Raw genomic sequence first — 288,358 nt, 5'->3', positions numbered from 1 at the left:
TCAACCTAACATAGATTAACCCAAATATTAACCGTTGTGAGCCTGAAAATAGTATTTAAATGAGAAATGTTATGTTTTAGGAGTAAATGTGTGTGTTTATGAAGCACTAGCTGGCCTTCAGTTAACGTTAGCATGCGGCTAATCACACTCTCGCACACAGTTTTTTTATTAAAAACACAACAAACACACAGGAATACACAACGCATCGATGTATTAGCACAATAAGCACTCTGAAATCGATTAATTAAGCACGTTTGAAGCTCAAAGATGTGATGTGATTGTTTTCGCCGGGTTCGGGCTCGTTTAGCAATGCGATTCGGCCTGAACGGGACAAACATCCCACAGTGTTCCCCCAAAACACCCATCACAGATCAAGCACACATTAAACTGCATTATCTCAATGCACGAACCGAATCACCGCCGCAGCGGGCTCGATCCGGATCAACCGCATGTGTGTGTGATTCACAGCTGATCTGTCCGTCATCTAGATGAATTAAATGCACGTGCGTGAGTCATAAAGCATGATTGACAGCTGTCATGTGAAACGCACACGCGTGTGTCTGTGTTTAAACGCACCTCTTCGCTTTTCAGGACCTCTTTAAACTCCCGTTTGATCCGCTGGACCGCGATGTTGGCCATGCTGTTCATACACACACACACACACACACACACACACACACACACACACACACACACACACACACACACACACACACACACACACACACACACACACACACACACACACACACCCTCTCTCTCTTTTTCTCTCTCTCTCTCTCAGTGTGTGTGTGCTCGCGCAATATGGTACAGTTTATGGACGTGTAACTATCAGAATTAGCTCCTGATGATCGTGCACAACCTTATTTATTGCATTTATGCCCTTTGCTCATTTAATGCATTCCCATATTAGTTTTTCATGCAACTAAAAATGTAACATTTACACCTAACTTCATGAAGTGGCATTAGTGGTCTTTACACAGACTGTCTAATGCTGCTCAGAGGTGGCCTACACTAAGAAACAAAAATATTTTTTTTTTAATTATTATTATTATTATTATTTTTTATTTTGCATGTAATTTAATTGGTTGGAGCAAATGTCCATAAATTGGTTTTCCCATTCTATACAATGTATCTATAGATTGCATAACATTTACATATTAATGTGTTCTTGTGGCAAACCATAGTGAAAAAGAAGTGTAGTAATAACTTGAGATAAGAATATCTAATGTTTGATCTATAATTTCTTCTTGTGTTTGCCCAAAATGCCTGATTAAGAGCCGCTTGTCCTCTATAGAAGACATGTATCAAAATTATTCCCTGATTCATAACAAAAAAATAATATTCTGATTTGAAACCCCTTATGACATGTAGAAATGAACTCCCTAAAATATAATGAGAGGACAAAAGCTTGGCTTATGTAATTAAAAACGACATTAATTTTCTAGCATTATGCAACTGTTGTATAAAAGCATTTCTGCCACATTTGAGCAGCATTAAACAGGCTGAGTAAATAAACGTCAGATTTTGTTGATGCTGATTACATTTTATTGGTAACATCCTCTTTGTTCAGTTAACAGGGAAAGTTCTTACAACTCATACATTCTTATAACTTTATTAATGTTTAATGTTCTCGTCACACTGAGAGATTGTTTTAAGATCAACATTCTCTGAACGTCCTGATGTTATTTTTACTTCTGAGAATTGTTTTTGTAACATTTCAAAACTATAATCCTACAATGATTTTTATAACCTAATTTTGCAAGACAGTTTCAGTTTCTAAACTTCTACACCAGACTCAAATTAAAATGGACTAAAATTGCTCTGTACACAGATGCAGTTTCTGCTTCTCTAGAATGCCATTGCATAAGATTTATTCTTATAGAAATGACTAGACATATTTGATAATAAATGATGTCAGTATGTGTCACGAAAAAATGACGCCCCGGGCGGCTGCCCGGTTTGCCCGTGCCTAAAACCGCTACTGTCAGTAGCTGTAGACAGATACACAGATACGATCATTAAACTGACTGAATAGGATGTATACCTGACATTATTTTACTCTTGCACGAGACTGAACAGGTTGATGGCTCTCGTTAGGTCTGCTGTGTTTATAACATATTTTCAGCCGTTAATTCTGACTGAAATTTCAACATTTCAAGACACTAGAAGAATTTCGAAACGCGTGTTATGAAGAAGTGGAGTCATTGTTGTGCTTCAAGTTCATCAAGCGATGGTAAACCTATCTTGATCATTTTTCAGTGAGTCATGGGTCAGCTGTTACTGAAGGAGAAGCTGGATCATTTCATTTAGTTTTGTACCCGCTCAAATCCTTGGCATCTTTAGAAAACTTTAGTAATTAGTATGTAAGCAGCAGAGACACAGCATATATCACACAGTTTAATGATTGGAAATGAGCAGTAACCTAACAAAAGTAATTGCACTATTATAAAAACACGAAATATTTACTCGGAATTCAGCTGGATATTGGAAAACACTTGCTCTGGTGTTTAAGAGCATAGTTTAGTGTTTACCCAGCTAACAGGAACATTCTGGAAAGGTTTTCATAACGTTATGAACAAACGTTCATCTAAATGCTTCAATAAATATAATACAATGTTTAATCATAGTTGTCTGCTCTTTAATAATGTGTATAAATGAAAACACAAAAAACATTGTCCATGGAACGTTTCTTTCACAAATCATTTTAGCTGAACATTTAAAGCATGTTTCTTTTTTTTTTAAATGTTACTTGTTTTAGAACGTTCATAGAACATTCAAAAGTAACATTCCCATAACGTTTGGAAAATGATAAAATGGAATGTTAACTTAATGTTCACATAACCACGGAAAAACAATTAAACTGGAAATTGAGTCAACATTAAAGGTGCTGAATGTAAGTTGTTGACTCTACTATAGCATAAAAATGACACAATATTTTTTTTTCAGTTAACATACTTACATATTTACACTATACTGTATCTAAGCCTATACCTGGCAATTTACTTGGCCATATAACTATATACAGTATGTTTTTCAAATTCATTTCTAGCTTACACTTTAAAAAATGCTGGGTTGTTTCAACACAACTTTGGGTTAAATATTGGGTTACAACAGCTTCAGTAGGTTATTGCATATTTGATCTAAATTAAGGTTGAAACAACCCAGCGTTTTTTAGAGTGTACTCTCACACATTATCATTGAGCAATATATGGGCTCCATATATATGTGTTAAACATTGCAGTTTGAATGCCTTCACGGTGAAAAGACTGGTTGTGTATGTATTAAACTCACTCTCAAAATTTGAGCAGATGTGAGAAATTTCACAGGCAAATCTGCAGTTGTCCCGTGGAATTTGGCTATTTTTAAACTATTGCCACAGAGTTGTTTTCTGTTCGATATTTTTACTAATAACTATATTTAATTATACCCCCAAATACCCCAATGGATGGTGGGAATGCTATCTGCAACTACATGCAGACGCTCACAAAAGCATGCATTCCCTTTCATATATGAACTGTTTTGTCACTTTCACTTATGTTTTCGAAATAAGTCATGATCAGCAGATCAGCAGGGGAAGGGGGAAGGGTAACTCGTTTTGGGGGCAAATTTGCTTCATACCTTCTGTTCAACAGCAAACCAACAGCATGTCACTGCAGTGGTGTTCAATGCAAGTCACCAACATTGAGATAATGGCATTTTTGAAAGTCAGCAAACACCTCAGGCTCCCAACAACTGTTTGGTTACCAACATTTTCCCCAAAAATCTTATTTAGTGTTCCACAGAAGAAAGAAACTCATACAAGTTTGAAACAGCATGATGGTAAATAAATGATGACAAAATGTTCATTCTGGGGTGAAAGTTTCATGAGGGGTTTGTTGCAATCAATGTTGAAATAAATGCCCTTTTCAGTTCCTCTGATGATGATAGAGCAGGTTGCCAAATGGACAAAAACTTTTCCTTTTATGGCATCGAACCTATAACTGTCTTTTGAAGATTTGAAGACTTGTTTTATCATATAAAAAGGAGGAAGCTAATGATCAGAGATACTCAAAGACACATCCATCGCCTGAACATTCTTGAGATTCTCTGCTCATACGGTGAGTTTGATTTCTGATCACTTTGAAAATGATGTTTCTTTCTTCAGAAAAAAAAAAAAAATGAAAGAATGCATGTTCATGTCATAACAAAATGATTTTGTCTGAACTGTGTTTCAGGTGCACCTGAGCTGGACATCTGAAGCGATGCTCACAAACATGATTGTGAGTTTCTGAATGTGAGAATGTGAGTGTGTTCTTGTCAGACGTCGATCATCAGACTCAGATCTTGAGTTTGTGTCTCTCAGGTGTTGCTGTGTTTGTCTGCGCTGTTTCCCGTGTTGATGTGCGCTGAAGATGGCAAATCCAGATGTCTTCTTGCCAAAGACTGCTCTGATGTTTATGCATGCGGATACAGTACCAGTGGTGTGTACATCGTCACCTCAGCAGATGGACCGCTGCGGATCTACTGTGAGATGGTCTCTGGTGGAGAAAACGACAGAGGACAGTGGGCGGTACGCATCTCAATGTCTTTATCTCTTATCTTTCAAATAGTCGCTCGGGTCTTTTATTTGTACTTTTTTATTGAAAACACACTACAGAATTTACATTTGTTCCAAAACAAGCTTGTAAGATGAATAACGATTGTGTGGAATGATTTCTGAATGTTTCAGGTGATTCTCAGGCGGATGAACGGCGAGGTGAATTTCTTTAGGCCGTGGGAGAGTTATAAATGGGATTTTGGTAATAAAGCTGGTGAATACTGGCTGGGTGAGTGTTTCTGTGACATTCAGGAGATAAAAAGTAAACACAGAGAAAGACCAAACAATCATAGACAAAGAGTTTTAATCAGGACTGCAGTATAAATGCAGATTATGTTTGTTATCAAAGTTATTAAATCAGTTTCATTTCATGTTTTTAACAGGTTTAGAGTTTATTCACCAGCTGACGCGCAGATACAAGTATAAACTCAGAGTAGATGTGGAGGACTTTGATGGGAAGAAGGCTTACGCTCTGTACAACTCTTTCTCTGTGGGATCTGAGGCTGATGGGTACGAACTGCAAGTGAGCGGCTTTGTAGACGGAGGAGCAGGTGAAACAAACCACAGACATTTCATTTCCCATTTTCCCAATGTGTGACTATAATAAAGAATTTAAGCAAATTAAATGTTAGTTTTAAAAGGATTTTTAAACCATAATGATTAAAACCTTATAAAAAATACATATATTATTATATAACATGCCTCTAGAATGAAAGTTTCTGATTTGTGCAGGTGATTCTTTGAGTTATCATAATGGAATGAAGTTCTCCACCTTTGACAAAGACCAAGATCTTTCAGGAGGCAACTGCGCTTTGAAATACTATCAAGGAGGATTTTGGTACAACAAATGTTATTACACAAACCCCACCGGTCACTATCTGTGGGAGAAAGATAATAAAGTGACAAATATTGGAGCCACTTGGTACAACTGGAAGAAGAGCTGGGACTCTCTGAAGTCCATCACCATGAAGATCAGACGTGTGAAGTAGAGCAGGGTTTGCTTCCTTTATATGTGCTTCATAGCCTTAATGCTTCACTGCAACTTGTGCACATCCATGACTTTTATGCATGCATGATTTTATTAAAATATGGTGACAAACAATTCCCTTGACTTTTGATTATGAAAAATATTTTAAAACGTCAAGAAACCCCACATGTGAAATAGTTGTCTTGTATACAAATACATACAGTATATAAGAGTTTGAGAACGTCCACCATCCTCTTAAATAAAAATATGTTGAAACTGGGTTCACAACTTTTTCTACGTGCTTTTCTGCACTGCAGCAGCTGGAGTAACATCTGGTCTGAAGCAATAAAACTTTATCAAATAAATATTTTATTGTTGTTATTTTTATTAACCACTTAAACAGGTCTCATTTATGAATTATGAAAATATTTACATACAGGCATTTTACTGTTTGCATATGCAATTGCACATATCTTCATTGAAAGTATGTCAGAAACACTATAAATGCAAATGTATGATTTCATGCACGCTATAGGTTTTACTAAAAGTGAAGATGTCTAAATACTTAGAACAGTTGATGATATTCAGATCAAATGACAAGATTAAAAATTGCATAGGCAATCATTCACATACAGCACACCTCGAGTACCTTATTGCTTTCATAAAACAATTACCACACAATACAAACATAAAAGCCAAAAATATATATATTTTAATAAATTACTTTAAGTAAAATAAATGCTGTCCTTCCTGGGTCATTGATTATTTGTACTGGCAGGTTCACAACAGTTGAAATAAACATTAAACACCAATAAATCATAAACACAGTACTAAAAACCCTTTAGAGACTTAGAAAGACTGAGAAGTCAAGGGAAGATCGTTTTCAAGCAGAATCAGAGAACAAAAGACTCATAGAATCACGCGGGAATTTGTAAATGAAGCATTTATCATGCAAAAAAAACAACAACTCTTACTTATAGTCAAAGCCTGTTTTTGCAGTCTACCAAACCATATGGGTTCTATGGGTTCAAACCAAAAATGGTTCTTCTGCAAACCCCCCCAGTCAGAACCTTTACTTTTATTGCAAATGCGCGATGATTATGACATAAATTAAGTGCATCATGCACAAATCGACGGGCACTTGCGTACATGTAAAAACTGAAGTAGCCTATAGGCCTACTTTGGGCTTTAGTTTTTCCCGAGGCTTGCCGGTGTCCACCTAATTTCCAGACTATCCAGATTTCTCCCACTGTCTACTTCTGGTCCAATAAATCTAGTTTTCTTCACAAATGCCACTAAACAATCCCTTTTCCCTCCGTGAACCCCACAGGATCCAGCTAAGCTTCTAAGTGTCTTTAACAGCCCACTATCAGGAAAACGGCTCTTATCCTTCCCCACTCCCAACAATTACTTTATTTATAGTCCACAGGTGTGCAATTAACCATTAATCAACCAGTGTGAAGGAGAACTGAAGGAGATACCGCAGTGCCTCCTAACGTATTAAAAAATATGACATAAATTATACAATAAAGCAGTACTCTGGGTTTAAATTAACTTAAGCTGCACAACATCTCAATCAAAATCATTTTGCAGAGTTTAAAACCTTGCAATTTCCCAGCACTTCACAACAAGAGCTACATCGATAAAACTACTGTCTTTTAAAAGTCATTCTAATCCCGAAAAGGAATGATATCATTAGATTCCCTTCCACAGAGAAAGAGATTTGAAAAACATTGACATCCAATCAGAATCCACTTGACTTTAAAGAGTTTGAACATTTAAAGAGACAGACAGCAGATAAACATAATGTTCACGCATTGGTGTGGACGCTAACACAATAATATTCAATGTCTGTGCTGTGAACGGGCCTTTCCTCCTTAAATCTCTATAGTGTCAAAATCATCATTTTAAGGTGGAACTATACTGTTCTAGAAAAAAGGCCTCCTTGCATCCTTGCACATATCATGTGAAAGTATCCACCTTATTCTGCAACACTGAAGCTATTTTCTGTGAATGTGGAAGACTATATTCGCTGCTTGGTAAATAACTAGGAATACGAATAACAAAGCATGGTAAACTCTCAGGTCATCCAAGAATAAGATGAGTTTGTTTCTTCATCAGTTTTGAAGAAATGTAGCATTGCATCAGTCTCAGCAATGGATAATCTGCGGTGAATGGGTGCCGTCAGAAGGAGAGTCCAAACAGCTGATAAAAACATCACAATAATCCACAGCACTCCAGTCCATCAGTGAACATCTGGAGAAGACAAAAGATGAAATAAATCCATCAAGACATTTTTAACTAACACACGAGTCTATAATCCATAATAACGCTTCCTGCGGTGAAAAAGTCATCTGGTCTGAATCAGGAGAGAAATCTGCACAGATCAAGCGCCGTTTACAAGTCACATTGTCCTCATGTTCCTCACCAGAGATGATGTTGATGATGATGTCCTGTTGTCCGTGTCTTAGCAGGGTAAAGGTTCAGGTCAGGGGCGGATGGAAAGTCACAGTGTTGTGATGAAACATTTGAAGTGTTTCAGAATATCTGATATGAAGATTTCGATTCATCATCAAAGTCATTGTTGTGCTTCAGCTTCATTGCACGAGCGATCAGTGATGAATCTTGAATATCTTTACAGTGAGTCACTGTTCATTTGTATCAGAAGGAGAAGTCAGTCCATTTTGCAACCTGCTTAAATCAATGGCATCTTCTTAAGAAAACGTTAGAAAATTAACCAGAAGACAGCAGAGATACTGCCAACACAATACAGTTTAATGATGGCAAATTAAACCTGGTCAGAACTGTTATTGTAGTGTCTCTGTTTCTTCACTAGAGGGACTGATTCTGTGTGAGGAGGCTGAACTCCATCAACATGGGAAGAACCGCAGACAAACACAACAAGCCCGAGAGAGACACAGAGTACTGAAAAACCCCAGAAAGATGGAGGAATCAAGAGAAGATCTGGAGTTATATGCATGCTCCTGATTTTTGCACTTCAAACCTGAAACACAGTTCAGACATATTTGTGTTGAAACTAGAATACTAGCAACATAAATCTATTTTATATTTTATAAAATTATTGCAAATATTAATGCGTATCTCATCATGTTGCTTAGCTTCTGCTCTGCCTGAACTGAGACAATATTTTTTTTCTTCAGTTTTTGAGATTATAAACTCCTTATTTAAATTAAGAATTCACCCTAACCAAATGATGCCTTTGTTTGGTGTCACAGGTGATGACATTCATAACTAAAGACTAAGTAAATGCCTTGACATATGCAACATTAGTAGCTAGAAGAATAATTCGTTTTAGAGTGGAAATCACCAATTCCTCCTTAACTTTCATTATGGCTTAGTGATTTACTGATCAAATATCTCCTCAGGGGATCAAAGATGTGGGATATGGGAGGTTCATGTTGGGATGGGAATTTGTGGGAAAAAGTGAAAAATTAATGCTGTAGAAAGGGTTTCAATCACTAAATAATTTCAGCGTAACTTCTAAAAAAAAACAAACAAAAAAAAAAACGTTTGAAATGAAAATAGCATGAAATTTCAAATACAGCAACTAGATGGCTGCAGAACATCATTTATCTTGCCCACATATGCAAGCATTCCGTTTTTTAACTTTTTTCATCATGAACAATGAATTACTCTGTCAATGTTGAGTTTTTTTTTTTTTTTTTTTGCAACTATGCAACGTTATTAGAGTGAAACCTGAATATATGTGTTCTATGTGTATATGTGTGTGTGTGTGTGTGTGTGTGTGTTTGCATTTGTTCTCCAATGTGGTTGTGCTTTGGTGTCACGTTTTCATTTAATTACTAAAAAACACGTTCAAGGCTCTTTCATGACCTCAAAAGGAGAGTCACTGTGGGTAAACGAACTAAATATTACAAAACAGAAATATACAGGCCACAAAACACACAGTCACAGTGGAAAGGACACAACAATCTGGAAGTGAGGGGGGGGGGGGGGGCAGGACTGTTAAAGGAAAATTGGGTAACACTTTATAATAAGGTTCCATTAGTTAATGTTAGTTAACTACTTTTGTTAACAAGAACTAAGCAAGAACAATCCTTCTACAGCATTTATAAGTCTTAGTTCATGTTAATTTCAACATTTACTAATGCATTATTTAAATCAAAAGTTGTGCTTGTTAACATTAGTTAATGCACTGTGAATTACCATGAACTAACAATGAATAACCGTATTTTCATTAACTAACATTAACGAAGATGAATAAATACAGTAATAAATGTGTTATTCATTGTTTGTTCATGTTAATTAATACATTAACTAACATTAACTAATGGAACCTTATTCTAAAGTGTTACCGAAAATTGTAATAAATGAGAACACATATATCTGAAATATAAAATAAAATATTATTATTGATATTATAATCACACAGCACTGAACATCTGACAAACAGCAGATCACTGATCACTATAGCCTACTGGTAAATTTAACATCTACTTCAATGGTACGAGAGACTGAAAGCTTTCAGATGATTTTCAACTGAATTGTAGAGTCAAACTATTTCAAATATAGTCAGTTCAGCTACGAACTCGATCCTAAAGCACAATGTTTCCATCCAACATGTGTTCTGAGCTGCAGCTCGTCATGTTAATGGAGTGTTTCACTATTTAGCAGTTACTGGAGTATGTTCTATATTTGTGTTGGATGTTATTTTCAGAATGGATATTTTACTTGTAAACATTATCCTTTTTTCACTTATCTCAGTTAATCTCACAAAACTAGCAAGGGAAGAACAGGCGGACATTGAGTCTTCTAGCCACACCTAATGACCGTCCATAGCAGAAAGAAAAGGATATTCGTCACACTAGCAAACACCAGTACATAAAGCCATTTATTTTCACATTTTTACATGATACTTTTAAATAGCATGTGTTGACAGGTGACAGAGCTTTTCAGAACTTAGAATCAGTTAAACCATTGCATCGCAAAATGATTCACGAATCGAATCTCAATCGTATCGTGAATGATTTAGTTCAGAATAGCGAATTCAAATCGTGTTTCGTGAATAGTTTGATTAAGATTGGAATGCTCTGGGGTGCGTTTCCCAAAACCATATGGTTTTGGGAAACGCACCCCTGAACTGCACATTTTTTTTTTTTTTCATTTGTCCAAACAAAACGAAAAATCAAGACTTCGGTTTCATTTTCTGTTTTTACATTCAGGGACAGAAAACGAATAAACAACTTGAATATTCGATCCCTACATGTGGGCGGTAATGTAACGCCCCCCTCCGCTGATTGGTCAACCAAACATTACAACATAATAATAGTCCTAAAAACATAAGAAGAGTCCTACGGATTCTTAACGTGTTTATTTCTACTACATTTTATCTCTTTCTCTTCATCATTTTGGTCCTTTGGCACACGACTGTTTTATTATTACTCACCTGGCAAGCTGCGCGATGCACTGCAGCGCGGGGAGAATATAGCCTATTGTAGCGAAGCGCAGATTTATGTGAACATGTAACGTTAGTCATAACTTTTGTTTTAGACATTACGCTGCACTTTAAACCATGTGGGAACTTAAATAAAATGACAGATATGAATATAAATTAGCTCATATATTATTTTTCTATTTTGAGTTTTATTCATAGAGCACTTTATGCAAATTTCGTAAATCATAGGTTGTTTTCCCACTAGCATGGGACTAATGTCGTCAGAGTGCTTGTTCCAGTGATTGAATTTAGTGAAATGTGAATTCGACGTCATGATTTGAATGTAAACTCATTTGAGTTATAAGAACATATCAAAACCCTGAAATAACACTTCGAACAATAAACCATAGATCATTGTCAGAAATTAACTTTCCCATTGGTAAACGGTTTGCCAGAATATATCCTGACCATGGAGGGTCTGGCAAACCGTTTACCAATCCTGTTTCTCAATCGGCAAAGCAATCTGTGGTACACGCCTCTACCAACACACGATGGGTGACTCGCGAAGCACAATGTTCCTCCGTGTTTTCTCAGCACTATATCATAGAAAATACCAGGTTTGAGAAGTAGAAGGCGGGGCAACAGTTAAAATATTTCAAAGTTAAAGTTCATGCAAACAGATTTTAATAGACAAATTTCAATCAAATAATTATGGTTTATGCCTATAACAAAACCCAGTGTTAAAGCAGAGCGCAAATAATTATATCTGGAACATTATATATGTAGACTATCCAATATGCGCTCACTTCCGCATATTCATCGTGGGGATAAGGAACGCGTTTTTTTTTTGTTTTTTTTTTTTGAAGAAATTATGTGTGTCATCTATGGCAAAAAGGTGTCCAAAATGAAAGATTTAGTGAATATTTGAATGAGATGTTTGGTCAGTAGCCTAAACAAGGATTTGATTGTCCTGTAAGTGTAACAGCAGCAATCACATGGCATTTGTAATAACATGTACATAAATTGTTTTTTTTAAATTTGCGTTTGAGCCCATGTGAAAGAGTAGCATAATTTATATATGATTTACAGATTATTTTAATAAATATCAAACTTCTAATTCAATTGTGCATTATAGCTGACACCTACATGAACAATTACAGTTGTTTTTATGACTGTAAGTCATTCTCCTCAAATGCTACTGACGTTAGAAAAGTGTATACCAATATCGCATGTAACTTTAGAGACGGTCCCTAAATTTGAGACTCGTCCAACGTCCAAAGTCAAGCCCACTTTATGTCTGTCTGTTTTTGTTTTTTACTTTTAGTTTTCTTTTCTCTTGGCTGGATTGGATTCATCCATCAATTATGAACATTGAGCCGTAAACATGAGGTGCGAGCAGTCGCGATCGCGGATGGGAGAATGGAGGAATCTTTTTTTTTTTTGGAGCAACTGGAATGGTGCAACCTCTGGGAGTTGGTGCCCTAGGCAGATCGGCAGTTCGGAGAGGGATCGCTAATCATTTGAAACAGTTTGGGGATCGCAAATCACTTGAATCAGTTCGGGAGTTCGTAGCGGGATCGCGAATCATTTGAGTCAGTTATGGGGATCGCGAATCATTCGAGTCAGTTTGGGAGTACGGAGCGGAATCGCGAATCATTTGAATCAGTTCGGGAGGTCGGAACGTGTTCGCGATTCATTTGAGTCAGTTTGGGAGTTCGGATCGGGATCGCGAATCATTTGAGTCAGTTCGGGAGTTCGGAGCGGGATCGCGAATCATTTATGGGGATCGCGAATCATTTGAATCAGTTCGGGAGTTCGGAGCGGGATCGCGAATCATTTGAGTCAGTTCGGGAGTTCGGAGCGGGATCGCGAATCATTTATGGGGATCGCGAATCATTTGAATCAGTTCGGGAGTTCAGAGGGGAAAGATTTGCGCTCTCATATTTTCAAATTGGCCATAACCTTTAATTGGTTGCTGCCAACTGGGGTGTAGATCCGCCCCTTTATATATATATATATATATATATATATATATATATATATATATACACACACACACACACACACACACACACACACGCACACACACACACACACACCACACAACACAAATCCATAAATAAACACATACAATACAAAGAAAGCAAAGAAACAAATAGTAAGAATTGGAAAAGAAATACAGAAAGCTAGAGTTGGATGAAAAACGAGCAGTTAGAATAAATGAAAAAAATAGATAAAATATAATTAGAATAGACAGTGCTAGAGTTCGACGGTCAAAGATGAAAGAGATGCGTTTTTAGATGTTTCTTGAAGATGCATGTACTGCATGTAATATATATTTAGCTTTGCAATATAACAATTTTAAATGTAACAGTGCAATTAAAAAGGCAATGGTTGACATACTGTAATAATGTTTGTAATAGTATTTTACCTGACAATTACTGTATCAGTTAAATATATTACACCCTTTCATTATACTGCATTTATAGAATAGAACACCTTTATTATAAGTTTAAGATCTAGCATAGTATTTTAACAGTAACATTGCAATCTGTAAAAAAATGTTATGTCTAAACCTAGCATCAGCTAATCTACTGCTGTGTGCCGTTCTTCAGTTATCAAATGATTGATGTAGTATCAGTGTTAAAGTAACTATACACTTAGTAGGCCTACTGTAAATCCATGGCTTTATCAGATCTCGTCTGAATTGGCAACAATTATCACAATTACTTTTTCCTTAGGTTGGAAAGGCAGCAAGTGAAAAATTACATTCAGCAACTATGTATTGATAGGAAAATAAGTAATTACTTTAAGATAATTGCAGATTATTGTGCTTTAAAGGGGCATCCTTCATAACTCCAAAAAGTCTTTAGTTTTATTATATTCATGCGGTTCCAATACACGATCATGACCCTTTTTCGCTGGGACTGCATTATCCTTAAGAAATAAACGATACGCAAATCCGGTGTCAAACTGGGCCTTGTTTGTAAAACAAGCATCTTCGAAATGCAGGGAACAAACACAAACACTTGCACAACTCCGTTGATGCTCTGTAAAAATAAACTCCATCCACTGGTCCCTTAATGCTGTTTCTCTTTTGGTAACTTTGGTAACTAAACTTTCCAAAACTTGTGACAAACCGGAAGGAGTATTTTTGGAACAGAAATACTCCTTCAAACTTACAACTTAATTTTTGAAACTTTGTTCATGTTTAGCATGGGAATCCAACTCTTTAATAGTGTAAAAAAAAAAACAGTATGCATGAAATAGCATTTCACCCCCACTTTAATGATTTATATTCTATACATTCTGCCAGCAGAATTTTTTATTCACAATTCTCACATAAAATAAATGAATAGCCTAAAGAAGACTTAAATTAAGCTTAAATCAGGGTCTCACCCCAATCGTTTTTGTAATTTAATTTTGAAATATGAAAAATGAAATTAATTTATTTCAAACCTGCACTTACCAGACATGATTCGATCAGAGTCAGAAATGTTCTTTACGATTAGGGGCAAAACATTTTTTATTAACCATTTAAACAGAATGTCGTATTAGGCCTAAGTACAAACCCGATTCCAAAAAAGTTGGGACATCGTGAATAAAAACAGAATGGAATGATGTGGAAGTTTGAAATGTCAAAATTTTATTCAGAATACATCATAGATGGCATATCAAATGTTTAAACTGAGAAAAGGTATCATTTTAAGGGGAAAAATAAGCTGATTTTAAATTTCATGGCATCAACACATCTCAATAAAGTTGGGACAAGGTCATGTTTACCACTGTGTGGCATCTCCTCTTCTTTTTATAACAGCCTGCAAACGTCTGGAGACTGAGGAGACAAGCTGCTCAAGTTTAGGAATAGGAATGTTGTCCCATTCTTGTCTAATGTCAGGCTTTTAGTCGCTCAATTAGGTCTTCCTCTTTATGATGCGACAAAAAAGATCTGGACTGCAGGCTGGTCATTTCAGTATCCAGATCCTTCTTCTACACATCCATGATGTTGTAATTGATGCAGTATGTTGTCTGGGATTGTCATGTTGGAAAATGCAGGGTCTTCCCTGAAAGAGACGACGTCTGGATGGGAGCATATATTGTTCTAAAACTTGGATATATCTTTCAGCATTGATGGTGCTCATCTTTCCAGATGTGTAAGCTGCCCATGCCACACACACTCATGAAACCCCATACCATCAAAGATGCAGACTTCTGAACTGAGCGCTGATCACTACTTGGATTGTCCTTGTCCTCTTTAGTCTAGATGACATGGTTTTCCAAAAAGAACTTCAAATTTTGATTCGTCTGACCACAGAACAGTTTTACACTTTGCCACAGTCCATTTTAAATGAGCCTTGGCCCAGAGAAAACGCCTGTGCTTCTGGATCATGTTTATATATGGCTTCTTTTTTGTCCTATAGAGTTTTAGCTGGTAACGGCGAATGCCACGGTGGATTGTGTTCACCGACAATGTTTTCTGGAAGTATTCCTGAGCCCATGTTGTGATTTCCATTACAGTATCATTCCTGTATGTGATGCAGTGCCGTCTAAGAGCTGAAGATCACGGGCATCCAGTAATGTTTTCCGGACTTGACCCTTACGCACAGAGATTGTTCCAGATTCTCTGAATCTTTGGATGATATTATGCACTGTAGATGATGATAACCTCAAACTCTTTGCAATTTTTCTCTGAGAAGCTCCTTTCTGATATTGCTCCACTATTTTTCATATATATATATATATATACACAGTATATATATATATATATATATATTTTTTTTTTTTTGCAAACATTATTGGAATGATAATTTTTCAGTAAAACTTTTCCATTAACTGATGTATAAATAACATTTTGAACATTAATGTTTCCTGTTAGCTGGGAAGAACCATGTAAATACCAAAGTGCATGAATATCATTCACTACCGTAGTATAAAAATAACAGTACTGGCTGTAGATAGAAATGACTAGAACAATCAAACTAAACTTTTTATGAAAGTCAGAACGGTTCATGAAAAATCACAGCTACTTTATGCAGGCTTTTTGCATTTTACTGTGGACTGATTGTTTTGAAATTTATTTGGTAGTTAAATAGCCCCTAGACTTCAGTTATCGTGAAAAAAGCCAGCAAAATTCAACTTTGACAATATGGGACCTTTAAAGATGTCTATCAGTGCAAGTAAGTGTCATTCGGTCAGTATTTGTCTTTTGAATATGTAAGGAATGTGTTCAAATATGCTCAACACATTCTGTTTATCATATTGAAAGGCCTCCAAAATACTCTCCAGCCTTCATAGAAGAGTTCACAGAAATGTTATCACTGATTTCCTCATCGACTGTTTTGCCATTGCAGGGGATTTTAATATTTACATAGATAATGCAGAAAACAAAACTGCAAAATAAATAATAACTGTTTAAAACACCTTTGTCCTTATTCAGCATGTGCATAAACCTACACACAGTAAGGGACATACGCTAGATTTAATCATCAGTAGTACATTTCATTCATTGTTATTAAGGACGTAGCACTATCTGATCACTTCTGTATTTTCTTTGATATATTGATCTCTGCTATCACTGTATCTAGATCTGTCTCTGTCAGTAAGAGAAGCATTAATGAGAACACTGGCGTGCTATTTTTGGAGGCTATATCTTTAACACCAAGCATGGATGTGGCAGAAGACGAAACAGAAGATGAAATTCACTATAGCATCTATAAAGACAGCCTTCATGCTTTCAGTGTGGAACTAGCCACAGCTAGACAGAGTTTGCTTCCTTCTTTTCTGAGAAGATCAATAGTATCAGGAAGGCGATTAGCACATCCTCAAGTTATGCAGAGGTCAGTTTCGACCCCAAGATAAAAAAGAGGATACTTTATCTATTTTTGAAGCAACTGATAGCAAAATTCTGGAAGACATAGTGCAGCACCTAAAATCGTCATCCTGCTATCTTGACACACTTTCCACATCAGCTGAAAACATACTTAAACTCAAATGGATACCTGGACAATTTTCTATCTGGTTTCTGACTGTCAGGAAAGCCCGGGGAATTTTATTTAGTGGGCAGCTGTGGCCAAATGGTTAGAGACTTGGACTAGTTACCCAAAGGTCGCCGGCTGGAGTCTCGGTGCAGGCAGGAGTTGTAGGTGGGGGGACTGAAAGAACAGCGTTCTCTTCCACCCTCAATACCCATGACTGAAGTGCCCTTGCGCAAGGCACTGAACCCCCAGTTGCTCCCTGGGCACTGGATATATAGCTGCCCTCTGCTCCGGGTGTGTGTTCAATTCTCACTGCTGTGTGTGTGTGCACTTGGATGGGTTAAATGCAGTGCACTAATTCTGAGTACGAATTAATGAATACTTGGCAAATGTCATGACTTTCACTGTCAATCATAACATATTTATAAAGAGACTGGAAAACTGGATCGGGCTTTCTGGGATGGTACTCAAATGGTTCAGGTTATACTTAGAAGGGAGAGTGAGTCTAGGAGAGTATAAGTCTAAGTGGACGTCCGTTACATGCGGAGTCCCACAAGGATCACTTCTTGCACCGCTCTTGTTTAGCCTGTATATGCTCCCACTAATTCAAATAATGAAAAAGAACCAAATCTCCAAATGACTACAACTCCATTGACTCCTTCTGCCAATGCATTGATGAAATTAACAGTTGGATGTGCCAGAAATTTCTTCAGTTAAACAAGGAAATGACTGTCAACTGACAAGTCATTGCATTTGGAAATAAAGTTGAAGTTCTCAAGGTGAATGCATACCTTGACTCTAGGGGTCTAACAACTAAAACTCAAGTCAGGAAACTAAGCAGTAACTAAATCATCATACTATAATTAAAAAAAAAACATTGACAATTTAGAAAAAATTAGATGATTAGATGTTTTTTCAGCCAAGACTCTGAGAAACTTATCACCAGCAGGGTGGACTATTGTAATGGGCTCTTCACTGGTCTTCCCAAAAAGACCATTAGACAGCTGAAGCTCTTCCAGAACGCTGCTGCCAGGATTCTGACTAGAACCAGAAAATCTGAGCATATCACACCAGTCCTCAGGTCCTTACACTGGCTTCCAGTTACATTTAGGATTGATTTTAAAGTACTTTTACTCGTATATAAGTCATATAAGTAAATGACCTAGGACCGAAATACATTGCAGATATGCTCACTGAATATAAACCTAACAGAGCACTCAGATCATTAGGATCGAGTCAGTTAGAAATACCAGGGGATCACACAAAACTAGGGAAATCTGCTTTTAGTTATTATGCAGCCCGCAGCTGGAATCAGCTTCTAGAAGAAATCAGATTTGCTAAAACATTAACCACTTTTAAATTTAGACTCAAAACTCATCTGTTTACCTGTGCATTTATTGAATGAGCACTGTACAATGTCCGAACTGATTGCACTTTATTTTCTGTATTTTTAAATCAATTTCTAAATCATTTTCAAATTTTTTAATTCCTTGTTTTATTTTTGGGATTATTCTTTATGATTATTTCATTTATTTATTTTATTTAAACACTTTGAATTACCACTGTGTACAAAATGTGCTATATAAATAAACCTGTCTTGCTTTGTGTGTGTTTCTGGCAACAGTTAGTTCATGACTGAAGTTCACCCAGAGCTGATTTGTGAAATATTCCACATTTCAAGACATTCATGAATTTCACAACATCTGTTATTAAAAGAGTCAACTCGTTGTCAGACTCGTTGTGCTTCACTAGTGATCAGGAGATGATAAGCCAATCTTTCATTGAGGCATGAGAAGTTGCTTTATTTTGCAACCTGCTCAAGTCAACGGTATCTTTAGAAAAAAATATTGACATGTTGACAACACAGAATCTCAGTAGTAAAATTTGTTCATACGTTAATAAAAATACAAAGAAAAAGAAAAAATGTTACATTGTTTTGTGGTTTACAACATGAAGTGCATTAAACATTACATTTATGTCAAGGTTTCTTAAACTGGGTTCATAACTCTGGGACTCTATGATCACTGTTTGGTTCATTCTACCTGCTTATGGGAAAAAAACTAAAATCAGCTAAACCTGTAGTAAAAACTGTAAAGAGATGGACTGTTAAAGCAAAGTGGGATTTACAAGCCTGCTCAAACTTATTGGTTGGAGTGGTTTTGAGGCTGCAGCTACTGATCTGGATCAGTGCACTATAACGTCCTACATCAGTTTCTGTGAGGACATATGTGTTCCCACCAGGACTTATTATTATTAACATTTAACAGTGACAAACCTTGGTTCATTAAAAAAAAAAAAAAAAAAAAAAAACTTGAATATCTTTGCCAGGCCAAAGAGAAAGCCTACAGGAGTGGGGATAAAAAAGTATTGTACAAACAGGTTAAACTACTCTGTAAAGCTAAAAAAACAAAAAAATTTTCAAGTAATGACTACAGTAGTGTGGAATGGCCTGAAACCAATCACTAGCAATAAGACCCAATGTATGCAAAGTCCTCAAAAATCAGAAGATAAAGAAAGCCAAAGGCCCAGATGGTGTCCATCCAGCTTGCCTCAAAGCCTGTTTTGTCCAGCTATCATCCATCTTCACATTGATCTCCAACAGATCCCTGGAGCTGCGTGAAGTCCCCTCCTGCTTCAAACATTCCACCATCATCCCTCTACCCAAGATACCAAAAATCACAGGGCTTAATGACTACAGATCTGTTGCTTTTACATCAGTGATCATGAAGTCATTTGAGCAACCCATTCTCACTCCAAAGGCGTCAAAAACCGAAGCATGGTCAAGCGCCCCTAGCGTCACTTTTATGACGCCAAATGTGCCTCTCGGCGTCGAATATCGAAGCACTACGACCTTCATTGCTTTCAATGGGAAACTTTTGGCGTCAGAATTTGACACGAGGACATGAGATGTTTATCGCTATGAAATCACGTTCAAGAAGTCTCATTCAGCACACATCGCGCGATACTTGCTATCAGTTCCACAGTTTGGGTGAGTAGTCGTATATACGCTCTTTTAATGCCTTTTATAAAATGTATTCTGTCTTATTTATTAATCAAATTAGTGCCATATGTTTAATCGCTGTATTATATCGGTCATCCGCGGCTGTCTTTGAGTTTCATTGCGTTTAAATAAATGAACACAGCTGCTAATTAGTGTGATTAAACTCTATCTGTCACGTGACGTGCCATAGACCTTCGAACAGTTTTATATTATTATTAATTTCAGGATTAATGATGTAAGTTGTATTTGTAGTAAAATCCAATACAAATACAATAATCACCAAACCAGCTATGTTTGTATCACTGTAATGTTAGTGTTTTTATGTGCTTTTATATGACAGATATCACAGTAATCATATGTTCTGTACCATGCTTTTAATACCTTTTAATGTAAATCCAAAAAAAAAAAAAAAAAATGCAATTAAAAATAAATAATAAAACATGCATTTTTCCATCTTGCAGTTCTTTCATATCAGTTTATATATATATATATATATATATATTATATCTAAATATTTTGCTCACAGATCATTATTAACATTCTGTATATAATTCAATTTTATTTACTCTCCCCTTTTTATTATTTTTATTTTTATTTTTAGCTGAAAAGACATAAAGGCAGTCAGCCCAGTGGTGTTTCTGGAGAGGGATTCCTTCAGAAATGGAGAAGACAGAAAGCTGCGGAGGCAGATATATGCAGCAGTAAGTCTGTGATAGTTTGTCTCTTTTATCAAACATTCCTGCTGTTATAATTTGTACAGCATTTGTTGTTTCTTAAACTGTTGCACTGTCCAAATACCCACACTTGCCATCTTTGCACTTGACCACTTGATTACTTATTTGACGTCTTTCCTGTATTTGGCCTAGTGTTCGAGTGAGCATGATAACCACAAGTGTGTGTCGAACTTTTCATGACCTGATGACTGTGTTTCCCAATCCTGATCCTGGAGAACCCCAGCACTGCACGGTTTTGGCGTCTCTCTTATCTGCCTTGGAGTCTTCACTGATGAGCTGATGAGTTGAATCAGGTGTGTTTGATCAGGGAGACATCTCAAATGTGCAGTGTTGGGCTTCTCCAGGACCAGGATTGGGAGCCACTGCCTTATGGGACACTTATGTGTTTACAGAGATTTTTAATAACTAATTATCAATATTTCACTGTTACTGTACATTGGACAGCTTCCCATGACCTCTTGTGAGATCTCGGCAAAAAGTCTGACGATTTATTCCAAAACATGATGCATGATGGGATACACTAAGCTTTGTATAGCACTCCGGAGCAGTATTGGAGAGGTTTAGTGTGTTAAGGACGCTGTGCTTTGGCATTATTAAGACCGTGGACAGTCTCGTTCACACACTGTCACGTACACACACTCTCAAGTTTTTACAGAGGCTGCTTTTATGGTCTAAACAAAACACAGTGTAATGTATAAGTTGAATGTAATTTAATATTTTCTTCCTTTCTGTCTTACAGGATTGTTTGAGGATAACGCTGTAGCTCCATCATGCACAAGGACTCACCTCGTTAACTCTTTATCACCCACACACACAGAAATGGTCCCTGGATCAGTGATTAGACTTTGCAGTGGTTTGATTTTTGCAGAAGATGTAACTTTGTTTTAATTATAAGCTCATAATGAATACATTACAGAACCAGTGATGAAAACAATAGTTAAAAATAGCGCTCCATATTAAAAATATATTGCACACTTGACATGCATGTCTTCATGGTGTTTTTTTGTGAGTTTGAAACATTTACATTGTGTTGTATAACATTTTGGTCACAACACTTTTTCCAGTGTTCTCTGAAAGACATACTGTATTTACTGTTTTGTTTTTTAATAAAAGCATTTTCATTTGCATACTGAAAATAGTTAATGTTTACAACATAACTGCCTTTTTATTCTTTATGGTGGCAAAAACGAGCTTGGTGACAGAGGATGCAGTGTAGTAATTTGGGCATGTTGTCTTTAAATGAGTTTGACATATAAATAAATAATGGAAGATCCTTACAAAAATATGCATGTTTATTATGCTTTATGTATTTATTTGTTCATTCATTCATTCATTTATAATTTCAGTTTTTATTCCTAGAGTTCAAATGGTAGAGAATGGTAAATCACAGAAACACAAATGTGAACAATTTTAACTTTAAAACACAATGTAATATACAATGTAAAGTTTAGAAGCACGTCATTTGATTAGTAAATATATTTGTCTTTGGTCAAAAAAAAAAATATATATAAATCTTAAAAATGTGTCTTATATTTATTATAGAGGAATCTGTCTGTTGGATACAACTGCGACTGCTGGGCATGTGCACATCAATATTGCCCAATGTTTGTCAAGCTGAACAACGGAGGAAGGTGAAGACGTTAATAAAACAGTATCTTATAAGTAGCAAGCTTAATCTATTGTTAACCGAATCTATCCCTTCAGCCGAAAAACGAAAGACATCTGTCATACATGGATAAGGAAGTGTGTCGCTGCTGCTCAGCTTTGATGTCATTGGCTATGAATTTTCAGGACAGTCTGTGGTTGGACTATCTTTTAACCCATATTAAACAGCGCATCATGTAAAAAAGTATGTTTTGCTGCTATCATCACATTAGTAATATATTAAGTGAACAATGAAGTGTTGCTATCTTGACAAAAATGACATCTTTAGCGAGATCCTAATCCTAACCCTAAGCATAACTTCAATGAACTACAAAAAACAGCCCCCTAGTGTTGCCTTTGCATAGATAGAACGACGGAGGCTTGTGGGTAATGTAGTTTAAAACTTTTTATTAACGAAACGAAATAAATTATTTATTTTAAGGAAAACTGGATATCTAAATATGTTTATTGTGCAAACCTCTATGATATATTTGAGAGGCAGACTGAAATGTGGTATTTTACAGTGAGCAATATTTAAAATGCCTTTATGTCAGCTTTCCATTTATTTCTGAAAACTGAGCTCAACATTATTTTATCAGCATAGCATAAGTAATAATCCTGCCCATTTTCTCTTTGATATGTTAATTGGACTCTGATTTACAGCCATTTGAAATGTACAGTTTTGGGCTCTTCCGGGGGGTGCTACTGGGCCCCTGGGGGTAGAAGGGCAGTAAAACCTACATATATGTATTCTACTCATCATGGACAACAAACTGAGCTGAGTCACATTTATATCTGACAGTTTTCACAGTCCTCTGTTTTCTAATTCTTACATCATTGCTATTATACCTTTTGACAGGACATTGTGAGGCCATCTGATGAAACATGGAAAAATTAGAAAGAAATGATTTAATAATGAAAATAATAGATTATTTATTTGATTTTTGAAGTATATGGCAAGAAATATAATGGATGAACCTGCAACAACTTGCCTTTATCTATTCCCCACCTGTAAAGCAGTAATCAAGGACAATGTATACACATTGTGATACTTCACTATTACACAAGGACAAATTCATGCAGTGCTAAGAATATTAATTTATATATATATATATATATATATATATATATATATATATATATATATATAACTATTTAGCAAAAATCAGTGTAAAAATGTCCTCCTCACCCCCGTATCTTGCTCCTCAGGTGCTGGACATCAGTAATGTGCATGCTCTTGGTTTTAATGCAGTACAAGATCCACGTTGATCATTCCTGCTACATTCTCAGTTATCCCTCAAGTGTTTGTAACAATAAAGCCCATGGCACCATCTTGTAATGCAGAATAGTTAATCTCGTAACTCCCTTTATTTCACTAAAAAATTTGCATATTTGTTACTAAAATATAAAAAAATTACTTTCTGGTGTACTGATGTCCCAGATGTTATTAATCCGATCAAAAATGTTTATGTCTTAAATAAAAAAATAATCCCAATAATTAATATGTAGTTTTTCCAAGTCTAAAATAAACACATATGAGCCTACCTAGTAAAATTATGTATTTTCCAAGAATCTTCAGAACACAATATTCACCATTTTCATTTTATTGAAGCATAGACTATAAAGTTGATAAAGTAGCATCAAGACAAATAAGATTCAATGAAAATAATTATCATCAAAGATACATTAACCTCATATATAAATCAGTTCACACAGATGAGTGATGAAATGTCCTTAAAAGTCACACAGTCCCATCCAGTCAACTGTGATACAGATCATGTGATACATATAAGACATGAGATACTGTTCCAGAAAATAATGATTCCCATCATCACATCTAAACTGGTTTCATCTCCCCATCGTGTTCTTCTTCTCTCGTGTCTGGAAACAGTTTGTGGTTGATGTCCAGCACTGATGTGGTGTAGCTTGTTCTCAGCCAGAGGATCTCTCAGTCCTAACATCCCAGACCTGGTCAAAGTGAAACACACAATGCAGAAGAAGTTGTTTAATGGACAGAGAGCGCAGCTTATGTTCTGTGTGGTTTTAGCAGGGTGAGTAACTATGACCCTTGTGGTACTGTACACTTACCATTCTTCAAGCTGTTTTAAGACCTTTTGAGAAGCTTTTTCTCTGAAGAGAATTTAGCACATCCTCTTCTTTCACTCCTTTCAAGAGCATCACTTGGTCAAAACCCCTCATTTGGCTGATGAGATCATCTGTACAAATTAAAATACTGCAATAAAAATTAAAGAATTAAGAAAAAGTAACAGAGGAAAAGGTCTTGCTCATGAGACTGCATTAGCATGTGTAGTTCTCAGAGACTCTAGAATTCATCTATTGTTGCAGTAAATGTGTTTTCTTCCTCTAGAATCTTTCTCCAAAGTTCCTGACTTCTCTCACAAATGTGTTTTAGTCTGTGCAGTGTAAGGCCTGGCTTCAAACCAATCCACTATCAATTCACAATTTATAACATAACATTTAGAAAACAATGAAATAATGTACATTGGTGTTTATATGAACTAAACCAATTTCATGATACTTGTCTACTTTTAAAACAGGTGGTGTGTTTTTAAAAACATAATATTAAAAATGTCCAGTCACACTTTGCTAACATGCTGTAATTGTAATAGTAAAAAAAGAAATCAAGGCTGACATGACCAGTTCTGTGAGAGATCATCATAAAATGTTGTATAACACAGCATTGCTTCAACACACACATACCAGAGGACTTCTGTTTGTTTGAGCACAAGATGGCCATCTTCATTCCTCATCCTGAGCAAATCATTTCCTTGGTCTTCCTTCTCTTCTGTGAAACAAGATAATCTCTACCTACTCTGTGTGCAAATAATATTGCTCATTAAACATAATTAAGTTAATTTAAAGTAAGATTCAGACCAGAGCATTTGAGGAGTAAATGTTGATTAAAAAAAATATTCTAAACAAATGTACCTGGGAAGAGCTGATCATGGCAAGATTCGCTGAGACTCAGTAATAGCTCTTTTAGTTTTTAGGAAGGTTTGTGAGGGTTGGCTCTTGAGTGAGTTGTTGAGCTTGATATTTTAGACCTGAAAAAGAAGAACAGCATTAGGATTATCTGCAAAAAATCCTGTAAGACAGAAAGAAGGAAATATTATTAATTACGTGCAACTTGTACATTACACCTCTGTAAAGATGCTGTATAATTAAAAGTTAAATGCATCCATTATTGAAAGCAAGTAATTAATAGCAAGCTATAGTCATATGAATTCTTTTGATAGTGTCAGATGAGGCTGTCCTGGGGCTTGTACAATATCATACAAGTGTTAAACTGGATTATTAAGACTGTGATGTGTTTAGGGATCATTTTTAAGACTTTGACCCTGTCCAGATACCCACACTTGCAGTCTTGGCCACTTGAGAGTGTGTGTACGTGACAGTGTGTGAACGAGACTGTCTTAATAATGCCAAAGCACAGCGTCCTTAACACACTAAACCTCTCCAATACTGCTCCGGAGTGCTATACAAAGCTTAGTGTATCCCATCATGCATCATGTTTTGGAATAAATCGTCAGACTTTTTGCCGAGATCTCACAAGAGGTCATGGGAAGCTGTCCAATGTACAGTATGTGAAATATTGATAATTAGATATTAAAAATCTCTTTAAACACATAAGTGTCCCATAAGGCAGTGGCTCCCAATCCTGGTCCTGGAGAAGCCCAACACTGCACATTTGAGATGTCTCCCTGATCAAACACACCTGATTCAACTCATCAGCTCATCAGTGAAGACTCCAAGGCAGATAAGAGAGACGCCAAAACCGTGCAGTGCTGGGGTTCTCCAGGATCAGGATTGGGAAACACAGTCATCAGGTCATGAAAAGTTCGACACACACTTGTGGTTATCATGCTCACTCGAACACTAGGCCAAATACAGGAAAGACGTCAAATAAGTAATCAAGTGGTCAAGTGCAAAGATGGCAAGTGTGGGTATTTGGACAGTGCAACAGTTTAAGAAACAACAAATGCTGTACAAATTATAACAGCAGGAATGTTTGATAAAAGAGACAAACTATCACAGACTTACTGCTGCATATATCTGCCTCCGCAGCTTTCTGTCTTCTCCATTTCTGAAGGAATCCCTCTCCAGAAACACCACTGGGCTGACTGCCTTTATGTCTTTTCAGCTAAAAATAAAAATAAAAATAATAAAAAGGGGAGAGTAAATAAAATTGAATTATATACAGAATGTTAATAATGATCTGTGAGCAAAATATTTAGATATAATATATATATATATATATATATATAAACTGATATGAAAGAACTGCAAGATGGAAAAATGCATGTTTTATTATTTATTTTTAATTGCATTTTTTTTTTTTTTTTTTGGATTTACATTAAAAGGTATTAAAAGCATGGTACAGAACATATGATTACTGTGATATCTGTCATATAAAAGCACATAAAAACACTAACATTACAGTGATACAAACATAGCTGGTTTGGTGATTATTGTATTGTTGTATTGATTATTAATATACCATAGTAAAACTACAGTTACAGTTACTAATGTCCTGTTTACTGTGTTTTAACTTCACATTTCATTTATTACTATTGTAAGTGTCGTGATTACCATGATTTTACTACAAATACAACTTACATCATTGATCCTGAAATTAATAATAATATAAAACGGAATCGAAGGTCTATGGCACGTCACGTGACAGATAGAGTTTAATCAGACTAATTAGCAGCTGTGTTCATTTATTTAAACGCAATGAAACTCAAAGACAGCCGCGGATGACCGATATAATACAGCGATTAAACATATGGCACTAATTTGATTAATAAATAAGACAGAATACATTTAATAAAAGGCATTAAAAGAGCGTATATACGACTACTCACCCAAACTGTGGAACTGATAGCAAGTATCGCGATGTGTGCTGAATGAGACTTCTTGAACGTGATTTCATAGCGATAAACATCTCATGTCCTCGTGTCGAATTCTGACGCCAAAAGTTTCCCATTGAAAGCAATGAATGTCGTAGTGCTTCGATATTCGACGCCGAGAGGCACATTTGGCGTCATAAAAGTGACGCTAGGGGCGCTTGACCATGCTTCGGTTTTTGACGCCTTTGGAGTGAGAATGGGTTGATTTGAGAGACTGGTGTTGGCCTACTTGAATGACATTACTGGACGCTTGCTGGAGCTTTACACATGCTCAAACTGTGGAGATGATCATGGACTTCATGAGGGGCCCCCTGCTCTCCCCCCACTCACCATCATGGACAGTACTGTGGGTGCAGTGGAGTCATTCAGACAAAACTGCAAAATAAATTATAACTGTTTAAACACCTTTGACCTGATTCAGCATGTGCATTACTTGATCTAAGTGCTGTGTTTGACACATTCCTTGATCTAAGTGCTTTTTTTAGTGGGCAGCTGTGGTCAAATGGTTAGAGACTTGGACTAGTTACCCGAAGGTCGTCGGTTCAAGTCTCGGAGCAGGCAGGAGTTGTAGGTGTGTGTGGGGAGTGAATGAACAGCGCTCTCTTCCACCCTCAATCCCCATGGCTGAAGTGCCCTTGTGCAAGGCACTGAACCCCCATGTGCTTTTTTTTATAGAACATGCTAATTTTTTACGGAGTTTGCTAAGTTCCTTTTAATGGAGAGATTTTAATGTTCATGATTGCTGCATGAATGATCACTTAGCTAAGGCGTTTATCCATTTACTGAATGCTTTTGACTTTTCTATTGGGTTAAATGCTCCCACTCATAAGGATGGCCATATACTTGATTTAGTGCTTCTTCATAAAATGTATAATTGTTCAGTTTATTTATTTGTTATTGTGTGTTTTTTCAGTTTTTAATGACCTACTGGAAAGCACACTGGTTGACGGAAATTGAAAATAACTGTGCTATATAAATAAATTGTCATTGTCAAAAAAATCCAATGTCAAATAAAGATAAGCTGTGCCCGGCCGAGTAAAACAGACACACTGAGCTGCTTAATCAAAGCAGAAATGTTTTTGGAAAACACCTGCAATTGTTGCCAAAGAAGCAACTCAACAAGTATCAAGGGTCAAGAACTCAACTTAAAAAATATATATGATAAATATATATAAATAAATATATTTATGGGCTAAAGATCATGATGGCAGTTTTAATATTGGGGCCACCTGGTACTACTGGAAGAAGAGCTGGAATTCTCTAAAGACCATCACCATGAAAATCAGACGTGTGATGTAGAGTATGGCTTACAAACACTATACTGCTGCTTGTTAATGCATGCATGTCGATCTTTTTTAAAATATGGTGACCAACACGTCCCTTGACTTTTCAGTGATGAAAAATGTCAACACTTTTTTTTTTTTTTTTTTTCTGCATTGCAGCAGTTGGAATTACATCTGATCTGTTTGCTTTGACTTCTTATTGATTTAATATCAAAGCAATATGTTATTGTTTTGCATTGCAAGTATAAACCAAATAAAAAACTTTGTGCATTTTTACTTTCTCAAAAAAAACTCATTCTGTATGATTTATAAGCGTTTTGAAAAATGGGGACATGGGTTATGTCCTCATAAGTCACGCTCTCCTTGTAATACCTGTGTCATACCCATGTCATTATACAGAGTTGTGTCCTGATATGACACAAAAACAAGAGCACACACACACACTTATTTATTTATTTATTTATATATGCATGCGCATTATTAGAATGTTGCAATAACATTTCTTACAACATTCTACTAACTTTATCTTCATCTAAAATATAACATTATACTTTTTTTATTTTTTTATCTAAGAACATTAAAAATTTCCACTTTTCGAATCATGATTAGAAATGTAATGCTATTATTATTTACAGTATTGCAGAATATACAGCACACATTCATCCATTGTCTTTCAGTTGTCCAATTTCAGTCATATTCAATCAGTCAAACTCCATCAAAAAGTAAAAATCAGACAGCCCTCATTTAAACTGATACCAAGCAAAGTGAATTCTGAAGCAGCAGCTTTTCCTGATGGACAGTTCTCCAAGAACAGGGACAGTTCCTCTGAAAATATTACACAAAATGTACACAAAACTTCCTGTAAGCAGCGCTCTGGGTTCAAGACAACATCTTCAGTCAAGCATTTACAATGGAACTAAATAAAGAGGTAATTCTGAAAATTTAAAGCAGAAATCCTTTATAATTATGCTTTTGCTAAAGCAAAAAAATTGCATTATTTTAGTTTTTTAAATTTTAGTCAAGTCAAGTTACCTTTATTTATATAGTGCTTTAAACAAAAAAGATTGTGTCAAAGCAACTGAACAACATTAATTAGGAAAACAGCGTGTCAATGATGCAGAATGACAGTTAAAGGCAGTTCATCATTGAATTCAGTGATGTCATCTAGCTATATAGATATTTGATGTTTAATTATGTGGAGTGTTGTTATGAGATTCCACTCATGCACATTTTCCTGTGTCTGAAGCAACAGTTCATCCAAAAGATTGGATATGTGCTCAACCTTTAGGTCATCCGATATGTAGATGAATTTGTTTCTTCATCAGATTGGGAGAAATGTAGCATCGCATCAGTGTCCCATCAATGGATGCTCTGCAGTGAATGGGTGCCGTCAGATCGAGAGTCCAAACAGCTGATAAAACGGTCCAAAAATAAACAAATATGTATTTGTATTTTGATGTGAGAGACAACAGGAAATTTATTTTTTAACTGGAGGAAGTGTTATTATGGATTATGGACTTTGGTTTTATCTGGAAGCAATGGTTTGATATTAAAATTGCCTTGTTGGATTAATTTTTGGACCAATCGGACTAGGCTATATCCTCTGAACTCTAGGTGGCGCTGTCTTCAAACTTTTCTGGCACCTTCAGGAAACCCTAATTATTATTTCCACCAAATTTTGTGCCAATGCATCAAAGTGTTTATATGGTGTAGTTTAAACAAAAACTAAAATTTGCTGAGAATTTACTGTTGTTTAAATTATGAATTTAACTCTTTCCCCGCCAGCGTGTTTTTTTTTTTTAAACTTATTATTATTATTTTTAAGTGGCCAAACACCACCAGCATTTCTGATATTTTTTCAAAAATGTCATGGCTTCCAGAATATTTTGTTGAATGAATATCTGAGCATGCAACACACAAACATAAAGAACAATTTTTTTTTTTATCAACACTTGAACGTAAGTTAGTTCTATTTGAAAAAAAAAAAAGCAACATTTTGATCAAAAAGCTGAGAAAATCAGATTTTTATTAAAGACTACATCTGGATCATATTCATTTTTTAATGATCAGAGCATAGATGCAGTAGATTGCTTCCATCAACGCCCCAAAGCTTCACAGTCCTTAATGTTTCCGGGATCCACATTTCACTCGGTAACATAAGGCAGTTTTCATTTATATGCTCTTTATGGTTAATGATCGCATTGTTTTTCATATGCATCTGCTTTCATAAGAGATCACTCGTTTCTGCGTCTTCCTCACCTGTGTTTGTGATCAGTCGATTGGACTCTTTCAGAAGATTTGTAATAGCTACCAATTCAAATCATGTTTGGGGTAGGGAAAGAGTTAATTTGGGGTTGGTTTCATCTTTTGTCTTCTCCAGATGTTAACTGATGGATTGAAGTGCTGTGGATTATTGTGATGTTTTTATCAGCTGTTTGGACTCTCATTCTGACGGCACCCATTCACTGCAGAGCATCCATTGATGAGACACTGATGCAGTGCTAACAAATAAACATTTATTTGAATGTTTAATGGCGCAGGAGTCCTGTTCCGTGAGCCACCCTCATCATAGCGAACCTCTGATGGACTCTGACATTAGTTGGCATTTTCCTCTTCTTCTTCCTCCTCTTCCTCAACACAGAGATGAAGATGAGCACGCCGAGCATGGACATGCTGATAGACACACACACGCTGAAGAACAGCAGGGGCTTGTTCTCCGCGATCCGTGTGCAGAGCTCGCAGCTCGTCCCGTTGTCCGTGTCCCAGCAGGTCAAAGGTCGCTGGTCAGCTGTGGATGGGAACCCGCGGTGAGTGATGATGTCCCGGTACACGCTGACAGACGCTTTGGGTCGAGAGTGATGAGCGGCAGAGCTGAAGAGACCATACTTGATATCATGACGATGGTCCTGAAGCCTCCAGACATAAAACCCTTTCAGATTGACGCCGTCCAACTCACGAGCTGCTCGGAGAACAGAGAAAGAGTTGAATCAATCATCACTAGCACTATTTATAACATGTATTTATTTCAGTTTAGAATGTTAATACAATTTAAATGCATTTACTGTAAATATATAGATGCTATTTCATATCTCTTTCCACACAAAACAAAAAACATATTTAGATTTTTTTTTTTTTGATGGTTCATTTATTTTTCAACAATTTATAAATTTTCTTACATTTTATGATTTAGTTAATATTTCAATAATTTAACAACACATTTGCATGTTAATGGCTCTTTGATGTCGGTTAATGGTCACAAAATGAAGTTAAACTTTTTTTTTGTGTGTTTTATTTTAATATTTTACAATTAATCATTTCCATTCTAAAATCTAATTAATAAGCATATTCACAGTTCTCTTAATTCGGTCATCAGTCACATGTTACAAACACGCCAAGTTCCACCTCCACACAATCACAGCGCACACCCTCACCTGAATACTAGTCATCACCACCTGCTCCTCATCATCCACTCATCAGCGCTGCACCATAAAAGCCACACACACGCACTCAGTCATCGTCCGGCAACTTCATCTCCGGTGCCCTCGGCCGTCAGCTCAGGCTCCCAACCACGGCCACGCTGGCCGCTTACCAGGTCTACACAATCACCGGCAGGCCGTTAAGCAAAAAATATGTACGTTACTGTGTGGGTCCCATATCCCTCCAGACAGGACTTCTACACCATGAGGAAATCCACCTGCTGGTTCTGGAGGACTCCACCTCTGACCTAATCCTAGGGCGCCCATGGTTGGAGCAGCATAACCCTGTGATCTCCTGGAAGACCGGAGAAATCCTGAAGTGGGGCGAAGCTTGCTTTCAATCATGTATCTCCGGCTGCCCTGTTCCCTTGGAACATCCCCCTGAACCGCTACCAGTTTACTCCACATCCATTGAAAGCCCTGTCGAGAACCAATCCATCTCCATTCCCCAGTACTACGTCCACCTTCAGCGATGTCTTCTGCCCTACACGGGCCCCCAAGCTGCCTCCACATCGGCAGTAGGATGGTGCAATAGATCTGCTGCTGGGTGAACCAGTGCCAAAGGGACGGATATATCCCCTATCCGTTCCCCGAAGAGAAAGCCATGGAGGACTACATCAAGGAGGCGCTGGAACAAGCCAACCACTATTAAGGAACTGCAACGATTGCTTGGCTTCGCCAACTTTTATAGACGATTCATTCAGAATTTTAATACAATCACCAGCCCTCTAACCAATCTTCTCCACCAGAAGCCAAAATCTCTGTCTTGGACTCCTGCCGCCACCGAGGCCTTCCAGGCCCTCAAGCAAGCCTTCACGACCGCCCCACTCCTTGTACATCCAGACCCCGATCTGCCATTCATAGTGGAAGTGGACGCCTCAACTACCGGAGTGGGAGCGGCCCTTTCACAGCAGCAGGGGACTCCCAGCCGCCTCCATCCATATGCCTTCTTCTCCAGGAAACTCAACCCGGCGGAGGTAAACTATGACATCGGGAATAGGGAGTTACTTGCCATCAAACTTGCCCTGGAGGAGTGGAGACATTGGCTGGAGGGAGCCAAACGTCCGTTTCAAGTTCTCACTGACCACAAGAACCTGGAATACCTTAGAGCAGCCAAGAGACTCAACCCCAGACAGGCCGGCTGGGCGTTATTCTTAACCCGCTTCCAGTTTTCCATCTCCTACCGCCCAGGGGCAAAGATCGTAAAGGCCGATGCTCTATCCAGATGTTACGCACCCGAAGAAAGGTTAGAAAACCCAGAACCCATCCTCCAGGACAAGGTCATAGTTGCCCCTATCACCTGGTCAGTTGAGACTCTTCCTCCTGCCGAACCTCCTAACAACACCCCGCCGGGTTGCCCACCAGGACACCAATATATCCCCAGGACACAGCGCACTCCACTTATCCACTCCACCCATACATCACTTGGCACTGGTCACCCGGGGGTCAATGAAACCCTCTCGTTGCTACGGGAATGCTTCTGGTCGCAGAACTGATGTTTAACCATGTATTCAGGTACTTCGGCATCCCAGAAGACATTGTGTCGGATCGGGCCACCAGTTCATCTCCCGGGTATGGAGAGCGTTTCACTCCCTCCTAGGTGTGGCCATCAGCAGATAAATCCGGTCACTTATAAACTCCAGCTTCCCCCTGAGTACCGGATTCACCCTACATTTCAGCGCAGGTTATACAGTCAAGGACATCCTGGACTCCCGGCGGCGTGGTGGGAAGCTGGAATACCTAGTGGACTGGGAAGGATACGGTCCAGAGGAACGTTCCTGGGTCCCACGCAACGACATCTTGGATCCCGCCTTACTGGATACCTTCCATTCACCCCAACCGACCAGCTCCCAGGGGAAGAGGACGCCCACCATGTCGTCGGGGTCCCCGGCCCTCAGGAGCGGGCCCTGGGGAGAGGGGGTACTATTACAAACACGCCAGGTTCCACCTCCATACAATCACAGCGCACACCCTCACCTGAATACTAGTCATCACCACCTGCTCCTCATCATCCACTCATCAGCGCTGCACCATAAAAGCCACACACACGCACTCAGTCACTGCCGGTCACGTTTGCGACAAGATCATTCCTGTATGCTTAATATTAGGACTAACTCCTCTTCTACTCTCTCTAAGGATAGCCTCCGAAGATACCAATTCCCCTAAAGTGCGTGTGTGTGGTTCCCCTACCCTTCCAGAAGTCACTACCTTCCCGGCACGGATCCCAACACCCATCCACTCCTCACTACCTGCTCCTCTGCTTGTGTCTTTAATAAACAACTTCATCTGTTACTCCTCTGTCTCCCGAGTGATCCGTAACATCATATGCACGTAAACAAATAAAATATTTGATCAGTGTTTTATTTTGACATTTTTAAATGAATTATTTTTATATTTTATTATAATTTATTAACTCTAACTGAAAATATTATGATTTAGTTAATATTTCAATTTAACACAGATGCATGTTCAGAGTTCTCTGATGTAGTTAATGATCACATGATAACAAAATATTTAGTAAAAATCTTTTTGTTTTTGTATAAATTTATTTTAATTGCTTTTTATTTTATTTTAAAGTAACTCATTTATTAATAGCCAGTGTTTTTCTCAGTTTGGAAAGCTCTGATAGCACACACACTGTTTGTACGCAGGTAAAAATAGGTGTTGTTCACAGCTTTATCAAGTGATCTGTCAGAAGGCACACAAACTAAAGCGTGAAGCGACGCTGACTCACATCCGCACAAACACTGTAAAAGCAGACGCACTGGGCTCAAGGATCATACAGCATCCACATGACACCCGTGTGTCCCTGTGTGCTCATAACGTCTCAAAGGTTGCTCATTAACAGCTCTAAGACAGAATTACAGCGGTGCGACCTTTGACCCTGATGTCAAACCTCAGAGGAAGCGGCTGATTATGCCGCGTAAAACAGATAACACTAGATAACACACACTGCTGCGCTAGCATTCTGCAAAACAGCTCTTTAATCTCTAATGTTGTTATCAGATATAACGAGACATGTTTCATAATTAGTGCTCTTTGCTGAGGCAAGGATCGTTCTTTATATTGCTTATATTTAAGGATTATACATTTTCAGCACACCCCATATTGTCATGAAGAACAAAATATATCGTATATCTCAAAATGATTTGAGGGAACAAGCTGTCAATGTTTTGCTTCAAATCAAATGTTATTCAGTTCTGATTCATCTCAGAGGTGGTTGGTTTGGTTTAAGGAATGGAAAATTGTTTTATAATGCTAAAATAATTATGCATTATGCTAAAATAAAATAAATAATTAAAAATAATGGGAATTTTGGAAAAGTGCTAAAAGTGGGGACTTGCTTTATATATGGCAAATGAAACTAAATAATAATAATAAAAAAATAATAGTAATCAATAGTAATAGCAATAACAAAAATAATTATATAATACAACAAATTAATTATATAACTGATATGTAAACTAAATATATTATATAATATATAACATTTTAAATAAATATTTATATTTTAAATAAAATATTTAATTATTTATTTAATATTTAGTTTAGGGAGAAATGTAACAAAAAAAAAGAAATAAATAAAAGAATAATTTAATAATAATATCCGCAGTAATAACAATAACAAGTAAGAATAATACAATAAAATAATAAAATAACTTTTAATTAAACTATGAAATATTTAAGTGAAGTGAAGTGAAGTGAAAGTGACATTCAGCCAAATATGGTGACCCATACTCAGAATTTGTGCTCTGCATTTAACCCATCCGAAATGCACACACACAGAGCAGTGAACACACACACACACTGTGAGCACACACCCAGAGCAGTGGGTAGCCATTTATGCTGCGGCGCCCGGGGAGCACATGGGGGTTCGATGCCTTGCTCAAGGGCACCTAAGTCGTGGTATTGAAGGTGGAGAGAGAGCTGTTCATGCACTCCCCCCACCCACGATTCCTTCCGGCCCGAGACTAGAACCCACAACCCTTCGATTGGGAGTCCTACCCTCTAACCATTAGGCCACGACTTCCCAAAGCGTGCTATATGCTATATTTAGATGCTATATTCAAATTTAATTCTAACTATATAATTGAATATTAAAAATTATTAAAAAGACAAAAATGTGCTTCTAAAATTCTTAAATAAATATTCAGATTCTGATTCATATCAGAACTGTTTGGTACATTTTAAGGAATTAAATATATATTTTTAAATTCTTATTATGAAAATTAATTGGGAAAAGACATAATGGAACCAAACGCTAAAAGTGGGTACTTACTTTACATATAACAAATGGATAAAAAAAATAAATAAATAAAAAATAAAAAAAATAATAATAATAGTTAAGAGGTTAAAATGATGAAATGGTAAAAATTGATAATCGAAATTCTAAAATCCTTCTATTCAGCCTCTGCTCACCCTTCAGTGCCTCCTGCAGGTAGCTCCTGATATAGCTCTGTCTCAGCTGGTCATCATGAACCTCATGATCGTCCACCCCTGCTGCCGTGACGATGATGGGGAGGCGATCACCATAGTGATTCCTCACCCATCCCAGCATCCTGCGGAGGCCCCAGGGCACGAGTGCCTGTCCCAGGTGCGATCTTGGCCAGGTGGGATCCTTTGTCCGCGAGCAGCCATGCTCCAAGTTCAGTGGCTTCGGGTGTTTCCATGGCGACACCAAACACGTCGTGAAGTGATTAAGAGCGATGAAATCGAGTGCCCCTTTAAGCTCCGCCCTTTCGTTGTCGGAGAAGCCAATCAGAGTATTGCCACGCCCCTCATTCCCTTCACCAATCAGAGGGTCGAGAAAAATTTCCAGTTCGAACTCCAAAAACTGTTGCTGGGCGGATTTGTGAGATTCTAAAAATGGATTGGCCGGTTCAACCCAATCAGCATGAAGAGCCAAACTAACAGCCCCGCCTTGTGTCTGTCTAAACTGCGCATCATAAATGTGCCACGCCTTTGCGTGCGCTAATAGCAAGTGACGTGCCACTGTTTGTCGTTCCTTGGCATACAAATCATTTAACCGGTTTGGCTCATTAATGGTGATCCACGTCGACACCAAGGCTCCAAATTCATGAAAGCAAAACACAGCATAATTGACAAATGCTTCCACAACGCTAGCGTTTCTCCATCCGCCGTTAGCGTGTAGTGGTTGAGGTAAACCCAGTGAGGACGAGAGGTTGCTGGGTTGATACAGGATCACGACCGGATGGATTCCTCTGCGCGTGAGCTCCATCAACAAACACCTGTAGAACCGAACCTTCTCTGGGTCAACAGATGCCGGGTCACCGCCGGGCGCAAGCTGTGTCCAGTCTAGAGTGAAACGGTAGTGCGATGACCCCGTGACCCCCAGCAGGAAGAGGTGCCGCTGGATGAACAGGAAGTCTGTGCACTGTGCCGGCCGTGTGTGAAGCAGGACTCCAGTGACGGGTGTGAGAGCACCGTCGCCCGACAGGTTCCAGCGGTACAGCTGCGGATCGGTGAACTGAGGCGAGAACGGATGCAGATGCACCTGACCAACATGACGAGAAAATAATATCAAACATTCTTAAACAGTACGAGTCAAGAGGTTTCACATGCACTGAAACCTGGAAATAACCTAAATAAACCTAGATAAATTACTATTACGTTATTTCAGAAAAATATGATAAAAAAGCAACATATTAGACGATGTTAACGGTTCACAAAATAATTTTCATTTAGTTTGACCACTGTTCTGCAGAATAAAACAGAATGTGACTGGATCCATTCGTCAAAACTGCTTAAATAATACAGATTATGTGTTTTTTCCTCTTTCCTCACCTGTAATACTGACTCGGACACACCGAACTGGAAGTCACAGGGGAATCGTCCCTCGATGTGTGGCGTGTTTTCGGCTGGGAATCCGTTGTCTCTGACCAGCCTTCTGTAGAAGTGAGCGCTGGTCTTCGGGACTCTGTGGCGCTCAGCTTTACTAAAGTCAATGTAGAATAAACCTCTCCGTATTCTGTAACCATCATTCCACTCATACCCATCCAACAGACTCCAGGCCGTGTATCCGAACACACGCACTCCATCTACAGAAACGGCTGAGAGGACAAAGAGGAACGTTATGGACAAACTATCTTTCATATGTCCTTAAATTCATTCAGCGTTCATCCCTAGTGCAGATTACACACAACTCAGAGAAGTGCATCTATATTTTAATCATTAGTGTGTTATGGCGATATATTGTGATTCTTTTATGCATTTGTTTCTTTTAATTGTGATGATTTTGGCTCATATTTAACAAAAACCCACCAATTCACAATCTCAACTAATTAGAATACTTCATAAAAACAACAAAAAAATAAATAAATATTGGCCTTCTGGAAAGTATGTTAATTTACTGTACATGTACTCAATACTTGGTAGGGAATCCTTTTGCTTTAATTACTGTCTCAGTTCGGCGTGTCATGGAGGTGATCAGTTTGTGGCTCTGCTGAGGTGGTCTGGAAACCCAGGTTTCTTTGATAGTGGTCTTCAGCTCATCTTCATTGTTTGGTCTCTTGTTTCTCATCTTCCTCTTGACAATAGCCCATAGATTCTCTCTGGGGTTCAGGTCTGGAGAGTTTGCTGGCCAGTCAAGCACACCAACACCATGGTCATTTAACCAACTTTTGGTGCTTTTGGCAGTGTGGGCAGGTGCCAAATACTGCTGGAAAATTAAATCAGCATCTTCAAAAAGCTGGTCAGCAGAAGCAAGCATGAAGTGCTCCAAGATTTCTTAGTAAACGGGTGCAGTGACCAACACCAGCAGATGACATTGTACCCCAAATCATCACAGACTGAGGAAACTTAACACTTCAAGCAACTCTCCACCCTTCCTCCAGACTCCAGGACCTTGGTTTCCAAATGAAATACAAAACTTGCTCTCATCTGAAAAGAGGACTTTGGACCACTGTGCAACAGTCCAGTTCTTCTTCTCCTCACCCCAGATAAGACGCCTCTGACGTTGTCTGTGGTTTAGTAAATTCCTTGACACTTCCTTGCCTCAGTTCATTCCTTGTAAAGTTCACTCAAATTCTTGAATCGATTTTGCTTGACAATTCTCTTAAGGCTGCGTATCTCTCGGTTGGTTGTGCATCTTAACTTTCTGTTAACATGCTTGGATACAGCACTCTGTGAACAGCATCTTCTTTGGCAATGAATGTTTGTGGCTTACCCTCCTTGTGAAGGGTGTCAATGATTGTTTTCTGGACAACTGTCAGATCAGCAGTCTTCTCCATGATTGTGTAGACTAGTGAACCAAACTGAGAGAACATTTTGAAGGCTCAGGAAACCTTTGCAGGTGTTTTGTGTTGATTAGCTGATTGGCATGTCACCATATTCTAATTTGTCGAGATGAATTTGGGGTTTTTGTTAAATGTGAGCCAAAATCATCACAATTAAAATAACCAAATACTTAAATTACTTCAGTCTGAGTGCATTGGATTTATTTAATGCACAGGTTTCACAATTTGAGTTGAATTTCTGAAATACATGAACTTTTCCACAACATTCTAATTTATTGAGACACACACACCTCGCATTACTTGTAAGATGAATGACTTCATAGTATAAATGTTCACAGTGTCCTCAACTCCAACAGAAGCATCAGAAAACCATCCGTTCTCTGCTATCAGCACCTGCGGATCACCGTAAGTCTGCTGGACCCAGACCAGAACGCTCCTCAGGTCCAGATTCACCATCAGCCCGAACCGGGCCAGTCCTTTACCCACCTTCAGCGTCTCCCGCTCAAAGGCCAGAGAGAAGAAGTCTGCAGTGCCCTTCATCCAGAGCCGCTCCTGCACACTGAACTCTGGGATTACGCCGCGGTGCGAGGCCTTCAGCGACTCGGGATAATCTCCACTTCCATATATGGGCTCTGCGAACCAGCCAATCACAGACTCCATGGTCTTTTGACAGAGCTCCACGTTGGCAGGCGTGGCCTGGCCATGAAGAGGCTCCACCCAATAAGAGCCGAGGGAGATGGAGACTTTACCGTTCTGATGGGGTCTGAAGAGTTTGTCGTAAATATGCCACGCTTTAGCATGAGCCTGCGGAGACACCAAAGCAAACCCTCATCAAAACTGAAGCCACTGGTCAGATCTGAGTTTAAATTATATGAAGACATTAGTCTAATTATCAAGTAAATTAAAGTAAAAATGATAAATATAATTTATTAAATAACTGTATTAATTATATTACACTGAATCTTTGTCATGAAAAATTACATTTAAGAATAAAAGTTAAACCTAATAAAACATATACAGTAGACACATTTCTGCAGCGTTTTTTACTATGATGAATAAAATAAAATAAAATAAAATTTTCAAAAAATTTGTCTATTGTCATTAAAGTCAATGCAGAAATAAAGAAATAAAATAATGAATCCTTATGGCTTAAAAAATAGGCTAGTTCTACTTTTTGTTCTTCAATTTATTATTATTATTATTATTTATACATAATTAATATTGTGGACTAGTACTAAAAAAGGACAATACTAATTAAATGAACATAAATCAATAGAAAAAAATATCAAAAATAGAAAATATAATTTATATTTATAAAGAAATTATTATTTAAATCCCTCCTCAAAAATTTAATTACAGTAAAAAAAAAAAAACATAAAAAGACATATATTTTAGAAAGGATGTAATATTTACTTAATTCTCATTAAAATAATTTCAATTAAAAAATAAATGTCTTTAAATATATATTTTATCTTCTTTATGTAAAATAAATAAATAAATAGATTTTGGTGTAAAAGGTGACCAGGATATTTTATTTACAGAACTATTTAAATATTTCTACCTGTATCTTAATTTAGTTTGTGGTTATTGGAGGCTCATGAATCCCTAAATATCTCCTGACACACAGTCTGACATGCTGCATTATTTCTGCATTTACTCTTTTCACACCCGACCTTTGACCTCTGACCCCATACTCACCCTGAGGAGGTTGTGTGCTGCTATGTAGGGGTCAGCGGGGTCTCCGGTCACTCCGGGAGCGTGAGCGCCGGTCCCATAGCCCTGGAGAGCCAGGAGATATGGGTTATGCATTGTAATCCAGAAGCGGACTTCGGCACCAAAAGTTCGGAAACAAAACGCAGCGTAATCTGCAAAAACCTCCGCTGTGCTCCGGTTGAGCCATCCTCCAAACCGCTCCTGCAGGACCTGCGGGAAATCCCAGTGAAACAGAGTCACGACCGGCTCTACATGAAGCTCCTTCAGCTTCCCGATCAAACGGCGGTAATGCTGCACTCCAGCCGGGTTGGGATTCGCCGTGGCATCCCCATCCGGGAAAATCCGTGTCCAGGATAAAGAAAAAGCATAGAAGTTCACACCTAGATACTGAACTGACTTCAGATCCTCCTCCCATTGGATGTAGCTATCACTGGACGGATCCCTTTGATGAGTAAAGCGATCCCAAACCGACTCACCCTTCCCATCCGCATCCCAGGATCCTTCGGTCGGGAATGCCGCAGACCCAACACCCCACAGAAACCCGCTGGGAAACACACCAGTCTGCAGGAACGTCTCGTTGAGTGGCTGCAGCCACAGTTTAGATGCTTTCCCCTGGACCTTCTCAATCGTTCCCCATAAAATCAATGCTAAAGATACGCACACAAACAAACCACGAAACATCGTAAGACACCTAGAGGAGCACAGATCCACTCATCGTCCTCCACTGGAAAACCAAAGCATTACTAATAAAAGAGAGAGAGAGCGACGCACATAAACACTGCAGATCTGAGAGTGCAGGAAGACGGAGCTCTGATCAATGATTAACATGAACTCTGATCCTCTCATGACTTACAGTGTCTGAGAACGAGAGAGAGAGAAAGAGAGAGAGAGACTGATGATGGATGGAGAGAGAGAGAGAGAGAGAGAGAGGAAAGGAGCAGAGAGAATGAAGGATGTTTTATCTGGCAGATCAATGGAGTAAATTTAATTTGGCTTTTTCTGAAACACACTGATGGATGTCTCTCTGGGCCCTGCAAACTATCTTAGATCACACCTTTCATACTCTATTTAATTTATATATCAATATCCACTATTTACAATATTCATCAGTATAAAAACATGTATTACAATTAATTGTTATATTTAAAAATAAATACAAGATATATTTAATAAAAAACGTGAATGTCCTCAAAACTGGCTTGGTTTTCGATAAGATGCAAAATATTATGTATCTAATAATAATAATAATAAACAAATCGATAAACAACAACAATAGACAAATAAAATAAAAATAAATACATTTTTCTGAATCATCAACAATTTTTTATTAAGTAGAGATGTTAAACAATCACTAATTACTGCTAAACTATAACTTTGCACCAAATTGGTTTATTATTTTGTTTATTATTAATTTTTTAGTTTGTTCGTTTTTATTGCCAAACCAGCATATATTAATGCATTTTAGAAAGAGACAAATAGCAGTAACAATAACTGACAACCAACTCATCAATATAACTAACATTATATAACATTTTTCATTTCAATATTTCATAAAAATATTGCTAGTAAACTTCACATATAATTTAAAGGAATGGCAAGACACTGAATTAAATCTAAAATTGAGAAGTAGAAAAGTAGTATCTTGTATAATATACTTCAATAATCTGTTTTATTTACTTCTGTTTTCTTTAAATTGAAATATATAATTTTAACATACTGACAGAAAACATTTCAAACAATAAACATTCAGTTAGCAAATTTATTTAACTCACTGTTTGAATTATTTTAATTAAAAAAATAATAAACTAATATAAAGAGAAATTATATATTATAATTTTATTTATTTATTTCTTATTTAAGATTCAAATTTTAGGTCTGGGATTGTGAAAAATAAATAAATAAATAAATAAATAAATAAATAAAATCTATTTTTACATACAAGGCATTTGAAAATAAATTAATCTAAAACTCTTGTAATGTGACCATATAACAAAGAAAAAGGTGGAAATCTGTAAGTTGTAATAAAAATCCTAATAAAACATGTAACATATAAGTGAAAATGTATAAAGAAAGACCTAGATATGAACATTTATTATTTGCAATCTCTGCAACACGTGCATCTGACCTCGCTTTCATTTCAAGCTGTCATTTCTGAAGAACAGCTTCAATATCCCTCTAAAGACGTTTCAGACATCAGACCGGAATACAAGCAAACCGCTGCAATGAAAACAACAATAAACCTTTGCTTTACATTCAGGGTTGAAGATCAAACTCAATTGAAGTGGATGACAGCTCCAGGACATGTGATTGTAGTTTTATAGGCTCAGTGCTGCGTGCGATTGTGTTTGGAGACATAATTTGAGCGTCTGATTAGATCACAAGACTGTTCAAAGACGATGCTGAACGAAAATCAGCTCGAACAGTGGAAAACAACACGTGTAACAGCAAAACAAGAGACACAAACACAGAAAACCTGATTTTCTGTCTTCAGTGCCCTACAAAGACAACATCCTGTCTGAAATACAATAGCTTTAGTGAGTGAACTTTAACAACTCGACTCACATCCAGTAAAAAAATCCATTTATGAAATATATTGTCATATGAAGTAAAAATATATAGAAAAATGTTATGGTATGTGTAATACATTTGTGAACATATTTCCGTTTCTATCTATCCATCCACCCTAAACCTGTCAATACTAGTTGATTTTGTACAGGTAATACACATAATGTTTGTGTGTGAAAGTATATATGGCCTTGTATATCACAATATCAGCCTTGATATGTGGCAATATATTTCATATATTAGATTTTTATATAGGATTACTGTTTTAATCTGCTAAAACTGTTGCTATAATTGCATATAATTACCTCCATCCTTCACATCAGGAGCACGTCGTTGTCTGGTGCTTTAAAACACTTACAATTTTTTGGTAAAAGACTTAAAGTTAAAATAAAATATTATGGTTGCTTAACCACACATATGTTTAATAGAGACAGCCTTCGATGGTGTTTGGTTAACAGCATTAACTGTGTTTGAGGTAAATAGTGAACTTCATTTTACGGTTCCTCACAACAACATTATCAGAAAAATACAGACTGTACTCTGAAATTTGTTGAGAGATGGATATCTCTTATTTAAAGATATCAAGTAAAGTGATAAACGTTGAAAAGAGCAGCCAAATCATCTGCTGGTCAAATATGGTACTGCAAATTCTGGCAAAACGAGTCAAACATAGTTGCGTAATTATTAGGCAATGATTTATATGTTAAACAAACCCTTTTTGAGATATTCATATATTTAAATATACAAACGTTAGAGCACTGTAAGACAAAATTTCACAACAAAGCAGCACATTGATGTTTTCTTTGATGGAGAATCTTTCATGCACTTGTCATGAATACTAGTCAAAGTATTAATTCTATATGAGGATCCATATCTGAGAGTGAATAACCTGGTGGCTGGCAGTAAGTGTCTGACGTTCGGTGAAGTGAAACATCTGAAAAGACCGAAGATAGGCGACATCATTTAAATGAGATTTCACATAAGACACATCTGAAGTCAACATCCAGAGCCAATTTAAACTTAAAACAGGAAATGAAATCAAGTGTTTTTCTCTCTTGCAGAAATATGAATATGTCTGGATGGTGAATGGTGTCTGTTTATGTCACATGTTTCCACCCATTTCTCATTCTGGCCATAAAGCGGATCATAGTGAATTAGTCATCTCAGAACCTGTCCTCCATTCCCCCAGCCTCAAACTGACCACAGAGGACTTAAATCTGTTGCAGAATCGCATCCAGACACTGAGCGCCAAAGACTTTATCCCAAACACCACGACTCAACTTCCTAAATCTGTCCTGGAATATACTAGAGAACATAGACATGGATACATTTAACCCTAAACTGGCTTTGGAGATCTTGGTCACTAAACAAACTCCAGAACCTCTTGGACCAATTGTGTCTGCTTAAGGCGGGACATCTGCGGTTCTTAGACTTGTCATCCAACTTGTTTTCCATCATGGCACTAGGAAGGGAATTTTCCACCTTGACATACCTGCAGTGGTTGGGCTTGAGGACCAAATCAATCAGCAACCAATAATTCACTTACACCACCAATCTTACTCTGAAAATGCTCTTCATTATTTCACATGGGCTACAGACCTATCAGGAGAACAGTCTTACTGGTGTAACCACCAAAAGGTCCATCATTGCATTGTCCAAAAGCGACCTTGATATTCCAATCACTGATGATGTTTTTGGCCGAATTTACTTTGGTGGACAGCTGAATGTAGGTCATCCAGCAGATGCACTGTCGAGGAATCCTATGCAGTGTTAGCTTGGATATCACCTGGCACATTTTAACAAGCGGTGTAAACACAATATTGCAGTCTTCAACTCAACAGCTTTCTTTCTTGTCAAATTTAAGTGCAGAGTCAAAAATAACCCTAAAGTCATAGAAGCCAAGGTCCAAATCCAAACGTTCCAAAAACCAACACTTCAGTCTTAGAGTCATTTAATTTTTTATCCAAAGTGACTTACAAATGAGGACAACAGAAGCAATCAGTTGTAGTGTTAAAATAACTAAAATCAGGTCCAAACCAACAACTTTATAAACTTTATAAATACTGCCTATACACATTTTAAAAATAAAGTAATTAGATAAAAATGACAAATACATACAACTAAATTTCAAAACTTAAAATTTAAATGAAAAACAAAAAATGAAGCTAAAAACAATTACAAATATTAAAGAACAAATGGTATAAGATTATAATAATGATTCTAACATAACACTAAACCAAACACAAAAAAGAAAAACTACATATGTGTATGTACAACAACAACACACGTTTACATACACATTTATATAAAAAATTATATATATATATATATATATATATATATATATATATATATATATATATATATATATATATATATATATATATATATATATATATATATGATACAAATCTGATGGAAGGAGAAAGAGAGAAAACAAAAGAGGGCCTTTAACAGATCCCTGTGGGACACCCCATTTACATGCAGTAGAAGTGGAAGTGATCTTATAAAGAAATTGTTCTCCCTTCAAGAGAGAATCCAAACCAGTTTAGAGCTATTACCCAATGCCTACATATTGCTCAAGATGTTTCAGCAAAATAGAGTGATCGATAGTTTACAAAGACAAACCTGCAGAAGCTGTCGGTAAGATCCAACTCCCTTCATTCGCCTTTACTGGGAAACCTCAAGACTTGAAAACAGAGGGGATGCACTTCCATGCGTTTGTTTCTTACAGCCAAAAGAACACAGACCGGATCAAATCTCAATTTCTTCCCAAGCTCAAAGGTAACTGTGGATTGCAAGTGTGTCACCATGAGCGGGACTTCATCCTGGGAAAGATGATCATTCAGAGCAGAGCATCAAGCAGAGCTGAAGGTGCTTCTTCGTGGATCTTTGCTCATTTCGTCCAGAGCGAATGTTTCCACTACAAACTTTGCTTCTCCAATCACCAGAGTGTGACACAAGGGATGGACTGCATCATTCTCATTCTGCCATTGTATCTCATTCCCTCAAAGTACTACCAGCTGAAGTCTATGATGTCCAGACGCACCTACCTAGAGTGGCCACCGGAGGGAGCCAAGCAGAAACTGGGCAAATCTCAGAGCAGCTCTGCAGCCCAACCTTCCTAGTCTCAGAGAGAAGAATGATTAGAGGAAATTTAATTTAATTTAATTATTTTACAAATAATTTAAAGCAGTTGTTCTCAACCAGGGGGCCTTCAGCAAACTTCCACAGGGCCTCAAGGTGACTTAAAATTATTTAAAAGTCAAAAATCAAGATGTTTATCATCCACCCCCACAACCTGGAATATGAAGTAATTTAATGGACTAAATTAAATAAACAATGGAATTATTAAATATATTATGGAACACTGGAAAAAATAAAATAAAATAAAAGTTCAATGAAATGTAAGCATGAATAAAAAATTATTTCATTATTGTTTCATTATTATTATTTATGCTTACTTTCCATTGTATGTTTATCTTTATTACTGCAACATTCCATGACGCAAATAACAATTTTATTATATATTTATTTTATTCGGTTAAATAACTCCATACTGGAAATATCATGTAGGTTAACAAAAATTAACTGGAACTTTTATGAACAATATATGTTTATATATATATATTTTTCTGATTATATTCTCAAAATATTTTTTAAGCTTTAAAACATTTCATTGGTAGACAGTTTGTGAATAATTTTTTTTTTCTTTCTTTTTTTATTTTTATTTCTATGCAATTAATCACAAACACTAAAAAAGGCTTGAAAAATTTTTTTTTTTTAAAGCCTGGGAACCTTGAAGAACATTCAGCAATTTAAGAGTCAAATCTTTGAAATGAATAACCATAAAAGAGAAAAATGTAATTATAGAGTGTTCCTGTGGCTCAAGTGCTAGAGCATTGCAGTAGCAGCGCAAGGTTGTGGGTTCAATTCCCAGGGAACACATGTTAGGTAAAAATGTTTAGCCCGAATGCACTGTAAGTCGCTAAATGCATACATTTATTTATTCATTAAAATTTTGATGACTGTACTATATACCAAATATACATCTGAACATAATGCTGTACGAACCATCTATTTTAAGTAAGGTCTGATAATCTACTGAGAGGTTTGGAAATCTGAGTTTGGAAAAGGTGTAGGAACCCTTAATAATGCATACAGATTTTATTATCTCATATTAATTGATATTACTGCTAAAAAATGAATCCTGTAAAGCCTGATATATGAAATGATAGTAAGAAAAAGTTAATTTAATGTTTACAAAAAAATATGTTTTATTGTTTTATGTCATATTTGGTCCATCAGGCTTTTATGGCTGATATACTGTAGTGAGAATATGGATGAAAAAAATCCCAAACTGAGTAAAAGGTTGTGGTTTGGTGCAGACATTGATGTTTTTATGGACAAAAATGTGGTGCTTAGTACATTGTTCAATGTATACCTGAACTTTTGAACTCAACTGTATTTGCCAAGTTCAAAAAGACTGATTCTATATAAAAAAAAAACAAAAGTGTTCAAGATGTGGTTTTCATTAGGGAAGCATGTCATATGTCTCTAAAGCATACTCTGCGGAAGCACAGAAACCACAGTGTGAAATGGGCTGATGGTGCAATAGATGGCTCAGTGTGCATCGTCCCATATGCCAAGTTTCTCGTGCAAACATAAAAGCCTATATATATATATATATATATATATATTTTTTTTTTGGATTTGTAATATGGTGCTTAGAATAGACCCAAAATGCTTTAAATTGCAAAATGTTAACCTTGATAAATATCACATGGCTTAGTGTAATTGCTAAATAATGCAGGCTGTTAACATTTTTTTTCAATATCGTGCATTAAAAAAAAAAGAACAGTATTTGGAGCAACAAGTAATTTTTCTGCATTTAAAAAATATATATTTTTCCATGAAGATGCACTCTCCGTCAAAATCACTCTAGTCATTCTATAATTATTTCCTCTGGTTGAAATTCCTATATTCCCGGAAAATATAATCGTGAAGAAATACAATTTTCATTTTATTTTTCCAATGTCATGCAGCTCTTAATGTGAGCATGAAAAAAAATAGTGATATTCATAATATTGATGACATAATTCTACACAATAGGAGGATTTAGAGTAAGTACTGAACTGAGTCTCAGTCTTATTTCAGTACTGCTAATGTAAAAAGAATAATAATAATAAAAAATAAAAATAAGTAGTTTTGTTACACATTATATTATCTTTTTTTTTCCTCGTCTCAAGAAATATCTTCGTCCACACTAAGCCACAAAACCACCACAAAATGATGTAGTACACATACATCACCAGCATGTGGCAGAGTCATTCTACCACAGAGATACACTAAAAATGGAGAAGAAGACATGGAGCATGCATAAACCTTGAATGGGGTACAAATGAACATGGAATTACATTTATTAATATGTGTTAATGTAGATAATAAAAAGCTTTTTCTCCAAATAAGAGCAAGATCTAGCTGTTTATTTATAATATTTAACTACAAACAGATGTATTCATGATCTATTTCCTCAATTAATAAATCAATATATCAAACCCAAATCTTATACCTGATAAATGATCATATCTGTGAGGAAAATCCAAAACCACATCAGTTTTCCAAGCTGAGCAGATCTTAACAAACTCTGGAATAAAACGATGACACAGGGGTTCATCATGTAGAGTTCAAAATGGATGATAATCTGTGGAATCTACAGTCATAGAGAGAGATGTGCAGACCGCTCGCCGGCTCTGGTGTGTGTGCTCCCAGCTCTCTCTGGCTCTACAGAAGAGATCTAAAGACTCGGCCCAACCACCATCTCTGCTTTACTCACCACAACGTGCCGCCCGCTTCCTTTAGACAACACATCCTCATCATCAGAGCTCTGCACACACACACACACACACACGCACACACACACACGCACACACACACGCACACGCACACGCACACACACACACACACGCACACAAACACACACACTCACACACACACTCTTCTCTGTCTGTTGGCCAGCTTGTGTTTCTTGTGCTCCACATCAGTGTAAACACTGGACAGATCCTCCAGCAGAAACCACAGACACACGCTCAGAGACTCATGACCTGACAACACACACAAACACCAGCTGTGGTTCACCTCAGTTATGCACACCTATCAAGAAACATCACTAGATTACTACTGAACAGCAAGGTATTTCGTAATGATCATTTAAAATTATATAATAAATATAATAACTTACATATTACAAAAGTACAATTATAATACTTGTATTGGTGGCTGTATATAAAAAAAAAAAAAAGAAAAAAAACCTTTATTTTGGTGGAAAACCACAAAATAAACTTTTTTTTTTTTTTTTATTCTCTACTTTTTAGTTTTTGTTCAGTAAATTCAGTACAAAAGTGGGAAGATGTTTGGCACATTTTCATCATTTCATTCATTTTAGGTCCTGGTATCGTTTTAGTGCATATTAAGATGTCAAACTAAAAGCTGTCTCTCAGAATATTACTAAAATAGCATCCCGAGATTTCATATTTTACTAAAATTTGATGTAATTTTGTTGTAAATGGACACTTTTTACATAGATTTCTATTGTTCTATTGTTTTTCTATACAGCTATACTCCAACAGAAAACATTCTGCATACAATGTAAAAATAATCTTCTGCTTAACTTCTATCCTGTTTTTAAAAAGAGGATGTCACTGAAAGGATGTTTGGGGAGATTTTGTCTGATTTACTTCACTTCTGTGTACAAATTAGTTCCTAAAGTATAGTTTAGTAGGTACAAACACACACATACACACACACACACGTGTAAACTGACCCTGAAACTGTGACGACTGCATAGAGAAGACGCAGTGAACCACGCTGTGAAACAGGACCGCAGCAGCGGGAGAAACCATCAGCTTCTGCAGCAGACATGAACTGACACAACTCTGATACACTCTGCAGGAGCTCAGAGTATGACCTACAACACACACACACACACACACACACACACACACACACACACACACACACACACACACACAGAGTGAGAGCTGATCGTACGCATCAGTCAACATGAAAGCGTTTCTCATATCCTTACCGGCTTGCTTTCTCTCCCTCTCAATCAGAGAGAGAGCTGATCACGCCCCCTGCCTGGAGACTTAAGACTGCCCACTTCCTGAGAGCCTGGGATATTACAAACAACTACCATCTGTATATATATGATACAGTACAGACCAAAAGTTTGGACACACCTTCTCATTCAAAGAGTTTTCTTTATTTTCATGACTATGAAAATTGTAGATTCATGCTGAAGGCATCACAACTATGAATTAACACATGTGAAATTATATATGGAATTATATACATAACAAAAAAGTGTGAAACAACTGAAAATATGTCATATTGTAGGTTCTTCAAAGTAGCCACCTTTTGCTCTGATTACTGCTTTGCACACTCTTGGCTTTCTCTTGATGAGCTTCAAGAGGTAGTCACCTGAAATGGTCTTCCAACAGTCTTGAAGGAGTTCCTCGAGAGATGCTTAGCACTTGTTGGCCCTTTTGCCTTCTGTGTGCAGTCCAGCTCACCCCTAAACCATCTCGACTGTGTTCAGGTCCGGTGACTGTGGAGGTCAGGTCATCTGGCGCAGCACCCCATCACTCTCCTTCTTGCTCAAATAGCCCTTGATGCCTTCAGTGTGACTCTACAATTTAGAGTCCTGAAAATAAAGATAACTCTTTGAATGAGAAGGTGTGTCCAAACTTTTGGTCTGTACTGTATATATACACACACACACACACACACACACACACACACAAAGGGAACTGCAACCTTTTTTATGTCAAAATTACACTTTTTATTTTTACATTTTTGCTTATGTCTCAATTTTTTTTTATTAAACTCAGAATTGCAATTTCACCGAATTCTGAGTTTGCATCTGGTAATTCTGTTCTTGTTTTCACAACAGACTAAAAATAAAAAAAAACGTCATTGTGACTCACAATTCAGATTTTTTCCCAGTATGCAGTAGGCTATGTATACTGGGCACACTGTGCATAAATGTAAATGTTAATATAATTTCAATTAAGCATAAAGTGCCCAAATAACCTATTGCCAGCAAAATTCAAACAAAATGCATAAATTAAGTTCAAAAAGTGTGCTTTTACCCTGAATCTGTGCATCCGCCAGCGGCTCTCACATGACATAACATAAAACTCTGCTTCTATGTGCATGTACTTATACAGCAGACTGACAGGGAGACACAGCTCTGGATTGAGAATCAGCGGCAGAATGTCACACACTGAAAATACGAAAACACAAATCAGATAAACAACAGCAGGATTCTCATACTTTGCTCAGGGAAACGCACATGAAACCGAAACAGTCTTCTTCTTCAATATGGACTCTCCTAAACTGACCAGAGAGAAAGGTCAAGGGTCAATATCACGACTCAGAAACAGGATGCAAGTGCAAGGCGGTTTGAAGAAGATATATATATATATATATGGTTAGACAAACAGACAACAATGAAGCTCAAACACTAAAGGAGAGTGGCGATGATGACAAGCTGATGCAGGGACCTCGGTGGAAAACAGTGATGATCCTTGGTGATTCGGTGCTGTATATCCCTGTGAAGGTGCTCGTGATTCCAGTGAAGGGAACAAGAAGACTCGATGAAGAACGAAGGGGGAATCCACAATACAACACACCCAAGAGAACAGAACGGAACACAGGGAAGAACCACACCAGTTACTGCACTTAAATAGACACACACAATGGGACGCAGGTGGTGCTGTAGTTTTATTTTAGACACATAGAAGGCAGGTTGTGAGGTGGACTGCCACCGGACTAATGATGTTGGTGACAGTGAATGTGCCAATAAATTTAGGAGCTAATTTATAACATATGGATCAGAGCAGAATGTTCTTAGTAGAAAAAACAAAACATCTTTTTGACCAATTACGTATACGGGAGGCTTTGACCAGTGGCGATCGGCCTTGGCCTTGGTGTCAGAGTCTCACGGGCTCTTCTCCAGGTATGACGGCACCTCTGGATGAAGGTGTGAGTGGAGCGGACCGCGATTTTGGGATACTTTCCCATACTGGGAAAAATTGGTGGCTGGTAACCTAAAATACATTCAAATGGAGAAAGCTCCATGGATGACACTGGTAACGAATTGTAGAAGTACTCCACCATCCAGAGTTGTTGACTCCAAGAGAAAGGATTCTTGAAAACCAGACATCACAACATAGTAATAAAATCTACAGCAATGTGGACCAGGGTCTCGAAGGGACTGACCGCTGTTGAAGTAACCCATCTGGAGGAAGTCTTACCAGTGGGACAAACTGAGAAAGCCAAGACAAAACTTCAAATGTCGCAAGTCATATATGGCCCTCAGAAACGTTGCTTTACCAAAAAGGTGATGCGATTAACCCCTTGATGACATGCTATGCTGGAACAATGGCCTCACTGAATGACGTCGGACTGATACCCCTCTGGCACAAATAACCGTTTCGATGGCTGTCAGGGCAGAGGCGTTACCCCTTCTAAGGCTGTCATGACCTTCGATTCGACCTCCCACCTGAGAGTGGAGACAATAAGAGTCTCGGGTAAAATTCACTCAGGCGTTCGGAACGATCATAAATACAAGATAAAGAGTCTGGTTTGATGTTATTGGAACCCAGGCGGTACGAAAGGAAAAGTCATAACAACCGAAAAAAAGTGCCCACTGAGCTTGCCTAGAGTTGAGTCTTTTGGCGGTTCTAATATATTCTAAGTTCTTGTGATTGGTCCATACAGTAAAAGATACCCCTGAGCCTTCTAGCCAATGTTGCCATTCCTCCAGCACTAACTTGACTGCCAACAACTCTGTTACCAATGTCATAGTTACGTTCAGGCATGTGATAAATGATGAGAAAAAAACGTGCAAGGATGCATCTTGTTGTCTGCGGAAGTACGTTGGGAAAGTACTGCTCCTACCCCCACCTCTGATGCATCGACCTCCACCACGAAATGATGTGATAGATCTTGGGCAACAAAGATGGGAGCTGAAACGAAGCGACTCTTAAGTTTGGCAAATACAGCCTCAGCTGTATCGGACCACCTGAACGTAATTCTGGGGGAGGTCAAGGCAGTCAGAGTTGGCTGTAAATGCAAGTAAAACACCGATAGAAATTGTAGAACCCCAGAAACCTCTGAAAGGCCTTACCGGAATCTGTACTTGGCCAATCTATTACAGCCCTAACCTTGTCAGAATCCATACGCACTCCCTCAGACGAGACAATGTACCCTAGGAAAGGAACAGACTGTTCATGAAAAATGCATTTTTCCACTTTGACTATAAGCCCATTCTCTAGCAACCTCTGCAGCACTCGTCTGACGTGCTGAAGACCGCTGGGGAGTTGGACAGCCCGAAGGGCATAACCTAGTATTCAAAGTGCCCCCTAGGGATATTTAATGCGGTCTTAAACTCATCGCCCTCCCTTATGCGGACCAAATAATAAGCATTAAGTAAATCCAATACGGTGAAAATTGATGCTTCCTGTAACCGTTCGAAGGCTGAAGACATCAACAGCAAAGGATAAGTACTCTTTACCGTGATGTCTTTCAGCTCCCTGTAATCGATACACGGTCACAGAGATCCATCCTTCTACCCCACAAAAAAGAACTTTGCCCTCGCCGGAGATGAGGAAGGACGAATTAACTTGGATGCCAGAGAATCAGAAATATATTTCTCCATAGCCTCCCTCTCTGTAACAGAAAGTGAATATAACTTGCCTTTAGGCGGAGTATTACCTGGTACTAAGTCTATGGCACAGTCGTAAGGAAGATGCGGAGGTAGAGAAGCAACCCGGGACTTACTGAACACTTCCCTCGGGTCCTGGAACTCCTCGGGCTCGTTAGACAAACACACCAGTTACTGCACTTAAATAGACACACACAATGGGACGCAGGTGGTGCTGTAATCAGTAGTGCTGAAGGACCACACCCACAGACACACACCTGCACACTAAACAAGCCGTGAGAGAGACAGCGAATTCATGAACCATGACAGTCATAGGTCAAGCTGGGTTTGCATTTGTTTCATAAAAACATATGATTATTTCTCAAAAGATTATGCATCAACTAGGGGTGTAACGGTTCACAAAATTCACGGTTCGGTTCGATACGATACACTGATGTCAAGGTTCGGTTCAGTTCGGTTCGATACGTTTTAGATACAGCAAAATGTAAAAACATCTCAACTTTTCAGAATGCCGCAAGCGCACCGCGGGTCATGTGACAAGAACTAACCAATCAGCTTCATCCTTTCCCGTAACAACGTTGAGAGCTCAGCCAAGATGAAGGATCAGCTGATCATAGTTGTATATGGATTGCAATTTTGAAATAAATTTAGTAGCAGAGCTACTGCAAGCGATTTTTAGAGCTGCAAATCCATTTATCCTTCGCTGAAATTTCCGCGTCTCATGGAGAGAGCACGTCATTGTTGCTTAGCAAAGACAGACGCCTCATGAGCGCTTCTGCCCGAGCGCTTTGGAAAGGAGGAGAAAGACGCGCTTAGCGTTTTCCACGCGTTTTTAGGCACGATATGTGAATGGCCCCTAAGGCGCTCGCTCACTCAGCACGCGCTGAAGGCTCGTTGCAAAATGTCTAATGCCTTTAACAGACCAGAAATATAAGATCCTAAAATAACCAACAGGTCTGGTGTTTGGGTTGGATTCCCTGTAAGCTATAGTTTCTAAATGCTGCAGGGATAGTTTGCTGCGTGCATGTTTCTTCTTTTTTTCGTCTTTTCCCAGATAGTACGACGCATATATCCCAGATATCCCCGCTGGTGTTTTTTTTTTTTTTGTGTACCCTGTCATGTTGCAGATGCGACATACCGTTGTTTTTTTATCCACCACTCTCTTGCCATCACCATTATAGCTTAAAGGGAATCCAAAGTGCACCCAAACACCAGACCTGTTGGTTATTGGAGGATCTTCTCATTTCTAGTCTGTTAAACGCATTGGCTATTTTGCAACGAGCCTTCAGCGTGTACTGAGTGAGCGAGCGCCTGCTGAGTAGCCTAACAGAAACATATAAGATGGTGTTTTTTTCTTCTTCGGGAGTGTCAGGGGCGTTGCCTGTTACGTTGTTTGGGTTATTGGGCTACCTTGTTGAACGCATATCATTATATTTCTCTCTCTCTCTCTTTTTTTTTTTTTTTCAAATATAATTAATTACTCCAACGAACCGTTCGGTATACATAATGCGTACCGCGTACCGAACCGAAAGCGTCGTACCGAACGGTTCAATACGAATACGCGTATCGTTACACCCCTAGCATCAACCCATCAGCCCAAACACATGGCCACACATTTGTGGTGTGAGAGAGATGTATAACAAACGTACCTCACAGAGACGTCAATTTGATGTCTTCAAGATGTATTTTTTAGATCTTCAATACATCTATAGGACGTTTCCTGTCAGATGTCAAATAGACATTTAAAATTTTTAAGATGTCTATTTGATTTAGAATGCATCTAATTCTGACATCTTAAAGACATCTGTCAGATGTTTGTACACAGCAGATGAAGCGATCTTTAACAGACCTCTTGCAGACGTACCTGTGCTATCTGGGATGCAATCAAGTGAGTGAATTTGTGCTTCTCTTTCATGGCATGAAAACACATCAACCTTCTCACATTTTCTGCTGATCACCCCCGGGTCAGAAAACCACTTCTGTCACTGAGTTTCAGCGATTGACGTTATCATCTTGAATGTTGACGTTCACAATATGCTATTTTTATATTACAATACATTTTCGATGTAACCTAACTGCAACCGAAATAGAAAGTTTCGGCTTGGTGCGGGTGGAAAAAAACAATGTGATGCCATTTTTACTTGTGTGCATCTTTTTATACACAATGCACCTGATGTAATCGTTTTGGTCGGTTGCTTCATCTGTCTTATTTGAAGTATTGCAGTTTGGGTTCTGTGGTTTTAAAACTACAGTAAACGCTGGTAACATGCATGTTTTTAGACGATCTGTTTTATGGTCAATGCTTCTGCTGCTCTGCACTTCTGCTTTTCTACTTTCTCCGAAAAAAGTTGGTCTATTCTCTACTTGAACCTCCAAATGTTCAACTGATTCAGCAGATAAGGAAAATATAGTTTATTTGATTCAGACTAATCTCTGGAAATAATAATGACTTTCATGCATTTTAGATGAATTAATTCTGTAAACTTTAGATTGTTTATTAGATTGTTAGTCATATTGCTGAAAAGTTTGTTGGTTAAAAACGGTTGACCAACAGTGTCTGTTTTCCCCTCCTATGTGAAAGCTTCCTCTTTCTTCTTTCTTTGTTAAAGCGGTGTAGTTTCCTGGTGTGTCAGTGGAGCTGCTGTCTGTCTGTCAGTGAAGACGCTGTGTGAGACTCGATCTGACACTCTTCTGCTGGGATTGAGCTCTTCTCTTCTGGAAACTGGACTTTAGAGAAATGATGCTGATCTTTGGACTGATGCTGCTGCTGCTGCAAACTGCTGCATGTGAGTACTTATATATATATATATATATATATATATATAAACAAAAACAACTTACAGATGATTAATATCATGAAAAACACATCACACAGCCAACCATGTTCATAGTTTTGATAGGTTTATCAAACCACTTCTGTCACTGAGTTTCAGCGATTGACGTTATCATCTTGAATGCTGATGTTCACAAGATGCTATTTTTATATTACAAAACATTTTCGATGTAACCTAACTGCAACCGAAATAGAAAGTTTCTGCTTGGTGCGGGTGGAAAAAAACAATGTGATGCCATTTTTACTTGTGTGCATCTTTTTATACACAATGCACCTGATGTAATCGTTTTGGTCGGTTGCTTCATCTGTCTTATTTGAAGTATTGCAGTTTGGGTTCTGTGGTTTTAAAACTACAGTAAACGTTGGTAACATGCATGTTTTTAGAGAAATGTTCATAGTTTTGATAGGTTTATTATGGCTATAGATTAGGAAAAAAGCTAGAGCAGAGATGAAAATCTGAAATGTCTCGGTTTAAGGTTGTGGATTAGTTAGTGATTACAGAAGAGCTACAGTAAATGTTAATTATTAACTTTGAAAGCCATGGTGATCTACACCAAGAGGGAAATGTGAAAGAAATGTGCCTAAAGTGTTGAGAAAAAATCACAAAAAGGACAGAATTCTCAAGTGATGCATGTACGTTGATTGTTTGACAGACAGATGTTTTGAAAATGGCCATTTAAGATCATTTAAAAAGGCTAAAAGGGCCCAGAGCTGACTAATAAACCTTTTTGCTGTAAAATTGCATTTTTCAAAAGCAATTTTAGTTTTTATTGATCTAGCTGTGTCCCAAGTCAAGTCACCTTTATTTCTACAGTATAGCGCTTTACAGATTGTGTCAAAGCAACTTCAGTAATGGACAAGAAAATATCAGAATCAGTGATAAAAAGTTATCAGCTATGAGAGAAAAACAAATTCAACTTTAAAATGGCTTTAAAAAGACAGTGGACCCTTTTCACAAGACTGTAATGAAGCGTTTAATTGTAATCAGCATCGTAAATCCTCATACGTTTTTCATATTTGTATTTTTTTGTAATGTAATTTATCTACATTTACAACACTATTGTTTGTATTATATCACCTTTGTATCAAATTACAAAAAAACAAAACAAAACAAAAAAAGTTAATGCTAATGCAAGGGTGTTTTTTAATACAAGTGTCTATGGGAGTGACGGTACATTTGACATATAATTCTCTCTTCTGACAACCGTCATCAGTCTCTCTAAATTGTTTTCCCTTTCATTGAAAGTAGGAGTTTTTCTTTTGCTATTTGTGCATCTGGGAATGCAACAAATATGTTTGTGGCACTAACCCATTCACTTCTCTTCAAGTTTGCCCAACCATGACGACTTCTACTGCTGAGAAACCCGGAAATGTGAAAAAGGTCAATAGTATCATTATTTAGATCAGTTCAGTTCACTGTTGATTGAGTATAGTTCAACAGTGTTGGTGTCGCATCATCAGGGTATTTAAAGTTCATTTCTTATTATCTTCAGTCTGAACACACTACTTACATTATTTATACTACAAAATAGCTCAGAATAGTGCATCAGTGTATGAATTAAGATGCACCTACCATTTATTTACTTATTTTTTAATATTGGAATATTAAAATGTGAGTGAAAGTCTGTGTGTAAGACTAAAAGAGGTTGATGAGCAGAGATCAGATGTTTCAGTAGCTTCAGGTCAAGTTTCTGACACGTTTATTCGATAGTAGAAGTGAAATGCTATATAAATGTCCCTGATTTTAATTCATGCTGAAAGGATCATTTACATTTTATGCATTTAGCAGACACTTTTATCCAAAGTGACATACAGGGCATTCAGGCTATCAATTTTTACCTATCATGTCCCCCCAGGGAATCGAACCCCCAACCTTACACTTGATAACACAATGCTCTACCAATTGAGCTACAGGAACACTTAAAATTACATTTATAATATTGCTATTCTTTTGAACATCCCATAAATGGTACTTAATTTACAAATAAAACTAAGTGTTTTAACAGTTGATGTTAGTAGATTTCACTGTGTGTGTGTGTGTTTTGTTCTTTAGGTGTGCAGCGGAACTGCAGTTTTGGTCAATCTGATCCCTGTTACACAGCTCTGGGACACAAACTCAATCTGTTGATGGTGGACGCTAGTAAATATGAGCTGAAGATAATAAAGAGAATAAATTACAACACAGCAGATGATCCAGTTTGTAGAATAAAGAATGACAACAAGAAGGAATGTGATCTTTATAATAACAGACCTGAAGTGACAGTCATTAATGGGACTGTGATAATAAACCGTGTGATCAGATCAGATTCTGGGAATTACAGATTAGAACTCTTTGACTCAATCGGCTCAGAAACATCTAAACATCTTCAAGTGATTGTTGAAGGTACAGAAACTCTCTCATCAGACTCATTCCAGTCTCATGTTCTCCAAAGATCTCACTCTCATGCAGATGAATTCTAAAAACAAATAAAAAAGAATGAAAATAAATGATAAAAAGACATCACAGAAACTCTCATCAGATTATGTAGATTTAAATATATTATCATAATAAAATATTTATAGGACATATTATGTTCAATGTTTAATAATGTGTTTTTTTTTTCCCCTTCCACAGCTCCTTCAGTCGCTCTGATCGTTCTGGGATGTTTTGCTGTAATTCTTATTATTCTGGTTGCCATTGCATATTACATTTACAAGAAGAGGAATCGACTCAAAACAACAGCAGGTCAGTCTTTAATTCATGAACCTACAGTATTTCTGTCCTGAAATTTAGCATCAGAGCACTGCTGCATTATTGCATTTTTCACTATATTATTTACCTTACTTATCCTCATTGGTGAATCAATGTAGTTCATACACAATTAACTTAAAAACTCTGTCATTATTTATTCAGCCTTATGTTCTTCCAAATCCAAATGTTGAGTAAATAATGACAGAATTCCAATTTCTGCATAAAAAAGCATGAAATACAAAATCTTGCATATTTATTTATTACAAATCTGCTGGTAACAGAAATAGTTTGGGGATTAATATTAATTGGTATGCTTTAAATGACTGATAGCACAGTAAAATTTTTAATTTTTAATTTTTTTTTATTACTGACATTTAGTCATAGCTGAACAGAAATACTGGTAGTTTTTAAGATGTGAATTTTTTTTTTTTTTTTTGGATACACTTTATTTTAAGGTGTCCTTTTACAGTGCAAATATATCTTTAAGAACAGAGCTACTTGCATGTAATTAAACATTATTAATGGTTATTATAATAGTAAGTACATGTAACCTGTGTAATAAGGACACCTTAAAACAAAGTGTTCCCAAATCAGAGATGCAAATGCTCTGCAATAGAAAAAAACGAACAAACAAACAAAAACAAAAACTGCGATTTATATCAACTTTTACTTAAAAAATATAAAAACTGTATTATAATGTGACACTTTAGGGAAGTTATGCTCTTTTTAACTCCCAAACCGTACTGACTCTGACTCTGGCAGGAAGTCACAGTCTGACTCAAGACATTAAGTCTGAAATACAGAAGCATGAGACAGTGAGAGAAAAAGTGATAAGAAACACCCTGCTTAACAAGTCTAACTAGGAAGCTAAAGGGTTCTGCTAAACTGCTGAAACATTGTGCATCACCACAGTCCTGACACTGAGTCATGAAGATTACAACATGACAGTCTCGACGAGTCTCAACGTTTTCACGAGAAATATGCAAAAAAGAAAAGAATCGAAACACATAAATAATGCATAGAAAACAAAAATATAAGTATATAGTATAAAATGTATTAATAAAGACAAAAGGGACAAAAATATACTTAATGAAATAATAATTCACAATACGTTTTATTCTTTATTAAAGAAATATTTATCATGATAAATTGATTCAACCCTAGTTCAATCTGATTTTGCACCCTGGTCTCAGGTGACTGCTGACCTTCTTTAAGTCTACAAACACAAGATACTTAATGTACTTTCAGCATTTACACAACTGAAATCATCTTGTTTATGATCTGATCTGTTCATTGTCCTTCCTCTCTGTCTATAGATACGGAATGCACTTCGACGGACGCTCAGACAAACAGGAGTGAGAAGAAGGAGCAAGAGCTTCATTATGAAGAGATTACGTTCGGCAGCTCAAACGTTAAACAGCAGCCGCGTAAAACACAAGAGGAATGTGTGTACGCTCAGGTGCAGATGCACTAGTGTCAGACCCAACACAGAAACACAAACAGTCAGTGGACTAGTGTGAGTTCACACTTTACTGTCGTGAAGACACAACAGGCCAGTGTTTGGCTTCTTATATTCAAAAGCTGGGTTTATTGCACATTTATTTCCTGTGTGGTAACAGAAAAAACAGAAATGCAGAACAGACATTTGAAAGAAGGGATACTGGCCGACTGAAGGAATACATGATCGCTGTGAGCAACTTGTGCATTATTTAACGTCTTTCTGTCACATACTACATAATTAAAATACACTTTTGTTTTCAGTCCCCTTGTGCTGTCTTTTCCTCAACTATGTCGCCTCCTAGTGAACAACAAAACAGCAAAGATCCATTTTTTACAGACTGATGACACGTGTTTCCAGATATTAACATTGTAAATCAAGTTTTAAGTTTATTTATTTTTGAATAAATGTACATGAGATGTATTTTATCTGTGGTTTATTCTATGTGCTTTGTGGTGTTATCTGTTTTCTGCTGCTACCGTTCTCACAGAGGTGATTGGGTTCACCTGTTGCTGATTGGCTGCCCAGTCTCCTCAGCTCCACTGATTGGCTGCCCAGTCTCCTCAGCTCCACTGATTGGCTGCAGTCAGGAGAAAGCCAGCACAGCCTCACAACAAGCTGAGAGGGTTGCAGATTACTGTATATCTCGCAGCATGGACTTCTTTTTGCTTGCTCCAGATAATGCAACGGTTTTCTGTTATAGATATGTGCTAACAATTGGTGATATTGTGAATGTAGCTGAACACATATTTTTGTTAAGAACTTAAGATTTTCTTTAAAGGAAACCTGTAGTGGGGTGGGTGCCTTTTTGTTTGAAATTGCTTTTCTCCTGGTTATGTGACAAAATTAACAATAACAGTAAAACACAAAGCAGAGGTAGACGGCCAGCCAAACACAGTGGCGCCATCTTTGAAGTCATTAACATGTGTCAATTAATATTTTATAATGGGGAATTTAATTTTAACTCTGCTTTTTAATTGCAGATTTCTTTAATATTGAGGTTTTAAGGGAGGCTACCAAGCAAGTTATTAAAGATAAATTGCGGGAAAAGTTGAGGAAGGTATTTTACCAGATTATGTCGGTAGTAGTAAGTATACTGCACCTCCTGTCATAATTTGATGACTTTGACCTTTTGACCCTGCCCCCTCCGCCGCTGGCCACCCACATAGCTTTGACCCTTTGACGGTCACAGTTGTTGTTACGACATGTTTGTCATCAGCCGTGAAATGACTCAATATTTAGAAAACATCCGGCAGCTGTGATATGACCTGTTTTGTAATATCATGTCATTATGGATTAACCTTATGACAAGTGTTATAACATCTGTTTGTAATATAAACACCACTGTTTTAAACTGATCTCACTAGTTCTTTCTAGGCAGTGAAGAAGTGTGTTTATTTGGCAGTTTTGTGTCTCATTTGCGACCAAAGTTTGAGTCTGCCAAAAGAGAACATGTTTTTGACTAAACTGTTTGATATTGACCTGGAAGTCTGAAGTTTGCACAAGTTGGTGTGTAGTTTTGAGATCGTTTATAGTTGTGAGAAAATGGTGAATTGTTTCATGAATTGTGGTTTAGAAATCAATACAAACTGTAATGCATTTTTAATGCCACAGAATATTGTATAACTCTTCAACAAGTCAAAACGCATGCAATACTACACGTTACATACTCAGCACTTCACTGCACTCAAACACACACGCAAACAACACCTCAACATTGCGTAAACAATCCGCTTTATACCACACACACACACAAGACAACAAAAATAAAAAACATGTTGATTCTTACCGTTCGGTTAACTGTATTTTTACTGTATCGGTATTGCATTTATTTAATGTATTAAGAGATTAAGTTGCATTTATAACAAAGTGGTCATTTAATAATCACCAGTTGTCTCATGTCTTCCACTCATTTTAATATAACTAATTTAAGTATTGAGTGGTACCTAAATACAGTAAAAATACAAAAACTTAAAATGATCAGTCTGCATGAGTTTAAATTTCATAATGGGGTAAGCAAGACTTTTTTTGTAGAAATAACTTAAATTTATTAGTAAAATCTGCTTAAATATTTGAGTATAACAATGAACAAATTAATTGTTTTAACAATATTTTAAGTATTGTCGACTAAAGATTTTAAGGAAGACTGCTTAAAATTGCATGTGAAATTTACTTAAGAAAAGGAATGCAAATAATTACGTAGTATATTAAGTAAATCTAGCTTTTTATTGTTTTTTTGTTTGTTTTTTTCATTTTTACGCTTTCAACTGAAACACATCACACTGTTGCGCTCAAAACAAGAAATTCATAACAATTTGAGGTTGTTAAAGTTCCAGACTCTTGAAAAGGATACAGACACAGGAAAATAATGTTGTGCAGGAACTCAATCACCTTACAGTATGAATGCGGATAATTTGGATATATTTTTATAAATGATACTTAAAATGTATTTCCTTTTTCCTTACAACACTAGATTTACACCTCTTGTTCAGATAGCTGATGAAAATGTTCACATTTTACTTGTCACACTCATTTATTTCAACATTTCCACTTGACACTAAAGCATAGGTCTATGTGTACACCCCATCAGTCAAAAGCATATGCATCTACAGATTGCTACACTTTTCTGTTTATACACTTTTTAAATGACAAAAAAGATACAGTAAAAATACAGATTACTGAACCATACATTTCAACATGCTGCTTTTTTTATATTTGTGGTGTTGTGTTGTGTGTGTGTGTGTGTGTGTGTGTGTGTGTGTGTGTGTGGTATAAAGCAGAATATGTTTACACATTGTTGAAGGTGTTGTTTGCATGTGTGTTTGACTGCAGTGAAGTGCTTAGTATGTAACGTGTGGTATATTGTATGATTTTTGACTTGGACAATTCCCCATTTTCTCACAACTATAAACAATCTCAAAACTACACACCAACTTGAGCAAACTTCAAACTTCCAGGTCAAAATCAAACCGTTTAGTCAAAAACATGTGCTCTTTTGGCAGACTCAAACTTTGGCCACAGATGACACACAAACCTGCCAAATACACACACTACTTCACTGCCTGGAAAAAAAAAACTAGTGAGATCAGTTCAAAACACAGTTACGAAACCTCCTTTTGGGGAAATAGGAATCCTTTTGCTAGTCAATGACTCTTACAGTATACGATATAAATAGAAGGATGCAGATACAGTAAAATACAGAAACTTAAAGCAAAGTTTACTTTCATTACATTACTGTAAAACGATCTTATAGCATAGATATGTGTGAGGTTTACAACCATAGCAAAAGTCAAATAATTAAAATTTTACAGCTAGATTGGCTTCATATGTGAACACTATTTGTGTTTACACACACTTTTTAATTAAGCAAATCTAGGCTAATGGCAGTGAAGGGCACATTTGTCGAATTACAACTCTTGAATGCAGAGGCTTTTGCCTGAACAATCTTTAATGACTGAATACAATCGAGGGTCTTTCTCAGAAAATCTTTCTCTTAAAGATACATTAACTTCATCTAAACTACACAGCCGTGTCTGTGCTGTGACAAACAAACAAGCTCCTTTGAATAAATTTAAAGCAAAAATAAATGTTTATTTTTAAACATAGAGAAAGACTTTGGCAACATTTTGTATGTGTGTGTGATTTTGTTTATAATTCAACTTAATTTTTTTTATATTTATCGTCAGAAAATAGTAAATAGTACTATATATAACGGGACTACAAAAATATGTGAGCAGCATGAATTTACATGTCTGTGATTTTGAGAAAGCAGCGTTTATGAGTAGTTTTTGTTTAAAATGTGTTTTATAATCTCAAACATAAGTAAATGTTGAATACATGATTAAAGTCGATGATAAATTATTTGCATTGAATTATAACATGTTACTATGTGTTTTATAAGTTTGATAAACTTAAATGGTGAATACTTGTTTAAAATGTATGTTTTGCTTAAGTAACGCTGTCATAATTATATATTTTATTTATTTATTTTCATATACTTTAAAATAGAGAAGTCTCTTTCTAACTTAATATGATCATGTATATGTGTGCTTGTTTATGATTTATCAGAATACACATTTGTATAGTGGCATGGATATTACACTGATATAACAAGGTAAATGTGGTATATGATGAAGTTTCTCGAGTAGTAATAATTTAGAACGCTTAAAAACTACATTTAGTTAAAAATGTACGTGCATGCAGAATTGTGTGGTGGTAGGTGTACAGTGAAAAAATAATACAGCTTTTGAAGAAGATCAGTTATACTACATGGTCTTTTGAATTTTTACTATGATGGTAGGTTTAGAGGATTATACTGTATACAAATTATGATGTAAATATGAATATAAAAAGTTCTAAATATTATGTAGAAAATGTGTTGCAACAGTTTGAATTGAATTGTGCCTATTGAAAGTCTGTATTAAACGTCAATGACATGTACAAGTTGTTTATGTGGTTTAGTGCCAGCATTTGAAATTCATATCAGGGAGAAACGGCCTTTAGCAAAAACTGTTTCACAATACTCTATGGATCTGTCACGGTCCGTGTGGAGAGATGAGGCGAGGACTCAAAGATACAGTGAAAAAGGCTCTTTATTATTAATAAAAATAAAAAAACTAACAAAAGCTACCCCACCCAAGGGGGGAAACCCAGCAGGAAGGCCAGAACAGAAACAGGTAAAGCCGGCTTAAACAAGGAGCACACAGACACATTAGTCCACATATGACAAACACAGAAAAAAGCACTGGACTGCAGACACAAGGAGACTTTAGTACGGCAGGTAATGAGGGAGACACAGGTGGAATAACTGAAACAATGAGGTAACAATGTGGGTCGTGTCAGACAATATACAGGAGAGAGCACATGGAGCCAAACAAACACAACACAAGCCATGCACTTAAACAAACACAGTGTCTTCTGGCGGCCAACCTGGGCACACCAGCGGTGAATGACAGGATAAGCACATAGAGAAATCGAGAGAGAAACATAAAAAGTCTACACTCAAAAACTGAAAAGACTAACTTGAGCATGGTGCTGAAACATTAAAGAACAATCTACAAAATATCTACAAAATTCTCCTATTCTACAAAATCTAAGAAGAATCTTCAGTGCAACAATAGAAGGAATTTTATTTTTTGGGAGAGTAGACCTTATGTTTGATTAGAAACAATATGGATTATGACATATATATTGTAATACGTGCTGCAGTTTAATACAAGCACATGATGAAGGAGATCGCTAAATGGTTATTTTAATGATTCACGTGAGGAAAAGGGCACATCCAAACAGAAAATCCAAATAAATGAACATCAATAGTGGACAAAAGGAATAATGGAGAGCACAGACTTTTAAACACTGGGAATTTAATCAGTGGGAAACAGAAAGAGGTGTGGGGCTAATTAATTAATTAAACAAGAAAAGGAACATGACCAAATAAGGAAACTCAGAAAGAACAGAAGTCCATAACTGTGACATTTTATATATATATATATATATATATATATATAAAGAGAGAGAGAAAGAGGTAGAGAGGTTTATATTAATTTCTAAATACAATACTAATTATTTAACTAAGTAATTTTTAAGAAATCAATATTTGTTCTAATAACCCTGATTTCCGATAACAGCTTTCATGTGTCTTTGCATGCTCTCCACCATTCTTTCACAATACTGTGTGATTCCCATTCCTCGTGCAAAAACTAAAGAAGAAACTATTGACCCTCTCTGAAAAGCTTCCTCTTTCTTCTTTTTTTTATTAAAGTGGTGTAGTTTTGTGAATTCAGTCTTCTGCTTCAGTTTTTTTAGTTCTTCTCAATTCTTGATAAACTATTGTTTCACAAATATGAATAGAGACAGTGTTATTAAGTTATTAAGATGAATATGATCTTGACATGCTTTTCACTGGGTTTCACTGATTTTACAGTTTATTGCCACTTACACTCAGGTGTGGATCTGAATCTCTGTCAATCAGAAAGTAGCTCTGTGCACTCTTTGGGAAAATTTTGGAACTGAGTAGTGATTCTGCTTGTCATATATTTTTCCTAGTTTCAGTCTTTTTTTTGTGTGTATTTAAGAAGGAACCCTTTCTGAAAAGCTTCCACTTTCTTCTTTCTTTGTTAAAGCGGTGTAGTTTCCTGGTGTGTCAGTAGAGCTGCTGTCTGTCTGTCAGTGAAGACGCTGTGTGAGACTCGATCTAACACTCTTCTGCTGGGATTGAGCTCTTCTCTTCTGGAAACTGGACTTCAGAGAAATGATGCTGATCTTTGGACTGATGCTGCTGCTGCAAACTGCTGCATGTGAGTCACTTTCACATCAGACTCATAGATCTATCAAATACATACTAATATTATAAATAAAAATAAAACAGTTTAAAGACAGGAGTCTGAATTCATCAACTGTATAAACTTTCACAGAAATCCCTCTGCTGCTCTTCTGCTCTTACAGCTCCGTCTAACTTTCACTCTGTTCTTCCCTTTTTTATCCCCATGTTCAGTTCTTTATCAGTAATTCATGTCTGTATCATTACACTCATTCATATGCTGATGTACTCATTAAAATAGCAACATTAGCTTTTAGCAAATACAAAAGTACAAATACAAAATAAAAATAAAAATAAAATGCAATGATGTGGAAGCTTCAAATTTCAATATTGTATTCAGAATACAACATAGATAACATATAACATGTTTAAACTGAGAAAATATATAATTTTAAGGGAAAAATAAGTTGATTTAAAATTTCATGGCATCCGCAGATCTCCAAAAAGTTGGGACGAGGCCATGTTTACCACTGTGTGGCATCCCCTCTTCTTTTTTATAACAGTCTGCAAACGTCTGGAGACTGAGGAGACAAGTTGCTCAAGTTTAGGAATAGGAATGTTGTCCCATTCTTGTCTAATACAGGCTTCTAGTTGCTCAACTGTCTTAGGTCTTCTTTGTCGCATCTTCCTCTTTATGATGCTCCAAATGTTTTCTATGGGTGAAAGATCTGGACTGCAGGCTGGTCATTTCAGTATCGGATCCTTCTTCTACGCAGACATGATGTTGTAATGGATGCAGTATGTGGTCTGGGATTGTCATGTTGGAAAATGAAAGTTCTTCCCTGAAAGAGACGACGTCTGGATGGGAGCATATGTTGTTCTAGAACTTGGATATATCTTTCAGCATTGATGGTGCTGATCTTTCCAGATGTGTAAGCTGCCCATGCCACACACACTCATGCAACCCCATACCATCAGAGATGCAGGCTTCTGAACTGAGCGCTGATAACAACTTGGGTTGTCCTTGTCCTCTTTAGTCTGTATGACATGGTTTTCCAAAAAGAACTTCAAATTTTGATTCGTCTGACCACAGAACAGTTTTACACTTTGCTACAGTCCATTTTAAATGAGCCTTGGCCCAGAGAAAACACCTGCGCTTCTGGATCATGTTTAGATATGGCTTCTTTTTTGACCTATAGAGTTTAAGCTGCTAACGGCGAATGGCACGGAGGATTGTGTTCACCGACAATGTTTTCTGGAAGTATTCCTGAGCCCATGTTGTGATTTCCATTACAGTATCTTTCCTGTATGTGATGCAGTGCCGTCTAAGAGCCGAAGATCACCGGCATCCAGTAATGTTTTTCCAGCCTTGACCCTCACACAGAGAGATTGTTCCAGATTCTCTGAATCTTTGGATGATATTATGTACAGTAGATGATGATTACTTCAAACTCTTTGCAATTTTTCTCTGAGAAACTCCTTTTGCTCCACTATTTTTCGCCGCAGCATTGGGGGAATTGGTGATCCTCTGCACATCTTGACTTCTGAGAGACACTATCACTCTGAGAGGCTCTTCTTATACCCAATCATGTTGCCAACTGACGTAAGTTGCAAATTGGTCCTCCATCTGTTGCTTATCTGTTCATTTAACTTTTCCGGCCTCTTATTATTGCTACCTGTCCCAACTTTTTTGGAATGTGTAGCTCTCATGAAATCCAACATGAGCCAATATTTGGCATGGCATTTTAAAATGTCTCACTTTCACCATTTGATGTGTTATCTATATTCTATTGGGAATAAAATATAAGTTTATTTTAATTCATGATGAGCGTGTGTCTGTGTGTCTGTGTGTGTGTGCTGTTCTTCAGGTCTGGATAATGTCTGCTGGTTTGGTCAATCTGATCCCTGTTACGCAGCTCTTGGAGAGAAACTCAATCTGCCGATGGTGCAAGACACTAGAAAATATTACCTGAAATTAATAAAGAGGATAAACGACAACACACAAGATGATCGAGTTTGTAGAGTAAAGAATGGCAGGATGAGGATGAGTGAATGTGATCTTTATAAAAACAGACCTGAAGTGACGGTCATTAATGGGTTTTTGATAATAAAGCGTGTGATCAGATCAGATTCTGGGAATTACAGATTATCACTCACTGACGCAGATGGCACAGAAACATCTAGAGATCTTCAAGTGATTGTTGAAGGTACAGAAACTCTCTCATCAGACTCATTCCAGTCTCATGTTCTCCAAAGATCTCACTCTCATGCAGATGAATCAGTTGAATCTCTGGGAAGGTTCTTATTCCTGTGTTTGTCATGTGACTGTCATGTGTCCCTCCCTCCAGCTCCTATTGGCTCAGTGGAAGTGTCAATCATCTGCTCCACCAGTGGGGTGATCAGGGTGTCCTGCTCCTCTGAGGGGGATCAGCTCCTCTACAACTGGACTCTGAATGGAGGTCCACTGATGGATGGAAACAGCAGCATTGATCTGGATGAGAGAACTGATGGAGACATCAGCTGCAGCGTGAAGAACCACGTCAGTCACGCACAGAAGACCATTAGACTAGTCTGTCCAACTGGTGAGATTCTAATACATAGAGCTAAACATACAATTTTAAAAAACAAACTACTGGAAACATGAAGGATGGGTTTGTTTTGTGTCTCACTGTTGTTGTTCAGTGTGTTCAGAGTCTGTGGTGTTTGTTCTGGTCTGGTGTCTCCAGCTGATGGTTCTGTTCGGTCTGTTAGGAGCTTTTCACATCTACATGAGACACACGTCAGGTGAGAGACATTTATCATCATCATTATAGATTTGACATGCACATATTAAGAGTGTGGAAATAATAATGATGTGATGCTTTTAGGAAAGAAAGAGGAAGATGAGAAAGTGAGAATGAGAAGATTTAGAGAGAGACATGAACACACAGCAGAAGATTCATGAGAGCAGCAGCAGATCTTCACATCTGTGAGAAATGACTTCAGAATCAGTCCAGCTTTCACCTGCTGAATAAAACCAGGAGACAGAAGAAGCTTTCATGATAGACAATGATCTTTACATGTGTTGTGTTTATTTCTTGTAGAGTATGTTGATGTATTTCTAGACTTTCTGGACATTATTTATGTCTAAACATCTACTCATGAAATCACTAATTAAACTCATTTAGATGCAGAATTACAGACCTGTGATGAATTAATTAAACCAAATTGACTACAGTGTTAGTTATGAAGGTTTTTTTTTTTGTACATTTGTTTTGTACAGATTTTGATTAAGGATTACAAAGACGATTATTTTTCTTTTTCAGTGGATCAACTTGCAGATGGTTTACATCAATACTAGAAAGTGTGCTCGTAAAGTCATTTTTCATTTAATGCGGACTTTAGGTTATAATCAAGGCTTGTTTATTTTTTGCATCTACTGGCGTTGGTTCAATCCATTTCCTCATACCTATTGACTTTGGTTGCTGCCTTCACATTACATGGACTGTTGTGTCACTTTGCATAACTCTGCTATGGTAGTCATCAGGTACGTTTTTTTCATTTACTGTCTATGAAGTTCACATGTTGCAGCCTATCGGTGACTTCACTTAACATTGAGTATCTCTTCTTTATATGGTGATGCTGATCTGGCTCATTTTCTATTTCTTTTTTTTTGGGGTGGGGGGTGTAGGTTTCCTCTGCGGGTTCTGGCAGTTAGATGGAGTTTTATCAAGTGTGCACAGGAGTCCAGCCTAAAGAAATATGAATCTGTGTATATGCTCTTAAGTGACTGCTAGAACCCTAATTCTACCTCTATCAATTCACCTAAACTAATGACCTCTCTTACTCAATGCGGCGGTTTAGAATTCCTGCAATCTGCCATCAAGCTGCTATGTACGTGATCGTCCTCATCGGATGTCTGTCAAGATCAGACTCTAAACTATTTCTATTAACTATTAAATTAATTTTTATTTTTAATTTGATTTAAATTTAATTTAAATTTAAATTTTATTTTATTTAAACTATTTCACGTAATGCTCAAGGTACAGTATAATACTCCTAGCAAACTAATGGTGGCGATTACTGCTCACATGCTCCTCATGTCCATTTTAGCATGATTTTTCACATACAATGGCCTATTGTGGTCATCTACACACAAGGCTTTTACATCACATAGTTTATAGAAATGTACATCGCCTCTCAACGTAATTGCATTCCATCAGGCCTTCACTTTACATGGCATATCAAGGCTCCACATTACTCGCCCTATAGCGGCCTTCACATGCGTGTGTGTGTGTGTGTGTGTGTGTGCATGTGCAACATATAAAAACAATAAATCCAGTCAGAAATCAAATGACTTTTTAAAAAACAAATACATTTAAATAAAAATAAATGAATATAACTCCTGTTCCTCTGCTCGTATCTCTCTCTGATTTCTTGCACGTTTATAGAAGAGAGGCACATATCTGATACATTTAAATATGACATTACCAATGACATAACACATTATACAGATGCTTGATCTTTAATGGTATTATATGATATGTTAATTGCATTTATATATACATACACACAAACTGTAAATCCTCAAGGAATAACTGTATATTTAATGATCCCTGATTCTGGATCTTATATTTTTTCAATAGTACACTCTTAGAAAAAAAGGGTTAATTGGGGTTCTATATAGAACCATAGGGTTCTTTACTCAAAAAGGTTCTATAATGACAAAAAAGAACCCAGATTTTTGGAGAAAAACTCTTTGTGTGATACTGATTAACTACATAAAATGATATAAATATATACATTTTCTAACCCCCATATCTTGAATTTTGTGATCATTCACATGTATTCATAAATGCATTTGAATACACCGAATAATGCAGTGAAAGAACGCACTCAAAATGCACACGCGCACTAGTATGACTTCATCATGTAACTTTACATTAGCCTAGATGCGTGCACTTTTTAGGCACGATTTGTTTAGTTTTTGAATATACTTGATAATGTTAAAAGGCACATCATTAAAGACAAAAATACGAGTTCACATATCACACCTAAACACGCTTGGAAAACGTAATTAGAACTAGCTACTAAATTAGTTAAAAATGGCTATCCATATACAGCTATGATTTGTGAACCCCAAACTGAGTCAAATGATTCGCGAACCCGCTTTGAACTCCCGAAATGACTCAAATGATTCGCGAACCCGCTTTAAACTCCCGAAATGACTCAAATGATTCGCGAACCCGCTACGAATTCCTGAACTGATTCAATTGATTCGCGAGACCGCTTTGAACTCCCGAAATGACTCAAATGATTCGCGAACCAGCTACGAACTCCCGAACTGATTCAAATGATTCGCGATCCCCAAACTGACTCAAATGATTCGCGGACCCGCTTTGAACTCCCGAAATGACTCAAATGATTCCCGAACCCGCTACGAACTCCCGAACTGATTCAAATGATTCGCGATCCCCAATCTGACTCAAATGATTCGCGGACCCGCTTTGAACTCCCGAAATTACTCAAATGATTCGCGAACCCGCTACGAACTCCCGAACTGATTCAAATGATTCGCGATCCCCAAACTGACTCAAATGATTCGCAAACTCGCTTTGAACTCCCGAAATGACTCAAATGATTTGCGAACCCGCTACGAACTCCCGAACTGATTCAAATGATTCGCGATCCCCAATCTGACTCAAATGATTCGCGAACCCGCTTTGAACTCCCGAAATGACTCAAATGATTCACGAACCCGCTACGAACTCCCGAACTGATTCAAATGATTCGCGATCCCCAATCTGACTCAAATGATTCGCGGACCCGCTTTGAACTCCCGAAATTACTCAAATGATTCGCGAACCCGCTACGAACTCCCGAACTGATTCAAATGATTCGCGATCCCCAAACTGACTCAAATGATTCACGAACTCGCTTTGAACTCCCGAAATGACTCAAATGATTTGCGAACCCGCTACGAACTCCCGAACTGATTCAAATGATTCGCGATCCCCAATCTGACTCAAATGATTCGCGAACCCGCTTTGAACTCCCGAAATGACTCAAATGATTCGCGAACCCGCTAAGAAATCCCGAACTGATTCAAATGATTCGCGATCCCCAATCTGACTCAAATGATGCGCGAACCCGCTTTGAACTCCCGAAATGACTCAAATGATTTGCGAACCCGCTACGAACTCCCGAACTGATTCAAATGATTTGCGATCCCCAATCTGACTCAAATGATTCGCGATCCCGCTCCAACCTCCCGAACTGACTCAAATGAATCGCAAACCCGCATATGTGCCAGACACACTGTAAGGCCGCTTTCATCTCCTCATGAAGCCAGAATTCAGGATCTCTCACAAAATAGATGCCATGCAGCAAAACAATAAAGTCACTAATCTGGAGAAAAGTTCTCAAAGAAAGAGTAACTTTGTGAGCAGTTGGTGTCTTACAAATACAACTTTGTGAGCATTTATTTGTCTTTATTGGAACTGAATTAAGTTAGATTTTTATTGTTTAATAATGTAATTGACATAATAGATTTTTACCTGACAAATAACAGGTTACATTGGATTTATTCTAGACTCTTCTGAAATCATTGTGACTAGTAGATTAAGTGGAGTCTGGTATTACTGGTCAGGTCAAACTGAAGGCCCAGTGAATGGAGTGTGAAGCACATCATGTGTGACATTTTGATATCTGTCTATCACTGACTTAGCAAGTTGCAGCTGCACGACTGAGAAAACTACACTTTTTGAATCAGCGAGCATGTGACAGCCGATATTAGTTCACTCAAAGTGGCGGCAGGTAGCAGCAGAGTGGCAGGTACTGTCTTACCTCCCCTAAACCATACTGGGAGACCGCCAGGTTACCATAAAATACGACATGAAACTTGGGCTCTTCGGCGATATAAAAACTTTGTTAAAATCAATACATGCTTACGCCATGTTACCTTGCTGTTGCACCTGCTTTTTCTGATGAGCACACAAATGCGGTGGAGCTGGTGTTCTACCTCTGAACGTGCGCTTATGGACTCGCCTGGAAAACTCGCTGTCGGCCTGCCGGTGGATTCATGGAGCCAGTATATCCTATACTCAAGTGTTCTGGATGATGGTCGAGCGAGGCGTGTGCAAAGTGAGCTGCATGGACACTCTACAACATTTGTGTCAACAAAGCGAGGCCCAGCCATCGTGCTTTGCGCATTTCTTCTTTTGTGCGGGGATGTCCACACAAATCCCGGACCGAGGTCTTTGGACATTTGCCAATCAGCTGATCCTGACATCTCTAGATCTGCGAAGTGTGCTGCTTCTACTGGCGTGGGAACTCGAGGTAATCCTCCAATAAACAACATCAAGCCTTTTAGCAATGTTGGCCAAATGCCGATAACATCGTTCCTGCACAGATCTCCAATACTCACCACACAAACTACATCGTAGGGCTGTAGTACTCGAGTCCGGTCTTGGACTCGAGTCCGGACTCGAGACATTTTTCTGTCGTCTCGGACTTGTCTCGGACTCGTTGAATTTGCACTCGGACTTGTCTCGGACTTGGCCATTGGACTCGCCAAGTCTTCTAGTTGGTCTCGACCGAGTCCAGCAAAAAAATAAAATAAAAAATTTCTCCTTCAAAACAAAACCACATTTGCATGATGTCGCGACTGAAAACGTGTGGAAAACGCTAGGCGCGCCGCTCTCCTTATTTCCAAAGCACTCTGTAATCTGCGCTCGCGCTCCAGTGGCGTCTGCTGTTGCTGGGCAACCATGACCCGCTCTCCATGATGACGCAGAAGTTTCAGCAAATAATAAATGGAATTCCAGCACTTAAAATCACTTGCAGTAGCTCTGCTAATAGATTCATTTACAAAATGGCTATCCTTGTACAGCTATGATCATCTGTTTCTCCATCTTGCCTTAGCTTTCAGTATTGTTCCGGGAAAGGGATGTGCATGACCAGTGGTGCACTTACTGCGACCTGAAAAGTTTAGATGTTTCTAATTTAATTTCTACCTGTTAGATTGTGTTTTATTTACGTCTACACCTAGATAGCCTTTTTTTTTTTTTTATCAATAAACGCGTATTAATGTATAGCCTTATGCAACAATTACATATGTAAATTTTAAAAACTTTATAATTATGACATTACATATTTACATTTTCATGTAACAGCCAGTATTTGTATCTGTAACAATCACAAAATTTTTCCTATCTGCATTCGGATACAACATCATACAGTTACTTGATAAGACTGTTATGACTTTTTATACATTTTTTCGTAGTTATCACTGAACAAGTATGTCGTGTTAAACTGAAATAATTATTAATTTATAAAATAATATTTATCATGCAAGCAGAGAGATGTCATGACAAACGTTTAGTGATCATTTGAACACGACTGAATCCATTAAATGCACACATTCTCATTACGCAGAACACTTTGAGCGAGTCTTAATGTTAATGAACTTTACTAAACAGATGTGTGTGTTCCGCGCAAACCAGCAAAAGGTAAATATGCAAACATGTAGGACAAGTAGACACTGTATCCGTATCGAAACTGATTAGGCCTATTAGCCTGCTCTTGAGAGAGAACTGATTTGGTTTTTGAGAGACTGAGACGCGCAGCGCGGCTGTTTGATTAGTGAGCGCGCTGTGCTTATTCCATTCATTCGTATCATGGTAGCCTAAGCTTTCAATATTTGCCTTTTAAATATATACAAATAATATAACGTGTAGCTATGATGTATTATTATAGGTAAAATTACTCTTGCAACGCTCTGATTTCTGAGAGATGCACAGAGAGGCGACAACAGCGTGTTTGATTTGCGCTCTTTCCACTCATAAAGTTTACATTCATTCACTTCTGGCGCTGATGCCCTGGCTCACCTGTTATCTAGCAAACACCAGACTGTGTCAGCTTCAGCCGAGTATTCAGGCAGAATTATTCCTTGAGCGTTATTCGTTTTTTAAGCCATTATCCGTGCCATTCCGAATAAAGTATTCGGCTTCAGGCACAACCCTAATTATTACATTACATATTTTATTTTTACATGCAACATAGATAAGGTCATATAGTAACAGCTCCACGCAATATTGTAATTCTAAAATTCACGTCGTACTTGCAAACACTTTGTATGCATTATGGTTAATGCATGCTGGAGTAGTCGATTGTTTCCGACAGTGATCGACTAGTCTATGCAAGCACTAGCACAGTATGACAAAAATTTCGCTGTATTTATGTGCGCATGCCCAGTAGAGCCAAACGTATCCATTCTAGCTTTGCTGCGCGCATTTGTCATATCCCGAGCTTTGCGTGTGTCTGTGCTCTGTGCCAATTAGGCATAGTCATATACATTTTTGACCACAGATATAATGTCAACAAAAAATAAAGTACATAAAAATTATTTGACCTTACAGTTCCAAACTTTGTTTGTTTATCCAAGTTTAGCTCCCAGGGTTGGACTGGGGGTAAAACCAGTACTCATTAGCAAGGCCCCAAAGGAAGAGAGGGCCCTTGAAAAATATGAATCTGAAATATATATTTTTTACCTGGATATTTTCATGGGTGGGGGCCATGGGGGCCCATAAGGACTGCCTATGCATAGGGCCCAGGATCTTGTTTAACGCCCCTGTTAGCTTTAACCCTAATTATACACACTTGAACCTAATCAAGCTCTTACTAGACACACTAATCTTCCAGGTGTTTTAAGGCCAGTTGGAGCTAAACTTTTCAGGACATTGGCCCTCCAGGATGTAGTTTGGAGACCCCTGTCCTACAGAGTTTTTACTTTGCACATGCTTTTTGATCATTATAAATAATAATGTAAATGTATTTTCTTAGAATATGAGATATGCTGTCTCTCGCATCACAAACATTATCAGTAGTTAAGTATGTGGTCTTGAAGTGGACCCTTTTTTCTCTCATTTGGACTCGGTCTTGGACTTGGACTCGAAACTTTTGGACTTGGACTTGACTTGGACTCTAACCTCTTTGGACTCGGTCTTGACTCGGTCTCGACTAGTCCTGGACTTGGACTTGACTTGGACTCGACAAAGCTGGACTTGACTACAGCTCTACTACATCGTACCTTAAACAGCAGCAGATGAAATTGTTCCAGACTGTAAATCATGCGAGTGTGTTGTGGGACGCAAAAACGAAGCCAAAAGGCATTTTTGGTGGACATCTGAATGTACGTAGTATTATCTCAAAAACCGAACAACTTGAACATCTACTGACGGACTCAAACATCGATTACTTATGCCTTACAGAGACTTGGTTAACCCCAACAACCCCTTTATCTGTTTTTAATATTCCAGGGTATAATGTTTATAGACGGGACAGAAGGAAAGGCAAAGGGGGTGGAGTCTTGATCTATGTGAAAGATAGCATTCAAAGTCAGCAAATAGTCTTTCCGGAAAACAATTTGGAATGCGTGGGAGTAAAACTTACGCTATCCCCCGAAATGTATTTTGCTGTCTTTGCAGTCTACCGTCCTCCAACTGCCACAAATGAATTTTATGATTGCCTAAATGTTATACTTAAACAATATGGGAAGATGGAAGTTATTCTTTTGGGTGATTTTAACTTAAACTGGCAAGATAAAACACGTAGGAAAAAGCTTAAAGATATTGCCAAAACTTTTCAGATGACACAGATGATACATAAGCCCACAAGAATAACAAAATCTTCCCAAACGCTTTTAGACTTAATTTTCACAAATAAACCAGACAGAATTAGAAAGATTTATAACCTCATCACTGGGTTATCAGATCATAATCTTACTCTGGTCTCTAGAAAATTATCAAAAACACGTTTTAAAAATCAGAACTCAATGAATGGGAAATCCATGCCTTTTATTGCTTCAAAGGACATGGCCCTCATTGAAAATGAAATAAAGCAAATAAACTGGCATGACACCATTGGTAGTCTGCCCTGTGAGCCAGCCTGTGCTGATTTCATGTCAACCATTAAAGGCATTATATTAAAGTACACCAGGAAAAGGGGCAAGAAAACAAATAAAAAATATAATCTACCCTGGTTTAACATAAATCTCTGGGAGTTAATGAAAAAACGGGATGCTTCTCTGAAAAAGTTTTTAAAATCAAAATTAAATACTGATCATCTAATTTTTAAAAGTTTACGAAATAAAGTCACACAACAACTTAGAAAGGCTAGAGCAAATTTTTTCCTCAATGTTATTAGTGAAGCTAAAGGAAACTCTAAAAAGTTATGGAAGAGCATTGACAAATTACTTGGAAGGGAAAAATCAGCAAATAAACATTTAAAACTCATGGTGGATGGCTCTATCCAGGATGATGATAAGATTATTGCGGAATGTTTTAATGATTATTTTATAAATTCGGTACGAGAAATGAGTCTAAGTTCACCAAAAATTCAACTTACACAAGCTTTAACCTGTAATGATTCTGCTTTTAAATCTTCCCTAATCAACACAGAGAAAGTTGAAAATGTAATCTCACTTCTATCTAATAGTAAAGCTAAAGATATATATGGTTGTGATACAGCTTTTCTCAAACAACACAAGACATCTATTATGATACCTCTAGTGATGATTATAAACAAGTCATTTAACGAAAATATTTTTCCCAGTGTATTTAATCCTGCCATTGTCACCCCTGTTCATAAATCTGGGGATACTCAAGTGGTCTCTAATTATCGACCCATCAGTATTCTCCCAGCTGCATCAAAGGTAATCGAAAAGGTTGTGGCAGAACAACTTATAGCACATCTAGACTCTAAGTCCTTTTTCCATCCTATGCAGTTTGGTTTCAGAAAAAAACATTCCACTGAAACTGCATGTTGCTACTTCCTTGAGGAGATTAAAACTAGCTTAGATCAAGGAGGAGTGGTGGGAGCTGTCTTCTTAGATTTACGCAAAGCCTTTGATACAGTTAACCATGAGGTACTGACACACAAATTGGCCAAATACAACATTTCCACTAACGTCCAAAATTGGATAAAATCATACTTGACAAATCGAAAGCAATGTGTGCAAATAAATGACACATTGTCTACGTCTCTTGTCTCTACTATGGGAGTACCACAGGGGTCAATTCTAGGGCCACTGTTGTTTTGCTTATATATTAATGACCTGCCTTCAGTCTGCAAGGGGATAAATATTGTTATGTACGCTGATGATACAGTATTATATACCCATGGGAGAAGTGCAACAGACGTAGCCAAAAAATTATCAAGTGTCATGAGCAAGGTTAGCCACTGGTTACATGACTCATGTCTTACATTAAATGTGGAAAAAACTGTAACTATGTCTTTTACAAACCGGTTTATACTTAAAACTTATCCGGAAATTTCAGTAAACGGCCAACTTATAAAGCATGTAGATAAATTTAAATATTTGGGGGTAACTCTAGATTCCACACTTAGTTTTAAAGGTCATGTTAAGAACTTGTGTAACAAATTGAAATTTAATTTAGTAAATTTTAGATATATAAGAAACTCCCTCACCACTGAAGCATCCAGTACTTATTTAAATGCAATGATCATCCCCCACTTTTTGTACTGCATTACATCCTGGTCTCAGGCATGTAAAACAGTCATACAACCTTTAGAATCTTTGTATAAAAACTGTCTCAAGATCCATGATAAAAAAACACGTTATTATCATCACTGTCAAATACTCATCAAATATGATATACTTAGCTTTGATAATCTAATAAAACACTCAAACTTGACTTTGCTACATAAAATCATATATAGTGCTACTGCTCCCCCTCTGAAAAAGTTTGTGACACTCTGCTCCGAAAAAACAGTGCGAACAACTAGAAGTGTCACAAGGGGGGAGTGTAGCATCCCACAATGTAAAACACAATTTGGGAGCTCCTCCTTCTCATGTGTGGCAATGAGGCAGTGGAATACTCTTCCCACGGAACATATTTTGTGCACAGATTCTCACACTTTCTCATGCCTGACAAAGAGTTGGTTGCTAAGTAAGCAAGTTTGCACTCATCTTTGAGATAGTATACCTGTGTGTGTGTGTGTGTGTGTTTATGGGGTTGGTGTGTGGGTGTGTGCTTAAGATGCTACTGAACTGTTTAAGTGTGTTTGTTGGAGAGAGAGGAGATAGAGAGTAAATGGGTTGATGGCCTCCCTGGTTCTGTTATTTACAAACTTGTTTGTCTGTAATCTCTTTGGACTTCATTTTATCCATAATTCTGTGAAATTTCATAATTGTTATTTTTTTTAATTTGTCATACCTGCCCAGGGACTACAGGTGGAAATTAGCAATTGTTGCTATAACCTGGCCCAAGACATATTCTCTTGTTTAACAAGTTTAATGTTTATTTGTGCATTGTCCCTGTTTCAAATAAAATAATTTCCATTCCATTCCATTCCACTCTCTGCATCCTCTGACTAAACTCAGAACTGGTGAGTTTGTGTTCATGAGACCTGCGAAAGGCCACTTGATCCTGGGTCTACGTTTAATGATCTCTTGAAACTGCATTCAGAATAAGCACAGAGCTACAATAAAATCAGTCACATTCAAAACAAATTAAGTGAGCCTTACAGAAGTGCAAGTAAGAGACTTTATAGGCTTTCTAAAACTTTATAAGACACCATTGGATTCCGTCATTGGGTTAATTGTTTGTCCTTACAACACTTTCAATAAAATTGGTTTTCAAAAGGTAATTTAATGCATGTTTCTAGTTTCTGTCGCATTTACATTGTTCTGACCAGAAGGCATCACCAGCATGCAGTGTTTCGAGCGCTTGAATATTGAATCATTTTGTGAAGCAATTTGTTAAAATGATTCAAAGTTTTGAAAAGCTTTATTTCTGTCCTGAGTGCCAGGAAGAACAGACTAATTTCAGGACAATCAAGATTTCAGTACACTCCCATCAGAACACCAGTGCCCAACTCACGGAGAGAGTGCTCTCAAATGTTGAAACCGGGTATAACTAACAAATCGAACCATTGGGCTTGTTGCATTGGGATGGGGCCGAAGAGACCTGGGTTTCAACCTATGGTATTTGCCTGCTGTGATGCCCCTGCTTTACTGCTGAGATATAAGTGATAAAGCGAAACAAGACCATGACCCTATAATGGACGATTGCTCGCAGACATTTAAGATCATACTGTATCTCCAGAATGCAGTAACCCACTGTCTTCAAACTTAACCCCTCACTAGAACCCAGTCGGTCCCCGAGCTCAGAGCCCTGTCTCCTTGAGATCACAAACCCATGTAATCCGAAATCTGTTCTTTTTCTGTTTGTCACTGTGAGGCCCGTTTTACACTAGATGTACAAGTAAAATATTTAGTTCCTGAAATGCACCCTGAATCCTGATATTTCTGGATCAAATGTATCCCAGTCCTACTGAAATATTTTGAACAATACTGAAGGTTTGCTCTAGATCAGAACTAACAATGGATTACATGATCAAACCCATTTATTTTTTATTTTGAACAAAACAATTTAAATATTTGTTACAATCCGATCGCTGAAATCCAGTAAAATTTCCCCTGACCTCCAGGAGATTCAGGTCAGACATGAAGCAGAGGCTGAGAGAGGCTGCTGTTACTATGGCAACAGATGCTGATGGAGACCTCGTGTGGTGAACCTGAGTAATGACAGACATCTCAGTCTCATTTCAGAACAAACTGATCTGCTTCATCAGCAGAAATGTTTTTACAGTCACCAGTAATCAGTGAGAGCTTTAATACACTTTCAGACCACACATGCTTTACAACTGACATGATAAATATCCTTATGATAACTGGTTTATGTAGCTGTATATTTGACTGACAGCGCTGCTTATTTTTATCACTGATTATTCTGTGTCATACCTCACAGATTCAGACTTGGGTCAAAGTTCACCGAAGATATCATCAAAAAATCATGACAGATATTCTCTCTAGTAGATGTTTGTCAGTCAGCAATGGTTTTATGGCCAGTTTTTCATTGTGATTTATTATGAGCCCTGCAATATATATATATATATATATATATATATATATATATATATATATATATATATATATATATATATATATTAGTGGTGGACATAGATAAAAAAAAATTTCATCTAGATTAATCTCACTGTAATCTTGGAATTAATCTAGATTAAAATGGTTCATTTGAATTCTGCGAAGGCCTTCAGAAAATGTTTGCAACTCAAATAAAATAATGACTTAAAGTAATGTTAAGTCTTTGAGAACGGGTTTCTCAAGTCAGGTGGTGCATTAGACCAAGGGCTCATCTTCTGTTTCCAAAATGCATCACAAACAGATTGAGAAAGCTGTAAACCAATTCCACATTGCAAAAGCTGCAAACAACCTTACGCCTGTTTCACACATAATCCGTCTGCAGTGCGTATGCGTTGTGTATTTTTTTTACGCACCCATATTAACGGATTCCAGCGTTCACGCGGTTGCGGGAAGCTTCTTTAAAAAATAAAACATTTTTAAAAATTCCGATCAAAAAAATTCTTAAGCTGACGGCATTTCACAGTAGGCATACACACAGGTTTAAACACTCGTTCTCGCCCCCTACAGTGCAATTTGGCTAGGTATACATCCGCGCTAAAATATCAAGGTGAAAGTCATCATAGCTCGTGTAGTATAGACCCAGCTCCCAACCCAACTTTAAGAATAGATTAACGGCCATATTTTATTTATTGCCCGATAAGAGTCTCCCGTTAACGCAGCAGGTTATAAATATATATATATATATATATATTAACAGCTTGTTATTATATTAAGTAATGTCTTTATGAAAATATAAAACTGTAGAAACATCAGTCAATGGAAAGTCCCCACCGTAACAGAAAAGCACACACACACACACACACACACACACGCACACACACACACACACACACACATATATATATATATATATATATATATATATATATATATATATATATATATATATATATATATATGTATGTGTGTGTGTGTGTGTGTGTGTGTGTTATTTTTGTGTCTTTAAGCTAGGACACACCTTTGAATGATCTAAACTTCCTGTTCTCTCACAGCAGCAGGACACTGTTCTTATAAATACACTGTAAGCTGATGAGTGTCATCACGTCTCTTATGAAAACATGTTGTAATATTACAATTAGGGCTGGTAAGCGATAACATATTCTTATCTAATTAATTACACAATGTGCTGATTAATTAATTGAATTAATCACACATCAAATTTGGAGAAATTACTCCCAAAAGATAATTTAAAGTCATTGTTGTGTAAAGCATCAAACATGAATTACAAAAAGTAGGTTCAGCAAGAAATATTTTGTTTGATAAAATTGATTACATATAGATTACGACCATGAATAAATGATGACAGAATTGTAATTTTTGGTTGGGTGAACTACTATAACTTTAATTATTAATTTTCTTCATATTATTATTATTACTATGAAAATATGGAATTTTTTTCTTCTAAATGAAGTGTTGGATAAGATGAGTATCACATTTGCAGTAGTGTGATATTGCACTTTCTGACATTCTCTAGGCTCCATCAAGCAGTAAGTTGTTGCTCGGCCTCATATTACTCATCAGGCGACTGTATGAAATGGCAGATGATCCTCAAGGTCTGGGGCGGGGCGAGTGCGCCAAATGTGTTAATAATTGTAATGCGTTATATTTTTCCATAATTAATTAATCTAATTAATGCATTCAATTACCAGCCCCAATTAAAATATTACATTAAAGCAAGCATACATGTTCTTCTTAACATCGTATATTAGTGGAGCACACTAAAGATTTCTCACAGCTTCTGAAATGTCTGTATTTGCCTAGTTCCTGAATCACTTCTGTTGCACTAATTAAATCAGGTCAGGAGAGTAAATGATGTAATTAAAGGTTACTTTATTCACTTTATGTTGGCTAAACTGAAAGTCCCATGTGAGTTGAATGTGGAGTTATGTTTGATGTTTAAAAGTTTCTGTTATGCTGAAGTTTATATGGTTGACATTGTGCTAAAGGTTAAAACTGTGGTCTGGTTGTGGTTGGCTACATGATGTTATATATAGTGCATTCTGCGTCACACAGCACACAGTCTTTACGATAACGCAGACACAGACACAAATAACTTCTTGGTGATTGCATTTGTATGCAAATATGCTGTGGTAACTAGAGAAACACTAAATAAGTATTTCCATTTAATAATGTCAGTGTATTAATATGAGATGAAGTGAATGAACTAGCAATGTTTTTATTAAACTCCTTCTGTTCATCCATGATCAAGCTCTTGTCTTTCTCTGAATCAGATCAGTCAGATTGTGAAATTATTATGTGTTTATTTTCCACATCTGGAGTTATTTCTTCTGCTCTTTAACTTCATTCTGTTGGTTTTGGTTGATTAAATCTCTGCTTTGCTTTTTTAGATCTCAATATGTAAAATCACAATGGTTTCTTCACATGAACTCTTCAGAAATGTGATTGGAGAAATTAAATTAAAATCGAGATGAAATGTGATTTTGACAACTTTTTCACTGTGTTTCACCGATTAGATTTGCTTTGCTCTTTTTTGGGATCCAAATCCCAAATGAATTTCATGTACTATTTATATATTATTTATTTTGCATATACTCATAATAAATACTGAAGCTGGTTTTAAATCAATCTGCCTTTGATGAGCTCATAAACTCTTTTGACTTCTATGTTTATTGGGTTTTGAACAAAGTTATAATTACAGACACTTTTTAGTAATGCATCTTTTTAAAGGTATTTAAGAAGGAACTGCTGACCCTCTCTGAAAAGCTTCCTCTTTCCTCTTTCTTTGTTAAAGCGGTGTAGTTTCCTGGTGTGTCAGTAGAGCTGCTGTCTGTCTGTCAGTGAAGACGCTGTGTGAGACTCGATCTGACACTCTTCTGCTGGGATTGAGCTCTTCTCTTCTGGAGACTGGACTTTAGAGAAATGATGCTGATCTTTGGACTGATGCTGCTGCTGCAAACTGCTGCATGTGAGTCACTTTCACATCAAACTCACGCTATAGACTGTAATATTGTTTAAGAACTTTTTAAAAGTTGTTTAATGCATCTTCTGGTCTTATCAGTGTGTATTGGTGGAATATTATGATAATGTCAGATGGAAGTTTCTAGTTATTGTAAAACAGCATCTGTGTAAAATAACAGTTTTTATATTTATAGTCTGTATGTAGTGTGTGGGTGGGTGTGTGTTTGAAAAAAAAATCTTTTCAAACCTCATCCTAACCCTCTGTCTAAAATGACCTGTTTTAAGGCTCATCAGTAATCGGCCTCTCTTATGATTTTCTAACATCATTGCATAGGAAACAGTGTTTTGATAAGAAAAACCTGTCAGATACACTCAAAACCTTGTAAAATAATTTACTTGCCATTTCTGATGCAGGTGGTGTCAGATCCAGAACCGCTTCGTCTTTCAACAAATGTATCTTTGAAAACTCTCCATTAGCTACATTGTGCCTCATTTACAAAACAAAATCAAACATCCGCTTCTTCCTTATGCTGCGATATTTCTGATGCCTGTACAAAGTCATAAATGAGATGTTTATCCAGTGTATGCAAAAGAGTGTCAGTTTTTATAAGGGGCTGTATTTGACACAACGCGACACTCGCACTCGCAGTCATAAGCATCAGCCGATAAGTGACTGATTGACAGTGGACGAGGCCTATGGTGAGATGTTGACTATTCGTTGATGTCTTGCTCTGGAGGTGTTTTTTTATGCAAATGTTTGTGTGTTTGTGATGTCACATGGCACAAGCTGTTTTTGAGCTTGATTAAATGCTTTGTTTATAATAAAGATGATGTTTTAATCTACAAAACTTGCAGGATGTTTTAATGTAACCATGACCTCTTATATTCTAAAAGATCAAGACAGGTTTCTCATGTCGTGCACCTTTAATGATTTTTGAAACCTTAGCTAACATTTGATGTTGTAATAGGTGGATCTATTCCGGTTTTTATTGCATCATGTCATTCTGTTACTCTCTCTCTCTCTCTCTCTCTCTGTGAACATGTGGAGGCGATTGTTGAGCGAGTGGAATGAGCGGTGTGGTGAGTGTGTGGTTTATCGCCCACTGTGGTTTTTCATTGTTTTTTGTTAAGTTAAAGTTAATTTGATGTGAAACCCAGTCTTTGCACTGTTTGGGGGGGGGGGGGGGAGGGGGGGGGGGCTGAGGGAGCTAATGCTCTAGATTCACTCATGTGTTGCGACGGGGTGAAGGTGGTGTCTGCCTGGAGTATGGCGGAGTGTAGTGTAGTGGTTGGTAACATCGTTGGGCATGAGTGTGTGCTTGCGGCATCTAGAATGAACAATTCAATCGTGGTGTTTCGGAGAACAGTAGAGAAAGCAAATTAAGTTGTTGGTAAGGGAATAAACATACATTGTTTATTTACCCCAGAATTACCTTTTCTACTCCCACTTAGGAAGTTACAATTTCAAATGTGCCCCCTTTCATCAAAGGTGAGATGTTGACCCAAGAATTGTCATGCTTTGGCAAACTAATCGCTCCCATAAAAAAGATCGCTATTGTGAGTGAAACGTAGCATCACTTAGATGTTTCACGTGCATGATACTAAATTGAAATAGATGTGACCTTGACTTAAACTATAAGTTTAAGGTGGATGATTTTGATTACACAGACTTTGTTTCTACAGACACAATTAAGTGTTTTGGTTGCGGAAAGTCTGGTAACTTGATTCGTGGCTGTCCAGAAAATGTCGCTCATTAAAGTGAGAGGAGTAACAGTGCTAAAGATAAAAATGATCAGAATGACAATGTAGAAGTTGCTAGTACTTCTGACGGACTGAACTCTAGTCATCTGAAAGTAGTTGTACCAGCAGTTAACAATGTTGATTCTGGCTTGATTAGAGAAAGTGGTGAAACATGCACAAAAAAAATCCAGTTTGACCGACTTTGAGATGGATGAAAGTAACAATTCTGACGATGAAGAGGAAGTAATACTGTATACACAAATGAGTTTGAGTCAACTTTCGGATAATGATTTACATTTAAAGAATGTGCTTCAGTATGATATCTTAATGGACATGGATCAGGTTGTTTTTAAAACACCTCTGAATAGGGAAAAAAAGTGATAGCTTAGTTTTGAAACAGGCCTAAAAGAATCATAAGGAGGAAAAGTTAGACAATGAAAGTAGTGAGAGCAAGTGCTCTGATTCAAATGTTTCATTTCGCTCCCAATCTATTTGGTCATGTCTTGATTATGGAGTGGAAGAAATTAAAAAGTTCTTGAAGGTGACTAAAAACATGACATGAGTGCAAATTGTTGAATATTTTGCAGACCTTAAGAGATTGTCCTCTTTTTATGAGTTATAATACCTGACTCCGTGGAGGAGTTTCTGTATTATTTAATAAAAAGTTTACTCCCTCATCTCTTTTAGTAGAGGAATTTGTAAAAAGTAGAGGTTTAAAGATTAAGGCTCAATTTAAAGATCATGTTTTTGCTTTTGTCTGTATACAGTATATGCACCTTCATAAATAGAAATATATATATTTTTTTTTTTAGACAGATTGAATACATTAGTGGAAAAGTGCAATAATGGGGAGTTTTTAGTTATGTGAGAGGATTTTAATTGTGTTGAGAAACACATTGATAGAAACCATGTAGAGCCACATATGGCTTCTCATAGAAAATGTATAGAAATTATAGAAACTAATGAGCTATATGATGCATGGAGGAATTTTAATTATAGAGTTAAACAATATACATCGACAGAAAAGAATGGTCAGACATGTTTTATACAGAATTTATGTTCTCAAACTGGGGTTTTGTTGTCCGATCCAGTCTAAATGAGAGAATGAGCTGTTAAATTATATATATAAAAATATAAAAATATGGTTGTAATCACAGGATAGGTCAAGGTAAAGGTAATATTTTCTTTTAAGATTTGCCTAAAATCTCTAAAAGTGCTAATGCAATAAGTGAGGAGTGGAGTGGGGCCGAGAGCCTGCCCAATGTAACAATGTAAAAACTTAATAATCACGGGAAGAAGTGATTTGATTTGTATCCTTCCGGTCTCCTCCTTGGGACTCAAGACCGGTGAGTGGTGCAGGTGTGAAAAATGTGAATGTACTTTTGTTTTATCATCTTAAGCAAATGACATCATTGTAATTGTCAAAGAGCAAAATGATGTTGGTGTTTTAATGAAAACTCTGGGAGATTTTAAAATGTTATCAGATGTAAAAGTTAACTGGGTAAAAGGTGAGGCTGTTTTGGTGGGTGAATGGATAACAGCAAACCATAAACTTCCAGCTGGGCTTAGTTGGAAAAGAGACGGGTTAAAATATGAGACAAATCCTTTCATTCAAAAATTTGGGATGGGTTGGCTGAGAAAATAAAGGATCATTTGGATAAATGGAAGTAGATAAAGCAAACATTGTCTTATAGGGGTCAAACCCTTATAAATAATCTTGTTGATTGATCTCTTTGGCATCGTTTGATGTGTGTTGATTCACCACCACCCTTGCTTAATAAGATCCAATTAATGTTGGCAGACTTTTTCTGGAATAACTTGCATTGAGTGCTTCATAACATGCTATACTTACCAAAAGAAGAAGGTGGGCAAGGACTTGTGCATTTACAAAGTAGAACAGCAACTTTTCGAGTGCAATTTATTCAACGTCTTCTAACTGGCCCTGAGTCTATAAGCTGGAGACCAATAATAAGTGCTATTTTAAAGAATGTGGCTGGGCTAAACCTGAATAAACCTTTATTTTTATTGGACCCAAAAATTTTGAGTGTGGCAAATCTTCCAGTTTTCTTTCTGAACCTTTTTAAACTCCAAAGGGCAAATGATTCCATATCTTTGCATTAGCTTTTGGAAAAGCCTTTGGTTTATAGAGCAAGATTGGATTTAACTAGTGCATCAGCTTCATTGATTGGAATTTTCTCACAAATGCTATGGTGGTGACACTTCTCCAGCTGTTAAGTTTGGCTGGTCCAGATTTTGTTGAAGTGGATGTGGTGGCCACAAAGTTGGTGTTTAGATCAACTCGAATGATTGAGAAATTATTGCAGAAATTACAGGCTTGTGTCACAACCGAAGAGGCTGATTTATTGAGAAGATATTGTGATGGAGAAATTGATTCCTGTGTTGAAGATGTCTTTCCAAAGTTGTTGAATTCACCTAATTTTGAGAAGTAGAATTTTTCAGAAATTAATGGCAAGTCTTATAAATTATAATTTAAAAAAAAAAAAACAGTTTGCTGATTGATTATAGTTTTTATAAAGCCACATCTTGTATTGAAATCTTTGAAAATATCTAGTGTTTTGTGATCTATGAGAGGAGCTCAGTGATAAACCTGTGTGTGTGTGTGTGTGTGTGTGTGTGTGTGTGTGTGTTTTGTTCTTCAGGTCTGGATCGGTTCTGCAGTTTTAATCAATCAGATCCCTGTTACGCAGCTCTGGGAGACAAACTCAATCTGCTGATGGAGCGGGACGCTAGAAAATATGATCTGAAGTTACATCACAGAATAAATAACACGCAAGATGATCCAATTTGTAGAGTAAGAAATAACAGGATGAAGGAATGTGATCTTTATAAAAACAGACCTGAAGTGACAGTCATTAATGGGACTGTGATAATAAACCGTGTGATCAGAGCAGATTCTGGGAATTACAGATTAACACTCACTGACTCAGACGGCACAGAAACATCTAGAGATCTTCAAGTGATTGTTGAAGGTACAGAAACTCTCTCATCAGACTCATTCCAGTCTCATGTTCTCCAAAGATCTCACTCTCATGCAGATGAATCAGTTGAATCTCTGGGAAGGTTTTTATTCCTGTAGCACACAGTAAACACACTACAGACTCCAGTAATAGTTTGAGTAGTGTGGAAGATCAAGATTCTCCTGTGTTTGTCATGTGACTGTCATGTGTCCCTCCCTCCAGCTCCTATTGGCTCAGTGGAAGTGTCAATCATCTGCTCCTCCAGTGGGGTGATGAGGGTGTCCTGCTCCTCTGAGGGGGATCAGCTCCTCTACAACTGGACTCTGAATGGAGGTCCACTGATGGATGGAAACAGCAGCATTGATCTGGATGAGAGAACTGATGGAGACATCAGCTGCAGCGTGAAGAACCACGTCAGTCACGCACAGAAGACCATTAGACTCAAACCCTGTCCTGGTGAGCTTTTAATAAATGAATGAAGAATTTGCTAGAAAACAGAAACAGCAACAGGAATAATGCAAAACCTGTCAAAGCCACATTTCTCCCCAGAATCACCTTATCCCAGGCCTGAGGCGTATTTAATTTAACTTTGGTTGATTTTTAAGTAAAGCTTATTAATAAAGTGAAGCTAACTTTATGGTATCACTTTTTTTATATATAAAATAAACTTTAATAATAATAATACGTTTTATTTATATAGCGCCTTTCCAGAGCTCAAGGACACGTTACAAACAACAATAAAGGCAATTGACAAAGAGAGCAGACAGAACAACAATAGGCAAATGAGAGTGCAAGTACAGTAAGTGAGAATTGGGTAGATGGGGCAGCAACCAGCAGAGAGAAGAAGAAAAAACAAAAAAAACAACACACTAAGAACTATAACATTCAGAAAATAGGTGTGTTTGGAGCATGGATTTGAATTTAGAGATAGTGTTAACAAAACGGAGTGATGGGGGGAGAGAGTTCCACATTTTGGGCGCAACAACACTGAATGATCTGCCCCCATTGAAGCAAGGCGATGCCGAGGGACAACGAGAAGGCTGGAATCAGCGGATCGTAAAGAGCGAATAGGGGTGTAGGGGAGAAGCAGGTTACAGAGGTAGGGGGGAGCAAGGCCATGCAGAGACTTAACGCGAGAAGGAGAATTTTGAATTTAATACGGTAAGCCACAGGAAGTCAGTGAAGATCATGCAGAATTCGGGAAATATGTGCAGAACGCTTGGTGTGGGTGAGTAGTCTGGCAGCAGAGTTTTGAATGAATTTTAATTTGGAAATGGAGCTAGCTGATAGGCTGATGAAAAGTGCATTGCAGTAATCAAGACGTGAGGTGACTAATGCATGGATGACAGTTTCAGATACTGATAAAGGGACAGAGCTGAGCGATATGACGTAGATGAAAGAATGCCAATTTAGTGATGGAATTAATGTGAGAGTGGAAAGATAGAGAGGAATCAAAAATTACACCAAGATTTAAAACCTTTTTGTTTTTATATATTGTTTTATTATTTAATTTGAATATTTTTCACTTGTTTCTTGGCAGTTGCTGTGGTGGCACTGAATTATAAAAAAAACAAACAAACAAACAATCATTTAACCCCAAAATCAAAATAAGTTATATTTTGCATGAATACAATAAGGACTATTTTATAGCCATTAATTTAATTTGCATTGTTATTTTCATGGCAATTAAAATACTATGATGATTTTAGTTATTCTATACACATTATAGTTAATAATTTTTTTCTTTTCTTTTTTTTTTTTTTTGCATTGAGAATTTACTTAATTTATTTTCATGTTTTTGCCTTTTCCTCATATGTCAGAAATTAGATTTTAGGGGTAAATGTCACAATGCAAAATGGTTTAATGCCCCTAAAAACATTAAATGGAACATGATGAATATCACTTATTAACTACAGTTTTGTATTGAAATGTGACCTGGATGTGTCTTTGATAGATTTCATGAGATTCAGACGAATCAACTCCCTCAATTGGTCTCTTAATTCTTCAAAATGTTTAATTATCTCTGCATTAATTAATATTAAGAGATAAAGCAGCTGATTCTGTGCTGATGTTTTATTTCAGGACCAACTACTGCAGCTGTGACCTCTGCAGTGACACAGACATCAAAAGATGGTATGAATGTCACCTACAACATTTTCTGCTGAGCTACAACAAATTTTGTAAATGATAATGAAACCTAATAATAATGATGGCAGCAAGGGATCTATAGGCTCTATTATTATTTGTTTTAGTTCCTGAAATTAAAATACCACAATAAAAAATATGCGACTGCTTTTTAAAAATCTGTTAGCGCAGTTGTCATCTTCTATAGAGCAGGGAAATAACCCTGCATAAGGAATCAGTGTGAAATAAGTCATTAAATACAGCTACTCAAACCAGAACTACTTCTAGACACATCCTGGATAAGAGCATTCTGATCAAACCTGCCAGATCTTACTGTCAGGGTGCGATCTTAGACAGAGGACTCAGATGCAGAGTAAGGAAAAGGAGAATCTTTATTCTCGCCACAAAACACACAGACCACTCGCGCTGCCGGATATCTGAACTACAGATCCTTAGACAGGAAAATAGAAGGTGTGAATGAAACTTGGACACCACATAAAAACTGCAGACACAACCTGTTCGGGATGCTAAATGGCCACCGGGAGGGTGGGACTAGCCTCAGCCTCAAAAACCCGTGACAGCACGTTAGGTTTACCATTCTTAGAGCCCAGGCAATAAGAAATGGTAAACCTGAAACATCCAAAAAATAATGCCCTGTGAGCCTGCCTAGAATTTATTCTCTTGGCGGTGCGAATGTACTCAAGATTCTTATGATCAGTCCAAATGATAAACGGAAATCGCGCTCCCTCTAACCAGTGACGCCACTCCTCCAGGGCAAGCTTGACAACTAGTAACTCCCTATTCCCAATGTTATAGTTCCATTCCGCGGGCGTTAAATGATGAGAAAAGAATGCGCAGCGATGTATTTTCTCGTCCGAAGATGATCTTTGTGACAAAACTGCCCCCAACCCCCACCTCTGACGCATCCACCTCCACAATGAACTTATGAGAAGGGTCAGGGATCGTTAAAATGGGGGTTGAAATAAATTGACTCTTAAGGTTCTCAAATGCAGCTTGGGCCTGCAACGACCAACAGAATAATTTCCTTGTGGAGGTGAGATCAGTCAGAGGAAGATCTATCTGGCTAAAGTCCCGAATGATCCGCCTGTATGAACCAACCTGTCTCGGAACATGTCGTTGACGATTGCCTGAAAGACCACCGCGGAGTTGGAAAGCCCAAATGGCATAACTAAATACTCAAAATGCCCTGTATGGGTGTTAAAGGTGGTGTTCCATTCGTCCCCCTCCCTAATCTGAACCAAGTGATAAGCATTGCGAAGGTCTAACTTCGTAAAGATGGTTACCCCTTGAAGGAGCTCAAAGGCCGATGACATCAACGGCAAAGGATAATGATTCTCCAATGATTATCCAAGCGACGGCATCGCTCTCCAATTGTCAGCCGTGCTCTCCCAATCTGCATAGGCTCCTCCTCTGGGAGGATGTGGCGTTGGGACATCGTGTCACATGCTGCTCCATACGGGACCCCGGTGACATGTTCATGGGGAATCCCCTCTCTTTGGTGTCGAGAAAGGAGGGTAATCCAGTCGTCGACCCAAATGGCGAGGTTGATAAGCCCATCAAAGCCAGGGGGCAGATCTAGTGAATAGATCTCGTCCTTCACATGCTCAGCAAGGCCGTGGAGGAAGTGATCCCAGAGAGCCTTCTCATTCCAGCCACATGACATGGCGAGCGTGCGGAACTGAATTGAGTAACCAGACACCGACCGCTCTCCCTGCTGAAGCACTGACAATGCTCGTGCTGCTTCAATACCGCATGCCGAGCGGTCAAACACCTTGTGCAGCTCCCTCGAGAATGCCTCAAATGACGCACAACAGTCATGCTTGCTGTCCCACATAGCCGTTCCCCACTCTCTCGCTTGACCTACTAGGAGAGTGATGACAAACGCCACCCTGGATTGCTCCGTGGGGAAATAGGAAGGCTGGAGTGTGAAAGTCAGTGAGCACTGGGACAGAAATGACTGACATGATTTGGGCTAACCTGAGTATGGAGCGGGTGGATTAAGTCACGGTTTTATGTGGCGAGGAGCAGGTGGGACAGACGGGGCAGCCGGGACAGACGGGGCAGCCGAAGGGCTGGCCTGCAGCTGGTCAAGCCAATCTGTTAGCTGGTTGAGTTTGAGAGAGATCTCAGAGTAGGCGCGACGAGAAGCTGTGATTTCCTTCTGCTGTCGACCCAGAAGAGAGCCCTGCTGCAGAAGAGCTCGGCGCAGCTCCGTTTCCTCTGCTGAATCAATTTAATGGTGAGTAGATTCTGTCAGGGTGCGATCTAGACAGAGGACTTAGATGCAGAGTAAGGAAAAGGAGAATCTTTATTCTCGCCACAAAACACAAAATAACATAAACAATAATAAAATGCTCTGGCGCACACAGAGATCTCCGAGCTGGCCGGCACACTGCAGACCATTCGCGCTGCCGGATATCCGACCTAGGGATCCTTAGACAGGAAAGCAGAAGGTGAGAATGAAACTTGGACACCACACAAAACACGGGCAAAGACAAAACAATCTACTCACGATGACAGACAGAAAAGCAGAGACATATAAGGGAGTGGGGGAATGAGCTACAGGTGGGGAAGAATCAGCTTGTGATCTGCACAACCCCGCCATAATCAGCGCTGATTGCCCAGACCACGAGCTACCGAACAGACAGGGCAACACAGACCACAGGGGAAGCTGAGACGGCACCCTGCACCATGACACTTACAAGTTCAAGATGTACTGAATCCAGTAAAATGCATTTAAAGGAATTGTTCACCCAAAAATGAAAATGACCCCATGGTTTACTCACCCTCAAGCCATCCTAGCTGTATATGACTTTCTTCTTTCAGACGAATACAATCAGAGTTATATTAAAAACATGTCCTTGGTCTTACAAGCTTTATAATGGCAGTGAATGTGTGCTGAGATTAAATATAAGTCCAATAAACTGTGTCCATCCATCATTAAAAGTGTCCACACAGCTCCTGTGGCTTAATAAAGGCCCCCTGAAGCAAATCAATGTGTTTGTGTAAGAATAATATCCATAATCAAAACTTAATAAACAGTAAACTCTATCTTCCACTCACTGTCATACTTGTGTTCACGAGAGAGTGGTGTTCCAGTGGATGATGAAGGATGTGGTGAATGCAGAGATGAATGCAGAAACGCAGATGAGAGAGGGAGAGAGAGAAAAAAAACACCAGTTATGAATAAGAAGTACAAAATGAATGAATAGAGAAACATTTCAGAGGATGTTGATATAATTCATGAGGAGACTGTTTTTTCTTTGCTAAAGTAAGGAAACTTTGCTTTATTTGCTCCTGCAAACACAAACTGGTTCTCGTGAGACTAGCATATTCCCATCACTGTAAAAAATGATTCACTTTATTTATTCAATAAAGTTGTTTAAAATGTTACATCCAATATTATTAATTAAATTTTACAGATGTTAAATTTAGAATCAATTTAATTAATTAATTAATTAAAATAATCAAATTAGATGGTTTCAAGCAACCATTCAAAATGAGTAGAATACCATGAAAAAAATATTGATTTCATTGAAAACAAACAAACAAAAAATACTCTGCTAAAGAATACTATGTTATACATGCCAGGCCAGTAGTTGGCGATCATGAAACACCCTGCAAAAACATTACATGCATGAAAAGTGAAAGTGAAAGTGAAGTGACATTCAGCCAAGTATGGTGACCCATACTCAGAATTTGTGCTCTGCATTTAACCCATCCGAAATGCACACACACAGAGCAGTGAACACACACACACTGTGAGCACACACCCGGAGCATAGGCAGCCATTTATGCTGCGGCGCCCGGGGAGCAGTTGGGGGTTCGAAGCCTTGCTCAAGGGCACCTAAGTCGAGGTATTGAAGGTGGAGAGAGAGCTGTTCATGCACTACCCCCACCTACAATTCCTGCCGGCCGGAGACTCAAGCTCACAACCTTTCGATTGGGAGTCCAACCCTCTAACCATTGGGCCACGACTTCCCCGTAAGTCGTGCATGCACATGACATCAACTTTTTTCAAAATTCACATTTTTGTTGCTTACATAAATATGATATAGGCATCATGTTCAGAAGTTTGTGTCTTCAGCCCCTCAAAACAGAGTTATTGAAGACACCTAAAGTTCACAAACAGAATCACTGAAGGAGAAAAGAGTAAATGTATGGGGTTACCATTATAGTGGTCAGTGTTTTCTTTAGTTGGGCTCTTGACCCTTTAATAATATATTTTTATGGCTGTTTTAACTGAATCTATAACAGCTAGACATGCTAAGAAAAAAGGTGTTCAGGTGGTGCTGGTTATGATTTTACATAATCATTGTTTGGCCTGAGTGTTATAGATAAAGCCTGATCTCTGAGATAAATTAACATTCATAAAAGCAGCACCTTTAATTCAACAATAGAAGGCCAGGATGTTGCTGTAAAATCCAGAGTTTAAGAATTCTGATTAAGAAAACAATTGTAGTGGGGAAGAGAAACCTTTTTTTTTGACATTAAGTGACATCAAGAACAAGTGTATGTATCTCAGGAATGATGACAAACAGCATATTCAGATAAAAAGATGAACTGGAAGCATCACAAAACAAGCTACTAAAAATAGTAAAGAATAAATATAAGACAATTCTATCCATCATTTATTCATGATACAAATCATGATGGGAGTTTTGATAGGTGGTACCCAGAATGCAGTGCAACATGCTGATGGTCACCATTGTTGAGGTTCTCAGGCTGATTCTTGATATCTGTTTGCCTAAATGAAAGATATTTTCTTAAAAAAAATGTTTTGATCAGAAATGCTTCTAAGAATCTCTTCGCTTATGCTGAAAATACCAGACCTTATACTGTACAACTACAGGATGCCTGTTGTCAAATGATATCAAAACAAACAACACCACCTAATCTTACTCTTTATTGGCTTGATTAGCTGCTGTATCACAATTACAGCACCCCCCCCCCCCAAAAAAAAAGTTTGTTTAAAAATGTAAGGGTCAAGAGCCCAACTACAGCAAACACTGATCACCGTAATGGTAACCAAATTTTAGATTATTCTCCTTCTGTGATTCTGTTTGTTAACATCAGGTGTCTTCAATAACTCTGTTTTGGGGGCTTGAAAATATAAGCTTTTGAACCAGACGCCTAGATCATCTCCATGTAATCAACTAAAACATGAATTTGTGAATTACATTTTTGTGCTGTGTTTCGATGTTGCCAACTACTGGCCTGGTATGCATAACATAGTATTCATTAGCATAGTGTTTTCGACGATCGAACCAATCAGAGTAGGCATGGGGCGGGTTAACATGTGCAACCCTGCCTCTAACTGCAGGCTGCAGCCTTATGCTTCTCGTTTATCAAAATTTTTGTATTTTTGTTTATTTTATTTATTTTTTTCATGTTATTTTACTAATTTTTATCTAATTTTTACTAATTTAATCTCGTTTGATTAATTTTATTTAATTCTAATGTGTTACATTTAATTAATAATATTGCTTGTAATCTGTTACCACAATTTTATTGAGTAAATATAGAGTATCACTTTTTACAGTGCACAGCGAATAATACAGAAATTAAGTGAAGAACAATATGAATATAGTCCAGTGAGAGTTTAAGCATTTACAAAATGACTCCCAATATAATTAATGAAGCTGTCTACACTTGTGAAATTAATCTCTTATATCATATGTATGATCATCCAGCGGGTGACGTATAACTGTGTATTTAGTAACTTTAGTAAAACTTTAGTAAACATTGGTAAATAAGTAACTCACAATGTTTTTGTTAAACTGTGATCATGTTAAACACTAATTCAGTCAGAAATTTAAACACAAATTGCCCTAAAGTGTGTTCTCCCTCCGCATTCCCATTAATGGTATCAGTATTTATAGTTTATAGTTATATAGTTAAAATATAGTTTTTTTTATAGTTGTACTGATTTATAGTAGAACATATCTCTCTCACACACATGTCCCACAAAATCACATCTACATCCTGCAACAGAGCAATTACCAGGTGTTCACCGTATTTGTTACTGATTTAGTTCATGATGTCTGTAGATTTTGGTACATTTCATGTGTGTGTGTGTGTGTGTGTGTGTGTGTGTGTGTGTGTGTCTGTGTGTGTCTGTTGTTCTTCAGGTCTGGAGGTAAACTGCAGTTTTGATCAATCTGATCACTGTTATGCAGCTCTGGGAGACAAACTCAATCTGCTGATGGTGGACGCTAGTAAATATGACCTGAAGATAATAAAGAGAATAAACAACACACAAGATGATCCAGTTTGTAGAGTAAAGAATGACAGTATGAGGATGAGTCAATGTGATCTTTATAATAACAGACCTGAAGTGACAGTCATTAATGGGACTCTGATAATAAAGTGTGTGAACAGATCAGATTCTGGGAATTACAGATTAACACTCACTGACTCAGACGGCACAGAAACATCTAAAGATCTTCAAGTGATTGTTGAAGGTACAGAAACTCTCTCATCAGACTCATTCCAGTCTCATGTTCTCCAAAGATCTCACTCTCATGCAGATGAATCAGTTGAATCTCTGGGAAGGTTTTTATTCCTGTAGCACACAGTAAACACACTACAGACTCCAGTAATAGTTTGAGTCGTGTGGAAGATCAATATTATTCTGTGTTTGTCATGTGACTGTCATGTGTCCCTCCCTCCAGCTCCTATTGGCTCAGTGAATGTGTCAATCATCTGCTCCACCAGTGGGGTGATGAGGGTGTCCTGCTCCTCTGAGGGGGATCAGCTCCTCTACAACTGGACTCTGAATGGAGGTCCACTGATGGATGGAAACAGCAGCATTGATCTGGATGAGAGAACTGATGGAGACATCAGCTGCAGCGTGAAGAACCACGTCAGTCACGCACAGAAGACCATTAGACTAGTCTGTCCTACTGGTGAGATTCTAATACATGAATGAAGTATTTGCTAGACAACAGTATTTGCTAGAGTTGTGATTGGATGTTGACAGGTTTCTGTCATCTTCCTCAAATGTCTTGATCAGCACTCCTGCTGTTGCTGTTGGTTGTATCAGTCGGTGGTCAGATCAGCGTAGCAGTTAATAAACTGGACAAGGGAAGTCATGTATGGGACAAATCAGTTAGGACCACTTAATGGGATGTCTGTCACGCTGTCAGTCTCTGTTTTCCTGGGTGTTCCCTAGTGAGCTCACTTCTCCTTAGGCACTTCACCATAGGCACTTTAATTCCGCTAGTCTGGTCATGTCGTCACAGTAATTGCACTCCAATTAAATCGCACAGGTGTTGACAATCCTTTGTCATTAGTCTCCCTATGTATAGCTGTCTTTCTCTGTCATCTGTATGGAGTCCTTACCCTATGTGTCTATGCTCTCGTCTCCCGAGACTTCACCTACCTTCTCGTTCCTCCAAGTTCCGGTTTTCATCCGGTTCCCTTTTTGGTTTTGTTTGTCTCTCAAGACTGTTTATTTTGTATTCATCCTTTTCCCAAACCCAACCGTCACAATGTCCTGCCTATACAGGGCATTTGACAACGTCGTAGACACAGTTATCAGAACATGGTATGAAATTACAATTAAACTTGATGGCAGTGAGGGATCTACTGGCTCTTCCGTAGCTAATATGAATTTTAACTGATTTACTGTACTACTAATTGCATGTAATTACTAAAATGCTATGCTTGTTTCAGTTGGTATGAATGAATGGATGTTTTTTTTTTTTTAGTTTGCTTTAAGTGACCTTGTGTTTTTTCTTTTACAGCTGTAAAATTATATCTTATTGTTTTGGGCTGCGTTGCTCTGATCCTGATTCTGATGTTCATCACCGTATGTTACATTTACAAAAGGAAGCAGCTCAAGTGGACACCAGGTAAGTTCATGTTGAATCTCTAGTTCATATACTAACAGATGAAGGTTAAAATGGAGTACTATTTGTATCTTATGTGTTATATATGCTGCATAGATTTGTTTGGTCATTGCAGTCTCTTAAAGACAGTTACACAAAAAGCCAAAGTAAAAACATTATAGATGTGATGAAGATGATCTGAGACAGTTTTGATGGAAATTTGACAAACTTTCTTGGTTTTAAAATGGTGCAAAATGGCAGAAATGCTTTTAAACAATATTATTCCTCAAACACCATGACAATTATTAATTATTAATATATATATATATATATATATATATATATATATATATATATATATATACATATAATGTATAATAACATTATTTACTCTAACAATATATCATTACAAATGAATTAGTTAAGCAGTTAGATAATTGTGAAAATATACTGCCAACTGTAAATGTTAAGAACTGCATGCCTTGTTTACGAATGACTGGAATTTATTAACATACACATTTAACAAGTGTGGAGAAGTACACAAATCAAGTACTTGAGTAATAGTAAAGATAAATATAATCAGATATTACTCCAGTAAAAGTAAAAGTAGTGCTTTTTCTATTTGACTCGAGTGAAAGTACAAAAGTACTCAATTTATCTACTTAAGTAAAAAGACTGATATATTTATTTAGCAATTTTACATAGGCTACTTACATAAATTTTATATTAGCAAATATTTTTTATAATCCTACTGCTCAAATACCTGGGATTTTCCCAAAATAAATACTATATGGAGTCAAGTTATATTTTAGTTGTTGATATGGACTACATTGACGAGTCTGATGTAGTAATGTTAAGCTTACACTGCTATGTACCTGAGAGAAAACAGATCTGACCATCTGATTTCACCAGTAAGAAGAAAAGTGTTTTAAAGTTTGTTGTTTTGCAGAACATCACAGTTACATATAACACGAGAATAAGGCCTGAAGTTAGCAAGCTTTTTTAAGAAAAATATAATTCTTCCTGTGGCTCAAGTGGTAACGCGTAGCGTTAGCAGCGCAAGGTTGTGGGTTCGGTTCGATTGTTAAATATTTTTTGAAGTGTAGTGAAGTAAAAAATACAATCTTATGCTTTGGAATCTAGTGAAGTAATAGTTACTCAAAATAAAACTTCTACAGGAAAGTAGGGATACTTGAATGTACTTAAGTACAGCCACTCCATTACTGTCCACCCTTGCATTTAACTATGTAATCTGAGGTTCAATTAAGCATTTGTTAATTTTTGGGTAGACTTTCTATTTGCAAATTACTCAGAATTTACTCATATACTTACAAAGGTTTTATGAATGAGATCCAACAAATCAAAGATTGGTGAATATATGATCTCACTTATTGTATTCTTTCCTTGACTTTTTCACAATGCGTTACATGCAGACAGTTTGATATGTGAAAAATGTATGACCAGCATGATCTGTTATGATGAATTGGAAGGCAATACTTTAATGACTGAAATATGAGATTGTAGTTGGTCTGTTGCTGATGTCAGTGTTTTCCCTTCAGCCGCTGCTGGAGGTACAGAGCTCATATACGCTGATATCTCTCTTGAGGAAAAGGGTGAAAAGAAGAATACAGGTAAGACATTCAAATTTGTGGTTACGCAGTTTACAGTAGATGTTGTTAATATTAAAAAAGATTTGCACAGTTTGATGTCATTTTCTGGTGAAACTTCTTGTACATTCTTGGACATACTTCCAAGACTTGGTGGCTGTAATTCTGAAAAACACTGAATATTGGTTGGGTGACTGACAGCCACACATACACCTTAAAACAGATTAGATTAATCTGCGCTGAGGAGACATGCCGAGGCACAGCTCGCCTAAAGAAGACAATTTTGCTAATAATTGCAATTGCAGGTTCCAAACAGAGATGGCCACAAAGAGGCAAAACTAACATAATGCAGCTTTAAAGGGATAGTTCATCCAAAAATTACATTTTAATGTTCATCCAAGATGTAGGTGACTTTGTTTCTTCAGTAGAACACAAACAATGATTTGAACAAATTGCATGACGACAGAATCTATGAGAGTAAGAAAAACATGCACCGGCAAATCCAAATTAAACCCTGCGCCTCTTGACAATACGTGTTATGTATAAATGTGATGTGTTTGTGGGGAAGTCGTGGCCTATGGTTAGAGAGTTTGACTCCTAACCTTAAGGTTGTGGTGTTTGTGTGTGGGCACTTGGGATGAGTTAAATGCTGAGCACGAACTCTTAGTACGGGTCACCATACTTGGCTGTATATCACTTTGATCACTTTTAAAGACAAAAAAAAAAAAAGGTCTCTGCAAGAAACTGAACAGTTTATATATATATATATATATATATATATATATATATATATATATATATATATATATATATATATATATATATATAATTCTTTTTTTACCTCTGATTCACTTAATATCTGAACTGTTAGAACTCTTGTGAATGCGCTTCAGAGCAGCCTGCGCATGAGGCATCATCATCATCATCATCATCATCATCTACCATTGATACTCCTAATTGAGATTATAGATATAGTGTCAATGGTCCCTTTGAGAGATAGGTGGCAGTATTGCGCTTATAATTCTGCGACCTACATAGCAGATGGACTTGGCCCAAATGTGGCCTCAGGTTGGCACTGCTGGGTTCCTGTCGGCAATGGCATGAACCATTTCAGCCAGAGCTGGGCCATGTGTGGCAATGACGGCACACTGGGGATCTGACAAACAACATGAGGGCCGAGTGCTGATGGGAGGAGTGTGGCCCAGATCAGTCCAGTGATAGTGGCCAGAATCAGGCTAAGATCTGGCAGCATATTATGTGACTCATGATAAACAAGATAAATACAATATTGCATGACAATAGTTAAATGATCACATACATTTTAATGAAGTGTAGTATTGTTAAAATGTAGTCTTTGAAATGGCAAGTCAAAACAGAATGAAACAATAACTAAGCAAATCAGTCAATGGCATTAAACAGCATTTTATTATAATTTTATTACATTTTATATTCGTATTCTTGGTAGAAATAATCTTAGAATCCTTACATGAAAAGAAAGAGAGAGAGAGTGTTTAACCGTTATCATGTAATATTTATTTGGTTTACTATGGGACACACTGATCTATAATAGAGATTGGGTGCACATAATTTTTATTAGTATGCTGTCATGCACAAGCATTAAATAAAATGATCCTGAAAGTATTTCATTTTAATTAAAATCCTGTATCCATTTGATACTTCGAGGAACAGATCCAAATTCAAACCGCATTCATTGGCGATATATATCTCCTTCCTCTGTAGCTATTATAACTATTAAAAAATGTGCCGTTAAGAAGTTTTACAACAAGTTTTATGGCAGCGATATCAAACGCTCATTGGTTCTCGCTGGTTTCGTCAGAGATTGCGACATGTCGTGTTTCCGGTGATGTGTGTTTTGAATGAGAAACGCGCGTCTTGAAGGAGTGGATCGGGATAGTATTTTCAGTGTTTAACATCTTAAATTATGACCTGCTCTTCACACTACTATTATATTCTGCCAGAGTGGACTGCAACTGCAATGCATCGTCATTTGGAGTACTGTGGTACTGCTCTTTGTCACATCTGTAATAAATTATTATGATTAAGTTACATGTGTCTATCTGTTACCTTTCTCTTGTAGACTGTATACTTTATACACACTTTATTGGTTGATTTGTTCTTTATAAAAATAAATAGAAAAACCAATGCAATACGTTTTTTTTTTATTGCACAGTACATGATGTGTGAGTTTTAAGTCTGATTTTCTGTTCTACAGTTTCTATTCACAAAATGAAAAATTGCGATCATAGTAATATACAATGTAATAATATGAAATAAAAAAAATTCCCAGAAAGCAATATAGTGTTGGCCCAGATCCGGCCCACATCTGGGTCCCATGAAATCAATTCGGGCCGGATCTGGGCCGAAACCGCTTGCTGTCTGGGTTGGGTCTGGACTATATAACGCTCAGGTGTGGCTCAGATTTGGGGATTCTGGTTTACTTTAGGCTGAGAATTGGTACCAATAATAAAACCTGTTTTGGCCCAGATCAGGGCCAGTTAAGGCTGATTAACTGGCTGAGATTCGGGCCGATTATGGTCCATGTGTGATCCGAGTCTTTAATCCAGTTCTGGGCCACTTCCGGGCCGTCATTCTTTGCGGTACTTGGGCCGAGGGAAAAGTCATTGTGTGGCCCGGATCTGGGCCAGAAGACATTTGCTATTTTTTTTTTACTCCCATTGATATTGATAATGATCTTACAAGGAATTAAAGATATTGAAACTTATAATAGCACATCTACTAAACTCTATAGCCTTCATCGGTCAAACAACAGAATAATTAATTTCTCCAGATTTCAGAAGAAGCTTATGGACATAACTATATAACTATATAATATAAGTCAGACACTGAAGTTAGTTGCTGTTTTTGTCTCTTCTGGGGAAGATTCATTTACATGTTTATCAATGATTCACACACAGAAACTTTGGTCCGATTCTTTTTAATCTAATGTTCATCTAATCTCAGTTTGGAAGTGACTTCACTCTATGTTTTAAAGATGTCTTCTTTGGATTGTTTGACTACTCAAAAAATAATATAGGAAAATTAAATACTTAAAAGAGACTTAATTTCTGTTTGCTGCTAGCTAAATGTCATATATTTATACAAAAATAAGGCTCTAAGCCTCTCTTTTCTTTATTCAGAGTTGAACTAGACAAGATGAAGCAATCTTTAACAGACATCTTGCAGACATATTTGTGTGCTAAAGGGGAAATGAATTTTTTTGCATTTCCTTTGCTGCAATAAAATTATTTTCTAATTTATATGATCAAAGATTGTGTAAATGTATAACATTTTAACTTTAAGTAGCTCAAATGAATAAAAATATTTTTATAGAAAAAGTTAATTTAATAGAATACAAATGAGCAAGAGAGTTGTTAAAATGATCTGATCTTCCCATCGCTAGTTTAACTTAAACTGGATTTGATCTTTTTATTATTATTGTTTACTACTTTCTCAGTTAATTAGTTTCACTCCTGAAAAGCTTAATTTGTCAGTTTGCAGTTTTGTCAAAGCTGCTATTTCTACTGCAGACTAACAGTGACTAACAGCTCTCCAGAATGAGTAGAGACGTCCAGTAATGTCTCGTCTTGTCATTGTTTCTCAGCAGAAGTTCCCCCTTATGTTGATGTGGAATATGCCATGGTCAAACTGCAGACAAAGAGAAAGGAAGAGGAAGAGGTGGAAGAGGAGGGGGAGGTGGAAGAAAATGAAGAAAATAAGGAGGAGGTGGAAAAGAAGGAAGAGAAGGAGGAGGAAGAATATGAGGTGGTGGAAGAGAAGGAGCAGGAAGAGGTGGAAGAGGAGGAGGAGGACGTGAAAGAGAAGGAGGAGGAAGAAAAGGAGGTGGGAGAGGAGCTTCAGTATGGTGAGGTGACGTTCACACCAAACCACTCCCACAATCCACAGGAACTTCAGAATCAGTGTGTTTTCTAGGGATGAAACAATTCATGGTAAAAATAAAATGAAAAATCAAACCATATGGTTCAGCACGCACTCGTACCACAGTTCAACTTTAATCTGACAAGGCATCTGTAATATGGTTTGGTAAAAATTTAAAAGTTTGGCCAATGTTTCTGTCAATGGATAGCCATTGTGGCTTCCCATTACATTACAACATCAATGATGAAAAAAAGGAGAAAAAAAAAACATGGACAAGTCTATCACTCTTTGTTAAATGTGAATGCTGTCTGCTGGAATATGAACAGTCACTGATGCTGTCATCACCCGGGTGTTGATAGTGAGAAGTGAGACCTGAAGGACACACATTGCTGTCTTTGATTAAACTAAACTCATTTAAGCCTTGACAGTTTAAATATTAAAGAGCCAGAAGTTGATATGGATTGAATAGAGTGAGCTTTAACATACATGTCTGGCCTGAACCATGGGTTCAGACAGGAACCACTTTGGCAAGTTTACTTGAGTTTTTTGAACACAATTTATCTTCGGCAGTATGGTTCCTTATGTGGGTTCTTGCTCCCAGAATAATTGAACATACAAGAGCTTTGACATTAACCCCACAGATATGCTCATGCTTATAATGGGAAGGGAGGGTTGCGAGACATTAGGGCTGTGCAAAAAAATCGAAAAAATCTTATCTGTAAAGACGCTCCTGTAATTAGAAGTATATCTCCAGCACGTGTGTTCAGATCAGGGTTGCCAGGTTTTCACAACAAATCCTGCCCAGTTGCTTCTTAAAACTAGTCCAAAACTAGCCCAATCGCGTTTCCGGGAGGATCCCCGATAAAAATAGCTTCCCGGGGTTAAAATAAATTTTTTTTGGAAGGGTTACCCTGGTAAAATTCGAATTTAAGGTGCTAAATATCACGTTATTGGTATTGGGGTTGCTTCTAACTGCGGACATGAAAAACAATCGCAGACTTGGCAAGGGGTGTTCTCTCTCTTTTTTTTTTTACATAGCAGCAAGGGTGTCCTCATCCAGCTGCCTAAAATCGGATGCATCCAGTACTTCTCCCTAGTGATTCCCGATGGTTTCAGATGGTTTCACTTCCAAAGACATTTCAGTTTTCAGCAATGGCAGGACTGGCACATGATGCTGGACAATAGATAAACCTCACAAGCAAGCAGTCCCATATCTTGAAACTTTAAGCAAGGACCTTCTTAGTGTGTGGAGTGGGCGGTATCGCCTATGGAAATAGGAGAAGCGAAGGGTGCTCTTTTAACCAGCTAAAAGATCAGCATGCACCTGTAAAGCAGTACTCCATATGGTCAGAACTTTAATTTAGGCAACAGCATAAGCCCTTTTCGGATAAGTTTTATCACCGATACGAGCAAAATTGATGATCTGTACATTTAGTATCAAGCACTTGATCGATACACTAGTTTAAGCAAAAGCAGATCACTGATTAAACCCAGTGTGTTGGAGTAGTCGTATAAGTTTGATGAAAGCCTTGACCACAGAGTAACAAGGCTTGTTGGTGTATTTCACTGGTAGTGTTACCGATGTGGTAATATGATAGCATGCCTCGCAACACACTGAACAATTAGCTTGTACAGTAGCAATGTCTGTGCATGTTCGCCAAAAAATAGCACTAGGCAATAAAATGAAAGAACTTTGCTTCACTTCCTGAAGAGATCCAGAGATGAATTAAAGGTGAAATTGCCAGTTGTTCATGGATGCTTGATTTTGTTGAATATATAGCTTCTTCCAGCGAGGAGCAAATCTTGTGTAAAGTTTTGAGTTGGTCGCACGTTGACGGTGAATCGTGTGCGAAGTATCTATATCAAGAGCTCGCTCATATCTGTTCAGTCCATTGATTGACAAACAACACGGCATGAACCTCGAAGAGGTGATCGATGTGCACAAGTGCTCAAAAGTCATGAAAATACAGCAATTGGTGATATTGAATTTTAAACATTTGAATGCAATTAAAATTCAGAAGTCACTGAAAATCTGAGTTTTGCTAGACTGAGTTGTTGAAAGATGTTTGTGAAGAGAGTTTAACAGTAATATGAGTCCAGTGTTCAATTCCCAGATAAAATCTTTATTGCTTGAATTCACAGTAAGATGTATTAAAAAGCACCTTCTAAAAGCAGAAATAGAAATGCACTCTATGAATCTTTGCTGCTTTCCGTGAAAATTAGTGTTGATTAAAATTATATTTTTTGTTTCATTTAAAAATTATGTATTTATATTATAACCCAGCTCTTTATATAATGTTCAATGTATACTGTAAAAAAAGTATTTGTGAAAATTGTAAATACAAGGATTATTGGAGTATGTTTTTAAAGAAAAACACATTTCAGTGTTTCTACTTCAAAACTTATTTAGTTCATTGTTACTGGTCGTTTCTTTGTAATTAACTGTTAGGTTTGAATAAAAAATGTTCTACACCAATATTGTTGATTATAAAAGTATGTCTAATTTTGTCTGCATATATACATTAATTAAAATGAATGTATATTATTTGCTAGATATTTATATAAAGTTGGATATATATGTATATATAAGCTTTTTTAACATACACAGTACATTCACATAAAGGGATATATAGCAAATCTCAACTGTTTTATTGTTTATATGATTGCAAAATCTATCTATGGTATTAGCATCCAGTTATAATCTGCAGAGTGTGATAAGGCATTAAGATATTAAAGTATTATAAATATTACATATCATAATTTTCTGTAAAGCTACTTTGAAATTATATAGAAATACATTTGTATCTTGTGTGAATGGCCCTCAATATCACATTAATTTGATCCTTTCTTTTCTCTTTTCCTGCTGATTGAAAGTGTGTTTCTCAGTGTGTTAGAGTTCCGTTACATCACTTGCTTCAGCTTGAGTAGTGTTTATAAATGTAAAGTTGATTAAAATTTAACAATTAACAATTTTTGGGGGGCTTTCACTGTTTAGTCCTGTTTAAATATATCCTAACAGGAAAAGAATGGCATTTTCTTTCAGTCGGTCAAACAAAAATGTTCTGCTTCATCCAAGTCTCTTCAGTGAGCTACAAATTCAACATACTCTTGAAAGGTTTTGGTGTTGGTGGCACGGTACTTCAGTGGTGGTCGTTCCTGTGTTGAGTGGGATGTGCACTTCAGGTTGTACTACCCCCTGTTGTGCCGCAATCAGCCATTTCCCCTGTGCACCTCAGCACTGAAAGAGCATTTCCCCGAAAGACCAATTTCTCTAAAAGAGTTTCATGGGTCTGTCTTTTAAAGATGCTGTTTCACCCATGCGTTTCTGGATGAGTCATGTTATAGTTGCAGAAACTGAGGATTTCGTTTCTCAGTAAGGAGTTGGATTCGGCCGAACAGACAGCATGCTTTTTTTTCTATTTCGGCCCCAGTGAGGGGACAGAAGTACACAATGTAAAATGTTATATTGTTGTTGAAGATTAAACATAATGTGGATAACATTGAATAAGTATTTTTTCATCAGGTTGATACTGATTATTAATCACTCAAACCCCCTCTATGTAACCAGTCTTGCATATCTGCCATGTTTTAACACTTTTTATTTGTGATTGTAGAGTTTGTTGGCAGTATTAGCCATTAGAGTTTGAAAGATCTACACTTATGTTTGTAAAACTTGCACTGTAGTTTTTAGTGTAAGATGATGGACAGGTCTGAGCGGGGGCTTGGTGAGTTTATTTTGTTTATATTCTTAATCCATTATTTGTTTTCTGTAATATCGCAACAATTTAAACATTAAAGCAATAGCCCTAGTTGCAATATTACATTAAGATTCTGGAGTGGTCTACTCATAGGCTATACAGTTTATATTAGTGGAGTGTTCAAATTGTCAGAGAAAGTGTGTGTTTCTTTCTTCAGGTCTATCAGTAGCCAAAGTTGTGATCAGCTACTGTCGGATTATCAGGATGGAATGAGAGGTAGAGTTGAGTGTCATCAGCGTAGCAGTGGAATGAAAAGCCATGTTTCTGAATGACAGAACCTATGCTATGTAGACAGAGAAGAGAAGTGGTCCAAGAACTGACCCCTGAGGCACCCCAGTAGTTAGATGTTGTGACTTGGACACCTCACCTCTCAAAAATACCTTGAAGGTCCCATCTGAGAGATAAGACTCAAACCACTGACATGCGGTTGCTAAGATGCCACTTTCAAATAGGGTAGAAAGGAGAATCTGGTGTTCACCGTATCAAAATCAGTGGACAGATCCGGCAAGAAAAGTATAAAAGATTTGGAAGCCGCTCTTGCCAGTCTTTGGTTCTTTAGCAACTGAGAGCAAGCCAGTAACACTCAAACATTTCACTTTTAACCAGTGGAAAAGCATTTATCAGTGGCACATAGAACAAACAGGTAGGGTAGGTAGTCTTTTTGAACAAACCATCAATATGCAATATTTAATTAAATCTGATCGCTGAAATCCAGTCAAATCCCCCATGACCTACAGGAGATTCATGAAGCAGAGGCTGAAACAGGCTGCTGTTACTATGGCAACAGATGCTGATGGAGACCTCGTGTGGTGAACCTGAGTAATGACAGAGATCTCAGTCTCATTTCAGAACAAACTGAGCTGCTTTATCAGCAGAAATCTTTTTACAGACACCAGTAATCAGTGAGAGCTTTAATACACTTTCAGACCACGAATGCAGATAGTTTTTTGCGCCGCATGATTAAATTCCCGAATCAAACGCGTTTTGACATAAAAACACACACACACACACACATATATATATACATACATACATACATACATACATATATTTTCTGTAAATATGTAGCTACACTTTTAAATATTTAGCTCTCTCTCTCTCTCTCTCTCTCTCTCTCTATATATATATATATATACACACACACACACACACATTTAGATGTAAGATCTACATTTATGATTTGGACATAACATTTACTGTTAGATATAGAATGAAGATTTAGATTTAGATAGAACCTTTAGATTTACCTTTAATACTTTATTGTAATACAGTCATGTAGCTAGAAACAAGTACAACAAATATTAAATTATTAAATTAAATTATTAAATATATTTAATTAATAAAAATATTGCATGAAGCGTATTTTTAGTAAATCTTGCACAAATGTATTTTTTGTGTAGTTAAATCTGACCAAATTTGACCAGTTTTTTCTCACACATTTTATTTTACAAATGGCGCCCCATATTAGGGGTCAGTAACTGGTGTGATTTGAATGGGAGCGGGCAGTCTAACAATATCCCGTTCCCGTTCTTAGTCACCCACATTACAGCTTGCACTAGGATGCAATTCAGGCTTTAAACGTCATTATTTGTGTGGTCTCTGCACAGCATGTGCATAACGATGCTCAGAGCAGGCTGTATCCGTGGTAAATATACGGCCCTCAGACAGAACAGTCAGGTTGTCTATGAGTGACAGAGCAGAGGATGAAGCAAAGTGAAGATGCTCTGTCCTTGAAGGACATTCCACTCCATCTTCTTTATAATTGGCTTAGGCAATAATTTTAAATAACAGATGTCGTATGAATTAATTTTTCTCTGAAACACCTTTTCCCTGATAGATTAAACGAAATAAACTGTGCTGCATAAAATATTAAACAAATTTTGTGTCTTAAAATAATTCAAATAAATTCAAGTCAAAGTCAATAAATTCAAGACTCTTGACAAGACTAATCAAATAACACTACATTTGGTGCACACTACACTTTTATTTGTCAGCCTTTCTTTCTTTCTGTAGCGGAAATTTAAATGTGAGATTCTGCAAACCATATCTAAATTTATTCAAAGCGGACAGCGGGTGAACAAAGAGTGAATATTTAGCAGGAGCTGGTGGGTGCGAAATAGAACCTTGCGGGACAAAAGAATAAAAATAAAAAAGCCACGCGCAGACTGCAGACTTTAAAAGTGACATGATAAATATTCTTATGGTTATGCTGGTTTATTTAGCTGTTTTCCTGTATATATGACTGACAGCAGCCAAAGTCATTTTAATATTAAGAAATATTCATATTCATAAAAGAGCTTTGTTGAAATTCTGATGGTCATTTTTCCAGTGGAGTAATTATGATTTTGTGCCAGACCTCGTGGATCCAGACTTGGGTAAAAGTGGACAGAGGACGTGCCAATCAGATGTTTTGTTGGGTAGATCTTTGTTAGTTAGCAATGGTTTTTGTTCTCACCACAGACAAAATTTCCTTGTGGTTGTACAAATACACGAAAGCATGTCTGTGTTAGTTATTTTAGTGTTCTTGAGCTAAACCTTCAACCTCAAACTGTTCTATTAGAGATCAGAACTTCCTTTTCTCTGACAGAAACTGTGCAGTATTTGAATCACTATATTGTGAGTTTCAGTCGCTCTTCTGTCAGAGTGAGAAGCGACTGTGTGACTGAAGCAGCATCACACTCTTCTGCTGGAAACTGGACTTTAGAGAAATGATGCTGATCTTTGGACTGATGCTGCTGCTGCAAACTGCTGCATGTGAGTCACTTTCACATCAAACTCATCTGATCATGAATCTTAAATAAAAACGGTGTAATATTCTATAAAAATCAGTCTTAAGCAATCTATTAATATTTTCTGTTTAAGTGTTTTTTATGTTTTTTTTTTACAGTCTATCCATTACAGTGTAGAGTCAGTAGAGTATTAATTTGTGAGACAGAAGAGTTTCAGTCACAGTAATAGAGTTCAGAATCTTTGTTAAAAACCCATGAAATCTCATTTAGAAGTTTGTGGCTTTAGATTCCTTACAGAAATTCACTTCAGGTGAGAAACATTTATCATCATCATTATAGATTTGACAAGCAAATATTAAGAGTGTGAAGATGATGATAATGATGATGATGATGGTGAAATGATGCTTTTAGGAAAGAAAGAGGAAGATCAGAACGTGAGATTGAGAAGATATAGAGAGAGACATGAACACACAGCAGAAGATTCATGAGAGCAGCAGCAGATCTTCACATCTGTGAGAAATGACTTCAGAATCAGTCCAGCTTTCACCTGCTGAATAAAACCAGGAGACAGAAGAAGCTTTCATGATAGACATTGATCTTTACATGTGTTGTGTTTATTTCTTGTAGAGTATGTTGATGTATTTCTGGACTTTGTGAGTATTATTTATGTCAGGTCTGAACCGTCTACTCATAAAAAAAAAACAATTAAACTCATTTAGATGCAGAATTACAGACCTGTGATGAATTAATTAAACTAGATTGACTACAGTGTTAGTTATGAAGGACTTTTTTTAAATTATTCGTTGTGCATTTGTTTTTGCATCAGTTTTATTCATTTGTCTTTATGCTTTAATGAACTAGCAGTATTTTTATTTCATTACATGCAACCCCTTTTTGTAATTTATGATAAAACCCATTGTGAAGTCATTCTGTGTGTTTATTTTCCATATCTGAATTTATTTCACATTTCTGCTCTTGCTCTTTTACTTTTTCCGTTCAGTTTCATTTCAGATTCAAAACTGTTCCTCCTGATCCGTGTCTCAGTTTTGCTGTGTTTCGCTGTTTATGTTTTGTGGTTTCAATCTTCTGCTTCAAAGTTTTTTAATGTGATCTTTACATGCTTTTCACTGGGTTTCACTGATTTTAAAGTTTATTGCCACGAAGACTCAGGTGTCAATTTGAATCTCTGTCATTCAGAAAGTAGCTCTGTGCACTCTTTAGAAATGTTTTGTAACTGTAACTAAGTACTTCTTCTTCTTATATATTTTTGCTAGTTTCAGTATTTTTTATCGGTGTGTGTGTATTTAGGAAGGTTGACTGCTGACTTTGTCTGTAAAGCTTCCTCTTTCCTCTTTCTTTGTTAAAGCGGTGTGTTTCCTGGTGTGTCAGTAGAGCTGCTGTCTGTCTGTCAGTGAAGACGCTGTGTGAGACTCGATCTGACACTCTTCTGCTGGGATTGAGCTCTTCTCTTCTGGAGACTGGACTTCAGAGAAATGATGCTGATCTTTGGACTGATGCTGCTGCTGCAAACTGCTGCATGTGAGTCACTTTCACATCAAACTCATCTGATCATGCTGAATCAATCAGATCAATCTCTGATGAATGTAATATTACATTAAGAGTCTGCAGTGATCTAGCAAGAGATCTTCTTGATTGAGTGTGTCGGTGGATTATTATAATATTTTAGTGTTAACATCACAGTAGAGAGACTGTTTAAGACCCATTAAAATCAAAATGATAGTTTCTATAATCTTTATCTAGTGTTTTTAGTCCAGTTTCAGTGGATAGTTGTGCATGTGCATTTGTTGCTGATGTAAAGCAAACTGAACTTCTCAACGATGCTGAATCCCAATTCACCTACTTATACTACTCCCTAATAGTATGTGCACATTTTGTGATAAAAGTATCTACATAATTTAAAGTTTGAAGCAGAATAGTAGACTAGGTTTGGGACAAACAAGTTCATCACAATTTCCAGTCACAATGCCCATATATGCAGTTTTTGCACTTGACCAGTTGTCTACTTGCATGACGTATTTCCTGTATTTGGCCAAAATTTTCAAGTTGGTGTGAAAACCACAAGATTGTGTATGTGTATACTTTTGATTAACCACTGACACAACACAGTGTTGCAAAACTGGTGTTCAGAGTTTTTCAGAGCTTTATCTAACACATTTTGTACATGTCAAGTCAAGTCACCTTTATTTATATAGAGCTATAAACAAAATAATTTGCATCAAAGCACTGAACAACATTCATTAGGAAAACAGTGTCTCAATAATGCAAAATGATAGTTAAAGGCAGTTCATCATTGAATTCAGTGATGTCATCTCTGTTCAGTTTAAATAGTGTCTGTGCATTTATTTGCAATCAAGTCAATGATATCGCTGTAGATGAAGTGACCCCAACTAAGCAAGCCAGAGGCGACAGCGGCAAGGAACCGAAACTCCATCGGTGACAGAATGGAGAAAAAAACCTTGGGATAAACCAGGCTCAGTTGGGGGGTCAGTTCTCCTCTGACCAGACGAAACCAGTAGTTCAATTCCAGGCTGCAGCAAAGTCAGATTGTGCAGAAGAATCATCTGTTTCAAGTGGTCTTGTCCTGGTGGTCCTCTGAGACAAGGTCTTTACAGGGGATCTGTATCTGGGGCGCTAGTTGTCCTGGTCTCCGCTGTCTTTCAGGGCAGTAGAGGTCCTTTCTAGGTGTTGATCCACCATCTGGTCTGGATACGTACTGGATCAGGGTGACTGCAGTGACCCTCTGATCTGGATACAGACTGGATCTGGTGGCTATGGTGACCTCGGAATAAGAGAGAAACAGACAAATATTAGCGTAGATGCCATTCTTCTAATGATGTATCAAGTACATCGGGTGTTATGGGAAGTGTTTCCGGTTCCGGTTTACCTCATTAATGCGGCCTAAAAATCCTTTAACGGATTTGGATATTAAAAGCAAATTAGTATGTTATGTGTAAGCCAGGTTAAAGAGATGGGTCTTTAATCTATATTTAAACTGAAAGAGTGTGTCTGCCTCCCAAACAATGTTAGGTAGGTTATTCCAGAGTTTAGGCGCCAATAGGAAAAGGATCTGCCGCCCGCAGTTGATTTTGATATTCTAGGTATTATCAAATTGCCTGAGTTTTGAGAACGTAGCGAACGTAGAGGATAATAATGTAAAAGGAGCTCATTCAAATACTGAGGAGCTAAACCATTCAGGGCTTTATAAGTAATAAGCAATATTTTAAAATCTATATGATGTTTGATAGTGAACCAGTACAATGTTGACAGGACCAGGCTAACATGGTCATACTTCCTGGTTCTAGTAAGAACTCTTTCTGCTTCATTTTAGACTAGCTGTAGTTTATTTACTAAGCGTGCAGAACAAACACCCAATAAAGCATTACAATAGTCTAACCTTGAGGTCATAAATGCATGGATTAGCATTTCTGCATTTGACATTGAGAGCATTGGCCGTAATTTAGATATATTTTTGAGTTTTACAAATGCTAGAAACGTGGCTTTCTAAGGAAAGACTGCGATCAAATAGCACACCTAGGTTCCTGTCTGATGACAAAGAATTGACAGAGCAGCCATCAAGTCTTAGACAGTGTTCTAGGTTATTCCAAGCAGAGTTTTTAGGTCCTATAAATAACACCTCTGTTTTTTCTGAATTTAGCAGTAAGAAATTACTCGTCATCCAGTTTTTTATATCGACTATGCATTCCATTAGTTTTTCAAATTGGTGTGTTTCACCAGGCTGCGAAGAAATATAGAGCTGAGTATCATCAGCATAACAGTAAAAGCTATCTCCATGTTTCCTGAAGATATCTCCCAAGGGTAACATATAAAGTGTGAAGAGTAGCGGCCCCAGTACTGAGCCTTGAGGTACTCCATACTGCACTTGTGATCTGTATGATCTTCATTCACTGCTACGAACTGATGGCAGTCATATAAGTATGATTTAAACCATGCTAATGCACTTCCATTAATGCCAACAAAGTGTTCAAGTCTATGCAAAAGAATGTCATGGTCAATTGTGTCAAACGCAGCACCAAGATCCAATGAAACTAATAGAGAGATATACCCACAATCAGATGATAAAAGCAGATCCTTTGTAACTCTAAGGAGAGCAGTCTCAGTACTATGATGTGGTCTAAATCCTGACTGGAAATCCTCACATATGCCATTTTTCTCTAAGAAGGAATATAATTGTGAGGATACCACCTTTTCTAGTACCTTGGACAGAAAAGAGAGATTTGATATTGGTCTATAATTAACTAGTTCTTTGGGGTCAAGTTGTGTTTTTTTGATGAGAGGCTTAATAACAGCCAGTTTGAAGGTTTTGGGTACATATCCTAATGACAATGAGGAGTTAATAATAGTCAGAAGAGGATCTATGACCTCTGGAAGTACCTCTTTTAGGAGCTTAGATGGTATAGGGTCTAACATACATGTTGTTGGTTTAGATGATTTAACAAGTTTATACAATTCTTCCTCTCCTATTGTAGAGAATGAGTGGAACTGTTCCTCAGGGGGTCTATAGTGCACTGTCTGTACATGCACTGGGCTGCATGTACAGTTCTCTCTCCACCTTCAATACCACGACTTAGGTGCCCTTGAGCAAGGCATCGAACCCCGAACTGCTCCCCGGGCGCCGCAGCATAAATGGCTGCCCACTGCTCCGGGTGTGTGTTCACAGTGTGTGTGTGTGTGTTCACTGCTCTGTGCGTGTGCACTTCGGATGGGTTAAATGTAGAGCTCAAATTCTGAGTATGGGTCACCATACTTGGCTGAATGTCACGTCAATTTCACTTTTTTCATTATCAACATGGATGTTAAAATCACCAACTATTAAAACTTTATCTGCAGCCAGAACTAACTCAGATGTAAAATCACCAAACTCTTTAATAAAGTATGTATGGTGGCCTGTATACAGTAGCCAGTACAAACATAACAGGGGATTTATCATTAACATTTGTTTCTCTGGATAATGTTAAATGAAGCCCCATTACTTCAAATGAGTTATACTTAAGCCTGCCTTCTGAGAAATCCTGAAAACGTTATTATAAATTAAAGCAACACCTCCCCCTTTGCATTTTAGTTGAGGCTCATGTTTATAACAGTAATCTTCGGGTTGGACTCATTTAAAATAATGTAATCATCAGGTTTTAGCCAGGTTTCTGTCAAACAGAGCACATCTATATTATGATTAGTGATCATATTATTTACAAAAAGTGTTTTTGTAGAAAGGGATCTGATATTCAATAAGCCAAGCTTTATCATTTGTTTATCCATATTGCATCTGTTTTTTATTTGTTGAACCTCAATTAAATTGTTAATCTTAACTTGGTTTGGACGTTTTTTGTATTTTCTAGTTCGGGGAACAAACACAGTCTCTATAGTGTGATATCTAGGTGAAAGAGTCTCTATGTGCTAAGAATTAGCTGACCTCTGTGACATGAGGCAGCTAGCAGACGGTCAGTTTAGCCAGTCTGTCTGCTTCCTGACCTGGGCCCCAGTTAGTCAAGTATAAACAATAAGACTATTTGCCATATTTCTAGAGAGAAGAGTGGCGCCACCCCAGGAGGGATGAAGACCATCTCTTTTAAACAGGTCAGGTCTGCCCCAAAAGCTCGTCCAATTGTCTATGAAACCTATGTTATGCTGTGGGCACCACTTAGACATCCAGCTATTGAGTGATGACAAATCTGCTATGCATCTCATCACCACGGTAAGCAGGGAGGGGACCAGAGCATATTACAGTGTCTGACATCGTGCTTGCAAGTTCACACACCTCTTTAAAGTTATTTTTAGTAATCTCCGACTGGCAAAGACGAACATCATTAGCGCCGGCATGAATAACAATCTTACTCTATTTACGTTTAGCATTAGCCAGCACTTTTAAATTTGCCAACATGTCAGGCGCTCTGGCTCCCGGTAAACATTTGACTATGGTGGCTGGTGTCTCTATATTCACGTTCCATACAATAGAATCACCAATAACTAGAGCACTTTCATCAGGTTTCTCAGTGTGTGAATCACTGAGTGGGGAGAACCTGTTTAATGTTTTGATCAGAACAGAAGAGCGGTGTTTTGACCCACGACTACGCTGCCTCACCGTCACCCAGTTGCCCTGCTGCAGGGGCTCTGTTTCTGGAACCGAACAATGTACAGGAATCCCTGAGCTAGACGCATCCAAAGCCGTATCTAGAGCCATAACATTCTTACTGTCCTCAATTAAAGTTTGGATGCGTGTCTCTAATTCTGAAATCTTCTCTGTCAGCCTAACTATTTCCCTTCATTTATCACATGCCTTGCTTAAGGGCACCTAAGTCGTGGTATTGAAGGTGGAGAGAGCGCTGTTCATGCACACCCCCCACCTACAATTCCGTCCGGCCCGAGACTAGAACTCACAACCCTTCGATTGGGAGTCCAAGTCTCTAACCATTAGGCCACGACTTCCCTAGAAGAGATGTAATACTTGTACTTGTAATACTACATTTAATACTTGGCACTTTAAAATACACTTCAAAGTATCTGGGGTCTCATTTATAGAATTTATAGAAATTGAGTATGCAATGTTTTACACACATATCGGCTTGCGGCAGTGGCTCAGTGGTTCCTGAAGGTTGTCTATAAACTGGAAGGTTGGTGGTTCAACCCCCGGCTCCACCTGACCAAGTGTCGAGGTGTCCTTGAGCAAGACACCTAACCCGACGAGCTGGATGGCGCCTTGAATGGCTGACACCGCAGTCGGTGTGTGAATGGGTGATTGTGAGGCAAATTGTAAAGCGCTTTGGATGGCCATGTGGTCTGTTGAAAGCGCTATATTAATGCAGTCCATTTACCATATCAGGATTTATAAAAAATAAACTTGCTGTAAATATGTACAGACATTATAAACCATACGTACAAACTTTTTTCATGGAGTGGGAAAATTAATGAAGAAAACAATGATTTTAAAGTCTGTTTTCATGTCGATATATACATTTACATTTAATATTACACTCGCATTAAAGGCAAGATTAAAGGAGATTAATACTGAAATTACAATTTTACAAACAATATAATTGCATAATTTCATGAACAATTAACATAATTTTCCTTTGACATGTTATTTTTATTAAAGCGAGGAGTTCTTGCTATAGGTGCACAATAATTCATCTTTAAACTAAACTACAGATCACTGTAATGCCACGCCAGCAGAGGGAGCCCTCTCCCGAGTACTGACTGTGATCCGCTCCCTCTGCTTCACCTGTATTTCCTGTTTGTGCTATATATAAGCATGGCCGCCACCACTGTCACGTTGCGAATTATTGACTGCCTGTCTGCCTTACCGAGCGTTTTTCCCATTGCCATAGCTTGCCTTCTTGTGTATGATATTTGCCTGGTTTACCCGTCTCTGTCTTTGGATTTGCCCACTGTCTTGTTGTTTGTATTGGACTGCCTATGTGTGTATGATTCTCTGCCTTCTACGATTACGATTCTCTGCCTACTGTTTGGATATGTCTGCTGTGGATGTTAATAAACTGCACATGGATTCTAACGCCGCCTCCGCGTCCTTACATAATACTTCGCCACCGAAGAATCCAGAAGAGGTAACAGATCTACAGGCCGCGTTGGCTTATCAGAGCAGTACCGTGACCAACTGGCTAAAGCTCAAGTGGCTAACGACTATCTCACACAGTATCTACGATCGCTACCACCACCCAAGCCCGCAAAGGTTACTTTTTGCTCTTCCTTATAAATTCAATGGTTCTGCAGAACAATGCAAGGGTTTCATTCGGCAAGTTTAATCTTTTTCATGTATCAAGAGGATAGCTTTGACTCAGATGAGAAGAAGTGTGCATTCCTCATGTCATTGCTAACTGGCAAAGCGATCGAGTGGGCCACAGCAGTTTGGGAAACCGACCGTATGTTACAAACATCTTTTCTCTATTTCATAAAACAACTTAGGGATGTGTTTGAATACCCAGTGGGGGGCAAAGATGTTTACACTCGGCTGATACAACTCACTCAAGGCCGCAAATTGGCCGCCGACCATGCTATTGAGTTCAGTACAATCGCTGCTCAGAGTGGATGGAATGACGTTGCACTTAAGGCCATGTTTCGTTGCAGCTTAAGTCTGGAGCTACAGGCAGAGCTCGCTTGCAAAGGTGAGGACTATTCCTTTTCTGAGTACGTCACGTTGGCTATCAGGATTGATAACCTCATCCACACTCACCGCCCTCAATCCAAGTCTACGAATGTCATGCCTATCTCGCTAACTACACAGATGAATCATGTCCTGTTAATGATCCTGTCAAATCTGAGCCCATGCAACTAGGAGTTACCAGGCTGTCATCTGAAGAGAGATCCAGAAGATTCACCCAGAAATTATGTTTCTACTGCGGTAGTGCAGCTCACCACAACGCAATATGTCCACTCAAAGCCCGGAGGGACTACACAGAGAACGGTCGGGTGAGTGTTTCCAAGCACATTATTAAAAATCTCACTACCATGGTTAAGATAACTACTGGAAACAACTCGTTTGAGTCCTCAGCGCTGATTGACTCTGGCTCGGCACTAAACCTCATTCATCGGGACCTTGTTAATACATACCACATCCCCGTCCTACCATGTGACCCACCTATTGAAGTAAAAGCAGTGAACAATAAACCCATTGGAAGCCGTATAACCATATATATACATACATATATAATGTGGCTGACTCTGTTAGAAATCTTATAATGGATCATGTTTAAATCTTCCAACGGGACAATAATCCAAACACAAACCTCAAAAACACAAAAATTAAGCTTCTGCTATGGCCATTCTAGTCCTCTGACCTGAACCCTACAGAAAATGAGTGTGGAGAACTGAAGAGGAGAAGCACCAACATGGAGCTGGGAATCTGAAGGGTCTGGAGTGATTCTGCATGAAGGAATGGTCTATTGTCAGGTGTGTTACATTCCCCGAAGGGGAACAAAGTGTGAAGAGGACACCCATTGATATATATATATATATATATATATATATATATATATATATATATATATATATATATATATACAAAAATAAGACAGGAAAAAAATACAATATAAATGGGAGCAAAGGCTCAGAGGAGGTTAAGGCCTAAATAACAAACAAAAGTCCACTAACTAATTTAAGAAAGAACTCTTACTAACCTTAAAGAAAAGAAAAGAAAAGAAATGAAACAGCCAACTCCCCTAACCTCCCTTGCTATAAAAAAAAACAGAAGAAACAGAAAAAGTAAGAGACACTCTCTCCGTACAGCATCTCTCTTAGCAAAGAGACTAGTATTTAAAATCACTTGGGACAAAAGAGCCACAATACCTTTTGCTCAATCACAACCTGGAATAATATCCATTAACAGTCCATGCAGAAACAAAAATTAGACATTGCTGAACACAACTATCATCTCTGCAAAAAAAGCTAGCACAAGGTTCAGTCTGGAGCAGGGGAGAAGTGTGTCTTCAGGGAGAGTCTGAACTGACAACCCACAACTATAAACAACAATGAAACAAATTCAAGAACATTAATGGTATTAAAAATAATAAATATACGTCCCTGTGGACATAACAGGTATTCTCTAACCTCATCAGGCATTATAGGAGAAAATTTTGAGCTGTCAAATGAAGGTTAAAAAAAAAGTATTGAATAAAAGAGTGGCGTTAATTGTGGCCAATGTGTATTGGAGAAAAACGTTTATTTCATAATGATTTTTCTCCCCATTTTGAATTATTATCCAATAAAACTATTTTCAAATTCTTTTTTTTTGTGAATTTTTTTGATAAAAGATCAAAAGGAATAACAATGCAGATTAATTTTCACAGTCTTCTTCGATTATATTTACCAAGGGTGCTGATATTTTTGGCAATGACTGTATTTATATTTACCAATGACTGCACATTGAGTAATGACATCCAAATTGGCAGTGGATCACTCTCAGGTCGCCTAAAACTGAGGGTGCACTCCACCCTCACCATAGGCTGAATCCAATGATGGCAAAAAGGTACCTCCCCTGCATGCCGAGCTGAAAAGCAGGCGAAGATATTCATTCCAGCTTTCAGTCTGATAGCAGTACCTCCTCGCTTACTACGTCTTCAACTGCGATTCTTGCAAATAGTGGCAAAAGGCCACCGACACATGTGCTCTGGAATATTCATCTCAAGTCCCAATATCTAGAAGCATTTGTCAATCAGTTGTTAAAAGGTTGTTGGCCACATCTCAATCACAGAAAGACAGAAATTCTGAACAGAATCCATATTCGAAGGACTGACAGAAAGCTGACCAAATGCAATGGCACCATCTTGATTTTTTTCACTTGATTTTATTCAATGACGTCTTTAGATAATGGTACATTTTATTGTCTTTGTCTGTGTGTTTTGTTCTTCAGGTGTGGAGTGGAATTGCAGCTTTAATCAATCAGATCCCTGTTACACAGCTCTGGGAGACAAACTCAATCTGGTGATGGTGCGGGACGCTAGTGAATATGACCTGAAGTTAAAAAAGAGAATAGACAACAACAAAAAAGTTGATCAAATCTGTAGAGTAAAATATAGCAACAAGAAGGAATGTGATCTTTATAATAACAGAACTGAAGTGACAGTCATTAATGGGACTGTGTTAATAAAGCGTGTGATCAGATCAGATTCTGGGAATTACACATTAACTCTCACTGACTCAGACGGCACAGAAACATCTAGAGATCTTCAAGTGATTGTTGAAGGTACAGAAACTCTCTCACCAGACTCTCATCATTCCTGTAGCAAACTGTAAACACACTACAGACTCCAATAACAGTATGAATAGTGTAGAAGATCAAGATTCTCCTGTGTTCGTCATGTGACTGTCATGCGTCCCTCCCTCCAGCTCCTATTGGCTCAGTGAATGTGTCAATCATCTGCTCCTCCAGTGGGGTGATGAGGGTGTTCTGCTCCTCTGACGGGGATCAGCTCCTCTACAGCTGGACTCTGAATGGAGGTCCACTGATGGATGGAAACAGCAGCATTGATCTGGATGAAGAAACTGATGGAAACATCAGCTGCAGCGTGAAGAACCATGTCAGTCACACACAGAAGACCATTAGACTCAAACCCTGTCCTGGTGAGATAATTTCTGTGAATCTACAGATATCAATGTCATAGGACTATAGTTAAAATGAGTAAACAGTTGTGCTCATGTATGACATGTGAGAGTCACGATACACTAGGTGAATTGGCCCTTTAATATTGTATTTATGCAAGTATGTATTCTTCTTATTATTATTATTATTATGGAAATATGAAAATGTTTCTTTTATAGAAATTATACTCTAAATTAAAAACTAAAACAGCCAGAAGGTGGCAGTAAGTATCTTAATGAATAGGATTTTCATTTATTCATTTATTCATTCGATTCATTCAAATGGGAAATTCAGGAATGAAGTAACTGGCTCTCTTTATTAACAGGCAAATGATTCATTGTTCTCATCTGCTGTAAGGGAAACAAATTCAACATAGAAGCACATTCAGCTTGTAATTGCTATACAGTTCCAGTATTACAGTAATTTCAATTTCACACAAGAAACATGGTCTAGTATGCATGTAGCATCTGTAACATCTATAACTATATCTATATCTAACAGTTAACATTTAAGTGTTTCACACAGTAAAGCAGTCAGTGTTTTTTTTTTTAATAAAATCAACTTTGTTTACATGTAGTTACACACCAGCTATACTATGCTCTATGGGCACAATGTCCTAAGGCAAGTCCTTTATTTATATAGAGCTTTTAACAAGAAAGATAGTTTCAAAGCACTTTAAAGGCAGTTCATCATCCAGCTTAGTCCAGTTTAAATAGTATCTGTGAAATCAGGTCGGTGATATCACTGGATATTAATTGTATCTAACTAAGTAACCAAATATATTTGACAGAGGAGACAGTGGCAAGGGGCCAAAAAACAAACCTTGGGAGAAACCAGGCTCAGTCGGGGGGCAGTTCTCCTCTGACCAGATGAAACCAGCAGATCAAATAAGCAGTTTACAGAAGTGGTGTGTCTTTAGCAGCTTCTTTTAAAATGAAAGTGATGTGACATGCAGCCAAGTGTCCCATACTCTGGATTTGTACTCTGTATTTAACCCATCCATGTGCACCCAGAGCAGCGGGCAGCAATTTTTGCACTGGTGCCCGGGGAGCAACTGGGGGTTTGGTGCCACAAAAAAATATTTATTGATTTTGGTCACCAGTAGTGATAGGAAGTTCCGTTATTTTCCGTGAACCAGAGTAGTTCTTATAATACACTTTATGCCAAGATGATTTATGACTTTGACCTTTGACCTTTTGACAGGTTGAACTTCCGGTAACCTTATGATGGATGGGCGGAACTTTCCGACTTCAAGGGTTAACCTATGACCTTTGCAAGCATCGATCATGCGTTTTTGACAGAAAGTTTTACCCTATTGACCTAATTAGTTCTAAATCATGGTTTTGACGACTAGTTTAAACGGAAGATGAAAGACTCCTCACGCATCGATCATGCGGTTTTGACAGAAAGTTTTACCCTATTGACCTGTTAGTTCTAAATTAAAACGGTATATGAAAGACTCCCCACGCATCGATCATGCGGTTTTGACAGAAGTTGTTTGAAGTTTGTGTCAGTTAGCTTGTTTGAAGTTTGTGTTAGTTAGGTTGTTTGAAGTTTGTGTCAGTTAGGTTGTTTGAAGTTTGTGTCAGTTAGTTTGTTTGAAGTTTGTGTTAGTTAGGTTGTTTGAAGTTTGTGTCAGTTAGGTTGTTTGAAGTTTTTTGTCAGTTAGTTTGTTTGAACTTTATCATATATTTGACATTCAGTTATTTCACATTTATATATATATATAAACATTCTATAATTTATATAATCTATAAAACAATTAAAGGTTGAAAACATATTTTAATTATTTCACATTTATATAATTCATATAATCTAAAACACATTTTAATTATTTCACATTTATATATATAAAACATTATATAATTTATATAATCTAAAACACATTTTAGTTATTTCACATTCATATATAAAACATTTTATAATTTATATAATCTAAAACACATTTTAGTTATTACACTTTCATATATAAAACATTCTATAATTTATATAATCTAAAGCGATTTAACTAAGGTTGAAAAAACATTCTGTTCTTTTAAAAAAGGTTATAAATGAAACTGTATAAAAAATATACTGAAACCGACTGTTTCAGATAAAACAAGATCCATTTTTCTTTTAGAGAGCAGAAAGGAGGTGTTTTCAGAGAGCTGAAGGTCCCTGTGTTTGCACGCCACAGTGCACACTCGTCGGAATTTACTACAAAATCATAATATCTTCAAAGCCATTTTTTTATTAAAACTAACGTATCTCACGCGGGAGTACCATGTTTTTGACAGTTTTCTGACCGGTGCATCTATGAATTACGGTGGGCGAGCGGCTAGCATCTCTTGTACCCCTCTCTCTCTCCCTCTCTCTCCCTCTAATGCCTGTGTACACACATTCGTCTCCAAGTCTTATTTTCTTCTTTTAATGAATATAAACACATTATACACTCACAAACAATATAAAACAAAACATTTACATTAGTTTTGTTCATCACTAAAAGTATACATTTTACCAGGATCGGGGAAAAAATATATAATTGAACAGAATGAAGAATATGGTCTATTGAGGAACCCGGACGTGTCGTTGACACAATTCAGTTAAATTCATTTCACATTATTTGTTGCAAGACATTTTCTATATTATATTTAAAACCTTTTATATCCATCTTTATATCATATCTTTTTCAAAAAGCTGTTTAATTATTTATTTTAACCGTACACCTACAGTACCACCATACAATAAAATGCTGCATGCACGTACACTTTTAAGCGATCTGAATTATGACTAGCCTATAAATTTCATCATAAGCCACACGTACCTTGTTATATCACTATAATATCCACGGCGCTATACAAATTTGTATTCTGATAAACCATATAAACAAGCGAACATACGCGTGGACATATCAAGTTAAAAAGAGACTTATCTCTATTTTAAACAATATTAAATTATATATGACGGCATGTTACTAAACCGGAACATACATTTTAAACAAGTATTCATCGTTTTTATAAAACACATCGCAGTAACAGACATGTTACTAAACCAAAACAAATAATTTTATCATACATTTTTATTTAATCATGTATTCAATCAATACTTATACAACATATACTAACACATTTTAAACATATTTTAAACAAAAACTAATCATAAACGCAGCCTTCTCAAAATTACAGACATGTACAATCATGCTGATCACATATTATGGGATATTCAGACTTTTAGCCACTAATACGTTTTAGGATAATGAAAAACACCAACGTCTGAGGGGTGTCAAAATATCTCCAGTCCCCAAAACCCACTCAGACTCCAGGGGTTAAAGAATATGAAAATAAATAATTATATAATGACATCAGGCTACTAAAGCAATTCATTAAACAAAAAAAGGTATTCAACATTTAAGTTAATCAAACTTATAAAACACACCGTACTCTTCTTTTTTTTTAAAAGATAACTTATTTTAAATGTGATAGCATAGTATATATACAATAAACATTTCTGATGATACATATAAAAATTTATCCCTTACATTTTTTGACCGGTGAGAGATGTCCAAACATGAATGAAATATCCCCAAAATAAAATAATACGACTTAAAAAATAAAATAAAAATGATTAAATCATAAACAGAATCTCACAGGTCCTCGTAGTGAAATGTATGTGAGACCTGAGGGGCTGCTTCACACACACCCCGCGCAGGCGAGGGTGGAGTTTCAGACCGCATGATCTAAGTCAATGGTGTACATTATTTCAAAGCTAACATTAATGTAATGTTTTTTAATAATCAGTACCCCCAGTACATCTGATGTCCGTTGATTCTTAATTCATGATATGTATTACCTAAAATATTTTATATTTTTATATAATATTATATAATAAAAAATTATTTATATCATATTATATCATATCATGTATATGATTATATTATATTAAATGCGTCATGCATTAATCACTTTAGATTCTTTAAAGTTCTTATTTTTAGCACCATCTTCAAAGTTTTCGTACCATCTCTCTCCCTCACACCCACACATACACACACACTCTCTCTCTCCCTCTCTCTCTCTCTCCCTCTCTCTCTCACACACAATATGAAACATGATGCCAAAGTCTTTCTGTATGTTTTAAAAATAAATAAAAAATATTGATTTAGCTTTAAATCTATACTGAGGAGCTCGTTTGTTTGTCACAGTATAGACTGTGAAGTTTAGATGAAGTTGTTATGGTTCAGGAAAGACCCACGCGTCCTAGAGATGTAATTTATGTGTGTTGCTACGGTCGTAAACCTTTCACATATCCACGGTACTTTCAGACACAGAGCAGGAAAGACATTTGCAGGCCCTCTGCTTAGCCGTCCCAAAATACCTCCATTTAAAAGCAAAAATATTAAAATGACCGCCTGTACATCTAACAGGCTGTAGTTCTATTTTATATATTTTATAAAACCATAATATTTAACCCGACAGTATCCCCCCATCCCAACGTGTGTTTTCCATCAGTTGTTTGCCCTTCAGCCTTATTACGTAGTGCTTTTCATTTAGCCTACTGTAAGATCCCTTTACACTAGTGTAATGAAAGTTAACTTTTCTTAAAGTTTATAGTTGTATTTTACTGTATCCCCATCCTTCTATCCTGTAGATTGTATGCGTACTGTAAAATAACAAATATACATCTTGCTTAAAGTCACTAAAATAATTACACATACAATTTGAAACGTGTTTAAACACATTGTGTGTCACTAAAGCAAGGCACACCGTCTATCGTCTTATTTTTTTTTAAATAACCGATGACCGTCATCGTCTCTTCATATAATTTATGCACCCGAGTGCTATTCTCACACGAGTAGAAAACTCTTTCTCTTTGGATGTGTTTGGCAGAAACATAATTTCTACATCAGAATTTTTTTTAAATGTACGCTAAACTTTTCTCATTCGACAGAAATACTATTTTCAAATTATTTACCCGGCCTATAACACTCGGTGTAAATGTTCTTACCTAGAACAGAAAACATACACTTTTGACTGTTTTTGTAGATGCCAACAGATCATGTCAAGGGTGTTTCACATCTAAGAATCACAATGTTTTGTAAATCACATTTTTCTTACACCTCGAGATTTAGCCGTATCAAGATTTCGGAGGTCCGTTCACAATTTGTTTGCCGGATCCTACGTTTTTATGCGATCTTTGTGCGGCGTCATCGTAATAGGAATAAATGAAAATCAAGAAATTAAGTTACAGTTTTTCTCTTCGAGATATTTCTTTTAACTCAACTTTGTGTCTGTCCAAAAGTGTGACCGCATGAAGCATCGAAGCAAAAATGAAGTCTAGCTGTTTTACACTTAAAACTATTACAACCTAAACAAATCAAACGGTACACTCGTTTAAGTTTGAGCGGGTTAAAGTTTCCACACTCTTGTGAGATACATTTTATCCATAACCTTTTGTGTATTCGAGCGACCAAACCACTAAGAAAGAAAACTAACGTTTACAACGCATATACAATTCAGAATACAATTGTTAAAGTATTTATTTTTTGTTAACTGTTGATTTGTAAATGATATTTTTATTACTCCATTAGATTTAGTCATCATGTTCGGATAGCCGATGACGCAAATCACATTTTGTTTTAAGAATCCTGTAAGTCCATGCCAACTCTCGCGCGGGGTGAGCGCATTCTATTCATTTAAGAAAAATGACTAAACATTTGACCTAACTTTTTTTTTTTTTTTTGACAAAACACAACACAATCAGTTCCTACGGCCATCTTCTTCAAATAAAAGTAAAAAAAAGTTATTCAAATAAAGCAACATCTCTAGTGTACGTGTGTATGTGCTAAACATCTTTGCTTCTCCACTTCTCCAGATTTGTTAGATGGGCTACCCTTGTAATACAAACACATTTGAGAACTACGACGTTCTCACTTTTGTAACGGTTAGAGAAAAATGCCGTACACACTTTTGCATTTCATAATTCAGTGATTTTAGCAGTAATGATCACATAAGACAAAAATTGTCAACGTGTGACTCGTAAACATGTATCATTTTATTCATTTATTTTTTACCAGAGATAGTCGACCGATCTGTTGACACGTTGTTTTGCCGTTTTCTCTGACTGCGGTCAAACATACACTGCCTGTTCATAGGACTTTTACGGCATAACAATATCGCCCCTACATCTAGAGCTCTTGTTCATATAGCCGATGACCACATTCACATTGTTTCAGCATTTGCCGCTTGACATTAAAGAGTAGGCCTATGCGTACTCCCCTTCGGTCGTAAGCATTATCATCTACCGTGCGCTGAGATTTTTCTGCTTTGGCCACTTTTGACGGATTTGCTAGAGGGACTATGTCGCCTCGTTGTAACGTGATTACCTTTAAGATCCATAAGATTGCACTACATTCACCTGAAAAGGTTATAGATATAGTCTTTTATACAGGAAATGTGTATCAGAATAACAATTACCTAATAGTGAAATCCACTCTTCTAAACTATTGTGAAAACTTTTAATGTTGATCCGGCCCACCAGCCGTGTATCTTTTTCATTGTTTTTTAGATAAAGACTATTCTCAGAGTTTGGTCAAACAGACAAAACGTGAACAAAATAGAGTACAAGATGATTAAACGATTGTCAAGAGAGTGTTTAAACTGAGATTGTGATGCACTTTAGAGCTTTTTCTGGTCTACCTGTGTCACAAAGACAAAGAATAGCCACTACCTCGACTTTTAAAATGAGCCTTACCATCTTCTGTTATGACTGTTACACTTAATACAAACCCATCTACTACACTAAAGTTAGACATTAAAAGTCATGGATGTCATGGATGCGGTATTTTCATCGTATGCATCTCTAAACAGTACTTCAATAAATAAACCGCTGTTGATAAGTCGTTCATTTAAGTGAGAGGCGGGATGATTTTGACCGTTTTAGTCATTCGTCGTGCTTAAGGTCTGATCCGGGAAACCGCACTACGTCTGGAACTGCGCTGTCACGTCTAAATAACCCGCTCTTCTTTAAGAAATCCGCGAGGCGTGCGGTTCCTGACATCTATTAATTCACTTCATTTTTTTCACCACCACAAATATTTTGTTTAGCATACGTATTAGTTTTAGTCAGTTACATAGGCGTCACGCATGAAGTTTATAGTTATTTTAAATAATTATGATAGGGTTACAGGTTTAGGTTAGTGGGGTGCCTGTAAGCGGTGACAACTTCGAGCATCGGAGACGACGGTGTTACTCAAACAGCCCATATCTTTATCTTTTAACAAAAACTGTCGTATTACGCGTTACTAAGACAAAATCTGTAACAGCGTTCATTAATATGTTGAAATGAAAATAAACATACAAAACTTTATAATGACCGTGAGTTCAATATAGCCTAACACCGCATTGACAAATGTTTGTTCTAACGCTTTCGCCCCCAAAAATTGCGAGATTTCTTAACGGACGCTAGAGCGAACTGTAAACCACACACTTTCTCATCGCATTACGCTAAGAAACTGCACATGGTTAAAGCTATTACGCCATAAACTGTCTAAAGTTGTTAATGTACAAGCACAGTAAACTATTTCTACAAAAAATATCATTGCACTACTGTTTTTGCATATAATACATCGTTCAACAATACTTTTGCACACTCATTCGACTTTATTTATTACCGCCGTTCTCACGTTCCTGCTGTTCATAATGTATATAGAATCCTTCATTGCTCGGTTCATCATGTACATACGATCCCTACATTGCATTCATATTTATATTCTGTATATACTCTGATCAATATCGTATATAGCAACTGCACTTTATATTCTGTATAGCTTTACTTACTCTGCACTTTTATGTATATAAAACACTATATTCTTGCACATTGTTTTCTAGTTTTGGCCCTCAACCTCTTTGTTCATACGTCGCGATATCTCTGTGAATCTGCTCGATTTCATAAAATATCTTTTACGTCATATCATTATACTATCCTAGTTTATATCAGATACAAGTTTGTTTCTTCATATTTCTCTTACATCTACTCCCGTCCATTCTACCCCCGTTAGAGTATCCGCGACAGTATACTCATTGTAATGTGCTAAATCATTAAAATCCAAAAAATGAACTCTGAGAAAGAATATCCGGTGAAAGGATTCAAACTTTTATTTCAACAAAACAGTGTTGAATTTACAATGAAGTAATGAAGAAAGTGATCAAATTGTTATTACAAACAATAGGGATGACATGACATCACAAGTTATCTAGCCAGAAAAGAAAATCTCGGCAGGCCCTCAAGTTTTGTTCTACTATGAAATCGACGACGGTTTCAATAATTTCATGTATTGCGAAACCATAATGTTTAGCGACTAACATCACACACAAATCCGTTATGCACGTACACAGACAGAGAGTCTCGTTAATGTACATCTCACCGCTACATTCGGCCGTCACATACAGAATTTTTCTGGTCGTTACACAAATCGGCGCCTTGCTGGTCGTATACAAGCTCGTCAAATCGGGCCACGGATTATTTTTCAGTCTTCTTACAACGTCCATTTCTTTCTTGAGATTTGTTACGCGCTTGGAATCCGTCGTACAATCATGATTCGGATCAGATGCATCGTCTATGATTTTACGCATCAGATCAACCATTTGCTTTCTGTAACATTGTTTAAATATAGAGTCTATGTTGGCTTTTACAGGACACATCTTTCCCTCGGCACAGCCGCACTCCACTCGCTCATCCGCAGCAGTGCTGGTAGTGGCGGACATCCTTTTCAGAATATGTTCCAAGACGTAAACCGAGCGTTTTTAAATCCACGACGATCCAGTGTTTTTTAAAATCCACGACGATCCAGATGAAAAATGAGAGAGTGCATCAGTTTCAGACAAAGCCGATTCTCTCAGTCCATGTAGATAATGTTTTGATTAAAAAGATGTTGCAGTAGCTACGTCGACCGCGCTGTAAAAACCCTTGTTCGCGGATCATAAGAAAACCTGCGATAACTGCAGAGTTTATGAGGTCAGCCGCTCACAGGGTATAAAGACTAGCCGTAGTCACAAGGAAGTAGCGGTGGATCCTTTGTACATTCTACCAAAAAATAGGTTATGGGTGTTGCGCTCAAAAAGCGGAGGAGGGTGAAGGGCCGTGGTTAGGGGTTTGACTTGCGAGAAATATGAAGAAACAAACTTGTATCTGATATAAACTAGGATAGTATAATGATATGACGTAAAAGATATTTTATGAAATCGAGCAGATTCACAGAGATATCGCGACGTATGAACAAAGAGGTTGAGGGCCAAAACTAGAAAACAATGTGCAAGAATATAGTGTTTTATATACATAAAAGTGCAGAGTAAGTAAAGCTATACAGAATATAAAGTGCAGTTGCTATATACGATATTGATCAGAGTATATACAGAATATAAATATGAATGCAATGTAGGGATCGTATGTACATGATTAACCGAGCAATGAAGGATTCTATATACATTATGAACAGCAGGAACGTGAGAACGGCGGTAATAAATAAAGTCGAATGAGTGTGCAAAAGTATTGTTGAACGATGTATTATATGCAAAAACAGTAGTGCAATGATATTTTTTGTAGAAATAGTTTACTGTGCTTGTACATTAACAACTTTAGACAGTTTATGGCGTAATAGCTTTAACCATGTGCAGTTTCTTAGCGTAATGCGATGAGAAAGTGTGTGGTTTACAGTTCGCTCTAGCGTCCGTTAAGAAATCTCGCAATTTTTGGGGGCGAAAGCGTTAGAACAAACATTTGTCAATGCGGTGTTAGGCTATATTGAACTCACGGTCATTATAAAGTTTTGTATGTTTATTTTCATTTCAACATATTAATGAACGCTGTTACAGATTTTGTCTTAGTAACGCGTAATACGACAGTTTTTGTTAAAAGATAAAGATATGGGCTGTTTGAGTAACACCGTCGTCTCCGATGCTCGAAGTTGTCACCGCTTACAGGCACCCCACTAACCTAAACCTGTAACCCTATCATAATTATTTAAAATAACTATAAACTTCATGCGTGACGCCTATGTAACTGACTAAAACTAATACGTATGCTAAACAAAATATTTGTGGTGGTGAAAAAAATGAAGTGAATTAATAGATGTCAGGAACCGCACGCCTCGCGGATTTCTTAAAGAAGAGCGGGTTATTTAGACGTGACAGCGCAGTTCCAGACGTAGTGCGGTTTCCCGGATCAGACCTTAAGCACGACGAATGACTAAAACGGTCAAAATCATCCCGCCTCTCACTTAAATGAACGACTTATCAACAGCGGTTTATTTATTGAAGTACTGTTTAGAGATGCATACGATGAAAATACCGCATCCATGACATCCATGACTTTTAATGTCTAACTTTAGTGTAGTAGATGGGTTTGTATTAAGTGTAACAGTCATAACAGAAGATGGTAAGGCTCATTTTAAAAGTCGAGGTAGTGGCTATTCTTTGTCTTTGTGACACAGGTAGACCAGAAAAAGCTCTAAAGTGCATCACAATCTCAGTTTAAACACTCTCCTGACAATCGTTTAATCATCTTGTACTCTATTTTGTTCACGTTTTGTCTGTTTGACCAAACTCTGAGAATAGTCTTTATCTAAAAAACAATGAAAAAGATACACGGCTGGTGGGCCGGATCAACATTAAAAGTTTTCACAATAGTTTAGAAGAGTGGATTTCACTATTAGGTAATTGTTATTCTGATACACATTTCCTGTATAAAAGACTATATCTATAACCTTTTCAGGTGAATGTAGTGCAATCTTATGGATCTTAAAGGTAATCACGTTACAACGAGGCGACATAGTCCCTCTAGCAAATCCGTCAAAAGTGGCCAAAGCAGAAAAATCTCAGCGCACGGTATGATAATGCTTACGACCGAAGGGGAGTACGCATAGGCCTACTCTTTAATGTCAAGCGGCAAATGCTGAAACAATGTGAATGTGGTCATCGGCTATATGAACAAGAGCTCTAGATGTAGGGGCGATATTGTTATGCCGTAAAAGTCCTATGAACAGGCAGTGTATGTTTGACCGCAGTCAGAGAAAACGGCAAAACAACGTGTCAACAGATCGGTCGACTATCTCTGGTAAAAAATAAATAAATAAAATGATACATGTTTACGAGTCACACGTTGACAATTTTTGTCTTATGTGATCATTACTGCTAAAATCACTGAATTATGAAATGCAAAAGTGTGTACGGCATTTTTCTCTAACCGTTACAAAAGTGAGAACGTCGTAGTTCTCAAATGTGTTTGTATTACAAGGGTAGCCCATCTAACAAATCTGGAGAAGTGGAGAAGCAAAGATGTTTAGCACATACACACGTACACTAGAGATGTTGCTTTATTTGAATAACTTTTTTTTACTTTTATTTGAAGAAGATGGCCGTAGGAACTGATTGTGTTGTGTTTTGTCAAAAAAAAAAAAAAAACGTTAGGTCAAATGTTTAGTCATTTTTCTTAAATGAATAGAATGCGCTCACCCCGCGCGAGAGTTGGCATGGACTTACAGGATTCTTAAAACAAAATGTGATTTGCGTCATCGGCTATCCGAACATGATGACTAAATCTAACGGAGTAATAAAAATATCATTTACAAATCAACAGTTAACAAAAAATAAATACTTTAACAATTGTATTCTGAATTGTATATGCGTTGTAAACGTTAGTTTTCTTTCTTAGTGGTTTGGTCGCTCGAATACACAAAAGGTTATGGATAAAATGTATCTCACAAGAGTGTGGAAACTTTAACCCGCTCAAACTTAAACGAGTGTACCGTTTGATTTGTTTAGGTTGTAATAGTTTTAAGTGTAAAACAGCTAGACTTCATTTTTGCTTCGATGCTTCATGCGGTCACACTTTTGGACAGACACAAAGTTGAGTTAAAAGAAATATCTCGAAGAGAAAAACTGTAACTTAATTTCTTGATTTTCATTTATTCCTATTACGATGACGCCGCACAAAGATCGCATAAAAACGTAGGATCCGGCAAACAAATTGTGAACGGACCTCCGAAATCTTGATACGGCTAAATCTCGAGGTGTAAGAAAAATGTGATTTACAAAACATTGTGATTCTTAGATGTGAAACACCCTTGACATGATCTGTTGGCATCTACAAAAACAGTCAAAAGTGTATGTTTTCTGTTCTAGGTAAGAACATTTACACCGAGTGTTATAGGCCGGGTAAATAATTTGAAAATAGTATTTCTGTCGAATGAGAAAAGTTTAGCGTACATTTAAAAAAATTTCTGATGTAGAAATTATGTTTCTGCCAAACACATCCAAAGAGAAAGAGTTTTCTACTCGTGTGAGAATAGCACTCGGGTGCATAAATTATATGAAGAGACGATGACGGTCATCGGTTATTTAAAAAAAAATAAGACGATAGACGGTGTACCTTGCTTTAGTGACACACAATGTGTTTAAACACGTTTCAAATTGTATGTGTAATTATTTTAGTGACTTTAAGCAAGATGTATATTTGTTATTTTACAGTACGCATACAATCTACAGGATAGAAGGATGGGGATACAGTAAAATACAACTATAAACTTTAAGAAAAGTTAACTTTCATTACACTAGTGTAAAGGGATCTTACAGTAGGCTAAATGAAAAGCACTACGTAATAAGGCTGAAGGGCAAACAACTGATGGAAAACACACGTTGGGATGGGGGGATACTGTCGGGTTAAATATTATGGTTTTATAAAATATATAAAATAGAACTACAGCCTGTTAGATGTACAGGCGGTCATTTTAATATTTTTGCTTTTAAATGGAGGTATTTTGGGACGGCTAAGCAGAGGGCCTGCAAATGTCTTTCCTGCTCTGTGTCTGAAAGTACCGTGGATATGTGAAAGGTTTACGACCGTAGCAACACACATAAATTACATCTCTAGGACGTGTGGGTCTTTCCTGAACCATAACAACTTCATCTAAACTTCACAGTCTATACTGTGACAAACAAACGAGCTCCTCAGTATAGATTTAAAGCTAAATCAATATTTTTTATTTATTTTTAAAACATACAGAAAGACTTTGGCATCATGTTTCATATTGTGTGTGAGAGAGAGAGGGAGAGAGAGAGAGAGGGAGAGAGAGAGTGTGTGTGTATGTGTGGGTGTGAGGGAGAGAGATGGTACGAAAACTTTGAAGATGGTGCTAAAAATAAGAACTTTAAAGAATCTAAAGTGATTAATGCATGACGCATTTAATATAATATAATCATATACATGATATGATATAATATGATATAAATAATTTTTTATTATATAATATTATATAAAAATATAAAATATTTTAGGTAATACATATCATGAATTAAGAATCAACGGACATCAGATGTACTGGGGGTACTGATTATTAAAAAACATTACATTAATGTTAGCTTTGAAATAATGTACACCATTGACTTAGATCATGCGGTCTGAAACTCCACCCTCGCCTGCGCGGGGTGTGTGTGAAGCAGCCCCTCAGGTCTCACATACATTTCACTACGAGGACCTGTGAGATTCTGTTTATGATTTAATCATTTTTATTTTATTTTTTAAGTCGTATTATTTTATTTTGGGGATATTTCATTCATGTTTGGACATCTCTCACCGGTCAAAAAATGTAAGGGATAAATTTTTATATGTATCATCAGAAATGTTTATTGTATATATACTATGCTATCACATTTAAAATAAGTTATCTTTTAAAAAAAAAGAAGAGTACGGTGTGTTTTATAAGTTTGATTAACTTAAATGTTGAATACCTTTTTTTGTTTAATGAATTGCTTTAGTAGCCTGATGTCATTATATAATTATTTATTTTCATATTCTTTAACCCCTGGAGTCTGAGTGGGTTTTGGGGACTGGAGATATTTTGACACCCCTCAGACGTTGGTGTTTTTCATTATCCTAAAACGTATTAGTGGCTAAAAGTCTGAATATCCCATAATATGTGATCAGCATGATTGTACATGTCTGTAATTTTGAGAAGGCTGCGTTTATGATTAGTTTTTGTTTAAAATATGTTTAAAATGTGTTAGTATATGTTGTATAAGTATTGATTGAATACATGATTAAATAAAAATGTATGATAAAATTATTTGTTTTGGTTTAGTAACATGTCTGTTACTGCGATGTGTTTTATAAAAACGATGAATACTTGTTTAAAATGTATGTTCCGGTTTAGTAACATGCCGTCATATATAATTTAATATTGTTTAAAATAGAGATAAGTCTCTTTTTAACTTGATATGTTCACGCGTATGTTCGCTTGTTTATATGGTTTATCAGAATACAAATTTGTATAGCGCCGTGGATATTATAGTGATATAACAAGGTACGTGTGGCTTATGATGAAATTTATAGGCTAGTCATAATTCAGATCGCTTAAAAGTGTACGTGCATGCAGCATTTTATTGTATGGTGGTACTGTAGGTGTACGGTTAAAATAAATAATTAAACAGCTTTTTGAAAAAGATATGATATAAAGATGGATATAAAAGGTTTTAAATATAATATAGAAAATGTCTTGCAACAAATAATGTGAAATGAATTTAACTGAATTGTGTCAACGACACGTCCGGGTTCCTCAATAGACCATATTCTTCATTCTGTTCAATTATATATTTTTTCCCCGATCCTGGTAAAATGTATACTTTTAGTGATGAACAAAACTAATGTAAATGTTTTGTTTTATATTGTTTGTGAGTGTATAATGTGTTTATATTCATTAAAAGAAGAAAATAAGACTTGGAGACGAATGTGTGTACACAGGCATTAGAGGGAGAGAGAGGGAGAGAGAGAGGGGTACAAGAGATGCTAGCCGCTCGCCCACCGTAATTCATAGATGCACCGGTCAGAAAACTGTCAAAAACATGGTACTCCCGCGTGAGATACGTTAGTTTTAATAAAAAAATGGCTTTGAAGATATTATGATTTTGTAGTCAATTCCGACGAGTGTGCACTGTGGCGTGCAAACACAGGGACCTTCAGCTCTCTGAAAACACCTCCTTTCTGCTCTCTAAAAGAAAAATGGATCTTGTTTTATCTGAAACAGTCGGTTTCAGTATATTTTTTATACAGTTTCATTTATAACCTTTTTTAAAAGAACAGAATGTTTTTTCAACCTTAGTTAAATCGCTTTAGATTATATAAATTATAGAATGTTTTATATATGAAAGTGAAATAACTAAAATGTGTTTTAGATTATATAAATTATAAAATGTTTTATATATGAATGTGAAATAACTAAAATGTGTTTTAGATTATATAAATTATATAATGTTTTATATATATAAATGTGAAATAATTAAAATGTGTTTTAGATTATATGAATTATATAAATGTGAAATAATTAAAATATGTTTTCAACCTTTAATTGTTTTATAGATTATATAAATTATAGAATGTTTATATATATATATAAATGTGAAATAACTGAATGTCAAATATATGATAAAGTTCAAACAAACTAACTGACAAAAAACTTCAAACAACCTAACTGACACAAACTTCAAACAACCTAACTAACACAAACTTCAAACAAACTAACTGACACAAACTTCAAACAACCTAACTGACACAAACTTCAAACAACCTAACTAACACAAACTTCAAACAAGCTAACTGACACAAACTTCAAACAACTTCTGTCAAAACCGCATGATCGATGCGTGGGGAGTCTTTCATATACCGTTTTAATTTAGAACTAACAGGTCAATAGGGTAAAACTTTCTGTCAAAACCGCATGATCGATGCGTGAGGAGTCTTTCATCTTCCGTTTAAACTAGCCGTCAAAACCATGATTTAGAACTAATTAGGTCAATAGGGTAAAACTTTCTGTCAAAAACGCATGATCGATGCTTGCAAAGGTCATAGGTTAACCCTTGAAGTCGGAAAGTTCCGCCCATCCATAATAAGGTTACCGGAAGTTCAACCTGTCAAAAGGTCAAAGGTCAAAGTCATAAATCATCTTGGCATAAAGTGTATTATAAGAACTACTAACCAGTTCTTTTGGACAGTTCGGTTCAATAAACCGGTTGAAGAAAACGGTTAGGCTATAGGCTACATAGGAGCCTATTGATTTATTCAACTTTTTTAAGTGTGTTTAAATGTAAACATTGATTGTAGAGTGAAATATATTTGTTAGTTATAACAATATAGTTGATGTTTTATTAATATGTTGTTTTTATTTCTACTTTGTGGTTTTTATGGTATGACCATTAATAATCTACTTTTGTAAAATTTAGTGGTCATTTTAGAAGATTTACTAAATAAAATTTAATCTAAGCATTGATTTTTTTTCTGATATTTTTGTGATGGTTTGTAAAGTTGTGAATGGCCAGTTATAAATTAATAGCCAAATGGGCTACTGCCTGAATAGTGTTTTGTGTTTTGTCATTCAGGTCCAGATCGTTTTTGCAGTTTTAATCAATCAGATTCCTGTTACGCAGCTGTGGGAGACAAACTCAATCTACTGCTGGTGCGGGACGCTCGAGATCAAGAGCTGCATTTGTATAAGATGTTAATGGATAGCAGAGAACTGGAAGTTTTTAGAATAAAGAACAAAGAAGAGAAAAAACATGAATCCATAAGAAACAGATCTGAGTTCATCTTTGATAATGGGACTCTGATAATAAACCGTGTGATCAGAGCAGATTCAGGAAATTACAGATTAGAGTTCTATCACTCGGATGGCTCAAGAACATTTAAAAAGCATCTACTTATTAATATTGAAGGTACAGAAACTCTCTTATGAGACTCATTCCAATCACATGTTCTCAAAAGACCTCACTCTCATGCAAATTAATCTGTGTCATGTGACTGATGTGACTCTCCCTCCAGCTCCTATTGGCTCAGTGGAAGTGACAATCAACTGCTCCTCCAATCATAGGTCAGTGTTCTGCTCATCTGACGGGGATCAGCTCCTCTACAACTGGACTCTGAATGGAGAAATACTAGAACAAGGACCAATGAATGGAAACACCACCATTCAGCTAAATGAGGAAACTGATGGAGACATCATCTGCAGCGTGAAGAACCACGTCAGTCACGCACAGAAGACCATTAGACTCAAACCCTGTCCTGGTGAGATCATTTCTGTGAATTAGATATCAACCATGAATAATGTGGCTACCAAAATATCTAATATCATGATTTAAATTAATAATAATAATAATAATAAGAAGAAGAAGAAGAAGAAGAAGAAATCAAAAAACTCAAAAGCTGTCACAATTTAAAGGCTGCATCCTTTGAAGGCCACAAAGGCTGGACCTAGCATTGTTAAAAGGGATGGTCTAGCCTACAGAGGACTGTTCTTGTTGCAACTGAGACAACTGCATGATGAGCAGCAGTGGCATTTGCACTGGACAGTTTTAAAAGTTATATTCAACTGCCTAAAAACAAAACAGGGTTCAAAGTAATCTAAATATGTTTACCATGGTCTATTTATGTACATAATAATGAGTATAAACTATATATCATCTTTGTAAGATATCAGCCCAACATTTGATTTGCTTTATCTATCTATCTATCTATCTATCTATCTATCTATCTATCTATCTATCTATCTATCTATCTATCTATCTATCTATCTATTTATTTTTATCGTTTTTAGCCTTCGAATTGGGACAGCATTTATCACGCTGAGGTAACGCAATTGGCCTTCAAATGTGCTGAATTGAATTGAGCTGAGATGCAGCTAATTGTAGTGGGACACAAGCCTCGTAGTCTGCATGAAAAAAAGATAGCCAGCACTAACACACACACCACTTCTTAATAACTTAATAAAATTATTATTTCTATTGTTTCTATTATTTTTTGTATATAAAATATTATTTACTGGACAATAATACTTAATAAACAGTAATAATAATCATGATTCAATAAATTATGTTGGTTAATGAATAAAAAAAATAAGCCTACTTTGATGTAAAAATATGTCATAATTTAAATATTGAAATAGAATAATGGAATTAATGAATTGTTATTTTAATTTTACTGAATGTGGATCTCACTGTGTGTGTGTGTGTGTGTGTGTGTGTGTGTGTGTGTGTGTTGGGTGTTTTGTTCTTCAGGTCCAGTTCGGTTCTGCAGTTTTAATCAAACAGATCCCTGTTACACAGCTCTGGGAGACAAACTCCATCTGCCGATGGTGCTGAACGCTATGGAATATGACCTGAAGATACGTAAGAAGATATACAACACTCAAGATGATCCAGTTTGTAGAGTAAAACAAGGCAGGATAAAGGAATGTGATCTTAATAATAACAGAACTGAATTGACAGTCATTAATGGGACTCTGATAATAAATCGTGTGATCAGATCAGATTCTGGGAATTACACATTAACACTCTCCCACTCTGACGGAACAGAAACATCTAGAGATCTTCAAGTGATTGTTGAAGGTACAGAAACTCTCTCATCAGACTCATTCAATTCAATTAATTCAATTCAAGTATATTTGTATAGCACTTTTTACAATACAAACTGTTACAAAGCAACTTTACAGAAAATTACGTTTCTACAATATTTAGTAGTTGCTTATAATTGGTGACTGTCAGTTTGAGCGCGTATGACAGGATTTTTTTGAAAAAATTAATACAAGTAGTAGTCAGCCAGATGATGAACATTATTAACAGCAATTATTATATGATGCAGTCACACTTGTAGCAATATCTGTTAGTTCTCTGAGGGTCAGCATCATCTCTTCTCAGGTGTTCTGGATTCAGACTGGAGCTTGTGTAAATCCTACCCATGGCAAAACAAAGAAACAAATAGAGACATCATTAGCATAGCTGCTGTTCCAACAAAGTAAAACGAATTAGTTTAACCCAAGCCAAAGAATAAGAATGTGCATTTGATCAGATACAACTGCATTCACAAATTAAGAGATGCATTATTCGAATGCTTGGTGAAAGAGATGCGTTTTAATCTAGATTTAAAGAGAGAGAGTGTGTCTGAACCCTGAACATTATCAGGAAGGCTATTCCAGAGTTTGGGAGCCAAATGTGAGAAAGCTCTACCTCCTTTAGTGGACTTTGCTATCCTAGAAACTACCAAAAGTCCAGCGTTTTGTGACATTAGGGAGCGTGCTGGGTTGTAACGTGGTAGAAGGCTAGTTAGGTATGCAGGAGCTAAACCATTTAGAGCCTTATAGGTAAGTAATGATAATTTGTAACTGATACGGAACTCAATAGTTAGCGAGTGCAGAAACTGTAAAATTTGGGTAATATGTCCTCTTGTAAGGACTCTAGCTGCTGAATTTTGGACTACCTGTAGCTTGTTTATTGACGAAGCAGGACAACCACCTAGAAGTGCATTACAATAGTCCAGTCTAGAGGTCATGAATGCATGAACTAGCTTTTCTGCATCAGAAACAGATAACATGTTTCGTAGCTTGGCAATGTTTTTAAGATTGGAAGAATGCAGTTTTTGTGACATTGGAAATATGATTTTCAAAAGACAAGTTGCTGTCTAATAAAACACCCAGATTTCTGACTGTAGAGGAAGTAACAGTACATCCGTCTAGTTGCAGATTGTAATCTACAAGATTCTGTGTAGTGTTTTTTGGTCCAATAATTAATATCTCTGTCTTATCCGAATTTAATAAGAGAAAATTATTGGTCATCCAAACTTTAACATTTTTAACACACTCTGTTAGCTTAGATAATTGAGAAGTTTAATCCGGTCTCAATGAGATATATAGCTGAGTATCATCAGCATAACAGTGGAAGCTAATGCCGTATTTTCTAATAATACTACCAAGGGGCAACATGTATATTGAAAATAGAAGGGGACCTAGAACGGATCCTTGTGGCACTCCATATTTTACTAGTGATAAATGAGATGACTCACCATTTAAGTAATCAAAATTGTAGCAATTGGACAAGTAGAATCTAAACAGAGGTGGGTAGAGTACCCAAAAACTTTACTCAAGTAAAAGTAAAAGTAATTCTAGAAATATTTACTCAAGTAAAAGTAAAAGTACTAGTCTTGAATAGTTACTTGAGTAAGAGTAAAAGAGTATCGGATAAAAAATCTACTCAAGTAGTTAGTTACTAGTTACTTTGGGTCATATATACGGAGACTTTTTTTATATAGATATATAGACAAAAAATGTATGTAATGTATGTGTGTGTGTATAAATGTATATATTTCATCAGCCTTTAATCCAATTTATGTAATTTATTATAAAACCCTGTCTGTTTATTTAAGTAACAAATATAGGTATCATGCCATAACATATTTTTAATACGACTGACTTTATTTTAAATGTGAATTTAACATTGAAAGTTAATGTGATATAAATATTGCTACTAATCTTTCATTGTTCAGAAAGAGAGCAAATAACATTTACATTATTAAACATAATTTTCACTGACAGTCTAGATTTCATTCACTCTCAGAAACTACCATTAAAATCACTGAAACTGTTAACACTGTGAAATCAATATCTTAATTATAGATTCGTACACACATCTGCACTTTGTTGTTTCTGACGAGAGAATTCGCCAGAAAGAGGTCTCCATTCAGTGAGCGAGTGAAGGAAGCACCGGGATTTCAGCGATGACTCATCGGAACACCTCTGATTGGCCATTGCATTCAAAAGCTCAACAGAACCGTGTGTGATTGGTTAATGCGCAGCGCTGTAAAAACGCGTCTGTCTCTGGCTCAGCGCCAGCAAGCGATCACAGATCTGAATTTAGCAGCTGATGATATGACTTGCTGAACGTACTCGCACTGGTGTGATTGTATTAAAATTAATAAAATCTTAATCGGCTATTCTTTGTCTTTTGGAAGCTGCATTCAACCTGTTATAAGCCACACACGTACAACAAACTAATGTCACAGTGGTATCGTGTACTGTAATCGAATGTAGCCCAAGTTATTACCTGTTAAACAGTAGACAGCACACGCGTTCATCTAATAAGGATCTCCATCGCAAGCAAATAATAGCCTTTGCAGATTTGATTTCAATTCAGTGCAGTTCCATAGCCCCGTTTTCAACGCTGCTAATATTCTTAAACGTTACAACTCTGAGTGAACCGCTTCAGAGCTCAGCGCGTGCAGCATGGAACTGAACGACTCAATCAAACTGATTCATGAACCAATTCACTCGTTTGCCAATTGGTTTGATCAAGCCTTTGAACAGAGTTGACTCAAAAGAATGAATCATTCGCGAATGGGCATCGCTCATTGTCCAGAGAAAAGTAGACGGCGCGTTTGGAATAAACTGAAGCATTTATTGCATTAAGATAAAGTAACGAGAGGGGCGTCGCCCACAGTAACGAAGTAAAAGTACAGATTTTTCCCAAAAAATGTACTCAAGTAAGAGTATAAAGTACCCATCTTTAAATATACTCCGAAAAGTATTCGTTACCCCGAAAAATTACTCAAGTAAATGTAACGAAGTAAATGTAACTCGTTACTACCCACCTCTGAATCTAAACCAGTGGTCTCAAACTCAATTCCTAGAGGGCCACAGGTCTGCAGAGTTTAGCTCCAACTAGCTCCAAATCACACCCGCTTGGAAGTTTCTAATAATCCTGAAGACCTTTATTAGCTGGATCAAGTGTTTTTGATTTGATTAGTTTGATCAAGTAAAAACTTTTCATTTGTAATTTTAATAGATATTAACTCATTCCAGTCTCATGTTCTCCAAAGATCTCACCCTCATGCAGATGAATCAGTTGAATCTCTGGGAAGGTTTTTATTCCTGTAGCACACAGTAAACACACTACAGACTCCAGTAATAGTTTGAGTAGTGTGGAAGATCAAGATTCTCCCGTGTTTGTCATGTGACTGTCATGTACCCCTCCCTCCAGCTCCTATTGGCTCAGTAAATGTGTCAATCATCTGCTCCTCCAGTGGGGTGATGAGGGTGTCCTGCTCCTCTGAGGGGGATCAGCTCCTCTACAGCTGGACTCTGAATGGAGGTCCACTGATGGATGGAAACAGCAGCATTGATCTGGATGAGAGAACTGATGGAGACATCAGCTGCAGCGTGAAGAACCACGTCAGTCACACACAGAAGACCATTAGACTCAAACCCTGTCCTGGTGAGATCATTTCTGTGAATAAATAGATAATCAACTGCTCAACACTGATTGATTGATGTGTTTGTGTTGTTCAGTATATGTAGTGTCTGTGGTGTTTGTTCTGGTCTGGTGTCTTCAGCTGATGGTTCTGTTCGGTCTGTTAGGAGCTTTTCACATCTACATGATACACACGTCAGGTGAGAGACATTTATCATCATCATTATAGATTTAACATGCAAAATTAAGATTGTGATTATTGTGATGATGATCATGATTATGCTTTTAGGAAAGAAACAAGAAGATGAGAAAGTGAGAATGAGAAGATTTAGAGAGCGACATGAACACACAGCAGAAGATTCCTGAGAGTTAATTGAATAAAACAAGGAACAGGAATAAAATTAAGAGATTAAATACAATTATTTTTGAATCATCATTTTAACATTTGTCTGTATATTTTAAATAATTTATTTCATGACATCTCTCAAAAGATTGTAGCATAGTAATGGATATGGCAGTGTTAATGTAATTGGTCATGTTGAAATGTATCTGTCACGCTGCTGCTGTATTGCTGCCTCTGTTATTGATGTTGTTGTAGATTATTGCTGCTGCAAAGCAAGTACAGGAACCTGCTACTGCCAAGACATATGTTTCTTTTAGCACCATTATGTGACCCCTTTTATATGATCCACTAAGTATTATACCTGATGTGGTTTGGATCTTGTTTCGTCATTTTTCCTTTTTAATGTTAGAATTTCCACTGTTTGTCAACAGATGATTCCCCACACAGTGATAATAAGCAATATTTTTCTCCCTCCAGTTGACAGCCTTGATTTCCCAGGGTTATTAGCCTATTTATATTTCATGTTAAATTCTAGCTAGTTGATTAGTTCTTATCACAACAACATTTTTTATTGTTGCAACAAATTTAATGTTAATTCTTCTGCTTCTTCTTCTACACATTTCTCCTAGTGTCTGTTTTAGATTTATTTTGGTGCAGAATAAAAGCATCAGCATCTTCCCCGATAAGAGGAAACTTACTCTTAAGATATTTTCTCCTTGTGCCATGAAAACACTTGTTAAGAGCCAGAACACAGACGATCTGAAGCAGCGTCACTCTTCTGCTGGGATTGGACTCTTCTGGAGACTGCACTTTAGAGAAATGATGCTGATCTTTGGAATGATGCTGCAAACTGCAAGAGTGTGTCTGCCTCCTGAACAATGTTATGTAGGTTATACCAGAGTTTAGGCGCCAAATAGGAAAAGGATCTGCCGCCTGCAGTTGATTTTGATATTCTAGGTATTATCAAATTGCCTGAGTTTTGAGAACGTAGCGGACGTAGAGGATTATAATGTAAAAGGAGCTCATTCAAATACTGAGGTGCTAAACCATTCAGGGCTTTATAAGTAATAAGCAATATTTTAAAATCTATACGATGTTTGATAGGGAGCCAGTGCAGTGTGGACAGGACCGGGCTAATATGGTCATACTTCCTGGTTCTAGTAAGAACTCTTGCTGCTGCATTTTGGACTAGCTGTAGTTTGTTTACCAAGCGTGCAGAACAACCACCCAATAAAGCATTACAATAATCTAACCTTGAGGTCATAAATGCATGGATTAACATTTCTGCATTTGACATTGAGAGCATAGGCCGTAATTTAGATATATTTTTGAGATGGAAAAATGCAGTTTTACAAATGCTAGAAACGTGGCTTTCTAAGGAAAGATTGCGATCAAATAGCACACCTAGGTTCCTAACTGATGACGCAGAATTGACAGAGCAACCATCAAGTCTTAGACAGTGTTCTAGGTTATTACATGCAGAGTTTTTTATTAGAGACATGAACACACAGCAGAAGATTCATGAGAGCAGCAGCAGATCTTCACATCTGTGAGAAATGACTTCAGAATCAGTCCAGCTTTCACCTGCTGAATAAAACCAGGAGACAGAAGAAGCTTTCATGATAGACAATGATCTTTACATGTGTTTATTTCTTGTACAGTTGATGTATTTTTGACTTGATTTCTTTTTTGTATCAGTTTTATTTTTGGCTTTATGCTTTGAATGACTAGGAGTATTTTATTACATTAAATTAAACCTTTACTGTTAATCCTTGATCAAACTCTTTTATTTCTCTAAATCAGATCTGTCAAATTGTAAACTCATTCAAAATTGTATTTCCACATTTCTGTTCTTGCTCCTTTAATTTATTCTGTCTGATTTCTCTTCATTTACAGTTTCTGTTTAAATGTTTTATCTGTGTGAAGCTCTTGATTTGACTCCCAGTAATATGGAGTCCGGTGATTTCTGACTGTTTATAAACTTTTTTTTTCATTTTTTTTTTTTTACAAATGGAGTCAGTTATGGAAACATAATGCTTTGAAATGACACTATAATTTCAGTCAGCAGTCACAAACCTATTGAATGTTTATTATATTAAAATTTTTACAGTCAATTAACATTTTAAGTAAAAAAAAAAAAAAAAAAAAAAAACACAATAAAAAAACATTCAGTATATAAAACTTGAATAATGAATAATAACTGTAACTCATGTTTCCCCCTGCAGAAGGCGCTAAAATCAAAGAAATGTGTAACATTATGAGACTTGCATTATTTTATAGAATTACATCATTTCTGTAGTAATACTTTGATGTCAGTCGCGCTTCCTCATCTTTCTCATGAATCACAGGTCTGAGGAATAATGATTACTGATGATCACATTAGAGCGGATCTGTCACGCTGCAGTAAGTACCACTAGGAGGAAATCGTGGCCTAGTGGTTAAAGAGTTTGACTCCTAACCCTAGGGTTGTGGGTTTGAATCTTGAGCCGGAAATGCCACAACTTAGGCGCCCTTGAACAGAGGCTGATCTAGAAAAATATTGATGGGGTGGCGAGAAGGGAGCAGGAATTTTTGAGGGGTGGCAACAAATGGCAGACGTATATACTGAATTTAGTCACAGTTATCACAGATTGATGATAAATATATGTGCACACTACAAAAGGACACAGGCTATCATTTACAAACTTAATCTCATGCAATCAATGTCTTGCATTTGAAACAGTTAATGTAAGGAATAAGTGACCATACCCCATAAGCACCACCACACTCACTAATGCATACAGTATGCATCCACATGTCATTATAGAAGGTTCAGTGTTATCAATATGTCAATTTATTATAAGAAACACAAGATTTTAACAGCTAATGACATTTCCACCTGGGGAGACTCAACTGATTTTCTACAGTTTAGTGTTAATCATCATCTAACTCAACCAGTCAAGACTACATTTAGCCTTAGATGTTATATGAATATGATCCCTGAAGCATAGGTTTTATTAGCTGACAATAATAATAAATAAATAAACATTATGAACACAAATACAAATGTACTTTTAGAAAATGTTCTTGAATAATATGGTGTTATTGTTTTGGCAAGTTTAAATTAAAACTCTATCTATGAAAACTTGTGTGATATTCCTTTAAAATAATGTTTTAGTAGATCTTTTAAGTATATTTTACTAAGCAATTTCTTACATCATTTCTTTGAGTTAGACCAAACTTTTATTTTGGTGGGTTGTAACCAGAGTTTCTGTGTTTTTTAATTAACTGTTATTATTAGCTAATAGGAAGTATCGCATATCAAGTTTGCTTGACATATAACATACTCTACTGTGCAATATTTCTGTTTGAATTTCTTCAAGTTATACCGAGATTTTATTTTGACAGGTTGTCGTAAAGACATTGTCGTTTCTGTCTGTGTATACAATACGTGTGTGTGTGTGTGTGTGTGTGTAGTAGAGCACACATTCCCAGAGATGTGTATAACAACACCTTCAGGGCCGCTGCTGGCTAAATGGGTGCCCTAAGCAGGACTGTATTGTTGTGCCCCCCTTCCTCAAATATGATGATGGTGGCCAAAAATGAAAGATTTAGTGAATATTTGAAATAAATGTTTGGTCAGTAGCCTAAACAAGGATTTGATCGTCCTGTAAGTGTAACAGTAGCAATTACATGGCATTTGTAATAACATGTACTTAATTTTTTTTTATTTTGTATTTGCCTACATTATGTATTGTAACAGTGTTATTATTAACCAATCATTATTGCCTCATTTTTTTATATAATGCATTTTAAGCCGTTTAAAGGCTATTGATGGCTTAGGTCTGTTTTATAGCAACAACAACAACAACAACAAAATATTACAGTATATTAATACTTTGTAAATTATTATTTGAAGTAACAAAACCATGGTTAATTTGCAGTTTTTTTCCTGGCTCAGCTTTGCAAGCCAAATTTTCGGGCCCCTATGTTGTTGAGAGAAAGCTTGGTGACACAGACTATGTGATTAGTACCCCAGACCGTAAGAGAAAAACCCGGTTGTGTCACATAAATATGTTGAAAGCCTACGTGACCAGGTCGGTATCTCCAGAGTCAATACCAAAACCTGTATCGGTTTTGTCCACTAGTGTCAGGCAAGTGGTATATAATCCTGTAAATGATGGCTTGGCCAATAGTGATGTTCATGGCCTGACAATGCGCTTAAATAATTCCTCCATTTTGAGTGATTTGAAATCATATCTCTGGTATCTTCCTAAAGAACAATGTGAGGACATTGTAAATCTGGTCCACAAGTATTCTACTTTATTTTCTGATGTGCCAAAGACTACAGTGTTGAAACACGATATCGATGTGGGCGAGTGTAGGCCAATCAAGCAACACCCATATCGGCTCAACCCAATGAAGCGTGAATTAATGAGAAAGGAAGTAGAATATTTGTTAAATCATGGTTTGGCCTTTCCCAGTCAAAGCCCATGGAGTTCACCCTGTATTTTAGTTCCAAAACCTGACTCAACTGTAAGATTTTGACTTACTGACTACCGTAGGGTTAATAATATAACAAAACCAGATTCCTTCCCCCTGCCACGTATGGAGGATTGTGTAGATCGAGTAGGCTCTGCTCGTTACATTACCAAGCTTGATCTCCTAAAGGGGTATTGGCAGGTACCCTTGACCCCACGGGCCTCTGAGATCTCTGCATTTGTCACACCTGATAACTTCCTGCAATATTCCATTATGGCATTCGGGATGAGAAATGCCCCAGCAACTTTCCAACGGCTCATGCAGAGAGTTTTGTCAGGGGTGCCCAATTGTGAGGTATATCTGGACGACTTGGTTATCTACTCAATGTCTTGGGAGGATCACGTAAATAACTTGGAATTAGTTTTCAAGAGGTTAGCTGAAGCATCATTGACCTTAAACTTGGCGAAGTGTGAATTTGCTAAAGCTATGGTCACTTATCTTGGTAAAGTGATTGGACAAGGGCAAGTTAAGCCAGTTGATGCCAAAGTGAATGCCATTGTTGATTTTCCCACCCCAACCAACAAGAGAGAGCTCCGACGTTTTCTGGGGATGACTGGATATTACCGTGGATTCTGTAGGAATTTTTCAGTGGTGGTATCCCCACTAACAGATCTGCTAAGTACGGCCAGAAAATTTGTGGGGACCTGAATGTGAACAGGCCTTTAATTCTGCAAAGATACTCCTTTGTAATTCTCCAGTGCTGTCTGCTCCTACCTTTTCACTTCCTTTCAAGTTGCAAGTGGATGCCAGTGCCTGTGGAGCTGGAGCTGTATTGCTGCAGGATGATGACTCTGGTATTGAACACCCTGTAGCTTACTTCTCTAAAAAGTTTATGAAGAGTCAAAGAAAGTATAGTACTATAGAGAAAGAAGCACTATCTCTGTTGCTGGCACTTCAGCATTTTGAAGTATATGTTGGTGGAAGCTGTAATCCCATTAGGGTGTATACGGACCACAATCCCTTGTTTTTTTTTGTCACGAATGTCCAACTCAAACCAGCGTTTGATGAGGTGGTCGCTCATGGTACAGGAGTTCAATCTAGACATTCATTATAAGAAAGGAGTTGAAAATGTTGTTGCTGATGCTCTGTCACGTGTTTATGATGGTGAAATTTAGGGGTATACTGTCTTGTATTATATACAAACCTCTGGTTTGTAATTTAAGGGTGGGGGTGTTACGTTCTACAGATTAAGTTTATTTTGTATACATGTCTTCCCAACCACTAGATGTCGTGGTTGTTACATTGATATAGACACTCATTTCTTTCTGTATTTATTTTGATACCAATTGTGGAAACGTGTCTTCTAATTTCAATATATACATCCAAAAACGGGAAGTTCTAGGGAGTGGGTGCCCTCTTTTTATTATTTTTGAATCATTTTCTCCTGTTTAAAACTAGAGAGGGAGTAAGGGAATTATATTGTTGTTTATTTACTTTTTATTTCTGTAAGGTAAGTGTAGACTTGGTCGCAATAGTTAGAGGCATTTTTTTTTTATTGTATTTTCTTTGGGATTTTCATCCACTCCTGAAGACTTAATACTTCCTTGTTTGTGTTACATCAAATAAATTGTTGTATCACAGTTATGTTGTTTACTTTTTTTTTCCTTTAATGTTGCTTTCCCCTATCCTAGACTGGGTGGAACGTAACATTAAAAAAAAAAAAACTTTCACAGGAATGTGCCTGAAAGTGATAAACATTTTTTTCTAAATGATTTATACTTTATTTTAATAAATATAAAAAATGCATAAGATGTGCATTGTAGCTGACACCTAAATGAACACATTACAATTGTTTTATGACTGCAAGCCTTTGTCCTCAAATGCTATTGAGCTTCTAATTTGCGTTTGAGCCCATGTGAAAAGGTAGCATAATTTACATATGATTTACAGATTATTTTAATAAATATCAAACATTTAATTCAATTGTGCATTATAGTTCAGGAGTTCGGAGCGGGATCGCGAATCATTTGCGTCAGTTCGGGAGTTCAAAGCGGGTTCGCGAATCATTTGAATCAGTTCGGGAGTTTGTAGCGGGATCGCGAATCATTTGAGTCAGTTATGGGGATCGCGAATCATTTGAGTCAGTTTGGGAGTTCGGAGCGGGATCGCGAATCATTTGAGTCAGTTATGGGGTTCGCGAATCATCTGAGTCAGTTTGGGGATCGCCATTCATTTGAATCAGTTCGGGAGTTCAGAGCGGGTTCGCGAATCATTTGAACCAGTTCGGGAGTTCGTAGCAGGTTCGCGAATCATTTGAGTCAGTTCGGGAGTTCAATGCGGGTTCGCGAATCATTTGAGTCAGTTTGGGGATCGCAAATCATTTGAATCAGTTCGGGAGTTCAAAGTGGGTTCGCGAATCATTTGAACCAGTTCGGGAGTTCATAGCAGGTTCGCGAATCATTTGAGTCAGTTCGGGAGTTCAATGCGGGTTCGCGAATCATTTGAGTCAGTTTGGGGATCGCAAATCATTTGAATCAGTTCGGGAGTTCGGAGCGGGATCACGAATCACGAAAGATTCACGCTCGTAAATTTTCACATTTTCAAATCAGACAGCAAATGCAATGAGTTTGTTTCCTTTTTTTCTGAGAAGATCATCAATATCAGGAAGGCGATTAGCACATCCTCAAGTAATGCAGAGGTCAGACAGATTCGGCCACAATATCAAAAAGATACTATGTCTATTTTTGAAGCAATTGATAGCAACATTCTGTAAGACATAGTTCAGCACCTAAAATCGTCAACCTGTTGTCTTGACACACTTCCCACATCTTTTTTTCAAAAGTGTGCTTAAATGCTTAGAAGCAGATCTCAGTGGTGAATGCCTCACTTCTTTCTGGGACATTTCCAAACTCCCTAAAAAAAGCAGTTGTTAAGCCACTCCTTAAAAAGAGCAATCATGATAACACCATTTTAAGCAATTTTAGACCAATATCTAATCTTCCTTTTATAGGAAAAATCATAGAAAAGGTAGTTTTTAATCAGCTGAACAAATACTTAAACTCAAATGGATACCTGGACAATTTTCAATCTGGTTTTCGACCACATTACAGCACAGAGACAGCACTCATTAAGATAATAAATGATATTCGCTTAAATTGTGACTCAAAATATCGGTGCTGGTATTGCTAGATCTCAGTGCTGCGTTTGACACTGTCGATCATAACATACTACTAGAGAGACTGGAAAACTGGGTCGGGCTTTCTGGGATGGTACTCAAATGGTTCAGGTCATACTTAGAAGGGAGAGGTTATTATGTGAGTCTAGGAGAGCATAAGTCTAAGTGGACGTCCATGACATGCGGAGTCCCACAAGGCTCAATTCTAGCACCGCTCTTGTTTAGCCTGTATATGCTCCCACTAAGTCAAATAATGAGAAAGAACCAAATTGCCTATCACAGCTATGCTGATGATACCCAGATTTACCTAGCCTTATCTCCAAATGACTACAGCCCCATTGACCCCCTCTGCCAATGCATTGATGAAATTAATAGTTGGATGTGCAAGAACTATCTTCAGTTAAATAAGGAAAAAACTGAAGTCATTGCATTTGGAAACAAAGATGAAGTTCTCAAGATGAACACATACCTTGACTCTAGGGGTCAAACAACTAAAAATCAAGTCAGGAAACTTGGTGTGATTCTGGAGACCAGTGTTGTGGGTAACGCGTTACCAAGTAACGCGTTAGAGTACTCTAATTACTTTTTTCCTGAAATGTGTAACTTAACGCGTTAGTTTCGTGCGGAAGTAATCAGTAACTTTGTTATTTTTTTAAAAAAGTAATCCGTTATTTTAAGGAAAGGAAAATCCCGACTGCAGCCTGCTTTTTGTCAGACAGTAGGCCTAGGTCTACTGTGCCACCTGCGGATGTATCAGCGGAGCCGAAGCTCTGTGATCGTAAAGTCAATGGCTGTGATACGTCTGTGCCCTGCGCCTGACCCTGTGTGTGTGTGGTTTTTTTTCGAACTCCCGGCAAGATGGCAGAGAGGACAGCGTTTGGTTTATGGAAGTACGCACATTATTTTCAATTTGTCAATGAAAAAGAAAAGAACATAACGGTAAAATGCACACTCTGTGAGTGACACTTTAATAATAATTAGTTCGGCTATTAAGCGATTTGTCATTTGCCTGTGTGGCAGTGAAGGATTTAATTCGGTCGGTTTGTTATAATTTTTGTTTGACAGGCAGCTGTTAATTTCTGTTAGATCGTTGGCTGGCTGGTTGTTCATCATTTCTAAATGGATTTAAATCTGCAAGCCTGTTTAAGGTTGTGTTTACAAGTAAGCATACTTGTACTTTGATAACTGCATTATTTCAAGTTAAAGAAAAATCAGGAGTTATCTTGTGGTGCTCATAATATACAGTAGCCTAGGCTACCCGGGCTGGGTAGGTGCGACCGTGCAAATTTTGATTAATAATATGTTCTGTGATAATAAATAAATAAAACGCCATGTGGAATAGCCTATTGCTGACTGTCTTTCCTGTTATTGTTATCCTGCAGTGTTAATTTAGTCGGATGACTGACGTTATTCATTGTCGGGAGTCACGACTTTTAGGTGCATTTAAAGGGGCCAGGGGCTGTGTCTGTCATGTGTGAGCCGCTGCGAACTGCTTTTAATTTTTGGTAACGCATGAGTACTCTAACGCGTTACTTTTATGAATAGGTAACGCTGTATCATAACTGATTACTTTTAATTGATGGTAACGTAGTAACCTAACTAACTACTTTCCAAAGTAACTATACCCAACACTGCTGGAGACAGACCTTAGTTTCAGTAGTCATGTCAAAGCAGTAACAAAATCAGCATACTATCATTTAAAAAACATTGCAAGAATTAGATGTTTTGTTTCCAGCCAAGACTTGGAGAAACTTGTTCATTCCTTTATCACCAGCAGGGTGGACTATTGTAATGGGCTCCTCACTGGCCTTCCCAAAAAGACCATTAGACAGCTGCAGCTCATCCAGAACACTGCTGCCAGGATTCTGACTAGAACCAGAAAATCTGAGCATATCACACCAGTCCTCAGGTCCTTACACTGGCTTCCAGTTAAATTTAGGATTGATTTTAAAGTATTTTTACTCGTATATAAGTCACTAAATGATCTAGGACCGAAATAGATATGCACACTGAATTTAAGCCAAACAGAGCACTCAGATCACTAGGATCGAGTCAGTTAGAAATACCAAGGGGTTCCCACAAAACAAGGGGAGTCCTCCTTTAGTCACTATGCTGCCCGCAGCTGGAATCAGCTTCCAGAAGAGATCAGATGTGCTAAAACACTAGTCACATTTAAATATAGACTCAAAACTCATCTGTTTAGCTGTGCATTTATTGAATGAGCACTGTGCAATGCCGAACTGATTGCACTATATTTAAAAAAAAAATAAAAAAAATATGTAAAATAATTTTCTAACTGTTTTAAATTCATTTTAAATAAGTAAAATTTAAAATTGCTTGTTTTATTCTTGTTATTATTTTTCTTAATTATTATTTTACTTTCTTTTATATAAAGCACTTTGAATTACCATTGTGTACGAAATGTGCTATATAAATACATTTGCATTGCCTTGCCTTTATAACATTCATCCTACATCCTGCTAATTGTGTGCCACCAACCCCTCTAAAACCTTCGCTCCCTTTCAATCTCCCATCTTTCTCCTGTAGTGTCGTCCTTTCTTCCCTCACCAATTTCTCATCTCTGGATGTGAATGGAGCAACTGACACTTTATGTTCCACTTTAACCACTTGTCTAGATGTCCTCTCTCTTCCAGGCCAGCATGTGCTACGCCTTCTAATCCCTGGCTATCTCTTGTTCTTCATGAGCATTGGTCCAAACTCAGGGCAGAAGAGAGAAAATAGCACAAATCAAAATATTCGTCAGACCTGAGTATGTATCAGTCTTCACTTTTAATCTTTTAAGCTCTTCAGATACACGAAATCTCTTCAAAACATGCAATTCACTCCTCTGTCCCCCTCCACCTCCACTTTAACAGCTGATGAATTTGCTGCATTCTTCACAGACTAAACCATTAGCAGTGAGATCTCGGCTCCACACACAAAGGAAATCAAACCAACCACATCCACTGCTACAACTGCCCCTTCACCTTCTGTCCCCTCACTGAGACAGAAGTATCGAAACTTCTCCTTATTATTATTTTAAAAATGTAGTATTCTATTTGTCTTAGTATTATATCTTGCCAAATCTTGATAAACAAAGTGATTCTTTTTCTTATATCTTTTTCCTAGTTTCAGACTTTATTTGTGTGTATTTAAGAAGGAACTGTTGATCCTCTCTGAAAAGCTTCCTGTTTTTTCTTTGTTAAAGCGGTGTAGTTTCCTGGTGTGTCAGTAGAGCTGCTGTCTGTCTGTCAGTGAAGACGCTGTGTGGGACTCGATCTGACACTCTTCTGCTGGGATTGAGCTCTTCTCTTCTGGAGACTGGACTTTAGAGAAATGATGCTGATCTTTGGACTGATGCTGCTGCTGCAAACTGCTGCATGTGAGTCACTTTCACATCAAACTCATCTGATCATGCTGAATCAATCAGATCAATCTCTGATGAATGTAATATTACATTAAGAGTATGCAATGATCTAGCAAGAGATCTTCTTGACTGAGTGTGTGTCAGTGGATTATTAGATTATTTCAGTGTTAACTTCACAGTAGAAGAGAGACTGTTTAAGAAAATCTAAATTATAGTTTCTTTATTTAGTCTTTTTAGTATAGTTTCAGTGAATAGCTGTACATGTGCATTTGTTGCGGAGAAGTGTGGATTGCTTTACATCCGCAATGAATGCGGATGTAAAGCAATCCACACTTCTCAAAGATGCTGCATCCAAATTCAATAATAAAGATTCCAATTAAGACCTCTGACACTAGCTTGCTCTATTCTTTTCCTGTTCTATTTATTTTTTTATTTTTTATTTATTATATGATTTAATTGCGACGGGAACTGCATTAAGCTAACAGAGACTTGTTATTGCACTTACATATTATTGCTCTTTTGTTGGTTTTGCTTGCTTCCACTGTTCTCATTTGTAAGACGCTTCGGATAAAAGCATCTGCTAAATGACTAATTGTAAATTCAGCTACTTATACCACTCCCTAAAAGTATGTGCACATTTTGTGATGAAAAACTATCTACATTATTTAGAGTGTGTATCAGAATAATAGATGAGGTTTGGGACAAACAAGTTCATCACAATTGTGTCTTTAACAGAGACTTGCATGCATCCTGTCTCCGTTTTAACCATATATACATTTATATAGGGTCAGTCACAATGCCTGCAGTCTTTGCACTTTACCTATTGCCTACTTGCATGACATATTTCCTGCATTTCAGAAGTGTTTAAATTGGTGTGAAAACCACAGGTGTGTCTAAAGTATGTGTAGTACTTTTGATTAACTAATGAAACACACTCTCAACACAGTGTTGCAAAATGGTTTAGTTTTTACAGAGCTTTATTTAATTCCCAGATCGTCTGTTCACATTCACTTCAGACACGACTGGTATCCAATATCTGTGTTCACACAATTCCCGCACAAAATGATAGTCAATGATCGCTTTACTATGCACATGGTAGACCCTAGGGTTTTGAAAGACAATCCTATTAAATGTATTTATATAATACTAATCAATAGGCCATTAATATTTGCCAGCATGGACAACAGCTGTCAAGTTTACGAGTGAAAGTTATCACTTCTTTGCTAAGAAATATAATGTAGATTTAGGGAAACTGTTGTATATGTGATCCTGGAGCACAAAACAGTCGTAAGGGTCAATATTTTGAACACTCATATCTGGTAGGCTACTTGGCTAAATGTGCTGATAGATTACACTAACATTAGTGTAGCAACAATCACTTTCTGTGGAATAATTAACTCAAATGAAGTGAATATTCATGTGTCTATGAATATAACGTGCTTATTGCTTACAAATATTAAATTACCCAAAGAGGGAATATTTAATCATTTAAAGGTAACCTTTACTGGAATTAGTTAATCTAGACAATCTGTTTGTCCCGCGAACTGGAAGCTAGACTTCCTTATCAAAATTCAATAAAAATACCCTTCTTACAAACTCCAAGAAATATTAATCTTCTGATCAGGAAAAAATGAGTTTAAAGCAAAACGAAAGTACAATTTAAACAAGATAAACGAACAAGAATTGTAATGAGATAGAGATGAAATTGTGCTATAACAACTTCTGATCAGGAAAAAATGAGTTTAAAGCAAAACGAAAGTACAATTTAAACAAGATAAACGAACAAGAATTGTAATGAGATAGAGAGGGAGAGAAATGAGAGAGAGAGAGAGAGAGGGAGAGAGAGAGAAAGTGAAAGTGAAGACCAATCTCAGCGTGACAATTTTCAAACAGTTAACTTTGCAAGAGACCCCAAGTCATTGAATAATTTCACAAACATGGAATAGCATAGACAACCTTAAACAGCAATTTACGAAAAGTAAAGAAGAACAAACGGAGAACTTCTTGAAGTCCGGTTGTGAAGCTGGAGACCCCCTCTTTCTCTGGCGAAATGCCAAGAACACGGTTTTCCCTTTGTTTTTATGTAACAGTAGGTTTACACCTATCTTTTCGTATGAACCAATGAAGTGTAAGAAACTGAGGTGTGAAAAATCTTCTTTGTTTGCTGAATTTATGACGATGACAAAATGAAACATTTTTCCTAAGCAAGATTGTTCCTCTGAAACAATGCATCTTTTTGTAATTTGCTGTCAAGATTCGTTACAGTCATGTTTTTACGATTATACAGACACCAAAAACTATGATTTTGCAAATCAAGTATACAGATATACAGGGTTGTTCCTAACTACATGCATATAAAGTTTGATTAAACACACAGTAACATTTATATATTCCACTATGCCACATACATACATTTGAGCACAAAAAGGGAGACATTAAAATACATTTAGAGGTAGTTTTATTGAAAAAGGTCCATGGGCTAGCCAAAAATGCTCATCCCTGTTTGTGAATGTGTGTGTGTCTGTTCTGTGGAACGTGTGATCGCGCCGTGAGTGAAAAGGGCGGGGGTTTGTCTTTCCTTTGAAGTTCGATCTTGTATCTCTGGATAGTCTCCAAGGCGTTATAATTCTCGCCAGGATGTTGCTGCCATGGCGGCGCCCGGGTGGTGAGTTATGTTGGAAGATGTTGTAAAATGAAGGTCCTTGTTTTTTCTTTAACTCACGTTCTGGTCTTTGAGTGCAGAATGTGTTAGAGAGTCAGGATTCATTAATATGGAACAGATGGTTGAATACCATCTGCACATTGGTGTTACATTAGGCTTTTTTTTTAGTTTTGACCTGTGTGTGTGTGTGTGTTTTGTTCTTCAGGCCTGGAGATAAACTGCAGTTTTAATCAAACAGATCCCTGTTACGCAGCTCTGGGAGACAAACTGAATCTGCTGATGGACCGGAACACTACTAAAGATGAGCTGAAGATACAAAAGAGAATTAACAACACACAATATGATCCAATGTGTAGAGTAAAACAAGGCAGGATAAAGGAATGTGATCTTTATAATAACAGTTCTGAAGTGAAAGTCATTAATGGGACTGTGTTAATAAATCGTGTGAACAGATCAGATTCTGGGAATTACACATTAACACTCACTGAATCAGACGGCACAGAAACATCTAGAGATCTTCAAGTGATTGTTGAAGGTACAGAAACTCTCTCACCAGACTCATTCCAGTCTCATGTTCTTTAAAGATCTTAAAGATTTAAAGAAGGTTTTTATTCCTGTAGCACACAGTAAACACACTACAGACTCCAGTAATAGTTTGAGTAGTGTGGAAGATTAAGATTCTCCTGTGTTTGTCATGTGACTGTCATGTGTCCCTCCCTCCAGCTCCTATTGGCTCAGTGGAAGTGTCAATCATCTGCTCCTCCAGTGGGGTGATGAGGGTGTTCTGCTCCTCTAAGGGGGATCAGCTCCTCTACAACTGGACTCTGAATGGAGGTCCACTGATGGATGGAAACAGCAGCATTGATCTGGATGAGAGAACTGATGGAGACATCAGCTGCAGCGTGAAGAACCACGTCAGTCACACACAGAAGACCATTAGACTAGTCTGTCCTACTGGTGAGATTCTAATACATGAATGAAGTATTTGCTAGACAACAGAAATGATGCAGAATCTCACAAAACCTGTCAAGAAGCTGTCAAAGTCACATTTCACCCAGAATCCCCTTATGACAGAATACAGTATCTCTTAAGTGTATTTAGGTGGATTGAGATGAGTTTAACTGTTCTAGGACTCTAGCACCAGATTCATGGTCTCACTTTTTTGTTTTAGTTTTTATTTGTTGTTTATACGTAGTTTATTTATTTAGTAATTTACTATTTTTCACTTGTTTCTCACTGTCTCAGTCACGGGCATGGCACTAAATTATAAACAACAAACAAACATTTCACCCCAAAATCAAAAGTAATCATAATTTACAGAAAGAAAATAAGCACTATTCATTAATTTTATTTTGCATTGCTATTTTCATGTCAATTAAAAAGACTCATACTCCCTAAACTCGCTTTACTGTAATTGTTTTGTTGTTGTTTTTTTTAGTAATTGCAGTTATTTACAATGATATTTGGTTACTTGATTCTTATTACTGATTTTATTTTGATACATTTCTCTCGGGTACATTTTATGATCATTTTAGTTGCTTTACACATATTATGATTAACATAGATTTTTTTTCATTAATTTGTTGAGAATTTATCATTTTATTTTCATTTTTTGCTTTTCCTCATGTGTCAGAAATCAGATTTTAGGGATAAAAGTCAAAATGCTAAGGGGTTTAACGCCCCTTAAAGCATTGAATGAAACATGTTAAATATTACTTATTAATTATGGTTTTGAACTGAAATGTGATGTGGACGTGTCTTTGACAGTTTTCATGAGATTCAGACAAACCGATTCTCTCAATCAGCTGCTTAATTCTTCAAAATGATTAATTATCTTTACATTAATTACTATTAAGAGATAAAGCAGCTGATTCTGTACTGATGTTTTTTTTTTTTTTTTTCAGGACCAACTACTGCAGCTGTGACCTCTAGTTTGACCTCTACGTCGAAGCAGACATCAATAAATGGTGCGAGTTTCTCATCAGCTGGTATGAATGTCACCTACATGAAAATATTTTCAAAGATGTGTGAGTGCTGAGTTACAACAAATAATGTAAATTACAATGAAACCTAATAATAATGATGACAGCGATCTATAGGTTCCATTATTATTATTATTATTATTATTATTATTATTATTATTATTATTATTATTATTATTATGTTCTTTCTTTTCAATGAAAAACAACAATTGTCACTTATTTTCCTTTTCTGAAGTTGGCATCCCTAGTGGCACCTTCAGAAAAGGAAAATAAGTGACAATCTTTGTTTTTCATTGAAATGATGAACACACATACACAATAAGCATTTTTTTCTTTTTTTTCAATTGAAGACAACTTATAGATTTAATAGAGGGCAACAAATAATGTACATTAGAATTGCACCTAATAATAATGGTGGCAGTGAGGGATCTACTGGCTCTTCTTCAGCTAATTTACTTTACTATTAATTGCATGAAGTTTCTAAAGCTGTTCTACTCTTGTTGCTGTTGTAGTTGGTATGAATTAACTTTTCAAAGCAGTTTTGGAGTTTGACCTTGTGTTTTTTTCTTTCATAGTTTTAAAATTCTCTCTGATTGCTTTGGGCTGCTTTGCTCTCGTCCTGATTCTGCTTTTCATCACTTTATGTTACATTTACAAGAAGAAGCAGCTCAAGTCAACACAAGGTCAGTGTGGTTAAATCTCTAGTTCATATACTAACTGATGAAGGTTAAAATGTAGCACTATTTCTATCTTATGTGTTATATATGATGCATAGATTTGTTTGGTCATTGCAGTCTCTTACAGACAGTTTCAAAGACAGTTACACAAAAAGTCAAGGAGAAACATTATAGATGTGATGAAGATGATCTGAGACAGTTTTGGTGGAGATTTGACAAACTTTCTGGGGTTAAAAATGGTGCAAAAAGGCAGAAAGGCTTTGAAACAATCTTATTCCTCAAGCATCATGACAATTGTTAATAAAGCTGTTATGATTCACAAAGGTATTTGTATTTTCACATTGTTAGTTGGTATAGCGCTTTAAATAAAATAGATTTCGTCAAAGCAACTGAACAACATTCATTAGGAAAACAGTGTGTCAATAACGCAAAATGATAGTTAAAGGCAGATTTTTTTTTTTTTTTTTGCCCAGCCACCATCCCAAAAATAAAGAGTGACAAGCCGTAACAGGGAGTCAGGGAGTGCCGACAGCCTGGGTGCCGTTAATGTACGAAGAACTGTAGAAATGGCGAAAAGAGTTATTGATTTCTTGAGGAGTAGTTTTGCCTGAAGTGTCCAGAATAGATGGGATTTGTCTTTTTTGTATTGTAACAAATACTTTTTTACCATATTGTTTGCCAAATACTTACCTGCTTTATTGCTGAGGTGAAACTAATCATATTTGAGTTGCTGTTTACAGAACTGTGTTTTTTTGTTTGATACTATCAAACAAAATACTGATACTATCTAATTGAGTCCTAAGTTGCTTGAGTTCAGTTTGTACCTCTTCAGATGGGGCGGTAAACTGTGGATTGCTAAGCAGTTTTATTTTCTGCTCAAGAGTGTTTTCCAATTGTTGTTGAATTCAGTGATGTCATCTCTGTTCAGTTTAAATAGTGTCTGCGCATTTATTTGCAATCAAGTCAATGATATATCGCTGTAGATGAAGTGACCCCAACTAAGCAAGCCAGAGGCGACAGCGGCAAGGAACCAAAACTCCAACGGTGACAGAATGGAGAAAAAAACCTTGGGAGAAACCAGGCTCAGTTGGGGTCAGTTCTCCTCTGACCAGACGAAACCAGTAGTTCAATTCCAGGCTGCAGCAAAGTCAGATTGTGCAGAAGAATCATCTGTTTCCTGTGGTCTTGTCCTGGTGGTCCTCTGAGACAAGGTCTTTACAGGGGATCTGTATCTGGGGCTCTAGTTGTCCTGGTCTCCGCTGTCTTTCAGGGCAGTAAAGGTCCTTTCTAGGTGCTGATCCACCATCTGGTCTGGATACGTACTGGATCCGGGCGACTGCAGTGACCCTCTGATCTGGATACAGACTGGATCTGGTGGCTATGGTGACCTCGGAATAAGAGAGAAATAGACTAATATTAGCGTAGATGCCATTCTCCTAATGATGTAGCAAGTAGTGTTATGGGTGTCGGGTGTTATGGGAAGTGTTCCCGGTTACCTAATTAATGCAGCCTAAAAATCCTGGAATGGATTTGGATATTAAAAGCATATTAGTACATTATTTGTATACACATAACGTACTAATATACTCCATATAATATATATATATATATATATATATATATATATATATATATATATATATATATATATATATATATAATCTAGCTCCTATAATGTGAAACATGCATAAAAGTTTTAAATGGAAGTTTAAATAGTATTCATTAACATTTAAATAGTATTCTTTTGACACAGAATTTTAATCAGAATCAGAAAGCACGTTATTACCAGGTATTCTTACACATACAAGGAATTGTTTTGAGCATGTATTTATACATTTTCATATAATTTAGTATAGTGTGCATTTAACCCATCCAAAGTACACACAGCAATAAAAACACACAAACCGTGAACACTCACTCATAGCAGTGGGCTTCATTTATGTTGCGGCATCCGGGGAGTAGTTGGGGGTTCTGTGGCTTGCTCAAGGACACCTCAGTCTTGGTATTTCCAGAGCGAGACTCGAACTCACAGCCGGAGGAGTCAACCTCTCTAACCACTAGGCCACAACTTCCCCCAGAGTTATTTGTAGTAACAATATTTACTATAATAATTAAATATTGCAGACATGCTTGCCTTGTTTAAAATTGATTGGAATTCAGGTTTAATGAACCATTTGTGAATTTATGGGAAGGTAATTTCTATATGCAAATTGCTCAGATTTTAATCATATATTTACAAGCGTTTTATGAATGAGATCCAATAAATCAAAAATTGGTGAATATATGACCTCACTTACTGTATTCTTTCTTTGCCTTTTTCTTAATGCATTACGTGCAGAAAGTTTGATATGTGAAAAACGTTTGACCAGCATGATCTGTTATGAGAACAGTTTTGAAGGCAATACTTTAAATGACTCAAATATGAGATTGTAGTTTGTCTGTTGCTGATGTCAGTTTTTTTCCCCCGTCAGCTGCTGCTGGAGGTACAGAGCTCATATACGCTGATATCTCCCATGAGAAGAGGAGAGAAAAGAAGAATACAGGTAAGAAACTCAAAGAAGTTGTTTTTGCACAATGTTGTTAACGTTAACAATTTGAGAACAAAATATAACAATAATTTGTACAGTTTGACATCATTTGATCTAATTTGCAAGGAGTTGAAAGTAATTTGCACCATTGGCAATTTATTTTAAAAGTCACATACACATGATAGACAAGTCATTTGTTCAGATAACATTTTCTGGTGAAACTTTTATTTTGGACATACTTCCAAGACTAAACATCTGTAATTCTGAAAAAAACTGTAAATATCCACACTGGTGCGGTGACTGACAGCAACGAATACACCTCAAAACATTAGATTGATCTGCGCTGAGTGTCAACTCAGAACCACAGCACAAGATGGCCGCCAGCCCAGCACCATTGCACAAGATGGCCGAATCTACGCCTGTGTTGCCAGACAAGATGGCTGACTCAACGCCTGAGTCTTCTGTCAAGGTGCCACCGACTCGCCATCATAGAGGGCGGAGGAGGAGGAGACAGGCGTCTACCGTTCCTCAAAGCCCGGAGGACGTTCCCGAGGCGGTGCCCGATGCTGTTCTGGAGACCGAGCCAGTCCCCGATACTGTTCCAGAGGTCGAGGCGCTGCCCGATCCCGAGGTGGTGCCCAAGCCCGAGGCCGTTCCCAAGGCGGTGTTCGAGGCCATTCCCGAGGCGGTGCCCGATGCCGTTCCCGATGCCGTAACCGAGGCGGTGCCCGATGCGGAGGCCGAGGGGGTGCCCGAAGCCGAGGCGCCTCAAGTCTCTACAGGCCGTCCAGAGTCATGGCCCAAGATGGCTGCTTGCCCAGCACCGCTGCACAGGATGACAGTCACAGCTGACCCTCCAGAGTCGAGTCAGGTTCCAGTGAACACTCCAGAGTCGAGTCAGGTCCCAGTTGACCCTCCAGAGTCGAGTCAGGTCCCAGTTGACCCTCCAGAGTCGAGTCAGGTCCCAGTGAACTCTCCAGAGTCAGGGCTAGTCACCGCTGACCTTCTAGAGTCAGGGCTAGTCACCGCTGACCTTCCAGAGTCAGGGCTAGGTACCATGGACTTTCCAGAGACAAGGCCTTTCACCGTTGACCTTTCAGAGTCAAGTCAAGTCACTGGTGATCGTCAAGGACTGTGTCAAGTCAACAATGATCTTCACGAACAGAGTCAGGCCATCACCGATCTTCTGGAGTCCAGTAAAAACACCAGAGGATTACCAGAGCTTCGTCGTTCCGCTGGTCCGGCCGCACAGAGGTCTGATCCGCCCTGGAGGGCTTCCGCCTTGACCACACGGCAGTGCTGGTCTTCTGCTCCGCCCTGGGGGACTCCGGCCTCAACCACAGGGCAGTGGTGGTCTTCTGCTCCGCCCTGGGGGACCTTCCTCCTTGTTTAAGTTAATTGATTGTTCCCCACCTGTCTCCTGTTCCCTCATTATCCTTCTGTGTAATTATTTCCCGGTCTGAGTCTGTGTTACGGAGTCCTTGTTGAATGTTAATTCATGTCCGTCAGCTTTTGCCTTGCCTTGTGTTCGTGTCTTGTTTATGTTGTTTGGATATTCTGGTTTTGACCCTGCCTGGACTGTTTAACCATTTGGATTACCCTTTAACAAAATCTCATATCTGCATTTGGATCTCTCTGTGTTTCCTGTAACACCGATCGTGACACTGAGAAGACGTGCCGATTCACATCTCGCATAAAGTAAAATAATTGCAATCTCATGTTTCAAACAGAGATGGCGACAAAGAGAAGCAGCTTTAAAGATCATCAACGCTTTTGGTCTTGGGTCATAAACTAAATTTCCCTGTTGAAAAATCCTCTCCATGTCTCCACCCTGTCCCAGTCCTGCACCAGCCTCCAGGGCGCCCTTTCAGAAGTTTTCTTGGTCTGCTGTTCAATGTCAAGGTTAAATGTTAAATTGCTTAGATGTCTTTTAGTTCCTGTATATGTGCATTGATGATTAAATGCTATATCTTGAAGAATTCTCCTGTGTCTCCTCACTCCTTCCCGAGTATAAAGTGACACTTCTCTTGTAAATGACACTTTATGTCAAATATTATGTAGAAAACTTAACTTGTAGTTGAGTTCATAGAGCAGGAGCTGAAACAAAACTTTCAATGGATAATATGTAATAGAGGCCAGCGAGTAGTGCTGTGCAGGTAAACCTCACTCCCCAATCTCAAGAGACGCAGTCATTTAGTATCCTTGTTAGTGCGTCCACCTCCCATGCTGGAGACCTGGGTTTGAGGCCCACTCGTCGCGAGTGCGATGACCCGAGTAAGAGTGGTTACATTGGTGCCATGACCCAGATGGGAGTGAGGTTTAGGTGGGTGAGTGTAACGGAAGCCAGCAAGTAGTTTTGTGCAGGTAAACCTCACTCCCCGATCTCAAGAGACCCACTGGCGACAGACACTAGTGGCTGAAGTCATTTAGCCTCCTTGTTAGTGTTTCCACCACCCATGCCATAGACCCGGGTTCAAGGTCCACTCAAAGCGAGTGTGAGGTGTGGCGGCGAGGACCCAGGGGAGAGGGGTAACTTATACTGAATAAGAAAGTGTATTGATGTTTAAAGAAGAATGCATTTAATGTGCATTAAAGGGTTAGTTTAACCCAAAATGTAAATTAATTAGGTTTCACTTTACTCACCCCCGAGGCATCCTAGGTGTATATGACGTCTGTCTTTCAGAAGAATCCATTTGGAGTTATATAAAAATGTCTTTGATCCAACAAAAGCTCTATTATTGCAGTCGGCAGGTGTTGCATTGCTTCAGTCCAATAGAAGTGAAATAGCCCATCCATAAAAAAAAGTGTCTCAGGAATTGAACAAAGGCTTCCTTTGGTGAATTGATGCATTTTTGTAAGAAAAATATCCATATTCATAACAAAATAATTAACTTGAATCTAGCTTGCACTCACTGTTGTAAACAGAATTTCTTCTGGGGGAATGACATATGAGGTCAGGATTGCTTATTTGATAACAGTGACTAACAGCTATCCAGAATGAGTTGCTGACCTCTTGTAATGTCTCGTCTTGTCATTGTTTCTCCGCAGAATCTTTCCAGGATGCTAATGTGGAATATGCCATGGTCCAACTGCAGACAGCTAAAGGGAACTAGAAGAAGAAGTAGGAGGAGGAGGTGGTTCAGTACGGCGGGGTGACGTTCACTCTGAACCACTGAAATGATCAGCAGCAGCTTCAGGATTAGTGTGTTTTCAAGGGGTGTAACAGTTCACGGTAAAAAAAAAATTAAGTACCGCAGTTCAAAGTACATCTGACAAGGCATCTGTAATATGGTTTGGTAAAAATTTTAAAGTTTGTCTAATGTTTCTGTCAGTGGATATGCATTCTGATTATCAAAATAATTGTTAGCTGCAGCTCTAATTGACTCATATTTTTTTGCCAAGAAAAGCCTTTAAACCTTATGATATGCTTATGAAAAATAAATAAAAATAAAGACAAAAGGTTGCTATCTGTGTTTAAACTGAACTAATTAAATCCTTGCCAGTTTAAATATTTGAGAGCCAGAAGACGAGAATGGAACTCATGCATGCAGTGAGAAAGTGTATGCATCTTCCCTGGGAAATCACGACTTAGGTGCCCTTAAGCAAGGCATCAAACCCCCAACTGCTCCCTGGGCGGTGCAGCATAAATGGCTGCCCACTGCTCCAGGTGTGTGTTCACAGTGTGTGTGTGTGTGTGTGTGCACTTCGGATGGGTTAAATGCAGAGCACAAATTCTGAGTATGGGTCACCATACTTGGCTGAATGTCATGTCACTTTCACTTTCACTTTCAGTGTTTTAGCTCAGTTCAAATTTCTGTAACAATAGGACACAGGATTGAGATTCAGATATCTGTATTTGTCCCCAAAGAGGCAATTCAGTTCTACAGCCAACCCATCCAATAAGGTTATTAGCACACAATAATATAAGGATTATAAAGTTAAAAAATGTATACAACGATCACACCCTAACACACACATACAGCAAAACACACACATTCACCTGCCAGTGGCAGAACAAAGCAGTGGAATCCAAGAGCCATTTATGTAGTTATGAGTTCTCATTCAAGAATCTTATATCAGAGGGAAGGATTAAGTTTGCATAACGATTCGTTTTCCGTATTGGCACATAATACCGCCGACCTGACTGCATGAATACAAATCCATACCTGAGCACATGATCTGGTTGGCACAGTATTCTATCTGCTATTTGGACCACTTTTTTTTTTACCAGTAATTTTCGATCATACTTTAACAATGTCGTTCAAACTCTTTTTGTCTTTCACAGCTAAACCATTAAACCAACCCAAGAAAGAAAAAGTTAATAGACTCTCAGTGAATGCCTGATAGAATGAACAGATTTTTTTTTTTTACAAACCCCAAAGGAGTTCAACTTCCTCGGTGTCAGGGTTTGGCAAGGAGGAACTCAAATGCAGACAGGAATCACAACACGAAGGGTTTATTAAACACAAAAAGGGGAAAACAAAACCCACGAGGGGGAAAACAAGGACTAGGGCAGATTCAAAATAACTTAACAGGACTATGTTGACACGATAAACAAAGCCTCAAAACACTAGAACACTACCTACAAATAAACACTCACGGATATACAAAGACTTCTCAAAGGGGTGACAAGGATACACTCTCTCACAAGGCTGACAAGTGGAAACACATATAAGGAGACAATCTCAAGTAGGAACAATCTCAGTGTGGAACAATGAACCGACAAAAGACAGAGCACACTAGGGGATCTAAATAGGGGAACTAATTAAGACACAACAGGTGGCACAGATACGGCAATCACAGCAAGACTAGGATAACAAGGAGGGCGGGGCAAGGGAACGAGACAACACAAGCACATGGCCCAAAGACAAGGCCATGTGCTTGTACACAAAACACGGGTCTGTCATGATCCTGCCTCAAGACTAGAGAAAAGTCAGGACATGAAGGCAGAATCATGACACTCAGTAGGTATATTCTTTGATTTGCTTGCTTAATAATGCTATCAGTGTTCTCTCTGAAATTCAAATGTGAGTCAAATACTGTGCCCAAATACTTGTATGTTTGAACCAGTCAGTTTAGGTTCGTCACTAACCTTCCTAAAATCTATTATCAATTCTTTAGTCTTTGACACATTTAAGTCAAGGAAACTGTCATCGCACCATCTAGCAAACTCCTCAAGGGCACTGCTATGATCAAGTTGGTTGCCCTGTAAAAGGGACAACAGGGCTGTGTCATCTGAAAACTTCACTAAGTAGCTGTTCTCCCAAGATGACCTGCAGTTGTCAGTGTATAATATGAAAAGAAGGGGAGAGAGCCCACAGCCCTGAGGAGAGCCCGTGTTTGATATTAAAATACCAGATGAAATATTTCCATTTATACAGACCTGCTGCCTTCTATTTGTTAAAAAGTTTAAGATGAGTAATAGGATCTGCTCAGGTAATTTAAAATATGAAGCTAATCGTTCAATCAGAATGTGAGGCTGCATTTTATTAAAAGCTGAACTAAAGTAAGCAAATACAATTCTTACATGTAATGCAGGTTTCTCAAGATGTTTATACACCTTGTCAAGAATAAAAAGTTTTGCAGCCTCTACACCGGTGCCCGCTTGATATGCAAACTGTAGAGGATCTAATTTGTCTACAGTTAGGGGGATGATTGTGTCCTTCAAGATCTTTTCAAAACATTTCATGACCAGGGAAGTTCATGCAATTGGTCTAAAATCATTGAGGTCTTTAGGAAATTTTGTTTTTGGGATGGGTATTACTGTTGATGTTTTCCATAATTCAGGTATACCCCTACTATCAGCACATTTTTGAAAGATAACTGTAAAAGCCTCACTAAGCTGTTCAGCACAATAATGGAGTGTACGCCCACAAGTTGCGTCAGGACCTGGAGCCTTGCCTATTTTTATACTTTTAAGTAGTGTTGTGACTTTTTCCTATTGTATTTGTATCCCTCTCTGAGGCTTCCACATCTCTCTCAGTGTGTCTAGGCTATCTGAGAAGGACCTTTCGAACCTACAGAAAATCACCGTCATCTATACCACTCAATTTTATTGGTTGCCCTGTTCTACACACAGGCTGATTAATGGCTGCCATGGTTTTAATGCCTTGCCAGGCTGCCTTTAAATCCCCACTATTATATTGATTTTCAATTTTATTCTTGTATTGGCTTTTTGCTTTCCTTATTTCATTTTTGACTTCTCTTGAGACAGCTTTTTTCTCTACCAGGTCTCCTAAATAGAATGTAATTTTTTTCCTGTTGATAACACTTTTCAATTCTTTCGTTACCCAAGGCTTGTTATTAGGATAAATGGTCACTTTTTTAGATGGAATAATCATATCAACACAATATTTGACATAGGCAGACATTGTTTCTGTAAGTTCATTAATATCATTACAAGTGTCATAAAAACAAGTCCAATCAGTACATTCCAGACACCCCTGTAGAGAGGAAATGCTGTCTTCTGTCCAAAGTTTTATGTTTTTTTCCTCAAGCTCAAGGCGTCTGAACTCGGGCTTATACACAGGCATCAAATAAATACTGTTGTGGTAGGAGGCATGAAATGGTGGCATAGCCATAGATCTATAGGCTCCATTTACTGAACCATAACATAGATCTAAAGTGGTGTTCCTCTGCGTTGTAGAACAAGTTATATAATGTTCATATGTTCTTAAGGTCTTGTCTAAAGTATAGTGGTTAAAATCACCTATAAAAAACTTGGGGGCCTCTGGGCAAATAGAGTCCAGTCTGTGAGTGACATCAGCGATCACTTGCGCTGCAATTGAAGCATTGGCTCGCGGATGAATGTAGACAAGAGTATAAAATAGTTGTTGGAACTCTCGAGGTAAATAGAACGGCCGGAGAGACACTGTCAACAATTCAATATCCGAAGTGCATATTCTTTCTCTCACTACCACAGTGTTACAGTACCTTTTGTTTACGTAGATGCACACTCCTCCTCCCCGACTTTTCCCAGCTGTCATCGGGTCTCGGTCCTGGCGAATTGGGCTACCAAACCCACTCATAATCAGGTCCTCGTCCCGGTCTAACTCCCTTAGCCATGTTTCCGAGAAAGCGAGAAGACAAGTGTCTCTTATACCGGGTTTGCTCTTGATCCAAGCTTCCAGCTCGTCTGTCTTGTGTCTTAATGACTGCACGTTTGACAACAGGATTGTGGGGAGTGGGGGTAACTTACGGCGAGCCTGAGGTTTTTAAGTCTCCGATGCAGGCCTCCTCTTCTCCCTCTTTTAAGATGTTTGCTCCGTGCATGCAATCTGCGCAACTCCACCGGAATATCTGGTATAATACCGGCAGACACTGTTCGTAGGGAGATCAGAAACTCCCGACAGTAGATAATTTCCCCCAATACTCCATACTCCGAACCGTAACAGGAGTAGAGTTCCAGCAGTAGCATTATCACAATAGATATTGCTAACAGTTGATCAAAAGTCTTTAGAAGCAACATCTCTGAATCACTGACACTTCCATTCACGCATAAACATTAATTGGAGACGAAAGATCCAAATGCAGTGTGTTTATTGGGTTTATCTTTATCTAAAATGAGTATCCAAACAGGCAATAGGTCAAAACCATAAAAACAGTCCAGAAACAAAAAAAAAAAAAAACATGAAACAAGAAACTAGAAACCAGGGGACCAGGGGGAGGGACGGAGGGCCAGGTAATAGAAGCAAACAGAGACAGGAAGTGCAAAAAACTAAAACAAAACAACAACAAGGAGACCAGGAGGGAGGTGGACCGGTGGAGGACAAGGGGGAGGGGCAGAGGGCCAGGTCCATAGAGGGAAACAGAGAGAAAACATAAAAACAAGAAACAAAACACAAGACCAGGAGGGAACAGAAAGTTCAGGGGCCAAGGGCCGAGTTGACAGGACAAGTATCCAGGGAGGATCAGGTGGAACTGGAGCCGTGCGGTCGAGACAGAAGCCCACCAGGGCGGCTCAGAAGATCACCACATCTGTGCGGTCGAGAAAGAAGCCCACTTGGGCAGTGCAGAAGACCACCACAGCCGTGCGGTTGAGACAGAAGCTCACCAGGGCAGCACACAAGACCACCACAGCCATGCGGTCGAGACGTAAGTCCACCAGGGCGGCGCAGAAGACCACCACAGTGGGATCAATGGCACAGGAGATCAAGTCTGGTTAGGTAAGCCTGAAATAAAGAATGTGAACAGGTTAAGGGTGGCCTCTGTGGCCCTGAGGAGATGGTAGATGGTATCCTTGGGCATTACAGGGCAGGCGGTGAGTTCCTTGATGGCCTCCATGGCCACGACAGGATAATTCGAGTGCTTAGGGAGTTCATCTGAGATGTGGAGAGGCTCTGGTAGTTCAGCAGAGATGTGGAGAGGCTCTGATAGTTCAGCAGAAACGTCGAGAGGCTCTGATAGTTCAGCAGAGACGTGAAGAGACTCTTGTAGATCCGTGAGGTTTTGACTGGATTCAGGAAGATCAACGGTGACTTGACTGTGCTCATGAATATCAACGGTGATTTGCCCTTGCCCATGAAGATCAATGGTGACTTGCCCTTGCAGATCATCAGTGACTTGACTTTGCCCATGAAGAACACTGGTGACTTGACTTGACTCCTGAGGTCTAACTGTGGTAGTTCTTAACTCGTGAGTGTTAATGTTGACCTGACTCTGGAGGGTCAACGGGGACCTGACTCGACTCTGAAGGGTCAATGGGGACCTGACTCGACTCTGGAGGGTCACCTGTGGCTGTCATCTCGTGCAGAGGCGCTGGGCCGGCGGCCATGTTGTGCAGTAGCACTGGGCTGACCGCCATCTTGAGCTGTGGCACTGGGCTGGTGACCCTCCTGTCTGGAGACACAGGTCTAGAGTCGGCCTTCACACCTGGAGAGACAGGTGTGGCTGTGGTATCCCACTGAGACCGATGTTGTAGGTACTTTGTGAATCCCCAAAATTCTAAAATCTCCAGCTCATCCATCTCCCGCTCAGGCACAGGGTTGTCCAGGCAGGTGTTAAAAAGGTCTTTCAGTGCCTCATCATTGTAACCCATGCCTTCCGCCATAGTCCAAAACAGTTGCGCTAAACCACCCACCTCACTCCTCTTTGGTTGGAGGGTGGTTAATTTTTGGAATCTCCCCCTCCACTCCTCCATGCTGACCAGTGATGGGAATAACGGCGTTATAAATAACGGCGTTACTAACGGCATTACTTTTTCCAGTAACGAGTAATCTAATTGATTACTCTTCTCATCTTAATAACGCCGTTACCGTTACTGCCAAAAAATGCGGCGCGTTACTATAACAGATGATGAAGCTGTTCTTTTTTTTCATCAGACCAACTAGATCTCTGAGCGAGAGGCAAATATTTTTTTTTTACTGTTCTTCCTTGGTTAGTGGGCAGAGCACGAGACAAGCCCATAAATGCTGACGATTGGCTGAGGTAGAGTAAAATTTCATTGTAAGCCAATCAGAGGTAGAGTTGGGCGGGTGTTCGAAAGCACGCATAGTAGTGATGGGAATTCGGCTCTTTTGACTCAGCTCACTGAAAAGAGCCGGCTCTTTGGCTCACAAATGGCTCTTTAAATGACTTTGACTATAATATTTCAATTTTTATTACATAATTATTTAATTTCTATAGGCTAAATTTGAAAAAATAGAGTCGGCTCTTCAGATATGCGAGCCAGCTCCCGAAGTTCAACTAAAAGAGCCGGCTCTTAGAGTCGGCTCATTCGCGAATCGCGAACGACTCATCAAAAGCTCATTCGCGAACGAGTCGATCCATCATCACTAACGCTCATTCGCGAACGACCCATCATCACTAACGCTCATGAATTGCGAACAACCCATCATAACGCATAGTCGGACAGGACAGGACACACAAGGAACAACACAAGCCAGTCAGTCAACGAGAGACAGGTATGGCGACGAGCCCAAATAATCCAACAGTAGCCTTCTCTAAATAGAAGTATACATTACTTTTTCCTTCAAGAAATTAAAGAAACAATAAAAGGAAATATCAAAAGTTCCCAAAAATCTATCGTGTTATTTGCATTGATCCACTATATAAACATAATATCTACATACATGGAATTTGATTGGAGGCTAGTCTCACTTCAGATGTGTGTACAATGTTTCATGTTTCTGTTAATAATGTATTGTATTAAGTGTCCATTTCATTATACTATTCAGATTTATCATAAATAATTGAACATGCACATGTATTTTAAGTTCCTTTAAAGAGGGGTAGAGGTGGGGTCACATTTGAGCATTTAAAATTTAATTTTACTTGAAAGTAACGCAATAGTTACTTTCTTAAGTAACTAGTTACTTTTAAAATTTGTAACTGAGTAACTAATTTAGTTACTTTTTGGAAGAAGTAACTAGTAACTGTAACTAATTACTTTTTAAAAGTAACTTGCCCAACACTGATGCTGACTGGGGAACTGACACAAAAATCCCACACCGCTGGATCTCGACATGATGGAGTCCTTCTGTAACAATAGGACACATGACGAGAGATCCAAATGCAGTGTGTTTATTGGGTAATCCAAAATAAGTATCCAAACAGGCAGGAGGTCAAAACCATAAAAACAGTCCAGAAACAAAACAAATATGAAACAAGAAACTAGAAACTAGAAACCACAAGGGAACGCAAGAAAACTGGGTGACGGAAATAAAGGACTCCATGAAACAGAATGAAAACAGACCGGTATATATGGACAGGTGATGACAATGAAAGTAAAGATAGCTGAGTGCAATAGCACGTGTGCAGTAACTGTGATGAAGGGACAAAGCTATGTTGGAAATGTAGTGCCTGCGGTGAAGTGCATATGGGGAAGTGGGACCAGGGAAACACAGACCAGACACCGTGACAATTTCTCTTTGAAACTGCAGCGAAACATGCATTAAGGTACATAGATAATGGTTTACAATAACATTGTCAAGATTTGTTGTGTCACTTTAATTGTTCAATCTTGATAAAGTTTGATTCCTTTTAGTTTCTCTCATTCGACCCCCACCAAATAAATAAATACAACTATAGTGTGTAAGGGCTGCAGCTGTTAGAAATTATTTCAATTGATTGCTAATTAATATGCATTGATGCATATAATATTTGGTTATATTTCTGTTTGGGGGATTATATGCGGACAGATTTTTTTTCTTTACTACACAGAAAGGATTAATAGAATTAAAATATACCACATAGGGTCTCATTCATGAAACATTCGTAAATATACGAGTAAATATCTGAGTGATTTGCGCGTAAAGAGAACTTCCCGAAAACTCTTCTCCTGATTCACAAAAACTTCGTAAACGTCAGATGTGATAGTGAAATGTGTGTGTGTGTTAATGAATTCCAATCAGTCGTAAATGGGACGCGCGTGCACGCTCACTCTCAATTACCATAAATCACGCCCATTAAATCCGACTGACAACTATATATGAGCATCATATTATGACACCAAACGAAGGATTTCAACATGTCTTCTCAAAAGCGACTGAAAAAGAAACATTTCTCAGCTGCAGAAATTGAAGTTTTATTATCAGAAGTTCATTCAAAACGCCACATTTAATTTTCAAGCGTACTAGTGGCGTATGAGGTCCTAAAAAAGGAAGTTTGGAAGCATATTACAGATCCTATTACTGGCTCTCATAATAAAAGTTAAAAGAAAAACCGTATGTAATTAATATATATAATATTTTTTTTCAAAATGCTGTGTAAATATGTACCCGATTAAGGTGAATTAAAATGCAGCCGTATTAATGAGCAAAACGTTCAGACGTTAAACGCACTATTTACGCGTGGCTGGGAGCAGGTGTAGATTTCTTTCGTACCAACTAACATTTGGAAAATACAAACGTTTTAATGAATCTGAAAATTTACGCCAAAACCACTTTACACGCGATTTACACAAAAATTTGTTCTGCTCGTGTTTCATGAATGAGACCCATAGAGTGTATACCACATCATACAGACATCATAATATTTGACCAGTTTTAACCCTCTACGCATGGAGTGGCCGTCAACATACACTTTGGGCCCTATTTTAACGATCTGAAACGCAAGTGTCAAAGCGCGAAGCGCAAGTAACTTTGTGGGCGGGTCTCGGCGCTGTTGCTATTTTCCCGGCGGGATAAATGGCTCTTGCGCCCGGCGCAAATCTAAAATGGGTTGGTCTGAAGTAGCTTCATTATTCATAGGTGTGGTTTGGGCGTAACGTGAAATAAACCAATCAGAGCGTCATCCAACATTCCCTTTAAAAGCAGGTGCGCAAGTTCCATTATGGATTGCTATTATTATGGCGTATTTACCAGGCGCACGCCAGGAGCGGTTCACAGCCGAGGAGACTGATGTTCTTGTAAGAGCAATGAAAGACAGAGAAGTTGTGTTGTATGAGGATGGGAGAAACCCACCCAAAATAGCGTCGGTTAAACAGTCGTGGGAGGAAATAGCCACAATTGTTTCATCGATTTTTTTTTTTTCCTGGTTCTTGACGGACAAACCAATTTGTCAGATGTCCTTAAATACATATATGACCTCAAACAGGTCTGATGCTTAATTACTACAATTAGCCTGAATAATTTGTAAGCTAGATTTATGCCTATTTTTTCACATCTTCGTGGCACACCACAATGATTTCCGTCATCTCATGTGTTAATATTTTTTTTTAAGTGTAACAATTTATGATTTCCAAAAATAACTGTTGCATCTGTGTAGATTACATGAGCAAAGTGTATGCGCGTTGTGCACGCTATACATTATGGTCAAGCATGCGCCCTTAAAATAGCATAATGAACAACGCGCAACGCGCCACTGACTTTAGACTAGTTTTTTTCTGGTCAGTGGCGCAATTGTTTAATGGTACAGCAAAATAGCACCAGGGATTGTTTGCGCCGGAACACGCCTCCTTTTTTGCGCTGAACCGCCCAGGGAGCGCAAGTTCATTCACTAGTTTAGCGACGTGCTTCTGTGGAGGGAAAAGCGCGCTTTGCGCGGGTGCAAAATAGGAATGACACATGCGTCGGTGTACAAAGTCAATTGCGCTGGGTGCAAGATAGGGCCCATAGTGTTAATTTCCTTGTCACTGTCTCTTTAAGAGAACATTATCATTTATTTGTTGGAAAGAGAAGACCTTAGGGAAGTCGTGGCCTAATGGTTAGAGGGTTGGACTCCCAATCGAAGGGTTGTGGGTTCTAGTCTCGGGCCGGCCGGAATTGTGGGTGGGGGTAGTGCATGATCAGCTCTCTCTCCACCTTCAATACCATGACTTAGGTGCCCTTGAGCAAGGCATCGAACCCCCAACTGCTCCCCGGGCGCCGCAGCATAAATGGCTGCCCACTGCTCCCCGGGCGCCGCAGCATAAATGGCTGCCCACTGCTCTGGGTGTGTGCTCACAGTGTGTGTGTGTTCACTGCTCTGTGTGTGTGCATTTTGGATGGGTTAAATGCAGAGCACGAATTCTGAGTATGGGTCACCATACTTGGCTGAATGTCACTTTCACTTCTCCTCACTTCACTTAGTTTAGCCAGTGATGTAAGTTAAATCACATAATATGTAGTTTTTTGTTGTTTTTTCTGTGGTGAGATTGCTGACAGACTGCTGTCTCTTGTCAGTAGTTGCTGAAAGTAAACTAAAACGTCAGTAACAAACAAAGACCAGCCCGTGTCACTTACACAAAAAAATCAGACACATCACCATTACGATGTTATGATGACATATGCACCTCTCAAAAAAGGGGATTTTTTTTATTTATTATTATTTTTTTTTTAATGAAATTAGTTATTGGTAAATCATTCAAATGTATTGGCAACACTGCAATAGTGGAATGACATCATTGCTATAGTTCAGCTAGCTAGCAAGGTCAGCTGTAGTCTGTTAAACTGCAACAATAACAACATTAACACTAGTGATATTATGTTGATTAGTCGTATGTTAATGGAATTTGTATTATGGATATAATCAAATTTAAATAGTAATTAATTTTTTTATTAAATATGAATGTAGGTAACATTGCATCAGTGAGCAAGGCCATATTCTGTGGCAAGGTAAAGAAGAAAAAGGGCTCTTCATGAAGATGAAAAAAATTTTTTTAGTTTTCGTAGCCTTCATTTTTTGAATGCTCAATTTTCAGGAACGACAATGTTTTTGGTTTTATCTCCATGTTTTTGTATGCATACAGTATGATATTTGTTTTAACTGGATTTGCAATTTAAACAATATTCATGAAAAATATAATGAAACTCGTTATTCAGAAAAAAAGAATTGAATACAAAGAGCACAAGCTGTTATGTATTAGGTGTCAATTATAAGTACTGTGTTAAAGGGATATTTCACCCAAAAATCTAAATTATGTCAATAACAACTTACCCTCATGTCGCTCCAAACCCGTGAGACCTCCATTTATCTAGATTTAGTCCGAGAGCTCTCAGTCCCTTCATTGAAGCTGTGTGTAAGGTGTACTGTCCATGTCCAGAAAGGTAAGAAAAACATCATCAAAGTAGTCCATGTGACATCAGAGGGTCAGTTAGAATTTTTTGAAGCATCGAAAATACATTTTGGTCCAAAAATAGCAAAAACTATGAATCTGCATTGTCTTCTCTTCCATGTCTGTTGTGAGAGAGTTCAAAACAAAGCAGTTTGTCATATCCAGTTAACGAACGAACGAATCATTCGATGTAACCGGATCTTTTTGAACTAATTCTCATGTGTTAGTTATTTTTGTGTTCTTGAGCTAAACCTTCAACCTCAAACTCCTCCACCAGAGATCTGAACTTCCTCTTCTCTGACAGAAACTGTGCAATATTTTAATCACTATATTGTGAGTGTCAGTCGCTCTTCTGTCAGAGTGAGAAGCGACTGTGTGACTGAAGCCGCATCACACTCTTCTGCTGGGATTGAGCTCTTCTGGAAACTGGACTTTAGAGAAATGATGCTGATCTTTGGACTGATGCTGCTGCTGCAAACTGCTGCATGTGAGTCACTTTCACCTCAAACTCATCTGATCATGCTGAATCCATCAGATCAATCTCTGATGAATGTAATATTACATTAAGAGTCTGCAGTGATCTAGCAAGAGATCTTCTTGATTGAGTGTGTGAGTGGATTATTATAATATTTTAGTGTTTACATCACAGTAGAGAGACTGTTTAAGACCCGTGAAATTAAAATGATAGTTTTTTATATTCTTTATGTAGTCTCTTTAGTCCCGTTTCAGTGGATAGTTGTGCATGTGCATTTCTTGCTGATGTAAAGCACTTCTCAAAGATGCTGCATCCCAAGTCTACTTATAATACTCCCTAAAGTATCTACATTATTTAGAGTGTGCAGGAGAATAGTAGACGATGTTGGGGACAAACAAGTTCATCACAATTGTGTCTTTAACAAAGACTTGCATGCATCCTGTCACCATTTTAGCCGTACTGTATATAAATATACACGGGGTCAGTCACAATGTCTATTTATTTAGTCTTTGCTCTTGTCCGGTTGTCTACTTGCATGACATATTTCCTGAATTTGGCCAAAGTTTTCAAGTTGGTGTGAAAACCACAAGTGTGTGTATGTGAAGTACTTTTGATTAACCAATGACACACACTTTCAGTGCTGCAAAAAATTTAGATTTTAAAGAGCTTTCTTTACTCAAAACATTTTGTACATATAATACTTAGCACTTTAAAATAAAGTATCTGTTCTGTAGTCCCTATGAAGGATTGTGGTGCTTCTAAGTAAATTTTAAAAAGAAGTTGCTAACATTTACTCATATCCATCTCTGTACCAATAAAATGTGCAACACTTTACATTTTACACAACTTATTTGTGAAATCAAATTAAATGAACTTACACTGCAAAGTTTTTCTTGACATCTCATGATTTCAGGCACATGAGCTCCTGACCGGGATGAATCATTGAGTTATAAAAACACAAATCAACTCATTCTCACCTATGAAAGTTTATCACATTTCTTCTGGTGTTTAAATCTCTGTGGTTTTTACCACCAGAGCTGTGCATCTTTGTAAACTTGCTGATTTTTACTTTGAGTGAGACGTTGACTGTTCCAAGATGCCGGATGCATCGATGTATCTGGAGCAGTCGAATCTGCATCTACATATCTGTGGTTCCTCATGAAATGTGAGCTGGCCTCATGTAGCGATGCGGCATGACTTGGCCATTGAGAGCGTCGAGGAGAGTTGAAATAAGGGCAACTTTATTTCAATGAGGTTTGACGCGGTTCAGCGGCAACCAATCAGAACATAGAAGTCCACCGCTCGAGAGGATTCCAGAGCACACAGCTCAGACCACATTAGTTCTCAAGCACAATAGAGGACAGGTTGATTATTGCTATGGCGGGTTTGCAAAAATCTATGACATAAAAAATAAAATAAAAATGATACGTGGACCAAGGTGTCTGAGATAGTTCATGTTCCTGGTGAATTACTGATGTGCAGTATCAATATAGAAATAATAATCTAATGATATAATAAATTATAGTACAGTAATCCCAGTTTACTTACAAATTTCCCTGATTAAACTTACATTAATTAATGTCTATACTTGATTATTTTCACTTAAGGAACATTTGCAATGCAGGACTTTTACTTGCATCAAAGTATTTTTACAGTGCTTTGCATGTTATCAGGTAAAGGATCTTTATACTTCATGCACAAAAATATTCAGTGAGGTTAACTTACAGTATAATGTAACCCTCATTGTGGTTAGTCTGTAACAAGCTTGTTTGCTTTGTGGCCACTTAAAATAGAAGATGAACTTTCAATCTACGTCAGAGCATCAGAGCACTCCCAAATCTTTCTGCAGCGATGTGAGCAGGGCGGCCAGAGTAAATTTTTATGCTCTTGATGGCGGCGGGGTGAACACAAAGCTACAGTGTTGTTGAAGATAATGAGGATAACATGAAAAATCATCAGGTTGATATTGATTAATAAGCACTCAACCCCCCCCCCCCCCCCATCTTGTGTATCTGCCATGTTTGTAGTTTTTTAAACACTTTTTATTTGTGATTGTAGTTCTAATCGAATCCTCATCCCAAGCAGAATTTGTGGGCAGTATTAGCCATTACAGTTCGACAGATCTGCACTGTAAGCCTTATGTTTGTAAATCTTACACTGTAGTTTTTAGAACAAGCGTAAGATGATGGACAGGTCTGAGCCGGGTGTTATTATTATTGTGTTAATATTTTTAATGCATTTCTTTCCGTAATATAAAATTAACGCATTAAATCAGTAGCCCTAGTCAAGTCACCTTTATTTATATAGCGTTTTAAATAAAATACATTGAGTCAAAGCAACTGAACAACATTCATTAGGAAAACAGTGTGTCAATAATGCAAAATGATAGTTAAAGACAGTTCATCATTGAATTCAGTGATGTCATCTCTGTTCAGTTTAAATAGTGTCTGTGCATTTTAATAATCAACATATTTGCAATCAAGTCAATGATATCGCTGTAGATGAAGTGACCCCAACTAAGCAAGCCAGAGGTGACAGCGGCAAGGAACCGAAACTCCATCGGTGACAGAATGGAGAAAAAAACCTTGGGAGAAACCAGGCTCAGTTGGGGGGTCAGTTCTCCTCTGACCAGACGAAAACCAGTAGTTCAATTCCAGGCTGCAGCAAAGTCAGATTGTGCAGAAGAATCATCTGTTTCCTGTGGTCTTGTCCTGGTGCTCCTCTGAGACAAGGTCTTTACAGGGGATCTGTATCTGGGGCTCTAGTTGTCCTGGTCTCCTCTGTCTTTCAGGGCAGTAGATGTCCTTTCTAGGTGCTGATCCACCATCTGGTCTGGATACGTACTGGATCCGGGTGACTGCAGTGACCCTCTGATCTGGATACAGACTGGATCTGGTGGATACGGTGACCTCGGAATAAGAGCCACAGCCACAGCCTGTCTAAAATCCTGTGCTGACCAGCTGGCCCCCATCTTCACACGGATTTTCAACAGATCGCTGGAGCTGTGCGAAGTCCCTTCATGCTTCAAACGCTCCACCATCATCCCCATCCCTAAGAAACCCAAAATTACAGGACTAAATGACTACAGGCCTGTGGCTCTAACGTCTGTAGTCATGAAGTCATTTGAGAAACTGGTGCTGGCCCACCTGAAGGACATCACTGGGCCCTTGCTGGATCCTCTTCAGTTTGCCTACAGAGCAAACAGGTCTGTGGACGATGCAGTAAACATCGGACTGCATTATGTTCTGCAACACCTAGACAGACCGGGGACTGATGTGAGGATCCTGTTTGTGGACTTCAGCTCGGCCTTCAACACGATCATCCCAAACCTCCTCCTGCCCAAACTAAATCAGCTCTCCGTGCCCACCTCCATCTGTCAGTGGATCAACAGCTTCCTGACAGACAGGCAGCAGCTAGTGAGGCTGGGAAAATACACATCCAGCACCCGTACAATCAGCACCGGAGCTCCCCAGGGCTGCGTTCTCTCCCCACTGCTCTTCTCCCTGTACACTAATGATTTCACATCTAAGGACCCCTCTGTCAAGCTCCTGAAGTTTGCAGATGACACCACACTCATCGGCCTCATTCAGGACGGTGACGAGTCTGCTTACAGACAGGAGGTAAAAGAGCTGGCTGTCTGGTGCAGTCTCAACAACCTGGAGCTTAACACCCTCAAAACAGTGGAGATGATCGTGGACTTCAGGAGAAACCCCCCTGCACTCCCCCCACTCACCATCATGAACAGCCCTGTGACTGCAGTGGAGTCATTCAGGTTCCTGGGCACCACTATCTCTCAGGACCTGAAGTGGGACATTCACATTGACTCCATTGTGAAAAAGGCCCAGCAGAGGTTGTACTTCCTTCGCCAGCTGAGGAAGTTTAACCTGCCACAGGAGCTGCTGAAACAGTTCTACTCCACCATCATTGAATCCATCCTCTGCACTTCAGTAACTGTCTGGTTCAGCTCAGCTTCTAAATCTGACCTCAGAAGACTACAGAGGGTAGTCCGGACTGCTGAGCGAATCATTGGTACAACCCTCCCATCTATTCAAGAACTGTACTTATCCAGAGTGAGAAAAAGGGCTGTCAAAATCACTTTGGACCCCTCACATCCAGCACACTCCCTCTTTGAACTGTGTCCATCTGGTCGACGCTACAGAGCACTGAGCACTAGAACGACCAGACACAGGACCAGTTTCTTCCCTCAGGCAATCCATCTTATGAACAGCTGATAATAACGGCGAACACACTACACTTTATATTTATATACACATACACTTTATTTATCTAACTTATACTTAGATATACTTAGTATAAACTTAAATTTTGCACATAATACACATGTACATACATAACTGCATTTTGTAATATGCCTGCCTACAATTGTCAATTTGTATATTGTCATTCACTATTTACTTGTTTGTATTTTTTATTCTTTTATTATGTGTTTTATGTTCTGTCGCTGTCATTCTGTTGTAGTGTGGAGCTTCTGTCACGAAAACAAATTCCTCGTATGTGTAAACATACCTGGCAATAAAGCTCATTCTGATTCTGATTCTGAGAGAAACAGACTAATATTAGCGTAGATGCCATTCTTCTAATGATGTAGCAAGTACATAGGGTGTTATGTGAAGTGTTTCCGGTTCCGGTTAGCCTAATTAATGCACCCTAAAATTATTTTAACGGATTTGGATATTAAAAGAATATTAGTATGTTATGTGTAAGCCAGGTTAAAGAGATAGGCCTTTAATCTAGATTTAAACTGCAAGAGTGTGTCTGCCTCCCTAACAATGTTAGGTAGGTTATTCCAGAGTTTAGGCGCCAAATAGGAAAAGGATTATTACATTAAGAGTCTGCAGTGATCTACTCATAGTCTATACAGTAGAGACTCACACTGGACTGACACATGAGGAAACCTTTGACCACTTCACCGAGGAAAGAGGAAGTTTGCTCATATGGAGGAAGACACATGCTGTTAGTTCACATCACAACTCATCTAAAACAAGACAAACTAAGAGAAATAAGGAACCATTTTCAAGAACACTTTCTAAATAAAACTTGTTTAAGAGGCTAAAAGTGAGAAGGATTTGTTTCTAAATGATTTAAACTGAGTAATTATGCAAAACCCTTCACAGACTCTTCTTTAAATCCACTGAAACAGTGTCTTTAGTTGACTGATGAGATGCTGTAGACATGTTTATTGAGAGTAAAGCAGAATCAGGTCTATATGTGGTGTTTCCAGCAGACTGTGTGTGATGATGTTTGACTCGGATCCATCAGTTGATGTGTGAATGAAGAGAGGATTGTGAGCTTCAATCTTCTGTCTGCTGCAGCTGAGACTCATGGGACATTGAGTTTATATCTGCTCCGAGCTGCTCATGTAGAGAGCGACACCTGCAGGAGGAAACTACAACTACAGCTGCTTTCATTTCACTCACAACATCACGCTTAAAATGAGCTTCATCTGATTTATCTGAACTTAACTGCTAATTAAAGACACATTACAGATGCTTTTCAGTTACCATTAACAAATTATTCACTAATAGTTCACACTATTAATATTAAGGATTAATTATTAATTAATTAATAAATAATACTATTTAAGTGTATTTGATAGTTGTTTCACTGCTCTTAGCCTGTAAATAATCTATATTCTGAACACAGACGATCTGAAGCAGCGTCACACTCTTCTGCTGGAGACTGGACTTTAGAGAAATGATGCTGATCTTTGGACTGATGCTGCTGCTGCAAACTGCTGCATGTGAGTCACTTTCACACCAAACTCTTCTCAAATAAAATCATTGGAGTTGTAAAACTATTATTTGTAATTAGACTAGCTGATATTTCAAAGTAAAACAGGCGTTCTGAATTAAAATGAATGTTTTATTTGAACAGTTATCTTGTATTAGTTGAATCTGTCCAGTAATATGATTATGTTCAGTATTGTGTTAATTCTATCAGTATTAAGTCAGGAGACACACACATGACATTGTTCTTCAAGAGAAAAGAGTTCAGCATTAGATGAGCGTTACTGAGATGAACTGAGATCAGATCAAGAGTCTGAAATCTTACTTCTGTTCTGTGTGTGTGTGTGTGTGTGTGTGTGTGTGTGTGTGTGTGTGTGTGTGTGTGTGTGTGTGTGTGTGTGTGTGTTTTGTTCTTCAGGTCTGGATTGGTTCTGCAGTTTTGATCAATCTGTTCCCTGTTACGCAGCTCTGGGAGACAAACTCAATCTGCTGATAGTGGACGCTAGAAAATATGATCTGAAAATAATAAAGAGAATTAACAACAACACAGCAGATGATCCAGTTTGTAGAATAAAGAATGACAGGATGAGGATGAGTCAATGTGATCTTTATAATAACAGACCTGAAGTGACAGTCATTAATGGGACTGTGATAATAAAGCGTGTGATCAGAGCAGATTCTGGGAATTACAGATTATCACTCTCTCGCTCAAATGGCACAGAAACATCTAGAGATCTTCAAGTGATTGTTGAAGGTACAGAAACTCTCTCATCAGACTCATTCCAGTCTCATGTTCTCCAAAGATCTCACTCTCATGTAGATGAATCAGTTGAATCTCTGGGAAGGTTTTTATTCCTGTAGCACACAGTAAACACACTACAGACTCCAGTAACAACGGTTGTGATGTCATTACATAAATCCAGCATTTACTCTGAGAAGCTCCTGGTCTGCTGTAACAGAGCTGTGTTCTCAGTTTAGATTCTCTGCTGCATTTGAGTCACTTTCATTTGAATTTAAGAACAACACTTTTCATTAGATTCATAAAAAATCTGTTATTGTTTACAAAGAGAAGTTTCAGTGTCACATGATCTTCAGAAATCATTAATATGATGATTCGCTGCTCAAGAATCATTTCCGATAATTATCAATGTTGAAAACAGTTTTTGTTGCTTAATATTGTGTGTGTGTGTGTGTGTGTGTGTGTGTGAAAACAATAACACAAACATTTTTGGTAAGATTTTAAAAAGAAAGATAAATTCATTTTATTCCTCATACATTAAAGTTGTGAAAAGTGAGTGAAGACATCTAAAATGTAACAAAATAATTATGTTTAAAAAATGCTTTATTTATCAAATATATATAAAACACATATGAGTAATGTTCATTTAACTTTCTATTTATCAAAGAATCCTGAAAAATAAAGTGCATCACTCTTTCCACAAAAAAAAGGTTGTGCTGCCAAAATGTTTCAAACACTGATAATAATCAGAAATGTGTCTTGAGCAGTATCAGTATATTAGAATGATCATGTGACACTGAAAATACAGCTGCGCATCACAGAAATAAATTACAGTTTATGAAATATAGAATAGAAAAAAAACTTAATTTGTAATAATATTTTGCAATATGATCAAATAAATGCTGCCTTGGTGGGCAGAAGAGACTTTTGTCGGTATTTTAATAATAACTATTCTATGAATACTTTATTTTATGATATTATGTGATATTACATGATATTAAATGATATTATATGATATTATAATTTTTACAGGACAATAGTATATTTTACTGTGATAAAATATAGTGCTCAAAAAAATAAAGGGAACACTTAAACACACAATGTAACCCACAAGTGTTCCCTTAATTTTTTTTGAGCAGTTTTTATTTTGTATTTTTTTAAATAATAGGTGTGTGGTGGGGCTGGTCAGATTTTCCTGCTTGTTTGTCTTGAGTTGATCTCACTAACCTTCACTGCATGTTTGATTCAGTGAGTTCAGCATTAATTGGTTGATTGATGTGTTTGTGTTGTTCAGTATATGTAGTGTCTGTGGTGTTTGTTCTGGTCTGGTGTCTTCAGCTGATGGTTCTGTTCGGTCTGTTAGGAGCTTTTCACATATACATGAGACACACGTCAGGTGAGAGACATTTATCATCATCATTATAGAGTTAACATTTGACATATTAAGAGTGTGAAGATAATGATGATAGTGATGATGATGGTGTGATGCTTTTAGGAAAGAAAGAGGAAGATCAGAAAGTGAGAAGATTTAGAGAGAGACATGAACACACAGCAGAAGATTCATGAGAGCAGCAGCAGATCTTCACATCTGTGAGAAATGACTTCAGAATCAGTCCAGCTTTCACCTGTCAACAACAGGAGATCTTACGGAATAAAGCCAGAAGACATTTTCTGCAATTTTAGTAAAGAATTTCTTCTTTGATTAAATGATTTTCTGGACATTTGTTTTCACATCAGTTTAATGTTTATTTTATTAATTTGTCTCTACTCTTTGAATGAACGAGCAATGTTTTTATGTCATTATATTAAACTCCTTCTGTTCATCCAGATTGTGAAGTCATTCTGTGTGTTGATTTTCACATTTTCTGCTCTTGTTATTTTATTCTGTTGGTTCCCTTTCAAGGGAGCTTCAAACGGCGTCCTCTATGGGGCGCTATGGGGAACATCTCATCGTGACCCGTGTCTGAATCATATATTGAAGAAAAACCAATGAGTTGGCCGGCAACAGCCTCTGACGTCATTACCGGCGTGACTATAAATAAGCACTAAGAGAACACATCATTCTCTTCTTCGTCTCGATTGACTGTTTTGTTTGAAGCATGCATCTGAGAAATGACCACGGTAATACCGATCTTTCTTTGTTTATCGTGGCATTCACTAGAAGGTGTTTAGACAGTGTGTACCTACGTGTTAGCGTTATTTGACACCTGATGACACACACAGTTTTTGTGTCTCTTGTTTGAGCGAAGAACACGCATGTGATATCCTTGAGGGGGCTCCTTTCTTATCTGTCTCTCTTTTTGAGGAAAGAGGGACAACTTTTTGGGACCTCAGTCGAGACAGTGGTCAAGAAGTTCAGGGAGGCAAAGGCGCAACCAGCTGCCTTTATATCCTTCATTTAACGAAAGTCCAGGTCCGAGCCCGAACAGCACAGGGGTCCTGGCTCATCTCGGGTAGGGGTAAGAGGAATCGTGGTTCATGAGGAGATAAGTAGGACCTGACGGATGTTATTCAGATGAGGCCGCATTCTCATCCAAATCGGAGCAATCTCTAGGTAGCTACTCATTCCCTTTGGGTGTTCTTAACTTTTGTTTTTATCCTCCCCTGCTTAATTCCCCTGTAACCACCAGCTCTCCACTTGATCGAGGTTAATTGGGAAATTCTCACATAACAGTCTCCTATGCTGGACCTATGATATTTTTGGCTGGTTCTATGTTCATAGTTACTGATGTTCCGGACTAAAAGGAGGCGCCCTGTGAGCGGGGCTCTAGCGCAGGAGGGTGGGTGAGTATGTAACCCTCTCTGAATATACGTATGTGTATTTAATTGCTGGTGGTTATGTGTCTACTAATAAACTCTGTAAGTTTCCTTTGCAGTGCTCAGTTACGGCGTTTACTAAACACTTTACTAAACACTCGTGCTCTGGTATTAGGCGGCCGAGATCACAGGCTTCTGCAGGAGCCTCTCTAATCATCAGTCCTGGCACAGCATTGCAGGGAATTTCACCCTGAGGGGCTTCCTGGCCGCTTAGTTGTGCTGTCATCCAGCGGGAAGTAGAGGTGGTAACTACGGAAGTCTTCCTGTATACACTGCCTCAGGTGATGCTCCCCTCGCCAGAGGTTTTGCAAAATTCGAGCTTGCCTCTCCCATATGGTTCAGTGCCTCTGCGATGCTTAAAAACCTTTAAGAACACACGCTAAGCTCTGTGTAAAGAAATCCATGTTAGTGGTAAGTGCGCACGCAAGACTTACACACTCAGCTCCGTCCCCTTTTCGAGATGGTTAGACCTTGGTTCCTTGGGCTCCATTCAGCCAGAGTGTATTTGTTTATACACTTCAAGCATCGCTTCCCTCAACATGAGGGGCTATCTGGGCAATTCTCGTGGTAGTTTAGCAGTGCTCCCCTTTTCCAGGAAGGGTCGCCTATGAGTGCGCTACTCTGAATTCGGAGTTCTCCTCTCAAATGAGACTGAATTCTCAGTTTTTTTCCCCAGAGCACTCCAGCATTTATTTCGACAAATCGAGTTGTTGACTCTCAATTTTTTTGCAATGTGTTTGCAATGATTCTGGATCATTATGAAAGCACACAATCCTTTTTTGATCATTGTTCATAAGGGTCATACATTATGTGAGCATTATCTATAGTCTTCTTGTGCTATTTCTTGTGTGCTTCCATAATGTTCATAACTTGATGCACCTGATAGTGCTGATGATTTGAAGAATGGGGTTCACCTGTGATGTCTTTGTTTTATAATATCCTTTTTTGTGTTTCATGGTATACACACTGATTATGGCTTAGGCAGAAAAGCATCTGTGTAAGACATGGTACAAATACATTTATGAAAGGATATCTTGAGAAGGCGGTTTTTCCTCTTTTACCTAAGCATAGTAAGTAGCAATATCTGTTAGTTCTGTATGTTGTTTCAGGGTTAGCATCATCTGAGGTCCTCTGAGGGTCAGCATCATCTCTTCTCAGGTGTTCTGGATCCAGACTGGAGCTTGTGTAAATCCTGCAAAACAGAGAAACAAACAGAGACATAATCGGCATAGCTGCTGTTCCAATAAAGTAAAATTAATTAGTTACACAGGAGCTAAACCATTTAGAGCCTTATAGGTAAAAGAAGTCGTGCCCTAGTGGTTAGAGAGTATGACTCCTAACCCTAAAGTTGTGGGTTTGAGTCTCGGGCAGCAATACCGTGACTTAGGTGCCCTTGAGCAAGGCAACGAACCCCAAACTGCTCCCCGGGCTGCCCACTGCTCCGGGTATGTTCACACTGTGTGTGTGTGTGTGTGTTCACTGCTGTGTGTGTGCGCACTTTGAATGGGTAAAATACAGAGCACAAATTCTGAGAATGGGTCACCATACTTGGCTGTATGTCACTTTACTTTACTTTTCACACGTTAAGTAATAATAATTTGTAACTGATACGGAACTTAATAGGTAGCTAGTGCAGAGACTGTAAAATTGGAGCAATATGATCATATTTTCTTGACCTGGTAAGGACTCTAGCCACTGCATTTTCGACTACCTGTAGCTTGTTTACTGAAGATGCTGGACAACCACCGAGGACAACCACCTAGAAGTGCATTACAATAGTCTAGACTAGAGGTTATAAATGCATGAACAAACTTTTCTGCATCAGAAACAGGTAACATATTTCATAGCTTGGCAATGTTTTTTAGATGGAGGAATGCAGTTTTTGTAACATGGGAAATATGGTATTCAAAAGACAAGTTGCTGTCTATTATAACACCAAGATTTTTGACTGTAGAGGAAGTAACAGTACATCCGTTATCTGTCTAGTTGCAAACTGTAGTCTACTACATTCTGTATCTTTTTTTTGTCCAATAATAAATATCTCTTATGTCTTATCCAAATTTAATAGGAGAAAAATATTGGTCATCCAGTCTTTTACATTTTTAACACACTCTGTTAGCTTAGATAATTGAGAAGTTTCATCTGGTCTCGTTGAGATATATAGCTGAGTATCATCAGCATAACAGTGGAAACTAATGCCGTATTTTCTAATTATATTACCAAGTGGCAACATGTATATTGAAAATAGAAGAGGAACTAGGACGGATCCTTGTGGCACTCCATATTTTACTGGTGATAAATGAGATGATTCCCCATTTAAGTAAACAAAATGGTAGCGATCAGACATTTAGGATCTAAACCATCTTAGAGCCTGCCCTTGAATACCTGTATAGTTTTGTAATCGATCTATGAGAATGTCATGATCTATGTTGTCGAACACAGCACTAAGATCAAGTAAGACTAGAAATGAGATGCAGCCTTGATCTGACGCAAGGAGCAGGTCATTTGTAATTTTAACAAGTGCAGTTTCTGTGCTATGGTGGGGCCTGAAACTTGCGTTAAAATCTTCATACAGATCTTTTTTTGCCTGAAGGAACTCAATTAAGCAGACACAACTTTTTCTAAAATTGTAGACATAAATGGAAAATTTGAAATGGGCCTATAATTCGCCAGTTCACTAGGATCTAATTGTAGTTTCTTAATAAGAGGCTTAATAACCATCAGCTTGAACAATTTTGGGACGTGACATAAAGATAATGACAAGAGAAGCGGTTCTTCGGTTACAGGTAACAACTCTTTCAGTAATTTAGTGGGTACAGGATCTAATAAACATGTTGTTGGTTTAGATACAGTGATAAGTTTATTTAGCTCTTCCTGTCCTATATTTGCAAAGCACTGCAGTTTATCTTTGGGTGCGATGGATGAAACTGAAGTGTTAGACGCTGTAGAATCTACATTCACTATTGTATTTCTAATGTTATCTATTTTATCAGTGAAGAAATTCATAAAGTCATTACTGTTTAACGTTGGTGGGATATTTGAATCAGGTGGCGTCTGGTAATTTGTTAACTTAGCCACTGTGCTAAATAAAAACCTTGGATAGTTTTGGTTATTTTCTATGAGTTTGTGTATATGCTCTGCCCTAGCAGTTTTTAGAGCCTGTCTATAGCTGGACATACTGTTTTTCCATGCAATTCTAAAAACTTCTAAGTTAGTTTTTCTCCATTTGCGCTCAAGACTACGAGTTTCTTTCTTGAGAGAGTGAGTATTACTTTTATACAATGGTTACATCACAGAATAAATAACACGCAATATGATCCAGTTTGTAGAGTAAAGAATGACAGGATGAGGATGATGCAATGTGATCTTTATAAAAACAGACTTTGATAAAAAAAAAAAACCGTGTGATCAGATCAGATTCTGGGAATTACAGATTAACACTCTCTCATTCAGACGGCACAGAATCATCTAGAGATCTTCAAGTGATTGCTGAAGGTACAGAAACTCTCTCATCAGACTCATTTCAGTCTGATGTTAAACTTCTTCTGTTCATCCGTGATCAAACTCTGTTATTTCTCTGAATCAGATCTGTCAGATTGTGAACTCATTCTGTTTATTTCCATGTTTCTGTTCTTGCTCTTTTACTTTATTCTGGCTGCTTTCTTTTAATTTATTATTTCTGTTTAGAGGTTTAATTTGTCTGAAGCTCTTGATGTGCTTCCTAGTTTTAGCGGTCTTGATTTCTGAATGTTTATAAACTTTTTAATTTGTGCATTTGTAAATGGAGTCAGCTTTAGAAACATAATGCTTTGAAATGAAACTATAATTTCAGTCAACAGTCACAAACATATTGAATCTTTACTTTTTTACAGTCAATTAACATTTTAAGTAACAGAAAGCAGACAATGAATTAAACAGTCATAAAAACATTCAACATGTAAATTCATTTTAATAATAACTCCTGTTTCCCCCTGCAGATGGCGCTAAAAACAAAGAAAGTGTGTAACATTATTAGACTTGCATTATTTTACATTATAGAATAATATTATTCATGTAGTAATACTTTGAAGTCAGTCGCGCTTCCTCATCTTTCTCATGAATCAGAGGTTTGAGGAATCACGATTACTGATGATCACCGTATCAGAGCGGATCTGTCACGCTGCAGTAAGACGTTATCAGAAGAAATCTCATACGTAACTATCACTACTTTGGCTCAAACTCAATCTCTGTCACTTACAGTTTTCGATCTCTGCTGTTTGTCAAAGGATTCCCAGACTTGTTATTTAGCCTATGTTCAATTCAAGTTGTCTAGTTCAAACCTATGCAACAACACTATTTATTGTAGCACCAGCTCTCTCTTTCATTTCAACCAGACGATCTAACGGTAGATGAGTGGATCTCAGACTGTATGGTGGATATCTAATGTGTTTGTGTTGTTCAGTGTCTGTGGTGTTTGTGAATTACAGACCTGTGATGAATGATTGACTACAGTGTTAGTTATGAAGGATTTCTTTCTCTGTTGGTTTCGGTTGATTTAGCTTTATTCACAGTTTCAGTCCAGATTTTTTATCCATTCAAAACTGTTCCTCCTGATCCGTGTCTCAGTTTTGTAGTGTCTGTGTTTTGCTGTTTATGTTTTGTGGTTTCAATCTTCTTCTTCAGAGTTACTTTAAATTTAGGTTGACCCTCTCTGAAAGCTTCCTGTTCTTTCTTTGTTAAAGTGATGTAGTTTCCTGGTGTGTCAGTAGAGCTGCTGTCTGTCTGTCAGTGAAGACGCTGTGTGAGACTCGATCTGACACTCTTCTGCTGGGATTGAGCTCTTCTCTTCTGGAAACTGGACTTTAGAGAAATGATGCTGATCTTTGGACTGATGCTGCTGCTGCAAACTGCTGCATGTGAGTCACTTTCACATCAAACTCATCTCAAATAAAATCATTTTAGTTGTAAAACTACATTAAGTGTTTGCAGTGATCTAGTCATCTTAAGAGTTTGTGTTAGTGGAGAGTTACAAATGTGAGAGGAAGTGTGTGTTTCTTCAGATCCATTATACTGAAAAGATTTAGTATTTTGAACTTTTATTTCACTTTTTCATATTTTTAACGCTGAAAGAAATGTCAGGGTAATGGGGTTGGACACACAAAGCATTTCAGGAAGAAAACAGTGTACACAGTGAAAGCGTGAGAGTTTAATTTGAATTAAATGAACATTAAGATGATCGAGAGCATATAGACTAGCTGATATTTCAATGTAAAACAGACGTTCTGAATTAAAATGAATGTTTTATTTGAACAGTTATCTTGTATTAGTTGAATCTGTCCAGTAATATGATTATGTTCAGTATTGTGTTAATTCTATCAGTATTAAGTCAGGAGACACACACATGACATTGTTCTTCAAGAGAAAAGAGTTCAGCATTAGATGAGCGTTACTGAGATGAACTGAGATCAGATCAAGAGTCTGAAATCTTACTTCTGTTCTCTGTGTGTGTGTGTGTGTGTGTGTGTGTGTGTGTGTGTGTGTGTGTGTGTGTGTGCGTGTGTGTGTGTGTGTGTGTGTGTGTGTGTGTGTGTATGTGTGTGTGTGTGTGTGTGTGTGTGTGTGTGTGTGTGTGTTTTGTTCTTCAGGTCTGGAGGTAAACTGCAGTTTTGATAGATCTGATCCCTGTTACGCAGCTCTGGAACACAAACTCAATCTGCTGATGGTGGACGCTAGAGAATATGATCTGCATTTAAAAAAGAGAATAAACAACAACACAGCAGATGGTCCAGTTTGTAGAATAAAGAATGGCAGGATGAGGATGAGTGAATGTGATCTTTATAATAACAGACCTGAAGTGACAGTCATTAATGGGACTCTGATAATAAAGCGTGTGAACAGATCAGATTCTGGGGATTACAGATTAACACTCTATAACTCAAACGGCACAGTAACATCTAGAGATCTTCAAGTGATTGTTGAAGGTACAGAAACTCTCTCATCAGACTCATTCCAGTCTCATGTTCTCCAAAGATCTCACTCTCATGCAGATGAATCAGTTGAATCTCTGGGAAGGTTTTATTCCTGTAGCACACAGTAAACACACTACAGACTCCAGTAACAACGGTTGTGATGTCATTAAATATAAATCATAAATCCAGCATTTACTCTGAGGTGCTCCTGGTCTGCTGTAACAGAGCTGTGTTCTCAGTTTAGATTCTCAGCTGCATTTGAGTCACTTTCATTTGAATTTGAAAACAACACTTTTCATTAGATTCATAAAAATCTGTTATTGTTTACAAAGAGAAGTTTCAGTGTCACATGATCTTCAGAAATCATTCTAATATGATGATTCGCTGCTCAAGAATCATTTCTGATTATTATCTTTTTTTTTTTCTGGAAACAATGATAACACAAACATTTGTGGTAAGATTTTAAAAAAGAGAGAGGAATTAATTTTATTCATCATACATTAAAATGGTGAAAAGTGACTGAAGACATCTAAAATAGAACAAAATAATTATGTTTAATAATTAATGTATTAATTTAATAAATATTTGATAAACACATAAATGCTGTTCATTTAACACTTCGTTCATTTAGTAAGTGTGAGGTGGGGATGCTTGTTATTCTCAAGCTGATCTCACTAACCTTCACTGCATGTTTAACTCAGTGAGTCCAGCTTTCATATCAGATATCAGTTTTATTTAGAAATGTCTTGATATTGACTCATCATGTGTCGAGAAATAATCATGTGCCCCTCCCTCCAGCTGCTATTGGCTCAGTGGAAGTGTCAATCATCTGCTTCTCCAGTGGGGTGATGAGGGTGTCCTGCTCCTCTGAGGGGGATCAGCTCCTCTACAACTGGACTCTGAATGGAGGTCCACTGATGGATGGAAACAGCAGCATTGATCTGGATGAGAGAACTGATGGAGACATCAGCTGCAGCGTGAAGAACCACGTCAGTCATGCACAGAAGACCATTAGACTAGTCTGTCCTACTGGTGAGATTCTAATACATAGAGCTAAACATACAATTTTAAAAAACACAGTACTGGAAACATGAAGGATGGGTTTGTTTTGTGTCTCACTGTTGTTGTTCAGTGTGTTCAGTGTCTGTGGTGTTTGTTCTGGTCTGGTGTCTTCAGCTGATGGTTCTGTTCGGTCTGTTAGGAGCTTTTCACATCTACATGAGACACACGTCAGGTGAGAGACATTTATCATCATCATTATAGATTTGACATGGAAATATTAAGAGTATGAATATAATAATGATGTGTTGCTTTTAGGAAAGAAAGAGGAAGATGAGAAAGTGAGAATGAGAAGATTTAGAGAGAGACATGAACACACAGCAGAAGATTCATGAGAGCAGCAGCAGATCTTCACATCTGTGAGAAATGACTTCAGAATCAGTCCAGCTTTCACCTGTCAACAACAGATCTTATATAAAACCAAGAGATTCATTAAACCAGGAGATGAATTAACCAGGTATTCTACAGTTTTAGTTACGAAGATCATTTTCTGCACAGCTGTGTTTTGTAATAGTTTTGTTGCTTATTTTATTCATTTGTATTTTTATGTCATTATATGAATCTCCTTCTGTTCATCCGTGACCAAACTCTTTTATTTCTCTGAATCAGATCTGTCAGATTGTGAACTCTTTTTTTACTTTTAACGTTTAACCACATTTATGCATTTTTCTTCACAATATATTTGTGTCATCATAGAATAATGATAAACGTCATTCTTTAGAAACTGTAATTGAGGTCTTTGCTGAATTTGTTATGCTTAACTTTGTTTAAAATAAAATGCTTTGAAATGAAACCATTTGCAGTCAAAAGTCACAAGCTCATTTTTTTTTTTTTTTATGCAGTCAATTAACATGTTATCTATCAGCATGATTCCACGGTTGATATTTATTTGAGACTATTCATGGTAACTTCTAGCTAGTTGTCTTGGTCAAACCTTATGTTAACAACATTAGACATATTCATTTCAGCAACAATCTGAAATCTGACCCGGCAGATCAGAATATAGATTATTTACAGACTTAGAGCAGTGAAAAACAATATCAAATATACTAAAACATTATTTATTAATGAATTAAAGAATAATCCTTTTTTGTTTTTGTTAACTATTAATGAATAATTAGTTGATGGTAACTGAAAAGCATCTGTAATGTGTCTTTAATTAGCAGTTAAGTTCAGATAAATCAGATGAAGCTCATTTTAAGCGTGATGTTGTGAGTGAAATGAAAGCAGCTGTAGTTGTAGTTTCCTCCTGCAGGTGTCGCTCTCTACATGAGCAGCTCGGAGCAGATATAAACTCAATGTCCCATGAGTCTCAGCTGCAGCAGACAGAAGATTGAAGCTCACAATCCTCTCTTCATTCACACATCAACTGATGGATCCGAGTCAAACATCATCACACACCGTCTGCTGGAAACACCACATATAGACCTGATTCTGCTTTACTCTCAATAAACATGTCTACAGCATCTCATCAGTCAACTAAAGATACTGTTGCAGTGGATTTAAAGGAGAATCTGTAAAGCATATTTCATAATAGAAATTGAAAATCATTAATAAACAACCATAAGAAAACCTTGTTGCGTCTAAAACAAGATTTTTTTTAACCTTTGTGCCTGAAAATGGTTCCTTTCTCTTAGTTTCATTTGTTTTGGATAAATTGTGATGCAAACTAGCAGGATGAGTATTCCCCCATAGCCTGTAGTGATGGGTCATTCTTGAATGATTCGTTCATTTTGAACAAATCAATAATGTGACTTGGAAAGAACGAGTCGTCTCGGAGAGTGATTCGTTCAGTCGCACATGCACAAAATTCTATAGGTTCTTTACTGGAATTAGTTCACCTCTTTCAGTCAGTGTAGTTTGAGCCAGAAAGAGAATTGATTAGTTAATGTATTGAATCTTTGGGTTTTTTGAGTCGTTCGCTTATCACGTAACCAATGCAATCTTGAGCCGGAAAGAGACTGAATAATAATAAAAATAACCAACTATTTATTACATTTGTTACAACATTCAGTGTATGGAAAATAACCATCATGACAGAAATTCACACATAAATAAACTGTAAGAAGTAAAAAGCTACAATTTGAGGCCAGAAATGCAGTAACTGAGTAAATAATTATAATAATGATGATAATGATGATGATGATAACTTTGCACGTTTGTAAGGAATCTTGTAAATTAATTTCTCTATCCAATGCTGTCTCTTCACATGACAAAAAAATTTACGATATGTTAAAGCCTTTTATACAGCCTGTGGTCAAAGCTTATGGGGCTGTCACGTGATGAAGGTACTGTATGACTCAAATCCAATGACTCGATAGATGAACTAATAAAAATATCATTAATGTAAATTAAATATGATTTCATAAAGATTAGGACATTATTAAAAAAGAGATTGTTGTCACTGCACTACCTGGCCAGGTGGCTCACCTTTTGTGCCTCAATGTCATCCACAAACTTAATAAAGAGATTGGAGTTTTGTGATGGTGTGTAGTCGTGGGTCAGCAGAGTGAAGAGGAGGGGGCTCAGCACACATCCTTGAGGGGCCCCAGTGTTCAGTGTGATGGTGCTGGATGTGTTGTTGCCGACCCGTACTGCCTGAGGTCTTCCAGTCAGAAAGTCCAACAGCCAGTTGCACAGTGAAGTGTTGAGCCCCAGCTGAATCAGTTTGTAGATGAGCTGTTGAGGGATGATTGTGTTGAATGCTGAACTGAAGTCTATGAACAGTATTCTGACATATGAGTCATTTTGTCCAGTTATGTGAGTGCTGAGTGGAGGGTAGTGGTGATGGCATCATCGGTTGAGCGGTTGGACCGATATGCAAACTGGAAGGAGTCATTGAAGGGGTCAAGTGGGGTCAAGTAGATGGTAGTCATTGAAGCAGGATAGAGACAGCTTCTTTGGGACTGGAATGATGATGGTAGCTTTGAAGCATGTGTGAACAACAACCTGACTAAGCAAGATGTTGAAAATGTTTGTGAGGACATCAGTGAGATCCACTGCACAGTCTCTCAGTAAACACAGGAATTTTGTCAGGACCCAGAGCTTTGCGTGCATTGATCCTGGTGAAGGATCTCCTCACGCTGTCTGGGGTCAGCGTCATCACCTGGTCACCGGGAGGTGGTGGAGAGCAGTTTTGTGCCTCAAAGTGAGCAAAGAAGGCATTCAGCAGGGAGATGGTGCCGTCACAGGTCTGTGGTAAGGGCTTGTAGTCCATAATGGTCTGTATCCCTTGCCACAGGCTCTGAGTGTCTCTGCTGTCTCTGAAACGATAAGCTATCCTCCTTGAATATTGTCTCTTAGCACCTCTGATGCATGCCACTGGAGGTTGCTGTCCCTGGACCTACCTCATCTCCAGCTCCTCAGGCCTAACTGATTCCAGAGGCTGCACTGAGCACGTGCGGAGAGGAATTGGATGGGGGCTGCAATGAAGACACAGGCAGAGAGAGGCTAGGAATAGAGCTGACCAGAATCCCAGAGAGGCAGGCAGGTATAAAGGAGGAATGACAAAAACAGGAACACCAGACCAAGTGGACTAGAAAGATAAACAAAACAAGATGGGGTCAGAAACACGACAGAAACAAAAGGCCATGTGCTCCAGGAAAACATGGCCTAGTCAGACCCACCAAGATCGTTACAGTTAGAGCCACAAGTCTGTAGTCGTAACATCCTGTTATCTTTGGTTTCTTTGGAACGGGGATGATAGTGGAGCATCTGAAAGAGGGAAGGGACTTCACACAACTCCAACGATCTGTGAAAATATGGAGGCCAGCTGGTCAGCACAGGTGTTCAAACAGGCCGGTGTCACACCGTCTAGGCCTGGTGACTTTCTTCTTTTGTTCTTCCTGAATACTCGTCTCACATCGTCCTCACTGATCTGTAGTGTAAGAGGGTGGAATGCGGATTGCAGGAGGTGTTAACAGTTGTGTAGAGAGTTGGTCAGAACAGGTGTGTGTGTGTGTGGGGGGGGGGTGCTTGAATTGTACAAGACTCGAGGTGTTTCTCAATGTCAAGGAAGGATCCTCGGAAGCCAGTATTTACATCCGTCAAAGGACTGTTCCAATGTCGAGGATCCTCGGAATTTCAAACAAGGACTGAGTCCTTCGTTCGAAGAATATCCCATACACAGGAAAGGATGCATATGTGTATCCTTCGCGCTCTTCGCGCTCTCAAATCACCCACAATCCTACGCGAACAGCTTTGCTATCTAACGTTAGTTCAAAAATTAAAAAATATCGAACGTTAACATAGTCGGAGCGTTAACAGTTTTTATTTACATTACCAAACATTTGTTATAACTGTAGTAAAAATTTGTAAAGTCTGACGTTTAAATGCCAGTACAAATTACTACCGTATTGATATTGTAAATTATACAAACTGAACCAGACCTGTCATTTAACAATTGGTTGCATCATCGGGATTTCTTTTATAAATAACTAGTTAAGCTGTCCAAAGTAATTTAATGAGACCATTCACAAACGGACCTTTTCACTGACGTAATGACGCAATTACATGCAATTGCTAGCCTGTTCCATTTACGTGTTCTCCGTATGCTAAAGAGGAGTCTCACCTAGCCTCTGAAGGAAGTGACTTGGAAGGATCAGTCCTACCAAGGAAGTATCCTTGACATTGAGAAATGCCTGTTTTTGTTAGCATCCTCTTTGGCCTAACAAAGATGTCTGAGTTTTGCTGTAAACAATGGCTTATCATTGTTAAATGTTAAATAAGTCCTGGTAGGAAAGCATATATATACTCACAGAAACTAATATAGGATGTTACAGTCTCCGTGAGTTCATCCAGATCAGTGGTAGCAGCTTCAAAATCAGTCCAATCAGTGAGGTCAAAACAGGCTTTTCAAGCACACTCTGTTTCGTTGGTCCATCTCTTTACAGTCTTGACTACGGGTTTAGCAGATTTCATTTTCTGCCTGTAGGTCTGTATAAGATGAACCAGGCAGTAATCAGAAAGTCTTAAAGCTGCCCATGGAACAGAATGATATGCATCTTCTATTGCAGTGTAACAGTGATCTAGTATATAACTGTCTCTGGTGGGACATGTAAAATGCCATCTGTATTTTGGCAGTTCACAGGAAAGAATTGCTTTATTAAATTCCCAAAGAATGATTGAAACAGAGTGAGGTGTCAGTATAAACTAAGCTTCTTTATCATTTACATTTACATTTAATCATTTAGCAGACGCTTTTATCCAAAGCGACTTACAAATGAGAACAATAGAAGCAGTCAGGTCAACAAGAGAACAACAACAGCATACAGTACAAGTGCCATAACAAGTCTCAGTTAGTCTAGTATAGAACGCATAGCCAGGTATATATATATATATATATATATATATATATATATATATATATATATATATATATTTTTTTTTTTTTTTTTTATTAAATGAAAAAGACAAGAAAAGGAAAAGTACTGGTGTTAGTAGGTTAAGTGCAGGCGAAAAAGATGAGTCTTTAGATGTTTCTTGAAAATGAGTAAAGACTCAGCTGTACGAATTGAGATTGGGAGGTCATTCCACCAGCTGGGCACAGTCCAGGAAAAGGTCCATGAGAGTGATTTTGAATTTCTTTGGGATGGCACCACAAGGCGTTGTTCACTTGCAGAGCGCAAACTTCTGGAGGGCACATAGGATTTAACCAGTGAGTTTAGGTAAGTTGGTGCCGTGCCAGTGGTCGTCTTGTAGGAAAGCATCAGTACCTTGAATTTGACCAGATGAGGAGAGGAGTAACATGAGCTTTTTTTGGCTCATTGAAGACAACCCTCGCTGCTGCATTCTGGATCATTTGCAGAGGCTTGACAGTACATGCAGGAAGGCCCGCCAGGAGAGCATTACAATAGTCCAGTCTGTAGAGAACAAGAGCTTGGACAAGAAGTTGGGTTGCTTGCTCTGACAGGAAGGGTCTAATCGTCCTAATGTTGTATAAGGCAAACCTGCAGGACCGGGTCGTTGTAGCAATGTGGTCAGTGAAGCTTAATTGATGATCCATCACAACTCCTAGGTTTCTGGCTGTCCTCGAAGGAGTTATGGTTGATCAGCCCAGCTGTATAGAGAAGTTGTGATGAATCAATGGGTTAGCTGGAATCACCAGTAGTTCAGTCTTTGTAAGGTTAAGCTGAAGGTGATGGTCATTCATCCAGCTAGAAATGTCACTCAGACAGGCTGAAATGCGAGCAGCTACTGTCGGGTCATCAGGCTGGAATGAGAAGTAGAGTTGGGTGTCATCAGCATAGCAGTGATAAGAAAAGCCATGCTTCTGAATGACAGATCCTAAAGACGTCATGTTGATGGAGAAGAGAAGTGGTCCAAGTACTGAGCCTTGAGGAACCCCAGTAGCAAGGTGGTGTGACTTTGAAACATCACCCCTACAAGACACACTGAAGGATCTGTCAGAGAGGTACTGTCCACAGGAGAGCAGTTCCAGAGATCCCCATCTTTCTGAGGGTGGACAGGAGAATCTGGTGATTAACAGTGTCAAAAGCAGCAGACAGGTCCAGTAAGATGAGTACCGAGGATTTTGAAGCTGCTCTTGCTAGTCGCAGGGCTTCAGTAACCGAGAGCAGAGCAGTCTCAGTTGAGTGGCCACTTTTGAAGCCAGATTGGTTGCTGTCCAGGAGGTTGTTCTGTCCAAGGAACATAGAAAGCTGGTTGAACACAGCCCACTCAAGTGTCTTTGCAATGAATGGCAGAAGGGATACTGGTCTGTAGTTCTCTAGAAGCACTGGATTTAGAGATGGTTTCTTGACCAGTGGGCTTACCCGAGCCTGCTTGAATGCTAAGGGAAATGTTCCAGATTGAAGAGAGGAGTTGATAATGTGAGTAAGCAAAGGTATGACTGAAGAAGAGATCGCTTGAAGGAGGTGAGTGGGGATAGGATCAAGTGGACAAGTAGTAGGATGATTGGACAGGAGAATTTTGGAGATGTCCATCTCTGAGAGTGGGGAGAAGGAGGATAAAGAGTGTGCATCGGTCATTGTGAAGTTTTCCTCAGTCTGCGGTATGGAGAATTGGTCACTGATGGATCTTGTCCTATTTGTGAAGAAAGCTGCAAAGTCGTCCGCTGTAAGAGTCGATGGAGGAGGTGGAGGCCGTGGATTAAGAAGAGAAGAGAAAGTCTTGAAGAGTGTCCGAGCGTCACAGCAGCTGTTAATTTTGTTGTGGTAGTAGGATGTTTTAGCTGTGAAGACATTTGCAGAGAAGGAAGAGAGGAGAGATTGATACACACTGAGGTCCGTAGAGTTTTTTGATTTCTGCCATTTCCTCTCTGCAGCCCTGAGTTTAGAGCGATGTTCAAGGAGAACCTCGGACAACCAGGGGGGAGATGGGGCAGTGCGTGCTGGTCTAGACAACAGTGGGCAAAAGTTGTCCAAGCAAGATGTTAAAGTGGAGCAAAGAGTGTCCGTAGCACTGTTCGTGTCCAGAGCAGAAAACTGAGAGAATGGTGGAAGAGAGGATGAAACCACAGCAGATAGGCGAGATGGAGAGAGTGAGCGTAGGTTCCGTCGAAAGGTGACCTGCGTTGGAGTGTGTGCCACTTCAGGAGTAAGTGCTAGGTTAGCAGTAATGAGGAAGTGATCAGAGGTGTGCAGTGGAGCAACTGAAGAGGTGTCCACAGAGCAACAGCAGATGTAGATGAGGTCAAGTTGGTTGCCCGATTTGTGAGTCGCTGTAGTGGACACTAGCTTGAGATCAAATGAGGTGAGCAGAGTTTTGAAGTCAGCAGCCTGGGGTTTATCTAAGTGGATGTTGAAGTCACCAAGCAGTACCAGAGGAGTACCATCTTCAGGAAAGTTTGATAGCAGCACATCCAACTCCTCCAAGAAGTTTCCCAGTTGACCTGGAGGACAATAAATGACCATAAAGTGGATTTTAACAGGGTGGGTTACAGTAATGGCATGTGATTCAAATGAACCAGTACCTGTAGGTGATGGCTGAAGTTCAAAGGAGAAAATGTTTTAACTAACTTATGTAATCGGTTACCTTGACACTGTTATTATTTGGCAGTCTATGGGACAGTCCCAAGCCTTTCTGTTTCCATCCAAAATATCTGAAATTGTGTTCCTAAGATGAACTGAGCTTTTTGGGTTTGGAGCCCTTTAACACTGTATACTAGTAGAGTACACTTTTGAAATATTTTGTCACAGCTTCTAAAATGTATTTATTTCCCTAGTTAGTGAATAATTTATGTTGTATTCATTAAATCAGGTCAGGAGAGTAAATGATGTAATTAAAAGTTATGTTATACACTTGTATTTAAAAGGAAAGACCCATTAGAGTACAATGCAAAGTTAAATTTGACGTTTAAAAGTTCCTGTTATGCAAAATTTATATGGTTGGCATTGTGTTAAAGGGTAAAGACTGTGGTCTGGTTGTGGTAGGCTACATGTTATATTTAGTGCATTTTGATTCACACAGCACACAATATTTACGATAATGCCAACACCATTACAAATAAGTTTTTTTGTTGATTGCATTTACATAATAAACTGTAATCTACTCAGTTTAATTGAACTTATTCAATGTTTTTCAAATCACAACTGCATTTCAGGTACTATTTACTTTATATTGTATTAAATTTACTCATATAAATATATAAATACTGAAGCTTGTTTGATATGAATCTGTCAAAAGCCTTTGATGAGCTCATAAACTCTTTTGATTTCTATGTTTATTGGGTTTTAAACAAAGATGTCAAAAATAATTACAGACACTTTTTAGTAATGTGTCTTTTTTAAAGGTATTTAAGAAGGAACTGTTGACCCTCTCTGAAAAGCTTACTGTTCTTTCTTTGTTAAAGCGGTGTGTTTCCTGGTGTGTCAGTAGAGCTGCTGTCTATCTGTCAGTGAAGACGCTGTGTGAGACTCGATCTGACACTCTTCTGCTGGGATTGAGCTCTTCTCTTCTGGAGACTGGACTTTAGAGAAATGACGCTGATCTTTGGACTGATGCTGCTGCTGCAAACTGCTGCATGTGAGTCACTTTCACACCAAACTCATGCTGCTGATCAATCTCTCAAATAAAAAGACTGTAATATTGTTTAAAAGATTTCATCAGTAGACTTCTGATCTTAGCTGTGTCTATCTCTCAAATGGGCCATTGACACGCTATCTACAATCTCAGTTAAGAGTGACAAAAAAAAGAAATTACAAAAATTAAGCTTTCTTTTTTTTCTTTTTTTTATGAGACTTTTATTTTATTTATTTATTTATTTATTTTTTACTACACATCACAGTCTGGGTCTCATGCAGGTCTAAGTGTTAAGAATCTTTTCCAAATTACAAGCAGTATCAGAAAATAAATACTAAGACTTCAGGCTTCAAAATAAATCCTTCAGGTTTTTCAGATAGGTTAGTTTTCAGGTACAGAAATTAATAAAGTAATTAAAATGTAAAATAGGCTAGTCTTTACAGTCTTCAGTGTATAAATTAAATATAGATTAATTTAATCCACCCGTCGGCTCACAAAGTGGAATCCAGCAGCCTGGTTGAAGGTTTAATGTGTATTCAGTCTTTTACTTGTGCTTCTGAATTTATCTGGATTTAGTTAAAAATTGAGTCCAACTCAATTTGACTCCAATTTCACGTGATCATTAAATTTGGGTAATATTTCTATCAAAAGCTGATCAAAGATATCGGTTGTGTAATAAATTAAAGGGGTCATATGCACTGAATTATAAAAGAGAACTGGATTGCTCATGACATCATGAAAGTGAAGCTGCTGCGTCGCCGTATTGGTAATCCCTAGTATGCGTAAAAGTTCTATTGAATTAATAAGAAATTGTATGATTTTAATGAAAAAACATCACCTAACAAGTCAGCGTTTTTAAATATGGATTATGTCTCTACATTCTTTTTCAATTAAATTCAATTCAAGTTTATTTGTATAGCGCTTTTTATGATACAAATCATTGCAAAGCAGCTTTACAGAAAATGAAGTTTCTACATTATTTAGTAGTTGCTTATAAGTGGTGGCTGTCAGTTTATGTGCATATGACAGGAATTTTCAAAACAATTAATACAAGACATAGTCAACCAGATGATGAACACTATTAAGAGCAATTATTATATGATGCAATCACACTAGTAGCAATATTTGTTGGTTCTGTATGTTGTTTCAGGGTTAGCATCATCTGAGGGCATCATCTCTTGAGACATAATGAGACATCATCAGCATAGCTGCTGTTCCAACAAAGTAAAATTAATTTGTTTAACCCAAGCTAAAGAATAGTAATGCGCATGTGATCAATGCAACTACACTCACAATAATCACTTATCCTGCCCAAACAGACTTTAAATACTGCAAATAACATCTGAAGTAAACATTCATTTACAGACACATAACATAAAAACTAATCCTGTTTGAGTGATTTTCTTCAAATCTTGTGGTTTTGGGTCAGCGGTTTGCATCTGACTCAATGTTGCTCTCTGCTGGTAGGAATTAGTAAAATGGCAGATCGAACCAGTGGCTTCACTGCCTGTAGGCAGTTTAGAACGGGATGAGCAATATTATTTTGTGTTCTGGGAATCTGGAAAAGCAAGGTGTGCTCTGATTGGTCAGCCATCCAGTGTGTTGTGATTGGTCGAATGCCTCAAGCGTGTGATGGAAATGAAACGCACTTAACACACTGTGATGCTGTCTCTCAGGCCAGAAGCCCGAGACTCAGTCCAGCTGCTCTGATCGTGCACATCCCATCATCGGTTCACTTTTAGCAGTTCAATCAATGTACTTGTGTCGAGTGGGGCGGGGCCGAGAGGCGTGGGAACGAGGAGTGAGGCCAGGTGTAGTGATTGGAGGTGAGCTACACCTGCGCCCCACCGCCAGTATCGAGTCCCACGTAGGAGATGGAAGGATATAAAACTGAAGCGACTATAGTGAAGGACGAGAGAGGACCAGGCCTGGGACATTATTTTATGTGTTTGCTTTTTATTTGTGCGCGTCAGTCGCCGTGAGGGGCTGATGTGCTGTTTTGTGTTTATTTTTGTCACAATCAAATAAAGACTTTAATGCCAAAAATAAACACAAAACAGCGCGTCAGCCCCTCATTTCTAGTTGTGTTATTTTATGGACGGCCAAACATTGTAGTTTCGCTTTCACAAGGAAACACACAGCGACTCCACAACATGGCGTGGTGGCAACAGCGAGAACAAAAGGTACGCCTGGGTATTTATTTTTATAAGAATTGAACCTTTGAATTCTATGTCAAGAAGTTGGTTCAGTCCTGTTTATATCAGTTAAGAAATATATCGAAGATGAGACGGTTATTAAATTTTAATGATAATGAGAAGCGTATCATTAAAACACACTGTTCCGGGTGAATGTTCACGATGAGTATGGGTCACCATACCTGGTTGTTTGTCACTTTACTTTCACTTCACTTCACTTATTCATGCTTTTATATCTTTCCGTATTGATTATTGTAATGCCTTGTTTCCTTCTTTGAACCATCGTAATATATCGAGGTTACATTTAGTGCAGAATGCTGCAGTGAGACTAGTGACATGAACAAAGTTAGATCAGCATATCACAGCTGTTCTTGCCTCTTTACATCGATTACCTCTTCATTTTAGGATAGTTTTTAAGATTATCTTATTGACCTATGAAGCTTTAAATGGCCTTGCACCACTGTATTTATCCAAACTTTTGATACCGTATGAAACAGGGAGATGCCTACGATCCTCTTTCTATGACTTGCTGGAAGTTCTTCGATCTAGATTAAAGACTAAAGGAGATAGGGCGTTTGCAGCAAGGGCTCCTATACTATGGAATAGTTTGTCAGTGGACGTCAGATCTTCTGAGTCCTTGTCTGTTATTAAAGGTCGTATGAGAACATATTTGTTTAGATGTGCCTATAATATTTTGTTTGTGTGTGTGTGTGTGTGTGTGTGTGTGTACTGCTTTTTTAAATGTTTTCTTTTTGTGATTGTGTTTCATATTTATATGTGTTTTATATTTTGAAAAGTGCTATATAAATACGTTTTTACTATTGGTTACTTTACTTTCTTTGCTTGAACATTTAGGTGGCGTCACGCAAATCTTCCCACATAGTGACATAGAGATGTGGGGTTGTGTTAGACCGAGCCATTTTAGGGGTGTGAAGATGAACTTTAACTTTGATAAAGAATATATATGTGCCTAAGCAATCGTAAAATAAATAAATATATATATAAAAAAAAAAAATCTAAATAAGTCATGATCCATGTAAAATCATCACAAAAAAAAAAATCAAAACCATTTTTAAATCATTTACCTGTGGTTTCTGATGTAACTGCAGTCAGATCCAGTATCATTTTCATCTTTCAATAAATATTTATTTATATTACATTGTGCCTCCTTCACAAAACAAAATGATCCGAACAAACATCAGCTTGTTTCTGAGGCTTGGGTCCTTCTAATGTCTGAACAAAGTCGTGAATGAGCTGTTTAAACTAAATGCGTCAAAGCAAACATCTTTCACTCTTCCATCTGTCCTATTGTCGACAGACTATGTCAGTAAGTGCATCTCATCTGTATACTGAATCCAGTGAAGACAAGAAAGTGCCAGTTATTGTAATCTTTTTCTTTCTCTCTCATTACGTCTAATGTTTAACTTCGGGTGTTAAAGATCGAGACATGAATGTTCAACACTTTTAATTCATTCCTTTGATCTGGGTGATTATTAATCTAATGTAATATGTCTCTGATTTTAATTAATAATGAGAAAGACATTTATACCAGTATCTCAGGACCTCACTAGTAAAAAAAAAAAAAAAGCCTTATAAATCAGTAATGTTATGTTTCTTTATAAAATTAAGGTAAATAAGAAACATTTTTAGAAAAAGTTTGTGTTTTGCACCAGTTTCATGAGAAGAGACACCCTTTACTGCTGATTGGCTACAAGTTTGCTTTGCTACTCTGCCCAAATCAGTATTCTAAAGCGTTTTTGAAAAATTGCTTACCCCACCTTTAATATTTTACCAATTCTAAAGTTATTTTACATGTTGTTCCAGAAATATACCCTTAATCCTCTCCTCTGCAGAGATCAGGATACTCCTGAATGTTTTTCATTTTCTTTTTTTTTCTTTTTTTGTCCTAATATTACTACAATATTTGAATAAAACACATACCAAAGTTTTAATCCAGGTCAAAACCAAGACTATAATACATGACCTAATAAGGCTTTAGAATCTTTTTTAAGTGTTTGATAAAAAACATATTCAATATTTAATTCAATTTGATAATGAAGTCCAGTAAAATCTCCCCTGACCTCCAGAAGATTCAGGTCAGACATGAAGCAGAGGCTGAAACAGGCTGCTGTTACTATGGCAACAGATGCTGATGGAGACCTCGTGTGGTGAACCTGAGTAATGACAGACATCTCAGTCTCATTTCAGAACAAACTGAGCTGCTTCATCAGCAGAAATGTTTTTACAGACTGCAGTAATCAGTGAGAGCTTTAATACACTTTCAAACCACACATGCTTTACAACTGACATGATAAATATCCTTATGACATCTGGTTTATTTAGCTGCTTTTTCCTGTATATTTTGATCATTTGTCCCTCATATTTTTGATCCAGTCCTTTAATATGAGGAATATTTAAAAATACTTTAGAGATCCTAGATCAGCTTCCAATGGTAAATTAATTCAGACTCTGGTAAAAGTTGACAGAAGACGTGCAAATCATGACGTATTTTCTTGAGTAGATGTTTGTTAGTCAGCAATTCAGTGATTATACTACGGCCTAAAAGTATGTGCACATTTTGTGATAAAAAGTATCGATATTATTTAGAATGTGTAGCAGAATAGTAGACGAGGTTTGGGACAAACAAGTTCATCACAATTGCCTTTTTAACAGACACTCTGTTGGTTAGTTAAATTAATCCTGTCACCGTTTAAACCATATATAAATATACATAGGGTCAGTCACAATGTCTATGCATGCAGTCTTTGCACTTGACCGGTTGTGTACTTACATGACATATTTTATGTATTTGGCCAAAGTGTTAAAGTTGGTCTGAAAACCACAAGTTTGTGTATGTGAAGTATTTTTGACTAATCAATGACACACTTCCATTTTTTTTTTTTTTTTTTTTTAGAGTTTTAACACATTTTGTACATGTACTTGTAATACTTTGCACTTTAAAATAAACTCAAGATTATCTGTTTTGTAGTCACTGTAAAGGGTAATTTGATTGTGGTGCTTTTAAGTAAATGATAAAAAGACATTGCTGAAATTTTTACAAAATACACAAATCCATCTCTGTACCAGTAAAGTGTTTCTTTCTTCATGTCTGTTGTGCTGAAAAGTTCGAGAAAGGATTCCTCAAATGATGTCAATCCATTAAATGTGATATCAGAAAGATCAAGACATTATTTATAAAGAGAGAAATGCTGCAGGTTAATGGAACTGAACAGAAAGTGCAGGACAAAGACAATTTATGCTTTATCAGAATGCATGTCAACATGCATAAAGTGTGTACATTTGAATGAAATCATAATTTAGATCTGGTGTGTTTGTGTTTCGTTCTTCAGGTCTGGATCGGTTCTGCAGTTTTGATCAATCTGTTCCCTGTTACGCAGCTCTTGGAGACAAACTCAATCTGCTGATGGATCGGGACACTAGAGAATATGATCTGAAGATAATAATGAGAAAAAATGACAACACAGCAGATGCTCCAATTGGTAGAGTAAGAGATGGCAGCATGAGTCAATGTGAACTTTATATAAACAGACCTGATGTTACAGTCATTGACAGGACTGTGATAATAAAACGTGTGATCAGATCAGATTCTGGGAATTACAGATTAACTCTCACTGACTCCGACGGCACAGAAACTAGAGATCTTCAAGTGATTGTTGAAGGTACAGAAACTCTGTGACGGTTGGGTTTAGGATAAACACACGGAGAGGGCAGGATCCAATAGCAAGGTATGGGTTTTATTAACAGAAGGGTAAATACAAAATAAACAGTCTTGATAGACGAACAAACCAAAAGAGGGAACCGGATGAAACGGGAAAGTCGGAGGAACGAGAAGGTAGGTGAAGTCTCGGGAGACGAGCGCATAGACACATAGGATAAGGACTCCATACAGACAACAGAGAAAGACAGCTCTATATAGGGAGACTAATGACAAAGGATTGTCAACACCTGTGCGATTTAATTGGAGTGCAATTACTGTGACGACATGACCAGACTAGCGGAATTAAAGTGCCTATGGTGAAGTGCCTAAGGAGAAGTGAGCTCACTAGGGGACACCAAGGAAAACAGAGACTGACAGCGTGACAAACTCTCTCATCAGACTCATTCCAGTCTCATGTTCTCCAAAGATCTCACTCTCATGCAGATGAATCAGTTGAATCTCTGGGAAGGTTTTTATTGCAGCTCATTACTGAATGTCTTCAAGAATTTAGACTAATTCATTTGCACTATCCATGTAAGACTCTTTTCAAAATGAAATAACAGCATGCTGCTTACTGTATACTGCATAATGTTTTCGAAAAACTAACACGTGAAACCATTTCAAACAGTAATTTGCTACATTGTTGTCACAATGCAGGGATGTGATTTTCTAATGCATCATGGACAGAATGAATGATTCTGAGAAACTGAACGAGCTCGCAGCATGATCTCAGTGCTGTTTTCAGTTGAAACTCTCTGCTGCATTTGAGACACTTTCATTTGAATTTGGGAACAACATTTGTCATTAAAATTGTAAAAAATCTGCTATTGTTTACTAAGAGAAGTTTCAGTGTCACATGATCTTCAGAAATCATTCTACTATGCTAATTACAGTTTTTAATATATTAAAATAGAAAAACTTCTTTATTTGTAATAATACTTCTGTAACAAACGGATTCGATAACAGAAGGTTAGTAAAATGCAGGAGTTTATTGAAACAGGTAGAGATCGTGGCAGTAGGAGAGATGCAGGTGAGTGAATCCTTTGATGCGTTGGATATGGGTATAGGAGAGATAGATTGACAATAGTATTCTTCTTACAGTGAATGTGGGGTGACAAGGGTGGCTGAATGGTTGCACACACCTCAGAGAAGATGCTGGAGAGGAAGACTTGGATGATGAGCTCACTGGAGGAAGTTGGAGTCACACGGAGAAGAGGAGATTCTCACTGGAGAAAAGGTAAGTCAAGGGGTAAGTTAAAGGAGTCAATGCAGGTAACTATGACAGAGGATATTCCACTGTTAGTGGAATATAGTGCAGACTGAGGTGTGTGCTTAAATGTGGTGGTGAATTGGGGACTGAATTGTGAACAGGTGCTGTTGATCGGTACTCAGGTGAGGGGGTGCATTGTGAATGTCTGGTTGAAGAGCCTGACCGAGTAGTGACAGTACCCCCTCCTCCAGGGCCCACTCCTGAGGGAACGTGAATGACGTGGTGGTCTCCCTCTGCTCCGAGGAGCTGAACAATCAGGGTGTGATGTATGGAATGTGGTGTATCATTTCAGTAATGAGACATGGAATGTGGGGTGTATTTTGTTTTGTGGAGGGAGTTGGAGTCTGTAGGTGATGGGATTGATCTGTTCCTGTATGGTGAAGGGGCAGACAAATCTGGAACTAAGTTTCCTACAGGGCAGGTGCAGCCTGATGTCTCAGGTGGACAGCCACACCATTTGCCCCAGTTGGTAGGTAGGAGTAGGTAGGAGTAGGTGCTCTGCAAAGGTCGGCCTGTTGGAGGTGATGGTAAGTCTCGTCCCAGACTCTCTCTCTCTCTCCCTTAACCATTAATCGACCTCAGGAACATCGGAGGGGTCTCATGACCGGGGAAGAGAGGGGGCTAGTAACCGAGTATGCACTTGAACGGGGTAAGGCCCATAGATGGCCGGCGGAGGGAGTTCTGGGCGTACTCAGCTAAGCCCAGGAACTGGTTAAAGGGGTCGTGGTGGCAATGGCAGTAGGTCCTGAGGAAACGTCCTACTTCCTGTATTTTCCGCTCTGTTTGACCATTGGATTGTGGCTGGTAGCCGGAGGAGAGGCTTACAGTCACATCTAGGATTTTGAAAATGTACTTCCATACCCGGGATATGAATTGGGGTCCACGGTCTGACATGATGTCCTCGGGGAGGCCAAATTGATGAAAGGCCCAATTAAAAAGCAGCTCCGCTCTTTCTAGGGCGGTGGGTAGACCCTTTAGGCGAATGAGGCAGCAGAATTTACAGAATCTATTGACTATTACCAGGATACAGGTGTTACCATCAAATGGAGGTAGGTTCGTTATAAAGTCTATTCCTAGGTGTGACCATGGACGGTTAGGAATCGGTAATTGATGTACCTTGCCAGCTGGAAGATGATGGGGACTCTTCGAAATGGTACATTCAGGGGAACCTTGGATGACCATGTTGGTCCATCAGAAGTGGTCTTTCAGAGGCGAGAGAGTTGCGTCAGCCCAGTGGCCAGTGCCTAAAGATGTATGGGTAGTTTGAATGAGAGGGGTGCGTTGTGTCCGTGGGACATACCGACGTCCCGAGGGGGTAGCCTGGCGGATCAGCAGGAGGGGCTTCAGTGGCAACTGGCGGGAATGTCCACTGGATCTTACTGGAAATTATTTGAGTGGGTATGATGGTTTCGGGACCGGGTCTATAGGAGATGGTGAAGTGAAACCTTGTGAAGAACAAAGCCCACAGCTTTTGGTTTCCAATGTCATAATTTCTCTCCGCTGGGCTGGGCTTCCGGGAGAAGAAGGCACATGGATGGTTTTCGACAGGGGGACCTCTGCCACTGAGAAATGACTGGTCCCACTCCCGTGGTTGAGGCATCCACTTCGACCATGAAAGAAGAACTAAGATTGGTAAGCACTTGTAAAGGTTTGCTTGAGAGTGGCAAAGTCTTTAGTGGCAGCTGGGGTCCAGAACAGAAAATTGGATTTATGAAGTAGGAGGTTGGTGATGGGACTGGTGAAAAACTGTAGTTTTTAATGAACCGGCAGTAAAAATTGGTGAAACCCAGGAAGCGCTGGAGTTCTTTTATGGTATAAGGGAATGGCCAGGAAGTGATTGCCTCAATCTTCCCCTCGTCCATATGGTTCCCGGTACTGTCAATGATATACCCCAAGAAGTGCACTGAAGACCAGTGGAGGTACATTTTTCGGTCTTGATGAAGAGTTGGAATTGTCTCAATCAGGCTAGGACTGCTTGGAGATGCTGACAATGTTCGGCCAGGCTCCGGGAGTAGATGAGAATGTCATCGATGAACACTATGACAAAGTAGTGGAGGTAAACTCAGAGCACTGCATGTATAAAGTCTTGGAAGACTGAAGGGGCATTGACTAGGCCATATGGCATCAACTGATACTCATAGTGGCCATTAGGGGAGAATACAATTTGGAGAATATGGTGGCTCCCCGAAGTTGTTGGAAGAGGGTAACAGAATTTAACAGTGATCTGGTTTAGTGCTCAATAATCAATACAGGGCTGCAAGCCTCCATCCTTCTTCGCCACAAAGAAAAAGCTTTAAGCGGCAGGGGATGTGGACAGGATGATGTATCCCTGTTTGAGGGCTTCCTACACATACTCGTCCATGGCCTTCTGTTCCAGTAAGGAGAGGGGATATATCTTACAAGCAGGCACTGGCTCACCCAGAATCAAATCAATCACACAACCCCAGGGTCGGTGAGGAGGTAGTTGTGTTGGCAGAAAACATTGTGGAATTATTTGTAGCATGAGGGGATATCCACTGAACGATTTTCAAGGGGACTTTCTATGAAGGTTGTGTTAAGGGGTAGGACATCCGGAGGTCGTTCCGGCAGAGATGGATGATGAGGTAAGCATGGTGGAAAACACTTGTCACCCACCGGAGGATTTCACCTGTTGACCAGGAGAAGATGGGATTGTGCTGCACCAGCCAGGGATGGCCCAGAATGATATCAGCCGTAGAGCCCACTAAAACTAAGTAGTTGATGAATTCACTGTGTAAAAGACCTAGTGTCAGCTGTGCCGGGCCTACACTATAATGGACATGTCGCCTATTTAACGGTCTTCCTGTTCAGTAATTGGAGCTGATGGCAGAGGTCCCCCGAGATGAAGTTCGGGGCTGACCCAGAGTTGAGGAGGGGGGTAACTGGTAACTGGCAATGAGTGATGTGAGCAGCAGTAAGTTGGGCAGTAGTGTAGGTTAGTGGGTTCATCTTAAAGGGAGATGCCAGTATGGCACAGACCCTGGGTCAGCCTCCTCTGCCACTCAGCTGGTGTCAGATAGTTAATGTTGGTCTGCATGGGTTCTGGGTCAGTCTCAGGACGATTCTGAATTTCGGTCCGGTGATGTCGTGGGATGATACTGGCTGGTGAGGACTCCTAAAGGCAGGATTGAAGGCGATTTGAGCATCTGATGGTGAGCTGGATAAATCTCTCTAGACCATATGAAGTCATCATACATGGCCAGCTGGAGTTGGGTTCCAGGCCTTGACGAAAAGCGGTAAGTAGTGAAACTTCATTCCAACCACTGGCCACTGCGAGGGTTCTGAAGTGTAGGGAATACTGATGTATGGTCATTCTGCCCTGTTTAAGATTGTTAAGTTGCTCACCAATAGACGAGTCACCCTCAGTAATACCAAATACTTCCCAGAAGTGCACATTGAAGTTTTCTACAGACTGAGTCACCAGACCAGCTTGCATCCAAAACGTCTCGGCCCAACGAAGTGCGGGACCTGTGAGGTACAATATAATAAATGCGAATTTAGACTGCTCTGTGGAATATAATTGATATAATAAATCTGATGACTGGGTTAGAGTACACAATCCTGGAGGAAGAACTAGGAGTGGTTTGTTGTGGTGGATGAGCCCGTGCTCATTCAGATTTTCCTGCTTTTTTGTCTTGAGCTGATGTCACTAACATGTGCTGTTAACTTGTTAACTTCAGGGAGTCCAGCTTTCATATCAGATATAATTTGTGTTTGGAAATGTCTTGATATTTACTCATAACTAGTCGAGAAAGAGTCACGTGACTGATGTGACTCTCCCTCCAGCTCCTATTGGCTCAGTGGAAGTGTCAATCATCTGCTCCTGTAATCAGAGGTCAGTGTCCTGCTCATCTGACGGGGATCAGATCATCTACAGCTGGACTCTGAATGGAGAAATACTAGAACAAGGACAAGTGGATGGAAACACCATTCAGCTAAATGAGGGAACTGATAGAAATATCAGCTGCAGCGTGAGAAACCACATCAGTCACGCACAGAAGACCATTAGACTGAAACCCTGTCCTGGTGAGATCATTTCTGTTTATCTACATAACTGATTGATTGATTGATTGATTGATTGATTGATTGATTGGTTGGTTGATTGATGTGTTTGTGTTGTTCAGTGTGTTCAGTGTCTGTGGTGTTTGTTCTGGTCTGGGGTTTCCAGCTGATGGTTCTGTTCGGTCTGTTAGGAGCTTTTCACATCTACATGAGACACACGTCAGGTGAGAGACATTTATCATCATCATTATATATTTGACATGCAAATATTAAGAGTGTGATGATGATGATGATGGTGTGATGCTTTTAGGAAAGAAAGAGGAAGATCAGAAAGTGAGAAGATTTAGAGAGAGACATGAACACACAGCAGAAGATTCATGAGAGCAGCAGCAGATCTTCACATCTGTGAGAAATGACTTCAGAATCAGTCCAGCTTTCACCTGTCAACAACAGGAGATCTTACGGAATAAAGCCAGAAGACATTTTCTGCCATTTTAGTTAAGAATTTCTTCTTTGATTAGATGATTTTCTGGACATTTGTTTTCGCATCAGTTTAATGTTTATTTTATTAATTTGTCTCTCTTTGAATAAACTAGCAGAATGTCATTATATTAAACTCTTCTATTCATCCAGATTGTGAAGTCATTCTTTATGTTGATTTTCCCATTTTCTGCTCTTGTTATTCTTTTGGTTCCCTTTCAAGGAAACTTTGAACTGCGTCCTCTTGGGGGTGCTATGGGACCTCGCCGTGACACGTGTTTGAATCATGCATTGAAAAATCACCAACGAGATGGCCAGCGACAGCCTCTGACGTCACTACAGGCGCAACTATAAATAAGCGCTAAGAGAACACGTAATTTACTTCTTCGTTTTCAATGACTGTTTTGTTTGAAGCGTGCATCTGAGAAACGACCACAGTAAGAGCGATCTTTCTCTGTTTTTCATGGCATCCACTAGCAAGGTGTCTCTTTTCGAAGAAACAGTGGTTCTGGACACACCGCTGCTGAGGCACAGAGGAGAATGAGCTTGTGGGGGTCGCAGGTGGATGTAGCTGAGGGACTTTCCCTTTCGCATTCTTTGGCGGCAGACAATAGTGAACTTCAGGAGGAAGATGTGTTGTCATTAACGCTTTCTGATACTGAAGTTAGTGCTCTGCTGGGTTCTGGCGAAGAAACTGAGGCTGAGCCTTCTCAATCCTCCTACCCTGCGTATGTGGAGCTGTTAGAGGTTATGGATCGCGCCATGGCAAAGTTGGACTTGCCATGGAAGCGTGCCAGCAAAGTGATGCCTTGACGTCGCCTCGACAAGCATTATTTGTCTGACCATAGCCCTCCAGCCCAGGTGAGCCTTCCATTCTTGCCTGATTTACATGCAGAAGTCAAAAAAGAATGGAAGAGGCAGTTTTCTTCTTGCATCCATTAGTTTCAGCATACGAGTTAAGCCAACATCGAGGCGATGCACGAAAACGGCTGTGAGAGGATGCCCCCTGTAGAAGAGACGCTGGCTAGCTATCTCTCTGTGGGAGAAACATTCTCTTTTAAATCTCCCTTTTTGCCATCTAAGCCCTTCCTGGATACATCTCACTTAAATGGCAGAGCATACCCAGCAGCAGGTCTGGCTGTGACTTGTTGCACACGATGGCAGTGCTTCAAGCTTATCAGGCTGATCTGCTAAAGGACCTGAAAAAAAGGCGAGGGCCTTTCAGCTGACCATGTAGCCAAGCTGTGCCGCACCACAGACCTCTCTTTCCACGCTACCGAGCAGGCCGCCTCCGCCATGAGTAGGTCTATGGAGGCCACGGTGGTAACGGAAAGACAAATGTGGGTGAACCTGACAGACATCGGGAGGAAAGAAAGGGACTTTCTTCTCAATGCTCTGGTCTCACCTTCCGAACTCTTCGGTAACTCCGTCGAGACAATTGTCAAACTAGTCTGGTTTTAGCAAAATACTTAACAGTTCACAAAACAACACATCCAATCTGCAAAAAAACTCATATATCATGCAAAATGAAGCACTGCAACTGAAACTACACATAGCATTATCAAAATCAAACTTTTGCATGAAATAGCATACACTTAATTCATATAACCAGATTTTTGCCTAACCAACTACACACTGTTGGGCATAGTGAAAAACACCCCCATCTTTAGTATGCTTTGCCAAAATACTAAAATATGTATCAGATTGTTCATATGCACAGAAATATTTGCAGATACACACGCTGTTGCAACATTATTATTTTTTTTTCAGTTTCAGTCCAGATTTTTTATCCGTTCAAAACGTGTCTCAGTTTTGCAGTGTCTGGTGTTTTGTTGTTTATGTTTTGTGGTTTCAATCTTCTGCTTCAAAGTTACTTTAAATTTAGCTACAGAGTTACTTTAGATTTAAAAAAAAATGTTTAGTATTATATTTGTCCTGGTAAGTGTTGTGTGTATGTGAAGTACTTTTGACTAACCAATGACACACACTTTTTTGCCAAATCTTGAAAAACAAAGTGATTCTTTTTCTTATATCTTTCTTTGTGTGTATTTAAGAAGGAACTGCTGACCCTCTCTGAAAAGCTTCCTCTTTCTTCTTTCTTTGTTAAAGCGGTGTAGTTTCCTGGTGTGTCAGTAGAGCTGCTGTCTGTCTGTCAGTGAAGACGCTGTGTCAGTCTCGATCTGACACTCTTCTGCTGGGATTGAGCTCTTCTCTTCTGGAGACTGGACTTTAGAGAAATGATGCTGATCTTTGGACTGATGCTGCTGCTGCAAACTGCTGCATGTGAGTCACTTTCACATCAAACTCATCTGATCATGCTGAATCCATCAGATCAATCTCTGATGAATGTAATATTACATTAAGAGTCTGCAGGGATCTAGCAAGAGATCTTCTTGATTGATTGTGTGTCTGTGGTTTATTAATATTATTTTCCATCGTTTACATCACAGTAGAAGAGAGACTGTTTAAGACCCATGAAATCAAAATTATAGTTTCTATTTCTTTATGTAGTCTTTTAGTCCAGTTTCAGTGGATAGTTCCACAAATGCATTTATTGCTGATGTAAAACACTTCTCAAATATGTTGCATCCAAATTCAATAAATATTAATTAAAAATAAAATTAAAAAATGAAGACCTCTTACACTAGCTCTCTTCTTTTCCTATTCTATCTTTTTGTTTTATTTTATTTGTTCTTACTTTTTATTTATTATATGATTTAGTTTGATTTTGATTGCTTCCACTGTTCTCATTTTTAAGTTGCTTTGGATAAAAGCATCTATTAAATGACCAAACTTAAATTTAAATGGCCAACTTATACTACGCCCTAAAAGTATGTGCACATTTTGTGATGAAACTATCTACATTATTTAGAGTGTGTATCAGAATAGTAAATGAGGTTTGGGTCAAACAAGTTCATCACAATTGTGTCTTTAACAGAGACTTGCACGCATCCTGTCATCGTTTAACCATATATACATCTAAATAATATAATAATGCCCATGCATGCAGTCTTTGCACTTGTCCGGTTATCTACTTGCATGACGTATGTCCTGAATTTGGCCAAAGTGTTCAAGTTTGTGTGAAAACCACAAGTGTGTGTATGTGAGCTACTTTTGACAAACCAATGACAAACACTTTCAGTGCTGCAAAAAATGAAGTTCTTACAGAGCTTTACTCAACACATTTTGTACATATAATACTTAGCACTTATTTTATGATTTCAGGGCACATGAGCTCCTGACCGGGATGATTCATTGAGTTATAAAAATCAATTCATTCTCACCTGTGAAAGTTTATCCCATTTCTTCCGGAGTTTAAATCTTTTTTTTTACAGTTTTTACAACCAGAGCTGCATGTGTGTTGTTTTTTAACACTTTTTATTTGTGATTGTAGTTTTAATCGAATCCTCATCCAAAGCAGCATTAGTGTGCAGTATTAGCCATTAGAGTTCGACAGATCTGCACTTTGAGTCTAGTTTTATGTTTCTTAATCTTACACTGTAGTTTTTAGTGCAAGATGATGGACAGGTCTGAGCTGAGGTGGGTTGAGTTTATTGTGTTTATGATTTTAACGCATAATTTATTCTGTAATATAAGATTAACGCATTAAATCAGCAGACCTAGTTGCAATATTACATTAAGAGTCTGCAGTGATCTACTCATAGTCTATACAGTAGTGGTATCGGCCGATAATTAATGCGCATCTCGTCAGTAACCAGTTCTCTAATCAGCGGAAGGTTCCATCAGGTGTGTGATTTCCCATAGAACAGCTGTTATTACACAGAGCCGTTGTTTACTGAGAAGCTGCACAAATCAAAGATCAGCATCATTTCTCTAAAGTCCAGTCTCCAGCAGAAGAGTGTGACGCTGCTTCAGATCGTCTGTGTTCTGGCTCTCATCAAGCGTCTTCACTGCGAGACTCACACTGGACTGACACATGAGGAAACCTCTGACCGCTTCACCGAGGAAAGAGGAAGTTTGCTCATATGGAGGAAGACACATGATGTTAGTTCACATCACAACTCATCTAAAACAAGACAAATTAAGAGAAAGAAGGAACCATTTACACAGCACACTTTCTAAAAAAAAAAAAGATTAAAAACCTAGTTTTAGAAGCTAAAAGTGAGAAGGATTTGTTTCTAAATTATTTAAAATGAGTAATTATGCAAAAACTTTTACAGACTCTTCTTTAAATCCACTGAAACAGTGTCTTTAGTTGACTGATGAGATGCTGTAGACATGTTTATTGAGAGTAAAGCAGAATCAGGTCACGTCTCACTCTTCTGCTGGAGACTGGACTTTAGAGAAATGATGCTGATCTTTGGACTGATGCTGCTGCTGCAAACTGCTGCATGTGAGTCACTTTCACACCAAACTCATCTCAAATAAAATCATTGGAGTTGTAAAACTATTATTTGTAATTAGACTAGCTGATATTTCAATGTAAAACAGACGTTCTGAATTAAAATGAATGTTTTATTTGAACAGTTATCTTGTATTAGTTGAATCTGTCCAGTAATATGATTATGTTCAGTATTGTGTTAATTCTATCAGTATTAAGTCAGGAGACACACACATGACATTGTTCTTCAAGAGAAAAGAGTTCAGCATTAGATGAGCGTTACTGAGATGAACTGAGATCAGATCAAGAGTCTGAAATCTTACTTCTGTTCTGTGTGTGTGTGTGTGTGTGTGTGTGTGTGTGTGTGTGTGTTTGTGTGTGTGTTTTGTTCTTCAGGTCTGGATCGGTTCTGCAGTTTTGATCAGTCTGATCACTGTTACACAGCTCTGGAACACAAACTCAATCTGCTGATGGTGGACGCTAGAGAATATGAATTGCATTTAAAAAAGAGAATAAACAACAACACAGGAGATGGTGGAGTTTGTAGAGTAAAGAATGACATTATGAGGATGAGTCAATGTGATCTTTATAATAACAGACCTGAAGTGACAGTCATTAATGGGACTGTGATAATAAAGCGTGTGATCAGATCAGATTCTGGGAATTACAGATTATCACTCTCTCGCTCAAATGGCACAGAAACATCTAGAGATCTTCAAGTGATTGTTGAAGGTACAGAAACTCTCTCTTCAGACTCATTCCAGTCTCATGTTCTCCAAAGATCTCACTCTCATGCAGATGAATCAGTTGAATCTCTGGGAAGGTTTTTATTCCTGTAGCACACAGTAAACACACTACAGACTCCAGTAACAACGGTTGTGATGTCATTACATAAATCCAGCATTTACTCTGAGATGCTCCTGGTCTGCTGTAACAGAGATGTGTTCTCAGTTTAGATTCAAATTAACAATGTTGAAAACAGCTTTTGCTGCTTAACATTGTGTGTGTGTGTGTGTGGAAACAAAGATAACACTCAAGATTTTGTGGTAAGATTTTAAAAAGAGAGATAAATTAATTTTATTCATCATACATTACAGTTGTGAAAAGTGAGTGAAGATATTTAAAATGTAAAAAAAAGAAAGTTTAGTAAATGCTTAAATTTAATAAATATTTTAACAAAAGCAAATAAATTCTGTTCAGTTAACTTTCTATTTATCAAATAATCCTGAAAAATAAAATGCATCACCATTTCCACACACAATATTCAACGGCACAACTGTGTTCAACATTGATAATAATCAAAAATGTTTCTTGAGCAGTGAATCATCATATTATTCTGATTTCTGAAGATCATGTGACACTGAAGACTGGAGGAATGATGCTGAAAATACAGCGGAGCATCACAGAAATAAATGACAGTTTATAATAACTAAAAAAAATGTTTTATAATATTTCACAATATTACTGTTTTTATGTTAATTTTTCTATCAAATAAATGCAGCCTTGGTGAGCAGAAGAGACTAACTGAATAATTGAAATGTTTCCAGATTTTTGGCAGGTATTATATTATATTATATTATATTATATTATATTATATTATATTAATGATTATTAAACACTTTTTATTGTTACAGGACACTATATTATTACAAAAAGATATATCTGTTACTGTGATATAATATATATAAAAAAAATTAGTGTGAGGTGGGGGAAGGGGAAGGGGCTTGGTCAGAAATAGCTGAAATGTCAGAAAGTCCTGCTTTTTAATTTTTTTTTTTTTTTTTTTTTTTGTATCTTATCCTATTTCCGATGACTAACCTACACTTCATTTTTACTTCAGTGATTATAGATATCATATCAGATTGTCTTGATATTTACTCGTCATGAGTCAAGAAATAATCATGTGACTCTCCCTCCAGCTCCTATTGGCTCAGTGGAAGTGTCAATCATCTGCTCCTCCAATCAGAGGTCAGTGTTCTGCTCATCTGACGGGGATCAGATCATCTACAACTGGACTCTGAATGGAGAAATACTAGAACAAGGACCAATGAATGGAAACACCACCTTTCAGCTAAAAGAGGAAACTGATGGAGACATCATCTGCAGCGTGAAGAACCACGTCAGTCACGCACAGACGTCCATTAGACTCCAACCCTGTCCTGGTGAGATCATTTAATAAACATGAATGTCACATATACATAAGAACTAAAGCAACACTGATCATGTAAAACAGTCAGTTCTCTTGATTCTTGAAAAGTGTCATGAGTTTGTTTCAGCTTGATCTCAGCAGTGAATGGTGTTGATGTGTTCAGAGAGAAAGAAGCTGATTCTGTGCTGATGTTTTATTTCAGGACCAACTACTGCAGCTGTGACACCAACACCAGAATCTGGTATGAGTTCAACAAACATTACTGGAAACATGAAGGATGGGTTTGTTTTGTGTCTAACAAAGCCCCAAAACAATAAAAAAATTAAAAAGCAGGACTTTCTGTCATTTCAGGCATTTCTGACCAAGCACCTTATCCTTCTCCCACCCCGCACTTATTTTTATATATATATTTTATCAAGAGTCTGAAATCTTACTTCTGTTCAACTTTAGTTCCTTCAATATTTGTGTAATATGTGTCTGATTTTAATTAATTGTGTGTGTTTTGTTCTTCAGGTCTGGATAATGTCTGCTGGTTTGGTCAATCTGATCACTGTTACACAGCTCTGGGAGACAAACTCAATCTGATGATGGTGGACGCTAGAGAATATGACCTGACGTTAAAAAAGAGAATAAATTACAACACAGCAGATGGTCCAGTTTGTAGAGTAAAGAATGACATTTTGAGGATGAGTCAATGTGATCTTTATAATAACAGACCTGAAGTGACAGTCATTAATGGGTTTTTGATAATAAACCGTGTGATCAGATCAGATTCTGGGAATTACAGATTATCACTCACTGACGCAGATGGCACAGAAACATCTAGAGATCTTCAAGTGATTGTTGAAGGTACAGAAACTCTCTCATCAGACTCATTCCAGTCTCATGTTCTCCAAAGATCTCACTCTCATGCAGATGAATCAGTTGAATCTCTGGGAAGATTTTTATTCCTGTAGCACACAGTAAACACACTACAGACTCCAGTAACAACGGTTGTGATGTCATTACATAAATCCAGCATTTACTCTGAGGTGCTCCTGGTCTGCTGTAACAGAGATGTGTTCTCAGTTTAGATTCAAATGATCGATGTTGAAGACAGTTAATAAATGCAAATAAATGCTGTTCAGTTAACTTTCTATTTACCAAATAATCCATCAGATGAATCAGTTGAATCTCTGGTAAGGTTTGTTCATTGTCTATGGTCTTGGTTGATTGATTGATGTGTTTGTGTTGTTCAGTGTGTTCAGTGTCTGTGGTGTTTGTTCTGGTCTGGTGTCTTCAGCTGATGGTTCTGTTCGGTCTGTTAGGAGCTTTTCACATCTACATGAGACACACGTCAGGTGAGAGACATTTATCATCATCACTATAGATTTGACATGGAAATATTAAGAGTATGAATATAATAATGATGTGTTGCTTTTAGGAAAGAAAGAGGAAGATGAGAAAGTGAGAATGAGAAGATTTAGAGAGAGACATGAACACACAGCAGAAGATTCATGAGAGCAGCAGCAGATCTTCACATCTGTGAGAAATGACTTCAGAATCAGTTCAGCTTTCACCTGCTGAATAAAACCAGGAGACAGAAGAAGCTTTCATGATAGACAATGATCTTTACATGTGTTTGTTTCTTGAACACTTTTTTTGTATCAGTTTTATTCATATAATTATTTTGTATTCAGTCTTTATGCTTTGAATGACTAGAAGTATTTTATTACATTGAATTAAACTCCTTCTGTTCATCTGTGACCAAACTCTTTTATTTCTCTGAATCAGATCTGTCAGATTGTGAACTCATTCTAAGTTTATTTCCATGTTTCTGTTCTTGATCTTTCACTTTATTCTTGATTTGGTTGATTTCTCTTTATGTTCAGTATCTGTTGAGGTGTTTTATCTGTTTGAAGCTCTTCATCCGTGTCTCAGTTTTGCAGCGTCTGGTGTTTTCTGACTCTGGTTTTGCTTGAATCTGCAGTTTTTTTTACATAAATTTTAACACCTTTAACCACATTTGTGCATTTTACTTCACAATATATTTGTGTCATTATAGAGTAATGATAAACATCTCATTCTTTAGAAACTGTAATTGATGTCATTGCTGAATTTGTTATGCTTTACTTTGAGTTAAATGAAAATAAAACGCTTTGAAATCAAACCATAGTTTCAGCATGATTCCACTGTTGATATTTATTTCAGACTATTCATGGTAACTTCTAGCTAGTTGTCTTGGTCAAATCTTATGTAACAACATTAGACATATTCATTTCAGCAACAATCTGAAATCTGACCCGACAGATCAGAATATAGATTATTTACAGACTGAGAGCAGTGAAAAACAATATCAAATACACTAAAACAGCATTATTTAATGATGAATTTAATTGTTTGTTAACTATTACTGAATAATTAGTTGATGGTAACTGAAAAGCATCTGTAATGTGTCTTTAATTAGCAGTTAAGTTCAGATAAATCAGATGAAGCTCATTTTAAGCGTGATGTTGTGAGTGAAATGAAAGCAGCTGTAGTTGTAGTTTCCTCCTGCAGGTGTCGCTCTCTACATGAGCAGCTCGGAGCAGATATAAACTCAATGTCCCATGAGTCTCAGCTGCAGCAGACAGAAGATTGAAGCTCACAATCCTCTCTTCATTCACACATCAACTGATGGATCCGAGTCAAACATCATCACACACAGTCTGCTGGAAACACCACATATAGACCTGATTCTGCTTTACTCTCAATAAACATGTCTACAGCATCTCATCAGTCAACTAAAGACACTGTTTCAGTGGATTTAAAGAAGAGTCTGTGAAGCATATTTCATAATAATAGAAATTTAAAATCATTAATAAACAACCATAAGAAAACGTGTTGCTTCCAAAAACAAGATTTTTTTTAACTTTGTGACTGAAAAAGGTTCCTTCTTTCTCTTAGTTTCACTTTTGGATAAATTGTGATGCAAACTAGCAGGATGAGTATTCCCCCATAGCCTGTAGTGATGGGTCATTCTTGAATGATTCGTTCATTTTGAACAAATCATTAATGTGACTTGGAAAGAACGAGTCGTCTCGGAGAGTGATTCGTTCAGTCGCACATGCACAAAATTCTATAGGTTCTTTACTGGAATTAGTTCACCTCTTTCAGTCAGTGTAGTTTGAGCCAGAAAGAGAACTGATTAGTTAATGTATTGAATCTTTGGGTTTTTTGAGTCGTTCGCTTATCACGTAACCAATGCAATCTTGAGCCGGAAAGAGACTGAATAATAATAAAAATAACCAATTATTTATTATATTTGTTACAACATTCAGTGTATGGAAAATAACCATCATGACAGAAATTCACACATAAGTAAACTGTAAGAAGTAAAAAGCTACAATTTGAGGCCAGAAATGCAGTAACTGAGTAAATAATTATAATAATGATGATAATGATGATGATGATAACTTTGCACGTTTGTAAGGAATCTTGTAAATTAATTTCTCTATCCAATGCTGTCTCTTCACATGACAAAAAAATTAACGATATGTTAAAGCCTTTTATACAGTCTGTGGTCAAAACTTATGGGGCTGTCACGTGATGAAGGAACTGTACAACTCAAATCCAATGACTCGATAGATGAACTAATAAAATATCATTAATGTAAATTAAATATGATTTCATAAAGATTAGGACATTATTAAAAAAGAGATTGTTGTCACTGCACTACCTGGCCAGGTGGCTCACCTTTTGTGCCTCAATGTCATCCACAAACTTAATGAAGAGATTGGAGTTTTGTGATGGTGTGTAGTCGTGGGTCAGCAGAGTGAAGAGGAGGGGGCTCAGCACACATCCTTGAGGGGCCCCAGTGTTCAGTGTGATGGTGCTGGATGTGTTGTTGCCGACCCGTACTGCCTGAGGTCTTCCAGTCAGAAAGTCCAACAGCCAGTTGCACAGTGAAGTGTTGAGCCCCAGCTGAATCAGTTTGTAGATGAGCTGTTGAGGGATGATTGTGTTGAATGCTGAACTGAAGTCTATGAACAGTATTCTGACATAAGAGTCCTTTTTGTCCAGTTATGTGAGTGCTGAGTGGAGGGTAGGTGGTGATGGCATCATCGGTTGAGCGGTTGGACCGATATGCAAACTGGAAGGAGTCATTGAAGGGGTCAAGTGGGGTCAAGTAGATGGTAGTCATTGAAGCAGGATAGAGACAGCTTCTTTGGGACTGGAATGATGATGGTAGCTTTGAAGCATGTGTGAACAACAACCTGACTAAGCAAGATGTTGAAAATGTTTGTGAGGACATCAGTGAGATCCACTGCACAGTCTCTCAGTAAACACAGGAATGTTGTCAGGACCCAGAGCTTTGCGTGCATTGATCCTGGTGAAGGATCTCCTCACGCTGTCTGGGGTCAGCGTCATGACCTGGTCACCGGGAGGAGGTGGAGAGCTGTTTTGTGCCTCAAAGTGAGCAAAGAAGGGATTCAGCAGGGAGATGGTGCCGTCACAGGTCTGTGGTAAGGGCTTGTAGTCCATAATGGTCTGTATCCCTTGCCACAGGCTCTGAGTGACTCTGCTGTCTCTGAAACGATAAGCTATCCTCCTTGAATACTGTCTCTTAGCACCTCTGATGCCACGGGAGGTTGCTGTCCCCAGGCCCACCTTATCTCCAGCTCCTCAGGTCTACCTCATTCAAGAGGCTGCACTGAGCACGTGCGGAGAGGAATTGGAGGGGGGCTGCAATGAAGACACAGGCAGAGAGAGCCTAGGAATAGAGCTGACCAGAATCCCAGAGAGGCAGGCGGGTATAAAGGAGGAATGACAAATAATACAAGACTCGGTCCCCATTTCTGTAAGCATCCTCTTTGGCCTGACGAAGGTGTCTGAGTTTTGCTCTAAACAATGGCTTATTAAATGTTAAATAAGTCCTGGTAGGAAAGCATATATCAGTCCCTCCAGAAAAACGTGATTATGCGATCGCTTGATTTAATGCATAATCAGCCAAAGGCCGCATATTTATGCAGGGTCGCCTTTTTCAAATATGCCGCTCTTTTGCCGCATAAATTACCGATTTCAGAAAGCAAAATATGCGGGGCTAGCATGATTTCATAATCCCTGTATTTTTGTTGCAAAAACTCACACATATATTAGCAGAAAGTTGAAAAATGTTGCGTTTACTTCACACAAGTAAAGCGCCATTTTCCCCTATTGCCATGGGAACCTTATGAAGTGACGTAATTACGTGACGTGAACATCATCTGCAAACCCCGTGGTGAAACCAGGGTGAAACTTGAATCGCGCAAATCATTCTTATTTGCCAACAAAAATAAGCACAAAAGAATGCGCGAAGCAGTTTCCCGATTTGTTACATGACAGTGGAGCCAAATTATATTGCGATTACTTGCCAAAACTGCGGTTTGATGAAATAGAGAAAAAAAGGTGATTCCCCCAACACCCCCTTCTCACTAGGCTACTAACACTGTTGTAGTTTCATTCAGAAGTTGATGCAACTTTACAGTTGCACTTTTTTGTAACAGAACAGTACCAAAAACTTACAGTTGTAATTATATTAGTAGTATGTAAAATAATTTACATTGCAGTAAGAGATTGCAAATTAAATATATTCTGTGATTTAGTATGCTCGCTTATCATAGGAAGTAATAAGAAATTACTCTTTACATTGAGGTAGTAGCCTAGTGAGAAAAAGGTGTTGGGGGAATCACCTAGCTTTTTTTTTCTCGTTTTCATCAAACCGCAGTTTTTGCAAGTTCACGCAATTTCATCGCATAAATTGCAAAAATATCCCGCATATTCCATCGCATTTTTTAAGAAAACGTGCCACAAAATCAAGGATTTTTGCCCGCAACAATCACAAAAAAAAATCAGCGTTTTTCTGGAGGGACTGATATATATCCTTACAGAAACTAATATGGGATGTTACAGTCTCCGTGAGTTCATCCAGATCAGTGGTAGCAGCTTCAAAACCAGTCCAATCAGTGAGGTCAAAACAGGCTTTTCAAGCACACTCCGTTTCGTTGGTCCATCTCTTTACAGCCTCTGTTTTCATCCAAAATATCTTAAACTGTGTTCCTAAGATGAACTGAGCTTTTATGGGTTTGGAGCCCTTTAACACTGTATACTAGTGGAGTACACTTTTGTAATATTTTGTCACAGCTTCTAAAATGTATGTATTTCCCTAGTTAGTGAATAATTTATGTTGTCTTAATTAAATCAGGTCAGGAGAGTAAATGATGTAATTAAAAGTTATGTTATGCACTTGTATGTAAAAGGAAAGACCCATTGGAGTACAATGCAGAGTTAAATTTGACGTTTAAAAGTTTCTGTTATGCTAAAGTTTATATGGTTGGCATTGTGTTAAAGGGTAAAGACTGTGGTCTGGTTGTGGTAGGCTACATGTTATATTTAGTGCATTTTGATTCACACAGCACACAATATTTACGATAATGCCAACACCATTACAAATAAGTTTTTTTGTTTATTGCATCTACATAATAACTGTAATCTACTCAGTTTAATTGAACTTATTCATTGTTTTTCAAATCACAACTGCATTTCAGGTACTACTTACTTTATATTGTATTTATATTGAATTTACTTATATAAATATATAAATACTGAAGCTTGTTTGATATTAATCTGTCAAAAGCCTTTGATGAGCTCATAAACTCTTTTGATTTCTGTGTTTAAACAAAGATGTCAAAAATAATTACAGACACTTTTTAGTAATGTGTCTTTTTTAAAGGTATTTAAGAAGGAACTGCTGACCCTCTCTGAAAAGCTTCCTGTTCTTTCTTTGTTAAAGCGGTGTGTTTCCTGGTGTGTCAGTAGAGCTGCTGTCTGTCTGTCAGTGAAGACGCTGCGTGGGACTCGATCTGAGACTCTTCTGCTGGGATTGAGCTCTTCTCTTCTGGAGACTGGACTTTAGAGAAATGATGCTGACCTTTGGACTGATGCTGCTGCTGCAAACTGCTGCATGTGAGTCACTTTCACACCAAACTCATCAGTTTCAAGGTTTCATCAGTAGTCTTCTGATCTTAGCTGTGTGTATTGGTGAAATATTATAATATGTCTGATGGAAGTGTCTAGTTACAGTAAAAGAGCATCTGTGTAAGATCAAAATAACAGTCTTTATAATTATAGTCTTTTTAGAAAAAGTGCAACAGCTGATATTTTTACTTTTATACAAATAACATTAAAAGAATAGTTCACCAAAAAAATGAAAATGAGATGTTTATCTGCTTAGCCCCAGGGCATCCAAGATGTAGGTGACTTTGTTTCTTCAGTAGAACACAAACAGAGATTTTTTTTAGCTCAAATCGTTGCAGTCTATCAGTCTTATAATGTAAGTGGATGGGAATCATGGCTAAAACATTCAATAAAGCAAAACAAAAAACATACACAAGCAAATCCAAATTAAACCCTGCGGCTTGTGACAATACACTGATGTGTAAAGAAATAAGACGATCAGTCTGTGTGAGAAACTGAACAGTATTTATATCATTTTATTTTACCTCTGATTCACACAATGTCCGAACTGTTAGAAATCTCTTGAGCCCATCCTCATGCACATTCTTCTTCTGGCTTTATGGTGGATCACAGACTTATAAGTGCATTACCCCCACCTATCTCTCAAATGGGCCATTGACACGCTATCTACAATCTCAATTAAGAGTGACAAAAAGAGAAATTACAAAAATAAAGCTTTTTTTTTTTTTTTTTTTTTTTGCTTTGAGATTTTTATTTTGTTTATTTTATTTCATTTTGGCTGCTACTACACATCACAGTCTGGGTCTCATGCAGGTCTAAGTGTTAAGAATCTTTTCCAAATTACAAGCAGTATCAGAAAATAAATACTAAGACTTCAGGCTTCAAAATAAATCCTTCAGGTTTTTCAGATAGGTTAGTTTTCAGGTACAGAAATTAATAAAGTAATTAAAATGTAAAATAGGCTAGTCTTTATAGTCTTCAGTGTATAAATTAAATATAGATTAATAGAATCCACCCGTCGGCTCACAATGTGGAATCCAGCAGCCTGGTTGAAGGTTTAATGTGTATTCAGTCTTTTACTTGTGCTTCTGAATTTATCTGGATTTAGTTAAAAATTTAGTCCAACTCAATTTGACTCCAATTTCACGTGATCATTAAATTTGGGTAATATTTCTATCAAAAGCTGATCAAAGATATCGGTTGTGTAATAAATTTAAGGGGTCATTTGCACTGAATTATAAAAGAGAACTGGATTGCTCATGACATCATGAAAGTGAAGCTGCTGCGTCGCCGTATTGGTAATCCCTAGTATGCGTAAAAGTTCTATTGAATTAATAAGAAATTGTATGATTTTAATGAAAAAACATCACCTAACAAGTCAGTGTTTTTAAATATGGATTATGTCTCTACATTCTTTTTCAATTAAATTCAATTCAAGTTTATTTGTATAACACTTTTTATGATACAAATCATTGCAAAGCAGCTTTACAGAAAATGAAGTTTCTACATTATTTAGTAGTTGCTTATAAGTGGTGGCTGTCAGTTTATGTGCATATGACAGGAATTTTCAAAACAATTAATACAAGACATAGTAGTAGTATATATAATGCTGCTTCTGTCATGATGATTTATGACTTTGACCTTTGACCTTTTGAAAGGTTGAACTTCCGGTAACCTTATGATGGATGGGCGGGACAAATGAGATCAAGGGTTAACCTATGACCTTTCCACGCATCGATCATGCGTTTTTGACAGAAAGTTTTACCCTATTGACCTAATTAGTTCTAAATCATGGTTTTGACGGCTAGTTTAAACGGAAGATGAAAGACTCCTCACGCATCGATCATGCGTTTTTGACAGAAAGTTTTACCCTATTGACCTAATTAGTTCTAAATCATGGTTTTGACGGCTAGTGTAAACGGAAGATGAAAGACTCCTCACGCATCGATCATGCGGTTTTGACAGAAAGTTTTACCCTATTGACCTGTTAGTTCTAAATTAAAACAGTATATGAAAGACTCCCCAATCATCGATCATGTGGTTTTGACAGAAAGTTTTACCCTATTGACCGTTAGTTTGTTTGAAGTGTGTGCCAGTTGTTTGAACTCTGTGTCAGTTAGTTTGTTTGAAGTTTGTGTCAGTTAGCTTGTTTGAAGTTTATCACAGTTATAAGGTTATGTGTGTGTGTGTGTGTGTGTGTGGTTATAAGGCTTCTCCCCCCTCCCATTACATTTATGAGCGGTGTATAAATGAGAAATTAGAGAGCAGAAAATAGACGTTTTCACACACCTTTGATCCTGACCCTCTGTGTCCCCACTGTCTGTGTTTGCACGCCACAGTGCACACTCGTCGGAATTTACTAACCAATCATAATATCTTCAAAGCCATTTTTTAATTAAAACCAAACGTATCTCACGCGGGAGTACCATGATTTTGACAGTTTTCTGACGGTTCACCTATGAATTACGGTTGGTGCCCAGCTAGCATCTCTCGTACCCCTCTCTCTCTCCCTCTCTCTCCCTCTAATGCCTGTGTACACACATTCGTCTCCAAGTCTTATTTTCTTCTTTTAATGAATATAAACACATTATACATTCGCAAACAATATAAAACAAAACATTTACATTAGTTTTGTTCATCACTAAAAATATACATTTTACCAGGATCGGGGAAAAAATATATAACTGAACAGAATGAAGAATATGGTCTATTGAGGAACCCGGACGTGTCATTGACACAATTCAGTTAAATTCATTTCACATTATTTGTTGCAAGACATTTTCTATATTATATTTAAAACCTTTTATATCCATCTTTATATCATATCTTTTTCAAAAAGCTGTTTAATTATTTATTTTAACCGTACACCTACAGTACCACCATACAATAAAATGCTGCATGCACGTACACTTTTAAGCGATCTGAATTATGACTAGCCTATAAATTTCATCATAAGCCACACGTACCTTGTTATATCACTATAATATCCACGGCGCTATACAAATTTGTATTCTGATAAACCATATAAACAAGCGGACATACGCGTGGACATATCAAGTTAAAAAGAGACTTATCTCTATTTTAAACAATATTAAATTATATATGACGGCATGTTACTAAACCGGAACATACATTTTAAACAAGTATTCATCGTTTTTATAAAACACATCGCAGTAACAGACATGTTACTAAACCAAAACAAATAATTTTATCATACATTTTTTTAATCATGTATTCAATCAATACTTATACAACATATACAAACACATTTTAAACATATTTTAAACAAAAACTAATCATAAACGCAGCCTTCTCAAAATTACAGACATGTACAATCATGCTGATCACATATTATGGGATATTCAGACTTTTAGTCACTAATACGTTTTAGGATAATGAAAAAACCAACGTCTGAGGGGTGTCAAAATATCTCCAGTCCCCAAAACCCACTCAGACTCCAGGGGTTAAAGAATATGAAAATAAATAATTATATAATGACATCGGGCTACTAAAGCAATTCATTAAACAAAAAAAAGGTATTCAACATTTAAGTTAATCAAACTTATAAAACACACCATACTCTTCTTTTTTTTTTAAAGATAACTTATTTTAAATGTGATAGCATAGTATATATACAATAAACATTTCTGATGATACATATAAAAAATTATCCCTTACAGTTTTAGACCGGTGAGAGATGTCCAAACATGAATGAAATATCCCCAAAATAAAATAATACGACTTAAAAAATAAAATAAAAATGATTAAATCATAAACAGAATCTCACAGGTCCTCGTAGTGAAATGTATGTGAGACCCGAGGGGCTGCTTCACACACACCCCGCGCAGGCGAGGGTGGAGTTCCAGACCGCATGATCAAAGTGTACATTAGAATGGATAGAATGGTGTACATAGAATGGTGTACATTATTTCAAAGCTAACATTAATGTAATGTTTTTTAATAATCAGTACCCCCCGGTACATCTGATGTCCGTTGATTCTTAATTCAACAAAATGATGATATATATTACCTAAAATATTTTATATTTTTATATAATATTATATAATAAACAATTATTTATATCATATTATATCATACATCATATATATGATTATATTATATTAGATGCGTCATGCATTAATCACTTTAGATTCTTTAAAGTTCTTATTTTTAGCACCATCTTCAAAGTTTTCATACCATCTCTCTCTCTCTCTCTCTCTCTCTCTCTCCCTCACACCCACACACACACACACACACACACACACACAAACACACACACACACTCTCTCCCCCCCTCTCTCTCTCACACACACACACTCACTCTCTCTCTCTCTCTCTCTATCTCTCTCTCTCTCTCTCACACACACACACACACACACACACACACACTCTCTCCCTTTCCCTCTCCCTCTCTCTCTCTCTCTCTCTCTCTCTCTCACACACACACACACACACACACACACACACACACACAATGAAACATGAAGCCAAAGTCTTTCTGTATGTTTTTTAAAAATATAAAATATTGATTTTGCTTTAAATCTATGCTGAGGAGCTCGTTTGTTTGTCACAGTATAGACTGTGAAGTTTAGATGAAGTTGCTTTATGTTTTAGAAGAAAGACCCTCGATCGTATTCAACCATTAAAGATGGTTCAGGAAAGACCCACGCGTCCTAGAGATGTAATTTATGTGCGTTGCTACGGTCGTAAACCTTTAACATATCTACGGTACTTTCAGACACAGAGCAGGAAAGACATTTGCAGGCCCTCTGCTTAGCCGTCCCAAAATACCTCCATTTAAAAGCAAAAATATTAAAATGACCGCCTGTACATCTAACAGGCTGTAGTTCTATTTTTTATATATTTTGTATTAAAAGTACTATCCATATTATATTCCTTATTTAAAACAATATATTTAACCGACAGTATCCCCCCAACGTGTGTTTTCCATCAGTTGTTTGCCCTTCAGCCTTATTACGTAGTGCTTTTCATTTAGCCTACTGTAAGATCCCTTTACAATAGTGTAATGAAAGTTAACTTTTCTTAAAAGTTTATAGTTGTATTTTACTATATCCCCATCCTTCTATCCTGTAGATTGTATGCGTACTCTAAAATAACAAATATACATCTTGCTTATAGTCAGTCAAATAATTACACCTACAATTTGAAACGTGTTTAAACACGTTGTGTGTCACTAAAGCAAGGCACACCGTTTATCGTCTTATTTTTTTTTAATAACGCCTCTTCATATAATTTATGCACCCGAGTGCTTTTCTCTCCAGAGAGGAAAACCCTGTCTCTTTGGATATGTTTCGCAGAAACATAATTTCTACATCAGAAATTTTTTTAAATGTACGACTGAACTTTTCTCATTCGACAGAAATACTATTTTCAAATTATTTACCCGGCCTATAACACTCGGTGTAAATGTTCTTACCTAGAGCAGAAAACATACGCTTTGACTATTTTGTAGGCATTGTGTGATGTTAAATGGTTTACTAAAAAAAAAAAAAAAAAAAAAACTGTAATCACCGGCAGCTGTGATTTTCAAAATGAAAGAAATGTACGAGCTGAGGACGTTTCAACTATTATCATCATTTCCTTTTGACCCAGATAAACCGGTAATTAATTTTCTACGCGAGTGTCACAATATACAGTTCTCATACTATTGGTGTAAATAGCCGTGCTAGAACATTTCTGACTGTTTTTGCAGGCCAGCAGATCATGTCAAGGGTGTTTCACATCTAAGAATCACAATGTTTTGTAAATGACATTTTTCTTACACCTCGATATTTAGCCGTATCAAGATTTTGGAGGTCCGTTCACAATTTGTTTGTCGGATCCTACGTTTTTATGCGATCTTTGTGCGGCGTCATCGTAATAGGAATAAATGAAAATTAAGAAATTAAGTTACAGTTTCTCTCTTCGAGATATTTATTTTAGCTCAACTATGTGTCTGTCCAAAAGTGTGATCGCATGAAGCATCGAAGCAAAAATGAAGTCTAGCTGTTTTACACTTAAAACTATTACAACCTAAACAAATCAAACGGTACACTCGTTTAAGTTTCAAACATACACTGCCTGTTTATAGGAATTTTACAGCATAACAATATCGCCCCTACATCTAGAGCTCTTGTTTATATAGCCGATGACCACGTTCACATTGTTTCAACATTTCCGCATTACATTAAAGAGTAGGCCTATGCGTACTCCCCTTCGGTCGTAAGCATTATCATCTACCGCGCGCTGAGATTTTTCTGCTTTGTCCACTGTTGACGGATTTGCTAGAGGGACTATGTCGCCCCGTTGTAACGTGATTACGTTTAAGATCCATAAGATTGCGCTACATTCACCTGAAAAGGCTATAGATATAGTCTTTTATACAGGAAATGTGTATCAGAATAACAATGACCTAATAGTGAAATCCACTCTTCTAAACTATTGTGAAAGTTTTAATGCAACTCTGTAAATAGCTTTTTTTTTTCTACTACCGTATACTGCACATTATTGTTTGGTTGTCTTTGTACAGTATTTCAATAAATAAACCGGTGTTGATAAGTCGTTCATTTAAGTAGAGGGCGGGATGATTTTAACCTTCTTTAGTCATTCGTCGTGCTTAAGGTCTGATCCGGGAAACCGCACTACGACTGGAACCGCGCTTTGTCGCGTCTAAATAACCCGCTCTTCTTTAAGAAAACCGCGAGGCGAGCAGTTTCTGACATCCATTAATTCACTTCATTTTTTCACAACCGCAAATGTTTTGTTTAGCATACATATTAGTTACATAGGTGTCACGCATGAAGTTTATAGTTATTTTAAATAATTATGATAGAGTTACAGGTTTAGGTTAGTGGGGTGCCTGTAAGCGGTGAAAACTTCGAGCATCGGAGACGACGGTGTTACTCAAACACCCCATAGCGTTATCTTTTAACAAACTATTGTATTGTGCGTTTCTAAGACAAAATCTGTAACAGCGTTCATTAATATGTTGAAATGAAAATAAACATACAAAACTTTATAATGACCGTGAATTCAATATAGCCTAACACCGCATTGACAAATGTTTTGTTCTAACGCTTTTGCCCAAAAATTGCGAGATTTCTTGACTTTGCCGTGTTTAACGGACGCTAGAGCGAACTGTAAACCACACACTTTCTCATCGCATTACGCTAAGAAACTGCACATGGTTAAAGCTATTACACCATAAACTGTCTAAAGTTGTTAATGTACAAGCACAGTAAACTATTTCTACAAAAAATATCACTGCACTACTGTTTTTGCATATAATACATCGTTCAACAATACTTTTGCACACTCATTCGACTGTATTTATTACCGTCGTTCTCACGTTCCTGCTGTTCATAATGTATATATAATCCTTCATTGCTCCGTTCATCATGTACATACGATCCCTACATTGCATTCATATTTATATTCTGTATATACTCTGATCAATATCGTATATAGCAACTACACTGTATATTCTGTATAGCTTTACTTACTCTGCACTTTTATGTATATAAAACACTATATTCTTGCACTTCTGGTTAGATGCTAACTGCATTTCATTAGCTCTGTACTTGTACTCTGCATAATGACAATAAAGTTGAATCTAATCTAAACAAGTACAATCGTACGCTTCCAGGACTTTGCTCATTCTTTCTGTTTAAATTTGTTTAAACTGACTTTCGCATTCTTATCTTATTTTCACCAACTAAGTGTTATCCCTAGGCCTCGCGGATTGTTTTCTAGTTTTGGCCCTCAACCTCTTTGTTCATACGCAGTGATATCTCTGTGAATCTGTTTGATTTCATAAAATATCTTTTACGTCATATCATTATACTATCCTAGTTTATATCAGATACAAGTTTGTTTCTTCATATTTCTCTTACATCTACTCCCGTCCATTCTACCCCCGTCAGAGTATCCACGACTGTATACTCATTTGTAAGTCTCTTCGGACGTATGCTAAATCATTAAAAATGAACTCTGAGAAAGAATTTCCGGTGAAAGGATTCAAACTTTTATTTCAACAAAACAGTGTTGAATTTACAATGACGTAATGAAGAAAGTGATCAAATTGTTTTTACAAACAATAGGGATGACATGACATCACAAGTTATCTAGCCAGAAAAGAAAATCTCGGCAGGCCCTCAAGTTTTGTTCTACTATGAAATTGACGACGGTTTCAATAATTTCATGTATGGCGAAACCATAATGTTTAGCGACTAACATCACACACAAATCCGTTATGCACGTACACAGACTGAGAGTCTCGTTAATGTACATCTCGCCGCTACATTCGGCCGTCACATACAGAATTTTTCTGGTCGTTACACAAATCGGCGCCTTGCTGGTCGTATACAAGCTCGTCAAATCGGGCCACGGATTAATTTTCAGTCTTCTTACAACGTCCATTTCTTTCTTGAGATTTGTTACTCGCTTGGAATCCGTCGTACAATCAAGATTCGGATCAGACGCATCGTCTATGATTTTACGCATCAGATCAATCATTTGCTCTCTGTAACATTGTTTAAACATAGAGTCTATGTTGGCTTTTACAGGACACATCTTTCCTTCGGCACAGCCGCACTCCACTCGATCATCCGCAGCAGCGCTGGTAGTGGCGGACATCCTTTTCAGAATTTTTTCCAAGACGTAAACCGAACGTTTTTAAAATCCACGATGATCAATTCAACGACGATCCAGTGTTTTTTTTTTTTTTAAATGGTTTAGATCCGTCGAAGTCTTATTATTTGAAAAATTAGAGAGTGCGTCAGTTTCATACAGAGCCGATTCTGTCTGTCCACGTAGATACTGACAGATACTCCGTCGACCGCGCTGTAAAACCCTTGTTCGCGGATCATAAGAAAACCTGCGATAACTGTAGAGTTTATGAGGTCAGCCGCTCACAGAGGATAAAAACTAGCCGTAGTCACGATGAAGTAGCGGTGGATCTTCTGTACATTCGACCAAAAAAAATAATAGGTTGTGGGTGTTGCGCTCAAAAAGCGGAGGAGGGTGAAGGGCCCTGGTTAGGGTTTGACCTGCGAGAAATATGAAGAAACAAACTTGTATCTGATATAAACTAGGATAGTATAATGATATGACGTAAAAGATATTTTATGAAATCGAACAGATTCACAGAGATATCACTGCGTATGAACAAAGAGGTTGAGGGCCAAAACTAGAAAACAATCCGCGAGGCCTAGGGATAACACTTAGTTGGTGAAAATAAGATAAGAATGCGAAAGTCAGTTTAAACAAATTTAAACAGAAAGAATGAGCAAAGTCCTGGAAGCGTACGATTGTACTTGTTTAGATTAGATTCAACTTTATTGTCATTATGCAGAGTACAAGTACAGAGCTAATGAAATGCAGTTAGCATCTAACCAGAAGTGCAAGAATATAGTGTTTTATATACATAAAAGTGCAGAGTAAGTAAAGCTATACAGAATATACAGTGTAGTTGCTATATACGATATTGATCAGAGTATATACAGAATATAAATATGAATGCAATGTAGGGATCGTATGTACATGAGGAACGGAGCAATGAAGGATTATATATACATTATGAACAGCAGGAACGTGAGAACGACGGTAATAAATACAGTCGAATGAGTGTGCAAAAGTATTGTTGAACGATGTATTATATGCAAAAACAGTAGTGCAGTGATATTTTTTGTAGAAATAGTTTACTGTGCTTGTACATTAACAACTTTAGACAGTTTATGGTGTAATAGCTTTAACCATGTGCAGTTTCTTAGCGTAATGCGATGAGAAAGTGTGTGGTTTACAGTTCGCTCTAGCGTCCGTTAAACACGGCAAAGTCAAGAAATCTCGCAATTTTTGGGCAAAAGCGTTAGAACAAAACATTTGTCAATGCGGTGTTAGGCTATATTGAATTCACGGTCATTATAAAGTTTTGTATGTTTATTTTCATTTCAACATATTAATGAACGCTGTTACAGATTTTGTCTTAGAAACGCACAATACAATAGTTTGTTAAAAGATAACGCTATGGGGTGTTTGAGTAACACCGTCGTCTCCGATGCTCGAAGTTTTCACCGCTTACAGGCACCCCACTAACCTAAACCTGTAACTCTATCATAATTATTTAAAATAACTATAAACTTCATGCGTGACACCTATGTAACTAATATGTATGCTAAACAAAACATTTGCGGTTGTGAAAAAATGAAGTGAATTAATGGATGTCAGAAACTGCTCGCCTCGCGGTTTTCTTAAAGAAGAGCGGGTTATTTAGACGCGACAAAGCGCGGTTCCAGTCGTAGTGCGGTTTCCCGGATCAGACCTTAAGCACGACGAATGACTAAAGAAGGTTAAAATCATCCCGCCCTCTACTTAAATGAACGACTTATCAACACCGGTTTATTTATTGAAATACTGTACAAAGACAACCAAACAATAATGTGCAGTATACGGTAGTAGAAAAAAAAAAGCTATTTACAGAGTTGCATTAAAACTTTCACAATAGTTTAGAAGAGTGGATTTCACTATTAGGTCATTGTTATTCTGATACACATTTCCTGTATAAAAGACTATATCTATAGCCTTTTCAGGTGAATGTAGCGCAATCTTATGGATCTTAAACGTAATCACGTTACAACGGGGCGACATAGTCCCTCTAGCAAATCCGTCAACAGTGGACAAAGCAGAAAAATCTCAGCGCGCGGTAGATGATAATGCTTACGACCGAAGGGGAGTACGCATAGGCCTACTCTTTAATGTAATGCGGAAATGTTGAAACAATGTGAACGTGGTCATCGGCTATATAAACAAGAGCTCTAGATGTAGGGGCGATATTGTTATGCTGTAAAATTCCTATAAACAGGCAGTGTATGTTTGAAACTTAAACGAGTGTACCGTTTGATTTGTTTAGGTTGTAATAGTTTTAAGTGTAAAACAGCTAGACTTCATTTTTGCTTCGATGCTTCATGCGATCACACTTTTGGACAGACACATAGTTGAGCTAAAATAAATATCTCGAAGAGAGAAACTGTAACTTAATTTCTTAATTTTCATTTATTCCTATTACGATGACGCCGCACAAAGATCGCATAAAAACGTAGGATCCGACAAACAAATTGTGAACGGACCTCCAAAATCTTGATACGGCTAAATATCGAGGTGTAAGAAAAATGTCATTTACAAAACATTGTGATTCTTAGATGTGAAACACCCTTGACATGATCTGCTGGCCTGCAAAAACAGTCAGAAATGTTCTAGCACGGCTATTTACACCAATAGTATGAGAACTGTATATTGTGACACTCGCGTAGAAAATTAATTACCGGTTTATCTGGGTCAAAAGGAAATGATGATAATAGTTGAAACGTCCTCAGCTCGTACATTTCTTTCATTTTGAAAATCACAGCTGCCGGTGATTACAGTTTTTTTTTTTTTTTTTTTTTTAGTAAACCATTTAACATCACACAATGCCTACAAAATAGTCAAAGCGTATGTTTTCTGCTCTAGGTAAGAACATTTACACCGAGTGTTATAGGCCGGGTAAATAATTTGAAAATAGTATTTCTGTCGAATGAGAAAAGTTCAGTCGTACATTTAAAAAAATTTCTGATGTAGAAATTATGTTTCTGCGAAACATATCCAAAGAGACAGGGTTTTCCTCTCTGGAGAGAAAAGCACTCGGGTGCATAAATTATATGAAGAGGCGTTATTAAAAAAAAATAAGACGATAAACGGTGTGCCTTGCTTTAGTGACACACAACGTGTTTAAACACGTTTCAAATTGTAGGTGTAATTATTTGACTGACTATAAGCAAGATGTATATTTGTTATTTTAGAGTACGCATACAATCTACAGGATAGAAGGATGGGGATATAGTAAAATACAACTATAAACTTTTAAGAAAAGTTAACTTTCATTACACTATTGTAAAGGGATCTTACAGTAGGCTAAATGAAAAGCACTACGTAATAAGGCTGAAGGGCAAACAACTGATGGAAAACACACGTTGGGGGGATACTGTCGGTTAAATATATTGTTTTAAATAAGGAATATAATATGGATAGTACTTTTAATACAAAATATATAAAAAATAGAACTACAGCCTGTTAGATGTACAGGCGGTCATTTTAATATTTTTGCTTTTAAATGGAGGTATTTTGGGACGGCTAAGCAGAGGGCCTGCAAATGTCTTTCCTGCTCTGTGTCTGAAAGTACCGTAGATATGTGAAAGGTTTACGACCGTAGCAACGCACATAAATTACATCTCTAGGACGCGTGGGTCTTTCCTGAACCATCTTTAATGGTTGAATACGATCGAGGGTCTTTCTTCTAAAAGATAAAGCAACTTCATCTAAACTTCACAGTCTATACTGTGACAAACAAACGAGCTCCTCAGCATAGATTTAAAGCAAAATCAATATTTTATATTTTTAAAAAACATACAGAAAGACTTTGGCTTCATGTTTCATTGTGTGTGTGTGTGTGTGTGTGTGTGTGAGAGAGAGAGAGAGAGAGAGAGAGAGAGAGGGAGAGGGAAAGGGAGAGAGAGTGTGTGTGTGTGTGTGTGTGTGTGTGAGAGAGAGAGAGAGAGATAGAGAGAGAGAGAGAGAGTGAGTGTGTGTGTGTGAGAGAGAGAGGGGGGGAGAGAGTGTGTGTGTGTGTTTGTGTGTGTGTGTGTGTGTGTGTGTGGGTGTGAGGGAGAGAGAGAGAGAGAGAGAGAGAGAGATGGTATGAAAACTTTGAAGATGGTGCTAAAAATAAGAACTTTAAAGAATCTAAAGTGATTAATGCATGACGCATCTAATATAATATAATCATATATATGATGTATGATATAATATGATATAAATAATTGTTTATTATATAATATTATATAAAAATATAAAATATTTTAGGTAATATATATCATCATTTTGTTGAATTAAGAATCAACGGACATCAGATGTACCGGGGGGTACTGATTATTAAAAAACATTACATTAATGTTAGCTTTGAAATAATGTACACCATTCTATGTACACCATTCTATCCATTCTAATGTACACTTTGATCATGCGGTCTGGAACTCCACCCTCGCCTGCGCGGGGTGTGTGTGAAGCAGCCCCTCGGGTCTCACATACATTTCACTACGAGGACCTGTGAGATTCTGTTTATGATTTAATCATTTTTATTTTATTTTTTAAGTCGTATTATTTTATTTTGGGGATATTTCATTCATGTTTGGACATCTCTCACCGGTCTAAAACTGTAAGGGATAATTTTTTATATGTATCATCAGAAATGTTTATTGTATATATACTATGCTATCACATTTAAAATAAGTTATCTTTAAAAAAAAAAGAAGAGTATGGTGTGTTTTATAAGTTTGATTAACTTAAATGTTGAATACCTTTTTTTTGTTTAATGAATTGCTTTAGTAGCCCGATGTCATTATATAATTATTTATTTTCATATTCTTTAACCCCTGGAGTCTGAGTGGGTTTTGGGGACTGGAGATATTTTGACACCACTCAGACGTTGGTTTTTTCATTATCCTAAAACGTATTAGTGACTAAAAGTCTGAATATCCCATAATATGTGATCAGCATGATTGTACATGTCTGTAATTTTGAGAAGGCTGCGTTTATGATTAGTTTTTGTTTAAAATATGTTTAAAATGTGTTTGTATATGTTGTATAAGTATTGATTGAATACATGATTAAAAAAATGTATGATAAAATTATTTGTTTTGGTTTAGTAACATGTCTGTTACTGCGATGTGTTTTATAAAAACGATGAATACTTGTTTAAAATGTATGTTCCGGTTTAGTAACATGCCGTCATATATAATTTAATATTGTTTAAAATAGAGATAAGTCTCTTTTTAACTTGATATGTCCACGCGTATGTCCGCTTGTTTATATGGTTTATCAGAATACAAATTTGTATAGCGCCGTGGATATTATAGTGATATAACAAGGTACGTGTGGCTTATGATGAAATTTATAGGCTAGTCATAATTCAGATCGCTTAAAAGTGTACGTGCATGCAGCATTTTATTGTATGGTGGTACTGTAGGTGTACGGTTAAAATAAATAATTAAACAGCTTTTTGAAAAAGATATGATATAAAGATGGATATAAAAGGTTTTAAATATAATATAGAAAATGTCTTGCAACAAATAATGTGAAATGAATTTAACTGAATTGTGTCAATGACACGTCCGGGTTCCTCAATAGACCATATTCTTCATTCTGTTCAGTTATATATTTTTTCCCCGATCCTGGTAAAATGTATATTTTTAGTGATGAACAAAACTAATGTAAATGTTTTGTTTTATATTGTTTGCGAATGTATAATGTGTTTATATTCATTAAAAGAAGAAAATAAGACTTGGAGACGAATGTGTGTACACAGGCATTAGAGGGAGAGAGAGGGAGAGAGAGAGGGGTACGAGAGATGCTAGCCGGGCACCAACCGTAATTCATAGGTGAACCGTCAGAAAACTGTCAAAATCATGGTACTCCCGCGTGAGATACGTTTGGTTTTAATTAAAAAATGGCTTTGAAGATATTATGATTGGTTAGTAAATTCCGACGAGTGTGCACTGTGGTGTGCAAACACAGACAGTGGGGACACAGAGGGTCAGGATCAAAGGTGTGTGAAAACGTCTATTTTCTGCTCTCTAAAAAAAAAAAAAAAAAGATCTTGTTTTATCTGAAACAGTCGGTTTCAGCATATCTTTTTATACAGTTTAATTTATAACCTTTTTTAAAAGAACAGAATGTTTTTTCAACCTTAGTTAAATTGTTTTTAGATTATGTATATTATATAAACTATATAATTCTTTATATATATATATATAAATGTGAAATAAGTAAAATGTGTTTTAGATTATATAAACTATATAATGTTTTAATGTTTTTAGATTATATAAATTATATAAATGTGAAATAATTAAAATGTGTTTTCAACCTTTAATTATTTTTTAGAATTATATAAAATGTATCATGTTTTATATATATATATATATATATATATATATATATATATATATATATATATATATAAAATGTAGAACACACCGACCCCATTTATACACCGCTCATAAATGTAATGGGAGGGGGGAGAAGCCTTATAACCACACACACACACACACACACACACACACACACATAACCTTATAACTGTGATAAACTTCAAACAAGCTAACTGACACAAACTTCAAACAAACTAACTGACACAGAGTTCAAACAACTGGCACACACTTCAAACAAACTAACGGTCAATAGGGTAAAACTTTCTGTCAAAACCACATGATCGATGATTGGGGAGTCTTTCATATACTGTTTTAATTTAGAACTAACAGGTCAATAGGGTAAAACTTTCTGTCAAAACCGCATGATCGATGCGTGAGGAGTCTTTCATCTTCCGTTTACACTAGCCGTCAAAACCATGATTTAGAACTAATTAGGTCAAAAGGGTAAAACTTTCTGTCAAAAACGCATGATCGATGCGTGGAAAGGTCATAGGTTAACCCTTGATCTCATTTGTCCCGCCCATCCATCATAAGGTTACCGGAAGTTCAACCTGTCAAAAGGTCAAAGGTCAAAGTCATAAATCATCATGACAGAAGCAGCATTATATATACTACTCATAGTCAACCAGATGATGAACACTATTAAGAGCAATTATTATATGATGCAATCACACTAGTAGCAATATTTGTTAGTTCTGTATGTTGTTTCAGGGTTAGCATCATCTGAGGGCATCATCTCTTGAGACATAATGAGACATCATCAGCATAGCTGCTGTTCCAACAAAGTAAAATTAATTCGTTTAACCCAAGCTAAAGAATAGTAATGCGCATTTGATCAATGCAACTACACTCACAATTTAAGAGATACATTATTTGAATGCTTAACCAAAGAGATGCGTTTTTAATCTTGATTTAAACAGAGAGAGTGTGTTTGAACCCCGAACATTATCAGGAAGGCTATATTTTGTGTTGGATCAGTAACCCGTGTCAGCAGTGCATAGCAAACCCACCACCTAAACGGTTTATATATATATATATCACTTATCCTGCCCAAAAAGACTTTAAATACTGCAAATAACATCTGAAGTAAACATTTATTTACATACACATAACATAAAAACTAATCCTGTTTGAGTGATTTTCTTCAAATCTTGTGGTTTTGGGTCAGCGGTTTGCATCTGACTCAATGTTGCTCTCTGCTGGTAGGAATTAGTAATATAGCGGATCGAACCAGTGGCTTCACTGCCTGTAGGCAGTTTAGAACGGGATGAGCAATATTATTTTGTGTTCTGGGAATCTGGAAAAGCAAGGTGTGCTCTGATTGGCCAGCCATCCAGTGTGTTGTGATTGGTCGAATGCCTCAAGCGTGTGATGGAAAGAAATGCCCTTAACACACTGTGATGCTGTCTCTCAGGCCAGAAGCCCGGGACTCAGTCCAGCTGCTCTGATCGTGCACATCCCATCATCGGTTCACTTTTAGCAGTTCAATCAATGTACTGTTAGGAGTAACTGAATAACTTGTGATATTGGTTTATTTCATGACAGAGGGAGTAAGAGGCATGTTTATAAACCGAATAACTTAAGTAATTTGTGGATTATTGCATACTGGAGACACAAACCGTTTTGATGAACTGGTTCGATTGGTTCATTAAGAAGATCTGGTTAAATAGAAAAATAAGTTCGCGAACCAGACATCAGACAAGACAAAAACAATAAAACCCATTACAAATTAGGCATTTGTTGCATTCAGTGGGGACATAATTACTGATTATAATGACTTTTACTGTCTTTTTAATCGCTGTTGTGTATCGCGCTGCTTAAACATTAAACCTTGGTTACTGGCTACTGGTTCAGGAAACAGTCCTCATCCTCCTTAAAATGCACTGCACACATCTGTATATTTGGGTCGGTCCTGGAACAGTGTGGAAATTCAACTCAACTGATTTCTAGTTGTGTTATTTTATGGACGGCCAAACATTGTAGTTTCGCTTTCACAAGGAAACACACATCGAGAATAAAAGGTACGCCTGGGTATTAATTTTGATAAGAATTGAACCTTTGAATTCTACGTCAAGAAGTTGGTTCAGTCCTGTTTATATCAGTTAAGAAATATATCGAAGATGAGACGGTTATTAAATTTTAATGATAATGAGAAGCGTATCATTAAAACACACTGTTCCGGGTGAATGTTCACGATGAGTATGGGTCACCATACCTGGTTGTTTGTCACTTTACTTTCACTTCAATTCACTTATTCATGCTTTTATATCTTTCCGTCTTGATTATTGTAATGCCTTGTTTCCTTCTTTGAACCATCGTAATATATTGTGATGAGTCCCTCGTTACTTCCACTTAGACTGGTCAGTGGGTGTGGTTGGAAGGCTCGTCAATGGAATTGTGTACACCTGTTCCTTCCCTATATAGTTTCAGCTCTGTTTGGTGTGGAGTGTGTCCCGGTTGTTTGGTCTTTGTCTGTTATTAAAGGTCGTTTGAGAACATATTTGTTTAGATGTGCCTATAATATTTTGTTTGTGTGTGTGTGTGTGTGTGTACTGCTTTTTTTTAATGTTTTCTTTTTGTGATTGTGTTTTATATTTATATGTGTTTTATATTTTGAAAAGTGCTATATAAATAAATTTTTACTATTGGTTACTTTACTTTCTTTGCTTGAACATTTAGGTGGCGTTACGCAAATCTTTCCACCTAGTGATGTAGAGATGTGGGGGTGTGTTAGACCGAGCCATTTTAGGGGTGTGTGGATGAACTTTAACTTTGATGAATATATATGTGTCTAAGCAATCATAAAATAAATAAATATTAAAAAAAAAAATCTAAATAAGTCATGATCCATGTAAAATCATCACAGACAAACCATTTTTAAATCATTTACCTGTGGTTTCTGATGTAACTGCAGTCAGATCCAGTATCGTTTTCATCTTTCAATAAATATTTATTTGCGAACTCTCCATTACATTGTGCCTCCTTCACAAAACAAAATGATCCGAACAATCATCAGCTTGTTTCTGAGGCTTGGGTCCATCTAATGTCTGAACAAAGTCGTGAATGAGCTGTTTAAACTAAATGCGTCAAAGCAAACATCTTTCACTCTTCCATCTGTCCTATTGTCGACAGACTATGTCAGTAAGTGCATCTGTACATACTGAATCCAGTGAAGACAAGAAAGTGCCAGTTATTGTAATATTTTTCTTTCTCTCTCATTACGTCTAATGTTTAACTTCGGGTGTTAAAGATCAAGACATGAATGTTCAACACTTTTAATTCATTCCTTGGATCTGGGTGATTATTAATCTAATGGAATATGTCTCTGATTTTAATTAATAATGAGAAAGACATTTATACCAGTATCTCAAGACCTCACTAGTAAAAACAATTTTTTAGAAAAGGTTTATGCTATAAATCTAGTGTTTTGCTCCAGTTTCATGAGAAGAGACACCCTTTACTGCTGATTGTCTACAAGTTTGCTTTGCTACTGTGCCCAAATCAGTAATCTAAAGCGTTTTTGAAAAATTGCTTACCCCACCTTTAATATTTTACCAATTCTAAAGTTATTTTACATGTTGTTCCAGAAATATACCCTTAATCCTCTCCTCTGCGGAAATCAGGATACTCCTGAATGTTTTTCTTTTTCTTTTTCTTTTTTCTTTTTTTGTCCTAATATTACTACAATATTTGAATAAAACACATACTGAAGTTTTAATCCAGGTCAAAACCAAGACTATAATACATGACCTAATAAGGCTTTAATATATTTTTTTTTAAGTGTTTGATAAAAAACATATTCAATATTTAATTCAATTTGATAAATGAAGTCCAGTAAAATCTCCCCTGACCTCCAGGAGATTCAGGTCAGACATGAAGCAGAGGCTGAAACAGGCTGCTGTTACTATGGCAACAGATGCTGATGGAGACCTCGTGTGGTGAACCTGAGTAATGACAGAGATCTCAGTCTCATTTCAGAACAAACTGAGCTGCTTTATCAGCAGAAATGTTTTTACAGACTGCAGTAATCAGTGAGAGCTTTAATACACTTTCAGACCACACATGCTTTACAACTGACATGATAAATATCCTTATGACATCTGGTTTATTTAGCTGCTTTTTCCTGTATATTTTGATCAGAATCAGAATCAGAATCAGAATCAGAATGAGCTTTATTGCCAGGTATGTACACATACGAGGAATTTGTTTTCGTGACAGAAGCTCCGCAGTACAACAGAATGACAGCGACAGAACATAAAACACATAATAAAAGAATAAAAAATACAAATATGTAGACAGTGAATGACAATATACAAATGACAATTGTAGGCAGGTATATTACAAAGTGAAGTTATGTATGTACATATATATTGTGTGCAAAATTTAAGTGTATACTAAGTATGTGTGTTAGATAAATAAAGTGTGTGTGTATATAAATATAAAGTGTAGTGTGTCCGCCGTTATTATAAGCTGTTCATAAGATGGATTGCCAGAGGGAAGAAACTGGTCCTGTGTCTGGTCGTTCTAGTGCTCAGTGCTCTGTAGCGTCGACCAGATGGACACAGTTCAAAGAGGGAGTGTGCTGGATGTGAGGGGTCCAGAGTGATTTTGACAGCCCTTTTTGACAGCCCTGTTTTGACAGATCATTTGTCCCTCATATTTTTGATCCAGTCCTTTAATATGAGGAATATTTAAAAATACTTTAGAGATCCTAGATCAGCTTCCAATGGTAAATTAATTCAGACTCTGGTAAAAGTTGACAGAAGACGTGTAAATCCTGACATATTTTCTTGAGTAGATGTTTGTTAGTCAGCAATTCAGTGATTATACTATGGCCTAAAAGTATGTGCACATTTTGTGATAAAAAGTATCGATATTATTTAGAGTGTGTAGCAGAATAGTAGACGAGGTTTGGGACAAACAAGTTCATCACAATTGCCTTTTTAACAGACACTCTGTTGATTAGTTAAATTAATCCTGACACCGTTTAAACCATATATAAATATACATAGGGTCAGTCACAATGTCTATGCATGCAGTCTTTGCACTTGACCGGTTGTGTACTTACATGACATATTTTATATTTTGGCCAAAGTGTTCAAGTTGGTGTGAAAACCACAAGTTTGTGTATGTGAAGTATTTTTGACTAATCAATGACACACTTCCATTTTTTTTTTTTTTTTAGAGTTTTAACACATTTTGTACATGTACTTGTAACACTTTGCACTTTAAAATAAACTCAAGATTATCTGTTTTGTAGTCACTGTAAAGGGTAATTTGATTGTGGTGCTTTTAAGTAAATGATAAAAAGACATTGCTGAATTTTTTACAAAATACACAAATCCATCTCTGTACCAGTAAAGTGTTTCTTTCTTCATGTCTGTTGTGCTGAAAAGTTCGAGAAAGGATTCCTCAAATGATGTCAATCCATTAAATGTGATGTCAGAAAGATCAAGACATTATTTATAAAGAGAGAAATGCTGCAGGTTAATGGAACTGAACAGAAAGTGCAGGACAAAGACAATTGATGCTTTATCAGAATAAAGCATGTCAACATGCATAAAGTGTGTACATTTGAATGAAATCATAATTTAGATCTGGTGTGTTTGTGTGTGTGTGTGTGTGTGTGTGTGTGTGTGTGTGTGTGTGTGTTTTTTTTTCTTCAGGTCTGGATCGGTTCTGCAGTTTTAATCAATCTGATCCCTGTTACACAGCTCTTGGAGACAAACTCAATCTGCTGATGGATCGGGACACTAGAGAATATGATCTGAAAATAATAATGAGAAAAAATGACAACACAGCAGATGCTCCAATTTGTAGAGTAAGATATGGCAGCATGAGTCAATGTGAACTTTATATAAACAGACCTGATGTTACAGTCATTGACAGGACTGTGATAATAAAGCGTGTGATCAGAGCAGATTCTGGGAATTACAGATTAACTCTCACTGAATCAGACGGCACAGAAACATCTAGAGATCTTCAAGTGATTGTTGAAGGTACAGAAACTCTCTCATCAGACTCATTCCAGTCTCATGTTCTCCAAAGATCTCACTCTCATGCAGATGAATCAGTTGAATCTCTGGGAAGGTTTTTATTGCAGCTCATTACTGAATGTCTTCAAGAATTTAGACTAATTCATCTGCACTTTCCATGTAAGACTCTTTTCAAAATGAAATAACATCATGCTGCTTACTGTATACTGCATAATGTTTTAGAAAAACTAACACGTGAAACCATTTCAAACAGTAATTTGCTACATTGTTGTCACAATGCAGGGATGTGATTTTCTAATGCATCATGGACAGAATGAATGATTCTGAGAAACTGAACGAGCTCGCAGAATGATCTCAGTGCTGTTTTCAGTTGAAACTCTCTGCTGCATTTGAGACACTTTCATTTGAATTTGGGAACAACATTTGTCATTAAAAATTGTAAAAAATCTGCTATTGTTTACTAAGAGAAGTTTCAGTGTCACATGATCTTCAGAAATCATTCTACTATGCTAATTACAGTTTTTAATATATTAAACTAGAAAAACTTCTTTATTTAATAATAATAATAATACATCAAACTTGTATAGCGCTTTTTTGGACACTCAAAGACGCTTCACATGGGGAAACAAACAAAACAAAACAAAACAAAACAACAAGGGTTTAGGGAAAAGCTAGTTTGAACAGGTGGGTTTTGAGTACTGATTTGAAGTTTGGCAGTGAGTCCGAGTTTCTGATGGATGTAGGGAGTGAGTTCCAGAGGGTGGGGGCAGTGATAGCGAAGGCTCGATCCCCCAAAGTCCGTCGGTTAGTGCGGACGATCGGAGCAAGGCGGTTTGTGCCAGCTGAACGGAGGTGGCGGGTGGGTTGGTGCTGTTCCAGGAGCTCAGTGAGGTAGAGTGGGGCCAGGTTATGGAGGGACTTATAGGTGAGGAGAAGGAGCTTATATTGAATGCGATAGTGAACAGGTAGCCAATGGAGCTGACGGAGAACGGGGGTGATGTGTTCTCTTGACCGGGTGTGGGTTAGGAGGCGGGCAGCTGAGTTTTGGATGTATTGCAGTTTTTGTAGTTGATTGGTAGGAAGTCCGTATAGAAGGCTATTGCAATAGTCAAGTCTTGAAGTTATGAATGCATGAATGAGAATTTCAGCTGTTGCCAAGGTAAGGGAGGGGCGAAAGCGGGCAATATTGCGGAGGTGGAAAAAGGATAGTTTAGTGATATGGTTGATGTGTGTTCGGTATGAGAGGGTGGGGTCCATTATGATGCCAAGGTTTCGGACAGAGAGGGAGGGGGTGACAATATGTCCGTCGATAAGGAGAGTAAAGTTCTGAATAGAGGAGAGGAGAGATTTTGGGCCCGTGATAAGGAGTTCTGTTTTACTGCTGTTGAGTTTAAGAAAATTATTGTCCATCCAGGTTTTAATGTCAGAAATGCAATCGGTGATGGTGGAGAGAATAGCCGGGGAGATGGATTTGGTGGAAAAGTAGATTTGGGTATCATCTGCGTAGCAGTGAAAATGGAGTCCATGGTTGCGGATGATCTGACCGAGGGGAAGCATGTAGATGGTGAAGAGGAGGGGGCCGAGAACGGAACCTTGGGGGACGCCATGGGTGACAGGGGAGGTGTGGGAGTTGCAGTTATTAACAGAGACAAAATGGTGACGATCAGAGAGGTAAGATGTGAGCCAGCGAAGTGCTGTACCAGAGATGCCAATAGATTGAAGACGATGGAGAAGGACAGTATGGTCAATAGTGTCAAATGCAGCGGAGAGGTCGAGGAGAAGGAGGATGGATATGAAACCAAAGTCGGCAGCAATGAGGAGATCATTTGTGACTTTAAGAAGGGCTGTTTCTGTGCTGTGGTGTGGACGGAATCCGGATTGAAATGTTTCGAAGAGTTGAGAGGAGTGGAGATATTGATGGAGTTGTGTGTTTACGGCGCGTTCCAGAATTTTTGAAAGTAACGGAATATTGGAGATGGGTCTGAAGTTATCCAGATTGTCAGGGTTGAGGCCAGGTTTTTTCAGGAGGGGTGTGATGGATGCAAGTTTTAGCGGGGATGGAACAGATCCAGACGTAAGGGAAGTGTTGATGATGATGGTGATGAGAGGAATAAGGGTTTCTTGACAGCTTTTGAAGAGAGGAGAAGGGATCGGGTCAAGCTGGCAGTTTGAGAATTTCATGGTCGAAAGGAGTTTGAAGGTGTCAGAGGGAGACAGTGGAGAGAAGGAGGAAAAGCTGTGGTGTGTGAGCGGAGGGAGTTGATATTCAGAAGGAGGAGAAGCGGAGGAAGTGGATGCTAGTGAACAGTGTATTGTATGGATTTTGGTATGGTAGGATGACAGAAAGTTATTGCATTTGTCTATAGTGAATGTGGAGGTTATATTGTCCTTGGGTTTGGTCAGTTTTGCAAATGTGGAGAATAATGTGCGGGGGTTAGAAGAATTTGAGTGGATGAGTTGTGAGTAGAAATTGGACCGGGCAGTTTTGAGAGCAGAATTGTATGTGGTTATGGCGTGTTTGTAGGCTTGTGCATGGACAGTGAGACCGGATTTTTTATGGATCCTTTCAAGTTGTCTTTTTTGTCTTTTGAGAATGTGAAGATCTGGGGTGTACCAAGGAGCAGAGGTGGAGAAGGAGACTGAGGCAGTTTTAAGAGGGGCTATTTGGTTGAGGCAGGTGGAGAGTGTGTGGTTGTAGAAATTGACTAGATCAGAGGCAATCGGATCGGAGGGAAGTGAAGAAGTAGAGATGGCATGGGATATGGATGAGTTGAGAGAGATGGGACTAATAGATTTCAGGTTTCGAAATGTAATTGTTCTTGTGTGTTTGATGGTAGGAGAGGGGGTAATGACATCCAAGGTGATGGCCAGATGATCAGGTCAGTCAATGAAAGGTTATGTATGGTGAGGGAGGGTGTGGAACAGACCAGGTCCAAGATATGTCCATGATTATGTGTGGGTGAGGTGACATGCTGGGTAAGGTTGAGGCAGTTTAAAATGTCCAAAAAGTCAGATGTCAATTTTGCTGTCGGAGAGTCGATATGAATGTTGAAGTCACCAATGAGGAGAACGGACGGAGAAATGGAAGACAGCTGAGTTACGAAGTCTGTGAAATCAGAAAGAAATGATGGACAAAGTTTGGGAGGGCGGTAGATGACTGCAGCAGTGAGTGATTGGGAACCAGGAAGTCTGAAAGCCAAGTGTTCAAATGAGGATACAGCCGGGATGGGGATGGGGCGGATGGAGATATCGCTGCGGTGAATAACTGCGATGCCACCACCTCGCCGGTCCAGACGGGGGTTGTCAATGAAGGAGTATCCAGGTGGGGTGGTCTGATTTAATGCAAAGTAATCCATAGGTTTATGCCAGGTTTCGGTAAGACAGAGAAAATCCAGTTTATTGTCAGTAATGAATTCACAGAGGAGCAGGCTTTTATTGTTGAGTGATCTTGTATTGAATAGCGCTGTCTTAAGAGGCTTTTGTTTTGAAATCCAAATGGCGGAAGTTGAGACGGGCAGGAGGTTAGATGAAGTCGCGTGAAGAGTGCGCGGATGACGTATGCGGATGTTGTTGTTGCGCCAGTTTCCAGGCTGGAGTGAACTTCGGCCGGACCAGAAAGATGGAATACTGTTTTCGGCACTGAAGTAGTAGTGAAGATTACGACGGGAGCCTCGGTGGATATAAGGGCGACGACGAAGAAGACAGTGTTGTTGCAGAGTAGAGATGATGTCCAGTGAAGGAGGTGCGCGGTGGTTAAATCTGAGAAGCTGCAAGGACGTGTATCGAAGTGCCATGGTCAGAGCCGTAGATGACAGAAAGGCCAGCAGGAAAGTCATAAACAGTAGTAGCCGCATAGCTGACAGGCTGCTCCGGAGTGCAGGCCGGCCAGTAACCGGGCTGTAATCCACTGCTCGAGCAGAAAATAGCGGGGATGGGCCGAAGGCAACCCCGGGGGCTAGCTTGTTGATGGTCACAGCAGAATCACAACGTGACGGGCAGCAGATGCGGCGACCAGGCAAAGACACAATCCAGATCTTGAGGTAGGAACAGATACCACCGGTACTAAACAAAGTCAGTAGGTAAAACCGTTTTTGTTACAAACAAACTTTTTCGTCCGGAGTGAGAAGCGGCAGCCAAAACGCGCCAGCGTCCTCTCAGCGTCACATCTGACGTCAATGGCTTTATTTGTAATAATATTTCTGTAACAAACGGATTCGATAACAGAAGGTTAGTATAATGCAGGAGTTTATTGAAACAGGTAGAGATCGTGGCAGTAGGAGAGATGCAGGTGAGTGAATCCTTTGATGCATTGAATATGGGTATAGGATAGATAGATTGACAATAGTATTCTTCTTACAGTGAATGTGGGGTGACAAGGGCGGCTGAATGGTTGCACACACCTCAGAGAAGATGCTGGAGAGGAAGACTTGGATGATGAGCTCACTGGAGGAAGTTGGAGTCAGACGGAGAAGAGGAGATTCTCACTGGAGAAAAGGTAAGTCAAGGGGTAAGTTAAAGGAGTCAATGCAGGTAACTATGACAGAGGATATTCAACTGTGTAGCCACGAGATTGGACATAGTGCAGACTGAAGTGTGTGCTTAAATGTGGTGGTGAATTGGGGACTGAACTGTGAACAGGTGCTGTTGATCAGTACTCAGGTGAGGGGGTGTATTGTGATTGTCTGGTTGAAGAGCCTGACCGAATTGTGACAGTACCCCCTCCTCCAGGGCCCACTCCTGAGGGAACGTGAATGACGTGGTGGTCTCCCTCTGCTCCGAAGAGCTGAACAATCTGGGTGTGATGTATGGAATGTGGTGTATCATTTCAGTAATGAGACATGGAATGTGGGGTGTATTTTGTTTTGTGGAGGGAGTTGGAGTCTGTAGGTGATGGGATTGATCTGTTCCTGTATGGTGAAGGGGCAGACAAATCGGGAACTAAGTTTCCTACAGGGCAGGTGCAGCCTGATGTCTCAGGTGGACAGCCACACCTTTTGCCCCAGTTGGTAGGTAGGAGTAGGTAGGAGTAGGTGCTCTGCAAAGGTCGGCCTGTTGGAGGTGATGGTAAGCCTCGTCCCAGACTCTCTCTCTCTCCCTGAACCAGTAATCGACCTCAGGAACATCGGAGGGGTCTCATGACCAGGGGAAGAGAGGGGGCTGGTAACCGAGTATGCACTTGAACGGGGTAAGGCCCATAGATGGCCGGCGGAGGGAGTTCTGGGCGTACTCAGCTAAGCCCAGGAACTGGTTAAAGGGGTCGTGGTGGCAATGGCAGTAGGTCCTGAGGAAACGTCCTACTTCCTGTATTTTCCGTTCTGTTTGACCATTGGATTGTGGCTGGTAGCCGGAGGAGAGGCTTACAGTCACATCTAGGATTTTGAAAATGTACTTCCATACCCGGGATATGAATTGGGGTCCACGGTCTGACATGATGTCCTCGGGGAGGCCAAATTGATGAAAGGCCCAATTAAAAAGCAGCTCCGCTCTTTTTAGGGCGGTGGGTAGACCCTTTAGGCGAACGAGGCAGCAGAATTTACAGAATCTATCGACTATTACCAGGATACAGGTGTTACCATCAAATGGAGGTAGGTCCGTTATAAAGTCTACTCCTAGGTGTGACCATGGATGGTTAGGAATGGGTAATTGATGTACCTTGCAAGCTGGAAGATGATGGGGACTCTTCGAAATGGTACATTCGGGGGAACCTTGGATGACCATGTTGGTCCATCAGAAGTGGTCTTTCAGAGGCGAGAGAGTTGCGTCAGCCCAGTGGCCAGTGCCTAAAGATGTATGGGTAGTTTGAATGAGAGGGGTGCGTTGTGTCCGAGGGAGCCTGGCGGATCAGCAGGAGGGGCTTCAGTGGCAACTGGCGGGAAGGTCCACTGGATCGCACTGGAAATTATTTGAGTGGGTATGATGGTTTCTGGCTCATGTTTCGGGACCGGGTCTATAGGAGATGGTGAAGTGAAATCTTGTGAAGAACAAAGCCCACAGCTTTTGGTTTCCAGTGTCATAATTTCTCTCCGCTGGGCTGGGCTTCCGGGAGAAGAAGGCACATGGATGGATTCGACAGGGGGACCTCTGCCGCTGAGAAAGGACTGCTCCCACTCCCGTGGTTGAGGCATCCACTTCGACCATGAAAGAAGAACTAAGATTGGTAAGCACTTGTAAAGGTTTGCTTGAGAGTGGCAAAGTCTTTAGTGGCAGCTGGGGTCCAGGACAGAAAATTGGATTTATGAAGTAGGAGGTTGGTGATGGGACTGGTGAAGGTACTGTAGTTTTTAATGAACCGGCAGTAAAAATTGGTGAAACCCAGGAAGCGCTGGAGTTCTTTTATGGTGTAAGGGAATGGCCAGGAAGTGATTACCTCAATCTTCCCCTCGTCCATGTGGTTCCCGGTACTGTCAATGATATACCCCAAGAAGTGCACCGAAGACCAGTGGAGGTACATTTCTCGGTCTTGAGGAAGAGTTGGAATTGTCTCAATCAGGCAAGGACTGCTTGGAGATGCTGGCAATGTTAGGTCAGGCTCCGGGAGTAGATGAGAATGTCATCAATGAACACTATGTCAAAGTAGTGGAGGTAAACTCAGAGCACTGCATGTATAAAGTCTTGGAAGACTGAAGGGGCATTGACTAGGCCATATGGCATCAACTGATACTCATAGTGGCCATTAGGGGAGAATACAATTTGGAGAATATGGTGGCTCCCTGAAGTTGTTGGAAGAGGGTAACAGAATTTAACAGTGATCTGGTTTAGTGCTCAATAATCAATACAGGGCAGCAAGCCTCCATCCTTCTTCGCCACAAAGAAAAATCTTTAAGCGGCAGGGGATGTGGACAGGATGATGTATCCCTGTTTGAGGGCTTCCTACACATACTCGTCCATGGCCTTCTGTTCCAGTAAGGAGAGGGGATATATCTTACCAGCAGGCACTGGCTCACCCAGAATCAAATCAATCACACAACCCCAGGGTCGGTGAGGAGGTAATTGTGAGGCTTTGTGTTGGCAGAAAACATTGTGGAATTATTTGTAGCATGAGGGGATATCCACTGAACGATTTTCAAGGGGACTTTCTATGTAGGTTGTGTTAAGGGGTAGGACATCCGGAGGTCGTTCCGGCAGAGATGGATGATGGGGTAAGCATGGTGGAAAACACTTGTCACCCACTGGAGGATTTCACCTGTTGACCAGGAGAAGATGGGATTGTGCTGCACCAGCCAGGGATGGCCCAGAATGATATCAGCCGTAGAGCCCACTAAAACTAAGAAGTTGATGAATTCACTGTGTAAAAGACCTAGTGTCAGCTGTGCCGGGCCTACACTATAATGGACATGTCGCCTATTTAACGGTCTTCCTGTTCAGTAATTGGAGCTCATGGCAGAGGTCCCCCGAGATGAAGTTCGGGGCTGACCCAGAGTTGAGGAGGGAGGTAACTGGTAACTGGCAATGAGTGATGTGAGCAGCAGTAAGTTGGGCAGTAGTGTAGGTGAGTGGGTTCATCTTAAAGGGAGATGATTTAATGTAACTCACCACTGGGTGAGGAGGACGAGGGGACAGACCATGAAGTGATGCCACTCGTGCCGCAGTATGGCACAGACCCTGGGTCAGCCTCCTCTGCCACTCAGCCGGTGTCAGATAGTTAGTCTTGGTCTACATGGGTTCTGGGTCAGTCTCGGGAGGATTCTGAATTTCGGTCCGGTGATATCAAGGGATGAGACTGGCTGGTGAGCACTCCTAAAGACAGGATTGAAGGCGATTTGAGCATCTGATGGTGAGCTGGATAAATCTCTCTAGACCATATGAAGTCATCATATGTGGCCAGCTGGAGATGGAGCTTGGGTTCCAGGCCTTGACGAAAAGCGGTAAGTAGTGAAACTTCATTCCAACCACTGGCCGCTGCGAGGGTTCTGAACTGTAGGGAATACTGATGTATGGTCATTCTGCCCTGTTTAAGATTTTTAAGTTGCTCACCAAAAGACGAGTCATCCTCAGTTATACCAAATACTTCCCGGAAGTGCACATTGAAGTTTTCTACAGACTGAGTCACCGGGACCAGCTTGCATCCAAAACATCTCGGCCCAACGAAGTGCGGGACCTGTGAGGTACAATATAATAAATGCGAATTTAGACTGCTCTGTGGGATATAATTGGGGTTGTGTCTCGATGGTGAGAGCATTAAAGGAGAAACCTGTTGCATTCCTCCGCCAGGCCTGAGTAGGGCACTGGTCTGACGACCGGGTTAGAGTACACAATCCGGGAGGAAGAACTAGGAGTGGTTTGTTGTGGTGGATGAGCCCGTGCCAGAGAAACTGGAGGAGTTGTAGGAGGATGTAAAACACATCGTAGCGAATCCACTAGCTCCTAAACTGGGTACGGCTTTTTTATCCTCTGCGTTGATCTGTGACAAAAGTTGTGACAATTTCACAATATTACAGTTTTTACTCATATTTTTATAAAATAAAATCTTGGTGAGCAGAAGAGATTTGTTTCAAAATTATTAATAATTTCAATGTTTTAATTTTTTTTGGCATGTGCTTTAATAATAATAACAATTATATTATATTATATTATATTATATTATATTATATTATATTATATTATATTATATTATATTATTATGTGGGGCTGGTCAGATTTTCCTGTTTTTTTGTCTTGAGCTGATGTCACTAACATGTGCTGTTAACTTGTTAACTTCAGGGAGTCCAGCTTTCATATCAGATATAATTTTTGTTTGGAAATGTCTAGATATTTACTCATAACTAGTCGAGAAAGAGTCACGTGACTGATGTGACTCTCCCTCCAGCTCCTATTGGCTCAGTGGAAGTGTTAATCATCTGCTCCTGTAATCGGAAGTCAGTGTTCTGCTCATCTGACGGGGATCAGATCATCTACAGCTGGACTCTGAATGGAGAAATACTAGAACAAGGACCAGTGGATGGAAACACCATTCAGCTAAATGAGGGAACTGATAGAAATATCAGCTGCAGCGTGAGAAACCACGTCAGTCACGCACAGAAGACCATTAGACTCAAACCCTGTCCTGGTGAGATCATTTCTGTTTATCTACATAACTGATTAATTGATTGATTGATTGATTGGTTGGTTGATTGGTTGATTGATTGATGTGTTTGTGTTGTTCAGTGACTTCAGTGTCTGTGGTGTTTGTTCTGGTCTGGTGTCTCCAGCTGATGGTTCTGTTCGGTCTGTTAGGAGCTTTTCACATCTAAATGAGACACACGTCAGGTGAGAGACATTTATCATCATTATTATAGATTTGACATGCAAATATTAAGAGTGTGAAGATGATGATGATGATGGTGTGATGCTTTTAGGAAAGAAAGAGGAAGATCAGAAAGTGAGAAGATTTAGAGTGAGACATGAACACACAGCAGAAGATTCATGAGAGCAGCAGCAGATCTTCACATCTGTGAGAAATGACTCAGTCCAGCTTTCACCTGTCAACAACAGGAGATCTGACGGAATAAAGCCAGAAGACATTTTCTGCCATTTTAGTTAAGAATTTCTTCTTTGATTAGATGATTTTCTGGACATTTGTTTTCGCATCAGTTTAATGTTTATTTTATTAATTTGTCTCTCTTTGAATGAACTAGCAGAATTGTTATGTCATTATATTAAACTCCTTCTATTCATCCAGATTGTGAAGTCATTCTTTATGTTGATTTTCCCATTTTCTGCTCTTGTTATTCTTTTGGTTCCCTTTCAAGGAAACTTTGAACTGCGTCCTCTTGGGGGTGCTATGGGACCTCGCCGTGACCTGTGTTTGAATCATATATTGAAAAATCACCAATGAGATGGCCGGCGACAGCCTCTGACGTCACTACAGGCACGACTATAAATAAGCGCTAAGAGAACTCGTAATTTACTTCTTCGTTTTCAATGACTGTTTTGTTTGAAGCGTGCATCTGAGAAACGACCACAGTAAGAGCGATCTTTCTCTGTTTTTCATGACATCCACTAGCAAGGTGTCTCTTTTCGAAGAAACAGGGACAGCTATCTGCGTCCTGTGGTTCTGGACCCACCGCTGCTGAGGCACAGAGGAGAATGAGCTTGTGGGGGTCGCATGTGGATATAGCTGAGGGACTTTCCCTTTCGCACTCTTCAGACAAGACAAGAGTGAACTTCAGGAGGAAGATGTGTTGTCATTAACGATTTCTGATACTGAAGTTAGTGCTCTGCTGGGTTCTGGCGAAGAAACTGAGGCCGATCCTTCTTAATCCTCCTTCCCTGCGTATGTGGAGCTGTTAGAGGTTATGGATCGCGCCATGGCAAAGTTGGACTTGCCATGGTAGCGTGCCAGCAAAGTGATGCCTTGACGTCGCCTCGACGAGCATTATTTGTCTGACCATAGCCCTCCAGCCCAGGTGAGCCTTCCATTCTTGCCTGATTTACATGCAGAAGTCAAAAAAGAATGGAAGAGGCAGTTTTCTTCTTGCATCCATTGGTTTCCGCATTCGAGTTATGCCAACATCGAGGTGATGCACCAAAACGGCTGTGAGAGGATGCCCCCTGTAGAAGAGACGCTGGCTAGCTATCTCTTTGTGGGAGAAACATTCTCTCTTAAATCTCCCTTTTTGCCATCTAAACCCTTCCTGGATACATCCCACTTAAATGGCAGAGCATACCCAGCAGCAGGTCTGGCTGTGACTTGGTTTGTGGCTTCAAGCTAATCTGGCTGATCTGCTAAAGGACCTGGATAAAGGCGAGGGCCTTTCAGCTGACCATGTAGCCAAGCTGTGCCGCACCACAGACCTCTCTTTCTATGCTACTGAGCAGGCCGCCTCCGCCATGAGTAGGTCTATGGAGGCCACGGTGGTAACGGAAAGATAAATGTGGGTGAACCTGACAGACATCGGGAGGAAAGAAAGGGACTTTCTTCTCAATGCTCTGGTCTCGCCTTCCGAACTCTTCGGTAACTCCGTCAAGACATTTGTCAAACTAGTCTGGTTTTATCAAAATACTTAACAGTTCACAAAACAACACATCCAATCTGCAAAAAACCTCATATATCATGCAAAATGAAGCACTGCAACTGAAACTACACATAGCATTATCAAAATAAAACTTTTGCATGAAATAGCATACACTTAATTCATATAACCAGATTTTTGCCTAACCAACTACACACTGTTGGGCATAGTGAAAAACACCCCCATCTTTAGTATGCTTTGCCAAAATACTAAAATATGTATCAGATTGTTCATATGCACAGAAATATTTGCAGATACACACGCTGTTGCAACATTATTATTTTTTTTCACGGTTTCAGTCCAGATTTTTTATCCGTTCAAAACTGTTCCTCCTGATCCGTGTCTCAGTTTTGTAGTGTCTGGTGTTTTGTTGTTTATGTTTTGTGGTTTCATTCTTCTGCTTCAGAGTTAATTTAAATTTAGCTACAGAGTTACTTTAGATTTTAAAAAAAATGTATAGTATTATATTTGTCCTGGTAAGTGTTGTGTGTATGTGAAGTACTTTTGACTAACCAATGACACACACTTTTTTGCCAAATCTTGATAAACAAAGTGATTCTTTTTCTTATATCTTTCTTTGTGTGTATTTAAGAAGGAACTGTTGACCCTCTCTGAAAAGCTTCCTCTTTCTTCTTTCTTTGTTAAAGCGGTGTAGTTTCCTGGTGTGTCAGTAGAGCTGCTGTCTGTCTGTCAGTGAAGACGCTGTGTCAGTCTCGATCTGACACTCTTCTGCTGGGATTGAGCTCTTCTCTTCTGGAAACTGGACTTTAGAGAAATGATGCTGATCTTTGGACTGATGCTGCTGCTGCAAACTGCTGCATGTGAGTCACTTTCACATCAAACTCATCTGATCATGCTGAATCCATCAGATCAATCTCTGATGAATGTAATATTACATTAAGAGTCTGCAGTGATCTAGCAAGAGATCTTCTTGACTGAGTGTGTGAGTGGATTATTATAATATCCCAGTGTTTACATCACAGTAGAAGAGAGACTGTTTAAGACCCATGAAATCAAAATTATAGTTTCTATTTCTTTATGTAGTCTTTTTAGTCCAGTTTCAGTGAATAGTTATACAAATGCATTTATTGCTGACGTAAAACACTTCTCAAATATGTTGCATCCAAATTCAATAAATATTAATTAAAAATAAAATTAAAAAATGAAGACCTCTTACACTAGCTTGCTCTCTTCTTTTCCTATTATGTCTTTTTATTTTATTTTATTTGTTCTTACTTTTTATTTATTATATGATTTATTTTGATTTTGATTGCCTGCATTGTTCTCATTTGTAAGTCGCTTTGGATAAAAGCATCTATTAAATGACCAAACTTAAATTTAAATGGCCAACTTATACTACGCCCTAAAAGTATGTGCACATTTTGTGATGAAACTATCTACATTATTTAGAGTGTGCTGGAGAATAGTAGATGAGGTTTGGGACAAACAAGTTCATCACAATTGTGTCTTTAACAGAGTCTTGCATGCATCCTGTCACCCTTTTAACCATATATAAATTTAAATAATATAATAATGTCCATGCATGCAGTCTTTGCTCTTGTCCGGTTATCTACATGACGTATGTCCTGAATTTGGTCAAAGTGTTCAAGTTTGTGTGAAAACCACAAGTGTGTGTATGTGAACTACTTTTGACAAACCAATGACACACACTTTCAGTGCTGCAAAAAATGAAGTTCTTACAGAGCTTTACTCAACACATTTTGTACATATAATACTTAGCACTTATTTTATGATTTCAGGGCACATGAGCTCCTGACCGTGATGAATTATTGAGTTATAAAAACACAAATCAACTCATTCTCACCTGTGAAAGTTTATCCCATTTCTTCTGGAGTTTAAATCTTTTTTTACAGTTTTTACGACCAGAGGCTGTGCATCTTTGTAATCTTGCAGATTTTTACTTTGAGTGACACGTTGACTGTTCCAAGATGGCGGATGCATCGACGTATCTGAAGCAGTCGAATCTACATCTACATATCTATGGTTCCTTATGAAATGTTACTCTGTTGTTGCAGATGAAACATAATGAGGATAACATGAAAAAAAAAAATCATGTTGATATTGATTATTAATCACTCAAACCCCCTCTATATTACCATCAGTCTGCATGTGTGTTGTTTTTAAACACTTTTTATTTGTGATTTTAGTTTTATTCGAATCCTCATCCAAAACAGAATTTGTGGGCAGTGTTAGCCATTAGAGTTCGACAGATCTGCACTTTGAGTCTAGTTTTATGTTTCTTAATCTTACACTGTAGTTTTTTGTCTAAGATGATGGACAGTTCTGAGCCGAGGCGGGTTGCGTTTATTGTGTTTATGATTTTAACGCATAATTTTTTCTGTAATATAAGATTAACGCATTAAGTTCGCAGAGCTAGTTGCAATATTAAATTGAGAGTCTGTAGTGATCTACTCATAGTCTATACAGTAGTGGTGCACGATAAATATCAGCCAATAATAATTAATGCGCATCTCATCAGTAAAGCAGTTCTCTAATCAGCGGAAGGTTCCATCATGTGTGTGATTTCCCATAGAACAGCTGTTATTACACAGAGCCGTTGTTTACTGAGAAGCTGCACAAATCAAAGATCAGCATCATTTCTCTAAAGTCCAGTCTCCAGCAGAAGAGTGTGACGCTGCTTCAGATCGTCTGTGTTCTGGCTCTCATCAAGCGTCTTCACTGCGAGACTCACACTGGACTGACACATGAGGAAACCTCTGACCGCTTCACCGAGGAAAGAGGAAGTTTCCTCATATGGAGGAAGACACATGATGTTAGTTCACATCACAACTCATCTAAAACAAGACAAACTAAGAGGAAGAAGGAACCATTGTCAAGCACATTTAATCTAGTTTTAGAAGCTAAAAGAGAGAAGTATCTTTAGTTGACTGATGAGATGCTGTAGACATGTTTATTGAGAGTGAAGCAGAATCAGGTCACGTCACACTCTTCTGCTGGAGACTGGACTTTAGAGAAATGATGCTGATCTTTGGACTGATGCTGCTGCTGCAAACTGCTGCATGTGAGTCACTTTCACATCAAACTCATCTCAAATAAAATCATTGGAGTTGTAAAACTACATTAAGAGTTTGCAGTGATCTAGTCATCTTAAGAGTGTGTGTTTGTGGAGAGTTACAAATGTGAGAGGAAGTGTGTGTTTCTTCAGATCCGTTATACTGAAAAGATTTAGTATTTTGAACTTTTATTTCACTTTTTCATATTTTTAATGCTGAGAGAAATGTCAGGGTAATGGGGTTGGACACACAAAGCATTTCAGGAAGAAAACAGTGTACACCGTGAAAGCATGAGTTTAATTTGAATTAAATGAACATTAAGATGATTGAGAGCATATAGACTAGCTGATATTTCAATGTAAAACAGACGTTCTGAGTTAAAATGAATGTTTTATTTGAACAGTTATCTTGTATTAGTTGAATCTGTCCAGTAATATGATTATGTTCAGTATTGTGTTAATTCTATCAGTATTAAGTCAGGAGACACACACATGACATTGTTCTTCAAGAGAAAAGAGTTCAGCATTAGATGAGCGTTACTGAGATGAACTGAGATCAGATCAAGAGTCTGAAATCTTACTTCTGTTCTGTGTGTGTGTGCGTGTGTGTGTGTGCGTGTGTGTGTGTGTGTGTGTGTGTGTGTGTGTGTGTGTGTGTGTGTGTGTTGTTCTTCAGGTCTGGAGGTAAACTGCAGTTTTGATCAATCTGATCACTGTTACACAGCTCTGGGAGACAAACTCAATCTGATGATGATGGACGCTAGAGAATATGACCTGCAGTTAAGAAAGAGAATAAACGACAACACAGCAGATGGTCAAGTTTGTAGAGTAAAGAATGACAGGATGAGGGAATGTGATCTTTATAAAAACAGACCTGAAGTGACAGTCATTAATGGGACTCTGATAATAAAGCGTGTGATCAGAGCAGATTCTGGGAATTACAGATTAACACTCGCTGACTCAAGCGGCACAGAAACATCTAGAGATCTTCAAGTGATTGTTGAAGGTACAGAAACTCTCTCATCAGACTCATTCCAGTCTCATGTTCTCCAAAGATCTCACTCTCATGCAGATGAATCAGTTGAATCTCTGGGAAGGTTTTTATTCCTGTAGCACACAGTAAACACACTACAGACTCCAGTAACAACGGTTGTGATGTCATTACATAAATCCAGCATTTACTCTGAGGTGCTCCTGGTCTGCTGTAACAGAGCTGTGTTCTCAGTTTAGATTCAAATGATCGATGTTGAAAACAGCTTTTGCTGCTTAACATTGTGTGTGTGTGTGTGTGTGTGTGTGGAAACAATGATTACACTCAAGATTTTGTGGTAAGATTTTAAAAAGAGAGATAAATTAACTTTATTCATCATACATTAAAGTTGTGAAAAGTGAGTGAAGATATTTAAAATGTAAAAAACAGAAAGTTTAGTAAATGCTTTAATTTAATAAATATTCAACAAACGCAAATAAATTCTGTTCAGTTAACTTTCTATTTATCAAAGAATCCTGAAAAATAAAATTGATTACAATTTCCACAAAAAAATACTGTGTTCAACATTGATAATAATCAGAAATGTTTCTTGAGCAGTAAATCATCATATTATTCTGATTTCTGAAGATCATGTGACACTGAAGACTGGAGGAATGATGCTGAAAATACAGTTTTAACATCACAAAAATAAATGACAGTTTATAATAACTAAAAAAAAATGTTTTTTTTATAATATTTCACAATATTACTGTTTTTATGTGCATTTTTTTTATCAAATAAATGCAGCCTTGGTGAGCAGAAGAGACTAACTGAATAATTCCAATGTTTCCAGATTTTTGGCAGGTTATATTATATTATATTATATTATATTATATTATATTATATTATATTAATGATTATTAAACACTTTTTATTGTTACAGGACAATATATTATTACAAAAAGATATATCTGTTACTGTGATATAATATATATAAAAAAAAAAATAGTGTGAGGTGGTAGCAGGGTAAGGGGCTTGGTCAGAAAAATCAGAAAGTCCTGCTTTTTTATTTTTTATTTAATTTTTTTTTATTATTCTTTTTGTATTTTATCCTATTTCTGATGACTAACCTACACTGCATGTTTACTTCAGTGATTATAGATATCATATCAGATTGTCTTGATATTTACTCATCATGAGTCGAGAAATAATCACGTGACTCTCCCTCCAGCTCCTATTGGCTCAGTGGAAGTGTCAATCATCTGCTCCTCCAATCAGAGGTCAGTGTTCTGCTCATCTGAAGGGGATCACATAATCTATAACTTGACCAAGAATGGAGAAATACTAGAACAAGGACCAATGGATGGAAACACCACCTTTCAGCTAAAAGAGGGAAATGATGGAGACATCAGCTGCAGCGTGAAGAACCACGTCAGTCACGCACAGAAGTCCATTAGACTCAAACCCTGTCCTGGTGAGATCACTTAATAAACATGAATGTCACATGTACATAAGAACTAAAGCAACACTGATCATGTAAAACAGTCAGTTCTCTTGATTCTTGAAAAGTGTCATGAGTTTGTTTCAGCTTGATCTCAGCAGTGAATGGTGTTGATGTGTTCAGAGAGAAAGAAGCTGATTCTGTGCTGATGTTTTATTTCAGGACCAACTACTGCAGCTGTGACACCAACACCAGAATCTGGTATGAGTTCAACAAACATTACTGGAAACATGAAGGATGGGTTTGTTTTGTGTCTCACTGTTGTTGTTCAGTGTGTTCAGTGTCTGTGGTGTTTGTTCTGGTCTGGTGTCTTCAGCTGATGGTTCTGTTCGGTCTGTTAGGAGCTTTTCACATCTACATGAGACACACGTCAGGTGAGAGACATTCATCATCATCATTATAGATTTGACATGGAAATATTAAGAGTATGAATATAATAATGATGTGTTGCTTTTAGGAAAGAAAGAGGAAGATGAGAAAGTGAGAATGAGAAGATTTAGAGAGAGACATGAACACACAGCAGAAGATTCATGAGAGCAGCAGCAGATCTTCACATCTGTGAGAAATGACTTCAGAATCAGTTCAGCTTTCACTTGTCAACAACAGATCTTATATAAAACCAAGAGATTCATTAAACCAGCAGATATCAATTAACCAGGTTTTCTACAGTTTTAGTTATGAAGATTATTTTCTGGACTGTTGTGTTTGTAATAGTTTTGTTGCTTATTTTATTCATTTGTCTCTTCTCTTTGAATAAACTAGCAGCATTTTTATGTCATTATATGAATCTCCTTCTGTTCATCCGTGATCAAACTCTTTTATTTCTCTGAATCAGATCCGTCATTCTGTGTTTATTTCCACATTTCTGCTCTTTCTCTTTTACTTTATTCTTGATTTGGTTGATTTCTCTTTATTTTCAGTGTCTGTTTAGGTGTTTTATCTGTTTGAAGCTCTTCATCCGTGTCTCAGTTTTGCAGCGTCTGGTGTTTTCTGACTCTGGTTTTGCTTGAATCTGCAGGTTTTTTTACATGAATTTTAACACATTTAACCACATTTGTGCATTTTACTTCACAATATATTTGTGTCATTATAGAATCATGATAAACATCTCATTCTTTAGAAACTGTAATTGATGTCATTGCTGAATTTGTTATGCTTGACTTTGAGTTAAATGAAAATAAAACGCTTTGAAATCAAACCATAGTTTCAGCATGATTCCACGGTTGATATTTATTTTAGACTATTCATGGTAACTTCTAGCTAGTTGTCTTGGTCAAATCTTATGTAACAACATTAGACATTTTAGCAACAATCTGAAATCTGACCCAGCAGATCAGAATATAGATTATTTACAGACTAAGAGCAGTGAAAAACAATATTAAATACACTAAAACAGCATTATTTAATGATGAATTAAATTGTTTGTTAACTATTAATGAATAATTAGTTGATGGTAACTGAAAAGCATCTGTAATGTGTCTTTAATTAGCAGTTAAGTTCAGATAAATCAGATGAAGCTCATTTTAAGCGTGATGTTGTGAGTGAAATGAAAGCAGCTGTAGTTGTAGTTTCCTCCTGCAGGTGTCGCTCTCTACATGAGCAGCTCTGAGCAGATATAAACTCAATGTCCCATGAGTCTCAGCTGCAGCAGACAGAAGATTGAAGCTCACAATCCTCTCTTCATTCACACATCAACTGATGGATCCGAGTCAAACATCATCACACACAGTCTGCTGGAAACACCACATATAGACCTGATTCTGCTTTACTCTCAATAAACATGTCTACAGCATCTCATCAGTCAACTAAAGACACTGTTTCAGTGGATTTAAAGAAGAATCTGTGAAGGGATTTTGATAATTACTCATTATAAATCATTTAGAAACAAATCCTTCTCACTTTTAGCCTCTTAAACAAGTTTTTTTTAGAAAGTGTGCTGTGTAAATGGTTCGTTCTTTCTCTTAGTTTGTCTTGTTTTAGATGAGTTGTGATGTGAACTAACAGCATGTGTCTTCCTCCATATGAGGAAACTTCCTCTTTCCTCGGTGAAGCGGTCAGAGGTTTCCTCATGTGTCAGTCCAGTGTGAGTCTCGCAGTGAAGACGCTTGATGAGAGCCAGAACACAGACGATCTGAAGCAGCGTCACACTCTTCTGCTGGAGACTGGACTTTAGAGAAATGATGCTGATCTTTGGACTGATGCTGCTGCTGCAAACTGCTGCATGTGAGTCACTTTCACATCAAACTCATCTCAAATAAAATCATTGGAGTTGTAAAACTACATTAAGAGTTTGCAGTGATCTAGTCATCTTAAGAGTTTGTGTTAGTGGAGAGTTACAAATGTGAGAGGAAGTGTGTGTTTCTTCAGATCCGTTATACTGAAAAGCTTTAGTATTTTGTACTTTCATTCATTTTTTTATTTATATAAATGATGTCTTCATTAATTATGATGTCAGATAGATTAATACATTATTAATATAGAGAGAAATGTCAAGGTAATGAAAACGCAGGTCAAACTATTTCTGTATGATCAGAAGACTGCATGTTAACACACATGAAGCATTTTAGGAAGAAAACAGTGTACACCGTGAAAGCATGAGTTTAATTTGAATTAAATGTTTAGTTTTGGGTATTATTTTTTTTTGTAAACCAGCTCGTGGGACAGGACAGTCAAAACAACAGAAGGGTTGTAATAAACACTGATCTTTTGCGACCTAAAGAGTAGTTCTCTGTTCGGCCGACTCGCGTTTCTTTGGTCAAGTATATTATTAAATCTTTGCTGCAAATCATTTTATTTTATGCAACGCAAACTATAGGGCCACTATGTCAGAAAAAAAAAATTGTCTTCGTTCTAAAACGCTTGTTAAACGAGTTTAAATAAGAAATGTTGTATATGTTTAAACGGTATGATTTTGTACTAACGACTGTACTGTATGACATTTAACAAAAACAAAGGCAATTGTCCACAATTTGCAATTATTGTCCATTATTTAGGATTAGACCAACTTGTTCCGTCCTATTTTTTTTTACCCAGTATAAAATAATGAAAAACACAAATCAACAATGTGTTCAGAGACACATAAAATTAAGATAATGTCATTCTTACATTCTATTTTTTGTAAATGAACCATAAAACAGACATCAATTTCCCCTCGGTCTCTCTAGATCGTGCTTTGCTTCTGGAGTCATTTATAGTCCTGTGTCCCTTTGAAATCCATGACCGCACGTATGGATGGGGTTAAACTGAGATAATGGTGGTCCAACAAGGCAGAGAAATAAAAGCAATGAAATTGTGGAAGTGTGGAGAGATGATCGGTTGGCTCTGCAAATTAAGTTCATTTGAGAAAAACCCCTCTCATACATCCTGAGGCCAGTATTCAGGGAAAAGCACTTTTAACTCTTCTATGAATTTGTTGTACCCCATCTGGTCCCCTTCTGCCCTTCTGTACGATAGCATGTGATTCTCTAGGCTTCTCGCCAGACTCCTAAAAATCACCTTGTTGTCCATCCCTTTTTCATCTCTTCATCCTGGATGCAGAGGAACTCCTTGGAAGATGCTGTGATTTACAGCATTTTGACTGATTTGGCTATGACGTCCAGGTCTCTCAGACATTGCCTCGAACACCCTTGTCCAAGACCCGGCAGACTCTAGACAACTGAATTTCTAATTTATCAGCACATTTTTTAAGCTCAATTCTGTTTTTGTTTGATGTGCTGTACAATGTTTATATAAATATTTTATCCATGAAAAAATTAACACCCTCCAAAGCACGTAACAGTTCATGGGCTTTGGTCTTCAGTTCAACAAGTTCAACAAAAATATTCTCAGGCGACTCCATGTAGTGCAGCTGAAATCTGACGTAAATTATTAAAGCACTCTTTCTGCTTAAACTAGTAGTTTAGGAGCACAAGCAACAATCTTTTCAAATAATTAATTTTCCATTTCACTTCATCGGACAGTTTATTTATTATTGTATTTTGTAAAGAGTCTAATTTTGCCTTTTCGAGAATGTTAAGTGCTGCAATGTGTGCCTTCATCTGAGAATGTTCAAAAAACTTTTTCCTAAATGCCGTCTGTTGTTTTTTAAGATGTTTGTCTGATGACGTTACAGAGCATGTCACCCATTCTTTTGCCAGTTTCCCACCGATTTTTCAGGACCCAACCTTTTTTGCAAATTTGCAGCCCAGATGCGACCCCTCCATAACAAGCCAAGGATAAAATGTCTTTTTTGTTTTAAACTCTGCTTGAGTCCATATTGCCCCTGTTTTTTGGCTTTCTCCATATTCAGTGCTTGTTTCCTCTCCTCCACGTGCTTCTTCCTCCGGCCTGCCAGATCTCTCTGTAACATTAGTTGTCGACTTGATCTGTTCCTCGCAGGTTGCTTCATCTTCCTTTGTGTTAACATCATCAGACGGTGAACTTGAACCTTTGCTATCGGTATCTATAATAATTCTGGCCTGTCTGGTTTTAGGCTCTGCGTAAATTAATCACGTAAATTAAGCTGTCTTTTCACCATTTCCAATTAAGCACTGAATTAAGCCTCCCCTCGCCCTCAGACACAGACACGTGCAAATCAGCATCCTACAATCACAGAAGTTTATTACTGTACAAATAAAACCTCCAAATCCTTTTTTTTTTTACATTTATTATAATTTTATATTTTAAAGGGGATAAGGCTTTGACATTATCATTATGTGATTTGTAATTAAATATATACAAGCTACAGACCAGCTAATGTTTTTCATTGATGTATGAGGAGGGGGATCTGCCCAAATAAGGCCCAGATCAGATTTCTGAGACTTGTTCCGGCACAAATTAAGCCCTGAATTAAATGAACATTAAGATGATTGAGAGCATATAGACTAGCTGATATTTCAATGTAAAACAGACGTTCTGAATTAAAATGAATGTTTTATTTGAACAGTTATCTTGTATTAGTTGAATCTGTCCAGTAATATGATTATGTTCAGTATTGTGTTAATTCTATCAGTATTAAGTCAGGAGACACACACATGACATTGTTCTTCAAGAGAAAAGAGTTCAGCATTAGATGAGCGTTACTGAGATGAACTGAGATCAGATCAAGAGTCTGAAATCTTACTTCTGTTCTGTTCTGTGTGTGTGTGTGTGTGTGTGTGTGTGTGTGTGTGTGTGTGTGTGTGTGTGTGTGTTTTGTTCTTCAGGTCTGGATCAGTTCTGCAGTTTTAATCAATCTGATCCCTGTTACACAGCTCTGGGAGACAAACTCAATCTGCTGATGATGGACGCTAGAGAATATGATCTGCAGTTAAAAAAGAGAATAAACGACAACACAGCAGATGGTCCAGTTTGTAGAGTAAAGAATGACATTATGAGGATGAGTCAATGTGATCTTTATAAAAACAGACCTGAAGTGACAGTCATTAATGGGACTGTGATAATAAAGTGTGTGAACAGATCAGATTCTGGGAATTACACATTAACACTCTCTCACTCTGACGGCACAGAAACATCTAGAGATCTTCAAGTGATTGTTGAAGGTACAGAAACTCTCTCATCAGACTCATTCCAGTCTCATGTTCTCCAAAGATCTCACTCTCATGCAGATGAATCAGTTGAATCTCTGGGAAGGTTTTTATTCCTGTAGCACACATTAAACACACTACAGACTCCAGTAATAGTTTGAGTCGTGTGGAAGATCAATATTATTCTGTGTTTGTCATGTGACTGTCATGTGTCCCTCCCTCCAGCTCCTATTGGCTCAGTGGAAGTGTTAATCATCTGCTCCTCCAATCAGAGGTCAGTGTTCTGCTCATCTGACGGGGATCAGATCATCTACAACTGGACTCTGAATGGAGAAATACTAGAACAAGGATCAATGAATGGAAACACCAGCATTCAGCTAAATGAGGGAACTGATGGAGACATCAGCTGCAGCGTGAAGAACCACGTCAGTCACACACAGAAGACCATTAGACTCAAACCCTGTCCTGGTGAGATCATTTAATAAACATGAATATCCACACATTTGCTAAACAACAGCAACAAGATACAGAATCTCACAAAACCTGTCAAACTCACTCTGAAGCATATTTTGGTGGATTTTGATGGTTTTAACCCATCTAAGAGTTTTTTTGTTTGTTTGTTTTTGTTAATTCTTAATATAAAACAATATAATAATAAGTAAAAACAAGTAATATATATATATATATATATATATATATATATATATATATATATATATATATATATTATATATATATATATATATATATTATATATATATATATATATATATATATATATATATATATATATATTATTAAATATATTATTTTAACTTCTTTTTACTTATTCCATGACAGTACCTGCGTGGATTAAATTATATACAACAAACCAAAATTTTACCCAAAAATCTAAAGAAAATATATTCTGCACAATAACTATTTTACCATTTAATTAGCATTGTGATATTATTTCCATGAAATGTAAAAACACTCCCATATCCTAAATTTTCATTACTTAAATGTTCTAGAATTTAGTTTATTTTTGCAATTGCTATTATTTACAATGATAATTTAGTAGATTTTTATTTCTGCAATTGCATATGATACATTTCACTCTGATGATAATATGATTATTTTAATCATATTTTAATTATAATTTAATATAAAGATGAAAAATACTTTTCTTTTTATGATATAATTTTCTTTTTATATTTTTTTTAATTATAATTTTTTCATTTTCCTGATATTTCATAAATTTTATATTACAAATTAAAACAGTTTAATGCCCATTAAAACAATAATTGAAACATACAAAATATTTACAGCATTACTACATAAAGTTCTGAACTGGAATGTGTCATTGTTTTCATGAAATTCAGACAAATCAATTCTCTTGTTTGGCCTTTAATTCTTAAAAATGTAGTACTTTATATTAAAAGAGAAAGCAGGTGATTCTGTGCTGATGTTTTATTACAGGACCAACTACTGCAGCTGTGACCTCAAGTTTGACCACTACGAAATCAAAATCAATAAATGGTACGAGTTTCTCATCAGCACATACGAAACAAACCCCCACTCAGAGCCCTGAAGAATTCAGACGAATGCGTGAGTGCTGAACAATAACGAATACTGCTAATTACAAATAAACCCAATAATAATGGCAGTAGTAATACAGGCTCTGAAGCTAAAAAGATTTTTGACCTAGTTTCCTGTGTTATTAATTGCATGAAGTTACTAAAGTTCTGTTCTTGTTGCTGTTGGAATTGGTATGAATTAACTTTTCAAAGCAGTTTTGGAGTTTGTTTTAAGTGACCTTGTGTTTTTTTCTTTCATAGTTTTACAATTCTCTCTGATTGCTTTGGGCTGCGTTGCTCTGATCCTGATTCTGCTGTTCATCACTTTATGTTACATTTACAAGAAGAAGCAGGTCAAGTCAACACAAGGTCAGTGTGTTTAAATCTCTAGTTCATATACTAACTGATGAAGGTTAAAATGTAGGACTATTTGTAGCTTATTTGTCTCAGTTTCAAAGACAGTTACACAAAAAGCCAAAGTAGAAACATTATAGATGTGAAGAAGATGATCTGAGACAATTTTGGTGGAAATCTGACAAACTTTCTGGGTTTAAAAATGGTGCAAAATGGCAGAAATGCTTTTAAACAATATTATTCCTGAAGCATCAAGAATATTTATAAAGAAAATAATTTGGGTTTTAACCAGATTATTTGATGTGATAATGATTTCTGACCATAATTTTTTGGCTAAATGCATAAGTTTGATCATAGCAAAGTTAAATTCATTTGACCTTATTCATGAAACATGAGCAAATTTACAAGTAAACTGTTCTAAAAGCTGTTTGGATTAATTAAAGTGTTTTTTTTGTTTGTTTGTTTGTTTGTTTTGTTTTTTTAATTATGGTTGGTTTGAAACATTTGCTCCAACTTCCAACATTTAAAACATGCATAAAACATCCACATTTTTAGTGCACTTTTGACATGTCGTTATCATAATAGTATGTAATGACAAAATTAATTAGTTAACCATTAGTTGCAAATTATTTAGAATTTACTCAGATTTACAAAAGTCTAATGAAGGAGAGCCAACAAATCAAAGATTGGTGTATATACACTTATTGTATTATTTCCTTGACTTTTTCTCAATGCTTTACATGCAAAAATTTTGATATGTGAAAAAAGTTTAACCAGCACGATCTGTTATAAAGCTAGTTTTGAATCAAAAAGTAAAATGTGAGATTGTAGTTGGTCTGTTGCTAATGTCAGTGTTTTCCCATCAGCCGCCTCCGGAGATATGGAGCTCATATACGCTGATATCTCTCATGAGAAAAAGAGTGTAAAGAAGAATACAGGTAAGAAACTCAGTAAAGCTCAGAGATCAACTTTACACTGTAAAACAACACAAGAATCTGTCAGTTTGTAGTTTATTATTCTCAATCATTAAATTAGTGATGCTACTTCCTAAAACTCAAGCTCAGACATAAAGAAAAGATGAAGTAGAAACTGGTTGCATTTTACTTTTAAAATCACTTAGTTTAAAGTTTGAAAACTGCTTTATGGATTAAGATAATGTTTAAAACTCTAAAACCATGGTAATGTTCTGCTCTTTTAGAGTTGATTCTTTAGCTCTCAATTAGCCCGTTCCCATTTGTTCAATGCAAAGTTGTTACTGTGTTTTTCCCCTTTTTACACAAATGGTGAAGTGACTCATGTAAAAGTGTAATCATTAACCTCTTTCTACAGGATGACGGAAAGACTTGAATTGCATGGTTGGCTAGTCAAGCTCAACCATTCAACGCTAGGCTAAATCTGCTACTCGTTACCTGTTCTGACGTAGAGTTTGATTTATTTTTATTACATTAAAGGCAGGGTATAGATCATTTGGTCCAAAACCTTTTTTGTTATTCTGGTTGAAAGTCTCTTCACATCTCGATAACAAGTTAAGTGGTCAAAATATATTTATATGTGTACTATCCCAGATAGCACATGTACATCTGCGAGATGTACATCTCCTGATCTGGAAACCATCTGCTGTGTCCAAACATCTGATAGACATCTTTTACATTCATTCTGAATCATAAACATCTTAAAGACATCTTCTAAACGGCTATTTAACATCTGATAGGAAATGTCCTATAGATGTGGTGCAAAAAGATGTTTTAAAAATATACGTCTAGCAGATGTAATGCAGAAGTCAAATAGTCTCTGCGATGTACGTGTGCAATCATGGTGGATTAGTTGAAAGAATCAGGAAGTGAACTTTTCATATCTTTTGCTATAATATAATGATTTTCTAATTCAGAATATGATCAAAGATTGTGTAAATGTATAACATTTTAACATTTAGCTGCTCAAATGAACAAAATGACTCAAAGACTCATTGATTTTATTGAATGAGAATGAGCAAGATAGTTGCTAAAAATGATCTTGAGCTTCCCATTACTTGTTTAACTTGAACTGGATTGGATATTTTCATCATTATTGTTTGCTACATTCTCAGTGAAGCAGCTTCACTCCTGAAAATCTTAATTTGTCAGTAAGCAACTATATTAAAGATGCTATTTCCACAGTAAACTAACAGTGACTAATAGCTATCCAGAGAGTCTTTTCTTGTCTTGTCAACAGTTTTCCTTTCTCGCCGCAGAATCTTTCTCAGCTTCTGATGTGGAATATGCCGCTATCCAGCCGCAGACAAAGAGAAAGAAGAAGAAGAAGAAGGAGGAGGTGGAGGAGGTTCAGTATGGCGAGGTGACGTTCACTCCAAAACAAGCAACTGCTCCACAGCAGAAGCTTCAGGAGGAGTGTGTTTACTCACAGGTACAGAGAGACTAGTTTCACAGCAACACCTTGTGAAGGATTGCACTTTCCCTGGAAACCGAGTGCTTATTTTCACTAATGTTTGGTTTGGGACTTCTATAGGCTATATAAAGCAGTTATCTCTTTGCATTTGTAAATTATTTAGCTTGACATGTTAACGATGGTACTGTATGTTAATATGTGGTCTTATGGGTTGTATAGCGTGAGCTTTATTGTACATGTCTGGGCTGAACTGTCATGAGTAAGCAAAACAATGAAAAAAAAACAGGAAACCAATCGCATGTTATTTTCTCTCGAACTTCTGTGCACTTCTGTTTTTAGCACTTCTCGATTTGCAACTGCGACTATATGAAGGCAAGAAAAAGCTTAAATGAATGTCAGCTTATAATCATGAATCTTGAGGAGGTGATCGATGTGGACATGTGCTCAAAAGTCATTAAAAAACACCCTGATAGCATACATACATCACAGAGATGTCTATTTGATGTATGCATTACATCTGCAAAAACTGAGTTTTTAGAGTTTTTTACTCATCTGCAATCTGTCTATAAGATGTTTCCTATATGTCAAATAGACGTTTAGAAGATGTCTTTAAGATGTTTGTGATTTAGAAATGAATGTAAAACTGACTTCTTAAAGACATCTTTCAGATGTTTGCACACAGCAGATGCTTTCCAAATGAATTGATCTTTAACAGATGTCTTGCAGATGTGATGCAGTTTGGTGATTTGGAATTAAAACATTTCAAAGCAATTGAAGTCTGAGCTTTTCTAGATTGAGTTATGCATTTATAAATTTGCCCATCCTGAGTGACGTGAAGCAGTCACATATTGTTTTGAAACATTTACAGCAGAGTTGGAAATTAACAGGGGCTTGTGGCGAAAAAAAAATGCCACCAAAATGAAAAAAAAATTCCACACAAATTCAAGATAAAGGGGTAAAAATTGCCCCAGTGGAAATAAACAATGTATTACAGCTGTCGTGATTAAAATGAAATACTCACGCTGCATCAGATTGCTTTTTACACTTTTTTTATTTTAGTATTTATTATTTGTTAATTTAGTATTTTGATTGATTGAAGTAATTGGTTAAATTCAAGTATTTGACATGAAAGACAACTCCGATAAAATTATTAAGGTGCTGATAAAAACTGCCCTCACGAATGTATAAAATGAGTAAATTTCTGACCCTGGTTTACAGAACACTTCTGTTTACAGATAAATATTGCATTACTAATGTCTTAAATTTCATCTCTCAAGTACAGGAAAAGACCTGAGAAAGGCCGAAAAGGCCTGGTAATATCTGAAGGTTTGCACACGTAATTGCATAAAGTCCTGTAGTGTTGATTGATAGTAAATAGTAACCTATTTGTTTCTACCAGCTAAATTAGTCAAGGGGTTCAGTTCCCAAAGAAAAACTTAATAGCTTGAATTCACAGTAAAATGCATGTAAACACGTCTTCTAAAAGCAGTAATCAAAATGCACTCAAATCAGTTGAATCTTTGTTGCTTTCATTGATAATAGTTTTGTTTGGTTGGTTTGAATTGGTTTTATAAGTATGTCAGTTTTTATCTGCATACATTCAGTATACTGTCATTGATTGCTTAAACACATTTCTTGAAACTATGCCTCATGTCTAGTCAGGCTTATTCCATTCCATCGTCTCTGTGTCCTACAAAAATTGAAGTTCTGATTACTGTAACTATAAAATCCTTTTTACAAAATGGAAGCAGACAGACACTTTATCTGTACGTAAGGCAATTTGATGTTGTAACAGAGTACAGCTCTCAAAATTTACAGTAGAGTACACTGAGGTACACCAACTTGTTTTCCTCCCTGAATGTTTTCATGATCGAGGCGAGTGTGAAGCAACTTAAGTTTTGCTGAACTCATTGCCCAGACTTCCTCATAGTCATACCATGGGCAAGGACATGGTCAACTAGTGTCACAAATTTAATCTGAGGCTCCTCCTCCTCCTCCTCCACCCTGGTGTTTTCAATCATGTTTCTCTGGATCCACTGATGCAAAACTGAATGAACTGACTGGGACTCTTTAATCTATCAATTGAAGGTTCTGATTGGTGTGATTAAACTTTGACTGTAGTGTTACCGCGTGGGTAACTGTGTGCTTATTGAGCTCAAGCTATTCTGACTTGAGTGAACAATATTAAATGCTAGTGTTTTCTTAATGACAACATGGTGTAGGTAATGAGAAATGAAGGGATTTGTGTGTAGAGTTTCACAGCGACAGTTCAACAAATCTGATTCATGTGTCAAAAAATAGTGTTTATAGTTTATAGAAATTAGTGTGCTTTTAAATAAATGGTGCTATGGTCTTGAAATTTTAGTTCAAAAGCCTGGTTATAGTGTTTAAGCAGTTGAGAAAGAAATTTAAATTAATGTACAATATTGGCCAGATCTTTATATGGATATTTAAGTTGGATATATAAGTATATCAAGCTGTATTTGCATGCATACTGTGCAGTCATGTTATATTGCACACTGGAAACACAATCAAAGCTTCAAAAAAGCACGAAAAACGGGACCTTTAACAAAAATAAAGCCAAGATGGAAAAGCCATGTGTGACACCCTATGATTCAGTTGCATGTAGATCCACTTTTCGCAGCAATAACTGAAGTAATGAATGAAGTAATGAAGGTAGTAATCATTTTCTCTATGCCATTACACATCATTCTGGAGGAGTTTTGGCCCACTCTACTTTACAGCGTTGCTCAGGTTTATTGAGGTTTGAGGACATTTGATTCTGCACAGCTCTCTCCACAGTATTTGAGTCAGGACGAGGTCTGGACTTTGACTGGACTGCTGCAACACCTTGATTCTTTTCTTTCTCCAGCCGTTCAGTTGTAGATTTGCTGGTGTGCTTGGGATCATTATCCTCTGCATGACCCACTCTTGGGCAAGCTTTAGCTGTCGGACGGATGTCCCTACATTTGACTCTAGAATACTTTGGGATACAGAGGAGCTCATGGCCGACTCTATGACTGTGAGGTCCCCAGGTCCTGTGGCTACAAGACAAGCCCAAAATCGTCAGCCCCCTATCAGCATGTGTGGCATTTGGTGTGAGGTGTTTGTGGTTTATACAAGTGTGGTGTTGTACTTTATGGCCAAACATCTCCACTTCAGTCTCATCTGTTCAGAGGACATTGTTCTAGAAGTCTTATGGATTGTTCAGATGCAGCTTTGCAAACCTAAATCATGCTGTCTTGTTTCTTTAGAGAGCACACAAGCAAGCCTTCCAAATATTACATACTTGTGCCATATTTTATCATTGAGCATGGTAACTTAGGCCTGGTGAATTTCTTGGATTGGAAGTTCTTCCATTTTCTGAGTGTTACAAGATCTTGGGATGAATTTCCTGTGACGTCCATTTCTGGGAATAGTAGTGTCTGTTTTGAATGTCTTCTACTTGTGAATAATCTGCCTCACTTTATAATGACAGACTGATTGTTTGGAAATGGCTAAGGTGTCCATCTTGGCTTTATTTTTGTTAAATAAACAATGGCATGGTGCGATATGTCATGTGATGTTGTTCATCTGAGGTTTTATTTTCCTAAATTTAAGACCTGCCAAGAACCAGATATTGTTATGATGCCCTGAAAGAGAAAACCATGGAATTCAACGGGGTGTAACTTTTTCACACGTGAGTCAAAGATGAGATGTCACATTTTGCTGTTTAGCTAGGCTAGGCTAAATTTGCTACTCGTTACCTGATCTAGTGTAGAGTTTGATTTACTTTTATTAAATTAAAGGCAGGGTATAGATAATTTGGTTAAACCTTTTTTTGTTGTGCTGGTTGAAAGTCTCTTCACATCTCGATAACAAGTTATCTAAAGAGGTCTAAATGTATTTATATGTATATTATCCCAGATAGCACACGTACATCTGCAAGATGTCTGTTAAAGATCTCTTGATCTGGAAACCATCTGCTGTGTCCAAACATCTGATAGACATCTTTTACATTCATTCTGAATCATAAACATCTTAAAGACATCTTCTAAATGGCTATTTGACATCTCATAGGAAATGTCCTATAGATGTGGTGCAAAAAGCTATTTTAAAAATATACGTCTTGCAGACGTAATGCAGAAGTCAAATAGTCTCTGCGATGCACATGTGCAATCATGGTGGAGTAGTTGAAAGAATCAGGAAGTGAACTTTGCATATCTTTTGCTGCAATATAATGATTTTCTAATTCAGAATATGATCAAAGATTGTGTAAATGTATAACATTTTAACATTTAGCTGCTCAAATGAACAAAAATACTCAAAGATTCATTGATTTTATTGAATGAGAATGAGCAAGAGAGTTGCTAAAATGATCTTGAGCTTCCCATCACTTGTTTAACTTGAACTGGATTTGATATTTTCATCATTGTTTGCTACATTCTCAGTGAAGTAGCGGTTGGAAGGGATTTGTGTGTAGAGTTTTGCAGTGACAGTTCAGCAAATCTGATTCATGTGTCAAAAATGGGAATACTGTTTATAGTTTAGGGAAATGGGTGTGCTTTTTAATAAATGGTGCTATGGTCTTAACTTTTTAGTTCAAAAGCCTGGTTATAGTGTTTAAACAGTCGAGAAAAAACTGTAAATGTCCATTTAAATGAATGTAAAATATTGGCCAGATCTTTATATGGATATTTAAGTTGGATATATAAGCATATCAAACTGTATTTCCACGCATACTGTGCAGTCATGTAGAGCGAGATATACAGTATATATATCTTGCTGTACATGATTGTTATTAATTGTTATATTATTATTATTATATATTAACATATATCCACCTTTCCTGTTTTTCTGCTGATTGAGTGTGTGTTTCTCAGCATGTTAGAGTTCTGATACATCACTTACTTCAGCTTGAGTTGTGTTTATAAATGTAAAGTTGTTTAAACCATTGTTTTAGCCAAACACTGTAGATTAACGCTTCACTTGGCCAGTTTTTAATCTTTTGAATTGTTGGGTTGGGAAATCTTTGCGAGGTCCAGGGGGGATTTCTTAAATGTGGTTTCCTGATTATGTCATGTGACTTCCTGTATGTGAAAGGAAGCATCTCATGCCTTCTGAGTTTAAAGGGTGAATGCTGTAGTCATCTATGCATGCATCAACATGTTTAAATACTTTTTTTTTTCTGAAACAAACATTCAGTTCTATTGATATATTACACAGTCATGTGAAAAAGTTAGGACACCCCATTGAATTAAATGGTTTTCTGTATCAGGACATCATAAAAATGTATCTGGTAACTGGCAGGACTTAAAGTTTAAAAAATAGAACCTCAGATGAACAACATCACATGACATATCACACCACGTCATTATTTATTTAACAAAAATAAAGCCAAGATGGAAAAGCCACGTATGACACCCTATGATTCAGTTGCATGTAGATCCACTTTTAGCAGCAATAACTGAAGTAATGAATGAAGTAATCATTTTCTGTATGCCTTTATTGGTCTCACGCATCATTCTGAAGGAGTTTTGGCCCACTCTACTTTACAACGTTGCTCAGGTTTATTGAGGTTTGAGGACATTTTGATTTCTGCACAGCTCTCTCCACAGTATTTGAGTCAGGACGAGGTCTGGACTTTGACTGGACTGCTGCAACACCTTGATTCTTTTCTTTCTCCAGCCGTTCAGTTGTAGATTTGCTGGTGTGTTTGGGATCATTATCCTCTGCATGACCCACTCTTGGCCAAGCTTTAGCTGTCGGACGGATGTCCCTACATTTGACTCTAGAATACTTTTGGATACAGAGGAGCTCATGCCCGACTCTATGACTGTGAGGTGCCCAGTTCCGGTGGCTACAAGACAAGCCCAAAATCGTCAGCCCTCCATCAGCATGTGTGACATTTGGTGTGAGGTGTTTGTGGTTTTCACAAGTGTGGTGTTGTACTTTATGGCCAAACATCTCCACTTCGGTCTCATCTGTTCAGAGGACATTGTTCTAGAAGTCTTATAGATTGTTCAGATGCAGCTTTGCAAACCTAAACCATGCTGTCTTGTTTCTTTAGAGAGCACACAAGCAAGTCTTCCAAATATTACATACTTGTGCCATATTTTATCATTGAACATGGTTACTTAGGCCTTGTAAATTTCCTGTGACGTCCATTTCTGGGAATAGTAGTGTCTGTTTTGAATGTCTTCTACTTGTGAATAATCTGCCTCACTTTATAATGACAGACTATTTGTAACTTTGTCACCGTGGCTTTTCCATCTTGGCTTTATTTTTGTTAAATAAACAATGGCATGGTGCGATATGTCATGTGATGTTGTTCATCTGAGGTTTTATTTTCCTAAATTTAAGACATGCCAAGAACCAGATATTGTTATGGTGCCCTGAAAGAGAAAACCATGGAATTCAATGGGGTGTAACTTTTTCACATGTGGGTCAAAGATGAGATGTCACACTTTGGTGTTTAATTAACTAAAGTTTTTAAATTTTGACATTTCGTTTTTCGAAAGGCGGGCCTTCGCTGCTCCGGGTGTATGATCACAGTGTGTGTGTGTGTGTGTGTGTGCTCACTGCACATAGAATAAAGTAAAGTAAAATAAAGTCCTTTCAAGATATTTAAAGGAATTTATTTACATGATCAGATGAGAATTCTGCTTCATTGTCCTGTTTTCTGTACTGTTTAACAAAAAAGATTGTCAAGCTTGTGTGTGTGAACTTGTGTGTGAAATTGTAAGCTTGTGTAAAATACTTCTATTGGTTTCCTCAATAAAGATACTCAAGTGTGAAATGCAATAGTCATCTCTTTATTTGACGGATGTGATGCTGCACTAATAGTCAGAATATTATTTTAGCAGCAGGAAACTGAAGTGAGGATTTATTTTTAAAGCATGTGCTCTGCACATGCAGACTGACCCATTTTCTTAAATGTGTGATTTTTTTTTTTTTTTTTTTTTTTTTTTTGCACTTTAAATTCAAACAAGGTTCTCTTTTTATAGTTAAATGAATGCAGTCTTCCTTCTCTATCTTATCTGAAACCCAAACATGTTTTTGCATGTCTGTTGTACTTAAAGTGATAATTCAGTAGCAATTTTCTTGTGAATTTTCTTGTGGAGATCATTAAAAAATAAACATATCTGTGTTTATTTGGACCAGAGTGACTTTCATTATGTCAAAAAAATTTTTAACATTCTTATTTGTGTTCCTTGGTAAAGAATAATAGTAATGTTTTGTTGAATTTCTTATTTAAATACTTAATCTGAAGACTAAGTAATTATTTTGAACTCGTTCCCTACTTAGGGAACCATGGTTACATAAGTAACCTGAGATATTCCCTTTCAAGGGAACTTAGAACTGTATCCTCTAGGGGTCGCTATGGGGAACAGTATACCCACACCACCATGCTGAGGGTAGTGCAGGCCAGAACTATGGTGAGCACTAAATACCAACGCTACCATTTCCATGACAGTTGCCCCGGGGACGTTAGATGGCTGTCCATTACATTATCCCTTACAGCTAAAGGCCTAGGCTACATACCCAAACTTACCAGTTAGGGCCCGACTCCGGGGAACGCGTAGAACTTATAGAGATATCACTTGAGTGGCTAGCAGTTAAAATCTAGCTGAGGGGAGGGGCAAACACCCAGATGTCAAATGAGAGGGGAGCTTGACCTTCTGCATGTTCTAATGCTGGAACAGCTATCAGTAATTTACTTAGCTGAGGGAGCATAAACCCAGCTCTCAATGAGAGAGGGGCTCAACCTATGGCATGATTGTTAGAATCAGAAGGGTAAGTGTACTGCAAGCTAGCCAAAAACTCAGTGCATCAGAGAGGCAGATTAAGGGCCTAATTCACCTGATGCAGCTGGTTCCAGGTGCTCTGGAAAAAGTGAGAACTCAACTCTGACATGAGAGTTGAGTTCTTTTGGTAAAGGGAAGCGCTGCTAAACTACAACGAGAACAGCCCAAGGAGAGAGGAATTCAACTCCTGAGAAAAGGAAAGAACTCAAGCACCTGAAAGGAAGCACCATGCTCATGCACCATGAAGTCTGAGAGGATGCAATGCTTCAAATGTGTTAATAGACACACTGGTTGAGTGGAGCCCAAGGTACCGGGTCTAACCAATTCAGAGAAAGGGAACAAAGCTAATACGCGTAACTCTTACTGTACAGGATTTCAGGAAGTGCTCAGAGTCTTGCTTGCACACTCACCACTTATGTGGATTTTAGAAAGTGCACAAAGTGCTCAGTGTGCACTAAGGCTGTCAACGAATATTCTACATTTGAATATGTATTCGAATAGTTAAAAAAAAAAACGAATTTCGAAGGTGAAAATTTATATTCAATAAAAAAATGTGAAAAAAAGGCCAGCGGTCGTAGAGGCGTGGTTGTATCCTTTGCGAGTGGGCGCCCTAGCGCGTCTGAGGGTTTAGGGACAGGTCACAGCCTCACAGGAGTCGCACTGTCTGGCACAGCATCACTGTTGAAAGACGCATCTTCATGGAAGATGCCAGCAAGTGCAGAGCCCAACTCGACTGCAACAGTGAAAATACAATTGTTGACCCGCGAGAAAGTTTTATGCAAGCTATTTAAGATAGTTAGCATACCATTCGACCATGAGGTCACATCTCAAAAATGTGCACCCAAATGAGCATGGCATAATGTGCTAAACAGTCACGTCTTGACACTTAACGTTACTTTGCATCGCCCGCCGCAAGCTCTTTGTCTGCAACACGACAGGCCATAATGGGTAAAATAATTTCATTCATTTGTAAGGACATGAGACCGATCAGTATCGTGGATGGGGCATGCTTCAGGGAGTTCTGTCAAGCAATGGATCAGAGGTTTGATTATTTATCGTTTCATGTCAAGGAAAAGTTCCATGTTTACCACAGCACAGCTCGCTCGGAGCATTCAATGTCAGTTCTATATGCTGTAAAACTTCAATTAATATAAATAATATTTGTTTCAATCACTGAATGAAGCCTGCTATATTTGGGACAACAGTCGCGACCTTAAGTTGCTTGCACAAAAATTAGTCTGTTCATTTAAACCATTATGCGCAGAGAACGTGAGGGTGAGAGAGCGTGAGGTTTGCGGTCTTGGCCATTAGTTGATTTCCTTGTTTTTGTGTAGGTAATACATTGCCATATATGTTTAAACTTAAATAGACTATCTATACAAGTAGTTATGTCTCTTTGTATTATTTTGGCCTGTTATTGACATAATGCGCGTCACTGACAACATGCGCAACCAGATGTTTGAATAGTTCGAATATTCGTGTATTTTTTAGAGGGAATATTCGAACATCATTTTTGGGCAATTTTGACAGCCCTAGTGTGCACACTTATCACTTTTGTGGATTTTAGAAAGTGGGCACAGTGTTCAATGTGCACCCTTACCACTTGGGCTGGGTGATGCATTGAATATTAGCGATAATATCAGAATAATGTTCAAAAAAAGAACATGTACTTTCTGTACATGTTTTGAACTACTTCAGTTACATATACTGTTTGTGTTCATTTAATAAAAAGTCATCACTTGGTCTAGACTTTTTTAACTGCCTAAATTAGCTGTTCAATCTAAATTGTGTTTGTTTTATTGTTTTTTTTAATGGGCAAAAGTAAATCATGTTTTTGTATTATTATTATTTAAATGCAAATGCAACATATTGAGATATATATTGAATATGGTAAAACTTTGAAAATGTCGAGATATATGTTTTTGTTTTAATCACCCAGCCCTACTTACCACTTTGTGGATTTCAGAAAGTACAGTGACTATATATATATATATATATATATATATATATATATATATATATATAAAAAAAAATACATCATACTCACCCCCCATGGTTCCCGCATTGGAGCCCTACTCAAGAGGCGATCCAAAAAATCCTCTGTCCTGACCATCAGTAAGGTGATCACTATGAAGCCATGAGACCAACCAAAACATCATAGGTCCAGCATAGGAGACTGTGATGTAGGAAATTCCCACCCAACCTTGGTCAGATGGAGAGCTGGTGGTTAAAGGGGAATTAGGAAGGGTTAGATAAGAGTAGATGTAAAACCCTCAAAGGGAACAAGTAGATACTCAAGAATCACTCTGATCCAGATGAAAGCGCCCACAGGTGAGGGAGGAGCGCAAGTTGCGACACTAGTCTTCTGCGCCCATCTCTGATCCTCAGACCTAGATGGACCAGGACCCTTATGATGTTCGGGCTCAGACCTGGACCTTCATGGAATGAAGAATTTGAAGGGCACTGAGTGCACCTTCGCCTCCCTGAACTTCTTCTCGACTACCGTCTCGACAGAACTGCCGAAAAGTTCAGAAGGTGAAACTGGAGCATCAAGTAGTAAGCCCTTTTCTTTCTTCCCGATATCTGCCAGGTTCATTGACAGATCTCCATTACTACCATAGTCGCCATAGACCTGCCCATGGCCGAGGTGTCCTGCTTAGTAGCATGGAGAGCGATATCAGTGGTGAGGATCAGACAATGTTAAGGAAATAGCATCATCCTCTAGCAGCTCTCTCTCATCCACAGCTGATGAGTGCGAGAGGGAAAGCCCCTCTTTAAACTCATCAGCCAGATCCGCCTGCGATCTCCACAAACTCATTCTCCTCCGAGCCTCAGCAGCTGTGGGTACTGAACTGAGGGAAGTTCTAGTTTGTCTGTCTTTTCTTTGAAAAGACGGACAAACTAGACCGGAGCTTCTGACGCAAGAATTTCATGGGAAAAGTTCATTTATTTCAGTAATTCAACTCAAATTGTAAAACTTGTGTATTAAATAAATTCAGTGCACACTGACTGAAGTAGTTTAGGTCTTTGGTTCTTTTAAATGTGAAATCCACCAATTCACTATTTCTACAAATTAGAATATTTTAAAAGACCAAAACATTTTTTTGAATTGTTGGCCTTCTGGAAAGTATGCTCATTTACTGTACATGTATTCAATACTTGGTAGGGAATCCTTTTGCTTTAATTACTGCCTCAATTTGGCATGGCATGCAGGTGATCAGTTTGTGGAAATCCTGCTGGAAAATGAAATCAGCATCTTCAAAAAGCTGGTCAGCAGAAGCAAGCTTGAAGTGCTCCAAAAACCTTGGTAAACGGGTGCAG

The 288,358-nt window shown here is 37.8% G+C and overlaps 6 protein-coding genes, 2 long non-coding RNA genes and 1 pseudogene across 39 annotated transcripts in view; 6 read left to right on the top strand and 3 right to left on the bottom strand.

Moving 5' to 3' along the window:
* Positions 1 to 727, bottom strand: part of LOC128026837 (ubiquitin-conjugating enzyme E2 K) — a 6,157-nt gene extending 5,430 nt beyond the window's left edge. Inside the window, exon 1 of the mRNA XM_052614071.1 lies at positions 577 to 727. Within this exon, the coding sequence (XP_052470031.1) occupies positions 577 to 648 (72 nt within the window). The 5' untranslated portion in view covers positions 649 to 727. The remainder of the gene's footprint in view (positions 1 to 576) is intronic.
* Positions 728 to 3,952: 3,225 nt separating this feature from the next.
* Positions 3,953 to 5,681, top strand: LOC128026986 (microfibril-associated glycoprotein 4). Its single transcript, XM_052614309.1, has 6 exons — positions 3,953 to 4,100; positions 4,218 to 4,262; positions 4,346 to 4,552; positions 4,712 to 4,808; positions 4,963 to 5,130; positions 5,312 to 5,681. The coding sequence occupies exons 2-6, from the start codon at positions 4,245 to 4,247 to the stop codon at positions 5,566 to 5,568; spliced, it is 747 nt and encodes a 248-aa protein (XP_052470269.1). The 5' UTR covers positions 3,953 to 4,100; positions 4,218 to 4,244; the 3' UTR covers positions 5,569 to 5,681.
* Positions 5,682 to 23,904: 18,223 nt separating this feature from the next.
* LOC128027137 (uncharacterized) lies at positions 23,905 to 27,574 on the bottom strand. The gene is made up of 6 exons (XR_008186631.1): positions 27,203 to 27,574; positions 26,379 to 26,478; positions 25,266 to 25,381; positions 25,038 to 25,122; positions 24,405 to 24,532; positions 23,905 to 24,284 (listed from the first exon to the last, which is right to left on the bottom strand). It is a non-coding gene; the product is annotated as an uncharacterized LOC128027137 (long non-coding RNA).
* Positions 27,575 to 30,482: 2,908 nt separating this feature from the next.
* On the bottom strand, positions 30,483 to 41,765 carry klb (klotho beta). Its single transcript, XM_052614995.1, has 5 exons — positions 40,961 to 41,765; positions 39,553 to 40,066; positions 37,812 to 38,077; positions 36,426 to 37,521; positions 30,483 to 31,489 (listed from the first exon to the last, which is right to left on the bottom strand). The coding sequence occupies exons 1-5, from the start codon at positions 41,654 to 41,656 to the stop codon at positions 31,059 to 31,061; spliced, it is 3,003 nt and encodes a 1,000-aa protein (XP_052470955.1). The 5' UTR covers positions 41,657 to 41,765; the 3' UTR covers positions 30,483 to 31,058.
* A 2,861-nt stretch (positions 41,766 to 44,626) lies between these two features.
* On the top strand, positions 44,627 to 45,435 carry LOC128027079 (toll-like receptor 1; annotated as a pseudogene).
* An 11,438-nt stretch (positions 45,436 to 56,873) lies between these two features.
* Positions 56,874 to 279,456, top strand: LOC128027392 (uncharacterized). 31 transcript variants are annotated; one of them, XM_052614976.1, is made up of 21 exons: positions 56,874 to 57,058; positions 89,920 to 90,249; positions 90,460 to 90,570; positions 123,192 to 123,314; positions 139,731 to 140,063; positions 140,170 to 140,412; positions 141,402 to 141,731; positions 145,152 to 145,385; positions 221,218 to 221,553; positions 222,741 to 222,983; positions 223,173 to 223,211; positions 223,484 to 223,709; positions 250,849 to 250,958; positions 259,762 to 260,001; positions 267,614 to 267,652; positions 272,635 to 272,970; positions 273,181 to 273,423; positions 274,414 to 274,542; positions 274,773 to 274,880; positions 275,732 to 275,803; positions 277,096 to 279,456. In XM_052614976.1, the coding sequence occupies exons 1-21, from the start codon at positions 57,010 to 57,012 to the stop codon at positions 277,281 to 277,283; spliced, it is 4,062 nt and encodes a 1,353-aa protein (XP_052470936.1). In that variant the 5' UTR covers positions 56,874 to 57,009; the 3' UTR covers positions 277,284 to 279,456. The 31 variants fall into 31 exon arrangements, with proteins under 31 accessions (XP_052470936.1, XP_052470925.1, XP_052470932.1 ...); XM_052614963.1 differs by lacking the exons at positions 56,874 to 57,058; positions 89,920 to 90,249 and adding exons at positions 67,475 to 67,630; positions 69,462 to 69,800; XM_052614980.1 differs by lacking the exons at positions 56,874 to 57,058; positions 89,920 to 90,249; positions 123,192 to 123,314 and adding exons at positions 67,504 to 67,630; positions 69,100 to 69,196; positions 69,462 to 69,800 and having other exon boundaries at positions 90,460 to 90,693.
* On the top strand, positions 100,138 to 108,114 carry LOC128027397 (X-linked retinitis pigmentosa GTPase regulator-interacting protein 1-like). The gene is made up of 3 exons (XM_052614999.1): positions 100,138 to 100,238; positions 101,774 to 101,845; positions 105,447 to 108,114. Exons 1-3 carry the CDS (start codon positions 100,184 to 100,186, stop codon positions 105,770 to 105,772), a joined length of 453 nt encoding a protein of 150 aa, XP_052470959.1. The 5' UTR covers positions 100,138 to 100,183; the 3' UTR covers positions 105,773 to 108,114.
* Positions 156,562 to 196,624, top strand: LOC128027396 (uncharacterized). 2 transcript variants are annotated; one of them, XM_052614997.1, is made up of 6 exons: positions 185,142 to 185,265; positions 193,529 to 193,702; positions 194,432 to 194,767; positions 195,554 to 195,787; positions 195,888 to 195,989; positions 196,073 to 196,621. In XM_052614997.1, the coding sequence occupies exons 2-6, from the start codon at positions 193,657 to 193,659 to the stop codon at positions 196,147 to 196,149; spliced, it is 795 nt and encodes a 264-aa protein (XP_052470957.1). In that variant the 5' UTR covers positions 185,142 to 185,265; positions 193,529 to 193,656; the 3' UTR covers positions 196,150 to 196,621. The 2 variants fall into 2 exon arrangements, with proteins under 2 accessions (XP_052470958.1, XP_052470957.1); XM_052614998.1 differs by lacking the exons at positions 185,142 to 185,265; positions 193,529 to 193,702; positions 194,432 to 194,767; positions 195,554 to 195,787 and adding exons at positions 156,562 to 156,722; positions 159,575 to 159,904; positions 160,093 to 160,326 and having other exon boundaries at positions 196,073 to 196,624.
* A 580-nt stretch (positions 279,457 to 280,036) lies between the features above and the next one.
* Positions 280,037 to 284,028, top strand: LOC128027398 (uncharacterized). The gene is made up of 2 exons (XR_008186681.1): positions 280,037 to 280,353; positions 283,149 to 284,028. It is a non-coding gene; the product is annotated as an uncharacterized LOC128027398 (long non-coding RNA).
* Positions 284,029 to 288,358: the final 4,330 nt, after the last annotated feature.

The sequence above is a fragment of the Carassius gibelio genome, chromosome A14, assembly GCF_023724105.1.
Source record: "Carassius gibelio isolate Cgi1373 ecotype wild population from Czech Republic chromosome A14, carGib1.2-hapl.c, whole genome shotgun sequence".
NCBI classification, from domain to species: Eukaryota; Metazoa; Chordata; class Actinopteri; order Cypriniformes; family Cyprinidae; genus Carassius; species Carassius gibelio.
Note: the sequence above shows the minus strand (reverse complement) of the source record. Positions and strands in the feature narration are given on the sequence as shown.

Excerpts from the sequence above, each read along its gene's own strand:
- LOC128026986 (XM_052614309.1), top strand. Across the intron at positions 4,553-4,711 it reads ACGACAGAGGACAGTGGGCG|GTGATTCTCAGGCGGATGAA; the intron begins GTACGCATCTCA and ends TGAATGTTTCAG. Across the intron at positions 5,131-5,311 it reads CTTTGTAGACGGAGGAGCAG|GTGATTCTTTGAGTTATCAT; the intron begins GTGAAACAAACC and ends TGATTTGTGCAG.
- klb (XM_052614995.1), bottom strand. The coding sequence starts at position 41,656 with ATGTTTCGTGGTTTGTTTGTGTGCGTATCTTTAGCATTGATTTTATGG. Across the intron at positions 40,067-40,960 it reads CAGCACACAACCTCCTCAGG|GCTCATGCTAAAGCGTGGCA; the intron begins GTGAGTATGGGG and ends GTGTCTCCGCAG. Across the intron at positions 31,490-36,425 it reads CCTGCAGGAGGCACTGAAGG|CTCGTGAGTTGGACGGCGTC; the intron begins GTGAGCAGAGGC and ends TTCTCCGAGCAG.
- LOC128027392 (XM_052614962.1), top strand. The coding sequence starts at position 67,585 with ATGATGCTGATCTTTGGACTGATGCTGCTGCTGCAAACTGCTGCAT. Across the intron at positions 67,631-69,461 it reads GCTGCTGCAAACTGCTGCAT|GTCTGGATAATGTCTGCTGG; the intron begins GTGAGTCACTTT and ends GCTGTTCTTCAG. Across the intron at positions 140,064-140,169 it reads TCTACTTATTAATATTGAAG|CTCCTATTGGCTCAGTGGAA; the intron begins GTACAGAAACTC and ends CTCTCCCTCCAG.
- LOC128027397 (XM_052614999.1), top strand. The coding sequence starts at position 100,184 with ATGTTCATCACCGTATGTTACATTTACAAAAGGAAGCAGCTCAAGTGG. Across the intron at positions 100,239-101,773 it reads GCAGCTCAAGTGGACACCAG|CCGCTGCTGGAGGTACAGAG; the intron begins GTAAGTTCATGT and ends TTTTCCCTTCAG. Across the intron at positions 101,846-105,446 it reads GGGTGAAAAGAAGAATACAG|AAGTTCCCCCTTATGTTGAT; the intron begins GTAAGACATTCA and ends GTTTCTCAGCAG.
- LOC128027396 (XM_052614997.1), top strand. The coding sequence starts at position 193,657 with ATGATGCTGATCTTTGGACTGATGCTGCTGCTGCAAACTGCTGCAT. Across the intron at positions 194,768-195,553 it reads TCTTCAAGTGATTGTTGAAG|CTGCTATTGGCTCAGTGGAA; the intron begins GTACAGAAACTC and ends CCCTCCCTCCAG. Across the intron at positions 195,990-196,072 it reads CTACATGAGACACACGTCAG|GAAAGAAAGAGGAAGATGAG; the intron begins GTGAGAGACATT and ends TGTTGCTTTTAG.